We start from the raw sequence: 288,358 nt of genomic DNA on the forward strand, positions 1-288,358 counted from the left end.
TGTGTGTGTGGGTGTGTGTGTGGGTGTGTGTGGGTGGGTGGGTGGGTGGGTGTCTGTGTGTGTGGGTGTGTGTGTGGGTGTGTGTGTGGGTGGGTGGGTGGGTGGGTGTGTGGGTGGGTGTCTGTGTGTGTCTGTGTGTGTGGGTGTGTGTGGATGTGTGTGTGGATGTGTGTGTGGGTGTGTGTGTGGGCGTGTAGGTGTGCGTGTCTGTGTGTGTGTGTGTGTGGGTGTGTGTGTGTGGGTGTGTGCGTGTTTGTGAGCTCCAACAGAACCCTCCCTGCGCACGGCACCAGCGGAGCAGTGAAGAAATTGCAGCAATCTCTGGCAGCCCGTGTGGTATGTTCTGTCCAGGCTCTGGGGAGGATTTCACTTCCCTGCCTCTCACTATCAATCACTCCACTTTGCAATAACCACTGGCTCTGACTGAGTGTAGTACAGGGGGGTGAGGGTGGGTGTGGCGGGGGGGTGGTGGGAATGTGCTGTTGCTGCTGGACCTTTGATCCTTGGAGGGAGCGAGTGAACGTGGGAGGGAGCGAGGGAGGGAGCGAGGGAGGGAGCGAGCGAGGGAGGGAGCGAGCGAGGGAGGGAGGGAGGGAGGGAGCGAGGGAGGGAGGGAGGGGGGAGTGAGGGAGGGAGGGGGAGGGAGGGAGGGAGCGAAGGAGGGAGGGAGCGAGGGAGCGAGGGAGAGGGAGCGAGCGAGGGAGGGACCGAGGGAGAGGGAGGGAGCGAGGGAGAGGGAGGGAGCGAGGGAGAGGGAGGGAGCGAGGGAGAGGGAGGGAGCGAGGGAGAGGGAGGGAGCGAGGGAGAGGGAGGGAGCGAGGGAGAGGGAGGGAGCGAGGGAGGGAGCGAGGGAGGGAGGGAGCGAGGGAGGGAGCGAGGGAGGGAGGGAGCGAGGGAGGGAGCGAGGGAGGGAGGGAGCGAGGGAGGGAGGGAGCGAGGGAGGGAGGGAGCGAGGGAGAGGGAGGGAGCGAGGGAGAGGGAGGGAGCGAGGGAGAGGGAGGGAGCGAGGGAGAGGGAGCGAGGGAGAGGGAGGGAGAGAGGGAGGGAGAGAGAGAGGGAGCGAGGGAGAGGGAGGGAGAGGGAGCGAGGGAGCGAGGGAGGGAGCGAGGGAGGGAGGGAGCGAGGGAGGGAGGGAGCGAGGGAGGGAGCGAGCGAGTGAGGAGCCGCTGAGCTCTGGCCTGTCACTGGTTTTCCGTTATTGCTCCATGTGCTCATTGCTTTTCCTCTCCCTCTCTCCGCAGCTACAAACACGCAGTGGATGGTCTTTATCGAGTCTTCCGGGAAGGTAAGTGCACCAGCTGCCCGATTCCCCTCAACCCTGCCCCAGAGAAAGAGCAGCCAGTGTACAACAGAAACACTGTCCAACACACCGATCCCGGAGATGACTGACCCCGGACTCACCAGGCAACCTTTCTTTTTCTCACTTGCTGATTTCCTTGAAGGTTTATTTCTTCCCCTGTCTGAAGCTAGTCGCTGAGCGTTGGTGGACTGGGAAAACTCCGAGGCTGGAATTGTGAGGCTGAAACTGGGAGCTCGTTTCTGTGTGTGACTGAGAGGTGTAATTAGGCTCTGATCCACTGGGGGGTGCCGGTGCCACATCGAGCCATCAGCCGAGGGTGGACTGACATAGAGCCAGGCAAGTGTGGAGCTGTGGGCAGTGTCCTCGGACACAGCTGGGGGGAGGAAATACTGAAAACAGCCAAGTGTAAACGTGTCCGTGCTGAGAGCCAGTGTTTAAAATCCTCATCCTTGTTTTCGAATTCCTCCCTGGCCTCTCTCCTCCAGCCCCGCAAACCCTCTGCCATATCTGCACACACTGCCCTCTAGCACATCCTCCATTTTAATGGCTCCACCATTGGCGGACATGCCTTCAACTGCCTGGGGCCCCCAAACTAATCCCCTCCCTAAACTTCTCCGCTCTCTCTCTCTCTCTCTCTCCCCCTCTTTCCCCGCCCCCCACCCCCCCACCGCCTCCTGACCTTTCAAACCTGCTTCTTTGACCAACCATCTCCCGCGATAGCAGCTTGTGAGATTCAGGGTACAGAGCAGATTCAGAATGATAGCAGCGTTTATTGGGTTAAACTGAGGATACCTTACCCAGACCTGGTTTACATTAACTTGAGTAGAGAAGGTTTAGGGGTGGGACCTGGACTGAGGTGTTTGAGATGGGAAAGGGAGTTGAGACCGACTCCTGTCGTCGTGGGAACCAGAACGAGACAGAATCCGAGCTCGGAGGTTCCGGAGGGGAAATCGGGAAATGTTTTTCGGACCAGGGAGGTACAGTCTGGAATCCCGTTCCCCAATCCCGCCCTCCCACAGCTGCAGATATTAGCTCAAGGCTAAGATTGGTTCTGTCACATGGAGGAGAAGCAGATAAAGAACAGCCATGGTGTAACCGAAAGGCAGAATGGACTCGAGGGGCCGAGTGGCCTTCTCCTGGCCCTGTGGGACGCACTGGCCTGATCCTGATGTAGAGGCACGGCCGGAGAATCCATTGTTGTCTGACACAACCTCGGAGAACCATCCAACCTTCAGCTCTGTAACTTTACATCCCATTTGCAGTGTTGCTATGGCGGGAGATGCTGGTGCAGTGGTCATGTGACTGGACTGGAAACCCAGAGGCCCAGGCTAATACCCTGGGGACATGGGTTCAAATCCCACCATGGCAGCTGGTGGAATCTGGAATTAAAAGCTAACGGTGACCATGACAACCATCATTGATTGTTATAAAAACCCCATCTGGTTCACTCATCTCCTTTAGGGAAGGAAATCTGCTACTCTGACCCGGTCTGGCCTACATGTGACTCCAGACCCACAGCAAGGTGGCTGACTCTGAACTGCCCCCTGAAATGACCTAACAAGTCACTCAGTTCAAGGGCAATTAGAGATGGGCAACAAATGCTGGCCTTGCCAGTGACACCCACATCTCATGAAAGAATAAACGTTAAAAACCAGATACCCAGCGGTGAGTGGAGTGGGGGTGGGGGTGGGGGTGGGGTTGGATGGGTGGGGGTGGGGGTGGGGATGGGGTGAGGGACTGTCTGTCGCACTGCGCCAAGTCTCGTCAGAACGCTCATGTTCTGATAGTGTTCGCCAGTCGAGTGGACCAGTTCCAGTTGTCACCGAGATGTTGCCATTGCAGCCTGGTCCTAGTTGTGCCAGTGATGCCTTTGAACAGTTTGGAATTGAATTGTGCCGACTGTAAACGGGATGGGACCGGACTTGTGCTCGAGTTTGTAAAGTTCCTAACTAAAGACTCTAAAGTTTCAGTTCCGAAGGATATTCCTATTGGACTCGAAACATTAGCTCTGTTTCTCTCACCCCAGTTGCTGCCAGACCTGCTGAGTCTTTTCAACACGTTCTGTTTTTATTTCCATCCACAGAGCTATAATGTTAATTTGTTCTAAGGTTTCTAACCTGTCTGTCTCTCTCCTCCCACAGAGGGGGTAAGAAAACTGTTCTCTGGAGCTACCATGGCGTCAAGCAGAGGGGCTTTCGTTACAGTGGGGCAGGTAGGCCCACTCTCTCTCTCTCTCTCTCTCTCTCTCTGTGTGGTTTAAGCAGATGTCTTTGAGCAGGAGATGTGAGAGCAGGGGGACAACTGGGCTCTTCTCAAAACAAACTAATCATTTATCCCTCCCTAACTTTACATTTCTTACTGATTTTTGGGATTGTCACGCACGGACAATGAGTGGGTGGGTGGGTGGGAAGTCATTCTGACTCCAGGCCTCTCCGTTACTTGATCTTCACCGGGCTGCTTTTGTGCGGACGGGAACGGAGCTCCTTTGCCAAGATTCCCCTCCCCACCCCATCGTGGTGATTCCGCGGCCTCCTCCATCCCATCACGGTGAAGGCACTGGCCGAATAATCCAGACAGTGAGAGTTCAGATCCTACGGCGGGAGTCAGCAAGGCCCCGGCACCACCGCCTTGAGGGGTAACTAAGGAAGGGCAAGAAAGTGGCAGCCACGTCCCTGAATGAATGGGACTCATTTCTGTCCTGCAGCAGCAGCGAGTCCCTTAACTCTCACGCGGAGCGAGGTGATTATAACACACAGCTCACTTACATTTGACAGCAGACTGGTGCTGTTCAAAAAAACAAAGTAATGTTCGGACTGAAGGTCTTGCTGTGTTTGAGACTCATCGTAAGCCATGTCCTTGTATGGGGCTTTTTTATCCATTCATGGGATGTGAGCGTTACTGGCTGGGCCAGAATTTATTGCCCATCCCTAATTGCCCCTTGAGAAGGTTGTGGTGAGCTGCCTTCTTGAGCCGCTGCAGTCCGTGTGGTGTAGGTATACCCACAGTGCTGTTAGGGAGGGAGTTCCAGGATTTTGACCCAAAGACAGTGAAGGAACGGCCGATATATTTCCAAGTCAGGATGGTGAGTGGCTTGGAGAGGAACTTGCAGGTGGTGGTGTTCCCCTGTATCTGCTGCCCTTGTCCTTCTAGGTGGTAGTGGGCTTGGGTTTGGAAGGTGCTGTCGAAGAAGCCTTGGTGAGTTGCTGCAGTGCGTCTTGTAGGTGGTACACACTGCTGCTACTGTGCATCGGTGGTGGAGGGAGTGAATGTTTGTGGATTTGATGCCAATCAAGTGGGGCTGCTTTGTCCTGGATGGTGTTGAGCTTCTTGAGTGTTGTGGGAGCTGCACTCATCCAGGCAAGTGGGGTGTATTCCATCACACTCCTGACTTGTGCCATACAGATGGTGGGGAGTCAGGGGGTGAGTTACTCACTGCAGGATTCCCAGCCTCTGACCTGCTCTTGTAGCCACAGTATTTATATGGCTAGTCCCGTTCAGTTTCTGGTCAATGGTAACCCCCAGGATGTTGATAGTGGGGGATTCAGTGATGGTAATGCCATTGAACATCAAGGGGCGATGGTTGGATTCTCTCCTGTTGGAGATGGTCATTACCTGGCATTTGTGTAGCGCGAATGTTATTTGCCACCTGTCAGCCCAAGCCTGGATATTGTCCAGGTCTTGCTGCATTTGGACACTGACTGCTTCAGTATCTGAGGAGTTGTGAATGGTGCTGAACATTGTACAATCATCAGTGAACATCCCCACTTCTGACCTTATGATGGAAGGAAGGTCATTGATGGAGCAGCTGAAGATGGCTGGGCCCAGGCCAGTCAGCTAACCCACGTTGCCAGCGATGGAGACTGTGTGTGAGATTGTGAGTCGGATGCGGGGATCAATGTGTTTTGTCTTTCTCCCATAGCTTGCCTGCTACGATCAAGCAAAACAACTGGTCCTCCACACTGGCTTCATGTCTGACAATATTTTCACCCACCTATTCTCCAGTTTTGTCGCTGTAAGTGTCAATTTTATGCAGCCCCCTGTTGGGGGGCCACGCGTCCTTTGGTATTTGGTGTGACTATCGGTTGTTTGTTGTTTGGTGCGGTCCGTTCACTTGCTCTCGAACCATTTATTACTCCTTCATTCGGTGTCATGTTCCTCTCGCTCTGTTCCTCGTTCTCGTGCGCGTGTTTTGTGTTTCCGCCCGTCACGAGCGGGTTTTTGTTCCCTTGTGCGTGGGGGGGGTGCTCACTGGATGAAGTGACGTTGAAATGCCCGAGTCTAACTCTCTCCTCTTCTCCTGGGTGACAGGGAGGGTGTGCCACGTTTCTATGCCAACCGCTGGACGTTCTAAAGACCAGGCTGATGAACTCGAAAGCAGAATACCGGGTAAGGGACTAACTGACGGGCGGTTCTGCTGGACAACCTTCCCATTGGCCTGATTAAACGGGGGTTTCCCTGTTGGAAGGTCAAGGGTCGGCAGCCATCTTGCCAGAGGAGACTTTAGACTCGATGATTTGAATGGGAATAACTTTTGCTTTGCAGGACCGTAACTTTTTAAAATATTTGGGATTTGTTTACGGGGCAGGTAATGTTTGGCTGGCCCAATTTCTGTCTTGGCAAATGATTTGGCAAACATCGGGTTTGAGTTAAACGTTTGCTTTACGGAGAAGTTGGGGGTTGGGGGGGGGTGTGAAAGGTCATGGCTGTAAGTGCTCAAGAGGGGAGATGAGTTTAAGCCCGCAGCAGTGTTAGTGACACCGAGTGTATGTTTTAAGGGAGTTGGAAGACAGAGGGAGGCGGTAATGCTCTGGTAGAGAAAGTGTTCAGTGGGAGCTGGTGCGGTGAGTCTTGCTTTTTACCCAAACCGCTCTGTTTGTTTTCTCCAGACCCTCTGGCACTGTGTAAGACAGACTTCTCAACTGGGCCCTCTTGGTTTCTACAAGGTGAGCTAAAGATGTTGTTCAGTGTTGTAATCGAGATGGTGTTGTACTCACCAATCCTCTCGGAGTAGGCTTCAGGCCCTCACTGGGCAATGGAATCGAATTGGACATTTCCCCACAGCAGCTGTGGGGGGTGGGAGGGGGGGGGGTGAAAGAGATGGGGAGGGCGGGGGATGGAGTGTTGGGGACAGTGGGGGAAAGGTAGGGGCAGGGCAACGGTGGGGGAAGGGCATGGGGAGGGTAGAGGATGGGGTGGGGAGAGTGGGGGAAGCGGCTGGGAGGGTCGGGGGAGGAAGGGGCTGGTCTCGAGATCGCTAAGCTGAAGCTGTCTTCAGGTGGACCACAAGGCGGGTGTAAATGAAGAAGATACATTTACCCGTTTGACTAGGCCGCAGCCTGTGTTGCTGGTGGTGGTGGAGCCGGTTGCATTTGGTTCAGGGGGAGAAAAGAAAATGTTTTATAATTTAAAAACCCTTAGGTTTTCCTCTGGTGGCTGGGTGGGGGAAGCATGGTGGACTGGGGAGGGGGTGGGGGGGGATGGCGGGGTGGATTGGGGAGGGTAGGGGAGTGTGGAAGGGTAGAGGGGTGGGGAGGGTTGGAGGGGAGGGGTAATGAGAGGTTGGTAGGTGGGAGGGTGCTAGGAGATTGGGGGTGGGGGAAGAGAGTGAGTTTGGGGGAGGGAGGGAAGTGGGAAGTTGAAGGGGAGCTGGGGTTTACTCTGTGTGAGTCTCTCGGACAGTACAGGGACCCACTCCATCCATTTTGTTGAAATTTATTGTCTTTCTCCGGTTCCCCAACTCTTAACGTGCCCCTTTTTTTCCTTTTCCAGGGTTTAATTCCGGCTGGAATCCGGTTGGTGCCTCAAACAATCCTGACTTTTGTGTTCCTGGAACAGTTGAAGAGTCACTTTGGAGTTCTGGTGCCCGCGTGAACTTTGAGAGGTCATTGCGTCACCTGATCGCCATGACGATTCCCCTATCGCCTAATGTTCCTCACGAGGGAAGAGTATTTTGCTGCAATAAATTGAATTTGATGAAGTTTCTCCCTCTCTGAGCCCCACATCCACTGGCCAAAGAAACCGGGGCTCTGTTAATTGGTATTTTACACATTGTTATTCACCAACCGTCAACTGCAAACCTCCCGGCCCCTATGTTCACACACACGCGTTTCCCTTTCTTATAGGGGAAGCACCCAACAGTCGGCCGCCCCAGAGTTTACAATTCATCTCATTCAGTATAAAGTCTGAGTGCCTTAAGTACAAACTGGATCCACCTCCCACCCTCCCGTGGGCCCCTCTTTCTCGCTAGAATGGACCATTTTTCTGCGTTTGCTTATGGCTCTATCTACTCGGGTTAAACAGCGCAATAGGTGCTGACTGGCGATGAGGTCGGTAGAGGCTTTTAGAATTATCCACTTACATCCCCATCCCAGCCCTGTTGAGCTGCAGACGCAGACTGTGGTGACCCACCCCCCCCCCCACCCCCCCCCTCCCCCCCACACCCCTCCCCCTCCCCCCGCCCAGCAGCGATGGGGGAGGGGTGGGGGCCCGCTACCCTGCGCAGCGTAACGACCGAGGACATTGTTGTCAAGAGGCTGATTGTGCCTGAGCTCGACTTGTGCAGGTGTGAGATCAGGAAGATAAAGATAAGAGTCCGATGACCACGCGTGGCCTTACGGAACAAGAATTTATTTAAATAAATGCTCGCTTTTCTTGAGAGCATTTTCAGAAAGCGAAATGTCTTAAGTTACGAGGTGCACATTTTTTTTTTTTTGAAGTTATTTTCAATTGGTTGCAACATAACTCAGCATGGCCGAGGGAAAAGAGAGACAGTCCGTCGAAATTCCTCATCTCGCACTCATCAGGACAGATGCCAGAATACCAAATTTCAAAGGGAACAATTTATACTGCATGAGAAAAGGGGTGCTGATTGGTTGGCAAGTTGGCTCTGATTGGTTGAGACGTTGCCATGACGAATGCACCCGGGAGCTATTGTCCCTCATGCTTTTGTTTTATTCAAAAAAGGTGCAATGTCTGGACCTATTCCTTTTGCCTGCAGAGGATAGCTCCCTACACGTGAATATATTGTAGCTTCTAGTAAGTGTAAGTGAGCTACATTACAAGCCTGACTGGTAATCTTAAATTGGTTGTTAGTGTAATTCCTAGCACACTCGAGGTTGGTCAGCAAGTGCTGTCCAATTGCAGCATCACATCTACGTTAGGCATTATGTTCTGAGTTTTGCAGGCACAGGGTTGGTTGAGTACACCAGCATTCTGTCTGTTGCGAAGGGACCTGCTGTTTGACATGGTCCGCCAGTCCCTTTCTTTCCTTCAGCAATCATCTTTCAAGTGACTAAAAGCAACTTTTTTCATCGGAATGCTTGAAGCGACTGAGTTCCTATAGCAACAGTTACACCTTCGGCATCTCTAATCATTCATTTATTAATCCCAAAATCCCTTTTAATTTTCTTTCCCAGCCCCTCACCTCAAGATAACTGGAATTCTCTCTCCCCTCCATCTACCTGGAAATGTTCCCTCGTCGTGTGTCCCTGTGCCTTCCCAAAGAGGTTTCCTCCTCTCCTGTGCCTGGGGTCTGTGCCTGGGGCTACCAGGGGGCTGCTGCTGCTGATGATGTGGGGGGGGCTCGGGTGTCAATGTGTGACCTAGAGCAGGCGCTCTCAGCTCCCTCCCTGTACACGCTTTGTACACCCGGGAGTGTGAAACCGAGCGGTTACCACATTAACAGGAAATCCCTCGTGCTATTGGCTGGCTGAAAAGCCCTTTAAGATGGGGGATTTGATTGTTGAGTTAAGGTGTTTACAACAGTGTCTACACTTCAGACAGGGCTTCACTGGCTGTCAATCCCTTCTGGGACGTCCTGAGGTTGTGTAAGGCACTACAGAAATGCAAGCTCTTCCCTATTTGCCATTTCACCTCGCAAATGACAAATGATCACCATCTCCTCACCTTTGTCCAGTTGTTGTTCAGCAGCCTCCATTGTTCTTAAGATGGTTCAGCTGCCTTGGCATTCCTTGAAGGTTGTGGGTCCAGTTCAGAGGCATAACACACGACTTCGCTGCATAAAACAAATTCTCCCCATCTCGCCTCTGAACCTTTAATCTGTTACCTGTAAGTCTGCATCCTCTGGTAACTCGACCCTCCTTCCACTGGATGCAGTTTCTCCTTATTTGCACCATCGAAAGTATTCATGATTTTGAACGACTCTATTAAATCTCCTCTTAACCTTCTCTGCTCGAAGGAGACCAAGCCCAGTTTTCCTCCAGTCTCACTACGTAACTGAAGTTCCCCATCCAGTAATCTGTCTGTTTTTTATGATGTAGGTTTGAGGGATAAAAGCAGGGTGAACGTACCCTACTGATCTTGGAAATAAACCTTTTTTTGCCCGCCTGAGAGGGGCAGACTTGGTTTGACACCCGATCTGAAAAACAGCGCCTCTGACAATGCAGAGCTCCCTCAGTACTGGCACTCGGGAACATCAGCGCAGGCTTTGTGCTCAGGTGTCTGGAGTGAGTCTTGAACGCCCACGTTCTCACCTTCAGACTCTGGAGGTGAGAAAAGGCATAAAAGATGCCATTGGATGTTGCAAAGATCTAATGAATTCAAACCGAGCTGGTGGGGAAGGGAAGGCCACATTAATCAGGTTGTTTGTGGAGGCACGTGGTTAAAATGCAGCTTTGTAAAATGATTTAGGGCATTATGTGCGGCCGAAGGATTTTATCACATCATTGAGTGGAGCGACTTGAATCACTGAGTTCCAGAACTGTAGCATTTCTAATTTATAATTGCATTTAAAGATTAAAAATTGAGTTTATTTGGGCTGGGAAGCATAATGTCGATGTCAATTAGGATTACATTTTACAATAAAATTACTGTTAAAATCAGAACGAGCTTGAGTTTTGTTTTCCTACTGGAGAGCGGTCATTGTACTCCAACTGAGCAAGGGTTATTCACAGGTCCTGGGAGAACCAACATGCTTCCCAATCCCAGGAGAACGGGCCCTGTTTCATTTATATAGCACCTTTTAAGGCCGTCGCATGTCCCAAGACACTTCACAGGAATGTTTTTTTACAAATGCTGAACTCTCCAGATCCTGTTCCCCAGGTGCTAACAACCCCATCACATTGAAGGCTGTAGATTAATATGAATATAGATGAATATTTTAGATGAATGTTATGTTTTAGATGAACATTTAATGGTGTTACATTTCCCAGCATTATTGAGGGCATTAGTGAGGCCACACCTAGAGCAGGGTGTTCAGTCTTGATCACCCTTATTTAGGGAGGGTCATTTCGTATTGGAGAAGGTTCACTAGGCGGATTCCTGGGATGAAGGGAGTGGCTTATGAGGAAAGGTTGAGCAGTTTGGGCCTGTACTCATTGGAGTTTAGAAGAATGAGAGGTGATCTTATTGGAACATATAAGATTCTGAGGGGGCTTGACAGGGCAGATGCTGGGAGGATGTTTCACCTTGTGGGGGAATCTAGAACTGGGGGCGCGGGGACAGGGTGGGGGGGCACAGTTTTCAAAATAAGGGGCCTCCCATTTCAGACGAAGAGGAGGAAGAGGGATTTCTTCTGTCCGAGGGAATCCTCTTGCCCAGAGGGCAGTGGAGGCTGGGTGAAGGCCGAGTTAGGTTTCTGATCGTCAAAGGAATCGAGAGTTATGGGGGCGGAGGTCAGACCACAATCTGATGAGCTGTGACCTTATAGAATGGCAGAGCAGGCTCAATGGGCCGAATGGCCTAACCAGTGCTCCTATTTCTTATTTTAGCACCAGCATCAAACTGGAGGGGTCGGTGCTGAGGTTTGGACTGCGAGTCCTGTCAATATAGAAATTGATAACTGGATAATGTCTAAAGTGAATACAGAGCTGATGCTGCCCCATCCCACTCGCTACAGCAGGTTGTTTAAAGAGAGCAGCATCAGCTGAGCTGTCTGTAATGTAACAAGAGCCTGGAGTTTCTCCATCCTGGCTGACCATTCAGACTGCAGGAATTTGAATTGCACACCCAATTTCGAAAAGTACAAATCTAAATTTTTTTTGCACCTAAAGATCAAAGTCTTGCCGCTGCTCTGATGGTGGAATGCAGCCTGCGCTCTGCGGTTACAGAGTCAGAGCACCCCCCCACCCCTGGTCCTGGGAGTGAGAGCTCACTCTGGGAATCACTGCTTGTCTGAGCTCCCGGGGCACCGCTCACTGCCTCTGGTTTATAAGCGCTGGCGTCAGCCTGTCTGCACCATCCTGGAATTGCACCTTTAAACTGCCTCATTCATTTCAAGTCACGGTCCCCAAATCTCTCTGCGTGGATCAGTACAATCAGGGATTGAAGTGACTCATTCCCAGAGGGGTGGGTGGGAAGACCCTATCCTAAAGACAGATGAGACGTGCATTTGTATAGCGCCCTTCCCAACCGCAGGACACCTCCCCAAAGCACTTTACAACCAAAGCCGTACTTCCGAAATATAGCAACTGCTGTAAAGTTGGAAACCAATTTGTGCACAGCAAGCTCCCACAAACAGCAATGGGATAGTGATCAAATAATCTGTTTTTGTGACAGTGGCTGGAGGATAAATATTGGCCAGAACACTGGGGATAGCTCCTCTGCTCTTCAAAGCTGTGCTCTGGGTTAGTTTACATCCAGCTGAGAGGGCAGCCCGGGCCTCAGTTTAAAGTTTCACCTGAAAGACTGCTCCTCGGACACTGCAGCACTCCCTCAGTACTACTGGGGCATCAGCCTGAATTTTTGTGCTTTTTTTTTTCCCTGGAAAGGAACTGATAACCAGCTGACTCAGGCAAGAGTGCGACCCACAGTCCCACAGCAAGTTCCCAAAGCCAGAAATCGTGGCAGATTCAACAAACTGCTTACATGTCTCCAACCCCCATCTATGGCACCACGCAGAAGATGCAACACCTGCCCCTTCACTTCCTCTCTCCTCACCGTCCAAGGGCCCAAACACTCCTTTCAAGTGAAGCAGCATTTCACTTGCATTTCTCCTAACTTAGTCTACTGCATTCGTTGCTCCCAATGCGGTCTCCTCTACATTGGAGAGACCAAACGCAAACTGGGCGACCGTTTTGCGGAACACCTGCGGTCTGTCCGCAAGAAAGACCCAAACCTCCCTGTCGCTTGCCATTTTAACACTCCACCCTGTTCTCTTGCTCACATGTCTGTCCTTGGCTTGCTGCATTGTTCCAGTGAAGCCCAACGCAAACTGGAGGAACAGCACCTCATCTTCCGACTAGGCACTTTACAGCCTTCCGGGCTGAATATTGAATTCAACAACTTTAGATCTTGAACTCCCTCCTCCCCCCATCCCCACCCCGTTTCCTCCCCCTCCCTTTTGTTTTTTTCAATAATTTATATAGATTTTTCTTTTCCCACCTATTTCCATTATTTTTAAATCTACAACTAAAACCTTGTTAGTCTTTCCACCCCACCCCCACTAGAGCTGTACCTTGAGTATCCTGCCATCCATTCTTAATTAGCACATTCTCTTAGACAATATCACCACCTTCAACACCTCTTTGATCCTTTTGTCTGTGACATCTTTTGATTATCTGCTGCTATCACTGCTTGCTTATCCCTACAACCACCCCACCCTCAACTTCTCTCTCCCCCCCCGCCCCCCCAACCTTAAACCAGCTTATATTTCACCCCTCTCCTAACTATACTCAGTTCTGCCGAAGGGTCATGAGGACTCGAAACGTCAACTCTTTTCTTCTCCGCCGATGCTGCCAGACCTGCTGAGTTTTTCCCAGGTAATTCTGTTTGTGTTTTACATGTCTCCAGTGTTGGCTCTTCTCGCACTCCTGCTCCAGAAGTGTGACCTTTATCGACCGATTCCAACTCCCATTTCCAGGGCTGACATTAACTTGGCAACTGCTTGACTGTAGAGTTACCAACCCTGCACGATTGCCCTGGAGGCTGCTGGCATTGAAAACTAATCCCCAGGAAACTGCGGCCAACAGAAGCCTGCGAGGGAAATGGAAGATAAAAGCAAAATACTGCGGATGCTGGAAATCTGAAACAAAAAACAAAAATAGCTGGAAACACTCAGCAGGTCTGACAGCATCTGCGGAGAGGAACACAGTTAACGTTTCGAGTCCGTATGACCCTTCAACAGAACTAAAGAGAAATAGAAATGTGGTGAAATATAAGCTGGTTGAGGGGCGGGGGGTGGGACAGGTGGAGCTGGATAGAGGGCCAGTGATAGGTGGAGGCAAAGGAGAGGTTGCCAAAGATGTCATGGACAAAAGGTCAAAGGGGTGTTGATGGTGGTGATACAGGATAAAGGAGGTGTTAATGGTGACATTAAGGGTAGAAAGCAGGATGAGCAAGTGACAGATGGACCTAGTGGGGCTGGGGTGGGGATTGAAATAGGCTAAAAGATGGAGATAAAACAATGGATGGAAATAAATTTTAAAAATAATAGTAGAAATAGGTGGGAAAAGAAAAATATATGTATTAAAAAATATATAATAATTATTAGATACAAGGGGATCAAAAAGGAGTGAGGATGGAGGAAAGAGTTCATGATCTGAAGTTGTTAAACTCAATGTTAAGTCCGGAAGGCTGTAAAGTGCCTAGTCGGAAGATGAGGTGCTGTTCCTCCAGTTTGCATTGAGCTTCACTGGAACAATGCAGCAAGCCAAGGACGGACATGTGGGCATGAGAGCAGGGTGGAGTGTTGAAATGGCAAGCGACAGGGAGGTCTGGGTCATGCTTGCGGACAGACCGAATGTGTTCCGCAAAGCGGTCACCCAGTCTGCGTTTGGTCTCTCCAATGTAGAGGAGACCGCATTGGGAGCAACAAATGCAGTAGACTAAATTGAGGGAAGTGCAAGTGACGCCATGCTTCACTTGAAAGGAGTGTTTGGGCCCTTGGACAGTGAGGAGGGGGTAGTAAAGGACCAGATGTTGCACCTTCTGTGATTGCATGGGAAGGTGCCGTGGGAGGGGGTTGAGGTGTAGGGGGGTGATGGAGGAGTGGACCAGGGTGTCCCGGAGGGAACGATCCCTACGGAATGCCGTCAGGGGGGGTGAAGGGAAGATGTGTTTGGTGGTGGCATCATGCTGGAGTTGGCGGAAATGGCGGAGGATGATCCTTTGAATGCGGAGGCTGGTGGGGTGATAAGTGAGGACAAGGGGGACCCTATCATGGTTCTGGGAGGGAGAGGAAGGTGTGAGGGCGGATACGTGGGAGATGGGTTGGACACGGCTGAGGGCCCTGTCAACCACCGTGGGTGGGAAACCTCGGTGAGGGAAGAAGGAACCACCCACGGTGGTTGACAGGGCCCTCAGCCGTGTCCGACCCATCTCCCATGCCTCTGCACTCACACCTTCCTCTCTTGTTAGTGCAGCCATTAGCACATTCAGGATTGTTCACCAAGTGCTGCTCAATCGCGGAATCACATCTAACAGTTTGCATTTTGGGTTTGCCCAGAGTGGACTGGTTGAGTACAGTCTGTACTCTGCCTATTATGGACAGCCAATGGCTGGGCCATACGGCCTACATACCTGGCATCACACCACCACTGAAATTCATACACGACGCTGCTCAATTGTGTGTTAGGCAGAACAGCCTTTTGGGACTGATGGCAGCTTCCTGTTGGTGGGAAATGGGGAAATAACACTGTCAGTACGATGGGCTTGGTAAAGCTCCTTCTGAACAAGGAACTAAGTTTATTTCGCATTCACTCCAAATGTGTCACTAAAGCTGAACAAAAGCCAGGAAGGAGAGGAGAAGAAAATTCCGAAGGGATCACAGGAGTGAAGTGAAATCCGTGTGTGGTAAATGGATTGTGGCATTCCGATATTTTAATGATTAATTCTCTTACCAGGAGAGTAAGAGGTGTCTCTGGGTCAAGTGTCACACAGTGAGATGATTCCCTGGCAATGCTCATCACTCAGTTTGTCCAGTTAACAGTTCGGATACATCTCCTTTACCAGGGATGACCAAAGTCTTGTTTTTATGTTTAGCCCTCATTAATGTAAAGTCCTTCCTACGCACGGCAGTGGTGTACTGTTACTGCTGCCCTGTTAGCCTGTCCTGCTTTTCATTACTATGGGCTCATATCTGATGGGCAATGGATCTGAGACTCATTTCAGCCAAGAGCTATCACTTGTGTTGGCCTGAGTGTAATTGAGTAGAAACTGAGATATACTGAGACAACCGAGAGAGACATTAGTCAGTGTACAGATATCTCCCTGAGAGAGAGGGGGATTGAGAGACACCAGTGAGTGTACAGATATGTCCCTGAGAGAGAGAGGGATTGAGAGACACCAGTCAGTGTACAGATATCTCCCTGAGAGAGAGAGAGAGAGGGATTGAGAGACACCAGTCAGTGTACAGATATCTCCCTGAGAGAGAGAGGGATTGAGAGACACCAGTGAGTGTATAGATATGTCCTTGAGAGAGAGAGAGAGGGATTGAGAGACACCAGTCAGTGTACAGATATCTCCCTGAGAGAGAGAGGGACTGAGAGACACCAGTCAGTGTACAGATATGTCCCTGAGAGAGAGAGAGGGATTGAGAGACACCAGTGAGTGTACAGATATGTCCCTGAGAGAGAGAGAGGGATTGAGAGACATCAGTCAGTGTACAGATATGTCCCTGAGAGAGAGAGAGGGATTGAGAGACACCAGTGAGTGTAAGATATGTCCCTGAGAGAGAGAGGGAGAGAGGGATTGAGAGACACCAGTCAGTGTACAGATATCTCCCTGAGAGAGGGGGGTATTGAGAGACACCAGTCAGTGTATAGATATGTCCCTGAGAGAGAGAGAGGACTGAGAGACACCAGTCAGTGTACAGATATGTCCCTGAGAAAGAGAGAGGGATTGAGAGACACCAGTGAGTGTATAGATATGTCCCTGAGAGAGAGAGAGAGAGGGATTGAGAGACACCAGTCAGTGTACAGATATCTCCCTGAGAGAGAGAGGGTTTGAGAGACACCAGTGAGTGTATAGATATTTCCCTGAGAGAGAGAGAGAGGGACTGAGAGACACCAGTCAGTGTACAGATATCTCCCTGAGAGAGAGGGGACTGAGAGACACTAGTCAGTGTCAAGATATCTCAATCATTAAATTATGAGTTGAAGCTGTATGGTACGCTTGCCCTGGAAATTAAGCTGTGCGGGTAATGTGAAAATATTGTCCTCGAATTCCCTGGAGTTTATAATGATGAAATTATTTTGTTTTTTTTAATGGAAGCAAGAGGATGAAGAGGTCAGAGAACATTCAGACTGCATCACCAAGTCAGTGAAGCTGTTCCACACTATTAAGGGGGATCATTTCTTGAAGTATTTAATTGTGTGAGGTTTAACGTGCTGTTTAATAATATTGATGTGATCTTTCAGCTCTGGGAACAAAATCGCATTTAAAATGCAGAGTTCTCCTTGAAGCTGTGAGGAAATCGTCAAGGGAATCTGGGGAGTGTTGAGCGACCTCAGTCCTGAGCTGGGAAGGTTCTGGTTAAAATTTCAGACTGCCCTTTTCAGAATCGCAGAATCACAGGATTGTTACAGTGCAGAAGGAGGCCATTCGGCCCATCACTTCTGCACCGGCTCTCCGAGCATTTTAACTTGGTGCCATTCTCTTGCCTTTCCCCCCATAACCCTGCACGTTGTTTCTATTCCAATAACCATCCACTGCTCTCTTGGATACCTCAGTTGAACCTGCCTCTGCCACATTTCCAGGCAGTGTATTCCAAACCCCAACCACTCGCTGTGTGAAAAAATTTTTCTCACCTTGCATTTGCTTCTTTTGCAAAACACTTTAAGACTGGTTCTCAATTGTTTACGAGCGGGAACAGTTTCTCCCTATCTACTCTGTCCAGACCCCTCATTATTTTGAAAACTTCTATCAAGTCTCCTCTCAGCCTTCTCGTCTCCAAGGAGAACAGTCCCAACTTCTCCAAACTTTCCTCACAACTGAAGTGTCTCATCCCTGGAACCATTCTCGTAAACCTCTTCCGCACTCTCTCCAATACGTTCACATCCTTCCTATAGTGTGGCGCCCGGAACTGTACACAATGCTCCAGCTGAGGTCTAACCAGTGTCTTATATAAGTTCATCAGAGCCTCTCTGCTCTTGTACTCTGTGCCCCTATTAATTTTCAACTCAGTTGTGAAAGAGAAAACCAGTGAGAGGGCTGAGCCTAAATTTTAGGCAGCTTTCCAGTTTGGACATAGGAGGGCAGAAGATCCGATGAATCGTGAGGTGTTGGCAAAGCCTGTTTGTTTATTGGAGGGAAATAGGAAGAACAACGATCAAATTTGGTCATTTCTCAGTGGAATGTTGCATTCACTGAGGCAGTGGGTGTCAGCAACGGGGAATGGGGCACTTTGTCACGGACGAGAGCACACAGATTTAAGATTTTGGGCGAGAGTTGCAAGGGGGATGTGAGAAAGAACTATTTTTATGCAGTGAGTGGTAATGACCTGGAACTTGCTGCCCACAAGGATGCTGGAAGGAGAGACAATCAATGATTTCAAAAGGAAATTGGATGGACATGATAAAGTGGCAGGGCTACAGGGATAGAGGGGGATAATGGGACTGACAGGACTGCTCCACAGGCAGCTAGTATAGACTTAATGGGCCGAATGACCTGCTTCTGTGCTGTAAATGTCTCTATGACCTGGACTAACAATCCAAAGAAGGTTAGTTTGAATCCCAGATTAATGGTTTGAGAATTCGAGTTTAGTGTAAAAGAAATCTGGTATCAGATTGTGAAGCTCTTGAATTGTTGTAAAACCCAACTGATTCACTAATGTCCTTTTAGTGAAGGAATCCGCTCCTTACACCCAGTCTGGCCTTTGTGTGACCCCAGTTCCTCATGGTTTACTCTTAACTCTGTAGAAGGCCCCTCAGTTGGCAGCCCGCTCTTCCTCAACAACCTCCTCAGGGTGCCTGAGGATGGGCAATAAACACTGGCCTCGCTACAGATGCCCACATCCCGTGAATGTATTTTTTGAAGTTGTGCAGTCACACCTGCCCAGGTTTCTGCTGTGCCACGTGCAAGGGGACGTTACAGCTGAGTCTGACCTGAAAAGTACTAGCTAGTCAGGACTCTGGTTACAGAGCAGCACCAATTCATTGGCTGACTCCACCCAGGTGAGGCATTGTGTCTGGCACAGCTTCCCACTATTTATCCCAATGTCCGGAGCTTCCCATTGCCTATCAATATGGAGCTACCCACTTTCCCGAGCTGCTTTGTTCATTAAGCGTCAGCCATTTTGCATTTAAGTAGAATTCTTGCCTCTGAGAGTCGTGGGTCCCAGCCCCACTCCAGAGACTTGAGCACAAAATCTAGGCTGTTCCTTCGGTGCAGGGCTGAGGGACTGCAGCACTGCCGGAGGTGCTGCCTTTCGAATGGAATATTAAACTGAGCTCCCACCTGCTCTCTCAAGTGGATGTAAAAGATCCCACAGCACTGTTTCAAAGTAGAGCAATGGAGTCCTGGGCCAATATTCATCCCTTAGCCAACACCAAAAAAACAGACTGTACAGCCATTATCACATTCCTGTTTGTGGGATCTTGCTGTGCAAAAACTGTCTGTCCCATTTCCTACATTACAATAGCGACTATCCTTCAAAAGTACTTCATTGGCTGTAAAGTGCTTTGGGATGTTCTAAGGTTGTGAAAGGTGCCATATAAATGCAAGAGATTTCTTTATATTGGCTGTCGGGGGTTTGCTGTTTGGCCTTGCCTCATAAATGAAGAGAGCCCTGTTAACGTGTAATGAATTCGTTGCGGAGTCAGAATCAAAAGCAGAATGTGGGGGAGGCTGAACTACGCAGAAAACCGACAAAGAACAATAGCTGGATCTCAGATTTACTGACAGCATTAAGACCAGATTGATGAGTCAGCTTAAATACGATTAAACAAAGTTTTATCTTTTGAAAGTAAACATGAAAAACCAGCACAATGAAATATAATGGTAACTGATTCCTATTGACGTGCCATTATAATTCGTCTTTATGTTGCTGTCTATACCTTTAAATGGAGATTGGCGTGGGAGAGATCACAATGAGAGAGTCCACCACACCAGTGTTCCATGATGGTGGAACATTGTGACTGTGCACATGTTTCTGTCCTTCCTTGAGAAATCTGTAAAACTTATACTTCTGAGGAACTTTGTGCTCATTAGGCAGAGGAATGGTCATGCTATGCTGTGGAATAGCTCCCAACTATTAGGATTCATCCTAAAGTGAACCCCCTCTACGCTACCCCATACAGTCAGGTACACCAGGGTTAGATGCAGAGTAAAGTTTCTTCAATACTACCCTAGCAAACACACCCGACATCAGATACCGTATGGGTTAGACGGTTAAAGCTCCCTCAACACATCACCACTGAATACATTTAGATCATAATTTGGACAGAGAGTAAAGCCCCCTCTTCTCTTCCCCAACACTGTGACCCAGTATCAGTGTCATCTCCACACTGCAATTCATATCAGCATTGAGATCAATGACTTGAAAGCCTTGGACCAGCTTGGTATCACTCTCACCTCCAGGCCAGAACATGGCTGAGAGTCTCAGGCTGTTAATAGCAGAATCTTATCCTGCTTCTTCCCACCATGACAATGTTTCCTCCCTGTTAATTCTCCTGTGGAGACAGCCTCCCTGTATCCACCCTGTCAGGTCCCCTCGGGATCTTGTGTGTTTCAACAAGATCACCTCTCGTTCTTTTAAACTCTAATGGGCCTCAGCCCAGCCTGTTCAACCTTTCTTCGTAGGATAAGCCGCTCATCCCAGGGATGAATCGAGAGAACCTTTGCTGTTCTACTTCAAATGCAAATTCTTTTTCAAATAAGGAGACCAAAACTGTACATAGTATTCCAGATGTGGTCTCACCAAGGAGGTACAGCTGCAGTAAAACTTACTTTTATATTCCATTCCCCTTGCAATAAACACCAACATTCCAATTCCCTTCCTAATCACTTGCTGTACCTGCATCCTAACAATCTGTGATTCATGCACCAGGACACCCAGATCCCTCTGTACCACCAAGTTTTGCAATCTCTCTCCATTTAAATAATATCCTGCTTTTCTATTCTTCCTGCCAAAGTGGACCACCTCACATTTTCCCACATTATACTCCTTCTGCCAAATTTTTGCCCACTCACTTAACCTGTCTCTGTCCCTTTGCAGACTCTCTACCTCCTCTTGACAACTCACTTTCCTACCTATCTTGGTGTTGTCAGCAGAGTTAGCTATCATACATCCAAACCATTGATATAGTTTGTAAATAGTTGAGGATCCAGCAATGATCCCTGTGGCACTCCACTAATTACAGCTTGTCAACCTGAAAAAGACCCACTTATCCCCACTCTCTGCTTCCTGTTAGCTAACCAATCCTTTATCCTTGCTAATATGTTACCCCCTACACCATGTGCTTTTATCTTGTGTAGTAACCTTTGATATAATTTGGGTAGAATTGAGTAACTTTACATCATTCTCCCTGATAAAAATCCCATCCAATAAAACCTTCCTACATTACATTAGAACAGTGGTTACATTTCCAAAGCACTTCACTGGCTGTTAAGCGCTTTGCAACAGGGCTGTGAAAAGCACTATATAAATGTAAGTGTTTCTTCCTTTATTGCTTCCACCACCTCCAGCCTGAAATCTGAGCCTGTGAGGTGACTGTGCGGGTTGAGGCCTTTAGCTGTGTGAGAAAGGGAAGATATCGCAAGCACCCCTCATCTCTCTTCAGCCCTGTACTGAGATTGGTTTCTCACTTCACTTTTCTCACCCACGTGGAGAATTGGGCGGTGAAAACAGCATTTCAAATGCAATTGTGCTGCAGGCTGGCCCCTCAGTGCCCCTCAGTGCCCCTCAGTGCCCCTCAGGGACAGTCTGCATCACCCAACACTCCCAGATCTCTCTGACCTTTCGACAGCTGGTGTACTTGGTTACCATGACATGTGGGACATTTGATCAGGATGACTATTCTCCACCGTGTGCAATGGAACCAGCTTCCTCTTCATGAAGTTTGCAATGGGGGAAGGAATTACACTTATCAATTATTGCTGGGTGCTTTCTGTAAATGAATTGCTCACCGTATGAAGGAGGGAAGAGTTATGGAGTGTCTGCCGGACGTCACTGGCTGAGGTTTTGTTCCATACAGGTGGACAAGTCTAGGGGATATGTGGCACCCTCACGCTCACCTCTGTGATACCCTGTCGGGCAGCCTACTCCTTCCAACAAAACCTCCTTTCCCCATGGTCACCCAATGTGGTCAATGGCCAATTTACAGAGCGAGACAGGAAGGCAAACACTAATATTCCAGTGTCATTTGAATCAGGACGTGGCAAAGTCCTCGGGATTGAAGTAGGGTTGCCAACCTTCCAGGGCCGGCCTGGAGTCCTCCGGGAATTGAAGATGTTGCTGTGGGCGACCCTGGAGAAAAATCATCGGATTGTTTTTCTCTTCTTCAGTTTCTTTGAACGTTTCTCTACATCAGATACAAACATATTGAAAATGGGAGGAAATAAAGGGCTGCTTGGCTGACAGTCAAGCATCATCCAATTGGGTAATGCATCTTTTTGCTTTCCAGTTGGCGTAGGGAGGCCGTGTGGCACAAGGATGGATGTGTTGGCCGACTAATGGCGGGAGCGTGTGGGTGGGGGGGCAAGTCATGTGACGAAACCTCCTGGAATACGTCTAATCACAGGTGGCAACCCTAGATTGACGTGTCTGTGACTAGAAAGTGACTGGCGCACATTACTGCGAATGGCTGATTTCTTCCTACTACTTTTCAAAGGAGTTTGAACTGGGCAATGTGGAATTGCTGGCAATTCTCAGAATCAAGTGTTTTTTTTTAAGTAAGCATTAAAGATGAGGTCTTGGTACTTTGGAACACAAATGACACGCACTTCATCAGATTTATCTTCTATTTCCTTTTCATCGACTTTATTCCCTGGAGGTGATTCTTTTATTAAATTATCCTTTTTATAACCCTATAAATAATCAGACTGAAACCTCACTGCTTTCTGTGATTACTGCTTGCCTCTGCCAAAATGCTGCTATTGCGTTCATTGGCCTGCATGTATGTGAAGCTGAAATAAAACCAAAAGTGCTGGAAAAACTCAGCAGGTCTGGCAGCATCTGTGGAGAGAGTAACAGAGTTAATGCTTCGGGTTGAATATGACTCTTCTTCAGAACTTCATGTTTGTCTCGAAACATTAACTCTGTTTTTCTCTCTATAGAGTCTGCCAGACCTGCTGAGTGTTTCAGGCACTTTCTGTTTTTATTTCAGATTTTCAGCATCTGCAATGTTTTATTTTTATTTTCTGTCTGTCTCCATCTCTGTCTCTTCCAGTGTGTGTCCGTCAGTGTGTCTCTCTTTGTTTTATTTTCATTCATCTGGGTGGATCAACGAACCCCAGAAGAAGAGGAAACCCCTGATTGTCCTTGAGAAGGTGGTGATGAGCTGCCTGAATGACTTGCCAGGCCATTTCAGAGGGCAGTTAAGTGTCAACCACATTAATGTGGGCCTGGAGTCACATATTGGCCAGACTGGGTAAGGTTGGCAGGCTTCATTTTCTAAAGAGGGCATTAGTTCGCCAGATGGGTTTTTATAACAATCGATGATCGACTCATGGTCACCATTACTGAGACTAGCATTTTATTCCAGACTTATTTAATTAACTCAATTCACAAACTGTCATGATGGAATTTAAATTCAAATCTTCAGATTTCTCATCCACAAACATAACCACTTATGCTTGTGTGTGTGTGTGTGTGTGTGTGTGCGTTTGCATGTGTGTGTGAGAGCGTGTGTGTGAGAGCATGTGTGTGAGCGTGTGTGTGAGTGCGTGTGTGTGTGTGTGTGTGTGTGTGTGTGAGAGCGTGTGTGTGAGTGCGTGTGTGTGTGTGCGTGTGAGAGCGTGTGTGTGAGTGCGTGTGTGTGTGAGCGTGTGTGTGAGAGCGTGTGTGTGTGTGTGCATTTGCGTGTGTGTGTGTGAGAGCGTGTGTGTGAGAGCGTGTGTGTGAGAGCATGTGTGTGAGCGTGTGTGTGAGTGCGTGTGTGTGTGTGTGTGTGAGAGCGTGTGTGTGAGTGCGTGTGTGTGTGAGTGTGTGTGTGTGAGCGTGTGTGTGAGCGTGTGTGTGTGAGAGCGTGTGTGTGAGAGCGTGTGTGTGAGAGCGTGTGTGTGTGAGCGTGTGTGTGTGAGCGTGTGTGTGTGTGTGTGTGTGTGAGAGCGTGTGTCTGTGAGCGTGTGTGTGTGAGCGTGTGTGTGTGTGTGTGTGTGTGTAAGCGTGTGTGTGTGAGAGCGTGTGTGTGTGAGCGTGTGTGAGAGCGCGTGTGAGAGCGTGTGTGTGAGAGCATGTGTGTGTGAGCGTGTGTGTGAGCGTGTGTGAGAGCGTGTGTGTGAGAGCGTGTGTGTGAGAGCGTGTGTGTGTGAGCGTGTGTGTGAGCGTGTGTGAGAGCGTGTGTGTGAGAGCGTGTGTGAGATCGTGTGTGTGAGAGCGTGTGTGAGAGCGTGTGTGTGAGAGTGTGTGTGTGAGAGCGTGTGTGTGTGAGCGTGTGTGTGTGAGTGTATGTGAGAGCGTGTGTGTGAGAGTGTGTGTGTGAGAGCGTGTGTGTGAGAGCGTGTGTGTGAGAGCGTGTGTGTGAGAGCGTGTGTGTGTGAGCATGTATGTGAGAGAGTGTGTGTGAGAGCGTGTGTGTGAGCGTGTGTGTGTGAGAGCGTGTATGTGAGAGCGTGTGTGTGTGAGCGTGTGTGTGTGAGCGTGTGTGTGAGCGTGTGTGTGTGAGAGCGTGTGTGTGAGCGTGTGTGTGTGAGAGCGTGTGTGAGAGCGTGTGTGTGAGGCGTGTGTGTGTGAGCGTGTGTGTGTGAGCGTGTGTGTGAGCATGTGTGAGAGCGTGTGTGTGAGAGCGTGTGTGTGAGAGCATGTGTGTGTGAGCGTGTGTGTGAGCGTGTGTGAGAGCGTGTGTGTGAGAGAGTGTGTGAGAGCATGTGTGTGAGAGCGTGTGCGTGAGAGCGTGTGTGTGTGAGCGTGTGTGTGAGCGTATGTGAGAGCGTGTGTGTGAGAGCGTGTGTGTGTGAGCGTGTGTGTGTGAGAGTGTGTGTGTGAGAGCGTGTGTGTGAGAGCGTGTGTGTGAGGCATGTGTGTGTGAGCGTGTGTGTGAGGTATGTGTGTGTGAGCATGTGTGTGTGAGCGTGTGTGAGAGCGTGTGTGTGAGAGCATGTGTGAGAGCGTGTGTGTGAGAGAGTGTGTGAGAGCGTGTGTGTGAGAGTGTGTGTGTGAGAGCGTGTGTGTGTGAGCGTGTGTGTGTGAGCGTATGTGAGAGCGTGTGTGTGAGAGTGTGTGTGTGAGAGCGTGTGTGTGAGAGCGTGTGTGTGAGAGAGTGTGTGAGAGCGTGTGTGTGAGAGTGTGTGTGTGAGAGCGTGTGTGTGAGAGCGTGTGTGTGAGAGCATGTGTGAGAGCGTGTGTGTGAGAGAGTGTGTGAGAGCGTGTGTGTGAGAGTGTGTGTGTGAGAGCGTGTGTGTGTGAGCGTGTGTGTGTGAGCGTATGTGAGAGCGTGTGTGTGAGAGTGTGTGTGTGAGAGCGTGTGTGTGAGAGCGTGTGTGTGAGAGCGTGTGTGTGAGAGCATGTGTGTGTGAGCGTGTGTGTGTGAGAGTGTGTATGTGAGAGCGTGTGTGTGAGAGCGTGTGTGTGAGGCGTGTGTGTGTGAGCGTGTGTATACACACACGCACCTGGGGGTAATGAGACCCAATATTGAAGATATCTGTTGAAGAATTTGATTTCTTTTCCAAGGAAGTCAAGGAACATAAAAAATTCAACTTGTTGCTCTTCTTGACTTTCACTTCCCTTTTAAAAAAATTGACAGCAAATAAGCTTACAAACTGACACGAACTGTGTCTGTGCCCCCAACAATTCACTTCCTGTGTTTCTGTGCCCTTATAGTTCCTCATAGCGGGTGGCATCATGTGTTAGACTAAAGCAGGGCTTGCATGACAGCAAGGACCATGAGAGTGCAGATCAAGAGTGTTCGATCTGAATCCTCAAACCATGTTGTGGTCAGTTCCTGTCCTAAAGATGACCTTCCCAGAGCAAGGTGTTTATTGATCAGGGGGGTCCCAGACAGCAATGATGTTCCATTGTCTAATTTCTTTTTTCTCCTTCCACCTCTCCTAAGGACAATGATACTTGTTGAGGTTCGATCCCTTGGGCTCTGGACAGTTCATACGCTACATTGCAAGATGCTAACACCCTTGCCAGGCTAACACAATGAGATCCAGTGCAGCGAGTGTGATGAACAGAGTAGGCAATGATCCCAGTGAAGTACAGTCTGGCTGATTGGTGGCCAATCATAGAAACTCATAACCATGGACATGCTGAGTGTGGCCTCAGTGCAATGTTAGAGTCTCTAAGAACATCAAGACCACCGATGTTTCAGGGAGGATCTAGTCACAAGAATAAAGTGAGGCAAGCCTACCAACATGTAATACCTTATGGGTTGTGGGATGTCAGCTCAAATGGTATAATGCTTCACTTTTTGGTCTTGTGCTCCATCAAGCTCTCCCAAGTCAGGAATTGGGTGGGTTAAATATTGAGTAAAGCTTCCTCCATACTGTGCCAACAAACATTCCCAAAGCAATGTTCTATATGGAGTAAATCTCTTTTACATTGTCCCATCAAACAGTCCCAGGGCTCACTCAACACTGTCCCATCAAGTGCTGCTAAGGTCGGTACAGCATGGGTTAAAGGCAGAGTAAAGCTCACTCTTTACCGTCCCCTGAAACATTCTCAGGTCACACACATCACAGTTAGATGCAGAGTGAAAACTGTATAAAAGCACAACGGGCACTTGAAGGAAACAAACTCGCGGGGATTATGGGGACGGAGTGAGAGAGTGGGACTGACTGGATTAATCCCCAGGGAGCCATCATGGACTTGATGGGCTGAATGTACTCCTTCTGTGCCATAAATGACTCTACAGGCAGGATGTTCTGGCCCCACCCACTGCCGGAATCATCTGGTCCCACCAAAAACCAATGGACTTTTGGCTGGTCCGTTGCATTCCTGGCGGCGATCCCATCACAGTGGGGCCGGGAAATCTCGGTCTGTGACTCTGAGACTTCATGTGTAATATCTGACAATTTACTTCATTGATTTCCAAATGAGAGGGCTGACATTATGAAATAGAGTTTGTTTTAGCGAAGGGAAAAGAGTCTTACATCCTCACAATGACACCGTGTAAGATGGGTAATGACACGGCATGATGATGTCACACAACATGGTGTGATAGTGTCACACGAAATGGTGTGATGATGCCAAATGACATGGTGTGATGAAGTCACATGACATGTCATGATGATGTCACATAACATGATGTGATGATGTCACACAACATGGTGCGATGATGTCATGGTGTCACCTGACATGGTGTGAAGAGGTCACCTGACATGGTATGATGATGCCTTTCGACTTGATTGATGTCATCATTTGTTCACCAACAAATAGTGAAATAGTTTGTTAAACATTTCCCTTTGAGGACATTGTCCCTTTACATCAACCAAAAGACCTGAATATTTTCAAACGTTCACCTTTTCTTGTAAAGTTAGAAAGCCCAGCCGATTGACTCAGTGAGTTTTCATTTTCTGGTATTTTATTAAATTGCTCTTAAACTTTTAATGGAGCATTCACATTGGTGAAAGGTTTATCACAGTGTCACTTCAAACATGAATCAGAAAAAGACTGAAAACATTATCATTTATAATAATATCGTGATTAATATGAAGAGTCCTAAAAACATTTACATTCCTGCTGCCAAGATCAATAAAACTGAAAAGTAAATGTCTCATCCAGATGCAAAGCACTTTCCTACTTAACAAATCCTGGGTACTCGATTAACCAAAGGGCTGTATAAGTTTATAATTGCGGTGATTACCTTCGAAGCAATGTTGTTTCCCTTTCCCCCTGTGTTGATGTTAGGGCATCAGCCAAGCCTCAGTTGTTAACACTTTCACCTCTAAGTCAGTAGGTTGTAGGTTCAAGTCTAACTTCAGAGGCTAGCACATAGCCGAGGGAGTACTGAGGGAAAGCTGTACTGTCAGAGGTGCCGTTTTTCAGTTGTGACATTATGTAGGCACCATCTGCTCGCTCAGGTGGACATAAAAGGTACTTATTTGAAGAGGAGCAGGGGAATTAGGCTCAATGTCCTCGCCAATGCCTCATGGTTCATCTTCCAACTGACACCTGAACCAGATTATCTGGTCATTTATTTCTGTGTTGCTTGCAAGAGCTTGCTGTGTGCAAATTGGTTTCTACATTACAACTGTGACTGCACTTCAACAACAATGAAAATCAGGCAATTTCTAGAATAATCCAGCAATCTGCCAAGCCAGTCTTACATCAGGGTGACAAGTTGGAAATCTAGCATAGTGAGCTGGAGTAGATGATGATGACCCTTGACTTAGGGACAGGGAGGGAGAAAGCAGAATGAGCAGGAGAAACAAACAGGGAAAATTCAGAGAATAAACAATTATAGTGGGATTGATAAAGTAGGGAAAACTAACAGAGTTTTCAATAGGGAGAGAGAGCAACTGGAGGCTAGTGAGTTCTCTTGGAAAATGAGAGCTCCCCATAATAGAAACATTGTAAAAAGTACCCCAAATTCTTTTGTTTGAAGATTCTTGATCACAAACAAGTTGTTTGTGTAGTAGATTTCATTAATTAGGAAAACCTGATATGTTCTGGCACATCAGAATTTCCTGCTTGCAAGATAATTGTCTTCACTCCCATGTTGTTGTTATTATCACAAGGGAATGAAAGCTGTTGGCTCTGTAACATCAAAGATTGCAGCCCCTGACTTCAGTCCCAGTCCAGAGTAATTACATTTCAACCTCTTGTTAGAAGTAGGTGTTATAATGTTATATTGCTCGAAAAGAGTTAGGAACTATATTGTTATGCGCATTTATACATGTATACCCAGGATACCACATCACTCATCACTGCACGACAGTCAGTTTACCGAAAGCAACAATGTTCCGCAGCACATGGTGAGGAATACATTGGATGTCAGCTCCTGTTTCTGTGTAAATTAGTGCGATTATTTCGGACTTCAGGAAACACAAGTTTGGAAGAGTAGGAGCTGCACAAACCCCATTTACATGAAGAGCCCACTTCTACAATTGCCCCAAACAAGAAGCATCGAATCATTGACTGATGGAGCACAGAATGAGGCCATTTGGCCCATCATGCCTATACTGAATTTTTGGTAAGGCTGTTCACTTAATCCCTGTCTCCTGATCTTTCCCTATATTCCTGCACTTTTTTTTCCATTTCAGATATTTAAACAATTCCCTTTTGAAACTGACTATTGAACCTGTTCCCATTGCCCTCTCAGGCTGCGCATTCCAGATCACAACAACTCAATATGTGAAAAATTGTTTCCTCATGCCACCTCAGGTTCTTTGCCCAAACACCTTAATCCTATATCCTTTGGTTACCAACCTTCCTACCATTGGAAACAGTTTCTCTTCATTTGCTCCTATCAAAACCATGCATGATTTTGAATGCCTCTGTCAAATCTCCTCTTAACCTTCTTTGTTCTAGGGAAAACAACACCATTGTCTCCACATAACTCAACTTCCTCATTCTGGCACTATTCGAGTAAATCTCTTCTGCATCCTCTCTAAGGCCTCCTGACATCCTATCGAAAATCTGGTCCCCAGAATTGGACACAATCCTTCAGCTGAGGCCCAAGCTGGTGCTTTATCAAAGTATGACTAATGGGAACAACTCCACCATAACCAGTACCCAGTTCTGGGCTAGCCCAATGACTACCCTCCAATGATGGGACAGAACTTTCTATGTCACTGGTGATGATACCAGATTGTCTTCTGCTTAATTTGCCTAGTTAGGTCTTCCTGCTGGTTTCTGGTGTCTCGTTTCTCAGGAGACGGGGGATCTGGCATTCTGAATGGGCTGAGATTTCTTCAACATCTTCAATCGGGTAACTGCAGACATGAGAACGCAGCCTGGTCTCTCGCTGAATTGCTTGTCACTCCGGCTCATCCTAAGTAAATATTATGTGATGACCCCTGGTGTCTGTGCAGCTAAGTTTTACTTTTCACCTCCTTGCTCTGGGTCAGATTTTGTGATCGAAGACCATATTCTCACTGCTTATGAACTCTAAGCTCAATGGTGAGCTAAGGCCCTTTCTCCATCATTCACCTGCAATCAACTCTACAACCCAGCTCTGATTTCAGGAAAGCGATAACAATTATTGTATTCTCCGAATACTGGAATTGGTGGATTATCAATGCAATACCTGATTTGGCTCCTTTCACTATTGTTGCTACCATGTTCCCGCCTGTTGATATTCTGCTCTAGTCTTTCTCTGGGAGGTCTTGTGTCGCAGTGGTAGTGTCCCTACCTCTGAGCCAGAAGCAGGTTCAAGTCCCACTTCAGGGGCCGCAGAAAGTGTGTTCATAACGTGACCAAGCAGGTCGATTACCAGCCTCCAAATCCCTCCAAATCACCTGGTGGCGAGCGGGAGAGTTTCCTGGTCAGCCATACTGCAGAAGGCAATGGCAAACCACTGAACTGCTTTGCCAAGCATAATGAAGGACCAATCCAATGGAAGTCCATGACCGCAAATGCCGCCTTAGTACATGGTACCTGAAGGAGGAGAAGTCTTTCTCCATGACACCAACTTGTCCCTTTTCCTTGGCAACGCAGGTTGTCCCCTTGGCACCTTGGCACCATCATCTGTAGGCACCAGGCAGAGGACCAGCTTCCATGTGTAGGCTGGTGACAAATCTGTCTTTCTGTTACCATTCTTGACCCCACTAACTAATTGCCCAATATCAAGTGTCTGCCAGGACACACTGGCCTGTAGATCAGAAGCTTGTGGGTTCAAATCCCCCCCTCCAGAAACTTCAGCACAAAAATCTAGACTGATGTCCCAGGCCTGTACTAAAGAGGACGTCTCTGATCCCCAACCCGATCCAAAGCTCCACTACCAGCCTCCTATCCTGCACTGAATCCTGTTCCCAGATCCATAATGCACCCTTCCCTTCATTCACAAATCCCTCTGCTGCCTCCTGCCCACCCTACTTTGACCATCTCCTCCAATTGCCTGCTCTGGCCTTTTCTGCATCACTCCCTCCCTCTGTCTGCCTTCAGCTGTTTGGCCTCTAAAATCTTGCACTCTCTCTCCCTGGACACTTTCGTCATGTGACCGCGAGAACCTCCTCAAAAGCTAACCTCCTCAACCCTGTCCTCAGTATCCTCGCCCTCCTCCTCCTCCCCCTCTCCCCTTTCCACCCCCAAATCTTCCCCTGCTTTATCCAGCCTGCATTCCATCTATGAAGTGCTTTTGGGACACTTGCTGTTTTAAGGGTTCTCTGTGTGAGTGTCACCTTTGGAGGCGCCATCTTTCGGAGGAGATGTTGAGTTATGGCCCTGCCCGCCATCTCAGATTGATGTAAAAATCCCACTGCACTGTTTGGGGAAGAGAAGGGGATTCCCTGCCAGTGACCTGGCTAATTATTTATCCCTCAATTAACATCACAAAACAAGATGATCTGGTCATTAGTGCCTTGCTGCTTGCGGGAGTGTTCTGTGCACAAATTAGCTTCCGCATCTCCTATGCCACACTTCAGAAGTACTTTGAGGTGTCAGCTGTGGCTCAGTTCATAGCACCCTCACCTTTGAATCAGAGGGTTGTGGGTTCATGTCCCACTCCCGGAAACCAAGAACTGTGATTGTACTCGAAAAGAGTTGCAATCTGTGACTGTTGGTAACTCGAAAGAGTTTCAGAAGTACTTTATTGGCTGTAAAACACTTTGAGGTGTCCTGCGGCTGTGGAAGGTGCTGTAGAAATACAAGCTTTTCTCTCTTTTATAAGCCCAGTTGTTATTAAGCTGCAATCTTCTTTCTGTCCTACTCAGTTATTTGCATTCCCAGTTGACCTCTTTAATTGAATCTGCTAATTTAGTGCCAATTTTAGTTCGATTGAGATTTCTTAAAGGGCACCATTAGTGCTCCAACAGAGATTTGGCAGAGTGGCTTTGATTTCTGGTAAAAGCTTCAAGTATCTGCAGCCTTGGCAGATTGCCCGTACTAGGGTGAGGTCTTGTTGAGGCAGCTATTTCATTCCAGTATCTAGCAACGCCAGCTCTCAAGGAGATTTTGTCTTTTAATGGAGTTGGAGTTAGCTTTTACTGTGAAGTGACTCGGGACGTTAAAGGAGCTATACCAGGGCAATCTCTTGTTATTGAACTGGTCTGAGAATATGATAAGATGAACGTTGCTCTTATACCTGACCTAGCTGGGTTTAGCAAAGGGCCCAGTGAGCATGCTGCGTTACCCACCGACATTTCTTTCGTCTTCACCCCCCCCTAGTGGGAGAGGGTTACCTTGCTGGTCTACCTCGCCTGCGGTAGCCAGTCAACTAGTTGTCGCAGGGGTGGCCGTCCCTATGAAGGACGGCCGCCAACTCCCAGGAGATGCCAGCCAATTGGAGGGCTCAGTGGCCTCAGCAGTGCCACCGAGAGTGGTGGCCATTAACGGGACTGCGCCTGGGAGAAGAGGACACAAAGGATGGACAGTGGCCTCCCAGCCAGATAAGGTGGGCCTGGAGGCACCAGGCCTCTCAGGCAGGACGTGGGAGGGGGAGGAAGGGTTTGGTAAGGGCAGACGGCGCTGTTGCCAAATGGATGACCATTGCTCTGTGGGTCAAAGAGTGCCCGAATAGGAACATTGCACCCACACCCCCACAACCTCCAAGAATACTTGGAGGTCACCATGGTTCACTGGGCAGTTTCCCCATATGGCGGAGGGCCCACTGTCCATAGGTAAATCATCAGTGGGGGCGCAAAGAGGGCCTTATTTGGCCACTTAAGTGGTTCAGTTGGGGCTCTGGGCAGGAGGGTCGCAGCTATTTTCCCTGCCACTGTCAAGATGGCTTGGCAATGGGAAGACAACAGGCACATCAGCCCCTGCCTTCTCTCATATTTTATGCCCACATACCCCCCCCACCCACCCCCCCGGTTCCCAGCCGTCCCCTCAGGGTTTGTAAAGTCCAACCCAATAATTCAAGTAACATCAGAGTAACAGCGACTATACTTCAAAAATGCTTTGTTGATTGTCAAACGCTTTGAGAAGTCCTGAGGACATGAAAGAATCAGTTATTCGTAGAGTAGTTACAGTTCAGAAGGAGGCCATTCAGCCTGTTGGTTCCGTGCTGGCTCTCTGCAAGAGTAACTCCACTAGTGCCACTCTCTAGCTCTTTCCGTGTAGCCTTGCAAATCTCTTCTCTTCACATAAGTATCCAATTCCCTTTTGAAAGTCACGGTTGAATTAACAGGAAAACTGTGGTTGAACACACCACAAACTGCATATTAAATGGTAGACACAACCAAGACAGATCCCACAAATTTTCTCAGCAATTCACCCAGACATCAGTGGTCACTGTGAATCACAAAAACCCTTTGAATTCTGTCTTCCTCATGAGGGATTGCAACTCCCCTCTTTTGAGGAAATAGCTTCTGATTTCTCTCAGCACAATCTCCAACATAGCCTGGAAGTATTCTTGCTTCTTCTGCCTGAAGTGAGTTGTCAGGCAACCAGGCTCCAGCTCAGGCTATCCCAATGACTGCTCGCCTCCCAGCCACTCAATCATTTAGCCTGAGACTGCATTCCATGATATTTGGCCAGGCTGCACTCTGAGCCATACTCAGGTTCATACTCATACTCAGGCACAGTTCCAGCTCCACAGCTGCACAGTCGCCAATGACTGCTGCCAACCTTCTCCTTTCCCCCAGCTCCCAGCTGCACTGAGCTACAACACTTCAGCTGCATGGAGCCGACCGTCTTCTCCGTCTGCTCCTGACTCCCTGTCACGTGGGCAAGGGCTCACTTTCACGCAGCCCCCGCACCCCCCCCGCCCCGGCCACCCCCCCACCCCCGGTCCCATGGTCGTTGTTTGGCACCACACAGCCCTGCAGACACTCTGCCCGATCCCTGCAGAAGGCCCGGATGACCACCAGTTCAATGCACCACTGCCTCCCCAGAGGGGACATTTACCTGTTCAACTGCTAGGGGGGCTCGATTGTGTGTGGGAAACCCAAGAGCAAGCTCGAGTGATTTTTCAGCCCAGCAGGCTCATTATTGTTTCCTGACAACATCCTTTCGAAAGTGTGGTGCCCAGAATTGGGCACAGTTGAGGTAAAGACAATGTTTTATAATGGTTCAATTTTGTTTTTGTGTTCTATATCTCTATTTATAAAACCCAGGACCTCATTTGCCTTTTTAACCGCTTTCCCCACCTGCCCTGATTCAATGATTTGTGCACAAAAACCCCCAGGTCCCTCTGCTCCTACACTCCCTTTAGAATTGTAACCTTTAATTTATATTGCCTCTCCTCATTCTTCATACCAAAATTGAATCGCTTCACACATCTCATTAAATTGCATCTGACAGATTGGGAAATGTGGATGTACAAAGGGATCTGGGTGTCCTTGTAGACCAGTCAGTGAAAGTACACAGGCAGGTGCAGCAAGCAGTCAGGAAGGCAAATGGTATGCTGCCCTTCATTGCAAGAGGTTTTGAGTTCAGAAGTAGGGATGTCTTACTGCAGTTATACAGGGCCTTGGTGAGACCACAATTGGAGTATTGCGAGCAGTTTTGGTCTCCCTACCTAAGAAAGTATATACTTGCCTTAGAGGGAGTGCTGCGAAGTTTCACTAGGCTGATACCAGTGATGGCAGGACTGTCGTATGAGGAGGTATTGGTTCGCCTGGGCCTGTATTCACTAGAGTTTAGAAGAATGAGAGGGTATCCTGGTAACATCTCAATTTTTGAGTACAGGCAGCCTATCTAATAACTCACCTTTATCATTTTTATCTCATCCAGTATCTCAGCTACTTTCTCATTCACTATGACTTTGGTAACAGCTTCTCCATTGGTAAAGACAGATGGAAAGTATTCATTTAGTACCTCAGCCATGTCCTCTGCCTCCATATGTAGATCACCTTTTTGGTCCTTACTCAGTCCTACTGCTCCTCTTTCTGCCCTTTTACTACTTTTATATCTATGGAGGATTTTTGGATTCTTTTTTCATGTTAACTGCCAGTCTTTTCTCATACACTCTCTTTGCCTCTCTTATTTCCTTTTTCGCTTCCCCATTGAACTTTCTATATTCAGCCTGGTGCTCAATGTATCATCAACCCGAGATCTGATGTATTCACACTTTTTCTGCTTCATACTCTGTCTTTTGCCATCCAGGGAGCTCTGGGTTTTCTTGCCTTACCTTACCCCCTTATGGGAATCTACCTCAACTGTACCCAAACTATCTCCCGTTTTAAGGCAGCCCATTGTTCAGTTACAGTTTTGCCTTCCAATCTTTGATTCCGGTTTACCTGGGCCAGATCAGCTCTTACCCAACTGCAATTGGTTCCCCCCCCCCACAACTCCTTCCCCAGGATCCAGCAATTCTTCACTGGGCTGGACGCATACTTCACCTGAACACACTTTAGAAACTCAGTGCTCTCTCTTGCCTTTACACTAGTATAGTCCTGGTTTATATTAGAATAATTGCGTTCCGCCATTAAAATCATTCTATAGTTTTTGTACCCCTCTGTAAACTCCCTTTCCCACTAGTTGGTGGCCTAAAGAATAGACCCCAGTGGTGTAATGGCACTTCTATTCTTTCTTAGCCCCAGCCAAATATTGTTCTTGACCTCTCTAAGGCATCCTTCCTCTCCAGCACTGAATGAATACTGCCACACCTTCTCCCTTCTTTCTTTCACTATCTTCCCTGAACGCCCTGTATGTAGGAATGTTTTGTACCAAGTCCTGACCTTCTTGGAGCCAGGAATCCATAATCACCACGACATCATATTCCCCTGTGACTATCTGCGTCTGTGTCCACACTTTGTGCATTTCCATAAAGGCACTATACAAATTTCTTAATCGGTTGATGAGGCTACGACCGATGAGAGGAGATGTTGCTGCCAGTCACATCGACAACTTAAGAGGGCGTTTGTTTTACTAACTCCGACCGTGTGTCCGTAACGACCAATAACAGCAACTCCGGCAGAGAACTGACAACGTGAGCAGGAATTGGCCATGAGAGTGCAGACAATCCTGGAACTGTCCAAGGTGGAGTGATTGCAGGAGGGGCGGCAGTGAAGCTTAAGAAGGGTCCTTCAGCCAGTAGGTACCGGCCCAGTATCCGCTATATCTTCCCCATCAATGTCTTGCTGACATTGCCTACAAGTGCCACAATTGCCCTTTACAATCTAGTACATCATCCACACACCAGCGAGTCAGCCTTTCAGAGATATAAAACATTCTGTTTTGCCTCAGGGTCTATCTTGATGGAGAATGTTAGCAAATGGCCCCCTGTAATAGGTTTATTAATGAGGTGTTTCAAATCCATTCGGTGTTTAAGCCTGATTGGTTTTATTCGGCTAATGTAGCTGCTATTCTTACCTTTCCTGAGCTTCAGGACTGGATGTTCCAAGACCGTGACACATTACAGGGCTAACCTGAGGACTAGTTCAGACTAGATTGATTGGAACGCAGTGTGTCGATCAGACACACCTTAGCTATTCCTTGCCATCACTGAGGCTGCTAATGAGTTTTCATTTACGTGAAGTGATGTAGCACATTGGGCAGGGAGGATTGAGGCTGACTCCCTGTTCACAAACTGAGAAAATGGATCAGTAAAAGAGCCTTTTTTGTTAAACAGGCATAACTTATGAGGTGACTTGATGGAGGCATTTCAAATTCTAAAGGAATGGGCCGGTTTTTTTTTTCATTGTTGGGTTGTAGCTTTTATTGCCCATCCCTAATTGCCCTTGAGAAGGTGGTGGTGAGCCGCCTTCTTGAACCACTCCAATCCATATGGTGTAGGTACACCCACAGTGCTGTTAGGGAGGGAGTTCCAGGATTTTGACCCAGTGACAGTGAAGGAACGGCCAATATATTTCCAAGTCAGGATGGTAAGTGACTTGGAGGGGAACTTGCAAGTGGTGGTGCTCCCATGTGTCAGCTGCCCTTGTCCTTCTAGACGGTAGAGGTCCCGGGTTTGGAAGGTGCTGTCGATGGAGCCTCGGTGAGTTGCTGCAGTGCATCGTGTAGATGGTACACACTGCAGAGAATTAAACAGATTGTTTCCAGTGATGAAGGGATCTGGAATAAAGGGACATAGATGTCAGATTAATTGTGAAAGGTTTAAGGCAGAGAGTGGTTGAATTTGTTCACACAGGCACTTGTGAGGCTGGGGAATGCACCACCAGAGTTTGCAATTGGAGCAAAGACCAGGGTTGACATTTTCTGGACCCATTGGTGATAGGCTGCGAGGCAGGAGGACCAGTGAGATGGCATGGGAAGGTGTGGGGGAATGCCCATCGTCTCTCAGCCCTCTTGTCACCTTGCCAACTGTGTCAGAGGTGGCAGATATGCTGCCTGCTGGAAGCCCAATTGACCACTGAAGCGGCTGCAAGTTGCCATGTTAGGAGTGCCTGCTGCCTCGTGGGGAGCCTGCCAGGCAAACCTTGGCAGCCACCCAGTGAGCTCTTGGGTAGAGCCTCCCGTAGGAATGGTGCTTCCTGCCCTCAGCAACACTCCACTCCCCACCCCCCGCCCCCAGTCACTGGTGCCTGCCTGACTGGCTTCAGCAACCCCAGACCCCACTTGGCCCACTTTGAGGTGCCCGCCCTCATCCTCCAGGCACACCAAGGCCGCCGCTATCGGTGGCGATGCTGAGGCTGCTGGGCTGCCGGCCGTCTGATGGTGCCAACAGGTCTCGGGGGGGCCGGGCCGCTATCTCAACAGGACGGCAGCCCCGGTGGTAAATTGGCGGTCGCCGGCAAAATGCGGCCTTGGCTCTCACTGTCCGCTGAAGCAGGATCGCCCTCCGCTTTCAGCCCCAGTGGCAGGTTGCTGCCTTACAAGAAATCCCATCCCATGTCTACATTTAAGAACAGGTTAGATAGACAGCTGAAGGATAGGAAACAAAGAGACATAGAACAGTGTGAGCACGTGGGGTTAAGTCTGCTGTGTTTTGTACAGGACAAACGTCAAGGCAGACTGCCTAGGCCGAAAAGCCTGTTTCTCACTGGAACGTCTGTTCCAGTCCCCCGTAAATTAACCGTTCAGTTTGCCTACAGAACAGCAGTGACCAAGGATCATTTTTGGATATCCCAAAGGCAGAAAAGGCGCGAGATTAAAGCAAGTCCTTTCTTTATTTTTACATTTAGTTCATCCTATCGCTGCGATGAGTACACAGCACGCGAGGCCATAGCGACGGCTCCCCAAGGATCCACTGAGACTTTTGCTTCAGCGAAATTCTCCAGAAAATAAACTGCCTCTGTTTTTTTTTAAAAAAAAATGATTGTTCTGAAACTCTGGCTTTGGGGCTGAAAGGCCGCAGCAATCACATATAGAATAAAAACAGAAAATGTTAGAAACACACAGTGGGTCGGGCTGGAGAGAGAAACTGAGTTAATGTTTCAGATTGGTAGCCGAAGAAGTATTGAAACGCCAGAGCATACAGGGTTATGGGCCAAGAGCTGGAAATTGGGATTAGAATAGATAGGTGTTATCAAGCACCTTGATAGCCAGCACAGACACGATGGACCGAAGGGCCTGTTTCTGTGCTGTTTAACTCCACGACCCTGTGACTCTATGACCTTTCGCCAGAGCTGAAAAATAGTTAGAAATGTGACAAGATTTAAGCATGTACAGAGGCAGGGAAAGGGGAGGTTTATGAAGGGTGAAGGGGGCTTCATTGAGTAAATAACTGGAGTACAAATGCAGGGAAGTTATGCTGATTCTTCACAAAGCCCTGGTTAGGGCCCAGCTAGAGTCACCGCACTTTAGGAAAGATGTGAAGGTCCTTGAGACGACGCAGAGGAGATTTACCAGAATGGTTGCAGGGCGTGTGGGGGTTTAGTTCCAATGTTAGGTTGGAAAGGCTGGGGTTGTTCTCCTTGGAGCAATGGAGGCTGAGGAGAGGTTTGATAGAGGTGGACAACATTATGACAGGTTTGGATAAGGTAGATAAGGGAAATCTCTTCCCATTAGTACAAGATTGTATAAGGACTAGGTGACACAGATTTAAGATTTTCAGCAAGAGATGCAGGGGGAGTGTGAGGAAGAAGTTTTTTATGCAGCGAGTGGTGATGTCCTGGAACTTGCTGCCTATGGCGGCCGGGGGCAGGGGGGGTGGAAGTGGGGACGATGAACGATTTCTAAAGGAAATTTGATGGGCACTTGAAGGAAATAAACTTGCAGGGGCTACTGGGGGTTGGGGGGGTGTCAAGTGGGGAGTGGGATAGACTGGATTGCTGTGTGGGGAGCTGGCAGGGACTCGATGGGCCAAATGGCCTCCTTCTGTGTCGCAAATGACTCTACGGTAAAAGGGGTGATGGCACAAGGCAAAAGGAGAGGATAATGGGACAAGTAAAGAAACTAAGGATGGGCCTAGAGGAGGTGAAAATGGGAAAAAAACAGAATCATTACTAGGAGCTGCAGTCTAAAATAGCGGGAGACGTGGTCAGATTCTGAAATTGTCTGGTGTTGAGTGTGGAGAATTAGGTAACGTGTCCAATCGAAAGGTGAGGTGCTATTCCTCGTAGTCGCATTGAGCTTCATCAGAACATTGGAGGACAGAGGTCAGAGTGGGAGTGAGGGGCTGGGGAGAATTTAAATAGCAAGCGATCGGAGGCTCTGGGTCCCTGAAGCGAAGTGTCCCACAGAACGATCGCCCAATCTGCATCAAGTCAAAGCAAATACCTGTGCCCAGTAGGTGGCATCCGAGCTCAGTTTACTTGATGCTGAGTGAGAGTGAACAGAGTTGTCACAGTGAGAGTTCCACTCAGCCACATAGCAATAGCATTTTTAAAACGTTCAACTTAAAGGGAATGAGCATTTCCCTGAATTGTCTCACTGCTTTCCGCGCTTTAGGGGGAACAGGTTCTTAAAATCCCCTGCGTTTGTTTTGCTGAGCGCTGTGGAATTTGGGGGTTTAAGTTTTCGCCTGGTCATCCAGACAGACAAGTGAGCTGCCTGTTAATACAGAACCCATCTGGATGGGATTGCAGAGTGAGGAAGAAAACGATTAATTTCTCAGTGTGCATCACAGGCCACATACAGGGAGAGATCTGTAGACGGACAAGAGAGAGAACACAAGACAGTAATATCGGGTGGTTTGAACTATCCGAGGCAGACTGGGATAAAGAAGAAAAGACTTGCATTTATATAGCACCTTTCACAACCTCACGGCATCCCAAAGCGCTCTACAGCCAATTAAATACTTTCTGAAGTGTAGTCACTGTAGGAAACACAGCAGCCAATTGGTGCACAGCAAGCTCCCACAAACCACAAAGTGGTCAATGTCCAGATAATCAGTTTTTGTGATATTGATGGAGGACAGGTCACTGAGGAGATCTCCCCTACTCCTCTTTGATATAGTGCCATGGGATCTTTTACATCCACCTGAGGGGGCCAACAGGGCCTCAGTTTAATGACTCATCAAAAAGATAGCACCTCCGACATTGCAGCACCCCCTCAGCACTGCACTGCAATCTCAGCTTAGCTTTCTTATTTGAGTCTCTGGAGTGGGAGTATGGACCCATGACATTTTGACTCAGAGGCAAGAGGGCCAACAACCAAGCCACAGCTAAGACCTTAAGCGTAATGCTTGTGGTCAAAAAGGGGGAATGGTTTTTAGGATGCATCCAGGACTGCTTTGTACATCAGCGTGGTCCTAGTTCAATGAGGAAAAAAACATTGCTTGATTTCCTACTGGGAAATGAAGTGGGGCAAATGGCTGATGTGAGAGTAGGGGAACAATTAGAAAGTAGCGATCACAACATAGGTTCAATTTAAAAAAGGATTAGTCAGAAGAGTTAAAGCCAAGTATGCTTTACTGGAAATATGTCTTGTGCTGTAATACAAGAAAATTAATCAAACAGACCCATTGATCAGCACTGGGGAATCTTTATATATGAACTGGAGAGAAAACAAAAACTTTTGTTTGGGCACCACACAGAATAGTTTAATGGATAAACAGAGAGATTGATATTAAACTGAAAGGGAACATGTTAGGGTTAACAATGCTGGGGACAATCATAAAGTATAACATTTAGAGGAAGGTTAACAGGGTTAAAATGGAATATGAAATAACTGTTAGCAGAAGATATAAAAGGAAACAGTATGTTCATTTCTGAACACATTAAACGATAACTAACTAAAATAGTTATATTAAAGTACAAAACTAGGGTCCGTAAATATAAGATGGGCACTAATAAATCCAATGAGGATTTCAGGAGAAACCTCTTAACCCAGAGAGTGGTTAGAATGTGGAACTTGCTACCACAGGAAGTGATTGAGGCCTATAGAATAGACACATTTCCGATTACAGGGCTGGACAGGGCAGATGCAGGAAGGATGTTTCCCCTGGCTGGGGGGGGTCTAGAACCAGGGGGCGCAGTCTCAGAATAAGAGGTAGGCCAATTAGGACCGAGGAGAGAAGGAATTTCTTCAATCAGAGGGTGGTGAATCCTAGAAATCTCTGCCCCAGTGGGCCATGGAGGTTCAGTCATTGAGTATGTTCAAAGCAGGGGTTGATATATTTCTAGAAACCGATGACATCAAGTGATACGGGGCTAGCGCCGGATGATGGGGGTTGAAGTAGAAGATCAGCCATGATTGAGTTAAATAGTGGAACAGGCTGGAGGGGCCAAATCGCCTACTCCTGCTCCTATGTTCCTTTGTTTAAAGGGAAGCAGGATAAACACACGAGGAAGAAAGGTAGTAGAAGGTGCAGATTGGATGAGGTGACATAGAATGGCAGGAGGCTTGTGTGGATCATAAACACTAGCATGAAACAGTTGGGCTGAATGGCCTGTTTCTGTTCTGTGTAATTTTGTGTAAATTAAGATTGAATCGGACTCTCAGGGATTAAGGAGGGAGTAAAATTGTGGACGATGAGGGGATGGCAGAAATATTAAATAAATGTACTTATGACCTTCTGTTTAACAATAAAATCCCAGGTTAGCATCCGTATGTCCAGATCGTGCCGTGTCCTTCCATTTTGTAAAAGAAAAATTCAGTCTCGAGAGATGTGATGTGATTTCCTCGGTTTCTGCAAACAAGCACTGACTTAGAGACACAATCCGACAGTGTCTCTTTTTCATTCCCCCTCCAGATTATTTCAAACGGGGAAATGAAAGCTGCTCATTTTCTCAGCGAGTCCTTGCTTTCAATCTCTGCTCATAATCTGCAGCTCGAGGCCAGATTCCCAGCCCCTTGTGATTTGACAATCAGTCATTAATCGGCACTCAGGCCCTTCTTCCCTGGTCTTGACTGAGTGTCTCGCCTGGGTCACGAGGATTGAGGACGTGTGCTGTCACTGGTATCATAGTGCTGGCATTTAGAAGATGTTTAAAAGCATTTCTTATTTAAAAACCAGCAGAGCACAGGGGTGTTGACATAAGCACATGCTTGTTTGGCAGCCTGTTGGCTATAAATTTGAACACAGAAGGGAGGGTTTTCCCCATGTTGGGCGGGTACAGTGGCCGAGCCTGGGAGCGACTGCGCAATGGTCCACCTTCCACGTTCGGGCCCCGGCTGTGATTCGACGCCAGGGGTTGGCCAATTAGCGGCCTCAGCGCCTGCCGGGTTGGGTGGTGGGGGTGTGCGGGAGGAGCGCGAGCGCTGAAGTCTGCGCGCGTGTGCGCGAGGTGGGGGGAAGGCGGTCAGTGAAAGCTTCCTGGAGGGCACGGAGCTGCCTCCGGGAGCCAAAGAGTTTTAACCCGAAAAATAAAGATTTTAAAAATAAGGAAAACGTGCGACTCGGTCACATGAGCAAGCGAACATGTGGAAAATGAGTTTTAAACATTTTTATAGATTTTTTCTGTTGGAGTCCTCATCCAGCCCGTGGATGAGGTTTCACAAAAAAATGCAGAGGCCGCCTGGCTTGCTTACTTGTTGCCGACCGAAATACCTCGTGAGTGCGCGATGACGTCGGGTGAACGCGCGCCCGCCGACCGAAATACCTCGCGAGTGCGCGATGACGTCGGGTGAACGCGCGCCCGCCGACTGAAATACCTCGCGAGTGCGCGATGACATCGGGTCAGCGCGCGCTATTTCACGCTCGCGTGTGTCGGGCGCGCGCTCGCATGCTGAGCTGATAAGCCCTGCCCAGGAAGTAACCGGTTTAAGTGGGTAGCTTCCTCATCCCTGAGGCAGGAGGTGGCGGGTTCAAGTCTTACTCCAGCGCATAAAGCACAAAATGCGGGCTGACATTCCCAGCGCCAGTGCCGAGGGAGTGCCGCACTGTCAGGGGTGCTGTTTTTCAGATGTGATGTTAAACCATAGGCCCTGCCTTGCTCTCTCAGGTTTGCGATGATGCTATCTTGGAGAGGAGCAGGGGGAGATTTGTCATTTACTGGAGGGTAATAGGTGGGAGGCGGACATTGGAATAGTCAAGTCCCGAGGGAACGACACAGCTGGATTGAGGGATGATTTTCTTTGTGCCTGGGACGTTGATGTTGAGCAGTTGGAGGTTAGCGAGCTTTCATTTCCTTGAGCTAAACAGGCCAAGGTTGGCAGCTGAAAATATCCGAGGAAATTAAATCCTCAAAATGTAAATATTTCAATATTTGCATCTGCTCAACAGAACCATATTTATAGAACCCTGTCAAATATGTTCCATTTTTGTACAAAACGAGTCAATAAATCAATAAGCGTGCCCATTTTTTTTTGAGCTGAGGCTGAATTCAGCCAATTTCTTCCCTTCATCAATTTCGCCAAAGAAAGCCTGTTTCTTGAGGTCTGGGCTGAAGCTTTTCCACAGGATAGTGACCTAATTACCACGCTTTCCAAGGCCGATGTGAAGTTAAACTGCAAAAAGAGCCAGTATCGCTGGAGCACATGGATCCAATCGAGCATTAGACCATTAAATGGATGAGGACAACAACGGACATAACAAAGCCCAGCCCAGCTCCGCGGGATGAGAAGCAGGGAGGTGATCCTCCGGAACTGGCAAAAGGCAAATACTGGACCATTGAAGGAAGGGGCTTCATGGGACTTTGGGGTGGGATAGTGGAGACAAAGGAAATCCAGAATCTTTTAAGAGCCAATTGGATGGTGATGTGGGTTGACAATAGATTTTGGTGGTGGGCTAATCTGGAATGGTACCAATGGCTTTGCTCCTATACAAAGGCCATTCACCTGCCAACCTTGGCCTGTCTAGCTCAAGGAAATGAAAGCTCGCTCACCTTCGAGTGCTTAACATCAACATCAAACACTCCCAGGCACAAAGAAAGTCACCCCCTCAATCCAGCTGTGTCGTTCTCTCTAGACTTGACTATTCCAATGTCCGCCTCCCACCTATTACCTTCCAGTAAACGACAAATCTCCCCAGCTCCTCTCCAAGGTAGCACCATCGCAAACCTGAGAGAGCAAGGCAGGACCTATGGTTTAACATCACATCTGAAAAACAGCACCCCTGACAGTGTGGCACTCCCTCGGTGCTGGCGCTGGGAGCGTTGGCCCGCATTTTGTGTTTTATGCGCTGGAGTAAGACTTGAACCCACCTGAGGGGTGAGGAACTGTAAGAGGCCATTCAGCCCCTTGAGCCTATTCTGCCATTTACTTAGATCATGGCTGATCTGCATTTTCCTTCCATTTACCCACCTCTGTTCCATACCCCTTAATGCCCTCAGCTTCATAGAATCAAATGGCACAGAAGGAGGCCCTTTCTGTCTGTGCCCACTCTTTGAAAGAACAATCCAATTAGCCCCAACTCCCCAGCTCATTCACCATAACCCCTTTTCTTTCAAGCATTTGTCCAACTCCCTTTTGAATGCCACTATTCAATCTGCTTCCACCACCCTGTCAGGCTGTGCACTCCAGGCCGTAGCATGTCAAATGTTAAATCTCAAACTGTTACAGTGAGAGCAACACCAGTGGGTGAAGGGCAAATGGTGGAACAAATTGTGTGCTGACCTTCAGGACACCTTGGGGGAGGGTGAAGGTTGAAGTTGTGCAGCAGGTCCAACAAGCGAGTTTCGGTAAATGAGCGCAGAGAGGTAGAGTCTGAAGAATTCAGTGATGCTGTCTACCTTTACTGTATCATTAACGACACCCCTCACACCGCTCCCCACCTCCCCACCACCCTGACTAGGTGAGAGTTATTAACTGAATGACAGATGCTATGGTGATTTCATGTTGAGCTTATGGACTTAAGCACAAGGCGACATCTATCAAATGCACCTTTAATAATAAACTGCAGGCACCTTTCAGCTCAGTAAGACCTGGGTAATTAGTTCTGTCCATTTAAAGAGTCCATCCACATGGTGGAGGAGGGGTTATGTTGAAGGACAGCAGGGCAATCTGCCCCGGGCGATGTCCTGACCAATATTTGTCCTTTCAGCAACATCACTTTAAAAAAAAAAGGTGATCTAGTCGTTAATCTCATTGTTGTTTGTGGGAGCTTGCTGTGCGCACATCAGCTGCCATGTTACCCTACATTACAGCAGTGACTGCTACTTCTTGGCTGTAAAGCACTTTGGGACATTCAGGGATTGCGAAAGGCACTATAAAAATGCAGATGTTTTCTTTTCTGTTGTATTTCACGGTGTGTGATCTTCAGCATCCTGTGGGCTGTGTGCTCAGAGTGGTCAGTGTGAGGGCCAGTTTAGTTGGAACACTTTCTTGCTGATCAACACCGAAGCCATTTATTATCTATTCAGGAGTGGTGCAATTACACAAGAATCTGTGATTATAAACTAGGGTCTTCAAAGAAAGATTGATTAAACTCATATATCCATCATAAGCACTCGTTAAACAAAATGCATTAAAACTTGAAGGAAGGCTTTAGGTGAAGCCGCTAATTTAATACAAGTCAATGTTTTGATGGGTAATGAATTAGGCTCACGGAAGGCCAGGTACTTCTGAGATCAGATCGCACTCCAGGTGATTAAAGCAAATCAATGAGATGTCAGATTGAGTTAATTTGTGCACGCCTGGAGGTGTTCAGGTGTGACTCACCTGTATCTTCATTACAGACCCGTGACTGCTGGTAAAGAGATCATCCAAGCCACAGTAACTTGAATGGACATTTATCTCATTAGAAAGTGGCAGTGCTCTATTCAAAGTATCAGTGAGATGGTCCACAGGCAATGTTGCACTGTGAGTATAGTCAAGTTTGCAAGGGCAGGCGGTTGCAGTGAGTCTGCAGTACAGACAGGTTACCATGAGTCTACAGTACAGGTGGGTTATAGTAAGTCTGGAATACAGGCAGGTTACAGTGAGTCTGCAGTACAGGCGGGTTACAGTGAGTCTGCAGTACAGGCGGGTTACAGTGAGTCTGCAGTACAGGCGGGTTACAGTGAGTCTGCAGTACAGGCAGGTTACAGTGAGTCTGCAGTACAGGCGGGTTACAGTGAGTCTGCAGTACAGGCAGGTTACAGTGAGTGCAGTACAGGTGGGTTACAGTGAGTCTGCAGTACAGGCAGGTTACAGTGAGTCTGCAGTACAGGCAGGTTACAGTGAGTCTGCAGTACAGGTGGGTTACAGTGAGTCTGCAGCACAGGCGGGTTACAGTGAGTCTGCAGTACAGGCGGGTTACAGTGAGTCTGCAGTACAGGCGGGTTACAGTGAGTCTGCAGTACAGGCGGGTTACAGTGAGTCTGCAGTACAGGCGGGTTACAGTGAGTCTGCAGTACAGGCGGGTTACAGTGAGTCTGCAGTACAGGCGGGTTACAGTGAGTCTGCAGTACAAGCGGGTTACAGTGAGTCTGCAGTACAGGCAGGTTACAGTGAGACTGCAGTACAGGCGGGTTACAGTGAGTCTGCAGTACAGGCAGGTTACAGTGAGTCTGCAGTACAGGCGGGTTACAGTGAGTCTGCAGTACAGGCGGGTTACAGTGAGTCTGCAGTACAGGCAGGTTACAGTGAATTTGCAGTACAGGCAGGTTACAGTGAGTCTGCAGTACAGGCAGGTTACAGTGAGTCTGCAGTACAGGCAGGTTACAGTGAATTTGCAGTACAGGCAGGTTACAGTGAGTCTGCAGTACAGGCAGGTTACAGTGAATTTGCAGTACAGGCAGGTTACAGTGAGTCTGCAGTACAGGCAGGTTACAGTGAGTCTGCAGTACAGGCGGGTTACAGTGAGTCTGCAGTACAGGCAGGTTACAGTGAATTTGCAGTACAGGCGGGTTACAGTGAGTCTGCAGTACAGGCGGGTTACAGTGAGTCTGCAGTACAGGCAGGTTACAGTGAGCCTACAATTTTGGTCGGAAGAATAAAAAGGTGACTTATTATTTAAATGGACAGAAACTTCAGAATGCTTCAGTGCAGAGGGATCTGGGTGTCCTCGTGCATGAATCGCTGAAAGCTAGTATGCAGGTACAGCAGGTAATAAGGAAGGCAAATGGAATTTTTGCATTTATTGCTAAAGGAATAGAGTATAAAAATAGGGAAGTGTTGTTGCAACTGTACAAGGCATTGGTGAGACCGCGCCTGGGGTACTGTGCACAGTTTTGGTCCCCTTACTTGAGGAAGGATGTAGTTGCATTGGAGGCGGTTCAGAGGAGGTTCACTAGATTGATTCCAGAGATGTGGGGCTTGTCTTATGAGGAGAGATTGAGCAGTTTAGGCCTATACTCGCTAGAGTTTAGAAGGATGAGAGGAGATCTAATTGAGGTATATAAGATGCTAAAGGGGATAGACAAAGTAGACGTGGAGCAGATGTTTCACCATCTGGGGCATTCTAGAACGAGAGGCCATAGTTTTTGGCTAAGGGGTGGTAGATTTAAATCAGAGATGAGGAGGAATTATTTTTCTCAAAGGGCCGTGAATCTGTGGAATTCACTACCTCAGAGTGCAGTGGATGCCGGGACGCTGAATAAATTTAAGGAGGAGATAGACAGAGTTTTAATTAGTAATGGGGTGAAAGGTTATGGGGAGAGGGCGGGAAATTGGAGTTGAGGCCAAAATGAGATCAGCCATGATCGTAATGAATGGCGGGGCAGGCTCAAGGGGCTGAATTGCCTATTCCTGCTCCTAGTTCTTATGTTCTTATGTACAATACAGGTGGGTTACAGTAAGTCTGCACAGTCATGCTGCAGCCAGTTAGGCCACACTTGGAATTTTGCATGCAATTCTGGTCACCACATTACCAGAAGGATATGGAGGTGTTGGAGAGGGTGCAGAGGAGGTTTACTAGGATGCTGCCTGTTCTGGAGGTTATTAGCTATGAGGAGAGGTTGGAGAAACTCGGATTGTTCTCATTAGAGCGACGGAGATTGAGGGGCGACTTGATAGAAGTTTACAAAATTATGAGTGGAATGGACAGAGTAGATAGTCAGAAGCTTTTTCCCAGGGTGGAAGAGTCAATTAATAGGGGACACAGATTTAAGGTGAGAGGAGAAAACTATAGAGGAGATGTGCGGGGCAAGTTTTTTACGCAGAGGGTAGTGAATGTCTTGAATTCGCTGCCAGAGGAGGTGGTGGAAGCAGGTATGATAGTGGTGTTTAAGAGGCAGCTTGACAAATACATGAATAGGATGGGAACAGAGGGATACGGACCCCGGAAGTGCAAAATGTTTTAGTTTACGGGCAATATGATCGGCGCAGGCTTGGAGGGCCGAAGGGCCTGTTCCTGTGCTGTACTTTTCTTTGTTCTTTGTTCATTCCTTTCCTGATACGTATACCCACCATTTCTGGTATCATCCCTGCAAGTCTTCTCTGCAGCCTCTCCAGTGTCTCTATGTCCTTTTTATAATATGGCGACCAGAAAGTGACTCTGCAGTACAGGTGGGTTAAAGTGATTCTGGAATACAGGTGGGTTACAGCGAGTCTACAGTACAGGCGGGTTACAGCGAGTCTACAGTACAGGCGGGTTACAGCGAGTCTACAGTACAGGCGGGTTACAGCGAGTCTACAGTACAGGCGGGTTACAGCGAGTCTACAGTACAGGTGGGTTACAGTAGGTCTGCAGTATAGATGGGGTACAGTGATTCTGGAGTACAAGCAGGTTATGAGTCTGTAGCACAGAATTAGACCATTTGGCCCATCAGTTCCATGCTGCATTTATGTTCCACAAGAGCTTCCTCCCATTCTCCACATCCAACCCTATCAATATATTCTTCCACTCCTCTCCCCTTCATGTGCTTATTTAATTTTCTCTGGGTGCAGCTCTGCTATTCACCTGAACCTCTCCCTGGGGCAATAAGCTCCACATTCCAACCACCCTCTGGAAAAATCATTTCCTCTGAATTCCTTATTGGGTTCCTTAATGCCTATTGTATATTCATGGGGCTGGTTAGCCCAGTCAGATTCCAGCCCAGGTAGATTTGGGACCTGTATCCTCACTCTCCCCCTGAGAGTGGGAGACAATGGCAAACCACCACTGCCGAGGAAGCAGCTGATGAGAAAGCATCAGCAATGAACCAGCCTTCGGCCTAGCACACGTCAATGAATCTTACATTTACAATCTCTGGTTTTGGATTCCCTCACTAGTGGGTAAATCTTGACCCTGCATTGACGCCTATCAAACCCCTTCCGTTATCATAAAGACCTTTATCAGGTCCCCCCCCTCAGCCTTCTGTCTTGGCTAAAAAGCCTCAGCCTGTTCAGCCTTTCCTGGTAAGTATGGGCACCGGAGAGTGGTAGTCACCCCCCCCCCCCGGTCTAAAGCTGCCCATTGCCCATCGGCTCATCCTTCTCCTGGCGGGCTGATTCCTTCAGGTGAGTTTTGCTGTTGTGTTTGTGAGGGAAACATCATCTACTTTCGTTCACCTGATTAGCCCCTTTCAGAGATTCTAAATGGGCAGTTCGACCCATTCCCAATGGGCTTGTGCATTTCCTAGGATACCACTTTGCCCCTTCTGTTTGCCCTTCGTGTCTGCAATCGCCCCACGGCCATGCCCAACAGCCGTAAGCTGCCAAACTGAAACCTGGGGATGATGCCAGTCATGGACTCGATCCATTGAGGAGCAAGTTTAAGTGAGGTGATGAAGAAAAACCTTTCCGTCTACCCCAAGAAGATATCCAGGGTAAGACTGGCACAGCGGGCACCTTCAAGAGGAACGCTATGTTTCAGTGCCAGTTGTGTTCAAAAACAGGTTTCCTGTTACGAACCTCAGCTTCCAACACTGTAGGTACTGGGCCATTCATTCACCTGCTTATATCTTCATTAAAACCTAATCTCACAGGTAGATGTTAGAAAGGGTAAGAATAAAGGCATGCATTTATATAGCACCTTTCAGGGCTGCAAGGCTTCTCACAGCATTTTGCAGCCAATGAATTGCAGTTAGAGTTTTTACGTAGAAAACGCAGCAGCAAACTCGAGCACAGCAAGCTCCCAGAAACAGTGGTGTGATAGTCACCAGATAGTCTGTCTTTGCCATTTTGACTGAAGGGCAAACACTGGGCAGGACACCAGGGATAACTACCCTTCTCTTCAAAATAGTGCGGTGGGATTGTTTTGCATCCATCTTAAGCAGGCGGCTGGGGCCTTGGTTTAACATCTTTTCTGAAAGACAGCACCTCTGACAGTGCAGCAGTCCCACAGTGCTGCACTGGTGCGTCGACTTAAATTTTTGTGCTCAAGCCCTGAAGCGGGACTTGAACCCAGGACCTCCTTCCTCAGCAGCGAGAGTGGTACTAACAGAGTCAGGGCCAACTCTCTTGGGTCAAAAACATGAGGGCTTTGATAGGGTAAAGAAGGAGAAACTGTTTTTGCTGACCAGGGGACACAGATTGACAAAAAAAAAAGGTTAGATGAGGAGAACTTTTTTTTATATATACAGCAAGCTGTTACAATTTGGACCGCACTGCTTGAAAAGGTGCTGGAAACAGATTCAATATTAACATTCAAAAGGGAATTGGTTAGCTACTTGAAAGGGAGAAAATTGAATGGGAAGATAAAGAGAGTGGGACTAATTGAATAGTTATTTCAAAGGGGCTAGCACAGGCATGTGTTGTAATTCATCCACTGAATAAAGGCAGAATCTGGAGCCAGTCTTTCTTTAACATTCAGCAAAACCCAGAGAGCACAGGTACAGGCTCTCTTTCCCACTCCCCCAACAAGATGGAAACCGGTTCTTATATATACTTAAGAATAATGCCCTAACCTTTCCCCAGTTAGTAACAGCTGCTCTCACTTACAACTAGATATGCACTTCATTGTGACAGGATTGCAACATTAACACCATGATAGGCCGAATGGCCGCCTTCTATATAGTATCTTTCTATGATTCTAGACTGTGGTATTAGCGGGAAATGTACCGTATGTTCAGTGGTTAGTGCAACACCCTAACCTTTTAAACCTTGCTGCATTATAATTATCGCTCTCTTGTGTGGTCTTTGTTTCAGTAGCTGATAAGGAGCAAACCAGATTAATATTAGTGGCAACTACCAGCATGGTGTCTGGCTCCTGTTCAGGGTGGAACATAGGATTATAGCACAGAAGGGGGCCATTCAGCCCATCATGCCTATGCTAGGTCTTTGAAAGAGCTATTCGGTTAGTCTCACTCCCTTGCGTGTTCCCCATGACCCTGAAAATTACTGCCCTTCAAGTATTTATCCAATTCCCTTCTGATAGTTACTATCGAAGCAGTTTGCTCCACCCTTTCCAAATGGAAAATGCAGCCAATTCCTTGGAATTATTTGTAATTGAAGTAGCGTGTGTTGGGTGGGGAGCACTTAGTGTAACTGTGAAGATGCTGTCATACTCATTTCACTTTCAAAGATGTACAAGTGATCAGTGTGAATTGTACCACCCTAAAAATTGTCACAATTGGGTTACAGTGATTGAATTTGGTAGCCTCTCTGGTCCTTAGTCAATGCATTAAGTGTACTCCGCTAATCAGCCAGTAAGCACAACAGCATTTTATCGATCGTACTTACTGGGAAACAGCAGGTACACACTTGACATAATACATTAGATAAAATGTTACACGAGTTAAAAACATTAAAGTAAATAAAAAGTTTGTAACTTTCTTCCACTGTTTAGTTGCTTTGACCAACATTCAGTCTCTATTAGCCAGAATGTCTTCTGTTTAAACATTGGGAAGACCAAAATCATTGGCAGGGATTTTCCAGTCCCACCTATGGCGGGCAGGACTGGAAAATTTGGAGAGCAAAAGTCTGTTGAAAATCCCGCCTGTTGTCTTTGCTGCCTGCCACAAACTCAGTACCCCTTGCTGTTGATTCTCCTCCTTGGTCACTGACTCAGGCTGAAGCAGACTGTTTACAACCTCGGTGTGTATTACCCTGTTGAGCTTCTGGCTCTATAACGCTCACTGTCATCGCAATCTCCACCTTCCACCTTCGTGACCTCTGTCCCTGCCTCAGCTCTCCTGCTGCTGAAGCTCTCTCGCCTTTGTTAGTTCCAGGTTCAGCCATTCCTATGTTCCTCTCACAATCCTCTGCTTCTCCACCCCCTGTAAACTCCAATGCATCTAATGCTCTGCTGCCCCCCCTCGCCTCTCCTGTGCCCGATCCTATTCACCCATCACTTCTGTCCTGATGCAGATTGCCTGATGGTCTCCCTGCGTGACAAAATTAAAATTCGCACCCCTTGTGTTTAAATTTCTCCATGAAAATTCTCCCTGGCCCATCAGCGCAACCTCCTCCAGCCCAGCAACCTCCTGCCAGGACTCTGTTCCTCTGATTCTGGCCTCCTGAGTATCCCCCCCCTCTCCTCCTTTCCACCACTGATGCCAACGCTATGACCAGTCTAAGCTCCGGAATTTCCTCCCTAAATGTCGCTCCCTCTCTCTGTCCTCGAACCTGCCCTCTTCCAGCAAGATTTTGGTCGGCCCGTCTAACATCTCCTTCCTCATCTCAGCACAAACATTTGTCTGGTCGTGGGCGGGGTTTTCCACGCCCGCCCGCCCGCCAGGATCTCACGGTCCCGTTGCAAGCCAATGGGCTTCTGGCTGAGGTGCCACCTCACCCGCGGCGGGTCCCACCCGCGACTGAGGCCGGAAAATCCCGGCCGATGTCTCTCTGAAGCACCTTGGGATGTTTCTCAACCAAAAAAAGACCAATGTAAACAAAAGTTGCTGTTGTTGCTTCTAAAGACTGGTAGTCCGGCCTGCTGAGGTCATAAAATAGTCACCTCTCAGCACCAAGTGTCAGCCCTTTCCTTTGCGCAGAAGTGGCTTTGAGTGAGTGGGCCGTTCTCGATCTCTTACTGCATTGGGGGCTAACAAGCTCAGTCTTGATTTGTCCCTCATCTCATTGTTGCGTTTTGTGGCTCTAACTTTATCCCCAGGGCAGGTCAACCAGGCTCTGTTTCACATTCCCGCTTGGCCTGTGATTACCGCGTGTTGAAAATGTCCCCTCGCATTGCCCCGCTTTATGGAGGAAGGTTGGGTTGTCCTGGGGATTGGGTGGGTCAGGGGGAAGCTGGTACCAGAACTGAACACCCAGTGAGTCATGGCATTCGGGAGAGGGTGATGGAAAAGCAAAGATTCCTGTTCAACAGCAACAATGACCTGCATTTCTATGGCACCTTTAATGTAGTAAAATGCCCCAAGGTGCTTCACAGCAGCATTAACACAGAAAATGTTGACACCAAGCCACATAAGGAAATATTCCGACAGATGACCAAAAGTTTGGCCAAAGCAGTAGATTCTAAGAATCATCTTAAAGGAGGATAAAGAGGGAGAGAGGTCAGAAGGGTTTAGGGAGAGAATTCCAGAGCTCAGAACCGAGGCAGCCAAAAGCCCAGCTGCAAATAGCGGAGAGGTTAAAATCAGGGATGCTCAAGAGGCCAGAATTAGATGAGATCAGGTATCTCTGAGGGTTGCGATGGATTCTACCGCTGTTACCATGATATATTCTGTTGTCGCAATGCTTGAAGAACACTGCTTGGACACTATGAAGCAGTCTTGTATAAATTACAAGGAAGTCTTTATTAACAATGCTGGACAATCTACATATTTATAGTCGCTATGGAGAGGACTCCACACTAGGTCCTTACACATTGCTACTCATCTCTAGACTGGCCCTAGCTCTAGGTCATGTACCTTTTTACATCATTGTGCGGGCAGGACTATACTCAACCTCATATTAACCCTTTTGGTACCAGATCCTACTACTACAGGTTGTGGGGCTGGAGATTACAGACATAGGGGAGGGTGAGAGGCTAGGGAGGGATTTGAAAACAAGGATGAGAATTTTAAAAACTGAGATATTGCTTAACTGGGAGCTAATGCAGAACTGCAGGCACAGAGGTGATGGGCGAATAGGACTTGGTATCAGGAGGAAATGGGCACACTGTTTTGGATTACTTTAAGTTTATGAAGGCAAACTTCTCTCTTTATTACCCTGAAAACTGCCCCGATGGCTTTCGATTTTGATTCTGACTAACTTTTACTTATCGTTCCATCTACTGAGTAAAACCACAATTTAAAGGTGTAGGGTTTCCATTGCCGCTGTTACCTGCCTGTGGAGTGATGATCAGCTGCTTTCTCCAACTGGTGCTCTCTTCAGTCACCTGAGAGACCTGGGAGAAATGACTTAACGGGAACACTTTCTGAACTGGATTTTATAAGAACGTTGAGTATTTTTTGATGTTGGTCAATTAGAAGATTCATATACCTGTGTGTTAACAGCTAATTCTCTGATCTGCTAGAAGAGGAACAATGAATTTACACCAGGGATGAGCCTTGATTTCTAACCCTTTCCACTGTAAGGCATCAATGCCTTGAGACAAATGTCTGAGATCTCTCAAAAAATTCCTTGGAAATCATTTACTTCTTGAATTTATTTAAATAGAAACACTTTGTTTTTTTCTATTCCTTCATGGGATGTGGGCATCACTGCTTAAGGCCAGCGTTTGCTGCCTATCCTTAATTGCCATAATTAAATGCCTTGCTAGGCCATTTCAGAGGGCAGTTAAGAGTCAACCACACTGCGTTGGGCTAGATTCGCAGTAGGTCAGGCGAGGTAAGGACAGCAGGCTTTACTTCCCTGCAGGGCATGAGTGAACCAGATGGGTTTTTACAACAGTCACCATCACTGAGACTAGCTTTCAATTTTAAATTCTTATTAATTAATTGCATTGAAACTCCACCAGCCGTCTTGGTGGGATTTGAACCCATGACCCCAGGGCAATAGCACCACGCCTCTGTCTCTCCACATTTTTATTGCTTGAACTTGGACTTCTGACTGGTCAAATAATTGGTCTCTTCAGCTGCTTTTCAGCCCATGAATGGTTTGGTATATGAGACCTGCCTCCAACATGGCCATTAACAATGAATAACAATAAAGCTGAAAAGGTAAATGATTGTCAGAGAGTGGGAAAGAAAAGATAGTGAGAAGATGGAGTGGTGGAAGGTAGGATGAGCAGGATGAAAGGGTTAATTTTTCATTGATTGTTTAATACTGCAATTATCCTTCTCCTCCTGACATTGAAGGTAGCTTTATAGACGTTAAATTAGTTGTGTTGGTCTATGAAGTAAAAAAGTACAGAGTTGCTCGTGTCCTGTGGAGAGACAGCCATTTGCCTGGACATACTAGAAGCCCAAGAAAGAGAAAAAGGCATTTATATAACACCTTTCACAACTGCAGGACATTCCAAAGCACTTTACAGCCAATGAAGCACTTTACAGCAGAGTTTCTGTTATAATGTCGGAAACACAGCAGCCAATTAGTGCTCAAAATCAACGAGTCAGAATGCCCCTGTCCTTAGTTAAATGGTGCCATGGTCCATTTGTGTCCATCTGAGAGGGTGGACAGGATCTGGTGCAAATTCATTGTTCTTCCTCCAGCAGATCAGAGAATTGGTTGTTAACACACGGGTATATGAATCTTCTAATTGATCATCATCAAAAAATACTCAATGTTCTTATAAAATTCAGTTCATGACGTGTCACCATAATGTCATTTCTCCCAGGTAACTGAAGAGAACACCACTGAAAGACAGCACCGCTGACAGCGCAACACCCCCTCAGTACTGCACTAGAGTGTCAGCCTGGATTTTGTGTCCAAGTCTTCGGAGTGAACTCACGATCTTCTGATTCATAGAATGGTAACAGCACAGAAGGAGGCCATTCAGCCCTTTGTGTCTATACCAGGTCTCTCTAAGAGCTTGATTTGGAGGCAAGAGTGCTACCAACTGAGCCACAGTGGTTGTTGCTGACTAGGTGAGAGAGTTGCCACTGCAGTTTCCCAGAGGCAAACTCCACTGCGATTAGCCTGGGTCCTTCTGATCCCAGTTGTGGATCAGGAACTACATGTGCTGATGATTCAGTATCTGCATTAACAGGCAGACGATTGCTGGTCCTAAAACCTGGATTAGGAGGCTGAAAGGCCAGAGCAGCAGATGTCACTCTGCCATTGCAACTATTCACAAGGTCCTGTTGTCAGAAAGGCAAATACACACGTTTAATTTAAAGAAAATTAATTGAGTGTTGAAACACTTTTTCCCCCCATTTTCACAAGACGAATACATGAGACAAAATTCCTCAAGTCTTCTATTTTTTTCGTTCAGCTCTTTCTTTTGTGAAAGCCGAAGGAAGCAGATTTAATCAAGTAGCTGCAAAGTGGTTTATTGGGAGTCACACAGCTTGATGCTGGGCCTGAGCATTGTACCTTAGAGCGGACAGTGCAAGATTGCAGACCACGTCTTGGTGACAGTGACATCATTACTGCCACTGTAGACAATTGTCACTGCCGGGGTGAGCTATCCTTCCCCAGTGACATTGGGTGAATCTTTCTACCTCTCCACCCCCCCTCTCCTCCCCCACCCTCTAATAATCGTGCCCAGGAAATGGAAACCATCAGCAAAAGATGTGACTCAGAGAGGCTCTTGAATCCACTTAGAACAAAGGAAAGCAGATTTGGCTCAATAAGTAAAGCTGGCAATTCACTGCTAACTGAATTTCACATTTCCATTCATTGTTCTAATTGCACCTCGAATACCTGATGCCTCTTATTAAGATAAAAAGGAACATTGGGTCAAAGACAGAGACTCACAGTGACCGAAAATAGGACATTCACAAGTGACCTGTAACATCCTATCCCGCAAATGTATGCACACAGTTTTAACTTGATCCTTAAGTGTGATTTTTTTTGCGGGTTACATCCCGTGCTCTTTGTTAGCCAAGAGGGAAAGGAGCTGCAGTAATTATGGTTTTAGTTAGTGTGTAATATACCTTTAAGAATAATACTTGTTAGGAGAGATCACATGATCTGTAGTGACCAATAGGAGAGTAGCGTGGGCTACCTCCGCAGTCTGTGTAGAGACATATTTGGAGATGAAAACACATGTGTAGTTGCTGCTGAGTACATTATAAGATGGTTCCCCGAGCAGACTGTCAAAGTCATTTGGCAGAATGCCTCATCGCCAGAACTTTCCAACAAGCACCAAGACGTGGCTCGGCTGGTGGTGAGAAAGGCCCTCCCCGTCAGATCCTTCCTACACGCCAGGAATCTCACCCCCTCTGCACGTTGCTCGAGGTGGCTGTGGTGGGGAAGAGACCGTTGTTCACCTCCTTGTGGATTGTGCCTTTGCAAAGAAGGTCTGGAGAGAGATGCAGTGGTTTCTGTCGAGGTTCATCCCGAGCAGTTCTGTGACACAGGACTCTGTGCTCTACGGGCTGTTCCCAGGGACACACACCGAGACAAACATCAACTGCAGCTGGAGGATCATCAACTCGGTGAAAGACGCACTTTGGTCTGCCCGAAACTTGTTGGTCTTCCAGCGCAAAGAGTTGTCCCCGACCGAGTGTTGCGGACTGGCACAATCCAATGTCCAGGACTACGTGCTGAGGGACGCACTAAAGCTTGGGGCAGCTGCTGCAAAGGCGCAATGGGGAAGGGTCGCTGTCTAAGACCTTTCTGCCATAGCGCACCGAGGGACTGGGAACTGTTTAAATCCCCTCGGGCTGTACAGCTCAAAATGAAAGGCTGTAAATGATTGTAATATTGTTTGCACTGATGCACCTGGTGATACATTTTGTAATAGTTGAACCGGATTGTACTCTTGTAATGGTGTTTTTGGAATGGTTTGGAATGTGATTGAAGATATTTTATGAATAAAGTATATTTTTGCAAAAAAAAAATTATAAATTAACTTAAGGTTTGCACCCAAGAAGTGTCTGTAGTTCAACTCTAGCACCAACAATACAACTCGGCCACCCTACAATGGGGGTAAAGGGGGATGTCGAGTGAAGACATCAACTTGCTTCCTTCCAGGCGGTCCCCAATGCCTCAGGCAGTGGCTCATTGGGAAATGCTGGGAAACAGATCCGGGAATGACTTCACAACCAGGTTTTAGTCCAGTTGATTTTCTCCTGTTGGGGAAAAGCCTGGTCGTAGCTCAGTGTGTCTCCCTGGAGGTGTGGAGTGTGTGGGGCTTAGGAATTGTTTAGTTATGGAGTGCCAGCCAGCATGTGTGTGAAGCTGACCTATTCAACCAGTTGATTTATTCCCGCCCATCATTGTTACATGTTTGCATTCCTTCTTTCGTTGGCACCGTGTGATGGTGCCAGTGTCACTCCCTGAGAACTTTATTAAAATAATAATTTTACTTATACCACACCTGTCAACAAGGGCAAGGGCAGCAGATACAGGGGAACACCACCACCTGCAAGTTCCGCTCCAAGCCACTCATCACCCTGATTTGGAAATATATCACCGTTCCTTCACTGTCGTTGGATCAAAATTCTGGAACTCCCTCCCTAACAGCACTGTGGATGTACCTACACCAAATGGTCTGCAGCGGGTCAAGAAGGCAGCTCACCTTCTCAAGGGCAATTAGGGATGGAAATTCAATGCTGGCCTAGCCAGTGATGCCCACATCCCGTGAGCAAATAAAAGAGCAACCTGATCATATTGCAATTTCCTTCAAATTTACCCTCCCATGACCTTTGCTCTTTGAGCTTTGACCTCCTGTGCACCTGCCACTCCCTCTGCTTCAACCACCATAGATTTTGGGCTTCTGAACCCAGTTCTGTGGAACTCCATCTCTTAACCCTCTCTACTTCTTTCTCCACCCCCAACCACAACAACACTTAAAACACTGAACATCAGTGAAAGGCTTAACATATGAGGAACGTTTGAGGACTCTGGGTCTATACTCGATGGAGTTTAGAAAGATGAGGGGGGATCTGATTGAAACTTACAGAATACTGAAAGGCCTGGATAGAGTGGACGTGGGGAAGATGTTTCCATTAGTAGGAGAGACTAGGACCCGAGGGCACAGCCTCAGAGTAAAGGGAAGACCTTTTAGAACAGAGATGAGGAGAAACTTCTTTAGCCAGAGAGTGGTGAATCTATGGAATTCATTGCCACAGAAGGCTGTGGAGGCCAGGTCATTGAGTGTATTTAAGACCGAGATAGATAGGTTCTTGACTGGTAAGGGGATCAAAGGTTACGGGGAGAAGGCGGGAGAATGGGGTTGAGAAGCTTATCAGCCATGATTGAATGGCGGAGCAGACTCGATGGGCCGAATGGCCTAATTTCTGCTCCTATGTCTTATGGTCTTACGGTCTTGTCATGCAGGACAATGCAACCTGTTTAATTGCTGGCCCATCACAGGTTGAAGGGATATTAAGATGCAGTTCTCCACTTTCCCTGATGACTCTTTAGCCTGCTTTTCACATTCTGCTGAATACACCCCAGTCAATAAATCTGTGCGTCTCTCATTCACCATCATGCTTTCATGAATGGTGGATTAGATCAGTGCAGAGTAGAGCTGAGTCCCTATTGTGTGCATGCACAGAGGGAAGGCAAATTGCTCAGCGTGTAATCCTCTTGCCTCCAAGTCAGTAGATTATTAAATCAAAGTCCCATCTTCCCTCTTTATGGGACATAAGGATCCCATGGCACTCTTGCAAAGCAGGGCACAGGAGGTATCCCTCAGTATCCTGGCCTTTATCGGTCTCTGAACCAGTGTCACTAACAAGCCAGGTTATCTGGTCAGTTATCTCATTGCTGTTAATGGGAGCTTGCTGTGTGGAAATTGGCTGCCAGGCTTCCTACATTATGACAGTGACTACACTTCTAAATTATATACTTGGCTGTAAAGCGCTTTGAAATGTCTTGAGGTTGTGAAAGGTGCTATATAAATGCAGGTCTTTCTTTCATTCCGATTGGTACAAAGCTCAAACTGAAATATCTTTGAAGGTATTTTACTAATTTTTTGGTGGGACCAGGTTTGAATTACTCAGCGGTGATGACATTTTACAGAATAAAGGATGTTGTTGATTATTGTTCACAGACTGGATCGTTTACAGAAGAGTGAAAAGCATTTTAAAGAGTCATGGGGGTGGTTAGAGATCTAAACATTTCTTCAACCTGTCACATCCAATGAGACTCTGTGTCTTTATGAATTGTAAAATATGTCAGAGTGTGTGTACAGTGACACTAATGAGAGTTTAAAGATTCATGTTAAATAATTTATAGGGGTGAGTTGCACCTCTTCTGTAAGTGATATCTGTAGTAATAACTGATTTATTAGAATCCAAACACTCAAAAATGTAATTCTTTAATTCATTCACAGGATGTGGGCATCACTCACAAGCTCAACATTTATTGTCCATCCCTAATCGCCCTTGAGAAGGTGGTGGCGAGCCAACTCCTTAACAACTGAGTAGCTTGTTAAACCAGTTCAGGGGGTAGTTAAGAGTCAAACACATTGCTGTGGGTCTGGAGTCACATGTAGGCCAGACCGGGTAAAGATGACAGATTTCCTTCCCTAAAGGACATTAGTGAACCTGATGAGTTTTTACACCAATCCGCTAGTTTCATGGTAGCTCCATTAATGAGACTGGCTTTTTATTCCAGGTTGATTTAAGCCAACTGAATATAAATTCCCCAACTGCCATGGTTACGGGGAGAGGGCAGAATGGCACCAGGTGAATTGCTCATTCGGAGAGTTGGTGCAGGCACGATGGGCTGAATGGCCTCCTTCTGCGCTGTAACAATGCTGTGAATCTGTGGTGGGATTTGAACTCATGTCTCTGGATCATTAGTGCAGTAACATAGCCTCTATATGCTGCTGCACGCCATAATATTAGACATTTTACACAAATAGCCATTCAACAATGGGCATTTAATATTGAGAAGACTGCAACATAGGAAGCAGCAGAGTCTTGTGTTCATCTCGAGGTTTCCTGTGGCACTCTCATTTGGAGGTTTTGGGTTCAAACCCAACTCTAGAGACATGGCTGTAAACTCTAGACTGGCACTCCAATGCCAGTGCTGAGCTACAAAACAATCCTAACGACTGCAAGTTAGCTTACAATTATGAAAAGCTCTAGTCTGAGGCAATTGGGAGTGACTGTGTTCAACTCTGGGCACCACACCACAGGAAGGATACGCTGGCCTTAGAGAGATTGTCACACAAATTCATCAGAATGATACTGGACCTAGACGGGTTAAATTATGAAGACGAGTTACATAGGCCAGGGTTGTTCCCCTGAATGTTGAAGATTAAGGGGTGATTTAATTGAGGTGTTTGAATTATTAAAGGATTTGACTGGGTAGATAGAGAGAAACGATTTCCTCCGATGGAGGTGACTAGAATCTTAAAATTAGAACGAGGCCGTTTTCCGAGATGGTCCCTTTATCTGTGGACTCTAGGCTGGTAGACTGTAGACATACTCTGGTATCTGCTTAACCCTTGCTTGTTAGTACTACTTCTAAACAGGTTACAGAGTAGGCACGTTAGTCTTTGGCACGGTGTTCCAACCTCTCTCTCTCAGAGAGAGCCTAACTACACAACACTAACTGATGTCAGTGGTACATCATCATCTACCTCATACATTAGCATATCTGTCCTGTTAACCCTTACACTGCACTTTGCAGTAGTAGCTGAGCAGTGGTCTTAAAGGGACAGATCGAGTTAACGGTTAAGCTTAACAGCATTCCTATTGCACCTTTCACAACCTCAGGACATCCCAAAGCACTTTACAGCCAATGAAGGCCCTTTGAAGTATAGCCAGTGCTGTCGTGTTTAAAATGTTGTTGGGGGTGGGGGGAGGGGGAGGGAGAGGTAGTTAAGATACAGGTCAGCCTTGATCTAATTGGATAGTGGGACAGGTTCAAGGGGCTGAATGGGTCTCACCTTGTGTTTGTAATCAGCTATGAGGCTCAGACACACACGGTGTGCTGCCAGCGAGGGTTAGGGAGCCATGGGCACAGTATGTGCCTGGTGAGTGAGGCTCTGTGCCGGGAGGATGTATTCAGAAAATCAGCCCTGATCCATGAATAACAACCTTTAAACTGAGGACTGATGAGAACTGGAGTTGGGTTAAGGCACAGTGAATATCCTGTTTAACCACACATGATAGATATGTTTAAAATTTAGCCTGATCACTGACTGAATATTTGCTTTAAAGTATCTCTTGCTATTGTAGCTAGTGCTCGTAGAAAAGGTGGCAATTATCGATCAGTGCAGGAACTTAGAGATAGCCCATCAGCACCGATTAAATACTGTACCAGTAATTCAGTTATGCAGCCAGTCAGAAGAGTGGATCAGTTGTCTCCAATGGGGATTATAAATTAACCTTGAGCTGCTGGATGTGAATTTGTTTAAAACTAGAGAATAGTCGTCATTCCTTTCTTATTCAAAACAAAGGAATTTAGCAGGTTAATGAGTGACATTAAGCTCAGGGAGATCATTCTTTCACAATACAATATCTACTGCAAAGAAAGACTCGCATTTATATAGCACCTTTCATGACCACTGGACATCGCAAAGCGCTTTACAGCCGATGAAGTACTTTTGAAGTGTAGTCACTGTTGTAAGGCAGGAAACACAGCAGCCAAATTGTGCACAGCATGATCCCACAAATAGCAATGTGATAATGACCAGATCGCCTGTTTTTGTGTGATGACAGTTCAAGGATAAATATTGTCCAGGACACTGGGAATAATTCCCCTGCTCTTCTTTGAAATAGTATCACGGGATGTTTCACATCCAGCTGACAAGACAGATGGGGCCTCGGTTTAAAGTCTCATCCGAAGGGCAGCACCTCTGACAGTGCAGCACACCCTCTAACATGGGGTGCCACACGGTGACGCTGGAGGAAAGGTTACAGGAATGGAGGGCTGGTGGATCAAAGTGGAAAATGATAGATTTTTGTGAGACAAAGGGTGTTATGGGATACAAGAACCACTGCGGGGAGCTAGCCAGAGTTCAGGTACATGCCGAATTCAATGGCAGAACCGGTTCAGAGGGCTGAATGGCCTCATCCTGTTCCTCCATACCTCCTGATAAAAACATCATTTTAAAAAAAAATAATAAACTTTCTCAGAGGCAGACAGGATCGCACGGCCTGATGGGGTAGACTGTCAGCACCTGGCGTAACATATCTTGTGTGGGTAAATTAATGTTGAGGATTATAGCAAAGCCCTGGAGTACAATGATTGATGATTATTGTCATTTTTGGCGAGCAGTCTACACCACAGGGGCTCCGACATTATCATCTGAAGCATTGAATTTAGTAATAACTTTAAAGAGTGATAAAGCAGCCTGGAAAGAAACATTTAATATAGTCAAAACTTCATTCGACCTGACATTTGAATCAGCCTCTTGTCACAGTTCTAATGAAAGTGGTTTGATTGATTCATTGAATCATAGGATTCTAGGTTTGAAAGGAAGTGGGGGTCTGAAGAGAAAGGACCTTAAAATCACAGATAGAAAGCACAAGTTCTGCAAGATGGGCAACTAATGCTTGTCCAATAATGTCCTCCAATAATATACTGTCCCATTTTTTTTTATTCTTTCACAGGATGTGGGCATCGCTGGCTGGGTCAGCATTTATTGCCCATCCCTAATTGTCCTTGAGAAGGTGGTGGTGAGCTGCCTTCTTGAACCGCTGCAGTCCATGTGGTGTAGGTACACCCACAGTGCTGTTAGGGAGGGAGTTCCAGGATTTTGATCCAACGACAGTGAAGGAACGGCCGATATATTTCCAAGTCAGGATGGTGTGTGGATTATACTGTATTGTACCAACTACTGTACCAACCCTGAGACACTGTACCTACCCAGAGACACTGTAACCAAATACTGTACCAGCCCAGAGACACTGTACTGGCCCAGAGACACTGTACTGGCCCAGAGACACTGTACTGGCCCAGAGACACTGTATCGGCTCCGAGACACTGTACTGGCCCAGAGACACTGTCCCGGCCCAGAGACACTGTACCGGCTCAGAGACACTGCACTGGCCCAGAGACACTGTACCGGCTCAGAGACACTGCACTGGCCCAGAGACACTGCACTGGCCCAGAGACACTGTCCCGGCCCAGAGACACTGTACCGGCTCAGAGACACTGCACTGGCCCAGAGACACTGCACTGGCCCAGAGACACTGTACTGGCCCAGAGACACTGTATCGGCTCAGAGACACTGTACTGGCCCAGAGACACTGTACCGACTCAGAGACACTGTACCAACTCAGAGACACTGTAACCAAATACTGCACTGGCTCAGAGACACTATACTAGCACAGAGACACTGTAACCAAACACTGCACTGGCTCAGAGACACTATACCAGCACAGAGACACTGTAACCAAACACTGTACTGGCTCAGAGACACTGTGCTGGCCCAGAAACACCGTACCAGCCCAGAGACACTGTTGCCAAATACTGTACCGGCTCAGAGATACTGTACTGGCTCAGAGACACTGTAACCAAATACTGGACCGGCTCAGAGACACTGCACTGGCTCAGAGACACTATAACCAAATACTGTACCGGCTCAGAGACATTGTACCAGCTCAGAGACACTGTAACCAAATACTGTACCGGCTCAGAGACATTGTACCGGCTGAGAGACACTATAACCAAATACTGCACCAGCTCAGAGACATTGTACCGGCTCAGAGACACTGTAACCAAATACTGGACCGGCTCAGAGACACTGCACTGGCTCAGAGACACTGCACTGGCTCAGAGACACTGTAACCAAATGCCGTATCGGCTGAAAGACATTGTACTGGCTCAGAGACACTGTACTGGCTCAGAGACACTGTAACCAAATACTGTACCAGCTCAGAGACACTGTACTGGCTCAGAGACACTGTAACCAAATACTGTACCAGCTCAGAGACACTGCACTGGCTCAAAGACACTGCACTGGCTCAGAGACACTGTAACCAAATACTATACCAGCTCAGAGACACTGTCCTGGCCTAGAGACACCGTACTGGCTCAGAGACACTGTTCTGGTCCAGAGACACTGTAACCAAATACTGTACCAGCTCAGAGACACTGTACTGGCTCAGAGACACTGTTCTGGTCCAGAGACACTGTAACCAAATACTGGACCGGCTCAGAGACACTGCACTGGCGCAGAGACACTGTACTGGCTCAGAGACACTGTAACCAAATACTGTACCAGCTCAGAGACACTGCACTGGCTCAGAGACACTGCACTGGCTCAGAGACACTGTAACCAAATACTGTACCAGCTCAGAGACACTGCACTGGCTCAGAGACACTGCACTGGCTCAGAGACACTGTACCAGCTCAGAGACATTGTACTGGCTCAGAGACACTGTAACTAAATACTGTCCCAGCCCATAGGTACTATAATGCTGGTGATTTATGACACTTCAGGCTGTCGATTCCAGTGAGTGGGACAATTGTCCTTCCCACCCTTGGACTAGACAAGTGCAGAATCTATCAGTGGCCCCGTTCCTGATTGATATCCAGTGTTGATATCCAGTGTTGGTATCCAGTGATAGAATTCCCCAACGCCCACCCGCTCCCCCCACACCTCCAACACTAGCTGGGAGTTGCTAGTGTGTGGATATTTGATATGGTCAGGAGTGGGGTTTGGGGTGCTGGGTCCCAGAGTCAATCAGTCCGTATACACTTTACCATCTTTACATCCTGAGTTCTGGATATTTAATACTAAACAATGTCTGGCACTGTGGTAGTTTTAGATTATTTTACACCTCACACCCCTAACTCCGCATATCTTCTATGACCTGAGCCACCACCTCCCGTACCTGAAAAGGGCAAGTGGATTGTGCCAACACCACTGACCATCAGCCCCCAGGAGGCTGGTGCCGGCTGCTTGTTGAGGGCACCTTGATGCTTCTAATTTTGCATTTTCCCTCAACCCTTCAACTTTTTACATGTTGAGTTTTAAAATTCTCATCTTGTTTTTAAATCTCTCCAAGGCCTCGCCCTCACTATCTCTGCAATCTCCTCCAGCTCCACAACCCTCTGTGATATCTGCATTCCTCCTTTTCTAGCCTCTTTCTTATCCCCAATTTTAATTGCCCCATCATTGGTGGCTGTGCTTTTAGCCTAGGCCCCAAACCCTGGAATACTCTCCCTACACCTCTCCGTCTCTCTACCTCGCTTTCCTCCTTTAAGACGCTCCTTAAAAGCTCCCTCTTTGGTCAAGCTTTTGGTTACCCATCAGAATATCTCTTTATGTGGCTAGGTGTCAAATTTTGTTTGCTAATGTCTCTGGGAGGTCTTTTGGTGCAGTGGGTAGTGTCCCTGCCTCTGAGCCAGGAGCTCTGGGCTCAAGTCCCACTCCAGGACTTCATAACCAAGGAAAGTGCACCCATAACATGGACAAACAGTTTGAGTATCGACTTATAAATCCTTCCAGCCCACGCCAATGGCGGGCTGTAAGAGTGGGGGAGACTCCTGGTCAATCATCTGATGGAAAGAAAGTTGAAGCCTCTACCATCACTCTCCCTAGCTCCAGACTACAACATGCATGTAAAAGCGTATGTTGCCACAGCAACTCGGTCGGACTCCTTGGCATGGCCAGTGGGCTCAGTAGGCTGGACGGCCGGTGTGGATCAGATTGGTGCCGACAGCACAGGATTCAATCCCATTTCCGGCTGGGATAAATTCGGAACCTGCCTCCTTGCGCTATCCATGGTGGAGTCCATGGTGCTGTGAGTCAGACTTGCCTTTGGGCAGAGAACTGAGAATAAGAGCGTCCCTGGGACGTTTTGCTATGTTAAAGTTGCTATAGAAATGCAAGCTGTTGTTGTTGGCTTGGACAGCTGTGCACTGTCCTTCACCGTTGGTGTATGTTTAGTATGAAACCAACGCCAAAATGGTACCTTTTGGGTCTAAAGGCCAAACATCAAGAGTAAAATTGCCCAAATTTAACCTGGCAACTGCCTGAGCTCAGCTCATACCTGAACATGAATTATCAGGCTAACCCGGGTTGATGCTCAAAATCCTTTAATTCCTTCATACCAACTTTGGATGTTTCTGGAATTTACTTCTAATCTCTTTTTTAATCCGTTTCCACTCCATCTGTCTGCACCCTGTCAGGTTCCTTTCAATTCTATTGTAACTTCTGTTTAGACTCGATTCACCTTATTTTTGAGAAGTCTGCTCTGTGACATCATCAGTTTGGATTTCATTGAGTTGGCTGCGCTGTTGGGTTGAGAGGCCTCTGTAGTTCCTCAGCTGCAAGCATTCCACAGGCAGCAATGTGATGTTTTTAACCCACAAGCTAGAAAATATTTGAGAAAATGAGGCTCCGCCTACACCCAGCTCTCAAAGTCATAAGCTCAAATGACTGACGTGGAACTGAGAGGGATCCCAGTGGTTTAAGTGTATTAATGTTCTGCTCCACCCCAGACAGGTAAGGAAGACCCTCAGATTTTGCCCTTTGTTCCCGAACTCTTTTTTAGATTTATTCATTTCTACCTAATAATTATGACCCTTAATTTTGGACTCCCCCCCCCTCCCACAATTGAAAGATCTTTTCTATGTCTCCCTTCTTGAACTCTTTCACAATATTAAGGACCTTGATTTGATCACCTCCCCTCAGCCTTCATTTTTCTTGGAAAAAGAGCCTCAGTTTGTTCAGTCTTTACGGAGAGTTAGAAAATTCCGGTTTTTGTAAATCTTTATTACATCTTGTCCAATGTCTCTATATCCCTTTCATAACATGGGGAGCAGGACTGTGCACAGTTCAGCACTGATATAGTAACACAGAGAGATACAATCTAACTGTAAATTGCTTAAATGGGACATTTGACATTTTTTCTTTAAATTAAAGGTAAGGATGTCAGTAAGCAAGGGATGAACTTCGGCTGCTCAGTGCTTCAAACTTATTCCTCACACAGTCCAGGCACAACTTGCTTTAACGTTGACTTCACCACAACCCTCCCATCTAATCTCCTGAGGAACGGTTTGGTAAAGACCCTCATGGTGCCCCCATCCCCTCACTAACCTAAATCTGCCACAGCTCCAGTGCAATGCAAAACCAGCATTGCCCATCCCTGGTGTGACACTTCTCTGGTCCTCAGACCTCAAGAGCGTCGCTTTTCTTATTCTTGCGCGTAGATGTTACTGACAAGGTCAGATTTGTTGCCCATCCCCAATTGCCCCTTGAGAAGGTGGTGGTGAGCTGCCTTCTTGAACTGCTGCAGTCCATGTGGTGTAGGTACACCCACAGAGCTGTTAAGGAGGGAGTTCCAGGATTTTGACCTAGTGACAGTGAAGGAATGGCCGATATATTTCCAAGTCGGGATGGTGAGTGACTTGGAGGGGAAATTGTGGGTGGAGGTGTTCCCATCTATCTGCCCTTGCCCTACTAGATGGTAGCAGTTGTGGATTTGGAAGGTGCTGTCGAAGGAGCCTTGGTGAGTTGCTGCAGCGCATCTTGTAGATGGTACACACTGATTACTGTGCATTGGTGGTGGAGGGAGTGAATGCGTGTGGATGGGGTGCCAATCAGGTGGGCTGCTTTGTCCTGGATGGTGCCAAGCCTCTTGAGTGTTGTTGGAGCTGCACTCATCCAGGCAAGTGGGGAGTATTCCAACACACTCCTGACTTGTAGATGGTGGACAGGCTTTGGTGAGTCAGGAGATGAGTTACTGGCCATGGAGTTCCCAGCCTCTGCTCATATTCTACACAGCACTCGTTCATCTCACTTATTAGTGACCACCCATGCTGACAGAATTAAGTACAAACTTTAAATATTTTTTTCCTTGGTCTGTGGGTAAGATTGTCACTTATTGTCCATCCTTGGTTACCCCTGAGAAAGTGATGGTGAGTCTACCCCTTGAACTGCTGGAGTTGTGTGTGGTGAAGGTGAGCCTATGGTGCTGTCAGGTAGAGAGTCCCAGGAATTTGATCTGCTGATGATGACAGTGAGTTGTTTTCAGCTGGGAATCTGTTCCACTGTGCCGATACTCACTGGGGCCTTCAGGAATTCTCTCTAGTCTTACGTCAACAAGAGCCCTGCTCTTTGTGTCTTGGCATACATCAAGCAGTATTCACCCATTATCCCTATGTCCGCTGACCTACATTGGCTCCAGGTCCATCAACACCTTAAGTTTAAAATTCTCATCCGAGTTTTCAAATCCCTCCATTTTCTTGCCCCTCCCTATCTTTGCAACCTCCTCCAGCTCTACAATCCTGTGGGATATCTGCGCTCTTCTAATCCTGCCTTCATGTGTATGCCTGGTTTTAATTGCTGTAGCTGGTACTTGCTGGCTTCCAGCTGCCTGGGCCCTAAGCTCTGAAAGTCCCTCCGTAAACCTCAGCACCTCTCTGCCTCACTTCCCTCCTTTCAGAAGCTCCTTAAAACCTACCTCTTCAACAAACATTTTGGTCATCAGTCCCAATATCTCCTTAGCTTTGATTATGCTCCTTTGAAGTGACTTGGGATGTTTTACTACATTAAAGGCACTATATAAATGCAAGTTATCATTGTTGACTTTGGCACTTAAGCAACCGCTTGTACATGGGATGTGTTGTTGCAGAATCTAAACTTGCAGAATAGAACTGCCCTGAATGGGGTAGTGAGGAGAGCAATCTGAACTCTGACAGGGCTCTGAATGAGGCGTGTGAAGAATTGTAAATGGGTGGGAGAAAGGGCAGAAATTACATTTGTTTTCTGTTGATTGAAAGTGATTGACAGAATTGATTAACGATTTTCCAGTTCAATCCCCGAGAGAGTGCGCTGTGTTTACATTCTTTCTCTGAAAATCTCATGTATTCTGTGAGATTAATGTCATGTAGAGTTTATCTGTGAATTAAGCTTTTAATATCAGGGGAATGAACTGTACAGTCTCACATACAGCTGCCTCCAGACAGTAACTTTTTCCATGGACGTCAAACTATTTATTGTACCACCCCGAGACTGCAAACTATCTGGTCTTCACACAGGGAGGTCTAATTTACAGATTGACAATGGAAAGGCTAACTTCAGAGCCCTTTGGTTATGGGCAGAAGGTGCTCACTCTATCACTGTGGATCATCATTCTGCGGGAATTCAGTGCAATGATGGAAACCCAGGTCCTGTACTCCATAGTATTTACAGTGCAGGAGTAGGCCATTGGCCCATTGGTCTGTACCGGTGTTTATTGTTAATGGTATATTAACTATATTGTTAGGGTACACAGGTGATGGGCATTGTTTAGTTAAATATTTTGAGCACATATAAATAGGGGGCAGCTGGGACACTGGGTATGTGAGGGGAGCTATAAACTGAACAAAGTCAATAAATTATCTCAGTAAACAAAAGCTCTGTGTCTTGGCTTTGACTTCACCAACCAGCTTGGATTAGATTAACATTTATGCTCCACATGAACCTCCTCCCACTCTTCTTCTTTTAACCTTATCTACACATCCTTCTGAAAAAAGGAACATGTTGTCAAAGCTTTTTGAGGGAGTGTTGATTCTCATGCATTATAACCAGTTGTTCCCTTTACAACTGGTGTTCTTGCATAGCTGTCCTGATGAGTACAAGATGAAAAACTTTGACAGCTTGTCTCCTTTTGCAGCAATACTCAAGTTCTGCACTACCAAGCAACTATACATATCCTTCTTTTCCTTTCTACCCTATGTGCTAATGAGTTTCCCCTTAAAAGCCTCTGCTATTTCCCTCAGCTTCTCCTTGTGGTAGTGAGTTCTCCATTCTAATCACCCTCTGGGTAAAGAATTTTCTCCCTAATTCCAATAATTCCTTATTGGATTTATTAACGACAATCTTATATTGATGAGTCCCCAGTTTTGGACTCCGCTACAAGGTCCTCCATTTAAGGTGTTTGGTAAAAGAAGCAACAGCGACATGAGGAGAAACTTTTTCACACAGCGAGTGGTTAGGATCTGGAATGCGCTGCCTGAGAGTGTGGTGGAGGCAGATTCAATTGTGGTTTTCAAAAGGGAATGGGATCATTATCTGAAAGGGAAAAATATGCCGGGCTACTGGGAAAAGCCAGGGGAGGGGCACTAGGTGCATTGCTCTTGCAGAGGCTGGCACACACACAACGGGCCCAATGGCCTCTTTCTCTGCTGTAGCCATTCCATGATTCTATTCTATAAGTGGAAGCATCTTCTCCATGTCTATCTTTTCGAATCCTCTTCATCTCTGTCAGGTTACCACTCAGCTTTCTCTTTTCTTATAGATGTAGCCTCTCAGTTCTGTACTGGATGAGCCAGTCAGGTTGTATCACCATGAGCTAAGATGGACCAGAAGAATTCATACCCAGGGCCACCTAGCTGCAGGACTCCTCACCTCCCTCAGCCTCTAACTCCACACCCCCCTCAGCCTCTAACTCCTCACCTCCCTCATTCTCTAACTCCACACCTCCCTCAGCCTTTAACTCCACATCTCCTTCATTCTCTAACTCCTCACCTCCCTCGGTCTGTATCTCCTCAACTCCCTCAGTCTCTAACTCCTCACCTCCCTCAGCCTGTATCTCCTCACCTCCCTCATTCTCTACCTCCACACCTCCCTCAGCCTTTAACTCCACATCTCCTTCATTCTCTAACTCCTCACCTCCCTCGGTCTCTAACTCCTCACCTCCCTCAGCCTGTATCTCCTCGCCTCTCTCAGTCTTTGTCCCTTCACCTCACTCCAATTTTTTCCTCTTCAGCTCCCTGTGTCTTTTTCTCTTCCTATCATCTTTTAAGGCCAATATCTGGTGCCACCTAATCACATGTCTGGATTTAACCCATCCTCTCACCTTATATCCAGTGATAGCCAATGAGCTCCTTCATCTTGGACTATTGATGAAAGGCAGCAGGGACCAGAGCTGGAAAGCAGTGGAAGTGGGTGAGAGTTGAACTTAATGGGTTGCTCTTGTTTCTACTGTGACCAGCCTTGGAAATGATAACCTACCGACCGCTGTTCAGACTTTAGATTATTAACTGTCTAATGCAATCCTAGAACAACAGCAAAACAAACTGATTGACTCAGTCAAGCTGTATAAATACATTACATCAGAAAGATTCAACACATCCATGCACTGCATCAACAACTCGCATTTATATAGCCCCTTTAATGGAGTAAACTGTCCCAAGGACCTTCTCAGGGGCATTATCAGACTAAAATTGACACCGGGCCACATAAGGAGGGATTAGGACAATGGCCCAAAGCTTGTTTTAAGGAGCATCTCAAAGGGGCAGAGAGAGATTTATGGAGACAATTCCACGGAGTATGGCCTAGGCAGCTGAAGACACAGCAATGAATGGGGGGGCAGTGAAAATCGGGGGGTGTTCAAGAGGTCAGAATGAGAGGAATGTGGAGAACTTGTTGGATTGTAGGACTCCAGGAGCGTTGTAGAGCTGTGGAGGGTTGTAGCGTTGTGGAGGGTTGTAGGGTTGAGGAGGGTTGAAGGGTTGAGGAAGCTTGTAGGGTTGTGGAGGGTTGAAGGGTTGAGGAGGCTTGTAGAGTTATGGAGGGTGTAGGGTTGAGGAGGTTTGTAGGGTTATGGTGGGTGTAGGGTTGTGGAGGGTGTAGGGTTGTGGAGGGTGTAGGGTTGTGGAGGGTTGAAGGGTTGAGGAGGCTTGTAGGGTTGTGGAGGGTTGTAGGGTTGAGGAGGCTTGTAGAGTTATGGAGGGTGTAGGGTTGAGGAGGGTTGTAGGGTTATGGAGGGTGTAGGGTTGTGGAGGGTTGTAGAGTTATGGAGGGTGTAGGGTTGAGGAGTGTTGTAGGGTTATGGAGGGTGTAGGGTTGTGGTGGGTTGTAGGGTTGTGAAGGGTTGTAGGGTTGTGGAGGGTTGTAGGGTTGAGGAGGCTTGTAGAGTTATGGAGGGTGTAGGGTTGAGGAGGGTTGTAGGGTTATGGAGGATGTAGGGTTGTGGAGGGTTGTAGAGTTATGGAGGGTGTAGGGTTGTGGAGGGTTGTAGAGTTATGGAGGGTGTAGGGTTGTGGAGGGTTGTAGAGTTATGGAGGGTGTAGGGTTGAGGAGTGTTGTAGGGTTATGGAGGGTGTAGGGTTGTGGTGGGTTGTAGGGTTGTGAAGGGTTGTAGGGTTGTGGAGGGTTGTAGGGTTGAGGAGGCTTGCAGAGTTATGGAGGGTGTAGGATTGAGGAGTGTTGTAGGGTTATGGAGGGTGTAGGGTTGTAGGGTTGTGAAGGGTTGTAGGGTTGTAGGGTTGTGGAGGGTTGTAGATACAGTGCTCAATGTAACTTCTCTGTAACACTGCAGTAAGAGTTTCTATCTCACTCACTCTGGACCCCGATCGGAGAATGAATGTCAGCTCGAGTTGATGCTCCAATCCAGTGTGAGCCAGAGTTTTAACCTAAAAGCAGAATGGAATGAAGATAGATATCTATGGATTGTGATGATGGTGCCATTAACACAGGGATTACAAGGTGACCTCCAACCTGAGTGAGAATTCAGACTTGCAACTGATTCATGAAACAAGCTCTGGAATCTCATTTTCGAGCTCCAGATACAAATTAACAAACACTCATCCTTTCAGATTAGACAGTCAGGTGATGAATAACTAGCAGAACATTGACTTTGGATCAATGGCAGTATTGCCCCTAATTTATCACAAAGTACATCATCAGTGGCTGCATATTTCAGCTTCATAAATATAATACTTCATAGCATAAAGGCCCATGAAATAATAACTCACCATCAGCACTAGGCAGGATCTCAAGCAAAGGCATAAATCAGAGTAAATGAGAGGAGATTAACTGTGAGATGCAACTACTGAAATCCCAGTGCTCACTGTGAAAGCACCGAGTCTGGTTCACATGGAACCTCTCACCAGCTCAGGACGTCCCAAAGTGCTTACAGCCGACAAGGTAATATTAATAAAAACAGAAAGTACTGAAAAACTCAGGCAACGTCTGTGGAGAGAGTGCCTGAGTTAATGATGACCTCTCATCCGAACCGGAAGAAGTTAGAAATTTAACAGTTTTGTGGCAAGTGCAGTTGCCATGGAAAGCAGGTCTGGAAAAACGGAAGTGGGAGGTGTGTCATAGCGTGGACGGCAGGAGTGATTAAATGTCAAAAGGGATGATAGTGTCAGGCAAAAGAAGGAACAAATGGTGGGTCTCCAGGAGGTGGAAATGGCAACAGCAAAACCTTACCCGCACCTGAGGGCACTGATTTAACCCAAATCGCATCCTACTCAAGGAGAGGTGGTGGCACAGTGGTATTGTCAGTGGGCTGGTGTTTAAAGAGACCCAGGACCATGTTTATGGGGGCCTGGGTTCGAATCCCACCACAGTAGATGGTGAAATTTCAATTCTGATGATGACTGTGAGACCATTGCCAACCGTCATAAAAAACCCATCTGGTTCACTGATGCCCTTTAGGGAAGGAAATCTGCTGTCTTGACCTGGCAGCCAATTTCTGAACAAGGGCATTTAAGAGTCAATAAATGCTGGGCCTAGCCAGTGATGCCCACATGCAATGAATTAAAAAAATACTCTCTTCTGACAAAACTGTCAACCTTAAATGCCTCAACATTAAAATAGTCAGAGCAGGTGAAGGACATTAAGACCATCAAAGCTGCCAATTTTACTGCCTGTTTCATAAGTTTTCCTCGCTAACTTATGCCACACCTCATTCCCTTTCAATGTGAAATATCACCACCTGGCTTCCAACCTCATCATTTTTAACTATCACCTCCTGGTATTTAAGCCCTTCATCATAGCGTTCAATTTGTCTGGATCAGCTTAACCAGTTCTTGTCATAATCTAGACAATGTTGCTAAGATCTCCTCAACAGCCTTTTTCCATAAAAGGCAAGCCTGACTTTCTTAAATTTCATAATTTAAATTCCTGACACACTGAATCATCTTGTCTTTGTTGCTTGCCTTTGTGCCTTTTCATAGGTTTTAAGATGATTAAATGATTGATATTGGCAAAATCACAGAAGGAAAGGGTTTCATCTTAAACAAAAACAGAATTACCTGGAAAAACTCAGCAGGTCTGGCAGCATCGGTGGAGAAGAAAACAGTTGACGTTTCGAGTCCTCACGACCCTTCAGCAGAACTGAAGTATAGTTAGGAGAGAGGTGAAATATAAGCTGGTCTAAGGTAGGGGGCGGGGGGAGAGATCTCTTCTCTCTCCCCCCGCCCCCCACCTTAGACCAGCTTATATTTCACCTCTCTCCTAACTATACTTCAGTTCTGCCGAAGGGTCGTGAGGACTCGAAACGCCAACTGTTTTCTTCTCCACCGATGCTGCCAGACCTGCTGAGTTTTTCCAGGTAATTCTGTTTTTGTTTTGGATTTCCAGCATCCGCAGTAGCTTTTAGCTTTTTGTTTTTATCTAAGGGTTTCAACTTGCTGACCACCTTCATCCTTACTCTCAATGACATTATGATTACCATTCGAAAACAACTGTGTGCTCATAAATTATTGTTCATGACCATTTTTATTACTCTGTTTTCTAGTGATCCGTGAACCCCTTCAAAAGAAAAACTCATTATGTTTCTGACACTTAGATTAGTTCTGTTCTAATTGGATGGTTAGGAGAATGGCTGGATGGTGCTCAGTGAAGAGATTTGACCTCAGTGACATTGCAATTTCTCACTCAGTTCTCTGTCACGAATTCTCCATCACAGAATTCTCCATCACAGAATCCTCTGTCACAGAATACTCTGTCATAGAATTCTGTCACAGAATTCTCCTTCCTGGAATTCTCTGTCACAGAATTCTCCATCATGGAATTCTCTGTCACAGAATTCTCCTTCCTGGAATTCTCTGTCACAGAATTCTCCATCATGGAATTCTCTGTCACAGAATTCTCCATCATGGAATTCTCTGTCACAGAATTCTCCTTCCTGGAATTCTCTGTCACAGAATTCTCCATCATGGAATTCTCTGTCACAGAATTCTCTGTCACAGAATTTTCTTACACAGGATTCTCTGTCACAGAATTCTTTGTTGCTGAACTCTCTGTCATGGAATTCTTCATCATGGAATTCTCCATCACAGAATTCTCTGTCACAGAATTTCCTGTCACAGAATTCTCTGTCACAGAATTCTCTGTTGCAGAATTCTTCATCACAGAATTCCCGGTCATGGAATTCTCCATCATGGAATTCTCCATCACAGAATTCTCTGTCACAGAATTTCCTGTCACAGAATTCTCTGTCACAGAATCTTCTGTCACAGAATTCCCCGTCATGGAATTCTCCATCACATAATTATCTGTCACAGAATTTTCTGTCACAGAATTCTCTATCACGAATTCTCTGTCACAGAATTTTCAGCCACAGAATTTTCTGTCATGAATTCTCCATAATAGAAGTCTCTGTCACAGAATTCTCTGTTGCAGAATTCTCTGTCACAGAATTTTCTGTCACAAATTCTTTGTCATGAATTCTTCATCTCAGAATTCTCTGTCACAGAATGTTCCACCATGGAATTCTCTGTCATGGAATTCTTCGTCACGAACTCTTCATCTCAGAATTCTCTGTCACAGAACTCTCTGTCACGGAATTCTCTGTTGCAGAATTCTCTGTCACAGAATTTTCTGTCACAAATTCCACATCACAGAATTCTCTGTCATGAATTCTTCATCTCAGGATTCTCTGTCACAGAATTTTCCATCACAGAAATCTCTGCCATGAGTTCTATGTCATGGAATTCTCTGTCATGGAATTCTCTGTCATGGAATTGTCAAAGTTGTTTTCCAAGTTTAAATATTATCTGTTTTCAAGAAGAAAATATGGTTAGCCCAGGTAGAGCATTGCAGCAAATTTTGTTCCTAAGAGAAACATCAATTTGTGCCTATTAATAAATAAAAGCCAAGTAAACATTTGGGATAGGCCCACACAAAGGCTGTGTTTGGCTGTTTCACCATTCAACATGAAACTGATTTGTTTGCTGAAGGCATCATTAATAATGTCCGTAACTTTAATTCATAACTCCCAAGCTGACAATACGGACTTGTTGGTGCTGGTAATTTCAGATATTCATATCTCTCAACCAAATCATTGGGGAAAAGGGGGGGAAGTCTATTTTGAGTGGAGCTCCTTCTGCTAATTCAATGGACAGCGATTTAAATTTGCTCCCCCTGGGTTCATTTTTTGCACATACTCTCCAGTCTGTCTTTATCAAATCTGGGAATGTCAGTCATTGTCCATCAGGATCTTATTTTGTAGTTAATTTTCCCTCGTACAAAATATTTATTCTCTTAGCTAATGCATAATGGTCGAGTGATATGTTTGTCTGTGTTGCTCACTTTCACTTGTGTATTGTGATCACCTTCACATTGAAGTGGTTGATGTGCCAAGAGCAATACAGGCAGTTGCCAAAAGATAATGCAGAATCCGAGGTACAATGTGTCCTCTAAATATCATGGAACCAAGATTGTTATTTTCCACTGCAGGGGCCCATTACAAATTTAGCCAATTAAAAAAGAAATCTTTCCGGTCTAAGACAAATTCTTTATTTACCGATTCTGCTTTATATAGTTATCTTCTAAACTACAGTATGCTTGAAAAGCCTTGATAAAATAAATAGATAGTATAAGCTGTACTCCCTCCACTGCTGTCTCTTAACCCTCCTTCTCTCCAAACTCTTTACCTGCTCTCTGCAAAACTCAGTATTGGGCTCTTTAACATCCTCCTGAGAGGACAGGCGGGGCCTCAGTTTAACCTGTTATCTGACAGGTAGCCTCTCCAACACTGCAGCAGAGTGACAGCCTGAAGTGGGACTTGAACCCACAGTCTCTGATTCAGAGGAAAAAGCTTTAATTAATGAGCCACGGCTGACACTAACACTACTTCTATTCCTAGAGTTACCTTTGGTTAACTTGTATCTGTGCCCACTTGTCCCATTCCTGCAATTTAACTTAAAGTAGCATTCTGGATTTTCCGTTCCCATTCCTTAACTATCTCATATGCTGTACCTCTTAAGATTATCTCTCAAATGTTCTCCTGTAGGCTGAAAGGCTCCAGTTTCTCCAGTCTTTAGCCCATGGCCTTGACCCTGGGGATCCTGGTTCATCTCTGGACTGTCTCCTTATGACTCAGTTATGAGAACTGGTTCCTGTACTTAAGCTGCGATCGCAGAAGCCTTTACAGTTTAATCACCATTTTCTCTGAGTTGTGTTCTACTGATTAATGATGTCGTTCACCATTTTATTGGCTTTGTTTCTTGCTCCTCTGTACTGGTCGGACATTTTGACCGTTGAGTCTACTAAGATGGCCAAATCTCTCTCAATACCAAGTAACAGAGTACATGAGCTATTTCCTATTTCTTCCTCTGCACTTCTTTTCATTCCTCCGTTTTAATCTTCGGTGCTTTTTAACCCACTGACATATTTTATCCTCCTTACTTTGTTAATTCATGAACTGCCCTCTCTGATTTCATTGTTCCTGCTCATCTGGTATCATTGGCAAATTGGACCAATTTGCATTGGCGTTTCAAAGTCCAGATTAAACATATAAATTGGAGACCGTGGTCCTAATAAAGAGCTTGCTCAGTAATTCCCTCCACCTTGATAGAGGTGCTCTAATAAGTGGAGTGACCCATGGGAGAAGGAGAGATTCCAGCCTTAGACATAGGAGAAAAGGCCTTGTGGTGGAATTCTATATTGGAGGACTGGGGGTTAGACAGTCTGTCTTGCAGCTGTAACTGAGAGTCTGGCTGAGGGATGACTTACAGAAACTGCCTTCAATGTACCAACACTTCATGGTCAATCTTAACATCTAGAATTCTCACTCAAAACCTGAAAATCCCTTAAATAATTGACTTTTAATTCTATGACTGCCCAGCATTCAGTCTCACCCAACCACTTGGTCTTTACTTTCAATTCATGCAAGGTGACATTCCAATGCACTTAAGACTTCTTTCCAACAACATAGAGGCTGCTAACAGCAAACCAATCGACTTGCTTTTAGAGAAAGTAGCAAATTGAACCCTTGACCACCGCCTTTTGTCCTTCCTTCCTCTTGTTGTTGAAGCTGCTTCTCCAACCTGACACTCCCAATTCCATTGAAGCATCTCACTTGATACTTTCCATTTAACGGACATTATGGTGGGACTTGAATGGCTCATTTACACTGGTGATCATTTGGGAAATGTACTAGATTTATTTTTGAGAATATATAATCAGAATTACTTTTCCCATGACAGAGGATTGAATTGTTGTCCTTTCTGAGATTGGACAAATGCCCTCCTAATGATCTTTTCCATAATGCCCCATAATGGTCATTACAGCAATTGGTTGGGTTCTGAAGAGGAGGCCAATGTTTCACAATATATCTGGAAACAAGTGTCCTGTGCACTTTGATGGAGAAACATCAGAAATTTTAGGAGCAAGAAAAATAACTTTGTCTCTTTATGGATAGATGAAGTCCACTTAATTCCCCTCATCCCCAATCACCCATCTTCTCACCATCTCCCTCTCTCTCAATAACTCACCATCTCCTTCTCCCTCAATAACTCACCATCTCCCTCCCCTCAATAACTCACCTTCTCACCATCTCCCTCTCCTTCTCCCTCAATAACTCACCTTCTCACCATCTCCCTCTCCCTCAATAACTCACTTTCTCACCATCTCCCTCTCTCTCAATAACTCACCTTCTCACAATCTCCCTCCCCCTCAATAACTCACCTTCACATCATCTCCCTCACCCCAAATAACCCACCTTCTCACCATCTCCCTCATCCCCAATAACCCACCTTCTCACCATCTCCCTCATCCCCAATAACCCACCTTCTCACAATGTCCCTCAACCCCAATAACCCACCTTCTCACTATCTCCCTCATCCCCAATAACCCACCTTCTCACAATGTCCCTCACCCCAAATAACCCACCTTCTCACCATCTCCCTCATCCCCAATAACCCACCTTCACACCATCTCCCTCATCCCCAATAACCCACCTTCTCACAATGTCCCTCAACCCCAATAACCCACCTTCTCACTATCTCCCTCATCCCCAATAACCCACCTTCTCACAATGTCCCTCATCCCCAATAACCCACCTTCTCACTGTCTCCCTCATCCCCAATAACCCACCTTCTCACTATCTCCCTCATCCCCAATAACCCACCTTCTCACAATGTCCCTCATCCCCAATAACCCACCTTCTCAGCATCTCCCTCATCCCCAATAACCCACCTTCTCACCATCTCCCTCATCCCCAATAACCCACCTTCTCACAATGTCCCTCATCCCCAATAACCCACCTTCTCAGCATCTCCCTTACTTCCTCTGTTCAGCGGGTAGTTTTCTTATCTCTTTACTCAGAAGGTTATGGGTTCACATCCCACTTCAGAGACTTGTGCTTATAAGCTAGACTGATTCCCAAATGCAGTTCTGATGGGGTGCTGAGCTGCCTTTTGGGAGAGACATTAAACCAAAGCCCAGTCTGCTCTCTTGTGTGGACATCAGAATGTGAGTTATCCACAGCATCCTGATCAAGGTTGATCCTTCCACCTACGTCACTAATACAGACTTTATGTGGTCATTATCACTGTGCTATTTGTGGGAACTTGCTGTGCGCAAATGGCCACATTTTTCTATATTACAACAGTGACTGCACTTCAAAGGTTACTTCACTGGCTGTAAAGTGTGCTGGAACATCCTGAGGCGCTATAGAAATGCAAGTTCTTTTGAAAAACCTCCTCAGGGCTGACCAGTAAGTAGATGGGAAGCACTGAGCAATGATCTCTATCTTTAAAATCACCTCGCAAAGCACTTTGCGAATTAGATCCCAGACTCAAATTCTGAAAAGGGCCCCAGTGGAGCGATCTACAGGCACCTTAACCACACCGTAAATTACAGGGTAACTGAAGCCCAATGGTAAAAGGTGGCTTAACACACGGCATTTATTACCTGTTGCTGTGGTTTATGTACCACAAAACATCGAGTGAAGCCAAGGCAGTCATAGCTTCTAAGTCCCTGATACTGGTATTGGTAACAGCAATTTAGGGGGATCTTAAATAACTGCAATGATTGCACGGCTCATGTCGAAAAAACTAAAAACACAATCCCATTACTAGCAGGAGAGAATTATTTGTTCAAACATTCTTTAAGGACCACACCTCATCCCCTTCCCATGGCATCTTCCCATGCAATTGCAGAAGGTGCAACACCTGCTCCTTTACCTCCTCCCTCCTCACCATCCCAGGCCCCAAACACTCCTTCCAGGTGAAGCAGTGATTTACTTGCACCTCTTTCAATTTAGTCTACTGAATTCACTGCTCCCAATGCGGTCTCCTCTAAATTGGTGAGACTAAACGCAGACTGGGTGACCGCTTTGCGGAACACCTTCGGTCTGTCCGCAAGCATGACCCAGACCTTCCTGTCGCTTGCCATTTTAACACTCCACCCTGCTCTCATGCCCACATGTCCGTCCTTGGCTTGCTGCAATGTTCCAGTGAAGCCCAACACAAACTGGAGGAACAGCACCTCATCTTCCGATTTCCTTCCTGCTGAGTTTTTCCAGCATTTCCTGTTTTTATTTCAGATTTCCAGCATCCCTCTGCTTAGTAAAAACACAAAATAAGTCCAGATCATCAGAATCAACTTGCCTGGATGAGTGCAGCTCCAGCAACACTCAAGAAGCTTGACACCATCCAGGACAAAGCAGCCCACTTGACTGGAATCCCATCCACCAACATTCATTCCCTCCACCACCAACACACAGTAGCAGCAGTGTGTACCATCTACAAGATGCACTGCAGGAACTCACAAACCTCCTTTGACAACACCTTCCAAACTCACGGCCACTACCATCTAGAAGGACAAGGGCAGCAGATGTATGGGAACACCACCGCATGGAAGTTCCTCTCCAAACCACTCACCATCCTGACTTGGAAATATATTGCCGTTCCTTCAGTGTCGCTGGGTCAAAATCCTGGAAATCCCTTCCTAACAGCACTGTGGTTTACCTACACCACAGGGACTGCAGTGGTGCAAGAAGGCAGATCAGCACCACCTTCTCAAGGGCAATTAGGGATGGGCAATAAATGCTGGCCTAGCCAGCGACATCCACATCCCAGGAATGATTTTTTAAAAATTGGTTCGGGGAAAGAATGTTCCATATCCATATCATTAACCTATCCACAAGCAGGTTTTAAACAGCAAATTGATTAATTACTGAATTAGCTAAAACAGGAATAGAGTGCGACGAATGCTGGAACTGTTTGTCTAAATAGCTCAGTTTCTTATATTGGATTTATTCAACATGAAACACATCTCCAACATTGTGGGAATTCTATTGTACCACACAATCAGCTCCTTTACCAGATTTTAGATGCAGAAGTTAAAATGGTCACTAGAGATCATTCTTATTCTGTCCAGTCCCTCCTTTGCCATGCATCAGCTTCAGAAATGAAAGTTCAGTTTGTCTCCCATGATAACACATCAATCTATTGAACTTCAAAACTGGCCAGAAACATGCCACCCTTAAATTAGTTTCCAAATAATAAATCCACAAAGCCTTATAATGCCCTTTTACTTTAGATTTTAAGATTCTTTGAAGTTCATTTTTCTTCCTTTATCAATCAGAGCATGTCTTTGTTTGAATGATCAAGTATCTGGTATGAAAGTAAACCAGAGGGCCATTGGAGAACTGAACCGACTTAAGCTGTTTCAAGGAACTGAGTTCAGCGGTGAGCTACCTCAATCTCTCCTTTACACATTTAACTGATGGTAGCATAGCTTAGTGGGTAGCATTCTTGTCCCTGAGTACAAAGGCTGTGGGTTCAAGCTCCACTCTAGATAATAGAGTGTGGAAATCTTGGCTGATGCTCCAGTCTAGTACTGAGAGAGCAGTACTGTCTTCCTAAGATAAAAGCAAAAAACTGCGGATGCTGGAAATCAAAAGCAAAATTACCTGCAACAACTCAGCAGGTCTGGCAGCATCTGTGGAGAGGAACACAGTTAGCGTTTCGAGTCCGCATGACACTTCAACAGAACTAAGGAAAATTAGAAAAGGGGTGAAATATAAGCTAGTTTAAGGGGGGTTGGTGGAACAAGAAGAGGTGGATAGAGGGCCTGAGATAGATAGAGATAACCAAAAGATGTCACAGACAAAAGGACAAAGAGGTGGTGATATTATCTAAAGGAATGTGCTAATTAAGGGTAGAAAGCAGGACGAGCAAGGTACAGATAGCCCTAGTGGGGGTGGGGTGGGGTGAAGGAATCGAAAAAGGCTAAAAGGTAGAGATAAAACAATGGATGGAAATGCATTTAAAAATAATGGAAATAGGTAGGAAAAGAAAATTCTATATGAATTATTGGAAAAAACAAAGAGGGGGAAAATCGGAAAGGGAGTGGGGATGGAGGAGAGAGTTCATGATCTAAAATTGTTGGAGTCAATATTCAGTCCGGAAGGCTGTAAAGTGCCTAGTCAGAAGATGAGGTGCTGTTCCTCCAGTTTGCGTTGAGCTTCACTGGAACAGTGCAGCAAGCCAAGGACGGACATGTGGGCATGAGAGCAGGGTGGAGTGTTGAAATGGCAAGCGACAGGGAGGTCTGGGTAATGCTTCTGGACAGACTGAAAGTGTTCTGCAAAGCGGTCACCCAGTCTGCGTTTGGTCTCTCCAATGTAGAGGAAACCGCATTGGGAGCAACGAATGCAGTAGACTAAGTTGGGGGAAATGCAAGTGAAATGCTGCTTCACTTGAAAGGAGTGTTTGGGCCCTTGGACGGTGAGGAGAGGGGAAGTAAAGGGGCAGGTGTTGCATCTTCTGCGGTTGCATGGGAAGGTGCCGTGGGAGAGGGTTGAGGTGTAGGGGGTGACGGAGGAGTGGACCAGGGTGTCCCGGAGGGGACAGTCCCTACGGAATGCCAATAGGGGGGGGTGAAGGGATGATGTGTTTGGTGGTGGCATCATGCTGGAGTTGGCGGAAATGGCGGAGGATGATCCTTTGAATGCGGAGGCTTGTGGGGTGATAAGTGAGGACAAAGGGGACCCTATCATGTTTCTGGGAGGGAGAAGAAGGTGTGAGGGCGGATGTGCGGGAGATGGGCCAGATACGGTTGAGGGAGGTTTCCACCCACGGTGGTTGACAGGACCCTCAACCGTGTCCGGCCCATCTCCCGCGTATCCGCCCTCACACCTTCCTCTCCCTCCCAGAAACATGATAGGGTCCCCTTTGTCCTCACTTATCACCCCACCAGCCTCCGCATTTAAAGGATCATCCTCCGCCATTTCTGCCAACTCCAGCATGATGCCACCATCAAACACGTCTTCCCTTCACCACCCCCCCATTGGCATTCCGTAGGGACTGTCCCCTCCGGGACACCCTGGTCCACTCCTCCGTCACCCCCTACAGCTCAACCCCCTCCCACGGCACCTTCCCATGCAACCGCAGAAGATGCAACACCTGCCCCTTTACTTCCCCTCTCCTCACCGTCCAAGGGCCCAAACACTCCTTTCAAGTGAAGCAGCATTTCACTTGCACTTCCCTCAATTTAGTCTACTGCATTCGTTGCTCCCAATGCGGTTTCCTCTACATTGGAGAGACCAAACGCAGACTGGGTGACTGCTTTGCAGAACACCTTCGGTCTGTCCACAAGCATTACCCAGACCTCCCTGTCGCTTGCCATTTCAACACTCCACCCTGCTCTCATGCCCACATGTCCGTCCTTGGCTTGCTGCATTGTTCCAGGGAAGCTCAACGCAAACTAGAGGAACAGCACCTCATCTTCCGACTAGGCACTTTACAGCCTTCAGGACTGAATATTGAATTCAATAATTTTAGATCATGACTTCTCTCCTTCATCCCCACCCCCTTTCCGATTTTCCCCCTCCTTTTTGTTTTTTCCAATAATTTATATAGATTTTTCTTTTCCCACCTATTTCCATTATTTTTAAATGTATTTCCATCCATTGTTTTATCTCTACCTTTTAGGCTTTTTCGATTCCTTAACCCCACCCCACCCCCACTAGGGCTATCTGTACCTTGCTCGTCCTGCTTTCTACCCTTAATTAGCACATTCCTTAGATAATATCACCACCTTCAACACCCCTTTGTCCTTTTGTCTGTGACATGTTTTGGTTATCTCCACCTATCACTGGCCCTCTATCCAGCTCTACCTGTCCCACCCACCTTAAACCAGCTTATATTTCACCCCTTTTCTATTTTTCCTTCTGTTGAAGAGTCATACGGACTCGAAACGTTAACTGTGTTCCCCTCCACAGATGCTGCCAGACCTGCTGAGTTTTTCCAGGTATTTTTGTTTTTGTACTGTCTTCCAGCTGGGAGATGAGTAAACTAAGGATTAACTGTCATGTGGAAAGGCATGGACTAGTCAGGGATGGTCAGCATGGATTTGTTAAAGGAAGGTCTTCCCTCACAAATTTGATTGAATTCTTTGAGCAAGAGACAAGAAGGGTTGATGAAGGTAGTGCAGTGGATGTTGTGTACATGGATTTTAGCAAGGCATTTGACAAGGTCCCACATGGCAGATTGGTCAGGAAAGTAAAAACCCTTGGGATTCAGGGTAATGTGGCAAACTGGATTAAAGGTTGGGTTTATAACAGGAAACAAAGGGTAATGGTCGAGGATGCCCTTGCGAATGGAAAGTTGTCTCAAGTGGTGTTCCACAGGGCTCGGTGTTGGGACCCTTGCTGTTTGTGTTATATATTAACGATTTAGACGTGAACGTGGGGGGCACAATTTTGAAATTTGCAGATGACACAAAGATTGGCCGAGTAGTGGATAGTGTAGAGGATAGCCATAATCTCCAAAACGATATAGATGGGTTGGTGGAGTGGGCGGTAAAGTGGCAGATGGATTTTAACATAGAGAAGTGTGAGGTCATACATTTAGGGAGGTCAAACAGTTACAAGGATTACACAATAAATGGGAATATACTAAGAGGGATAGCTGAAGTGAGAGATCTTGGTGTACAAGTACACAGGTCCCTGAAGGCAGCAGTTCAAGTAGACAAGGTTGTAAAGAAGGCATATGGAATGCTCTCCTTCATTGGCAGAGGTATAGAATATAAAAGTAAGGATATAATGTTGGAATTGTATAAAACACTGGTGAGGTCACAACTGGAGTATTGTGTGCAGTTCTGGTCACCACGTTACAGGAAGGACGTAATAGCTCTGGAGAGAGTGCAGAGGAGGTTTATAAGAATGTTGCCAGGGTTAGAAAAGTGTAGCTATGAGGAGAGATTGGATAGGTTGGGGTTATTTTCCTTAGAACAAAGAAGGCTGAGGGGTGACTTGATTGAGGTGTACAAAATTATGAGGGGAATAGAAAGAGTGGACAGGATAAAATTATTTCCCTTGGTGGAGAATTCTAGAACCAGGGGACATAGATTCAAGATAAGTGGCAGAAGGTGTAGGGGGGACATGAGGAAGAACCTTTTTACGCGGAGGGTAGTGGGTGTCTGGAAGTCGCTGCCCAAGTTGGTGGTAGAGGCAGAAACTCTAAACTTTTTTAAAAAGTACCTGGATCTGCACCTTGAGTGCTGTAATCTGCAGGGCTATGGGCCGAGTGCAGGAAGGTGGGATTAGAAAGGGCACCTGGGTGTCCTTGGGCTGGCATGGACAAGATGGGCTGAATGGCCTCCTTTTGTGCTGTAACTTTTCTATGGTTCTCTGTAAAAGACCCCATGCCACTATCCCAAATAGCAGAGAAGCCCTCCAAAGTGTCCAGTTCCACATTTATACCTCAATCAACATCAAAACCAATTAATTACCTGGCTATTATCTCATTGTTGTTTGTGAGAGCTTGCTGTGTGCAAATTGGCTGCCATCCTCCCCACATTACAGCAGTGACTACACTTCAAAGGTTCTTCAATGGCTGTAAAGTGCTCTGGAACATTCTGAGACTGTGAAAGGTGCTATATAAATGCAAGTCTTTCTATCCCACTATACATATATACCTTAGATTAGCTAAGAGCCCATTTAAATATCCATAATGATAACTTGCAGACACAGAGAGGAACCGAACAGTTACATTGTGATACTGATCACTGGGGAAGGAATGGTGCCCCTGCCCAGAGACAACCTCTGTCTCTGAGCTTCAGCTTTCCTGGGTGTGAAAACCCATTGATTCCTTTCTGTGTTGGGCATCACTCTTTGACCCCCATGTGACTGAAGCAACATCAGCCCCTCTCCACTTGCTGCCCATGCCTGCTTTCAGGAGCTGTGTTTTTTCACTATTTCTCTGGGTATTTATTCCAGTTTCTCTCCAGCAGCCACTGTCCAAGCTGAAGGAGGCATTTCTACCTTCACTGCACAGCCAGACAATTCTGCAGGGATAGTTCACAATGCCTTCCGGCAGTTTCTTCACTATTCAGGATCAGGCCGTCCGTCACCCAATCTCAGGGCATGTGCTCAATGGACGGCTTGTGAAATCTATACCCCCCACTGCGCTTCCGTTCCAGCCTCCCCCACATCCCCCCAACTCCCCACCCCCACCCCACATCCCCCGCTCACACAACCCCTCCCCCATCCCCAATCGCCCACCCCCCGCCCCCACATTCTCAAACCTCTGCCACCTCCACTCCACGTCCCACACTCCACACACCAAGCACTCCATCCCCCTCTCACCCCCACATCCCGCCTCCCTCACAGACCCCTGCCACCCTCCTACCCATCCCCTAACCCCACATTCCCTTCTACCATATCCCCCACCAGCTCTCCCCTCCCCCACCCTCACAAACCCCAGCCCCTCATACCTCCTACCCCAACCCCCAGCCCCACATTCCCCCACCTCACCTCCCCCGCCCCCCACAAACTCCACCCCCTCATACCCCTCCCGCACATCCCCAACCCCACATTCCTCCACCCGCACTGTGACTCCTGTCCTAACACCTAATTCACACCAGACTTTCCCACCCACTGTGCCTGCTCTACCCCACCACACCCAGCCAACCCCCTCCACACACCTTGTGCCTTACCCCTCCGGACAAAATCACACTCCTCACACCCACTTATAATCCTCACACCCACTCGTTCTCCACAGTCACTCATCCCCTAACACCCACTCGATCCCCCCACACCCACTCAATCCCCCCACACCCACTCGTACTCCCCACACCCACTCAATCCCCTCACACCCACTCGTACTCCCCACACCCACTCGATCCCCCCACACTCACTCAATCCCCCCACACCCACTCATACTCCCCACACCCACTCAATCCCCTCACACCCACTCAATCCCCTCACACCCACTCGTACTCCCCACACCCACTCGATCCCCCCACACCCACTCAATCCCCCCACACCCACTCAATCCCCCCACCCCCACTCGATCCCCCCACACCCACTCAATCCCCCCACACCCACTCAATCCCCCCACACCCACTCGATCCCCCCACACCCACTCAATCCCCCCACACCCACTCGTACTCCCCACACCCACTCAATCCCCTCACACCCACTCGATCCCCTCACACCCACTCGTACTCCCCACACCCACTCGATCCCCCCACACCCACTCAATCCCCTCACACCCACTCGTACTCCCCACACCCACTCGATCCCCTCACACCCACTCGTACTCCCCACACCCACTCGATCCCCCCACACCCACTCGATCCCCCCACACCCACTCAATCCCCCCACACCCACTTGTACTCCCCACACCCACTCATTCCCCCCACACCCACTCATTCCCTCCACACCCACTCGTTCCCTCCACACCCACTCGTTCCCTCCACACCCACTCGTTCCCTCCACACCTGACCATTGCCCCCACATCTGTCGTTCCTCTTCCCCTCTGCTGCTGTTTCACAGGGAGATGGGGAACGCTATTTATAAACGCATTTCGGAGATCACTCTCCCACTTTGGCCACTGATATAAGAGGTTGTTGAAAGTGTTCACTCCGACTGCCTGCATTATGTTTCCTATGGGTTATAAATAGGAGTGAGCGGGAAGCAAGTGATAAATGGCTGTTGTTGGAATGTCTTAACTATTAAAACAAAGCTAGAACATGATGGACATTTCCGGGAAAAACAGAGGCAAAAACTTGTTTGTGTTACTGTGGGATGGGGACCCTTTACTCAAGGAGCTGTTTGCTTAAACAGAGAATTGGAGTATGCAAATATATTTTTAAAGATAATTTGAACTGTAACTGAACCAGCACAACTGGTGCCCAATTTCCTAATTGGACCCAAAGCAGAAACACTCATCCCAACGTGCCGAAGGGTCATGAAGACTCGAAACGTTAACTGATTTCTTCTCCACCGATGCTGCCAGACCTGCTGAGTTTTTCCAGGTAATTCTGTTTTTGTTGTGAATGATTTGCAGAATCTGTTCGGGTCTGTCACACCCCAGAGATCAGTGATTTACTGGCTCAATGCAATCGTGCAGTTTGTTTTAGAACGTTTGTAAGAACATAAGAAATAAGAGCAGGAGTATAAAGGAGTATAGGTGTATAAAATTATGAGGGGCATAGATAGGGTAGACAGGAAGGAACTTTCCCCCTTGGTGGAGGGATCAATAACCAGGGGGCATAGATTTAAGGGAAGGGGCAGGAGGTTTAGAGGGGCTGTGAGGAAGAATTTTTTCACCCAGGAGGTGGTGGGAATCTGGAACTCTCTGCCTGAAAGGGTGGTAGAGGCAGAAACCCTCATAACATTTAAGAAGTATTTGGATGTGCACTTGTGATGCCATGGCATACAAGGCTATGGGCCTAGTGCTGGAAAATGGAATTAGAATAGTTAGGTACTTGTTTGACCAGCGCAGACTTGATGGGCCGAAGGGCCTTTTTTGGTGCTGTAGACCCCTATGACTCTCTGACTCTAAAAGTAGGCCATTCGGCCCCTCGAGCCTGCTCCTCCAGTCAATAAGATCACTGCTGATCTGACTGTGGCCTTAACTCCACTTTCCTGTCTGTCCCCCATGACCCTTGACTCCATTGTCAATCAAAAATCTGCCTAGCTCGGCCTTTAATATATCCAATGGCCCAGCCTCCACTGCTCTCTGGGGGAGAGAATTCCAAAGACTAACGATCCTCTGAGAGAAGAAATCCCTCCTCATCTCTGTCTTAAATGGGAGACCTCTTATTTCTAAACTGTGGACCCTAGTTCTAGATTCACCCACAAGGGGAAACATCCTCTCAGCATCTGCCCTGTCGAGCCCCCTCAGAATCTTATATGTTTCAATAAGGTCACCTCTCATTCTTCTAAACTCTAATAAGTACAAGCCCAACCTGCTCAACCTTTCTTCCTAAGATAAGCCCCTCACCCCAGGAATCAGCCGATTCTCTAAGCAGCTCCCAATGCAAGTATATCCCTCCTTAAGGAAGGAGACCAGGACTATACACAGCACTCCAGGTGTGGACCCACCAATGCCCTGTACAGTTATAGCAAAACTTCCCTACTTTTATGCTCCATCTCCCTTGCAGGAAAGGCTGACATTTCATTTGCCTTCCCAATCGCTTGCTGTACCTGTACGCTAACTTTTTGTGATTCCTGTACAAGGACAGCCAGATCCCTCTGTACGGCAGCATTCTGCAGTCTCTCTCTATTTAAGTAATATTCTGCTTTTCTATTCTTTCTGCCAAAGTGGACAATCACACATTCCGCCCCCCTCAAATGGCCTCTAGATGGGGGTCCGCCCACAGTGATTAAAGGAGGTGAGCACTCGTATTTAAATAGGAGCTCACAATCTACCCCCAGATATCCAAAAACATTCCCGAACTAATCACTTTTGAGTTTTTGATTCCGTTCGATCAGGCGGAGCCCTCATTCCACAGAAGGCCCCCCCTCTGACAGTGCAGCCCTCCCTTGATGCTGGCACTGGGCACATCAGTCAAGATTATGTGCTCAAGTCCTGGCGTGGGATTTGAACCTTCTGGCGTCAGGGGTGAGGAGGGTCCCCACTAAGCCACGTGCTGTAGGTGAACGTGCTGTCGTGTGAGGAGGAAGTCGCCTATTCCTGAATGCAGACAGCTCTTCATCGCCAAGTGGGAAAATGGACCTTTGTTTAACGAGCAGCGTCAGGGAAGGTTTTCATAATTCGATGCAAGTACTCGGGAAGTACTCTATTTAGAAACCGCATTGTCCAGATTTCCTACCTCTGTACGGGTTATATTAAGAATTGTCACTTTGCTACTTCTAACTTCAGTTCACCATTTCCTGATGAACACAATTGCATTTTAGATTTTGACAATGTTACAATTCTTTGCCAACATTGCTGACTTGTCCTTATTGCAACAACCCCTCCACCGCTTGAAGCCTGGAGTATTCGAGAGTGTGAGACAGAGCAGTCGTGGAATGACCAATCCACCGCTATCTGCATAGTTCATACAAAGGATCCCACTGCGTGTTGGAAGATGGACTGCACCAGCTGCACAAGACACTCTTCATTAAAAAGCTAACTGGTGTATCAGTATTTCATCACAAGATAAAATTATTTACAGCAATCGTCATTCCCACATGCAGTAAAGCACTCAGCAGCTCAGGCAGCATCTGCAGAGAGAGAACGTTTCAGACTGATGGCCTTTCATCAGAACTGAACTGTCCCTCCCTGACGCTGCAGCATTTCCAGCACTTTCTGCTCTCCCTTTCCAATTTCTAGCTGTAGTTGGTTTTAGTTTTCTCAATACCTCGCCTGTTCGGATTTTGTAGCAATCAGTAAGTCAGATTTTGTCTCCTGTTGTCAGGCTCAGTTCGAGTTTGGAGTTCAGCAGCCCCAGGGCTTGGGGCTAGTTTTAACTCAACTACAGTCTTCTGACCCACAGAAACTGAGCTCTGCTTTCCTGAGTGGAAAGTTCTGGAATACTCGTTGAGAGCCTCTCATCCCCCAGTGAAACCTATCACTGTCAGTCAATGAAGACAAAAGATGCTTAAAAATATAATTGCTTTTGTCACGAACCTTGAGGTATTTGATGAGAGTATTCATTGTGATGGTGACAGCAGGGGTGAACATTTACCAGTTATGCTTGTGTTCTGTTCTTAAAGTCGTGTGTGTGGGAACTAAAGGTGTTATTGAAACACTGGACAATGCAACACGCAGATGGGTGGGCTTTGTTGTGTCAGAGCACATTGTAATTAAGATAATTCAACATATGAAAGTCGATGACATTTTCCAAGCAAGAAAATTCACTTGGGACATTATATCGGATCGATCTCCCTGGTGTTTTGATATTCACTGCTTTTTATTTCAGTGGGTGCTGAGAAGTGATTTAATAAGATCTTGGGTGATCCAAAACTTAACTCCATTGACCTCCCTTATCCCACGATCCACTTACCCAACAAAAGCCTATTGATCCTAGTCCCGGAAGTTCCAATTGCAACCCCCCACCCCCAACACCCCCCACCCCACCCCAACCCCACCCTCCCCCCCAGCATCCACGGTCTTTAGTGGGGGGAGAATTTTAAATTTCTCCCACCCATTGACCAAAGCTATGGACCACAACGTAGAGACTCCATCTTGCATCAACACTGACAACCTCACTCTGGAGGTCGTCGACGGCTTCAGATAGCTTAGGTCAACAATTACCAGCAACCTGCCCCTTGATGCCGATATCAGCAGCAGGATTTCCAGGGCTGCAGTTGTCAAGTCAAAGTTGAGAAGTTGAGTGAGGACCAACAGCAAACTAACCGAAAATGCAAACCTCCGTGCGTACCAGGCTTGTGTTCTCAGCAGCCCCCTTTAACAGCAGTGAGGCTAGGACAACTCATGCAAACCAAGAAAAGAGGCTGAACTGCTCCCACCTCCGCTGCCTCGGACAAATATTGGGCATCTCCTGGCTGTACAGAGTGCTGAATATGGAATTACACCAGCCATGCAAGGATCCCCAGCGTGTTTGCCCTCTTGAGTCAGCAGCGACTCTATTGGCTGGGTCATGTGAGCCACACCCCCAAGGACCTGCTCCATGTTGAGCTTGTTATCAGCCCAAGACCAACATGTCACCCACGCCTGCAACACAAAGGACACCAGTAAGTGAGACCTCAAGTTGACCGGGTTCGGAGTCGATGCACGGGGATTCCTCCCGGCTCACCGGAATGCCCGGAGACAAGCAGTCAGGAAGGACGGGGAAAAGGCAGAGGACAAAAGAAATGATCAGATGGCGGAAAAGGAAACCCGCTGGGAGGAAAAAAAATCATCAGTCAACCTCGGGCCAACGCTACGCATCAGGGCCAGTTGTGGGAGGGGACTGCCACTCGCGAATCAGCCTCCACAGCCACAAAAGACGATGCTCAATCCAGAAGTGGCATATACCCTGGGCACAGCCGATTCTCTCCCGGGTTGGAGAGATGCCTTTAACTCCATCCTGCTCCTGCAATGGTTCTGTTAATAGGAATGAGGCAGATAGGGAGATGGAGATACAGGAAGTGAAGAGATTGTAGGACACCATTTTCACAACCTGTTGACTTGAACAATGAGCTCTTGGTGAACAAACCTCCAATGAAACTCAGGAGGAGAACCCGTTTCCTACCTGTGGACATGGGACACCTGCCCAGGAGATGCTGAGGAGGAGACAACCAACTCCTCCTACCTGCCAGATAGACACCTGGTTTGGGGAGCAGATGGGGAGTGGGACTAACTGGATAACTTTCACAGAGCTGATACAGACACGATGGGCCATATAATGATCCTGGGGCTGAAAGTGTTAATTTATGAGCACAGGTTAGACAGACAAGGCTTGTGTTCCCTTAAAGCATGGAGCTTAAGGGGGCAACATAAGCGAGTGTTTCAGATGATGAAAGGAGTTGATCCATGTGTGTCTGCTTGTCATGTTACAGAAATGATACAGAGGCACTGGAGAGGATGCCCATAAAAGGCTTACAAGGGTGATGCAAGGAAATGAGCTTTTACCTATTAGAAAGGGTGTACAGGCTGAGGGGTGACCTAATAGCAGTCTTTAAGATTATGAAAGGTTTCGATACAGCAGACTCATAGAGATTGTGTGAATATTTCCACTAGTGGGGAAGAGCATAACTAGAGGCCATCAATATAAGAGTATCACCAAGAAATCCAATAGGGAATTTGGAAGAATCTTCTCTACCCAGAGAGTGTTGAGAAGGAGGAACTCGGTACCCAGGGAGTGGCTGAAGTGAATGTTCTAGACATTATTGCATCGCTGATTTGAATTCATTGCCACAGAAGGCTGTGGAGGCCAGGTCATTGAGTGTATTTAAGACCGAGATAGATAGGTTCTTGATTGGTAAGGGGATCAAAGGTTAACGGGAGAAGGTGGGAGAATGGGGTTGAGAAACTTATCAGCCATGATTGAATGGCGGAGCAGACTCGATGGGCTGAATGGCCTAATTTCTGCTCCTATGTCTTATGGTCATGGTCTTATAATTAAGGGGAGGTTGGATGAGTGCACGAGGGAGAAGGGAACAGAGGGTAAAGCTGTTTGAGTTAGATGAGGGAAGTACATAAACACCAGCAATAACTGTTTGTGCTGAATGGCCAGTTTCTGCATCAATTCGATGTATTCTGTGCTTGAGAGCTCTGGCTGGGGAGTCCCAGAACAAGGAGCCATAACCTTAGAATTAGAGCCAGGCTGTTCAGGGGTGATGTCAAGAAACACTTCTTCACACAAAGGGTTATGGAAATCTGGAACTCTCCTCCCCCCCAGAAAACCTGTCGAGGCTAGGGGTTAATTGAAAATGTCAAAACTGAGATTGATGGATTTTTGTTGGGTGAGAATATTTAAGGATATAGAACAAAGACGAGCAAATGGAGCTAAAATACACATCAACCATGATCTTATTGAATGGCAGAACAGGGCAGAGTGGCCTTCTCCTGTTCCTGTATTGCTGTGATTCTACAATAGCTGAATGTTTTAGGAATTGGCCTGGGCTCTGATTATCAAATCAAACAGGACACAATTGTCCCTGTTCTGCTGGGGACCAGGAGAAGAGACATTGTTATTCACTGAAAGCAGCGGGATGGATTAATTTTCTGGAGCTTTCCTCAATGAACTTTGTGGATCTGGGAATGTCCACATTCCCTCCGGAGGCTAGACTGATGTTAGAGTCCGAGATGGAGCTCTGTGGAAGGTATAGGCTCAAGAGGCCAAGTGGTCTTTCCCATTTCATAGCACTGACTCTTCCTCTCCACCTTCTCCTGGCAATACTGCCTGCAATGGGGAGCTGGAAGAAAGATATCGCTCGTCCTGTAATGAGAAACACCAGCATGAAAGGAGGGCAAAGAATCGCTCCAGTGAATAATAAATCCAAATGTGCAAACTGAATCGAATTGCTCTTTGAGCTTGATTGACACTGGAGAGTTCTTTAAAATAGAGTTTAACATGAGGTCCCACTTTGTTTACGAGTGCAAGCCAATTGCAGAAAGAAATACAAAATCAGTTATTTCATGGATTCTAATTTGGAGCTCAACATTTACAAGAGATTGCAATTGCCCTCTCAGTGACCTTGGGAGTTCATGTGCAGCTACCAATATCAGGAGTGTGCAAATTGGATACTTCTTTACATTAGTGGGTGGGCAGTGGTCTTAAAGGAACAGATCAAGTTAACATCTAAACCCATCATAATTGTTCTTCAGACCCCACTCTGTCCATGAGCAACACCATAGAAGATGAACTATCAACATCTTAAACCTTCGATCTCCTATTGTGGGTGGGATAGTAAACAGCATTCCATTGTGAAATATAACAAGACAAATTATCCTTGTTTTCAAATCCTTCTATGGCATTGCCTCTCCTTATCTCTGCAACCTGCTCCAGCCCTGTAACCAGAGATGTCGGCATTCCTGCAATTCCTGTGCATCGCTGATTTGAATTTCTCCACCATTGGCAGCTGAGCCTTCAGGTGTCTGGGCCCTAAGGGCTGGAATTCCCTCCCTAAACCTTTCCTCCTCTCTATCTTCCTCAAAACCTACCTCTTTGACCAAGTTGTTGATTACCTGTCCTAGCATCTCCTTACCTGTCCTTACCTGTCCTGGTATCTCCTTACCTCTCCTTACCTACCCTACATATTTTAGTGTTTAGATTTTGTTTGAAAGCCCTCCTGCGACATTTTACAATGCTAAAGTTGCCGCACAATTGCGGATTGCTGTTTGCTGAATTCTGTGTTGATAGCAGTCAGTTTGAGGTCTGTTCTGAAGCAGATTGTGGAGCCCATTTAATTTCTGCTGAAGTGTTTATGGGATATTAGAATAATTTGATGCTGCAATGCTGTGATATTGCTGGTGATTTTGGCTCCTCAGCCATAATTCAGACACTCTTATACCCTTCACTGGGTAGAGTTTATTCTTGCTCTGTTGATGATGCTGGGCTAGACACTGAAAGATAGGGTGGACTTAAATCTTCACTCTCAATGTTTGTACTGTGGTGCTGCTAATAGGCATTCATTGCATGGGAGTTTGTAAGTTTTATTAATGCTGTCTCATATGCTTTTATCATTTAAGTACACAGCCTTCAGTCGTCTGCCATACAGGAACAACTGCTCTATAAATAATGTCAAGTGCAAGTCCAGTCCCTGTTACCCCTCAGCATTTCAATATTTCCACCTCTGCAAACATTTTTAGACTTTATAATAAAATATTACGATATTTTATAATAAAACAGGTGTGATTTAGACACAATATTTAACATTGAAGCAGCTTGCGATCAGCTTCGTCTGATTCCAAAATGACCACCTCCTAGTTTTTATCATCTAAAAAAGCTCCCAGTGCCTGTGGCCGCGATAAAGCAATGTCAGGCTTGAAATAGAGGTAATCTCTGTGACGGGTCTTCCAGGCTGCTTATTTCCAGCTCTTCAGTGGAGGTGAGGATGTGGATGGAGCTGAGGGACTGGCTGGCTGAGGGCGTCGGTCACTTGGCCGAGGCTCCCGGTGAACCAAAGTAGAGATAATTCGCGCGTGGCAGCAGAGTCAAAAGCAGGAGAGGGAGCACTCATAGTTGCACTGAGAGGGATGATGTGGTGCAGGATCCTCACATGAGCTCCAGAGGCTATGAGCCTGATGGAGATGTGAGGGTGTGTGTGAGAGTTGGTGGTGTTGTCCCTTGAGGTGTGAGATCCCTGTGGATGTGTGATGGGTTTGTGAGTGTGTGAGTTGAGAGTGAAGAGGTGGTTGCCTTACCCTGGCGGAACAGATGAGACCATTCATCCTCTTCCTGCACTGGGTCGCTGACCCTACTCTGTGCTCCAGTGGTGGTGACTGCCTCTGCCACCACCTCCCAGGCCGGATTGGTGACTCTGGTGGACCTCCTGCGGCCAGAGCAGGGGTAGAGGACAGTGTGGCAGCCGTCCACTGTGCCCAGCAGGTACCCTACAGAGCTGTCACTAAATTTGGGGGCTGCTTTTTTCTTTGCTTTCGGGGACATCTGTCGCCTGGAGCTGTCCTGGTCTGTGGATATGAAGTAGCCTGCGCTCTGGTGCGCTTTAAACATGGCGCCTGCAGCGAGGAAGCGCTGAGGTCACAGCGTGACGGACAAATCCGAGACCACCTGCCAGCGATCCGGCGTGTCTCCGGTGAATGCGTTATCAATGAGGCAGGATGTGCCAGGAAGGGGACGATCTGGTGCAAAAACCTGGCTTTGCGGCCGGCAGGTAAAAGTCTTTTTTCATGTCGGCCACTTCACTTAGTGCAGATCTGGATGATTTTTCTCTGGAGCGGGACTTTGTAGTGTTCAAGTGTTCTGTGTTCGCTTGTGTGAGTCTGTTTATTATTGATGCTCACTGTGCTTGACTGGATAAGCCTGGGTGTGGACTCAGGGAAAAATAAACAAAGCTGCAGAAAGAGCTGGAAGCCAGGTCTGAAGCATGGAGCAGACATTTCAGAGCACTGTAAATAAAAACCTGTTATCAATGTCATCTCGGCATAGCTCTGAGGTATATAAAATATACCACTGACTTGACTCACAATCTTCTGACTCAGAGGTGAGAGGGAAAGAGAGAAAGTGCTACCAACTGAGCCACAGTAATGGCTACATTAGGTTAGATGGCACTTGGAAATTGTGTTGTTTTTGTCGTGACCAATTTTGGGGGCATGTTTGTTTCTGACAGTCCTGATTTGGTGTGAGTTTCAATGTCCTTTGCTCAACAATTTGCCTCAGGGGTTCTTAACTGGAAATTGCAGGCACCTCCAAGTGATGAAGAATCGAACAGTGATTTCAAACACGGCAATTAGAAAGCTGACAGAATAGGCCTCGGTGACAAACAACTTCAAACTTAACGGGGAGTCCATGAGATAAACTGTGCCTGATCTGTAATTGTTCTGATCATGACAACGCAGGTGCACCAAGCAATCAGCAATACACAGAATCAAGAAGGAAACGACTGCACAGGGAACGATCTCTTCATGAATTTGTGCAACTGATCGGCTGACTTTCCTCTTAATCCCCTGAGCACAAGTTTGCAATGCAGCATTTAAAATACTCAGCTCCTGGACACTAAATATTATGTAACATTCAGCTGCTATATCAACAATGACTGCAATAGTCTGAGAGACGCGAAATCGACCCCAAAATTCAGTTGCGTACTGCCAACAGTTTTGGCGCTATGGGTGCCATCTTGATATCAAAGTGGTGTCCGTGCCATTTCCGCTCACTTCTGGTGTGTCCTGTGTCCAACACCGCCTTGGTGAGGGCATTAGAGCTGGTGTTGCAAGTGTGCACCGACAGTGTGCAGCGTAGGCAGGTTGTGGCATCAGTCAGCGTCTAACTCTGCCATTTCCAACATTGCCAACCTAGTTAATGCCCTGCAGTGTTCAGCAGCATGAGGGTATCCCCAGCAGTGCTATTTACAGAGATCACCATCAACCCGCAGGTTAATTGCTGATTAATCTCTGTCACCTCTGTTTGAGTGTGTGGAAGTGCTGGGCGTTTGGAGGAATTGCTTACAGTGGGGAAGTCTGCAGCGAGGGGGCTCACTTAAGGAAGGCGTTGCTTGTGACTGCAAGGATTCTGGTCAAACCCGTTGCCCCCCTGTCATTGAGGGCTATAGTGACAATCTCTTCTGGGATGGAGCTGAGGTAACAAATTTTTTTAAAGAAGAGTCCATATACACCTAGCATCTTCCGGGAGCACTTCCCCCAACTCCAACTAAGCCAGGAGCAGTGTGCCCATCGCCTGTGATCCACGAGGGAGTTGCTCGTGGAACTCCGCCACCTCTTTGAACCAGACCTCCAGCCTCAGAGCAGAGCAAGAGCGGGAAGGAGTTACATAGAATGAGTTACCAAATATTGTTACAAATGGTCGCAAATATAGTTATATGGAGAGGCTGGGATTGTCCTCCTTGGAGCAGAGGGGAGGTGAAGAGGAGATTTGAAAGCAGGATTCAGCCATGAGGAGTTTTGAAGGATGGGGAGATATGGGCAGGAAGATCAGTAACCAGGGGGCGACACAGGTTTTGAGATGATTGCCTAAAGATCTGTCGGGGGTAGGGGAAGATGATGAAGGTTTCTTTCCACAGCGAGTAGTTGGGATCTGGAACACACTGCCTGCAAGGGTGGTGGAAGCAGATTCAAAAGGAACTTTCAAAAAGGAAGCTGGGTTAAAGACTTGAACTACTTGACTTGGGAAAGACTTGACTATGGGGCTCTGGGGAAAGAGCGGTGGGTGGGGGGTTGGTGGGGCTGGTGGGGGGATTAACCGAAGCCCCTTCAGAGAGCCAGCACACAAAAGATTACACAGTGGCCTCCTGTGCTTTCTGGTTTAATGATTCTATGATGACTTCAACATAACCTGGACAGGTGGAAGAGGAGGAGATGTGTGTGGAGCTGGACAGGAGAACAGGAACAATGACAATAACAGAAAATTAAGGTGGAGAAGTACAGATTTGAGGTCAAAGAGGCATTTTGATTTGCCGTTTCAATGTTTAATGTCTCCTCTTAATATATCTAGGATGTAACTATGATGTAACCAGGACCAATCAGCTCATGCCCTATGGGAGATGGAGCCTCCGCTTGGAATTAAATCATTCCGAAAATTGATGGAAGTGACAAAGTAAGAGTTTTTAGTTTTTAAATAGGAACAAATGTTTATTATTTAGCTAAACCGGGTGGATTTTTCAAAAGGACGAATGATATTAAATATTCATCTAAGAGATTACCCTGAAATGGAAATGTGCAGAACTAACAACACATCGAGGTGAAGCTGAGCACTAAAGGAGGTTAATCTAAATAAAAGACTTGCAATTATATAGCACCTTTTACAACCTATGGATGTCCCAAAGTGCTTTACAATGAAGTACCTGTGAAGTGTAACCACTATTAGAATATTGGAAACGTGGCAGCCAATTTGTGCACAGCAAGCTCCCACAGACAGCTATGTGATAATGACCAGATTATCTGTTTGACAGATGCTGGATGAGAAATACATATTGGACACCCTCTACACTTCTTTGAATAATACCAACAGGTTCTTTTATGTAAACCTGTGCGGGCAGAGAGAATATCTCCCACACTGCAGCACTCCCTCAGTACTGACACTCCCTCCGTACTGACACTCCCTCAGCACTGACACTCCCTCAGTACTGACACTCCCTCAGCACTGGCACTCCCTCTGCACTGACACTCCCTCAGCACGGGCACTCCCTCAGCACTGACACTCCCTCAGTACTGACACTCCCTCAGCACTGACACTCCCTCAGTACTGACACTCCCTCAGCACTGGCACTCCCTCAGCACTGACACTCCCTCAGCACTGACACTCCCTCAGCACTGGCACTCCCTCAGCACTGGCACTCCCTCAGCACTGGCACTCCCTCAGCACTGGCACGCCCTCAGCACTGGCACCCCCTCAGCACTGGCACACCCTCAGCACTGGCACTCCCTCAGCACTGGCACTCCTTCAGCACTGGCACTCCTTCAGCACTGGCACTGGAGTGCACTACTCAAATTTCTGGACCAGGACTCGAACACACAACCTTCTGCCTCAGAAGTAAGAGCACCCCCTGCTCAACATGGGACGTGTCAGGGATTCAGCAAATGGAGCTTTATCTGCTGATTATGATGTGGTACCTGAACTTGGAATGGACGGCAAAATTGGTGGGAACAAGCTTCTATTTGCCTGAACTACGATTCCCAGCAAATTCAGCACCACATTCTTCCCAGATTGAAATATAAAATCCAGGCTACGTGTTGACAGTGTTCCTGGCTGTATCTGTCCCCAGTAACAGGCTGTATCTGTCCCCAGTAACAGGCTGTATCTGTCCCCAGTAACAGACTGTATCTGTCCCCAGGAACGGTCTGTATTGTAGTATAATGGTCTGACATATAGTGTTAATATGGGACTGAATGCTGTACTGCCCACACAGCGATGTAAGAAGGCACATGACCTGGACCTAGGGTCAGTGTGATGTTGGCCAGAGACATGTTAAGACCTAAAGATGGGAGATAGCTCCTTGCCTGTATGCTTTACTGTATATTTGTATATGGTTACAAATAGTTAATAAAGACTTGCTGTTAACATACAGAAGACTACTGAGACTTCTTTAACAGACATGTTCTGTAACCAACACCATTACAACATGGTGTCAGCTCAGGATCAAAAAATCCTCAACCTCACAGGAATGCTGAAAAACTAAGATGAAAACCTTCAATGGATTTTGAACGGAAAGAAGTTCTAAAGCTACTGGCTGGAGCTAGAGAGAAGCCCACCTTCAGCCCAGCTTATCAGGTCACAAGGACGCAGGGACAATCCAAGTCAAGGAAAGCAATTCCTGAACTGCCCAGCACAGCGACCTTACCGGTGCTGTGGTGTGAAGCGCCCTCACAGGAGAGGTCAGTGTCCTGCGAGTACAGCCCGATGTTCCACTGTAACAGGCAGGGACACTTAGGCAAACTGTGCCAGTAAAAACACCAACACCACACCGATAGCCCAAAGGTAACCCATGAAGTCAAGACTGAACACCCTGCAGACACACATCCATGCTTCTTGAGTGAGGTCAGGGATTGTGGTTCTTCATCTTGGAATGCTGACATCCTGGTAAATGGTCATCAAACTCATTTCCAGGAGCCCAGTGTGACAGTCTGTCAGACAAGGAACCCTGGCTCAAAGGCCTCAGGCTTCGAACAACGGATACTCCACTTTACTGGGCGAGGCGAGTCCGATTCCCAGTCTTTGGTATGATATTGGAATCAGAGATCCTGGCAGCAAACAGACCTTTGAGCTGATGTGCCCCATCCGTAACCAGCCCTTTCTCTCTCCTGAGCAGGGATATCTGTGTCGCCTTCGAGCCCCTCCAGACGATGCAGGATGTCAAGACCACCGGTGTCGTTAGCCAGCCAGAACAGCACTGTGCTGAGCACTCAAACACTAAAGAGTGTTCAGACCCGGATTTCACCTTCGACCCCTCTTCTCTCTTTGCGGAGCAGGTTTGTCCTTTATCATTTCCAGGTCCCGGAAAGTCCCCGATGGTCATGCCAACATACTGCCCACAAGATTACCATCGGACTCGCCTCCGGTGGAAGTGGTAACAGAGAATGATCGGCAGGCTGAGAAGCCTCTACCTCCAACTATGATGATGGTACAGCTGGTCGACACATCAACCACCGTGCACACACTGCAGCCTCCAACCAGCATGCCACAACCACCAGGGACGCGGGAATCTGGTACCAGTCCCTCACCATCGACAACAAAAAGCAGAGCTGAGCGTGCCACTGAACCTTCTCCTTGCCACAGGAACGCTCTTCCTCAGCCTCTTCCGGATGGCCCGCATGAAGAAAGAAGAAGAAAAGGCAGTGCCAAGGGAACGAATACCACGTTCATCCACCCCGCAAGGAATGATCGAGAGTAACAGCGACCATGGATCAACACAATGGCCAAACCGATCAGGCGTGGGTCAACATTAAGCAAAGGAAGAAATGAATGAAAGAAAACCCAATCGTCAGTCTAGCCTCCAAGCCAACAGCAAGAACCAGAGTCGCCAGAGCCTGCCGCTCTCAATGAGACGTGGAAGGGTTATAAGCCTCCTGACCACCTGAATCACTAACTTCAAAGACTTGACGGAGAGAGATGTGCTTGTGAGAATGTTGTAATAATGCTCATACAGTAATAGCAATAATGTTGGAATAGCATTAAGATAGTAACAATAAGGTAAATGCATAAGACTAATAACAATGTAAGACATGAACTAAACTAATGTAACCCCATATCCATGGGATAAAGACTTGGGGGGGAGGTGTAGTATAAGGGTCTGGTATATACAGGGTTAATGTGGGACTGAGTACTGTACTGCCCACACTGTGATGTAAGAACGCACATGACCCAGACCTGGGGTCAGTGTAGCATTGGCCAGACACATGTTAAGACCTAGACATGGAGATAGCTCCATGTCTGTACCCTTTACTGTTTATTTGTATATAGTTATAGATAGTTAATAAAACTTGCGGTTAACATACAGAAGACTATGAAAACCTAAGAAGACCTGTGGGTGGTGGAGAGTGGACGTTTGGGGTTCCAGGGGAGAGGCGGAGAGGGAGGGAGGTCCAGTGGCCACTGGGCCTTAAGGGGAGCTCCTCCAGCCAGAAGGGGGCTGAAAAATTGAGGTTGGGTGGGAAACGGCCCTTAAGTGGCCATTAATTCACCATTTAAGGGTCCCAAATGGGGCAAGGTCTGAGGCTTCGCCCGCCCCAGCATAAAATCACTGCGAGGTCAGGGTGGGCAGGAACCCAGAGGGAACCCCTTCCATCAATTTCACACTCCACCCCCTGCCACCCAGGCTAAAAACCCACTGGCAGGGGAGTGTGAAATTCAGGCCAGAGTGTATATGTCCCCAGTAACAGGCTGAATCTGTCCCCATTAACAGACTGTATCTGTCCCCAGTAACAGGCTGTGTCCGTGACCAGTAACAGGCTGTATCTGTCCCCAGTAACAGGCTGTATCTGTCCCCATTAACAGGCTGTATCTGTCCCCATTAACAGACTGTATCTGTCCCCATTAACAGGCTGTATCTGTCCCCATTAACAGACTGTATCTGTCCCCAGTAACAGGCTGTATCTGTCCCCAGTAACAGGCTGTCTCCGTGACCAGTAAAAGGCTGTATCTGTCCCCAGTAACAGACTGTGTCTGTCCCCAGTAACAGGTTGTATCTGTCCCCATTAACAGACTGTATCTGTCCTCAATAACAGGTGGTTCCTGTGTCCAGTTTTTCCGGGTTTTGTTTCTGGAATTGAATGATGAAGCCAAGTTTATTCCTCTCAATGTCAGTTTTGGCTCAGTGACACTGCCATTCCTGTCAGTGAATCACGGCTTCAAGTACCACTCCAAAAGACTTCAACACGTAATCGAGGCTGACACACCAGTGCAGTACTGAGGGGCTGCTGCACTGTTGGAAGTATTCACCTTCCAGTTAAAATGTTAAATTGATGATCTGGCTGTCCACTCAGGTAGATGTAAAAGATTCCAGAGACGATTTCATTTGTAGGTGCTTGACTCTTCAGACTGGCTGCATCATTTCCCACTCATTGCAGCAGTGACTACATCTCAAAAAATAATTCATTGGCTGTAAAGCGCTTTGGGGACTTCCTGTGGACATGGAGGGTGCTATATAAATGAAAGTCTATAAAAGGCTAGGGGGGGGGTGGTGCCATACATATCAGATAGTCACTCATAAAACCAATAGCAAATTCAGCAGAAACATCTTTACCCAGAGAGTGGTCAGACTGCAGGACTCGCTCCCACAGGGAACTGAATTGCCTGGATGCGTTCAAGGGGAAGCTGGACAAACACATGAGGGAGGAAGGGATAGAAGGATATGTTGACGGGGATAGATGAAGTAAGGTGGGGGGGAAGCCTGTGTGGAGCATAAACCAGCATAGACCAGATGGGCCGAATGGCCTGATCCTGTGCTGTGAATGTAACACAGTTAAATCTGTTGCCAAACTCTCTGACAGATGCACTGAACAGGCTCCTGTTGATGTCTCTCTGGCTGGTAAAAAGTGCTCACTTGGATGTATTCTCAAATATATATCTACCATACCATTTGCCTAGCCCTGTGGGAGAATTCAATTACTGAACTTGACGTATGGAGACAGTATCATTAGTGCAGCCCGAAGCCTGAACATCTGTAATCCAGTCAAAGAAATTGCATTTCGCGTAGGTAGCTTTTCATATTATTATCGCCACACTTTAAACGGGAGGGTCTCATCAACATTGCTCCAGGTTTAGTAATTGAAAATTGATTGCTCTAATCTGTCACGGTCAATAGGTACTTTAGTTACTGTGCGTACACAATGGGGAAAATGAGCAGATTATCTGGCTATATTCCCACTCACAAATATGACATAAAACTCAAGATGTATCATTTATCTTCCATTTACATCTGCTTGTTGATGGCTCACCTTCATCATTATGAGATACTCGGATAGATCAAATGCAATAAAAAATCCAACAGCATCTCTCAAAATTAAATTCTGCCTTCAGTTGCAATCTCCCACGTTAACCCTTTCGCCCACTGTCAGCACCACCATGCCTGCATCACATGTGACCCGCACACACAACTTGCCAATTTCTTCCAGCTGCTTTTCCCTCACTCTCTCACTGCCAAGAAGGACAAGAGCAGCTATGTTGTAGCAACACCCTTACCTCCCACTCTAACACCATTTGGAGTTCATTAGAACATGAGAAATAGGAGCAGGAGTAGGCCATTCGGCCCCTTGAGCCTCCTTCATCATTTAATAAGATCATGGCTGATCTGATTGTGGCCTGAACTCCACTTTCTTGCCCGTCCCCCCCTAACCCTCAACTCCCTTGCCAATCAAAAATCTGTCTAACTCAGCCTTGAATATGTTCAATGGCCCAGCCTCCACTGCTCTCTGTGGAAGAGAATTCCAAAGATTACAGACTCTCTGAGGAAAGAAATTCCTCCTCACCTCCATGGTAATGGGAGACCCTTTATTTTGAAACTGTACCCCCTAGTTCTAGATTCCCCCAAAGGAGGAAATATTCTCTCAGCATCTAGCCTGTCTGGATGTTCCTTGCCCATTTCTTCATTGTCACTGGTTTAGTGTTTTGGAACAGTCTCCCAGAAACACTGTTGGAGCACCCTCATCTCAAGGGCTGCAACAGTTTGAGAAGAAAATGCACAACCTTCAAACTCAGGGGGCGAGAGTCCTACCAACTGAGCCACAACTGACACATTTTCTCTAACTATATCCTATCCATCACTTTCATAACCGTAAAATCCTCTATTGGGGGCGGTGGGGGGGTTGTGCTGCAGGTTACCCATCAACCTTCTCTATTCTAGAGAAAGGCTTCTTCAATCTCAATACCTTTCACTTCTGGTATTACCTGGTTGTGCGACTTTGGAACTCTCTGCCTCAGAAGGCGGTGGAGGTGAGGCCATTGAATATTATTAAGGCAGAGGTAGATAGATTCTTGTTAGGCGAGGGAATCAAAGGTTATCGGGGTTAGATGGGAATGTGGAAATCGAAACGCAAGAAGATCAGCCATGATCATATTGAATGGCGGAGCAGGCTCGAGGGACCGAATGGTCTACTTCCTAATTCTTATATTCTTATGTTCTTATGAATCTTTGTTGCACTTTTTCCAGCACCTTGTTATTCTTTTAGTCATGTAGAGACCAGAACTGTGTACAGTGCTCCATATGTGTGGCCTGACTATGGTTCTATGCAAGCTTAACAAGGCTAAGATACCTGTTATTTGTCCAGCTAGGACCATGCTATCCATTGGTTTGCATAAATAAGTGGAGCTGATGGGATGAATTCCTGACTATGAATGACAGGTCACCCCTGCCGCGTTCAGTTAGAGAACTAACTAGTTGGCTGTTCTTTAATGGTGTGCTAGAGTATTGTGGATCTGCCGATTCTGGTAATAGACTATCAGCTCTATCACGGAAGGTTAACTTGGCTCCATTATTACCTTCACCTCAAAGACACCCCTGCTTCCCTCCTGACCCCAAGACAATACACCACAATATGGTGATTGCATTGACCACAGCAAGCCCCAGTGACTAATGACAGCCATAGACCGGAGGCCCAGGTAGCCAGCAATTGTTTTATGTATAACTTGTTCCATCATTCTGTGCCATTTCTATAAATAAACGGGAATTTAATGTTTAATGTAAATGGCACTGGGTGAGTGATGAAAGGAAACTCGTGGAATTCAACCTTTGTTTTCTCTGCAGGATGAAAGCACTGGCCCAGCACTCCACATGGACCAGGACCAAGACACCTCAATTAATAACTTCACTTTGCAGGTGACTGCCAAAAATTCAATCCTCTCTCTCCAAATAATACTTGAACCATTGAGCTAATGTGAAGCTAAGAGTATAAAGCTGGCATCGCCTTGTAAGATGCTGTATTTGGTGTCATTCAGGATCTATGTGCCTGTCAGGAAATTGATGCCAGTGCTGCTCAATGAAATTTCTCCACACATTTCACCCTCTTCAGAATAACCTCAGATCCAGGGCTTGAAGCAGCCTACAGCTGCTGAATCGAGCACTCAAAATGGATACAATGCAGGTTAGATGCAGAGTCCACTACACTTCCCATTGAACATTCCCAGGTTAGATATAGTGTGAGTCCAGTACAGTCTACACTGCCCATTGAACACTCCCAGCTTAGATGTGATGAAGAACTACCAACTGAAACTTTCATTTAGCTTGCCGTACCCTTCAAACTAATCTTCTCCTAAGTCTATTTTGAAGTTTTATATGTAATTTGCATTGTATGAACTAACTATGTAACTATGAATAAAACATCGATGAGGAAGACTGGTTATACAGAAAGGTCTGCAGCATTAATAGAATGAGTTCAGCATTAAAAAGTTCATTGTTGAGTATCAGTGATGTCTAATATACACACAGCTGATAAAATATCAGCAAAACAGATTTATAAGGTTAAATATGAAGCAAATGCCAAGCAAGAAACAAGTTTACAATATAACTACAGTTGAAAAATGGATTAATAAATCTCAACAGAGATATATAAAGTACCAGTTGAAATAGTAAAGGTTAATCCAAAGCACTATTTTAACTTTAAGCTTGACTGAAAGATAAGGGGGAAACAGAGGTACTAACTGGTGAATGACAAGTTCTGAATTGATGTCAGGAATCACTTTACACAAAGTTGTGCCTTGGAATGTTTTACTACGTTAAAGGTGCTGTCTAAATGCAAGTTGTTTTTGTTGATCTTACGTGAATGGCTTTCAAGATAGGGTCATGGAGGGTTCTAGAATCACTGGATAAACAGCTAGTTATGGGGTCAAATGTTTATTCTGGAAAGGTGAACCAGTCCGCCCTCAGCTGTGCATTTCTCTGTGTAATATATTTTCAAAATCCCTTTCACTCCTTGAACCTGTGTTTGAACTCAGGCCAGGCTGTTAAGATGAAAATCTCTTTCTGCTGATTCTAATGGTCATTTGGCTCCAAGTAATATAAGTGCCTCTCAGTGGTTAGCAGTCACCTCAGAGTCAGAAGGCTGTCGGCTCAAAGATAAAAGCAAAGAACCGCGGATGCTGGAAATCCAAAACAAAAACAGAAATACCTGGAAAAACTCAGCAGGTCTGGCAGCATCGATGGTTCTTCTCCGCCGATGCTGCTCAACCTGCTGAGTTTTTCCAGGTATTTCTGTTTTTGTTTTTGGCTGTCGGCTCAAGCCTACTCCAATAACATTTGAGTATGTAATCTAGGCCAGTGCTTCAAGTGCTGTACTGAAGGGGTGCTGCACTGTCAGAGGGGCTGGTTTTCGGATGAAACATTAAGCCCTCTCATGTGGATGTAACAGATCCCAATGGAACTATCTGAAGAGGAGCAGCTGAGCTTTCCTGGATGTCCTGACTAGTATTTATCCCTCAGCCAATATCACTAAAGCACATTGTCTGATCATTTATCTCATTGCTCATTGTGGGAGCTTTCTGTATGCAAATTGCCTGATGTGTTTCCTATCTTACAACAGTGACTACATTATAAAAGTGCTTTGTTGGCTATAAAGTGTTTTGGGATGTCCCAAGGTCATCTGGAACCTTCTCCATCCAATTTCTACTGGGATGTCTTTGCAGCAACAACTTGCTACTATTGTAATATGCCATTAAGGGACGCAGCATGACATCACTAGAAGGGAAGTGTGTCATGTGATCCAGTCTTAGTTTCACTTTTGCTTTGAGTAGAGCACATATACACAACACTGATGTCTTCAAGCTTTATATCTATGTACATACCAATGTATATGGTGCTCTTCTCAGATGGAGGCAGGAGCTGGGGACAGTCTTATCCTTTATCTACCCCAGAACAACAAAAGATGGAAAAAGAGAGAAAATGTCCCCTTCTCCAGCACACACATCAGCTGCCCTGATCGTGCACAAGCACCCACCAGAAACCCAATAGAAACTGAGAAATAGGCTCAGATAAGGAATAGTGTGACGGGAAATCTTTTCCCTCGCAGCCTGTTCGATCACCTGACTCGGTGAAAAGGTCAAAACAACAATGTAGAGAGCAGCAAACAAAAAGATAGATTTCATTAAGGAGTGATCAGACTCGCATTGCTCTCCCTCCAGGTGATGGCTGGCACCGATTTACTGTTTTAGAAACTGCATAGTGAGGATTTCTGTCCTTAAATATTTAGCTTGGAGTGAAGTTTCATGTTTAACTTGGAGCAGGCTTTTTAAACATTTGCTGTGAGTGGGTGGTAGCTTGGATCACCGATATCCCACGTATTCCCTACTGAATTTATCAAAAACTGTAATGTCTTTAAAAGCCTTCCAGCCTAATTCCAAAGCTCCAAGTCCACCTGCAAAGAAATTTGACCTCCTGAAGTGGAAACCACAAGTGCCTAACTTTGTGATCTGCTGAGCATTCATCTCTTCAAGGGAATTTTGCAACAATCTGATTACCTGACTTCAGCTACTTTGGACCCATTGGAACTGCAATTCAAGAGTGGAAGACGTCTCCTCTTTGCCAGGCCCATACCAACTGATCTCTAACAACAAGTCAAACATGTAAACTGATTACTTTTCTTTTGGTTTAACACTTGTAGAAATGCGCTGTCTTCTTTAGTTGTTTCTTTCTTATGTGTGTGATATGTGAATGATGTGGCGTTTAGACATTTTTGAGGTGAGAATGTAAATAAATAGGTTTCTTTATTTTTGAACCCTTGAAACTCTGCTGCTGCTGTTCCTTGAAATTGACCACATGCTAAAGGAAGGTTTAGAAACACAAACATGTACCTTTCCAAAAAAAAAAGGCCACGCTGGTTGCAAATAGCAAGGAAAGGGGATTGGGGGTTTCAGTTTATCTCTCCTCCCCTGCCCGAAACAAAGTAGAACCATTTCTCTACATCTGCCCTATCAAATCTCTTCAGAATTTTAAAGCCGTGGATCAAGTCACCCCCCTTAGCCTTTCTTCTCACATTGCCTCCTTGTTGGGATGTTAATGTCTTGTCAAGTACATTGTTAACCTTTGTTAATATCACACCAACTACATTGTTAAGGTTTGTTAATGACAATTACATTGTTAAAGTTAAGAGAAACAGGTGCTGGGTATTAATTGTCTTTGAGCACATATAAATAGGGGATAGCTGGGACACTGGGTTGAGTGGAAGGAGAGGTGTGAGACTGAACAAGTCAAAAAACTCCCTCAATAAAGAAAAGCTCTCTGTCTTGCTTTTGGCTTCACCTATCGGCTTGGATCCTATTAACTTAGGACATGGTCTGGTCCAATCCCAGAGAGTTCAGGTACAAGTTGGCAGAAGCCAACACTTGAGAGATATCCAAGTAGGTTAGAGTTTAACCATGTTAGCAGCACAGGATAATATTAAGCTTCGAAATACATACCAAACTGGGGAACTCCATCCCTTTGGGACATGGTCCTGCAGGATAATCTGGAGTAAAGTGGAAGAACTCCCAACCAGTGTGTGTTGAGGAAGGCATCTATCTCCAACTAAGCCTTTTGGATCTGTCAAAGCATTATTTCAGGGAACGAGGGGCCAATTTATGGTCCAGGCTCCTGGAAATACAATGCAAAGAGATAATATTGGTTCATTAAAAGAGCAAATTAAATAGATTTATTTCAGATAACAATGTTTTAGCATACAGTTTAAATAATTTGAGACATGTGGTTAGTGTAACGTAGTGGGGGAGCAAACAACTTTTTCAAACACGTAGAGCAGGGGGAGGCCATTCAGCCCCATGAGTTTGCTCCACCATTCAATTTGATCAAGGCTGACCGCTAGGTATGGTTTCTTAAAGCTTTCTACCACTGAGGGGTTTCCTCACATTGTGAATGGGTTTGTTCCAGGCTAATTGATGGAGATTGATTGTTATGATTTAGTCAATGCCCCTGTTGGTTTGCTATCATGGTAGAATGGGAGGTGGGAATGAGATGAACTTTTGTCTTTCCGTTGTCTGGCTATTCCGATGTTCTAGTGTTGGGAGGAGATGTTTCAGTTCTCATACTGCCCATCCCACTGGTTTATTTGAGATTGGGATAGATTTCATGTAACTGACTTGCTCGTTACTGGTCAAGGTTCTTGCGCAGCAACGCCACACGATGACCTCTCGTAAGGTCAAAAGAGCCAGAAAAATAACAGGTTGGATTTTCATGTTAATATTTGAATAGGTTAGTTTGGAAAAGTTCAAGAGGATGTGAGTTTCTATAACCCCTGACTGTGCTTAATCCTGTTAACCCAAAAGCTGTAAACACTCTTTCCAAAGCTTCCTGCAGATTGACCATCGAGCAGGTGAGTTATTGATTAACCTCCTTTTAAAAGGAGAAAGCTATGTGATACCATCAGAATTTCTAATCCAATTTGCTGAACAGAACCAAAATTGATCTAATTTGCATCCCACAATCTGGATTTTATGGCTGTTCTATTATTGGCCAGTCTGAAGGTGGGATTACAGAGGAAAATAGGGTCAGGTCTCCATAGGATCGCAGCATCTGAAACTAACTGGCAGAGTGATATCACACGTAAATAACCGAGAGTGCGAAAGGACCTTCGCTCCCTGTGGGACTCCCCCACCCTTGCTGAAGCTTCCGATTCCGGGAGAGCACTCACGGTTTATTGTCAATGAGGGAAGGTGGTGTTTAAACTAATTATTTTTAAGAGCCTTTTTTTTGCCTGTGCAGCAATGATATGATGTAGGTGGATGGGTGGCATCACAGTGAATAACAGAACAGTCTGTTTTAAGGTAAATATGGATTATCAGTGTAATGTAATGTCAGCGTATAGTCAGTGTATAGTCCGTGTTTAGTCATTCAACGATTGATAAGCCAAATACAGAGCTGAGCAGGTCAAAGATAGGAACAGGAGGAGGCCACTCAGCCCCTTGAGCCTGCTCCACCATTCGCTTTGATCATTGACTGATGTGTAGCTCAACTGCAAATCCCTTAAAAATCCTTAAGCAACAAAAAACTATTGATCTCAGTCTTGAGAGCTCCAGTTGACACCAGCATCCACATTTAGGGAGAGAGTTTCAGATTTCTACTGCCATTTGTGTGAAAAAAGTGCCTCCTGATTTCCTTCCTAAAATGTCCTAGTTCTAATTTTAAGAAGATATTCCCCCTCATTCTCATTTCCCCAATCTGAGGGAAGGCTTCCCTATTTCAATCCTTTTGAACCAAATGTTATATAGAAGTCTACAATTTGAAGCAGCCCCCGCAGTAAGTTTCTCATCCTCAAGCACTCACGTGGTGACAATCAAAGTGATGGAGAAATCTGCAGATGCTTGAGATTCTGTTCCCATTAACGATGGTGGAAGCATGTCAGAAATCCCATCCATGTACTCGAATGGATAAGGGAGTGCAGAGAATCTGCCTAAACACAGACATTTATCCAACACACACAGGACCGGTCACGCTTGACAACAAAGTTTGAGACACACTTGATAGGTTGGAAAGAGATGGTGTTATAAAGTCAAAGAACCAAGAGAGAGGGTCAGTAATCTGGTGACAACAGGTAAATAGCTAAACAGGGAACAAATATGAATGTGCTTCCTTCTAAAGGTTTAAGTGAAGCCATAGCAAATCTGGAGAATCTGCAGCTTGCATAATTGGCATAGATGCATTTAATGGGAAGCTAGTTAAACACATGAGGGAGAAAGCAATAGAAGGATATGCTGATATAGGGGGGTGAAGTGAGGTGGGAGAAGGCTCGTGTAGAGACTAAAGACTGGCATTGAACTGTTGGGCTGTAAATACCCTGGGCAGAATTTTGCCCTTGACGGGTGGGTGGGCCCGACCGAGTCAGCGGCGGACGGGCAGCCGATCGCCGCCGCTGAAACGGGCCCCACCGCCATTTTAAGTGGGCGGGCCAATTAAGGCCCGCCCAGCGTGTCACCTGACAGGAAGCGCTATGCACTTCCTGTGCTGGCGGCAGGGGGGGATTCCCCAAATGCGAGAGTGCACTCTTTCACACATGCGCACAATAGAGCGCACATCTCCCTGAGGCTAAGTGCAGCCTCAGGGAGATCACTGAAACTCTGTGAAAGTCTAAAAATAGAAAAATGTAAAAATCATTAACATGTTCCCCTCATGTGAAAATGTCACACGAGATGGGACATGTTAGTGAAGAGCACAAAAAGTTTTTAAACCCGATATCAAACCTCATCCCGCCACTGGATGAGGTTTGTAAAAAAAATCACTTACCCGCCTGCCCCTTGGGCCCGTGCACCGACCCGAAGTTCGCACGGGCCCCTCAAAATCCTGGTCGATTGGAGAGTTAACGGCCTTAACTAGGCCTTTAATTAATGGTGGGCACGCGCCCGCCGACCGAAATATTGCGATGCCGCGCGCTGACATTGGGACCCTCACGTGACATTAGCGCGTGACATTTTAAGCGCTGGCGTGCGGGCTCCGCCACCCACACGTCAGCCAGAAGATTCTGCCCCAAGTGTTAAAAGAAGAACATTATCAACGCAGAGCACAGAAGAAGTGATGTCGTGGATATAAAATGTCAAAACCCTTGGTGCAAATTGCAGAAGTTGCCACATAGAATTGGATTCCGTCTCAGTGAACGCATTTAATATTCTTTTTGGCAGATACATGTACACCAGATTGATCACCTCAGCTCTCAATGCTGCATGTGTGTGTGTGAAGATATGATTAAATGATTTGATTTCAGCCTTAGCTCCACTTTCCTGCCTGTCCCCATAACTCTTGACCCTCTTGCTTTTAAAAAAAAATCTATCTCAGTCTTGAATATAGTCAATGACCCAGCCTCACTGCTCTGCAGGACAGTACATTCTGAAGACTGGTGGCCCTCTAAGAGATTAAATTCCTCCTCATCTCCATCTTAAATGGGAGATTGCTATTTTTAATCTGTGGCCCCGAGTTCTAGGCACCCCCTTGAGGGGAAACATCCTCTCAACATCTACCCTGTCAAGCCCCCTCAGAATCTTAAATGTTTCAATAAGATCGCCTCTAATTCTTCTAAACTCCAATGGATATAGGCCCAACCTGCAGAACCTTTCCTCATATGACAACCCTTTCATCCCAGGAATCAGCATAGTGAATCTTCTCCAAACTGCTTCCAGTGCAAGTATATCCCTCCTTAAATAAGGGGACCAAAAATGCAGGAAGTACTGCATATCTGGTCTCACCAATGCCCTGTACATATGTAACAAGACTTCCCTATTTCTATACTCCATCCCCCTTGCAATAAAGGCCAATGTTCCATTTGCCTTCCTAATTACTTGCTGCACCTACATACTGGAGTTTTGTGAGTGTGTGATGGAGAGAACATAGAGGAAAACTCTACCAGTGAGAAGGGGAGCACCTTGAGATGGTCAAATAAAGAGGGGCCTACAACAGCAGGATTTGATTTCAGTAAAATCCCACCAACCTTCATCCCAGTGTTCTGGACAGAACCAATCCCACTGCCACACTATCACCCAATCCCCTAACTCAGGAATCGCCCTCCATTTTATTCTTAGTCCTGGTTAGTGAATTCAAAACAGGAACAGGAAAATTCTCCTGAGCCATTTGACATGCAAATAATTTTTAAAAAGTAAAATGAATGTACAACCAATTATGACTGGACACCGTGCTGTTCATAGACATCAATATCGCTTGTAGAAAGCTTTGTTATTTCAGCTCCTGCCCGTGACAAAACTTAAATGTGAAATCTGAAGACACTGGCAGGTGTGGAGAGTCCGCTTTGGAGGGTCATGTTTCCCTTGTTTTATTTATTTGGTGTACCCTAAAGAGTCAATGCCACCAGTGCCTATTTAAACACTAATAACGAAGGTATGGATCCCATCCAGAAATCTTCCACCTGAACCCATGGTCTCCAAAATGGATATAAGTGTTAACACCGCAGACTCTTTCACTTTTGTGTCAGGGTTGAATATCTACCCAGCACCCCCCAACCCCCACCTTTCTAACTCTAATTTTCTAAAGTACCCACAGGACATGTTGGCATTAAAAGTTTAAACCCCCTTTGCTCACAGGAAAGGGCAGGAAGGGTTACCAACCCTCCAGGATTGGCCTGGAGACTCCAGGAATTGAAGATCAATCACCAGGACCCTGCTGTGTACAACCCTGGAGAAAGATCATCGGGACATGAAACACATAGTTTTTAAAAAATTTTCTTTGAACATTTCTCTTCAACAGAGATAAGAATATTGAAAATGGGGGAAAAAAATAGGCTGTTTGGTCAACAGTCAAGCATCATCCAATTGGGTGATGAGTCTTCTTGGTTTCTGATTGGTGTAGGAAGGCCATACGTCACAAGGATGGATGTGTTGGCCGACTAATGGCTGGAGCGTGGGGGCAAGTCATGTGACAAAACCTCCAGGAATACATTTGATCACAGTTGGCAACCCAATGGGAAGGGGGAGGGGAACCCCTAAAATGGATCATCATTTTTGTTGACTCCCATTTAAGCTGTCCGCAGTAGCTGGTTGGCTGAGATGTCTGCCAATTGCAATTGAGAGCCTGGCAAATCCATTCAAGTTGGGCCCTAATATGTCAATGAGGCCCAGGTTGCACTTTGATCCGGGGCCTGAGTTGGGGAGACCAGGTGCAGCTTCTCCCAACGCAACCCCCACAACATCCCCCCCACAACACCCCCCTCCACAACACCCCCCCCACACAACAGCACCCCCCCACAACACCCCCCTCCACAACACCCCCCCACACAACAGCCCCCCCCACAACACCTCCCTCCACAACATCCCCCCCACAACACCTCCCACACAACACCCCCCCACCCACCCCCCTCCCCCCAACACCCCACTCCCCAACACCCCTCCCCACAACACCCCCACCACACAACATCCCCCCGCATAACATCCCCCACAACACCCTCCCCTACAACACCCCCCCACAACACCCCTCCAACACCCCCCACCCCCACAACACCCCCCCACCCACCCCCTCCCCCCACAACACCCCCCCACAACACCCCCCCACCCACCCCACAACAACCCACTCCACCCACCAACCCCCCCTCCCCCCAACAACACCACCCCCCCACCCACCAACCCCCCAACCACCAACTATCCCCCCTCCCCCAACCACCCCCCTCTCCCCCCCTACAACACCACCCCCCCACCTACCAACAACCCCCCCACCCACCAACCACCTCCCCCCCCCCCCACCATCAAGTGAAGGACGGTGGACAGAAAGCTGCAGCATCAGAATTACTCTGCCTGTTGAAAGCATCAGTAGTCTCCTTCTCATTAAATCTGACAGTTTTATATGAGTTTACATTAGAGAGATGGCCTGTGTCAGTTTTTCACTTAGTGTGCAATCATTTTACTGTCAGTGAAGCCAGCAAAAACTCAATCAACTTTTGTTAAGAAAGGTTATCAAAGAACATAAAGTTAAGGTGGGTAATTGGGATTAACATGTAGATCAGGCATCATCTACTTGAATGGCGAACAGGCCTGAAGGGATTAATAGTCACAGGTTCCTAACCCTAATTTTGATATAATTTTCATAATTTTCTACTTTCTGAAATCTGGTAGACACAATTGGATAGTTAAAAATAAAAATGCTGGAAATACTCAGTAAATCGGGCAGTATTTGTGGAGAGACAGAGAGAGACGGAGAGAGAGAGAGATGGAGAGAGAGGGAGTGAGAGACAGAGGGAGAGACGGGGAGAGAGAGAGATGGAGAGAGAGAGACAGAGAGAGAGAGAGAGACGGAGAGAGAGAGATGGAGAGAGAGGGAGTGAGAGACAGAGAGAGAGAGACGGAGAGAGAGAGATGGAGAGAGAGGGAGTGAGAGACAGAGAGAGAGACGGAGAGAGAGAGAGAGAGACAGAGAGAGAGAGAGAGATGGAGAGAGAGAGACGGAGAGAGAGAGGCGGATAGAGAGGGAGTGAGAGACGGAGGGAGAGAAAGACAGGGAGAGAGACAGAGAGAGGGAGTGAGAGACAAAGAGAGACAGAGAAAGAGAGAGTGAGAGAGACAAAGAGAGACAAAGAGAAAGACTGAGAGACAGAGAGAAAGAAAGTGAGAGAGACTTAGGGCAGAATTTTACGCTGGTGGGACTTTACAGTCCCGCTGAAGCCAATGGACTTTTGAATGTCTCGCCACATTTTACTGCCCTGGCCCCAGTGCCACAGGGCCGTAAAACTCCACCCTTAATGTTTTTATGTCACTGACTGTCCTGTGAAAAGGTCTTGACCTGAGATTTTGGACTGAATCTTAACACCCACAGAGGGGTAAGCAGGGTTTGTGTCAGACATTTAAAGACAAAAATCTGTAACAGGAAGTCAACCCGTCTCCAGCCTGCCCAATGCCCAATTTCAACAGGAAGCGAGTTGATCATTTAAATATTTGAGACTGTCTTTAGCAGTTACCCTAATTTTAACCCCCTTTTCTGCCACATGAGTTCCCACTACCGAAGGAATTGTATCTTTAAATTCTTCCATAGGAGTTACTTCTCTAAGAGCTGCAGATGTCGTCTCCACCTTTAATGCCCATATCCACCAGTCAAAATTACTATGTTTTACTCTCTCGAACTCAATATAAGTTTGACCAGGCCGTTTCCTTATATTCCTAAATTTCTGCCTGTATGCCTCAGGAACCAACTCATATGTACTCATAATAGCCTTGTTTACTGCATCATAATCTACCGATACTACTTCTGACAGTGAAAAATAAACCTCATGAGCTCTACCTACCTACCTAGACTGTAAAAGCAATGTCCAGATTTCTTGTGGCCATTTCATCTGCTTAGCTATCTTCTCAAACAAAATTAAGAACTCCTCTACCTCCTTTTCCTCAAAATTCGGAAAAGCCCGCACAAATTTCAACATCTCCTCATTGGGCTTTAGATTGGAAGTGGTCATTTCATCCTCAGAACCTCCCTCAGCATCTGCGATCTGTTTTTTAACTTGCAGCTTTTTAAGCTGATAATCTCTCTCCCTCTCCTTGTCTCTTTCCTCCCTTGCTAATTTCTCCAGTGCCGATTCCCTTTCCTGTTTTTTTTTTCTCTCTCCTGCCTTTCTGCTTGCTCCCTTTGAAATTCCCTTTCTTTTTCTTTCACTTCCAATTCCAGTCTTTTCATTTCCATTGCTTGTCCAAGTTCAAGCTTCTTCATTTGTAACTGAAGTCTCACTACCTCCAGCTGTGACTCACTAGTTTCAGGTATCCCTTCCAATTTCAAATGCTGTGCTATTACTTCAGTTATGGCTGCGTCTTTGCTCCTACAGTCAATCTCAACTGCAACTTATCCACCAACTCTGCTAACTTACCCTTAGGTACTTATTGTAAACCAATCAGAGTGATGTCTTCTGCTCCCAGAAAAGTCTTAGCCATGGATCAAGCCATTTTTGCAGTCTCATCACTTTAAAATCCCTCACACCATCTCCTGAGTTCAATGTGCTTCTCGTATTCTAAGCCTTAAGATTAACCAACTCCAAGCCAATCAAGGAATTTCAAAAACCCCGCAAAAAGCCCCCAATTTTGTTACGACATGGCAAGTGATGTGTGTCAGACATGTACCAAATCTACAAGAGAAACTTGGCCACACTATCACGATGGTTTTGCAATTTGTATTTATTACAAGAAGATTTGTGCACTGAATTCAGAAGTAATGAGTCCGCTAACACCTTTAGAGTTTTTAAAAACTAAATTAAAACATTTATTAATGGAAGAAAAGATTTTCAAGCACATACATAAGATGACAGTTATTAAATACTATAACAAATCCCAAAATCCCTAATTAACCTGACTCCCAACTACACACCCCCTTTAAGGCAACAGTCCCAAAATAGATTTTAAATTTAAATAGGTAAGCCAGCAAGTTTACCACAGCACCCAATTACAAAGACTTTCCTCCAACCTTGGTTACTGAACACAGCAGACCTCTGCAAAATTGGCTGGAGGTTCACCCATGGCTGTTTTATACGGCCCTCTTAGATCTTACATGGCCCCCCAACTTAACCTTCCATCCTTCTTTATGTGTGTTTCTCTCCCTTTAATCTGTAAATTCCATTGTTCTATGTGTCTTTGGAAATTTGCTTTTCCCATGATATAAAAATCTTTTATGTTGCCAATATGGTCAGTACCTTTGGGAAAAGTAAACATACTGGCCTTGCTTATCTTGTTAGCTGTGAACATCCTATCATCTCTTTAACAACCACTTCACTTATCTAAACATGCAGATTTCCTTCATGCCCTACATGCCAAGCCCTCATCCATGTGTACTCATTAGCATTTCAAATGCCTTTTACTCCAACTTCTTTTGATAATTTCAAGCTTGCAGTCTATCTGACTCTAATTCAATTAAATCACACAGACAGAACCATCTACACTCACAGCCATCAACCTACTGTACAATAAACCACAATAACATAATGAAAAAATATGTTAATTTCATGACAGTATGTTTACAGAGATATGCACTATATGTGGCAAGCAGGAGTCTTCAGTCTCACAGACACCAGGTCCCAAGGACCAAATAGCAAAGACTTCTGCTCCAACCTTCTCTGTGGGTATCAGGGGTCACAGGGACAAGACACCCCTTTTGCTCTCTCTATTTGAGTCTGGCAGCTGAGATGTTGCCATTCTCTTCTTGATGGTGTTAAACTATTTCTTGATATTTGATATCACCCAGTTACTTCATGACTTTCCTGTTTATTTTAAACTTTTGGAGTATCCTGCACTTTGAACTTTGGGCCTTTCATTTTGCTTTCTAAATATACCAAATATTATAGCCATAAATTGTAACAGGGAAAATATTGATGTCTAGTGACAAGTTTCTGATGATTCGAGTTGAAGCATAAACCCCATGAAGTTCTTTAATCGTGACCAACGACACAAACATCCAAATGCATTTGCCTTTGACAAAGATATCTGTCAGGTTCTCTACCTAACAATTTTTTAAAATTTTATTCATTCATGAGATGTGGCCATCGCTGGCTAGGCCAGCATTTATTGCCCATCCCTAATTGCCCTTCAGAAGATGGTGGTGAGCTGCCTTCTTAAACCGCTGCAGTCCATGTAGGTACACCCACAGTGCTGTTGGGGAGGGAGTTCCAGGATCTTGACCCAGTGACAGTGAAGGAATGGCCGATATATTTCCAAGTCAGGATGGTGAGTGGCCTGGAGGGGAATTTCTAGGTGGTGATGTTTCCGTGCAACTGCTGCCCTTGTCCTTCAAGGTGGTGGGGATCACGGGTTTGGAAGCTGCTGTCCAAGCCTTTGTGAATTCCTACAGTGCATTTGTAGATGGTACACACTGCTGCTACTGTGCATTGGTGGTGGAGGCAGTGAATGTTTATTGTGGTGGATGGTGTATCAGTCAAGTGGGCTGCTTTGTCCTGGATGGTGTCGAGCTTCTTGAGTGTTGTTGGAGCTCATCCAGGCAAGTGGAGAGTATTCTATCACACTCCTGACTTGTGCCTTGTAGATGGTGGACAGATTTTGGGGAGTCAGGTGACTTAGTCTCCACAGAATTCCCAACCTCTAACCTGCTCTTTTAGCCACAGTATTTGTATGACTGGTTCAGTTCAGTTTCTGGTCAATAATAACCCAGGATGTAGATAGTGGGGGATTCAGCGATGGTAATGCCATTGAATGTCAAGAGGACATGGTTGGATTCTCTCTTGTTGGTGATGGTCATTATTGGCACTTGTGTGGCGCCAATGTTACTTGCCACTTATCAGCCGAAGACTGAATGTTATCCAGGTCTTGCTGCATATGGACACAGACTTCCTCAATATCTGAGGAGTTGTGATTGGTGCTGAACATTGTGCAATCATCAGTGAACATCCCCAATTCTGACCTTATGATGGAAGGAAGGTCATTGATGAAGCAGCTGAAGATGGTTGGCCCGAGGATACTACCCTAAGAAACTCCTATAGCAATGCCCTGAAATGAATGGCTTCAACAACCATAATCATCTTCCTTTGTGCCAGGTATGATTCCAATCAGTGGAGAGTTTTCCCCCTGATTCCCATTTTGCTAGGGCTCCTTGATGCCACACTTGGTCAAATGCTACCCTGATGTCAAGGGCAGTCACTCTCACCTCATCTCTGGGGTTCAGCTCTTTTGTCCATGTTTGGACCAAGGCTGTAATGAATCAGGAGCTGAGTGGCCCTGGCGGAACCCAAACTGAGCATCAGTGAGCAGGTTATTGCTGTGTAAATGCTGCTTGATAGCACTGTCGATGACCCCCTTCCATCATTTTGCTGATGTTTGAGAGTAGACTGATGGGGCGGTAATTAGTTGGATTGGATTTGTCCTGTTTTTTGTGGATAGGGCATACCTGGGCAATTTTACACATGGCTGGATTCTGACTGTCAATGTGACTCTGTTGGTGGTACTCTCACCTTTACATCAGAAGGTGGGGTCATGCCCCATTCCAGAGATTTGAGTGCAAAAGTCTAAGCTCAACCTCCAGTGTGGTACTGAGGGAGTGCTGTCCTGTCAGGTATGCCATCTTTCTGATGAGGCATTAACCAAGCCCCTGTCTGCTTTCTCAGATGGGCATAAAAGATTGCATGGCACTATTTTGAAGAACGTGGGGTGAGGTGGGTTGGGGGTGGTGGTGGTGGGGAGGGCAGGTTCCCCCTTGCGTCCTGGCTAATATTTATCCCTCAACCAACGTACTAACTAAATACAGATCATCTGGTCATTATCACAGAGCTGATTGTGGGATCTTGCTATATGCGTATTGGTTACCATGTTTCCCACATTACAAGAGTGACTACTTTTCAAAAAAAAAATTCAGTGTTGTAAATCACTTGGGACATCCTGAGGTTGAGATAAGTGCTATATAATTGTGAGTCTTCCTTCCCCTTGTTACTTAATTGCTTTGAGACAGTTATTGGCCAATAAAGTTTTTTGTGTACAAGGCTGACATCGGCAAACCCTTACAGCTAATAATAAAAGCTAACGGTGGTGAAGGTGCATTGTGTATAATATTGCACAGCATTATCTGACAATGTAATTTGTTTCACAAGATGCAGCATTGTGCAAAAGCCAAGATGTTGCATTGCACACCAAGGTCTAATTAGATCAACAATATAAACTCACACAAAGTAAAATAAACAGGGCTAAATAGGCCATCTGTTCCACAAAATTCATAAACCCATCACTAATTAACAAGAGAGTGGATTTCAAGCTTTATGACCCAGACTCCATTGAGTTGAGTTGTGTCTGTTGGTTAATTTGTATTTGTACGTGATCTGGAGCATGTTAGTTATTGACCATTTCACTTGCATTGGATTAGACAGGCATCTGGCATCCACTTGTGAAAGAGCTGCTGGAGTCTGAAGTACTGAAACCCTCCCCTTCCACACTCCTTATTGAAAGACTTGTAAAGAGTCAGGGCTGACTTAAACCAAGAATTCCCCGATGGTTTCCACGTTCCACTGCTGTAACTGCAGCACAAGCTTGACACAAGCCTCAGAATGCATGTCATTGTGGGGGCTTCTGGGAGTTGGTGCCTTGATTTGATGGGACAGACTTGGGCGGACCAGCTGGCCTAGAACCTGTCCTTTTTTCACACCTTCCTATGGACACTGCTCCTTGTGAACTGGTGGCTAACTTCAGTCAGGCTTGGTCTCAATGATTCTATTGTCTTATGAGCGAGCTGGCTCAGTGGGTAGCTCTCTCATGTCTGAGTCGGTAGGCTGCGGGATCAAGTCCCACTCCAGGGACTTGTGTACAAAATATTAATTGATGCTTCGGTGCAGTGCAGAGGGAGTGCTGCACTGTCAGAGGCGCTATCTGTCAGGTGAGATGTTAAACCAAGTTTGCCCTCCTGGGTGGACATAAAAGAGCACCTAGACAAATGTTTGAAAAAGAGCAGGGAAATTCTGCTTGGTGTCCTGGCCGATATTTATCTCTCAACCGTACACCTCAAAGTAAGCTATCTGTTCTCATTCATGTCTGTTGGAGATTGCTGTGCGCATTTCCCGCATTATAACATAAGCTACACTTCAAAAAGTACTTTGTTGGCAGTAAGGTGATTTGGGATGTCCTGAGGCTGTGAAAGGCGCTATATAAATGCAAGCTTTTCTTCACAGTGCTAATACCGGAATGAATGCTGAAGATGTGTCTGCTGAAGATTGGGGTGCAGAATTCAGCTTTGTGATTATGATCATGTCAAACATGTCAGGTACATATTGTCAGGGAAGGGGCAATTACGTCCCTGTATAGTAAAGGTGCCCACCTGAAAGGGACAAGTTAAATAATATCTCCCCACAGCCACATCGACAGTGTCATACTAACCTTCAGTCAATGGGCAAGAGATTTTACTGCATTCAGTCCACATGACCTATTTCACCCAGGTGTAGACTTAAAGATGCTGATAGTTCAAGGGATTTGACTCTAATCAACCAGCTGAGATGCTATGATATGTAAGTGTAGGACTTGAACCCACAATCCTCTTATTCTGAGGTGAGAATGTTACCAGCTGAGGTAATGTAACTGTAAATAAGGAGGGAAATTCCATACCGACCTATTGAGTATCCATGTGTATGGTACGTGCGCTCTGCCTAAAGGCAGGTCCTTGGCTCATTGTCTGCCGATGCTTCATCCCGAGACGCTTTTCTTGGTAGTTTTTTGTCACTGGTGATTTGCTGTTGCTTTCCATTCTCCGGGGCCAGGGTGAGGAGGCAGGTCCCCAAGTCTACCCCAGCCGGAATGGGAATCAAACCCATGTTGTTGGCATTGTTCTGAACCACACGCCAACTGAGCTAACTGCCCCCTATCCATGTGTATATTGCACTATTATTCCAGGAACACTGCCCTTATGTCTGTTTGGGCTGATAGGTTTGTTCTGTCCACAATACAGTACAACATTTAGGAAGTAGTGCAACAATTATTTTAGGAACTAGTAAGTGCATTTGACAATGAGTCACTTGGATCCACTTCACAGAAGCAGTTCCACCTTGATTCAGCAGAAAATGCTTTTTGCCTTGAACCTTCGAGGACTCCAAACAACCGTGGTTCAGTGGGTAGCACTCTCTGAGGTAGGAGATTGTGGGTTCAAGTCCCGCTCCAAACACTTTAGCACAAAGCCTCCAGGCTGGCATTCCCAGTGTCAGAGCTGAGGGAGTGCTGCATTGTCAGAGGTTCTGTCTTTCAGGTGAGATGTTCAACTCTCGGGTGGGCATAAAAGAATCCATTGCGCTATCCGAAGAAGAGCAGGGGATTATCCCTGGTGTCCAGGCCAGTGCTTTTAAAACAGATTATCTGGGCATTATACATTGTTGTCTGTGCGGAAATTAACTGCTGCGTTCCTGACATTACAACAGTGACTACATTTCAAAAGTATGTCATTGGCTGCGAAGCACTTTGGGATATCCTGTGGTCATGAAAGGTGCTAAATAAATGGAAGTCTTTCTTCCATTGACTACACTGAGGTTGGATTAACGATCATGGGGCATTGAGTCAACAGCCTAGCTCCTGAAGCAATCTTTGAATTATCACAGCACAAATCGCCTTCCGTGTCAGAATGTACTGTAAACATCCAAATCATGTCAGGCAAACAAAAACTCTTCCAACGATAGCCGGGAATTGACAGCTGCAGAGACCTGCATTCACCAAGGGGTTTGAGCTGTCACTTATGACCCTACAACAATGATCTAGAGGCACTGCTGTGTGCCATCCCATGTTCATTGGATGTGGTCCATCATTACATTGTCCCCTTAAATTAATGGTGAAGTTAGTGTCCAACTTTATCTCACGCAACTCTGCAACATTTTCTTCAGGTTTTGCAAGTTCCGTAGTTTTACAAGAAGCTCTGCTTATTGTATTAAAATTTGTCCCATCTGTCGTTAGCCCTGGTTTAACGTAGGACTTGAACATGGGTTCTGTTGACCTTATTAAACTAAGGCCCGTGACCCTTGTACAGGGCCCCTGCAATGCTGGAAGTAGATCACGTGAGTCATGATGCAGTGACTCGCTGATACGGTTCTGTGGAGGAAGGGAAGACTGAGAGATGCAAGGAGTTCCTGAGAATGAGTTAAAGTGAGAGAAGGGGCAATGTAACTTAAACACCCCACAGATAGAGGGGTGGGGAAAAACAATATTTGGAACTTGAGGGAAATGCAGGAGGAATTTTCAAAGCGGTGAAGTGAAGCTGACTCTATAACACACTCTCACAGTGGATCTGACACACAGACTCTCTGATATAACATGAATTGATTAATCTGGCCAGGTCTGCTTTTCATATCAACAAAGCAAAATTACAGTAATAAAGAAAAAAAGGTGCATTTGTATGTCACCTTCCACATCCTCAGGATGTCCCAAATTGCTTCACAACCAGAGTGTTATGTCAAAAGCAAAATACTGAGGACGCTGGCATTCTGAAATAAAAACAGGAAATGTTGGAAATACTCAACAGGCCAGACAGTTCCAATTAACCTGCAACGTTAACTCTCTGTTTCTCTCTCCACAGACGCTGCCTGGCCTACTGAGTACTGCCTACATTTTCTGTTTTCATATCCGTTGAAATGTACCCCAGTTGTGCATGCAGCAAACTCGCCAAAAATATCAATGAGGTAAACAATCAGTTAATCTGTCTTCATGGTGTTGGTTGGAGTTTAAATGCTGAGAGCGGGAAAAACTCCCTTGCTGTTCCTCAAATGGTGCCGTGGGACCACATTTGTCCATCTCAGGACCTCTGACAGTGTAGCACTCCCTCAGTCCTGCACTTAAATGTCAGCCTAGTTTATGTGTTCAAATCTCTGGAGTAGAGTGGTGCTATCAGCTGCCAAGTCCTAAGCTTTGAAACTTGATTGAAACATATAAGATCCTGAGGGGGTCTTGACAGGGTGGATGTGGAGAGGATGTTTCCTCTTGTGGGAGAATCTAGTACTAGGGGGTCACTGTTTAAAAGTAAGGGGTCACCCATTTAGGACAGAGATGAGAATTTTTTTCTCTCTGAGGGTTGTGAGTCTTTGGAACTCTCTTCCTCAAAAGGCGGTGGAAACAGAGCCTTTGAATACTTTTAAGACAGAGCTAGATAGATTCTTGATAAGCGAGGGGGTGAAAGGTTATCGGGGGTAGGCGGGAATGTGGAGTTGAGGTTACAATTCAGATCAGCCATGATCTCATTGAATGGCAGATCAGGCTCAAAGAGTGGCCTACTCCTGCTTCCAATTCCCTCCTTAACCTCTCTGCCTCTCTAGTTCTCTCTCCTCCTTTAAGATGCCTCTTAAAATCTACCTCTTTGGCCAAGTTTCTTGTCATCTGCCCTAACATCCCCTTATGTGGCTCAGGGTCAGATTTAGTTTGGTGTTGCTCCTTTGAAGCACTTTGGGACATTTTACTATGTCGAAGGTGCTATATAAATGCAAAGTTGTTGTGGTTTGAAGCGTTGAGCCAAGCTGTCAGAGAAAGGCTTGTCACAGCTTGCTGTCCAAACACGGTTCCAGTGTACTGCTGCTAGTAAAATATGCTGAAACCTGACAGGCTTATTCTTTTCATAATTAGCTAGCAAATTTGAGGTTACACAGTGAGTGCAAATAACATCATTAAGGGGATTGGAACAGGGTAGAAAAGCAAAGCTGCTTTGGTAGATAAGGTTGGATAAACAAGATAACTGTTTAAATAATCCAAATTAATTAAACAACCTACACGGCACTAATCATTTAAAAAAACTAGCGAGACGTGGCCAGAGTGGGTGAGCTGATTGTGGGTGGTCCGAAGTGATGGGTGTGTTCCGGTGTGACCCAGTCAGACCAGGTACCTCACTCCCTCAGTTACCCCTGGACTGCCAGCTCACACCGACCTCTCCTATTCTTTATATAGTCTCACAGTGAAGTTACGAGCAGGCTTTTGTTCTGCTTCCAGGCACTTTCTTTCATTTTGTGCAATGTTGGAATCTAATGGGCCAGCCCCCTCGACCAAGGTGCCCGACTAACTTTGATGCCACCTGTTTGTACCAAGTGAGCCCCAGCCCCACCTACCCACCCTCCAGCAGTTAACTGAAGGCTCAGGATTTACACCGAGTTACTGTGAGGATGTCAATCTTTCATGTATTGGAGATTCGAGTCAGAGCAGGAATGGGTCTCACGGAGAGTCATGCTCATTTCAGCTCCGTCTATGTTCATGGGATTGCAAAACCCGAAATGGAGACCTGTCGATCCACTGCGCCAAGGATTGGACACTGTTTTATATTGAGAGGTATACAAAGAGAATTATTTGGGGCCTGATAGCCTCTACATGCCCTTTTGTGCTGCAGTTCCTGTCTGAGATGTTGTCAAACTCCTAGTGGAGCAACATTAAAAATTTAAATTCCTCATATTTATCTTCCCATCTAGCCATGACCTCAAACACCCCCCTATCCCTGTAACCTCCTCCAACCCTCCAACCCTCCCTATCTGTGTAACCTCCTGCAGGCCCTACAACCCCCACTATCCCTGTAACTTCCTCCAACCCTCCAACCCCCCCTATCCCTGTAACTACCTCCAACCCTCCCTATCTCTGTAACCTCCTCCAGTCCTAAAACCCTTCCTATCTCTGTAACCTCCATCAGCCCCTACAACCCTCCCTATCGCTGTAACCTCCTGCAGGCCCTACAACCCTCCCTATCGCTGTAACCTCCTGCAGGCCCTACAACCCTCCCTATCCCTGTGAGCTCCTCCAACCCCTACAACCCTCCCTTTCTGTGTAACCTCCTCCAGCTCGTACAACCCTCCCTATCTCTGTAATCTCCTCCAGTCCTAAAACCCTTCCTATCTCTGTAACCTCCATCAGCCCCTACAACATTCCCTATCGCTGTAACCTCCTGCAGGCCCTACAACCCTCCCTATCGCTGTAACCTCCTGCAGGCCCTACAACCCTCCCTATCCCTGTGAGCTCCTCCAACCCCTACAACCCTCCCTTTCTGTGTAACCTCCTCCAGCTCGTACAACCCTCCCTATCTCTGTAATCTCCTCCAGTCCCTATAACACTCCCTATCTCTGTAACCTCCTCCAGCCCCTACAACCCTCCCTATCTCTGTAACCTCCCCCAGTCCATACAACCCTCCCTATTTCTGTAACCTCCCCCAGTCCATACAACCCTTTCTATCCCTGTAACCTCCTCCAGCCCCTACAACCCTCCCTATCACTGTAACCTCCTCCAGCGTTTACAAACGTCCCTATCTCTGAAACCTCCTCCAGCCCCTACAACCCTCCGTACCTCTGTAACCTCCTTCAGCCCCTACAACCCTCCCTATCTCTGTAACCTCCTCCAGCCCCTACAACCCTCCGTACCTCTGTAACCTCCTTCAGCCCCTACAACCCTCCCTATCTCTGTAACCTCCTCCAGCCCCTACAACCCTCCGTACCTCTGTAACCTCCTCCAGCCCCTACAACCCTCCCTATCACTGTAACCTCCTCCAGCCCCTACAACCCTCCCTATCACTGTAACCTCCTCCAGCCCCTACAACCCTCCGTACCTCTGTAACCTCCTTCAGCCCCTACAACCCTCCCTATCTCTGTAACCTCCTCCAGCCCTTACAACCCTCCGTACCTCTGTAACCTCCTCCAGCCCCTACAACCCTCCCTATCACTGTAACCTCCTCCAGCGTTTACAAACGTCCCTATCTCTGAAACCTCCTCCAGCCCCTACAACCCTCCATACCTCTGTAACCTCCTTCAGCCCCTACAACCCTCCCTATCTCTGTAACCTCCTCCAGCCCCTACAACCCTCCGTACCTCTGTAACCTCCTTCAGCCCCTACAACCCTCCGTACCTCTGTAACCTCCTCCAGCCCCTACAACTCTCCCTATCACTGTAACCTCCTCCAGCCCCTACAACCCTCCCTATCACTGTAACCTCCTCCAGCGCCTACAATCCTCCCTATCTCTGTAACCTCCTCCAGCCCCTACAACCCTCCCTATCACTGTAACCTCCTCCAGCACCTACAGCATTCCCATCTCTGTAACCTCCTCCAGCCCCTACAACCCTCCCTATCTCTGTAACGCCCTCCAGCTCCCAAACCCTCTGAGTTTTCTGCGCTCCTCCAATTTTGGTTTCTTGCCCATTCCCCACTTCCTTCACTTCCTTCACTGGCGGCCGTGCCTTGAGCTGCTTGGGCCCTAAGCTTTGGAATACCCTCCCTGAACCTCTCCACCTCCCTACCTCACCCCTCCTTTAACATATTCCTTAAAGCCTACCTCTTTGACCAAGCTTTTTGTCAATTGTCCTAATACCTCCTTATGTGGCTCAGTGTCAAACTTTTGTTTGATAATGTTACAATGAAGCAGCTTGGAACATTTTCCTAGGTTCTAGGTGCTATATAAATGCACTTGTCGTTGTTACGGTTGTTTCTCTGAACGGGTCAGCGAGCTGATCCAGCGAGTAGTCAGGATGTGTATTTCTCAAAGTTTCCGGGCTCTATCCCGGCGTGCTGAGCTGCTGGATTTCTTGTGAATCATGATAAGGTGTCACAATTGGCTTTGGCACGCTATCATTTGAAAAATGTGAAGAGAAAAAGGAGAATCATCCAGTTTCTGGTATTCTGTTAGCCCTCCTGGGATCTGTGGACTAAGGATGAGGGCAGAACTGGGCCCAACTATGTTTAAAAATAAGGGGCCGCCCATTTAAGGCAGAGATGAGGAAAACATTTTTCTGTCCGAGGGTTGTGAGACTTTGGAATTCTCTCCCCCAAAATGTGGTTGAGGCAGAGTCGTTGACTATTTTTAAGGCGGAGCTAGGTAGATTCTTGATAAGCAAGGGGGGGTGGTGAAAGGTTATCAGGGGTAGGCAGGAACGTGGAGTTGAGGTTACAATTCAGATCAGCCATGATCTTACTGAGTGACGAAGCAGACTCGAAGGGCTGAGTGGCCTAATCCTGCTCTTACTTCAGATGCTCATATGAAACACTCAGGGTGGAGGGGCTGGTGGGGATGGGGTGTGGGCACTGGGAGGATTAATGACTGCCTCATGGAGCTGCGTCTCTGTGAGAAGAATATGCCTTCAGCTCAGGAGGGAAGGGAGAAAGCTGACAAGGGAGAAAAATAAACAAACAAGACCAATGGGGTATTTGTCATGGGATGACTCTCCCCCCCCCTCCTCCGCCCCTCCAACCCCCAGGAAAAATCCTGCTTCCCCTGTTCCCTTTAAGTGAAATGGGTCCGGTGGCTTATTGGCCATTCTCAATGCTGTAGAAACCCTTTGTGCCCTGGGGATACCAAAGGATGTTGTTCTACACTTTTAACATGACGGTGGAGTTATGGACCTTGTTTTCTTTCTGAGACGTAAGGAGTTGGCAAACACCTTCAGAATGTGACGGTTTGTTATAGAAATGTCAGGACAAAGAGGCCATTAGCACCCTCGGCAGGTCAGTGAACTGAAGCGCTGTTTGTATAACATTGTCAAGCATGAATCAGACATTAATGTGGTGACTAAAGCAGGATATCAGAAGCGTTGCTCACAGACTGTACCAGGGCATGCACTTTTGCCACTTGTGGGTCTATTTTTACCGAGTAAACGTCAGTTCCTAATTCTCGGGAGCGATTGGCTGTGTGCAGCCTCTGGTTGTCCAATCGTTGAGGAGGAGAGCCAATTGGATTATTGGGAGGAGAGAACCATTGACAGCTTTCAACCTTAAGGGTTAGCCATTGGTTGAGTGGCATCAGCCAAGAGCAATGCAGAAATCCAAAGGTTGCTGTCAATCACCCGACACCCCTCCAGTGGGTGTGTGACTGAGGTCCCCTGGACTGCAATGAATGCAAAACCTTTGAACAGATGAAAACTTCCATTCTCACATCATTAGTCTTACAGTAAAAACCCTTTAAAAAGTTGCACCTAGTTGATTGAGGTGTAACTGGGCTTGTAATGGCTTTCTAACTTCCTAATTACTGTTAAACAACCTTCCTGGCCCTGAAAAGCTAACTTTTATATTTGTGGAATTTCTCCATTATGATAAAAGAATTTCCACATTCTTTTCAAATCATTCTTTATAAAAATATTTTTAAAATCTTTATTTTAGCTTCTACCAAAATCCAGTTGTAATAATTTATTACACTATCTGAAAGTTTAAATTAAAAGTTAAGGGATTTAGTGCTTTTAGCTTCCTGGTTTGCTGTCTGTGAGAATACTGCAATGTGATTGGCTGCTTACACCGCTTGCTGACATCACTGTTGCTGGATGCCTGGAGATCCCATTGACTTGATGCCAGATCCAAACTAACATCAGGAAAAGGGAAATCCACACCACAGAGGTTGCTAGATCTTTGAGGGCAGCTTCTTTCAAGGTCTGCAGCAATTTCCATTCCACAAAGTACAGGCCATTATTATCATAGACTGTTTCCTATTGGCATACCACCTTTCAATCCAATTTGCTCATTAAATCCACTAACCTTAAATGAAAGTAAAAAGGCTCTGATGGGGAATTGTATTAAATGTCTTTTGAAAATTCAAATCGGTTGTGTCCTTAATGGCCGATGTATTTATTTCTTCAAAGAGTTGGGTGCACTCACCAAGCAGAGCTTGCTGCTTTGAAATCCACATTGGAATCCACTCCCTAAACCTCTCCGTCTCTCTACCTACACCTCCTCCTTTAAGGTGCTCCTTAACACCGATCGATCTCTTTGACCAAGTTTTTGGCCACCTGCCCTAATGTCAACTTGTGTGGCTCAGTTTCCCAATTTGTTTGATATCATGCTCCTGTGAAACACCTTGGGACATTCCTTTAACACCATAAAGCATCCCAACGCATTTCACAAGAGAGTTAAGAAACAAAAATTTGACACTAAGCCACGTAAAGAGACATTAGGACAAATGGCCGAAAGTCTGGTAAAAGAAGTAGGTGATAAGGAGCACCTTAAAGGGGCAAAGAGGGGGAGGGGTTTGGGGGGGGAAATTCGAGAGCTTAGGGTCCAGGCAGCTGAAGGCACGGCCGCCAATGGTGGAGTGATTAAATCAGGGAAACTCCAGACACCGGAATTGGAGGGCCACAGGAAATATCTGAGGAAAATAGGTGCTTGATATTTTCAGGGGTTTCCCAGAAGCCGTATCTAAGGTTTGCAAAATAGGAAATGCCACTGCAATGTTCCAGAAAACAGGATAGCAAGAGTCTAAAAAAAATCAATCAAAATAATATACAGTAAAAAGTGCAGAGATCTACAGATCTCACAGATACCACATCCAAGGTGCTATATAAACACATGTTGCAGTTGTTGATTAACCCTTGTGTTCTCCGAGCTTCTTCAATGCTCTGAGCTCTTTGAATGAGCACTAATAAAACCCAATTAAATTCTCTTGAAGATTTTTACCACAGCATATTTTGATTGTATTTTTTAGACTCTGTTTTCTAGAATATTGCGGTGACATTCCCTATTCTGCTTCTGGGGAGCTCCTGAAAATGCCAAGCACCTACTTTCCTCAGATATTTCTTTGGGGATTCAAGGGTGAATGACAGGTGGTCCAGGTACCTTGTGGCCCTTTGATTTCCCTCGAACAAATGCTTCAAACCCTCTGCGGACTCCTCAGCCAAAGTTACAGTGTCTGGAAGTGTCTGTGTCTTCAACTCTAAAGACCAATGTGAAGAATTAATTTATTACACCTGCCATTTCCTGATTACCTATAATATTTCTGTCTAACCAACCTATCTAGCCATTAACGCAGCTAACACGGTGTAACCCACTGCTGTTGAATCTAAGTTACTATAATCTACGATATTGTCTTTTTATCCTCCCCTTACACCTTCAATTGGTCCTCTTATGTATCAGCTACTGACTTTTATATAACTCCCAATCTTCACTACTTTCTGTTTCCTTAAATATCTTTCAAATTATTTCTGTTTTCAAGACTGAAAGAGGTCACTTCAGATAACTTGTAGGGGAGACCGAAACTAGGGCCTAAAGTATAAGATAGTCACTAATAATTCCAGTAGGGAATTCAAGGGAAACTTCTTCAGCCAGATAGTGGTTAGAATATGGGAGTAGATCAGCAAATAGCAAAGATGCGTTGAAGGAGAAGCCGGATAAAGAAAGGAGGGAGAACAGAATTGAAGGATAGACTGATGGGGTTAGATGAAGGTTCTGAAGGGGCTTGATAGGGTGGACACTGAGAGATTGTCGGGAAATCTAAAACTAGGGGGCACAGTCTCAGGATAAGAGGCCGATCATTTAGGACTGAGATGAGGAGAAATTTCTTCACTCAAAGGATGTGACTCTTTGGTGTTCTCTACCCCAGAGAGTTGTGGATGCTGCATCGTCAAATACACTTAAGGCCGGGATAGACAGATTTTTGGTCTCTCAAGGAATCGAGGGATATGGGAGCAGGCAGGAAAATGGAGCTGAAACCCAAGATCAGCTATGATCGTATTGAATGGCGGAGCAGGCTAGAATGGTCTACTCCTGTTCCTATTTCTTATGTTCCTGTGTATGAAGTAGGATGGGTGGAGACTTGTGTGGAGCATAAACGCCTGATGGCATGGAACTGATGAACCAAGAGACTTGTTTCAGTGCTGTAGACTCTATATAACTCCAATAAACCACAAGCACAGTAATCAGGAGACAAGTTTGCGCTCAGAAGATGATAGGGGAAGATGCAATTTAAATTTACCTACTCAGAGAGAGAGAGAGAGAGAGAGAGAGTGGTGGGGGAGGGAAATGTATGGACCAGAGTGTCTGGGGAAAGGGTGGAAGGGGGAGACTGCTGGCAAATTTAACAGGGAACTGGGTAATTTAATTTGTTTGGCAAAAGAAGTGGTTGAGGGACACAGAGGCACAGAAAGGGGAAGATTACAAATTCAAGCATGGAGCCCAGGCAGGCTGCATGATTTTCACTCGCTGGTCTCAGTATCTCAATTCCCATCATGCACCTTGTGCACAAAGGTCAACACTGTCAAAGGTCAACATTGTCAAACAGGAAGCATTGGCTCAATTAGAAATGTATTTTTCTCCTGTCACTTTGCCTTCACATTTCCCATTCATCCTCTTCCCCCATCATCACTCTTACAGCGAGGCCTACAGGATTTCTCCTGGACCAGCACACTCCTATGGTCGGCCTGTCGATTCATCCAGAGTTCCTGATTCGCCCGTGTGGTTCTGGCCTCAATATGCTCCACGTTTCCTCGCATGGACATTCTTTCCAAGTGATCTGAAACTTTCCACTTTATCCTTTGTGTAATTTTCCACAGCTGCTTTTCTTTGCTTCATCCTCCCTCGAGGCCTCTCACGGATCCAAAAGTTTGCTCTTCGAAAGCCTCACTCCCCTGAACTGTTATCTTTGGCCTCTGATTTTATTGCGACATCAGAACCGCGTTGATGTCACAGGACACAAAGTAATGGTGAAGGCAGAGGGGTGGGGGGGTTCTGTTTCCCAGCTCTCAAACCCTTCAACTCAGAGATTGTAACAGACACCTCAACTGAAGAAACGCAGAAACATTTTTCATGAAAAGGACATGTGATTTTGACGTGACATTTGGCTGACACTCCCTGCGTCTCACTGAGGGGAGTGAATAATATTGAGGTGTAGCAGATTTTATTCCATTTGGACTGCGAATGCAGAGCTAGTGGATACGATGGTGAATTTAATAGCCCTTAGCAAGGGAACATCAAAGGGTTTCTCTGTGTAGTGGAGTAGGTGTAGGATGAAACAGTCAATGTTATAATGCTGGACCTCTTTAAGAACAGGGAGACTGAGAATAAGCACAGTTAAAAGTAAAACATAGCAAGGATGTTGTGTTTTGGCCTCCCATCTCCCAGCAGCATTCTGATACAGCGTTGGCTCTGGCCTGCTCAAGACACCTTTTGCCTTCACTTTTAAAAATTCATTCACGGGATGTTGGGCTTCGCTGGCCGGGCCAGCATTTATTTGCCCATCCCTAGTTGCCCTTGAGAAGGTGGTGGGGAGCTGCCTTCTTGAACCACTGCAGTCCCTGTGGTGTAGGTACAACCCACAGGGACTGCAGCAGGGAGTTCCAGGGTTTTGACCCAGCGCTAAGGGTAAACTGCGAATTGAGACACAGCTCCCAAGGAAGCTGCATTTTTTTTGGTCTTGGGCAGGGGCTGATCAGCGTTGCTGTCATTGCCCAGACCCTGCCTGAATTGGGGAAAGCCCCCAACAGAAATCTTATGAGGCAAACGTGATTCCTGGTGTCAGTGATGTTGCAGTGAGAGCGCTGGTGTTGAGTGTGCTGGTGCTGAGTGTGCTGGTGCTGTGTTCGTTGCTAAATGACAGCACTGGCAATGCCGCAAATGCTAGTGATGTTTCCAGTCCTGTTGCTGGCAACGGTGCTAACAGTGGTGCCAATGCTGTTGTTGGCACCATTCTGTGTAAACAGGGTGAATTCTGAGCAACAAGTGCCTGATCACATTAGTGGAAACTGCAACACAAACACACAGGGCTTACATGGATTCCCTCCTTCAGCCCGTCTCCTGAATTAATCAATGATCACTCAGCACCAAAACGCTGGGAAACAAATCAGAAAAAAACAAAAGATTATTTTAAAACTTTACTATTTTGAAAAAAAAAGTCACTGAGGGACAAATTCCCTTTCAGTATCTGATAGTTCACTTCACCACATTTACATGAAAGGTAAAATTGAATTCGGGTGGTGAACACACATATGAAATTACGATTTAGGAGCAGGAGTAGGCCATTCAGCCCCTCGAGCCTGCTCTGCCATTCAATAAGATCATAAGAAGGAGAAGAACAGGGTCCTTGGTGTGTGAATAATGAACCTGATGCTGAAACTCACATTCACATTAGACTCAACGATTCCAACACACTCTGGGCTGGTCTCTCGCACTCTGCTCTCTGTAAACTTGAGATCATTCAAAACTCTGCTGCTTGTATCTTAACTTGCAGCAAGTCCCCTTCCTCCGTCACCCCGTGCCTGCTGATCTGCATTGCCTCTTTCTCAAGCAATGTCTTTATTTTAAAATTCCCAGTCTTGCCTTCAAACCCCTCCATGGTTTTGCCCCCTCCCTATCTCTGTAATCTCCTCCAGCCCCACAACCCACCAAGATATCTGCGCTCCTCTAATTTTGACGGTCCCCGATTTTAATTGCACCGCTATTAGTGACCATTCCTTCAGCTGCCTGGGCCCCAAGTTCTGGAATTTCCTCCCTAAACCTCTCTACCTTGCTTTCCTTCTTTAAGATACTCCTTAAAACCTACCTTTTACGTCTTAGGTACATGAGCTCGTTAGCCAACCAAACTCTAACTGCACGCCTTCCTATGTTCTCATCAATTGCTGCTTGCAATCCATAACGGAGAGGGACCGATGTAAGAATAAACAGTGATGGTTTATTGAGATGTAGGGCAGAGCACCAGATCATACGTGCTCACTCAGAAACCTCCAGGACTAGATTTACAGTTCCCAGTTGCTCCTGCTGTACAGTGATTCATCAGTTCTGTCACATGATCGGTACACTTGCATTCTCTTAAAGGGACAGGGTACCTCATTTACCGCACTACCTCTTTGACCAACCTTTTGATCATCTGACCTGCGGCTCGGTGTCATACTTTGTTTTATACTGCTCCTGTGAAGCACCTTGTGACGTTTTATCACATTAAAGGCATTATTTAAATATAATGAAATGTGCAGAATGCAAGCTTCAATTATTTCAAGAATTGAAAGGCAAAACAACTGATGAATTAAGGGCGCAGCACATTTGTTGCAGTAACTATGCTGAATCCTTGTAGATATTTGAAAGCTGCTATGTACTGTATGTGGAGAATTCCCGGGGAATGTTTTCCTGACGGATACGCATAGTCCCAGACCTCTGAGAGTAGGGATGTCATGGGATGCTCACTACTGAGGCACCTCATCGCCCTCTGCTGGTAATTGCCAAAGGTGCAGCAACTTTTCCACAGCTTCTGAAGCGCAGAACCACAGAATCGAATCATAGAATGGTTACAGCACAGCAAGAGGTCCATGCCAGCTCACAGCAAGAGTAACTTGACTAATCTCACAGCTCTGACCTGAAAATTGTCTTTCTTCAGGCGTTTAATCAATTCCTTTTGGAAAGCCACGATTGTATCTGCCCCCGTCACACTCTCAGGCAGTTGCATTCCAGATGCTAACCACTCACTGCATACATTTTTTTTCCCGACGCATTTGGTTCTTTGTCCAATCACCTTAAATCGGTGTCCTCTAGCTTGCGATGCTTCCGCCAATGGGAATAGTTTCTCTCTATCTACTCCGCCGAGACTCCTCATGATTTTGAACACCTCTATCAAACCTCCTCTCAACCTTCTCTCCTTTAAGAGAACCTCATGCATAGTCACACTTCAGTGCCTCGTGCTACTGCCATGTGGAAATCAGGGGACCGCCTGAGCCTCTGGGAGTGACTTGACACAACTGAGTGGTTTGCTGGGTCTCTTCAGAGAGCAGTTCAGAGCCAATCAGATTGGTGTGGGACTGGGCCAGACCAGGTGAGGATGGCAGGTTTCATTCGCTAAAGGGTATGAGAGCTTTTACCGACAATCCGGGGTTTTCATGTTTCTTAGTTCTGGATTTTTGCAAACAGAATTTGTACTTACCCTATATTGAAGTTAATTTGCAAATTGGCCGCCCATTCAGTGAGTTTATTAATGCCTTGCTGTATCCCGTCGCAGTCTCCCTCTGCGTGAACTACACCCCCCAATTTGGTGTCACCCGCAAGTTCTGAAACTGTGCTTTGATTCCTGAGTCTAAATCGTTAACGTAAATAGAGAAACAGTGGTCCCAGCACCCATCCCGCCCACAGGCTAAACAGACTTGGCATTTCTATAGCGACTTTCACAATGACAGGACGTCTCAAGGCGTTTCACTGCCAACTAAGCGCTTTTTGAAGGGTAGCCACTGTTGCAGGGTAGGAAACGCGGCAGACAATTTGCGCACAGCAAGCTCCCACAGAAAGCAGGGTGACATTGACCAGGGTGACCTGTGGTATTGTGATATTGGTTGAGGAATGAAGGTTGGCCTGGACACCGGGGAGAACTCCCCTGTCGGTCTTCGCGCCATGGGATCGTTTACATCCACTCAAGGGAGAAAACAGGCTCTTGAGTTCACATCTCTGTGGAAGTGAAAGTCCCTGTGGAAGGCTGCTTCCCATCTCTTATCAGTCTGAGTTAGTAACTTTAACCCCTACACTCTGTTTTCTATTTTATAACCAGCTTGGTGTTCTATTCATTTCCCATATATTTATATTGAAAGTTAGAATAATCCTAGACTGCACAGCCTAGTAGCAGAATGCCAAGTAGAAAGCAAAGCAAAGCAAAGTAAGATTCTATTTAGTACATTGGATCAAAATCACCATTTAATTGTGCCTGTATTATTCTTCTTCCCTCCTCCCTGGTTAGTGCTCAGGGAAAATACAATGTTAAATCACCGGCAGGAAAATGCGAGAGGAAAGTACATTCTGCATGAAAACTAGTATTTAGAGAGTTACACCTACTCTTTAACTGTTTATAACATGAGCCAAACAATTGTAATCAGCCACTTAAGGGGTTCTGATGCAAGAGCTCTGCTCAGAGTTTTGTTTATTTTGGTGAAAGTTTTTTGCTCCTTAAAATGGGAGATCCTCATGCTGGGGAACAGAATATTTTCCACTTTTCGCGCCCAGTGTCACCCTCCAGTGTGCGTTTCCTACCCTTGCAGATGTAAGCACCGTGTTGCATTTTTGTCTTGAGTACAGTTGTACCATGTGCAATTTAAGGGATCAAATTCATGCCCCACTGGCCAGGGCTGGCGTAATGACTTAGTGAGTTCAAGAGACGCTAAATCAAGATGCAAAACATGCATTCTGAGACTTCCCACATTTTTATTTCACCAAGGGTAATTTCATTCAATTTGAGTTTTTTTCTTTGAGAAGTTAATGGTGAAGGACCAAACCTCTGGTGCAGGACAGGTTAAATTAGGTAAAAATACACAGCACGGTAACAAGGAGATATTGCTTAGTTATCACCATGCTGGGGATTTAAAAACCTTTAAATTGGAGGTGGTGGAAGACTGAGGGATGTAATAAGTTCCAAAATTTTGATGTCCTGGGAATAAATGTACAAGGCAGCATGGTAAATCCTGATTTCAACATGATGGGATTGTACAGCAGAGGGGGAGTATGCAGGAAGGTATAGATTGAGCATCAAGCAAAGAAGAGGAAAGTTCAACGTGTTAGTTGTATAAGTTACAGGCGGTGGGCACGCTTGAGTACATATAAAGAGATACTTACTGAAACAGTGGTGTGGTTGAGTTAGGAGGTGTAGGCTTGTAATGTTTCATTCTGCAAATAAATATAAAACTGAGTAAAGATTGGTTGCAACACTATCCTTTACCAACTAGCTTTCCACTGGTAACACTGGCCACCTTAGTATTGATAAAAGACAAGCAAGTTTACAACGTAAAGGGACAGGAGGAAGGCAAAGGTTCAAAGAGGCATCACATCAGAGGATAAGCCTTCAATAGGCTTCAGAATGGAGTAGACCCCTCAGCCCCTTGAGCCATTTAATTCAATCAGGGATAATCTGTACCTGACCTCCATTTTCCCACCAGGTCTCTTGATGCCCATAACCAACAAAAATCTATTGATCTCAGAATTGAAAGCTTCAACTGACCCTCAGCATCCACAGCCCTTTTGGGGAGAGAGAGAGTTGCAGATTTCCACTTCCCTTTCTACGATGCAATGTTTCCTGGTTTCACTCCAATATGGGTGGGCTCTGATTGTCAGATTATGCTCTCTTGCTCTGCATTTCCTCAGCAGAGGAGGCAGTTTCCCTCCATCTACCCTTTCGAATCCTTTCATCAACATAAACATCTTGACTATACCTGAATGTTTATTTGAAGGCATTTGACTGGAGAAGCCCAATGAAATTGTATATGTATGAAAATAAACTTGTGTTTCTACCCCATTACCATCGGAGTCTGAGAGTTGAAATGACATTTGGAAGAAACACTGAGAAAGATTAAAGGCTACATTCTCCAACTGGGCTGAGGGATGATTTTTATCCACCTCAGTCACCCATTTATATCCCATACACAGGATGCAGCCTCCAATTCTCACATGTAGTGAGTGACAAACCTTCGTCTGTGCTTGGCGCCTCCCAATGTTGAAGTGGGGTATTGTGACCTGAGGTAGGGTTGCCAACTGTGATTAAATGTATTCGTGGAGATTTCATCGCATGATTTTCCCCCCTGCTCCAGCCACGAGTTGGCCAACACATCTATCCTTCTGACCTCCTACGTCAATTGGAAAGCAAAAAGACTCATTACTTAATTGGCTGATGCTTGACTGTAGCCTTTCCCGCCCCTCCCCCCCTCTCTCCCCTTCCCCCTGCCCCATTTTCAACACATATTTTTGTCTCTGGTGAAGAGAAATGGTCAAAGAAAATTAGAAAAAAAAACCAATCTTTTTCAATGTCCCGATGATTTTTCTCAGCAAGACCCTGGAGATTGATCTTCAATTATTGGAGACTCCAGGCCAATCCTGGAGGGTTGGCAACCCTGATCAAGTGGTTTTCCCCTTTGTGCTTTGTGGTGCAGGCCCGCCCGCCATGCTCAGTCACTGACTTACATCAACCTTTCAGAAACACAGCTTTCCCGAGATCTAATGAAAACTTAGCCAGGAGCGTTAGAGGAGATTGCTGGGAACTAGCTTCCAAACTCAGGGAGCCCTTAGTATCCCTGAAGAACATTACAGATTCAGGGTGAAAAATATTAAAAGGACCACCATCAGCAAACACCAAAATGTTGGCTGCGATCCTCCATTAAACATGATTAACCAGAATAAGCTGAAGACTATTTGTTAATAGGGATTGGCAGAATGATATCTTTTTTATGTAGATAAGCCAGGTTACTGGGCATTCCACATCATCGCGCAGATGTTTTTTTACTGCCTCGCCTCAGGCTGCACCAGGCACATTTCAACAATGTACTTTCGGTTCTCTAAACCCAACATGATCGACGCTCAAGAACTTTCTATCGGTCACAGAATCACAAGAGCTGTTACAATGCAGCAGGAGGCCATTCGGCCCATCATGTCTGCATCGGCTCTCCAAATGAGCTTTTCGCTGAGTGCCATTCTCCTGCCTTCTCCACATAACCCTGCACATTCGTCCTTTTCAGATAACAGTCTAGTTCCCTTTTGAATGCTTCGATTGCACCTGCCTCCACCCCACTCTCAGGCCGCGCATTCCAGACCCTGACCAGGCGCCGTGTGCAAATGTTTTCCCTCCTGTCATTTTTGCTCCTTTTGCCAATTACTTTAAATCTGTGCCCCCTCGTTCTCGATCCCTCCACGAGTGCGAACGGTTTCCCCCTGTCTACTCTGTCCAGGCCCCTCATGATCTTGAATATCTCTCCCAAATCTCCTCTCAGCCTTCTCTCCTCTGAGAAGAACAGTCTTGAAAATTCGAAAAGAAAGCACACATTCATTTCACTGTGGGTTGGCAGACAGACCAAACTTGGTGACCCCATTGCTGGGCAAGAGGACCCCTCAATTCTTGGCTGACTTAATGGCAGATTGTAGACTGAACGTAACCCATAGACTGCAGGACTCTGAGGAGGAAACTCCAGGGATCATTTCCAAAAAATACTCGGGAGACCTCCAGAAATTAAGACCAACAGATTTGAGTAAGGGAAATCTTTGCAAAGATATAAGTAACAGCAACGTTGAGACAGGCAGGCTCTGGTTGGTGAGTCAGTGTGAAGGAGGGTCGCTTCATGTTAACTCTAAAGTGTGAGGAGGCAGGTTACAAAGAGATTTCTTCACAGAGAGTTTTGAATGCAGAGTATGGGATGTTTTAGCTCAGGGAGAAGTTAAGGAAGGTGTCAACTTTTTAAAGGGGAAATTGGATAAATATTCAAAGCAGGCGTGTTACATGGGCCATATGGAGAGAGCAGAGCAGTGGGATAGTTATCGACATCTCAGTCCCCCTTTTAATCTGTCTTGAAAATACAAAGAAAAACAAATTTCAAAATAAAGTTGTTCTGGAAAAACTCAATGTCGGTTACATGCAACGGACTGAATGTCAGCAGCAAAAAAAAAAATAGCCCATATCCTTAAATGTCCCACACAGATTCTCAAATTCCATTATTCCCTCACACAGGGAGGTTTTTTTTAAACAGTGTTTTCCTATTATGGACTAGTTCCAGGACCTCAGTGATCAACTGAGCTTTAACGAGAGGCAATGCACAGTCTGAGGGGGCGATGGAAACAGATGAAGGTGGTAACTTTCAAAAGGCAATTTGACACGTACTTGAAGGGAAAATATTTGCAGGACAATGAAGAAAGATTAGGAAGCTGGGACTTCCTCTTTCAAAGAATCTCCCCGGGCACGATGAAGCAAAGGACTTCCTTCTGTGCTGTAAGATTCTATGATTTGAGCCATGGTCACATCGTATGTTCACCCCTCCGCCATGAATACCAACCCAGAAATGGATTGTGATCTTTCCTATTGCACCCTTAGGGAAAAGAACTGAAATGGTTCATGTCTCTTGTCTGTGGGCTACACCAGGTTTGAAGATACTGAAGTTTCTTCCACTCGAACTCTCCCTGCGCACCTCCCACTAGGTCTCGCATTTGGAATGACTCCCAGCTGAGTTCAAACACAATTGTAGGATGAGGATTGCTGCATGGGTTGGACGGCTGCATGGGAACAGTTGATATTCACAGCTCTGTTTACTGATATGAAATCCCATCAGTTCATTGTGAGCGTGCAAACCCAGCAGTCTGCTGGCGCCATGGCAATATCACCAGAACTCTGGGACCGTGACAATATCACCAGAACTCTGGGACCGTGGCAATATCACCAGAACTCTGGGACCGTGGCAATATCACCAGAACTCTGGGACCGTGGCAATATCACCAGAACTCTTGCACCATGGCAATATCACCAGTCCATTGGGATTATGGGAATGTCCCCAGTCCATTGAGATTTTGGAAGTGTTGCCAGTTCATTGGGATTTTGGGAGTGTTGCCAATCTCTTTGGGATTATGGGAATGTCACCAGTCCACTGGGATTTTGAGAATGTTGCCAGTCCATTGGGATTATGAAACATCCTCAGTCTGTTGGGATTATTGGAATCTTCCCTGTCTGTTGAGATTTTGGGAATGTCACCAGTCCATTGGGATTATAGAATGTCCCCAGTCTATTGGGATTTTGGGAATGTCCCCAGTCTACTGGGATTTTGGGAGTGTTACCAGTCCATTGGGACTATGTTCACTGGGACCAGTCAAATCTAGTAGTATTCTTTCATTTCATTGGGTGTCAACCAGAAAATTCAGTGAATACAGGTAGGAGCTGGATTGGGATGAGAATGGACATTGAGAGACAGCTCAATGACTGTCTTCTCAATCATCTGTCCTTATTTTTGTCCTTGTAGTAGGCTTTATTTTCTATAGCTATTTTATCCTCATTGTTGTCACCTCATGGGTAAGGACAGGCACCATTGCAGTTTAACTGTGATTGGGTTTATAACTTAGGGCTTGTACTCATCAGAATGGGGAGACAGTTAGGAAATTGGACACAGTATGAGGTCAGGTTAAGGTGGGTGAGTACAACAGGTAATCGTTTCTGTCCTCAGGAATGTAGACTGGGTAACCAATGACTTGAAACAGAAGTGTGCAGGGAATGTATTTATATCAGATCGGAATCAGAACATGGTGTGGGCCAACAACAATCTCTTGATAAACCCCCGATCCATGTGTATTAGTTACCAACTCTTGATTATAGACCTCTAACAGGTAACCTGATCTGACATGGTTATTGAGGTAAGGCTGACAGTGTGCAGACTAAAACAACTCCTGAATGCCAAGGTGTTCCTGATGGTGAAGCAACCTCTGGCTCAGTCACAACATGTCTCAATGTTCCTGCCAAGATCCTTGTAACCGATTCCACATCTAGGAAAGGTTGAAGTTGGTACACAAGGCATAAATGTACCATGTCCAGGGTCCCATCAGCAGGTAATAGACCCTAGGGATAAAGGGTGAGGAGCGATATTGGTCTTATTAATTCTTCACAAAATCTAATTGTAACACTTTCCACTCAAGCTGATCTCCTGTGATGTTGCTCATCAGTAGCTTAGGCTCTTGAGCACAAACTGACCCCAGTTGCCACCTTTAGGTCACAGCTCAAGTTCCAATTCCCGGCAACGATGGTTCTAAATAAAAGGTCAAGTAAAAGTTAATTACAGCTGTTGGAAACGTCTTCTAGGCAGTTGATTGGCTTATCTACTTGCCAAAAACTGGAATATATCAAGGTCAGAAAAAATGCATCTGGATGAACCACAGAATGACAGAATGAAACAGTATGGAAGGAGGTGATTTAGCCCATTGTACCTGCACTAGCTCCAGTAGAGATATTCAGTTAATCCCACTCCCCCGCTTCCTCCCATGACCCCTGCAATTTGTATCATTTTTCTTTCTATAATTTTTGTTGAAGATTGTACAAGTCATGGAGTGTTTTTTTATTCCCCTGGGGTGTGCTATTCCCCTGGGGTGTGCTAATGCTCCCTTCAGCACTTTGAAACCCAGAAAGTACTTTTGAAGTCTAATCACTTGTAAAATAAGAAACGTGTAAATTATCCAGGTCAAAATCCCACAAAACGGAAATGTGATCATGAGCAAATAATCTGTTTTTCTGCTCGGAATGTTGCTCGAGGGATAAATATTGGCCAGGATTCTGGGGATAACTCCCTTAGTTTTCTTGGAAATAGCGCCATGGCCCGATGTCCTCGTGGGAAATACTGCACCCCTGACAGTGCAGCACTCCCTCAGTAACTGCCCTGGGAGCACCAGGCTGGTGCTCTAGTCTCCGGAGTGAACCTTCTATCTCTGGGGCGAGGCTGACAGACAGAACTAGACAAGAGCCGGGCACGTCTCAAAATTAATCCCAGTTCCCAACAGGCAAAAATGCCGATTAAGGGAGAGCGGGCGGACGAGCGCCCACACACCTTCTCTCAGCTCTGCCTGGTTCCTGTTCTCACACCCGCCAGCATTGTTTACCAGTTGACTTGTTTATTCAATCTCCCACCCGAGTCCAGTTGCCTGGAACTGGACACTGCTCGAACCCGCCCGTGCCCTTAAGTTTCTCGACCCCTCTCTGTCGACCTTTTGACTCGAATCAGCAAATGTTTACATTGAAGTATCTGTTTGCGAACAAGAGGGGGTGAGATTGCAAAGGCTGATGTGATAGACACCCAGTTTACAGCGGGAAGAAGAATCGCGAGAGACACCTGTAGTGTGACCAATGTACCCTGTGTTATTGTAAATGATGTGTACAAATCATAAATAGACTAAACCTTAAGAAAACATAACTGCTCCCAAATGCCCAGCAGTGGGAACCTGTCCCACGGCTCTCACTCACACTCAGCGACTCTTCCCCAGAAATAGAATTGATAGGATTTAGACAAACCTTCTGGGCACTACATTAACAAACCCCTTCCCCCCCACCATGAACTGCACAAAAAAAGCTACATTCTACATAACGTGGAGTTTAATCACTGCTGGTTGGAGTTAACAACCGGTAGGAAAGCGAGATATTACTGAACTGAAAATCAGTTATTATTTTTCAACCAGTTCCCAAGCCCCTAATTGATTATTATGACTCCAGGGTCGGCTCCCCACTGAACAGACTCATCAGTCCCATGGTTTACAGAGGGATGACAGTAGGACCGAACTTAAAAACACACTAAGTGAAACCGCGAGGGATCAACCTTCCAAAACAGTGTGTGTTAATTACTGGGAGTGACCTATGTCCATTACAGGACAGTGTGTGTTAATTACTGGGAGTGACCTATGTCCATTACAGGACAGTGTGTGTTAATTACTGGGAGTGATCTATGTCCATTACAGGACAGTGTGTGTTAATTACTGGGAGTGACCTATGTCCATTACAGGACAGTGTGTGTTAATTACTGGGAGTGATCTGCGTCCATTACAGGACAGTGTGTGTTAATTACTAGGAGTGATCTATGTCACTCACAGGACACGTGTGTTAATTACTGGGAATGATCTATGTCCATTACAGGACAGTGTGTGTTAATTACTGGGAATGATCTATGTCCATTACAGGATAGTGTGTGTTAATTACTGGGAGTCATCTATGTCCATTACAGGACAGTGTGTGTTAATTACTGGGAGTGATCTATGTCCATTACAGGACAATGTGTGTTAATTACTAGGAGTGATCTATATCCATTACAGGATAGTGTTAATTACTGGGAGTCATCTATGTCCATTAAAGGATAGTGTGTGTTAATTACTGGGAATGATCTATGTCCATTACAGGACAGTGTATGTTAATTACTGAGAATGATCTATGTCCATTACAGGATAGTGTGTGTTAATTACTGGGAGTGATCTATGTCCATTACAGGACAGTGTGTGTTAATTACTGGGAGTGATCTATGTCCATTACAGGATAGTGTGTGTTAATTACTGGGAATGATCTATGTCCATTACAGGACAGTGTGTGTTAATTACTGGGAGTGATCTATGTCCATTACAGGACAGTGTGTGTTAATTACTGGGAGTGATCTATGTCCATTACAGGACAGTGTGTGTTAATTACTGGGAATGATCTATGTCCATTGCAGGACAGTGTGTGTTAATTACTGGGAGTGATCTATGTCCATTACAGGACAGTGTGTGTTAATTACTGGGAGTGATCTATGTCCATTACAGGACAGTATGTGTTCATTACTGGGAATGATCTAAGTCCATTACAGGACAGTGTGTGTTAATTACTGGGAGTGATTTATGTCCATTACAGGACAGTGTGTGTTAATTACTGGGAGTGATCTATGTCCATTACAGGACAGTGTGTGTTAATTACTGGGAGTGATCTATGTCCATTACAGGACAGTATGTGTTCATTACTGGGAATGATCTAAGTCCATTACAGGACTGATGAATTGGGCAGGTATGTGGCAGATGAAGTTTAACACGGATAAGTGTGAAAAGGTTCATTTTAGTAAACCGAACGTGGAGATGCAAATATAAACTAAGTGGTACAATGTAAATGCGGCGCACAAGAAGCCAGAGCTGCTGGTGCGCACACGTACAACTGCTGCAAGTTGGAAAGACATGTTGAGAAACTGTTTTTAAAAAAAAAGCCTACAGATTCTTTGGCTTTATAGAAGCATCGATCAAGGAAGTTATTCAAAGTCTTTATAAACCATTGACTAAACCCCGTAACTGGCGCATTGTCTCCAATTCCGGGCTGCGCAGTCTAGGAAAGATATGAAGGTCCAGGAGATTGACTGGCATAAACCCCGGAGTGGAACTTCAGTTCGATTGGAGAGACTGGAGAAACTGGGATTGGTCTTCACGCCCAGAAGGTTTCTGGAAGGTTTGATGGAGGCATTCAAATTTAGGAAGGGTTTCGACAGAGTAAGTAAGGAGAAACTGTGTCCAGTGAGGCAGAGGGTCAGTAACAAGAAAACACACAGGTAGTTGGAGAAAGGACCGGAGTTGAAACTGTTTTTTTTTGTATATGCAGCGAGTCGCTGCTTATACAAAAGTCGGTGTAAGCAGGATAAATAATCACTTTCAACAGAAAATTGGATAAATCCTTGAAATGGAACAAAAAAAGAAATGACAGGGGCAGTGGGGCAGATTAGCCAGCTCTTTGGAAGAGCCAGCTGGGCCGAATGGCCTCATTCTGTGCTTTTATGTTAATGAGTGAGATGGGGGGGGTGGTGGGGGCTGGATTGCTGCGCATGCGGCCCCTCTTCCCCTCCTCCTCCCCCACCACCCCCCACCCCCACCCCCTCTGCTCAGAGCTGGTGAGCTAACATTGCTCATCTCCAACCTTTCATGAAAAGCCAGAGAGACACAGATTCAAGAGTGGTGAAGGGGGGGCGGGGTGGGTGGGGGGGGGGGGGGAGGAAAGGGGGCCAAAAGGGAGAGAGAGAGAGAGAGAGAAAATCTGAAGACATCTCAGCCCCGTCTCCGGCTGCAGGACTCTCGGCAAATTTCTGTCACTTCAGCGAAGGGGGGTTTTTCACTTTGAAAGCGCCCATTGGGATTATTGGGAAGATTAGGGAGAGGGAGATTCAGACTGACCTGCAGGAGGAAGATGTTACTGACAGCCTCACTCGGGGATACCTGGCTGGACGGTAGGTTTGAACTTTTCCCTGGTTTCCTGCTCCCCGCTGGTGTCGCGTTGTTTGTGGCTGGTGATGCCTCTGGACCAAGTGTCGCCGAGTGTCCGGGACAGTCAGATCCCGGGACACCTGCAACCGATGCGGGTGACCCACCCGTCCGCCGGGCTGGGGCTGGGGCTGGGGCTGGGGGTGGGGGGAGTTGCTGCTGGGCAAAGGGGACACCTCGCAGTCCCCTTCTCCCTCGGATTGGTTTGGTATACAGGATGGGAGGGAGGGAGGGAGGGGGTAGATCAGATTATCAGAGACTCCAGTCCGGGGTAACCCCATCGCCTTGATTTTGGGTGCGCGCTGGGCTTGTCTGTGCATTGCTCTGGCGCCAGCTTCGTCCTGGTTGGGCCAGTTGGAGAGCCGCTCTGCAGGGCTGGGGGGGGTCTGCTCCCATTCCCAGCTATTCCAGCTTTCAGTACAGTGTGTCCCTGTCCCAATCCCGGGAGTCCCAATTCCTCACAGGCGTTTGGAGTGTCCGTGTGAGGGTGGTGAGGGGGGGGAGTCAGAGTCCATGTGGAGGTTCAGTAATGGATTAAAGTGGGGGAGAGGAAGATTGGGGTCAGTGAGGGGGGTTAGAGTCAATGGGGAGGGGTTTAGGGTCAGTGAGGGGGGGTTAGAGTCAATGGGGAGGGGTTTAGGGTCAGTGAGGGGGGGTTAGAGTCAATGGGGAGGGGGATAGGGTCAGTGAGGGGGGGTTAGAGTCAATGGGGAGGGGGTTAGGGTCAGTGAGGGGGGGTTAGAGTCAATGGGGAGGGGTTTAGGGTCAGTGAGGGGAGTTAGAGTCAATGGGGAGGGGGTTAGGGTCAGTGAGGGAGGTTAGAGTCAATGGGGAGGAGGATAGGGTCAGTGAGGGGGGGTTAGAGTCAATGGGGAGGGGTTTAGGGTCAGTGAGGGGGGGTTAGAGTCAATGGGGAGGGGTTTAGGGTCAGTGAGGGGGGTTAGAGTCAATGGGGAGGGGGATAGGGTCAGTGAGGGGGGGTTAGAGTCAATGGGGAGGGGGATCGGGTCAGTGAGGGGGGGTTAGAGTCAATGGGGAGGAGGATAGGGTCAGTGAGGGGGGGGTTAGAGTCAATGGGGAGGGGGTTAGGGTCAGTGAGGGGAGTTAGAGTCAATGGGGAGGGGGTTAGGGTCAGTGAGGGGAGTTAGAGTCAATGGGGAGGGGGTTAGGGTCAGTGAGGGAGGTTAGAGTCAATGGGGAGGGGGATAGGGTCAGTGAGGGGGGGTTAGAGTCAATGGGGAGGGGGTTAGGGTCAGTGAGGGGAGTTAGAGTCAATGGGGAGGGGGTTAGGGTCAGTGAGGGGGGGTTAAAGTCAATGGGGAGGGGGTTAGGGTCAGTGAGGGGAGTTAGAGTCAATGGGGAGGGGGTTAGGGTCAGTGAGGGGGGTTAGAGTCGGTTGGGGGAGTTAGGGACAGTGGGGTTTATAGTTTGGGGGGGTTTATAGGTTGGGGGTTAGAGTTTGGGGGTTACAATTGGTTGACGGGGAGGGTTGAGTGGGCGGGTAGATTCACTGGGGGGGATAGAGTCAGTTGCTGGGTGATGTAATATTGACCAGCAGCCAACCATAAAGCTCTGGGAGTCTGAAAGTATCTCCCAATAATCGGCAGAGTGTAAACTGAAAAAGAGGAAAACTCTCCATTGGGAAATGTTAGCAACAGTGGGGGAGGGTGTGAGGGAGCAGGAGGTACAGAGTGGGGCACCGGGGAGAACAGGGCAGGGGAGCGGGTAGGGTAGGTGACAGCGAGGCCAGCTTGTGAAAGGCTTCTGTCTACGCAGTGAAGGGCAGGAGCTGGAGAATGTCCTTAGGCCCCGAGCCAGAGGAAGACTGAATAGAGCAGGTATCAGTTTCAGTGAGATGACACCATGCACAGGGTGACGGACTTAATCGGAAATCCGAATTAACTGAGGGTGTAGCTGGGCCAGAACAAGCAGAGATTTGGTGACGAGTTACAGAGGGGGGCCCATGTGGTGTCTGGATGAAGGTGACGGGGGTGTAAGGGAGTTTGGAATCTCTCTCAGTCCCACTATCCCTCTCCCTATACTGGGTTTTGCTCTATCCCAGTTCCAGTGGGAGTTGAATATCAAGAGTGTTTGATACTCGGTTTTGCGATGTCAGAGATATTACCCCGGATGGGATGGGGGACTAAGCAGAGATGTGAAACTGGCATCTCCCCTCGTACCAACGGCGATAAAGTTGATCTCAGCTGGTTACAAGTTATTACAGTTTCATTTTAAGCTGTTAAAATGGAAGACGGGCTACTCCAATGGTTCAGTAACTGTTCGTCCACCCTGTCACTTTGAATTTTATAATAAAGCCTGGATACGGTTTGTTCAAGTGAGGGTTAGAGCTGACGATTTAGTAACTCAGTGATGGATCTATCCCAGGGACAGTGTAGTAACTGAGTGATGGATCTATCCCAGGGACAGTGTAGTAGCTCAGTGACAGTACTATCCCAGGGAGACTGTAATAACTCAGTCATTAATCTATCCCAGGGACAGTGTAGTAACTGAGTGATGGATCTATCCCAGGGACAGTGTAGTAGCTCAGTGACAGTACTATCCCAGGGAGACTGTAATAACTCAGTCATTAATCTATCCCAGGGACAGTGTAGTAACTGAGTGATGAATCTATCCCAGGGACAGTGTAGTAACTCAGTGATGGATCTATCCCAGGGACAGTGTAGTAGCTCAGTGACAGTACTATCCCAGGGAGACTGTAACAACTCAGTCATTAATCTATCCCAGGGACAGTGTAGTAACTGAGTGTTGAATCTATCCCAGGGACAGTGTAGTAACTGAGTGTTGAATCTATCCCAGGGACAGTGTAGTAACTGAGTGTTGAATCTATCCCAGGGACAGTGTAGTAACTGAGTGTTGAATCTATCCCAGGGACAGTGTAGTAACTGAGTGTTGAATCTATCCCAGGGACAGTGTAGTAACTGAGTGTTGAATCTATCCCAGGGACAGTGTAGTAACTGAGTGTTGAATCTATCCCAGGGACAGTGTAGTGACTGAGTGTTGAATCTATCCTAGGGACAGTGTAGTAACTGAGTGTTGAATCTATCCCAGGGACAGTGTAGTAACTGAGTGTTGAATCTATCCCAGGGACAGTGTAGTAACTGAGTGTTGAATCTATCCCAGGGACAGTGTAGTAACTGAGTGTTGAATCTATCCCAGGGACAGAGATAGTGAGTTGCTGCACTGATATTAACACGGTTGACAGTGCAGCAAAGTCCGGGAACAGGGTTTGAGTGGAACTTGCCAGTATCCCTCAGTCGCCAACTTGCTCACACCAGCACCCCCTATAAGTGACGGAGTGTAGCATATTCCCCTCCCGGTCACAAGGCTCAGTGTCCCATTGAGCACGCAATCCAGAGTGAGTCTCTCAGTGCGGGAGTGCTGCACTGTCTGAGATTCTGTCCTCTCAGGTGGACACGCAATGTCAGGGAAACATTGCAAAAAAATAAGAGGGGGGCAGTTCCCTCCACTGCCTTGGTCAATGTTTATTCTTCAAACATCATTTATTTCAATAAATACACAGGGGTTTTCCTGTTTCGGGAGGGTGTGGGGTGTAGAAAGCTCTGTAGAAAGACCAGGTGAGCACAGACCATCGCAATCTGTGTGTTTCTGACTGGGTCAGTCTGAGCTTGTGAACCAGGACTAGAAAAGCTCATCGCTCTGGCGGAGTTCGTCAAGATGCTTTTGAATCGTTGTGTGTGCTGACAGCTGATTGGCTGAGACCCGGGGATGGGGGTTTGGGGAGGGTGGGGGACCCAGTTTCCCCTCAGTTTGTAACCAGCTGGGCTGCTCTCCAAAGTCCGGGTCCGCCAGAGGTTAGAAGGCGGCAGTGTAAACGCTCCCAGGCTGACTCGGAGTTGGCCAAAACCGGGAGATTCGCCAGGAGGGCGGGGGGATGTTTTCTAGATCACCGCAGTTTTAAAACTCCCTTCAGTCTCACTGACTTTACTGCATTTCCCACACTCAGCCCGACAGAGAAGCAGTAGTTTGCCCTCAGTTTGGCCCGCGTGTTAAAATGTGACTGGGTTGAAACTGAGTTCGGGGGATTTAAACTCTCCTCCAGGTTGTCTGAAGCTGGAAATGCGCCTCCCGATGGTTCCCGGTTCTCCCACTTCCCGAGGTTTTAAATGAAAGAATTTCTCCAGCTCTGGCCGCTCACCTCCTGCCTGAACCGTCCTCCCTCTCTCTCTCTCCCTCCCTCTCTCTCTCTCTCTCCCCCTCTCTCTCCTCTCTCTCTCTCTCTCTCTCTCCCCCTCTCTCTCCCTCTCTCTCTCTCTCTCTCCCTCTCCCTCCCTCTCTCTCTCTCCCTCCGTCGCTTCACTTAAACATCGAGTCCCTCATTTGTTAGTTTTTTTTTAAATCTGAAAGGACCAGTTTGCGCCATTTGGGGAAAACCGGCGCGATTTTCCGTGAATCGATTACACAGAGATGCACTGTCTGCCCCCACTGTCTATCCCCACTGTCTGTCCCCGCTGTCTGCCTCCACTGTCTGTCCCCGCTGTCTGTCCCCGCTGTCTGCCCCCACTGTCTGCCCCCCGCTGTCTGTCCCCGCTGTCTGCCCCCACTGTCTGTCCCCACTGTCTGTCCCCACTGTTTGCCCCCACTGTCTGTCCCCACTGTCTGCCCCCGCTGTCTGTCCCCGCTGTCTGTCCCCACTGTCTGCCCCCACTGTCTGTCCCCGCTGTCTGCCCCCGCTGTCTGTCCCCACTGTCTGTCCCTGCTGTCTACCCCCACTGTCTACCCCCACTGTCTGCCCCCACTGTCTGCCCCCACTGTCTGCCCCCACTGTCTGTCCCCACTGTCTACCCCCGCTGTCTGTCCCCGCTGTCTGTCCCCGCTGTCTGCCCCCGCTGTCTGCCCCCGCTGTCTGTCCCCGCTGTCTGTCCCCGCTGTCTGTCCCCGCTGTCTGTCCCTGCTGTCTGCCCCCACTGTCTGCCCCCACTGTCTGTCCCCGCTGTCTGTCCCCGCTGTCTGCCCCCACTGTCTGTCCCCGCTGTCTGCCCCCACTGTCTGTCCCCGCTGTCTGCCCCCACTGTCTGTCCCCGCTGTCTGCCCCCACTGTCTGTCCCCGCTGTCTGTCCCCGCTGTCTGCCCCCACCATCAGACCAGGGACTGCAGAAACTCCCGGTCCAGCGATACTTGAATTTTAAACTTCTCCTCCTCGCTCCCAATCTCTATAACCCACCCCCCAATCCTCTCCCAGACCCACTCCCCACCCCCCCCCAGTCCCCTCCCACCCCCCACCTTCCAGACCTAGCCCCAGACCCACTCCCCACCCAGACCCAGTCCCAGACCCACCCATCTCCCAGTCCCAGACCCACCCCCCACCTCCCAGACCCAGCCCCAGACCCATACTCCCCACCCCATAGACCCAACCCCAGACCCACCCCCCCCCACCCCACATTCCAGACCCTGTCCCAGTCCCAGCCCCATCCCCAGGGCCCCTTCCTGTCCCAGTCCCTGAACCCCTCCCTGTCCCAGTCCCAGTCCCCCTCCCTGTCCCAGTCCCAGTCCCTGACCCCCTCCCTGTCCCAGTCCCAGACCCCCTCCCAGTCCCAGTCCCTGACCCCCTCCCTGTCCCAGTCCCAGACCCCCTCCCTGTCCCAGTCCCAGACCCCCTCCCTGTCCCAGTCCCTGACCCCCTCCCTGTCCCAGTCCCAGACCCCCTCCCTGTCCCAGTCCCAGACCCCCTCCCTGTCCCAGTCCCTGACCCCCTCCCTGTCCCAGTCCCTGACCCCCTCCCTGTCCCAGTCCCAGACCCCCTCCCTGTCCCAGTCCCAGACCCTGCCCTCTTGTCAGCCCCCTCCCCTTCAGCATTGGCAGCTGGATGTTGAGCAGCCTGGGTGAAATCCCTCCTGTTCTGTTGTGGGTGACCAGTTTATGTTGTTCCAAGTGCAGTCCACTCAGGCAGCTTTAATAGGTAACCCCAGGTTACACTTTAAACTCCGGCGGCTCGCTTACGGCAAACTGCAGATGAGCCGCCGAGTGACCCCCGCCGGGGCCGGATTCCACTCTGAATATCCTGCCCGCTGCTCTCTCAGTCTGGCTTTGCACTAAATCACCGCCCCGCGGACTGTGAGTCGCTTTGTGCAGCTCTGAGGGTATGAGCTGGAAATACACTGACACTCTCAGTGTTAATGTTCCCAAAAAGGGTAAAGTGGGGGCGGGACGATTCTCCTGCGAGTCCAAATGTCCCCCCCACCCCCCCCATTCATTCGCACCCCACCCAGCACCCCCCCCCTCCAAACACTCACAAATAATTCATATAAAAGCAAAATACTGCGGATGCTGCAAATCTGAAATGCAAACAGAGAATGCTGGAAACACTCAACAGGTCTGACGGCATCTGTGGAGAGAAACACAGAAGTTAACGTTTCGAGTCTGCATGACTCTCAAATAACTCAGAACTGCAGTTAATTTGCCCCAAGACACATGTTCTCACCCTCTGAAGCAGAGTGAGGGCCGTTCCCCCCACCCCCCCCCGTCTCTGTCTACAGACCTTTCGCCTGGAAACCACAGGATAATCTCTACACTGTAAGTGGGAGATGGTGGTCTGAGTCCAGGGAACACACTGAAGGGTCCAGTGCCTTCAAATGTTACCAACTGCGCAATGAGCAAGAGGAGTTTGAAAACTACAGTACACGAAAAGGAAGGAAGACATTTTAATGGTATGGGATCCTCTCGCCCAGGCTGTAATCTGAATGGGGTGGGGGGCGGGGTTCCCGCATCTTTGGAAAGGAAACAGTCCAATATTTTGAGTGGCGAGAGCGGAGGTATCGCCAAGTCAGTGTCTGACTGTAGCAGCTAGAGGAGGGGTAGGTGTGTGTGTCTGGGAACCTAGATCCTGGTAGAAAGGACATACATTTATGTAGCGCCGTTCGCAGTCTTAGGACCTACCAAAGCATTTTATAAGGCCACGTAATATTTTGGTAGTGTAGATGCTATGGTACAGTTTATATCTCAGAGCTATGCAGAGATGATGCTAGTTTCCATGTTTTATTCAGTGCTTTAAAATGCCTGCTTCTGGCTTCCAACTCTTTCTCCAGTTTGTTTACTTTTCTGTGAGTCAAGCTTAACCAATTGAGCACAGTGAGCATCAGTAGTAAACAGGCACATAATCAAACCCAGAACAATTAAACGCTGCAGGTGTAATAAAAGCAAAATACTGCAGACCTGAAAGATAAACAAAGTGCTGGGAAAACTCAGCAGGTCTGCAGCATCCGTGGCGAGAATTAATGTTTCCAGTCGAATGTGACTCTTCTTTGGAACACTACAGGTGCTACTGTAGTGTGGGAAATGCAGTAGCCAGTTTGCGCACAGCATGATCCCAGAAACAGCAATGCGATAATGAGCAGATAATCAGTTTTGGTTGTATTGCATGAGAGATGCATGATGACCACACCTTGTGTTTATATCGCGCCTTTAACATAACGAAATGTCCCAAGCTACCTCTCAGGAGGGAGAATAGGAAGAGATTAAGAGAGGGATCTCAAAAACAGTTAGGAAGACAAAGAAGAACATGGCATGGAGCAAAAAACAAAATAGTGAAATATTTTACAGGTACACCAATAAGAAAGGAAGGCTGTGATGAGAATAGGCAGGATAATACCACAGCTAACAATAGAGAGATGGCAGAAATAGTAAATAACCATTAGGCTTCAGTATTTCACAGGGAGATACAGCAAGCAGACATGCCATCAAATGATGAGTGAGCAATGAGATAAGTACACCTAAAATAAAAAAGGGATGTATTGAATAAACTAACCAAACTCAGAGGACAAATCCCCTGGTCCAGGTGGATTGCATCCACATATTTTAAAATTACCCAGTGAAGAGATAACAGAGGCATTGCTACTTTTTTTTTAAAATCACTAGAATAAAGTGTAGTGACAGAGGATTGAGTGGATACAGAGAGAATGTTTCCTCTTGTGGGGAAGAGCATAACTAGGGGCCATCAATATAAGACAGTCGGCAAGAAATCCGATAGGGAATTCAGAAGAAACTTCTTCACCCAGAGAGTGGTGAGAATGTGTCATTTGCTACCATAGGGAGTGGTTAAGATGAATAGTGTAGATGCATTTTAGACAAGTCTGAGGAAGAAGGAAATAGAGAATGTTAGATTTAAATGAGGAAAAATGGGAGGAGGCTCAAGTGGAGTATAAACCCCAGCATGGACTGGTTGGGCTGAATGGCCTGTTTCTGTGCCAATGTAATCCTATGTAAATGTTGGACAGGACATTGGGGAGACCTCCCGGCTCTTCTTAAAAATAGTGCCAAGAGAGGGCAGACAGCACCTCAGTTCCATGTCTCATCTGAAAGATGGTACGTCTGACAGTGCAGCACTTCCTCAGTACTGCACAAGTATCATCCTGGGGTATGTGCTCAAGTCTCTGGAATATGTTTCTGTGGCCCAGCATTTGCTGTGGCCCTGAACCCTCCATTTAATAGGGAGCTGGACTGCTTAGGATCTGCTGCATGATAGAGTTCCTTTAGAATTAACCTAAAGAGGCAAACTAGCAGGAGTGGGACTGACCCTGTAAAGGTCCCGACCAGCGATTAATTTTAAAGTGGGCATAATTCCATCCACAGTTACATTGCTTATGATAACTTGCAGGCCTTCATCACCGTGACAACAGCAAATTAAATGGTGGCAGCCTAACACCAGCCCCTGACATCAGAAAATCATTTTTGTAAGTTAAGTGTATGTAACATTTTTAATTAATGGCATTAAGAGCAGCAGCGAGGGAGACATTTCTAGGGGAAAGTGCTTGTTTACTGCCCTTTCCTTTCACCCCTTTAGAGGGGAAAGTACAAATGATAGATATGTGTTTGCCAGCAGGCTACCTTACTGCCAAGTCCGAAGGCTGCTACCGGACATCTCCCAGTAGCTATTCGGGAGCTCCCTGACAATCTACAAGGTATTCAGTGGAGTTGCTAGCTGACTGCTCCTAGCACTGATGCCAATACTGTCCCTCTCCTGTCTATTCACTTTAAGTGAAGTATCGATTGACTTTTCAGTGTGAAAGTGGCTTCCCTAAGATGCCACTTAAGTGTCACAAGGAAAACAAGTGAACAGCAACAATTCATTTTATTTAGCCACTCCAGATATTTGGGCACTGAGGGAGTGCTGCATGGTTGGGGATGCTGTCTTTCAGATGCGATGTTGCATCAAGGCCCTGTCTGCGTTCTCAGGTGGATGTAAAAGGTCCCACGCTACTATTTCGAAGAAGAGCAGGAGAGTTATCCCCGTGCCCTGGCCGATGTTAATCCCTCTATCAACATCACTGAAACAGATTCTCTGACCGTTAGCGTACTGCGGTTTGTGGGATCTTGCTATGTGCAAATTGGCTGTCGCGTTTCCTACATTATAACAGTGACGACACATGAAAAGCGCCTCACTGGCTGCAAAGTGCTTTGGGACGTCCTGAGGTTGTGAAAGGCGCTATACAAAGGCAAGTTCTTTCTTTTGGCATTCTGCGATAAATTCCGGAAACAAGTTGAGGAAAAATAGAGGAATTGCGGTTCCAAAAGGAACAATAATATTTGGCGGGGAGCAGGAGGAAAGGGTGGGATTTGAACTTGCTTTAGTCAATATGTTTTGATGAGAGGGAGTGGATGAATAGAATGGAGCATGCTTGTTGTACCACTGTGGGTTTTATAGTGGGATATTAAAACGAGCACCAGTCAGCAACAGATGGGGTTTCCGAGGTATTTTGCTATTTGTATCGCTGTAGTGCCTTGGAGTGGGTAAGACATGCTGGGATCTGTCGGCAGTCACATTGTACAGTAGCTATTTGTAGTGGGATTAATGTGTCAGAATACAGGCAGATTTATGACTAGTTATTTTCACTTTCCAGAAAAAACAAGGCAGATTATGAATCATATTACTGGGTAAGAGTAAACAAAAAGATAAATATGCCAGATTTAAAATATATATCTGAGAATTCAAAACAAGCTTCCTGCGGTACAACTACCCTTTGCCCCACTGCAGTCGAGGCCTGAGATAACCTGCAATCTATTAAAGGGGCAGCAGGAAAAACGAGTGTGTCGTTCAGGAAAGGAGGGATACAGAAGAAAAAGAGAGAAAAATGGTATAAAGATAGGTACTGAGATAATGGGGCAGCAATGGAGAGGAGAGGAGACAGAAGGAAGGTGTTAAATGATGGAATAAGGGAGATATAAAGTCGGAGACGAAGAAAGATAGCGGCCACACTTGGCCGGTTTGAGCGACTCGCAAAGAAGGAAGAATAGTGAGGCTGAAAGAATGGAATGCAAACAGAGCGAAATGGAAAGACTTAAGGCAGAATCTTCCTGGTCCTGCTGAAGTGGCTTTGGAGGTGGGACTGGGATCAAATTTAGAAAATGGCATGTCAGCTTGGCTCCCCAGTGTATTCCCTGCTCCGAGCAATCTTGCCAGAGATAGGGTCAACATGGCAGTGGCTACCTGCTCTGGCAGCATTGGGTAGCCAATTAGACCCATTAAGGGGCCAACTGGGGCATGACAATGGCGCAGTCAGTAGACAAGCCCCCCCCCCCCCACCGGTGGTGATCTGTTGATGCTAGGTGGCCATTGATGCTTCTCTCAAACCCCCTCCCCCGACCCACCAAAGGAGCTGCTGTGGTGAGAAAGCCCCAGTCATGGTCACAATTAATTCGATGAAGGTGTCCCTCTCCACAGTGATGGCATGACAGCTGTGGCCACTGTTTATTTCTACTTGTTCTGAATGTTTCAGGGGACTCTTCCATTCTGAGGTGCCCCCACGGTCTCCTCCCTCCTTCAGAGACACCCACCTCTCCTGGTGGGGCTTTTGGCCCTCCAGAGCTTCGAGCCATCTGATTGGGCTTCCCATTTTGGGAACCCACCCACCATTTGGATTGTATTGAAAATTGCATTGTGCATTTTGTTTACTTGAGGCTACCATACACACATGTACCAGCAGAGGGAGTCTGCTAGGAAGAGAATAATAATTAAAAGATGATCCATGTTTAACAGCTTATGCAGTCTAATTCTAAATGTCTCTGGATGAATATATAACTGTTTCTGTCCCAAGAACCTGACACCATCTTTAACTGTATAGTAAATGTGCAGGTCCATCTCAATTAGCCGCCTCCCAGAACATTCCATCTGTCAGCTCAGCATTGACCCCTCCGGGGTTGGGACCTGGAAATTATCTTGACTCCAAAAATTTTTCAGTGTGCAGAAGATTCCAACTTTCAAGTGTTGAAATGCAAACAGGGAAAAACAATACAGGAAGAGATTGATAATTATGTGCAAAGTTACAGGGATAAGGCAGGGGAGTAGGACTGCGTAGAATGCTTTCTCAGAGAAACTTGATGGGCTGAATGGCCTCCTTCTGCCCTGTAAAGATTCTGTGATTAAAAATAGATATTGTCCATGTAGAAGAACCATAGGAGATCAACTAATTTATTTAGAAAAATTCTAATCCCTAATCTGATCAAAACCTCTTTATTCCGTGTTCTTTGGTTTCAGGGTCAAGTAACCATACTAGAACCCATGTCACCCTTGACTTCCAATAGTAATCTTTCTCCCTCTCTGTGCCATGAAGTGATATGGTTTTACTAAAAACTTGGGATTAGCAAGGATTTGACATGCTCTGCCTCTGATCATTTGTCACATCGGAAATCTTGTCTGAATCAAGTCTAAACAGATGGGGCAATGTGCTTCAGCTGCTGCTTCCTCCTTGAGTTCTCTGCCCAAAGACAGCTCCGACACATCACCACGACCCCCCCCCCCCATCGCAGGTAGGGCAGGTCCCAGATCCACCCCAGCCAGAACAGGGATCAAACCCTGACCCACGTGAACTATGCCTCCAGGTTTCCAAGCTGCTGTGGCAACACGCACTTTTACATTTATGTTGTTGCCTAGAGCTATGGGTAGTGATGGCAGACGCTTCAATTGCTTTGTATCACATGGCTGACCAGGAGTCCTTGCCGCTTTGACCACCTGCTGTTGGAAGGATTTACAGATTGATACTCATCCTGTTTGGCCACGTTATGAAAGCACCTTCCTTGGCCAACAAGTCCTGGAGTGGGACTTAAACCCTGGACCGTCTGGCTCAGAGGCAGGGACGCTATCCACTGTGCCACAAGACCTCCCTCTCACCTGCCTGATGGTGATTAAAATCCAGAGGTGGATCCATTTGCGTCTATCTCAGCTAAGTTCTCAATGGAACCAAATCCACAGCACAAAATGGCCCAGAATTTGCCTGAACTGACTTTGCTCAGTTTCAAACTTGTTTCTCGAATAAAACAAGGACAGAGCACAACCCCTTCTAGACTCATTGACAGTGATTAATTGCTACAATTAGACAGTAACTCCATTATCATTGTATCATGTGACTGCTAGAATGGTAGAAGGTGAATCAGATAAATCTTTTTTTCTTGCCTGTGTCACAACTCACTGGGGACAGTGCGCTGTAGTATCGACTCGCTGGGGACAGCGCGCTGTAGTATCGACTCGCTGGGGACAGGGCGCTGTAGTATCGACTTGCAGGGGACAGTGCGCTGTAGTATCGACTCGCTGGGGACAGTGCGCTGTAGTATTGACTCACTGGGGACAGTGCGCTGTAGTATCGACTCGCTGGGGACAGTGCGCTGTAGTATCGACTCGCTGGGGACAGCGCGCTGTAATATCGACTCGCTGGGGACAGCGCGCTGTAGTATCGACTCGCTGGGGACAGCGCGCTGTAGTATCGACTCGCTGGGGACAGCGCGCTGTAGTATCGACTCGCTGGGGACAGCGCGCTGTAGTATCGACTCGCTGGGGACAGCGCGCTGTAGTATCGACTCGCTGGGGACAGCGTGCTGTAGTATCGACTCGCTGGGGACAGCGCGCTGTAATATCGACTCGCTGGGGACAGCGCGCTGTAGTATCGACTCGCTGGGGACAGCGCGCTGTAGTATCGACTCGCTGGGGACAGCGCGCTGTAGTATCGACTCGCTGGGGACAGGGCGCTGTGGTATCAACTCGCTGGGGACAGCGCGCTGTAGTATCGACTCGCTGGGGACAGCGCGCTGTAGTATCGACTCGCTGGGGACAGCGCGCTGTAGTATCGACTCGCTGGGGACAGCGCGCTGTAGTATCGACTCGCTGGGGACAACGCGCTGTAGTATCGACTCGCTGGGGACAGCGCGCTGTAGTATCGACTCGCTGGGGACAGCGCGCTGTAGTATCGACTCGCTGGGGACAGCGCGCTGTGGTATCGACTCGCTGGGGACAGCGCGCTGTAGTATCGACTCGCTGGGGACAGCGCGCTGTGGTATCGACTCGCTGGGGACAGCGCGCTGTAGTATCGACTCGCTGGGGACAGCGCGCTGTGGTATCGACTCGCTGGGGACAGCGCGCTGTAGTATCGACTCGCTGGGGACAGCGCGCTGTAGTATCGACTCGCTGGGGACAGCACGCTGTAGTATCGACTCGCTGGGGACAGGGCGCTGTGGTATCGACTCGCTGGGGACAGCGCGCTGTAGTATCGACTCGCTGGGGACAGCGCGCTGTAGTATCGACTCGCTGGGGACAGCGCGCTGTAGTATCGACTCGCTGGGGACAGCGCGCTGTAGTATCGACTCGCTGGGGACAGCGCGCTGTAGTATCGACTCGCTGGGGACAGGGCGCTGTGGTATCGACTCGCTGGGGACAGTGCGCTGTAGTATCGACTCGCTGGGGACAGCGCGCTGTAGTATCGACTCGCTGGGGACAGCGCGCTGTAGTATCGACTCGCTGGGGACAGCGCGCTGTAGTATCGACTCGCTGGGGACAGCGCGCTGTAGTATCGACTCGCTGGGGACAGCGCGCTGTAGTATCGACTCGCTGGGGACAGTGCGCTGTAGTATCCAGCCCCACTGCTCCCCCAGCCGAGGCAATTGTGAAAAGCTTAATCTGACCACCAAATTGCTCCAGATCTGCCTAACTGTTTAATTTAGGTTAAAAGAATACAAACACCAGGTTTGTAAACTTAACAAGTAAATAACTGTTTATTAAACAACTTGTCTGTAACCAGTGACAAAAGAAAGAAATATCAACTGCTAACCTTTAACTCTATAACTTAAACTCCACCCCTTCTTAAACCCCTATACACAAACACACACATATAAGATGAAAAAACATGGATGTTAAAGGTGAGATAAAACAGTTCGATAGCACCAATCCGGAGTTCAGGATTAAATGGGTTGACTTAGATTGCTTTCTTCCAGATTCCCTGCAGGTTGTTGTGGCTGACACAAGGTGGTCTCCCGGCTCTTGCAGTCTGTGGTTCTCTGGTTGAAACTTGCTTTTAATGTCTCTACTGATGATTTTTCCCCTTTTCCTCCTGACACGGGATTCTCAAACAAAGCAGGATACAGCGATGTGAGGAATAGTCAGCTAGCTACTATGGCAAGATTACTGGACTCTTACAAAACACAGGAGAGAGAGGTTTCAGGTCTTTCTTCTTTACAGGCTAGGAGCTGATCCACTGCACTATCTTCACTCGGCCAAGAGCCAATCAAAACACCGTCGCCAGGCAGTTCCCTCTTAAACCAGGTCTCCTTTCCAACACCATTCTGTCCAACCTGGCGCACACTGTTCCAGGAGATAGCAACATTGTAGATTTTATTTTTCCTGCTCCAGTGAACATCTCTTTTAAACTGCAGCTATGATAGTTTTTAAAGCCACAGTCCAATCTTAAAGCCACAGTCTAAGAAAAAAAATATGTTCTTCACACCTGGCAATTCCTGTGTGTCCAAGTAATCGCCTCCTTTATTCAATGTGGATTGAGAAGGATAGTCAGTGTTGCTGGGAAATTTTCTACCCCAGCTGGGGGCCAGGAGAACAAGGAATCCCAGCATGTTGGTGGCAAGTGTTTAGTTTGCCACAATATGAAGCATATTGCAACATAATGTCTGACAAGGTAGAGGGTTGGAATAGAACCACATAATGAAGGCAAGTAAGGGGAGAGATTAAAGCCATGTAAATGAAGTAGTCTCTTAAAGGATCGGAGATTTGAAAACTTTCCCCATTGATTCTGCTGGCTTTGAATCATCGGATGATACAGTACAAAAGAAGACCAATCAGCCCATCATGCCTGTGCTGGCCCTCAGAAAGAGCTATCCAATTATTCCCACTCCTCTATTCAACTTTATCCCCACAGTTACTAGTTGCTTGAATCAGACTTTCAGTCTGTTCCAGATCATAACAATTTACTGCATTAAAAAAATCTCCTCATCTCACCACTGGTTCTTTTGCCAACACCTTAAAACATTACCCCTAATTGGTAATTAACTTTTTTTTGGAAGTTGTTCAGATGTCTTTGGGTTGTGAGCCAGATATCCAGTTTGACATTGTAGCTGTCAAAGTGATTGTATTCCTAGTGTAGCCGTTTCAGTCATCAACCCCAAATAACCCCTCCCCTGTTTTCAATTTTTCTGACATCATGTATTAACATTTCTTTAGTGATGACTGTGGATCACTGAGTAACGCTCTTGCCTCTGAGTCTAAAGGTTGTGGGTTCAAGACCCCTCCAGAGACTTGAGCCTGTAATACACGCTGATGCTCAGTACTGAGGGAGTGCTACACTCTCAGAGGCACTGTCTTTCAGGTGAGATGTTAAATTGAGGCTCTGTCTGTCCTCTCAGGTGAACATAAAAGATACCATTGCGCTATTCAAAGAAGAGTGGAGGCATTTTCCTGCATGTTATTTATCCCTCTATGACACATTTTAAAGAAAGCATAAATGACTTAGTCAACAATTTCATTGGCACTTTGGTTTCAGTGGTCACAGCACTGAGTTGTGCGAGACAAAGAAAGACTTGCATTTATATAGCACCTTTCACAACAGCCAGTGAAGTAAAATGGCTGACTGATCGGCCTGGGGTCGGGGAGTAAAAATGATGCCAATCGTCATTGATCCAATTGTCAGAGTGCTTTTGGGACATCTTACTTCTTGGCACATCAAGGGAGTTGAGTAGCATAAAATAGAACCATTTTATCTGGAGTATATTTCACTTTAATATTTTTTGAATAAATTTTTCTGCTGAACAGCTTGCAGGATGACAGCATTGCTGGGTGGAATACTTTGGACATTGCTCATTTGAAGTGTCTTCCCTGAGCACTAACTGCTTGAACACAAATACATATTTTAAACAAAATTATAAAACAAAGCTGCTAACTTGATTGAAAGTTGTCAGTGTGCAGATAAGGTGGGTTTGAACAGGAGGTGGACTGATCTATTGGAACTCTATATAATGGGTGTGAACAGAAAGTGGATTGGTTAGAAGTCACTAAAGGCACAGAGGCTGTCGTGTCTCATATTGTGTGGAATCATCTCAGTCAATGCCCATCGGTCTAAACCCCAGTCCCATTTATGAACAATTAAGTATCAAGCCCGTTCGTGTTAAACTACACAGCAACCATTGACAAATAATATCTGCCTTTCAGCACTATAAGGATCTGAATCATGTCGCCCTTCCCCCCTCCCCCAATCTTCCTTCCTCCATGAGAAGTACAATTCTGTAAACTTGAGGTCATCCAAAACTCTGCTGCTCAAGTCCTAAGTCACAGCAAGCCCCTTTCCACGTGCTTCCTGATCTTCATTGGCTACTGGCCAAGCAATGTTTGGATTTTAAAATTCTCCTCCTTGATTTCACATCCCTCCATGGCTCCGCTCCCCGCCATCTCTGTAATCACCACCAGCCTCACAACCCTCCCAGATCCCTGCACTTCTCTAATTCTGACCTCTTGTGCATTTTGAATCATAATGGTCCCATCATTGGTGGACGTGCCTTCAGCTGCCTAGGCCCCAAGCTCTGGAATTCCCTCCCCGCACCTCTCTGTCTCCCTTTTTGGGGCTCAGGTAACTCAGTTGGCTGGATGGCTGGTTTGTGATGCAGAGCGATGCCAACAGTGCGGGTTTAACTCCTGTACCAGCTGAGGTCATCCATGAAGGCCCCCCACTTCTCAACCTCGCCTGAGGTGTGATAACCTTCAGGTTAAACTCACCACCAGTCGTCTCTCTCTCTCTAATGAGGGAGCAGCCTATGGTCCTCTGGGACTACGGAGTCGTGATATCACTCTTTCCTCCTTTTAAGGCACTTCTTAAAACCTACCTCTTTGACCAAGCTTTTGGTCATCTGAACAAATATCTCCTTATGTGGCTTGGGGTCTTTCTCTGTTATATAATGTTCCTGTGAAGCGCCTTGGGACGGTTCATTATGTTAAAGGTGCTACATAAATACAAGTTGCTTTTGTTGTCACGATAACTGAGAGCCCAATTCCACATGATTGCTTTTGACCCAGGCAGGCTTACTATGTGAGCACACAGAGCCTCGACGAAAGGATTAAGGAATGGCGATGAATATTCAAACTAATTAAAAGGGGAAGACAGTAATGAAAGGGATCACTTCAACAGTGATGCACCATGTGTGCAACTTGCAATGCAAGTTTGCACATTTAGGGTGCAAAATATCCTGAGGTGCTTACCAGGGAAGTATGGCAACTGGCCGAAGGAGAGAACTTAGACAAGGTGCCTGATTAATTTGCTTTTTAAGTATTGTGAAAACATTGCCACGTCAAAGGTCAAATTTGACACTGGATTTAAAAAACAAAATCCCTGATAATGAGCCAATGCTTTAAAAATGAAGAGGCCTGACCAGTAATCATTAATAGCAAGTGTTCACACAGAAACAATTCCACAAACACACGGGGCCTTAGTAAGAATGGTAAATAAATATGTGACAAGGAAACTTTAAAAGCTGCGGAATGATAAAAGATTTGAGGCAGAACACTGGTATCATTTGGGCAATTGTTGACCCAGTGAATCAGCAGAGGTGAAAGTTCAGAGAATTTCCTAACTACTCACAGATACTACGTGCATGATTGGAAGCCTGACCAGTCTGACTAATAAATATTATTGTCCTGTGATTTTCATTGCCAGACAGACTGTGACAGCTAGTCCTGTAGCTGAAATGACAGTCAGCGCAAACGTCTTTGCTTGCTCTTTGTAATAAAATAAGAAAGACTTGCGTTTATATAGTGCCGTTCACAGCCACTGGTTTACAGCCAATGATGTACTTTTTGAAGTGTAGTCATTGTTGCGCTGTTACAATGGCAACCCCGCTCCAATCAGTGTCCACTTGCCAACCAATCAGCATTCTCTTCACATACAGTGTAAACTGTTCACAAACAAAAATAGAAAATGCTGGAAAAACTCAGCAGGTCTAACAGCATCTGTGGAGAGAGAATAAAAACAGAGTTTACGTTTCGAGTCTTTATGACTCTTCTTCAGAGCTGTTTTCCCCTGATATTGGTATTCTTGCAAAGTATCCTGATGAGTGCAAGATGAAAAGCTCTTTTTTCAGCAGTACTAAAGAGCAGTTAATCTGTTTTTGTGATGTTAATTGAGGGAAGCATATTGGCCGGGGCACTGTGGATAACTCCCGTGCTCTTCTTCAAGATAGTGCCGCAGAATCTTTTACACCCACCAAGCAGACAGATGATCGAGGCCTTAGCTTAAAATATCATCTGAGAGACAGTACCTGTGACACTGCAGCACTCCCTCAGTACTGCACTGGAGTGTCAGCCTTGAATTTTGTACTCAAGTCCTGGAGACTTGAAACCTGAACCTTATGACAAAATTGCTACCAACTGAGCCATGATTGACACACTGACATCTGTATGACCCAAGGAATAGAACCTAGGATATTAAATTAAATGGAAAAACAAGGAAAGGAGGGGGAAGATGAGGAGACTATTTTTTTTAATGCAGTGACTATTATGCTCTGGAATACACTACTGGAAAGGCTGCTTTAAGTGGTTTCAATAGTGATTTTCAAAAAGGAACTGGATAAATATCTGAAAAGAAAAGATTTGAAAGACCAGGAGACCGAGACTAATTGGACAGCTCTTTCAAAGAGCTGGCATACCCCTGATGGGTTGAATGGCCTCCTCCTGTGCTGTATCATCCGATAAAATCTGGAAGGATTAGCTTACTTAACACCGTTTCCACTTAACATAAATGATAAATATATGATACATTATTGCTATAATTGATTATTTTTTGAGGGTTTGATTAGTTGGTTTCTAATTTTGTTTTAGTTTTATAAAAATATGCCCCGTAGTCGTTGACAGGCTGTTTACACGGCAGAGGGCGGCATATGGCATTGCTCAAAGTGTTCTTTTGGTCTTGAGGTGCAGAGCCAATAAGTGACCTCTCTTGTAATTGATGGTCTTACGATGAGAACTTGAGAATGCTAATGTTGACTCTGGTTTAGAAGTCCTGCACCTTCCACCACCAGCCCACCATGGCAGCAGTGTGTAACATCCACAAGATGCACCCCAGCAACTTGCCAAGGCTCTTTAGCAGCACCTTGAACAAGGGCAGCAGGCCCATGAGAACACCACTGCCTCCAAGTTTCCCTCTGGCTCACACATCATCCTAAATTGGACCTGCATTGACCATCCTCCATGGTCACTGAGTCAAAATCCTGAAACTCCCATCCTAACAATACTGTGGTAGCCCTTTCATCACATGGGGAGACACTGGACGAATAATCCAGAGGCCCAGGCTAATGCTCTGGAGACATGGGTTCAAAACCCGGCTGGTGGGATTTGAATTCAACTATTAAAATCTGGAATTGAAGTTTAGTCAGTGATGGTGACCACAGAACTATCACCGATGGTTATAAAAACCCCACCTGGTTCACTAATGTCCTTTAGGGAAGGAAATCTGCCATCTTTACCTGGTCTGGCCTACATGGGAGCTCCAGATCCACAACAATGTGGTCGACTCTTAACTGCCCTCTGAATTGGCCTAAGCCAATCTGTTCAAGGGGAAATTGGGGATGGGCAGCAAATGCTGGTCTTGTCAGTGACGCCCACATCCCGTCGAAGAATAAATGCAAAACAACACGGGCTGCAGGTTCAACAAGGCAGCTCACAATCTCCGTCCCAAGGCAACTAGGGGCGGGCAATAAATGCTGGCATTGGAATGCCCATGCCCCTAGGATTGCTTAAAATAAAGGTGTGCCTGGCTGTTGACTGGCAACCAAACAGACACAACAATCCTCCAAGATTTTGAGGTTAAGTACCAAGAAGTTAGACCCGAGTTTGGATCAACCTACAAGGGTCAGTGCAGCTGAAAAGGTTTCGTGTTACCGGGAAGCCATTTTGAAAGGTAAAGTGAAGGATTAACAGAAACAGAAGACAAAGCGAGTCAAGAAATACTTGTTATTTGATGCCAGGCCTGGATAATTGGGAAAAGTTCCAGGGAAGATGAGAAGAGGGTTTATTTTCAGACGGTGAGTTGTTTAACACACTGTTTGAAAGGACAGGCCTGAACTGCACTAAGTGTGCGTGTTCTGACTTTTAGAACATGTGTACACAGAATGGAGCCCTTTGTTTGCACACACTATTTGGTGGAGTGCGCTTAGCTTGTCAGCAAACATATCAGCTAATCGATGTTAGCAGAGTTCAGGGCTCTCATCTGAGACAATAAAAGGACCCGATCCTTTACATTCTTGTATTCGTCAGCTGGATAAGCACCAAGTCAAATAATGAAGTCCTTCCATGCAAGGCAACCTTCAGGTTGTTTATTTGTAGAAATGTCTTTTTTTTCCATTTTATTGTTAGTGAGTTTTCCGTTGTGATATAGGATGCACTACCACTGGGGAATGAATGGGAGGTCAACTCTCCCACTGCATGAGACATTGACACTGGCAATCAGTGGGATAGAAAATACATTAGCTTCAAGAGGGAATTGGATAAATACTTGAAGGGGAGAAAATATGTACCACTATCACGGAAGATCAGCAGATGGGGCCAATTGGATAGCTATTTCAGAGCTGGCACAGACATGATGGGTCAAATGGCCTCCTTCTGAGCTGAACAGCCATTGAACAACCAGGAATCCTGGCTTACTCTTTCTCTGCCCTCCTTCCCAACCTAAATCTAACATCAGTACTGCTTCCCCAGATCAACTAACACAGGCCAGACAAGGAGCAAATCTGGAACCTTTCCCCCAGATCTGTGTTGCTCAGTATTGCATAGGCAGTGCATCCATTGAAGGTCTTAAGCTCATTCTTTCTTGGTAAATAAACCCACCCTCTCGCCCATATCCCTCGGTCTTTGCTCTCGCCAGAAGCATGTTCAGATGCCTCTTGAACCAATGTATGCCATCAGCAGAAATAATCTCCTCCATTACTTTATTCAGCCATCGTACAGTTTCAATGAAAAAATTGCACTTGATTTCCCTCCTTGCTCCTGTTATCTTTAAGATCAATGGTCTGTGCCTGTATTACAACAAGCTGCACTTTAAAGTTATTTTGTGTCATTAAGTAAGATTCAGGCCCTTTGTAGGTTTGGGGAAGGGGTGTGAGAAATTTGGGAACTCTCCTTGAATTTTCCTTTCCTGAAGATTCTACCTGTGCTTCTGTCAGAGAGCTACACAAATGCCTGATCTACAGAATGAACAGTTTCCAGGGCCAGAATTACCTGGTCAGCTAGAAGGAGCCAGTTCATTGGACCGGCATCATCTAGTCAACTAGAAGGAGCCAGCTCATTGGACCAGCATCATCTAGTCAACTAGAAGGAGCCAGCTCATTGGACAGGCATCATCTAGTCAACTAGAAGGAGCCAGCTCATTGGACCGGCATCATCTAGTCAACTAGAAGGAGCCAGCTCATTGGACCGGCATCATCTAGTCAACTAGAAGGAGCCAGCTCATTGGACCGGCATCATCTAGTCAACTAGAAGGAGCCAGCTCATTGGACCAGCATCATCTAGTCAACTAGAAGGAGCCAGCTCATTGGACCGGCATCATCTAGTCAACTAGAAGGAGCCAGCTCATTGGACCGGCATCATCTAGTCAATTAGAAGGAGCCAGCTCATTGGACCAGCATCATCTAGTCAATTAGAAGGAGTTAGCTCACTGGGCTGCGATCATCTAGTCAATTAGAAGAAGCCAGCTCATTGGACTGGGATTATCTGGTCAATTAGAAGAAGCCAGCTCACTGGGCTGGGATTATCTTGTCAGTTAGAAGGAGCCAACTCATTGGAATGGAAATCTTGTCAGTTAGAAGGAATAAGCTCATTGGGCCAAGAATACCTAGTTAGCCAGAAGGAGCTAGCCTATTGGATCAGGAATAGCTCCTCATTTGGAAGGGTCAAGCTCATTGGCCTAGGATATTTGGTCTGTTAGTAGGAGTGGGATCATTGGTAAATGAGCACGATTCAGTGGGAAAATAAGGGAACAGCAATCACAATATTATCAAGTTTAGAATAGCTATGAAAAGAGACAAGAAACTGGATGAGAGCTGATTTTCTTGAGTTATAAAGAGATCTATAGCCTAGGCGGCTTGGAAACAAAGATTGAGGAGTAAAGGAGCAATGGGAGGCTGTCAGGATGAGATAGTTTGGGTACAGACCCTTACTCCAGATGTTTAGATCTCAGTTGTCTCCTGATCTGAGGATCCGCTGTGCTGGTCCCAACTCCTGATGTTGCAGTGCAGCCTTCTGGCTGATTGTGTTGTTGCTCAGTATACAGCGCTATCGTCCAGAGTGCTCCTGCATCATTGTGAGACGGGAATGGGGTGTGGGTGAGCATTATCTACTTTAATATAAGACTTAGAGACTTCTCCGCCTGCAGTGACAACGAATGGTTTTAACCCCAAAATACAGCCACTGGTAACTTTAAACCAGAGCTTATTGTTCATAATGTCTCCTGTTGTCTGGCAGAGGGTCCTTGTTTTGAAATGTGGAATTTGAACTTTTTAAAAACAAATGTACTGTGTTTGATAATTGTCCTTCCAACTGTGTCTGACCTTTATTTACACATGGGTTCTGAAGGGGGGAAAGGTAAACCATCAGAGGGCAGGAGGGACGATACAGCACAGATGGTTCTGTCCTAAGGTGGAAGTTGGTGCTAAATGATAATGTTGCTGCTATTACCCCCATTCTTGCACATTTTTGATTAGATTTCCTTCCCATGCCCCCACCCCCTTGCACCCCCAACCCCGGTTCTTCCCTCCAGTCCTCGCTCTCGCCCCCTGTAGTATCTAGGACCCCACACTAAAGTTTGTGGATGAGCAGCTGTAAGCTGTTTGTCTATGAAGTCCAGCTCCATCCCATTCCCACTCCGTCTCCATGTGTGCACCTTACAGCTGGGCCTCAGTTGGCAGACCGAGCCCTTGATAATTCCCCATCTCCAGGGTGCTGAGGCCAATTGTAGCCATGATTTAGCCAAGGTTAACGAGCTGAACACAGATCCAGGCTTGATCACGAAATCTTCCTTTAAACCAGCGACTGGAAATGGGACAATATAGCAACATGTGCATTCCACATGGAATACTCTCCTACTATCCCTTATTCCAATTCTGTCTAATGGGAAAAATGATTGGAATTAAAGCTTCCGGCTCGGAACATCATGTGGCAGGAGCTCAGCTTTAGGATTTTTTTCCCCTTTTATTCTTTCATGGGATGTGGGCGTCGCTGGCAAGGCCAGCATTTGTTGCCCATCCCTAATTGCCCTTGAACCAAGTGACTTACTGCATCATTTCAGAAGGGCAGGTAAGGGTGAACCACATTGCTCTGAGTCACATGTAGGCCAGACCAGGTAAAGATGGCAGATTTCCTTCCCTAAAGGGTATTTGTGACCCAAATGGGTCACAACAATTTACAACAATCATCAATGGTTTCATGGTCACCATTCCTAACTTTTCAATTCCAGCTTTTATTAATTGAATTGAAAGGATTTGAACCCATGTCCCCAGCGCATTAGCCTGGAGCCTCTGGATTACTAGCTCAGTGACATTACCACTTTGCCACCAGGGGTCAGTGTGCTTAATGCCACTTTCTATCCAAATGGGCCGTAAATAACAATTAATTTTTTAAATAATCACCTTGAATGTTGTCTTAACGTTAGCTGGAAGATTTCCAAACAGAATATAAAAAGAAAGGCTTGCATTTTATATGGAGCGTTTCACAATTACCAGATGTCACAAAGCAATTTATAGCCGATTAAGTATTTTTGAAGTGCGGACACCGTTGTAATGTTGGAAATGCAGCAGCCAATTTGCACACAGCAAGCTCCCACAAATGACAATGTGATAATGCCCTGTGTCTTGTGATGTTAAGGACCCTGGGGAGAACTTCCCTGCTCCTCTTCGGAATAGTGCCCATGGGATCATTTACATCTACCATAACAAGAAGATGGAACCTTGGTTTAATGTTTCACCTGAAAGATGGCACCCCTGACAGTGCAGGGCTCCCTCAGTACTTTAACCATGATTTTTGTGCTCAAGCCCTGGGTGGGACTTGAACTTGCGTAAACTGCAAGAAACCGTTCCGGTGGTGAGCAGGGGAGCGCTGATGGGCGAGTGAGAGTATGAGAGGGATGAGATTGAATGAGAGAGTGATGGAAAGACAAGTTCTCGTGGAAGAATTGGCGTTCTTCGTCTGTCACTCTGGGCGATATTACTCTTGTCTACATATTTTGCACTGTGTGATAACACAACAGCAAATAGACTCCCACGTGACTCGTTCTGCTTGATCCGTGCTCATTAACATTAAGGCCTGCTCATGCTGCTGCACAGAGCGGTACCAGCTTAGGTGATTAATGTTGTCCCTATAATTTGCTATAGTAGCTGAAGGCATCATCAGGCTTTGGAGGCACCTTAATTACACATATGATTGTTGTCGGTCTCCCTGTGCATTTACCTGCCACTGTTGCTCAGCAATGAAACTTCCTTTTCAGTGAGATAAGAACGGGCCAGCCCTCAACAACTCTGCACCTCCTAAAGGGCCAAGTATATCCACGTGGGAATTCTACTACTGACTCCCTGGATAGGACACGAGATAAAGCTTGGTGTCCAATAAATGACCCTTCCCTCACCTCTGACCTTCGATCTTTCACCCCCTTGCCTTTATTTTGTCAGCCTATGTATATTCAATTTTCGGAGCTTCACTCTGAACGCTTGTTATTCATAAATCAATTGTAGGGCTCCTTGTACTCTTCACACCATCTCCAACTCTAACCCATTCCCTCTCAAACCATGGAGTTCTTTAGTTACCTCCCTCAATCTTTCCTTCCCGTCCCAACCTACAGGGTATCGAGAATCTAGATTAGTGTCTGAGCCATTGTTTCTTACACGCTCCCTCATGTCGCATTCTTTTCAACTGTGTTGGTGTCCTGTGCAACAGGCCTCAGTTCTTCAACTAATATTCTCAATTTATTTTTTAAAAAGTCAATAAGATTTCTGATCAGCCACTTCCTGAATGACCTGCTAATAGGAGGCCACCTTATTTTCATGTATTAATCCTGTCCTTGTGTGAATATGATCATCTCTTTTTCAGAAGTGTTGGTTGTAGTGTCTCTTTGAGGGACAGATGGAGAGCCTTGTTAGCTTGCTATCAGTTGGTTAAAGTGTTGCTGAAGCCTGGCGAGGATTGGGTCTACTTTGCAGTCCATGGTGCAAAGATTGCCTGACATCTATCGCAGAATCTCACAGTGCAGAAGAGGCCCTTCGGCCCATCGAGTCTGCACCGACACGTGAAAAACACCTGACCTACCTACCTATCCAACCAAAGAAAAGTCAGCAATGAACTAATCCTAAATCAGTGTTTCTCAAAGTGGGGTCCGTGGACCACTGGTTGTCCGTGGAGGTCCTCCAGGCAGCCTGAGGGCTGGCCCAAGGTGCAAGTCACTGACATGCAATGCCGCAGCTGAGGCCAGGCGAGAGAAATTCTGTCATGGGGAAAGTGTTAGAATCGATCATTAAGGAGGTTATAGCTGGGCACTTGGGGAAACTCAAAGTAATCAGGAAGAGTCAGCATGGTTTTGTGAAAGGGAAATCATGTTTAATCAATTTATTGGAGTTTTTGAAGGAGTAACATGTGCTGTGGATAAAGGGGAGCCTGTAGACGTGCTGTACTTGGATTTCCAGAAGACATTTGATAATGTGGCCCATCAAAGGTTATTGCGGGAAATAAAAGCTCATGGTGTAGAGGATAATGTATTCGCATGGATAGAAGATTGGCTGGCTGGTATGCAGAGAGTATGCATAAATGGGTCTTTTTCTGGTTGGCTGGATGTGACAACTGGCATCCCGCAGGGTCTGCGCTCAACTTTTTACAATTTATATCAATGACTTAGATGAGGGGAGTGAAGACATGGTGGCTAAATTTGCACATGACACAAAGATAGGTAGGAAAGTATGTTGTGAAGGGACATGAGGAGGTTGCAGATGGATATAGATAGGTTGAGTGAGTGGGCAAAAATCTGGCAGATGGAGCATAATATGGCACTTTGGCAGGAAGAATAAAAAAAGCAGAGTATTACTTACACGGAGAATGACTGCAGAATTCTGAGGTGCAGAGGGATCTAGGTGTTCTAGAGTCACAAAAAGTTAGTATGCAGATACAGCAAGTAATTAAGAAAGCTAATGGATGCTATCCTTTAGTGCAAGAGGAATTGAACATAAAAGTAAGGATATTATATTTTAGTTATACAGGATACCAGTGAGATCGCATCTCGAATAGGGTGTTGCAGTTTTGGTCTCCTTATTTAAGGAAGGATGTAAATGTGCTGGAGGTTCAGAGGAGGTTTATTAGATTGATACCTGGAATGAGCAGGTTTTCTTATGAGGAAAGGTTAGACAGACTGGGCTTGTTTCCACTGGAGTTTAGAAGAGTGAGGGGTGATTTGATTGAAGTATATAAGATCCTAAACGGTATTGACAAGGTGGATGTGGAAAGGAAGTTTCCTCTTGTGGGTGAGTCCAGAACTAGGGGCCACTGTATCAAAATTAGGGGTTGCCTTTTTAGGGCAGAGATGAGGAGAAATTTGTTCTCTCAGAGGGTTGTGCGACTTTGGAACTCTCTGCCTCAGAAGGCAATGGAGGAGGGGTCATTGAATATTTTTAAGGCAGAGGGAGATAGATTCTTGTCAGGCAAGGGAATCAAAGGTTATCAGGGGTAGATGGGAATGTGGAATTTGAAACACAAACAGGGCAGCCATGATCTTAATGAATGGCAGAGCAGGCTCGAGGAGCTGAATGGCCGACTTCTGCTCGTTTTTTGTAATCCCCACCATTCATGTGATGTCACATAACCAGACCGGCTCCCATGTGTCCGGCAGTGGTCATCATAAGCGCCAGCGACAACAGTATAGTTTTATAAGCAAGGTTTATGTTCCTGTTGATTTTGTTTGATTAATATGAATGTAAGATAAGTATTAATTTCTCAGAAGAAGATTGTTGTGATAATTTTATAACACAAATTTGAATGTTCCAAATAAATGTGTTATCTTGTAGTATTAATGTTTATTATACAAAAATGTCAATATGTTTGTTTTTGGCACGAATTAATAATTTACTTATGATATTTAATATAAAATGAGTGTATTTTTATTACATTTAATAGCAAAAAAACAGCAAAATATTTATAGGTTCTGTAAGTTCCTGTTAATTATCAAGAGTTTTTTTGTGGTGTTAAACAAGGGCAGTTGGGTTCAGACCACTAGCTGTCCACAAGGCCTTTTGTCCTACCTAATTGGCCCACGGATGAAATAGTTTAAAAAGCCCTGTTCTAGATTTTCGAGCTTTGGACCTTCCTGCTTCCAATTCCTGTCCAGAGTCTTGGTGCCTCTGTCGCTGCTTTGAAGTCAGATCATGTCATATCTCCTTCATTTTTAAAGTCCTTTTCTCTCCTGCTCAGTGTTCCTTTCTCTCACTGGCCATGCAGCTTTGCATCATTGGCAGGAGGCAGGTGACCATGTCCACCCTCCACAAGTGTCCAAGGCAGAACATCCTTTGAAAAGAATGAAGCCATCCAAACTGTGCCAGGCCAATTATCCTCGAGCACGCACGGGGGAGCACCACCACCTTCGGGTTACACTCCAAGTCTCTCTCTCACACACGCGGGCACACGCACGCACAATCCTGACTTGGACATAGCTCACCATTCCCTACTAGCACCGCGACAGCACCTTCACCACACAAACTGCCACAGGTCAAGAAGGCGGCTCACTAGCACCTTCTTGAGGGCAATTAGGGATGGGCAATAATTGCTGGCCTATAGGCAACGATCACATCCTAAGAATTATTCTTTTAAAATTACGTCAACAGAATCACACGATAGACTTGTAAAACTTTTAAATTTTCATAAAAACTTTACTGTCTCACTGCTGCCTGGTAGAGAAGGAAACCTGCCACCCTTACCTTGTCTGGCTTTTATACCATTTCAGTGCCAGACCGTGGCGGTTGACTCTTAACTATCCCCTGAGGTGGCCTCACACTGTCACTCAGTTGTGGTCAGATTGAGGGAAATTTGGAATAGGCTAGAAGTGCCTTGCCAATGATGTCCACAGCCTGGGAATGACTAAAGAAGGAAAGGTGCTTACAACTTGAGAAATACTTTACGATTCGATATAAATAGAAGTATAACAGGACAGGATGTGTTTAAAATCTGTGGCAAAAGAGTTGGATGGGAGGTGGGGAGAATTTCTCTTTTGCTCGGAGGGTTGCCGGGATCTGGAATGCTTGACCTGATAAGGCAGTGTGGAGGCAGATTCCATAATTGTTGGATAGATACTTGAGGACGAGGAACTTGCAGGGTTATGGGACTAAGCAAAGCTGAACGTTCAAAGAGCCAGCACAGGAATGATGGGCTAAATGGCCTCCTTCTGTGCTGTGAGTTTCTATGATTCTCTGAAGGAGGCCATTCTTCCCATCGTACAGGTGCCAACACTCCGAAAGAGTCATCCGCATAGTTCAGTTCCCTTTATCCTTACAAATGTTTCTTTCTTAAATATGCATCCACTTCCCTTTTAAGGGCTAATTATAACTCCTGTTTCCATCTCCTGCAGTTCCTTACAATAGACGGTCCCTAACTTTGTGACATCTGAAATGGCCAAAGTCGAGATCATTTAAACATTGAGAAGTGCAGTGGCCCCTACATGGCCCCTGGGGATTTCTCTGTCCACATCACTCTCCTCCAAAACACAGCCATTAACCACTAATCAGTTTTCTGTCTTTTAACCAAATTCCTGTCTAGGCTGTCACATTCCCTTTAATGACACATGCCATAAGTTTATTAACAAATCTCCTATGAGACACCTTGTGGTACTCCTTGCTGAAATACATTTACACGATATCCTCATCGCTTCCTTTAGCAATACGCTCTTGTTGCCTCAAAGGATTCTGTTAAACTTGTTAAGTATGAATTGTCTTTTACAAACCTGTATTAATCTAGCCACAAGATTATACTGATTCCCATAAGTGAACTCAGAGGCTTATGTACTTTCTTTCAAAAGCACCGTTACAATTTGGGTTAGAGTGCAATGCAAGCAAATCCATTCTCTGGTGGGTTGTTTAATTCCTCAGCTATTACCTCAATGCCAAGCCCTGGTGCTTGCTCAGTGGAACGTAGCCAACTTTTTAAAGTATTTAAAGAGGAGGCAGATAGATTTTTGAAATACCGGGGAGTTGAGGGCTATGAGGAGCTGGCACAAAAGAGGATTTGAGGCCTGGGGCAGATCAGCCATGATCTTATTGAATGGCAGGGCAGGCTTGAGGGGCCGAATGGCCTACTCCTGCTCGTATTTCTTATGCTCTTTTCATTACCGAATGAAGACCTTTCCCATGATCTCAAACTCATTCTTGTTCCATTACAGCAACAACTTGCATTTATATAGCACTTTAACACAGTAGAACATTCCCAAGAAACATCACAGGACAGAGAATTGACATCGAGCTACTTCTGGAAAAATTAGGATAGGTGACCAAAAGCTTGGCCAAAGCGATAGTTTTAAGGAGTCTCTTAAAGGAGGAGAGAGGGGCAGAGAGATTTAGGAGGGAACTTCAAAGCTTAGGGCCCAGGCAGCTGAAGGCAGAGCTGCCAATGGCAAGGTGATAAAATTCTCAGATGAGCAGGAGGTCACAATGGGAGGAGTGCAGATAATTCAGAGGGTTGTGGGTCTGGAGGAGATTACAGGGATAGGGAGAGATGAGACCATGAAGGGATTTGAAAACAAGATGAGAATTTTAAAATCAAGGCGTTGCCAGACAGGGATACAATGTAGGTCAGCAAGTACTGGAGTGGATGGGGTTTGGTATGAGTTAGGATATGGGTAGCAGAGTTATGGATAAAAAAATTGCATAGGATTACATAGAATATATGGCACAGAAACAGGCCATTCAGCCCTACCTGTCCATGCCAGTGTTTCAGCTCCGCTCAAGCCTCCTCCCATTTTTCCTCATTTAGATCTATCATCGTAACCCTCTAATCCCTTCTCCCTCAAATACTTGTTTGACTTCCTCTTAATGTATCTAAGCTAATCATTTCAGCCACTCTGTCAGATTCTCATCAATCCCTTGGGTGAATAAGTTTCTTCTGAATGGCATTTCTTGGTGACTATCTTATACTGACGGCCTCTAGTTATACTCTTCCTCACAAGAGGAAACATTCTCTCTGTATCCACTCTAACAAAGCCGTGCATCATTTTTAAAGACCTCTATTAGGTCTCCCCTCAGCCATTCTTATAGAAAAGAAAAGAGGCCCAGCCTTTCCTCACATTTTTGCCCCAGGCATTTCTAATATTGCCCTTGTAAAACCCCTCTCCAATTCCTCGATATCCTTTTAATAATACGCTGATCGGAACTGCACACAGTACTTGACGTGTGATCTAACCGAGGTTCACTTTTTTTTTCAATTTTATCCAGAAATACAACCAAGTACTTAGTTTGCTTTTTTTGATCTTGCTAAGCTGTGGTACAACAATTTGATGTATTTCTACTCCGAGATCCCTTTGTTCCTTAACTCCACCCAGACTTTCACCTTCCAAGTAATAAGCGATGCCCCATTCTTCCCACCAAAATGTACTCCCTCTCATTTATCTGTGTCCAACTTTATTTGTCCATTATTTACTCATTCCGCAAGTTTATTAATTCCTCCTGTGATTTGTTGCAGTCCTCCTCAGTATTGACTATCTCACTACCACTACCCCCCCCCCCCCCCGCCCCCTCACACTCACCCCCAATTTGGAGTCATCCGCGAATTTAGAAAATGTAGTTTTGATTCCACGGTCCAAATTGTTACTGTAAATTGTGAACAGCAGTGGTTCCAGCACTGATCCTTGTGGAACTCCACTTCCACTTTCTGCCACTGTGAATAACTCCCCTATACTCCCGCTCTCTGCTTTCTGTCTTCAGCCCAGCCAGCAATCCATTCTGCCCCTTGCCCCCTGACTCCACATTCTCTGACCTTATTCATTAATCTATTATGGGGGATCTTATCAAAGGCCTTTTGAAAATCCAGATAAATTACATCTACTGCATTACCATTATCTCTGTTAAACTCAAAAAATCCAATAGGATTGAAGAGTTAAGGCCTGTAGGTTGGGAAGCGTAAAAGAGCTTACATTATACTGTGTGGGTGAGTTTTTAAAATCTACAGATCTTAGCAAGTAGGAGAGACTGAGGGAGGTGCAAAGTTGGGAGACGGTGGCTTGGAGTAGGAGTACTGCGATGAGTGGAACCGGAGAGGATGAAGAGTTGACTCAGGTGTCATATTTAGTGATTAGAATGAGTGGAGGAGGAAGGGTTAGAGGTGGACCAACAATCCAAACATCAAAAAAACAGAGCCAGAAGGCTGGGGGCAGGGGGGTGGCAATTAGAGAAAGATTGGCAATCAAAGGTCCATTTTCTCTGTTTTATCATTTTCAGCTCTTGGAGAGGGATGGTGGGAGACTGGGGGAGGGGTGGGAGGGGAGAGTGGGAGAACCATGGAGACTGGGAGAGAGATGTTTGGAGATCTTTCTCATGTAGTAGCGGTTGATTAAAGGGTTAAGATCGTCAGCTTCAAGCTTCTGGGCTTCTTTGCTGTGTTTCAAAATGCTTTGACTAAATATAGAGTTAGAAACTTGGAATGACAAAGTAGCCAATGATTGATGAGCTTTATATCAATAGCTAATTTATTGTTTATCCTCCCATACAGATTTTAACAAGGGCTGACGATGTTGTCAAACATCTTGCAAACGTAAAAGGGAATCTTTTTTTCCCATGTCAAAAAAAGCTGCTGTTTGAAGCAAAAATAGTCTTAAAGGAATATGATTGTGTTTTTCTGTATGAAGGAAGCCTGGGAGGTAGAATGAGACACAAGCTGTGAGTGAGGCACAGTCTACTCCCAACGTACAAGATCTTTTTGCTGCCTGTGTTTGTAAACTGTGTAGAAGTGGTTGGTCCTTTAAAAGTTTTGAATCTATTGGATGAAATGTTGAACATAATTGGAGTGTGATATTTTTAACACCAAAGGACACAGAAACCACACATTAAAATGCTAGTTGTTTTATTTGCTGTTGAAACAGGTTAAAGCCTGTGGTAAAGTTTTCCCTTAGATAAAAGAAAAATACTGTGAATACTGGAAATCTGAAACAAAAACGGAAAATGCTGGAAAAGCTCAGCAGGCCTGACAGCGTCTGTGGAGAGAGAAACAGAATTAATGTTTCGAGCCCATATGACCCTCTGAAGAAGGGTCATACAGACTCAAAAGGTCAACTCTGTTTCTCTCTCCACAGACGCTGTCAAACCTGCTGAGTTTTTCCAGCGTTTTCCGTTTTTGTTAAAAGTTTTCCCTTATTCAGCTAATGGGGCCAAGTATGGCACCATTAGAAGCACATTAGGTCTATTTTATTAAACTAATTTCTTTGGTCTAGAGTAAAGTTTTACACCTTATTAATCTTTACAACTTCAGGCAGGTGACCTACAACAACAGCAGCTAGTTGAAATTATACAGCACATTCAAAGTTGCAACATGTCCCAAGACGCTTCACTGGAGCATAAGCAAACGCAATTTCATACCAAACCACACGGGGACCAGTTACCAAGCAGGTTTTACGGGGCATCTAAAAGAGGTGTAGAAAGGATAGGGAGGCAGAGAGGTTTCGGGAGGGAATTCCAGAGCGTGGGACCCAGGCAGCCGAAGGCACGGCAACTAATGATGGAGCAGTGAAAATTGGGGATGCTCAAGAGACCGGAATTGGAAAAGCGTAGGGATCTCGCAGGGTTTAGGGGTGGAGGACGTGACAGGCTTGATATGATATGGGGTACAAGGCTTGGAGGAAATTGAGAACAAAGCATGAGAATTTTGACATTTTATGAACACTAACGCATTAAATTACTACATTGGTCTCTGCAGTGAAATGGGGTACAGTGCCATCATGTGCTGCCTGCTTCACTTAGAGATCAAATGGGCTTGCTGCTTTGAGTCATTTGACAGCATTGTCACTGATAGGAATAATTATGCCATTCGCTGGTGTGAATGATACAATCAATTGTCAGATTTCTCAGCCGTATAGTTCTGTATCTTTAGTTCCTCCATTATTAACTGCATATACACAACATATTATTATATATTGTATCTGGAAAATATTTAGATAAAAGGTAATATAGTATGTTTCAACAAGTGACTGTCTCACTTGAACGTGAGTTGCCAGAAGTGGGTCTAAGTTGTGTGAGCAAAGTTTTGAGCTGCAGGGAATGTAAACAACTAGGATTTAGTGGCCAGAAAGAAACATTTATCTCACAATTTTTATTTTCCCACCACAGACATTGCTTACACAGGATACTTGATCCATTGTGAACCTGGCTGCATATCTGACACAAAAATGAAGCATTTTTGATCTAATTAGATTATTGGATTCCTTCTTGCTGCTCACAGTACACAGAAGGTTAATAGTGGATCCTGCCAGCTGCTTTTACAAGCTTTTACAGTTGGGATCCAGAAGGATCACTCCACAGAATTACACAGCAAGGAGGAGGCCATTTGGCCCTTCATTGTCTGTGCTGGCTTTTTGAAGGAGCTGTCCAATTAGTCCCACTCTGCTCCTCTTTCCCTGCAAACCTTTCCTTTACAAATATTTTTTCCAATTCCCTTCTGAAAGTTACTATTGAATCTGCTTCTACTGCCCTTTCAGGCAGCGCATTCCAGATCATCAACGCTCACTGGGTTTATATACTTCAGAAGAATTTCTTGGCACTGTTTAGATTTCATTCCATTCGATTTGCTTGACATTTTGATCGGGTCTTGGTGAACGGATGGATTTGAATTGCGTTGTAACTGCGTGTGTAGGTAAAAATCCCATCTAATTGCAAACCTGTGAATGGCTGTTAATGTAATCATGATCGATACGATCATCTAATGCCCTTTGTCTCAGTTTATCAGCAAAGGATTTGGAATGAGGTATCTCTCTACATTGACTTTCAGTGAGTCAGCAATGCGCCTGAAGCCAGCAGAACCTGAAGTGAGCAGTAATTCTATCAATGTAACTCCTGACGCCGTCAGCCCAGGTGCCAGGAGCAGTTGCATGTGCACATTCTGCCTGCATTGGAGCCACCAGCACATGCGCAGCTTCTCTCACCAAGATGGTAGGCGCCTTGGTCCCGAGCGACTTTAACCACATTAAATGGCATGTCAACAGTTGGGCTTTAAACAGCTCTCTCCTTCAGACTTTATTGGGTGTCCTGGTTGAAAATTGATCCTCTCCGCCTCTTAACAGCACAACCACACGGACCCTTGAGCTCTGAAATTCGCCAAGGGAAAGAATAGCATTGCTTTCACCACTTTCTGAGCGCTGGACTGGTACATAGAGTTGACTTGTCTAACTGTAGGGTGTGCATAGTTGGTGAACAAGTTAGAAAAGCAGACTGCAGTGAGTTCCTACACTAGCCTGACTAGCAGCTGTCAATAAATAATGGTGCTCCTGATCTCAGGGTCATAGTTTTGGGCCCCGCGTTGGGCAATAGGCTTTTTTTAATATAACATTTGATTCAAAATACATTCATATTGATTTTTACCAACTCGTTAAAAGATCATAAATTGAAAGTCTGAGGTCAAGATGCCTCTTTGCTGGTACCAGCCCCAAGATCGGTCTGGATCTATTCCAACATCCATTTGTTATTGATTTTTAAATAGCTTTCTTACTTCATTATTTACGTTTAAGTGTAAATTCTGCTGCACTCTCATTTCTCCCTATGGTGCCGCATTTTCTTTTTGTTTTATCGATAAAGAATTAGAGAGTCAATAAAGCCAGGCAGGACGTCACTGGCTGTGACTGCATCTGCACATGTGCAGGAAGTACTCCCCCTAGTGCTGCAGCAACTGTAAACGCAGCCTGGTTCCCAAAGCTGTGTTTCTCCATGTAAATAATGAGTAACCTTAGTTCAGAGTTCAGTTTTATACCAAGAGGCGGTGCACCACATGTGTCTTTCTCATTTTCATGCTTCAAGGAGAAAAAAGGAAAGGCTATATATGGTTTTTATTGAGTACTGTTAATTTACCTATTCAAAGCAAAAGATATCATTAAATTCCAAAAAGCAACAGTCATAAGTGTAAGACGGTGTGTGTGTGTGTGTGTGTGTGTGTGAGTTCAATCAGGAAGTCGAAGTAGGGTTGCCAACCCTCCAGGATTGGCCTGGAGTCTCCAGGAACTAAAGATCAATCTCCAGGACACTGCTGTGTGCAACCCTGGAGAAAAACCATTGGGACATTCAAAAGCATAGTTTTTCTTTAAGTTTTTTTTTGCATTTTCTTTGAACACTTCTCTTTACCAGATATAAAAATATTGAAAATAGGAAAAAAGGCTGTTTGGCTGACAGTCAAGCGTCATCCAATTGGGTAGAGTCCTTTGGTTTCCCAGTTGGTGTAGGAAGGCCATATGTCACATAAGATGGATGTGTTGGCCAACTAATGGCTGGAGCGTGGGAGCAAATCAAATGATGAAACCCTCAGGAATAAATTTAATCACAGTTGGCAACCCTAAGTCCAAGTTGCTGTGGCAACATGCATTTTTACATGCATGTTGTGGTCTGGAGCTATGGATAGTGATGGTAGGGGCTTCAACATTCTTTCCATCACATAGCTGATCAAGAATCTCTCCTGCTCTTACCACCTCCCATTGTCATGTGTTGGAGAAGGATTTACAGGTTGATAGTTAACCTGTTTGGCCACAATACAAACACACCTTCCTTGACCATCAAGCCCTGGAGTGGGCCCCGAACCCAGAGCTTCTGGCTGAGAGGAAGGGACATTGTACGATTAAGGGAATGAGAGGCTTCAGTTACATGGATAGATTGGAGAAGATGGAGCTGTTATCCTCAGAGAAGAGAAGGTTGAGAGGAAATATGAGAGAGGTGTTCAAAGTCCTGAGGGGTCTGGACAGGGTAGGAAGGGAGAAGCAGTTCCCGTTGGCGATAGGGTGGAGAACCTGAGGGCACCCATTTAAGGTAAGTGGCAAAAGAAGCAATGGCAACATGGGGAAAAACTTTTTGTGCAGCGAGTGTTTAGAATCCGGAATGCCCTGCCTGAGAGTGTGGTGGAGGCAGATTCACTTGTGGCTCGAAAGGGGACTGGATAATTATCTGAAGAGAAAAAAATTGCAGTGATACGGGGAAAAGGTGGGGAAGTAGGATTAGGTGAGTTACTCTTGCAGAGAAGAGAGCTAGCATGGACACAATGGGCCAAATGGCCTCCTTTTGTGCTGTAACCATTCTGTGTTTCTATGATAGACTGTCAAAACAGGAGCTCTGATTATATATAAAGTATATAATATATTCTTTCTGATTATACCATTGGCTCTTGAAGGGGTTGACCAGCTATGGAGAATCGGGTATGGTTAGGGTTGACATTGAGTTTGATCTTCATTCAGCCCTTTGACAGGAGACCTTCTATTTATCACCGTCACTGAGCTGGCTCCTCACTGCATTGGTTTGTCTTAAGTCTTTGGTGGGTGTTAACATGCGCATCTTCACAGGGTCCTCGGAAGATTCCAGATCTTTCTGCAGGATTTGGGTTCAACTTCTCTTTAGTACAACTTGGTTCCTCCTCCCTCCCTCTCCTTTTGTTTTAATTGAAGGACATTTCTTCCTTTCCTGATTCCTGGGTCTTTAGGCTCACCCAGCACCAAGCCCCCCACCACCACCCCCCCCCCCCCCCTCCCCGAGCCCCATCCCCCACTCGCACTCGCTGCATACCATCCCCCTTCGCGATATAAAGCAGAGGCCTATAGACAGACAGCTCACTGATCTGGCCGCTGATTATCTTCTCTTCTTTAAAAGGTTGGGGCTGTTTTGGAAAGAAAGTGGGCCATAATCCATCATCAGCATGCTTTCTCTTTAACACTCAGCACCTCACTGGCCCCAGAAAACACACACAGCACAGGCAAAAGTTCCCTCTCATTTTCACTTGGCACATCTTCTCCTGCCAGTAGACTTAAATGTCACAAACAAGTGGATTTATTTGACAAGCACACTGCTTTGCACTCGGAGACTGCACTTAATACTGTTGAAATGCAATACAGTAATGTACACAACTTAACACAGCCATCAATTGCCACTTTGTTTCTCTTACAATAAGAAACCTACTCCACTTGACTCAGCCAAATCTATTGAACAGAACAGGAGTCAGCCCAAAGGGCTCAGTTAGTTAAGCGCGCTGGAGAATGACAGCCTGAGGCTGCATTCAGGGATGACCATGAATTCAGTTTGCAGTCTCCCAAGGGTCTGATACTCTAGGAGTTGGCAAAGGAATAATCATTGTCCATGGGGTAGAGAGAGGGGGGTGGAATTGAGATCTCATTACCCCTAGACTAGAGAGAGGGTGAAATCCTGACTGTTAAATGAGGGTTCTGTTGTAAGGTGATTGTTGAGTGCGTACACAATACAGTTTACATAAGAAGAGGAGGCCATTCAGCTCCTTGTGCCTGCACTTCAACTCAAGTAGATCATGGCTAATCTGTAGCTCAACTTCAATGACGTGCCCATGTTCCATATCCCTTGATGTCCATACCCTATAAAGATACATCAATCTCAGCCTTGAAAGATATAATTGTTTGAGTATCCACAGCCTTTCAAAAGAACTCACATTTTTGTAACATCTTTCAGAACCTCAGGACATCCCAGCCAATGAAGTCACTGTTGTAATGTAGAAAACAAAGCAGCCAATTTGTGTTCAGCAAACTTCCACAAACAGCACTGTGATAATAATCAGATAATATTTTTAGTGATGTTGCTTGAGGGATAAATATTGGCCAGGGCACAGAGGAGAAGTCTTCTGCTCTGCTACAGTGAGCTTGCACAAGAGCAGGGGAGAGAGCTCATCCTGAGTGAGACACAGCCATAGTGAGCGTGGGTATTGGCAATTTGGATACACAGTGGGAATTCGGTGCAGAGGGGAAGAGGGGCTCTTTGCATTTTTTCTTTGCTATCCAACTACTTCAATCCTCAGAGAGTGGTCTTGCCCTGCTGCAGCAGTAGAGGCTACAAGGAAAAGGAATGACTGGTAAGTAGTGGGTAAGGTCGGATAAGTATTTACTACTTTTATCGCTTGTAGTTTAAGGTCTTTTTGTGGTTTATAGTTTGTATATTCTGTAGTAACGAGGATCAGGAAAGAAGGGCCCAAGAGTAATTGATTTAAAAGGTTTAATTTAAAGGGATAAGTCAAGGCAGGAGTGCTCAAAGCCGTGGTGTGCTCCTCGTGCTCCATGTGGGAAGCCAGGAACATTTCCAGTGCCCGGGACCAGCACGTGTGCAGGAAGTGTGTCCAGCTGTAGCTCCTGGAAGCTCGGGTTTCAGAGTTGGAACAGCGGCTGGGGACACTGTGGAGCATCCGCGAGTCTGAGAGCATCGTGGATAGCATGTTTAGAGAGGTGGTCACACCGAAGATGAAGGGACTTGAGGAAGGAAGGGAATGGGTGACCACCAGGCAGTCCAAGAGAAACAGGCAGTCCAGGAGTCCCTTGGGGTCCCGCTCGCAAATCAGTATTTCATTTTGGAGGCCGACGAGGGCTTTGGTTCCTCCAGGGAGTGCAGACAGAACCAAGCTTCTGGCACCACAAGCAGTCTGTTTGTACAGGAGGGGAGGAAGAGTAATAGTATTAGAGAATTCTATAGTCAGGGGAACAGATGGGCGCTACTGTGGCTGTCAACGTGACTCCAGGATGGTATGTTGCCTCCCTGGTGCCAGGGTCCGGAACGTCACTGAACAGCTGCAGGGCATCCTGAAGGGGGAGGGTGATAAGGCAGAGGTCATGGTACATGGTGGCACCAATGACATAAGTAGAAAGAGGGATGAGGTCTTGCATCAAGAATTCAGGGAGTTAGGCAGTAGACTGAAAAGCAATACCTCTCGGGTTGTAATCTCTGGATTACTCCCAGTGCCACGTGCTAGTGAGCACAAAATAGGAGAATAGCTCAGATGAATAAGTCGCTTAAGAGTTGGTGCAGGAGGGAGGGTTTTAGATTCCTGGATCACTGGGACCGTTTCTGGGGAAGGTGGGACCTGTACAAGTGGGACGGTCTACATCTGAACCAGAGCGGGACTAACATCCTTGCGGGCGTGTTTGCTAGTGCTGTTGGGAGGAGTTTAAACTAATTCAGCAGGGGGAGGGGACACAGAATGTTAGCAGAATAGGGACACATCATAATACAGTAAAACAATCAAGTCAGAGGGAGTACAGCTGTATTAAGCTTCAGGGGAGTAAGGCAAGGCTGGATGGCCTCTACTTTAATGCCAGGAGTATTACAGGTAAAACGGATGAGTTAAGAGTGAGGATTGACACGTGGAATTGTGATATAGTAGCCATCACTGAGACATGGTTGAGGGAGGGGCAGGATTGGCAGCTCAACATTCTGGGATATAGAATCTTCAGGGGAGGGAATAAAAAAGGAGGAGGCATTGCATTATTAGTTAAGGAGTCAGTTACTGCAGTAAGGAGAGATGATATCTTGGAGGGGGAAATTGAATGAAGCTTTGTGGGTAGAGCTTGGGAATAAAAAAGGGGCAGCCACATTGTTAGGTGTTTATTATAGACCCCCAGATAGTCAGCAGGAAATTGAAGAGCAAATATGTGCACAATTTGCAGAGGTCTGTAAAAACAATAACAATAGGGTAATTATATTAGGCGATTTCAACTTTCCCAACATTAGTTGGGATAGACATAGTGTTAAGGGCTTGGATGGAGTGGATTTCTTGAAATGTGTACAGGACAACTGTTTAGGTCAATATGTAGAGGGTCCAACAAGGGATGGCGCAGTGCTGGACCTAATTCTGGGGAATGAAGCCAGACAGGTGGCTGAGGTGATGATGGGGGAGCATTTTAGTGTTAGCGACCACAACATGGTACAAATTAAGCTTGTTTTGGACAAAGAAATAGACAAGTTGCAAAAAAATGTTTTGGATTGGGGGAGAGTGGATTTTAGTAAAATAAGGCAGGATCTGGCCAAGGTAGACTGGGAATAGCTACTTGTGGGGAAATCTACAGAGGAGCAGTGGGGTGTGTTCAAAAAGGAAATGGGGAGGGTACAGGTTCAACATGTTCCCTCGAGGGTGATAGAAAGGAGTAACAAGCCCAGAGAACCATGGATGACCAGAGATATTCAGGATACGATGAGAAGGAAAAGAGAGGCTTTTATCAGGTACAAGGGAAACAAATCAGCGGAGGCATTAGTGGAGTACAGAAAGTGCAGGGTGGAGCTTAAGAAAGCAATTAGGAGAGCAAAGAGGGGATATGAGAAAGCTCTGGCTGGCAAAAGTAGGGAAAATCCCAATATATTCTATAAGTATATCAATGGGAAGAGGATAACCAGGGAAAAAGTAGGGCCCATTAGGGACCAAGGGGTCAATCGATGGGTGGAGCCAGAGGACACTGGGAGAGTGTTGAACGAATACTTCACATCCGTCTTCACCCAAGAGAATGAGGATGAAGGTATGGAATTTGGGGAGAGAGACTGCGAGGTTCCTGAGCAAATTGATATAGGGAGTGACAAGGTATTGGAGGTGTTGGCAGGCTTAAAAGTGGACAAATATCCAGGTCCGAATGATTTGTGTCCCAGACTGCTGAGGGAGGCAAGGGAGGAGATCGCAGGGGCTCTGACCCAAATTTTTAATTCCTCTCTGGCCACGGGGGAGGTGCCAGAGGACTGGAGAACAGCTAATGTGGTTCCGCTATTTAAGAAGGGTTGTAGAGATAAGCCAGGGAACTACAGGCCAGTGAGTCTCACGTCAGTAGTAGGGAAACTATTGGAGAAAATTCTGAAGGAGAGAATCTATCTCCACTTGAGAGGCAAGGTTTGATCAGGGATAGTCAGCATGTCTTTGTCAGAGGGAGGTCATGCTGAACAAATTTGATTGAATTTTTTGAGGAGGTGACCAGGTGTATAGATGAGGGTAGTTCAGTTGATGTAGTTTATATGGATTTCAGCAAAGCCTTTGACAAGGTCTCACATGGGAGACTTATAAAGAAGGCAAATGCACATGGGATACAGGGTAATTTGATAAGGTGGATTCAAAATTGGCTTAGTTGTAGGAGGGTGATGACAGAAGGATGCTTTAGTGGCTGGAAGCCAGTGTCCAGTGTCTTACCACAGGGATCTGTGCTGGGTCCCCTATTATTTGTCATTTATATAAACGATATAGATGACTATGTGGGGGGGAGGATTAGTAAGTTTGCGAATGACACAAAGATTGGCCGGGTGGTTAACAGTGAGGCTGAGTGTCTTGGGCTACAGGAAGATATAGACGGGATGGTCAAATGGGCAGATAAGTGGCAGATGGAATTTAACCCTGAAAAGTGTGAGGTGATACACTTTGGAAGGAGTAATTTGACAAGGAAGTATTCAATGAACAGCATGACACTAGGAAGTTCTGAGGAACAAAGGGACCTTGGCGTGTGTGTCCATAGGTCTCTGAAGGCAGAGGGGCATGTTAGTGGGGTGGTGAAAAAGGCATATGGGATACTTGCCTTTATCAATCGAGGCATAGATTACAAAAGTAGGGAGGTCCTGTTGGAGTTGTATAGAACCTTGGTGAGGCCAGAGCTGGAGTACTGTGTGCAGTTCTGGTCGCCACATTATAGGAAGGATGTGATTGTACTGGAAGGGGTGCAGTGGAGATTCACCAGAATGTTGCCTGGGATGAAACATTTAAGTTATGAAGAGAGGTTGGATAGACTTGGGTTGTTTTCATTGGAGCAGAGAAGACTGAGGGGCGACCTGATCGAGGTGTACCAGATTATGAGGGGCATGGACAGGGTGGATAGGGAGCAGCTGTTCCCCTTAGTTGAAGGGTCAGTCATGAGGGGACATAAGTTCAAGGTGAGGAGCAGGAGGTTTAGGAGGGATGTGAGGAAAAACTTTTTTACCCAGAGGGTGGTGACGGTCTGGAATGCACTGCCTGGGAGGGTGGTGGAGGCAGGTTGCCTCACATCCTTTAAAAAGTACCTGGATGAGCACTTGGCACGTCATAACATTCAAGGCTATGGGCCAAGTGCTGGTAAATGGGATTAAGTAGAAGGCCAGGTGTTTCTCACGTGTTGGTGCAGACTCAGTGGGCCGAAGGGCCAGCATTTATTGCCCATCCCTAATTGCCATCGAGAAGGTGGTGGTGAGCTGCCTTCCTGAACTGCTGCAGTCCATGTGGTGTAGGTACACCCACAGTGCTGTTAGGGAGGGAGTTCCAAGATTTTGACCCAGCGACAGTGAAGGAACGGCGATATTTCCAAGTCAGGATAGTGAGTGGCTTGGAGAGGAACCTCCAGGTGGTGGTGTTCCCATGTGTCTGCTGCCCTTGTCCTTCTTGATGGTAGTGGGCCTAGGTTTGGACGGTGCTGTCGAAGGAGCCTTGGTGAGTTTCTGCAATGCATCTTGTAGATGGTACACACTGCTGCCACTGTGCATCGGTGGCAGAGGGAGTGAATGTTTGTGGAATGTTTGTTTGGTGCCAATCAAGTGGGCTGCTTTGTCCTGGATGGTGTCCAGCTTCTTGAGTGTTGTTGGAGCTGCACTCACCCAGGGCAAGTGAGGAGTATTCCATCACATTCCTGACTTGTGCCTTGTAGGTGGTGAACAGGCTTTGGGGAATCAGGAGGCGAGTTACTCACCACAGGATTCCTAGCCTCTGACCTGCTCTTGTAGCCACAGTATTTATATGGCTAGTCCAGTTCAGGTTTTGGTCAATGATAACCCCAGGATGTTGATAGTGGGGGATCCAGTTATGGTAATGGCATTGAACATCAAGGGCAATGGTTAGATTGTCTCTTGTTGGAGATGGTTATTGCCTTGCAATATGTGTTGCAAATGTTACTTGCTACTTACCAGCCCAAGCCTGGATATTGTCTAGGTCTTACTGCATTAGGACATGGACTGCTTCAGCATCTGAGGAGTTGTGAATGGTGCTGAACTTCTGACCTTATGATGGGAGGAAGGTCATTGATGAAGCAGCTGAAGATGGTTGGGCCGAGGCCACTACCCTGAGGAACTCCTGCAGTGATGTCCTGGAACTGAGATGACTGACCTCCAACAAGTGCCGTTTGATAGCACTGTTGTTGATCCCTTCCATCTCTTTACTGATGATTGAGAGTAGACTGATGGGGTGGTAATTGGCCAGGTTGGAGTTGTCCTGCTTTTTGTGTACAGGACATACCTGGGCAATTTTCCACATAGTCGGGTAGATGCCAGTGTTGTAACTGTACTGGAACAGCTTGGCTAGGGGTGTGGCAAGTTCTGGAACACAAGTCTTCAGTACTATTGCTGGAATATAGGGGCCATAGCCTTTGCAGTGTCCAGTGCCTTCAGCCGTTTCTTGATGTCACGTGGAGTGAATTGAATTGGCTGAAGATCGGCATCTGTGATGATGGGGACCTCCGGAGGAGGCCGAGATGGATCATCCACTCAGCACTTCTGGCTGAAGATTGTAGCAAAAGCTCCAGCCTTTTCTTTTGCACTAATGTGCTGGGCTCCTCCATCATTGAGGATGGGGATATTTGTGGAGCCTCCTCCTCCAGTAAGTTGTTTAATTGTCCACCACCATTCACAACTGGATGTGGCAGGACTGCAGAGCTTAGATCTGATCCGTTGGTTGTGGGATCACTTAGCTCTGCCTATCGCTTGCTGCTTATGCTGTTTGGTATGCAAGTAGTCCTGTGTTGTAGCTGTACTAAATTGACACCTCATTCTTAGGTATGCCTGGTGCTGCTCCTGGCATGCCCTCCTGAACTCTTCATTGAACCAGGGTTGATCCACTGGCTTGATGGTAATGATCGAGTTGGGGATATGCCGGGCCATGAGGTTACAGATTGTGGTTGAGTACAATTCTGCGGCTGTTGGTGGCCCACAGCGCCTCAAGGCTGCCCAGTTTGGAGTTGCTAGATCTGTTTGAAATCTATCCCATTTAGCACGATGGTCGTGAGCTGTGAAGAAGGGTCATACGGACTTGAAACGGTAATTCTGTTTCTCTCTCCACAGATGCTGTCAGACCTGTTGCATTTTTCCAGCGTTTTCTGTTTTTGTTCCCCAGGGTCTCTGGATTACTAGCCCAGTGACAATATCACTACGCCTCTGCTTCCAATGGAATACGCAGCCAATGGAATAAAGATAAAAGCAAAATACTGCGGATGCTGGAAATCTGAAACAAAAACAAAAAAAAGCTGGAAAAACTCACCAGGTCTGACAGCATCTGCGGAGAGGAACACAGTTAACGTTTCGAGTCCGAATGACTCTTCATCAGAACGGAAGAGAAATAGAAATGAGGTGAAATATAAGCTGGTTGAGGGGGGGTGGGACAGGTGGAGCTGGATAGAGGACCAGTGATAGGTGGAGATTGCCAAAGATGTCATAGACAAAAGGACAAAGGGGTGTTGACAGTGGTGATATTATCTAAGGAATGTGCTAATGGTAACATTAAGGGTAGAAAGCAGGACCAGCAAGTGACAGATAGCCCTAGTGGGGCTGGGGTGGGGGGAAGGGATCGAAATAGGCTAAAAGGTGGAGATAAAACAATGGCTGGAAATAAATTTTAAAATAATAATAGAAATAGGTGGGAAAATAAAAATATATTAAAAAAATATAATAGTTATTCGACAAAAGGGGATCGGAAAGGGGGTGGGGATGGAGGAGAGAGTTCATGATCTAAAATTGTTGAACTCAATATTCAATCCGGAAGGCTGTAAAGTGCCTAGTCGGAAGATGAGGTGCTGTTCCTCCAGTTTGCGTTGAGCTTCACTGGAACATTGCAGCAAGCCAAGGATGGACATGTGGGCATGAGAGTAGGATGGTGTGTTGAAATGGCAAGCGACAGGAAGGTCTGGGTCATGCTTGCGGACAGACCGAAGGTGTTCCGCAAAGCGGTCACCCAGTCTGCGTTTGGTGTCTCCAATGTAGAGGAAACTGCATTGGGAGCAACAAATGCAGTAGACTAAGTTGAGGGAAGTGCAAGTGAAATGCTGCTTCACTTGAAAGGAGTGTTTGGGCCCTTGGATGGTGAGGAGAGAGGAAGTGAAGGGGCAGATGTTGTACCTTCTGCGGATGCATGGGAAGGTGCTGTGGGAGAGGGTTGAGGTGTAGGGGGTGATGGAGGAGTGGACCAGGGTGTCCCGGAGGGGACGGTCCCTACGGAATGCCGATTGGGGGGGGGTGAAGGGAAGATGTGTTTGGTGGTGGCATCATGCTGGAGTTGGTGGAAATGGTGGTGGATGATCCTTTGAATGCGGAGGCTGGTGGGGTGATAAGTGAGGACAAGGGGGACCCTATCATGCTTCTGGGAAGGAGGAGAAGGCATGAGGGCGGATGCGCAGGAGATGGGTCTGACACGGTTGAGGGCCCTGTCAACCACCGTGGGTGGAAAACCTTGTTTAAGGAAGAAGGAAGACATGTCAGAGGAACTGTTTTTGAAAGTGGCATCATCAGAACAGATGCGACAGAGGCGAAGGAACTGAGAGAATGGGATGGAGTCCTTACAGGAAGCGGGGTGTGAGGAGCTGTAGTCGAGGTAGCTGTGGGAGTCGGTGGGCTTGTAATGAATATTGGTGGACAGTCTATCACCAGAAATTGAGACGGAGAGGTCAAGGAAGGGAAGGGAAGTGTCAGTGATGGACCATGTGAAAATGATGGAGGGGTGGAAATTGGAAGCAAAATTAATACATTTTTCCAGGTTCAGACGAGAGCATGAAGCAGCACCGAAACAGTCATCGATGTACCGGAGAAAGAGTTGTGGGAGGGGGCCGGAGTAGGACTGGAACAAGGAATGTTCCACATACCCCATAAAGAGACAGGTATAACTAGGGCCCATATGGGTACCCATAGCCACACCTTTTTATTTGGAGGAAGCTAAGGAGAAATTGTTCAGTGAGAGAACAAGTTCAGCCAGACAGAGGAGAGTGGTAAAAGCTATGCTTCCAGTTAGCAGGATGTAGCAAAAGGTCTTCCCCAGCGATTTGTTCTGGATGTAGACATTTAAGGGGTCACTTTCCAAATTTGGCTTCCAACCAGAGCTACATGCACAAGGAGGGTACATCAGGAGGTTGGGTACAGAAACCAGTGACCTTTACAGGATTTCCTGAGCTTGGAAAATCTCAGGATGAGAGCTGTTGCCAGAATTCCCAATGCACGCACTGGGTGGGAGAATCTTATTCTTTAAATGAAATGCCAATATTTCCCCGCAAATCAAAAACAAAGATGTTAAGTTTTTCTTGAGATATTGTATTAGTGGTCCGACAGTTTTAGAGTGAAGCAACATGGTGATCACTGTCAGAACAAGTTATGATTCTGAAACGACAATCAAATTCAATGTCTGTTATTTCACATCATCACTATTGAAGAACAAGCTGTAAGCTTTCATTGACTGAATTCAAATGCCACAAATTAATAGGAGCTTCAGAACTCTTTTATTGTCTGGGTGTCTCATATAACTTTGCAATGGTGAATGATCGGTGCAATATTGGCATTGACTTTCCTGCTGTGAAGTCAATGCTTTTTCCATTGCAATGTTGGATTGACTAAATTATTTCATTTAAAGCAACAGTTATTGGCCACTCCACACGCTTCACACCTGTTAAAGCTTTATTATTATGATGCAGAGGATACTTGTTTGTGTCCACCATAGGATTTGGGTGGCTTAAAACTACATATTAGGGCAGACTTTTTAGCTTGGCGTGTGGGCATGCGCCCGACCTGATTGGATACGAAATCGCGCGAGATGACGTTAGGCGAGCATCCCGATGTCATCTCGCGCTCGCAGGATATTTCAGCCGGAAGTGCACCCGCCCCCCCCGACAATTAAGAGGGCAAGTGAGCCCATTAACGGAGCAATTGACTCTGATTTTTCATGGTCCATCCAACCTCAGGGTTGGCGGGCGGGGGAATCGGCCAGGTGGCCTTTACATTTTTTATGGAAGTTCATCCACGGGCGGGATGAGGTTTCCATTATTAAATAAAAGAAAAATAAATATCTACGGACAGCACTTTTTATCAAGTGTATGTTCAGGTGACTGATTGTGATACTTGCACATTTTTTTTCCTGATTTTTAAAAGTTTATTTAATGCTTTTTCAGATCTTCAGCTTCCCCGACGCAGCAGCTCTCTGCCTTCAGGGGGCTTTCTCTCAGTGTTTGCCTGCGTCTGCGCTGATGTCAGTGCCCACCCTCTTCCTGCCCCCCACCCCTGGCAGTGCTGAGATTCTCAGCGCGTGTTTCACTCTGGCTAGTCGATTAACGGCCAGCCAGTGTGAAATCGTGATTGCGGCCTGCAGTCCAATCCCTGCCATTCCCGGGCCTGCCGATCACGTCCGTCCACTGACTTAAAAATCCTACCCTTGAGGGACCTGTATTAATATCATGGTATCGGAATCAACCCAAAGCCCTTTGCTCCAATTCATGTGAAGTGCAGTTACTGAATGGGCTTTGATTGTGCTTTAGTGCCTGGAGTGGAGTTTGAACCCAGACCCATCTGACTACAGCTAACACAGCAGCACCCAGCTCCTAGATATTTATCTATCCTAAGTCCCATTATCCTCTATTGCTTTTTTCTTTCAGACATTTTTTAAAAAATCCTTTTTGTGGGATGTGAGCATCACTGGCATTTGTTGCCCATTCCTAAATCCTAAATGTTGAATCCAGTTGGTTCCTCCTCTTGATATTACCTTCAACTTTTCCAAATATCAACGGTACTTTGCCCTCTTCTACTGTGAAAATGGATACAAAGTGCTCGTTTCTGCCATTACATTTTTATCTATCACACCATCTGCGTCTGTCTCTAAAGGGCTCATTTCTCCCTCAGTCAGTCTCTTACTCTTAAAAATGTGTAAAACTAGTGTTTATGTTACTTGTACATTTTTCATATTCCTTTTTGTGGTTCTAATATACTTTATACCCCTTTATTCTTTCTATATTTCTCCCACTTCACTGGATAACCACTTTCTTGGCGTTTCTGTGAGCCACTACTTATACAGCCTCTTCCCTCCTCTGTTGGTCATGTATAGCTTGACTGTACAAGTAAAGATTTTGCACTTTAAGGGTATATGGATTGTACTCAATATTTCTTTGAATACCTCCCGCTGTTTCCTTTGTAGGTTTACTTAACAGCTCAGCTCAGCTTAACATGTTCAGCTCATGTCATATTCCTTCAAAGTCAGCCTCACTTAACTTTATAACCGTTGTTTGTGGGCAGTCTTTCTCCTCCTCAAACTTAACATCAAACTCGATCATGTTATGGTGCCTGTTTGCCAGATGCTCCCTCACTGTCAGATCACTAATTCATTCTGGCTGGTTACTGATTACCAAATCTAGTATGGCCTGGCTCAAATGTCACTTCTAAAACCTATTGCTTGAGAAAACTGCCCTGGAAACACTCGGGAAACTCATTCCCTTTCTGAATCGAGATATGCCATGCATCTGCCAGCCTTGTGAAAATTAAAATCTCCCACTGTAACCATTTTGCCTTTGCTACAAACTTTTCTGATCTATATATCTATGCACCCTGCTCCTACACTACTGCTGTCACAGCATCTGTAGACAACTCTCACCAGATTCTTGAATCCTTTGTTGTTTCTTAATTCAACCCAGTGTTTTCAATGCCTGCTCACCCATGTTGACATACTTGCTTTTAACTGCTATGCCCTTTAGCAATGTTGCTGCTCCCACTCCTTCCTCCATTTCCCAGTTCTTTCTAAACACCCTATAGTGTGGAACATTAAGCTGCTATTCATGCCCAGCTTGTAGCCAGGACTCTGTAAATGTGCATGGTAACCTTTGAGCTGAATTTCTGCTTCTAATTCACTTGCTTTATTCCTAATGCCACACAGGTTTTACAGAGGATTAGGATTTAATTACCAATCTCTGCTCTGCCCTTTGCACAGGTTGTTTTTCTGACAATTCTTAACTTCTCACACTTTTCCTTGTTTTTCCACACGTACTATTTTTACATCGGGTATATTATTAATTCCTATACTGTTATCCAGAATTGTCCTATTTATGTCTCCTATTGTACTTTGGCCTTTGCTCGTGTTCCTCCTATTTCCAATCTTAAAGTAATCAATTTTAACATTGTTTCTAGACAAAAAAAATCTCTGCCCCAGACTTTAGACATTGACTGTGCCACGCGCTATAGTCTTCGCCAGCCCCACGCGCTATAGGCTTCGCCAGCGTCACGCGCTATAGGCTTCGCCGGCGTCACGCACTATAGGCTTCGCCAGCGCCACGCGCTATAGGCTTCGCCGGCGCCACGCGCTATAGGCTTCGCCGGCCCCACGCGCTATAGGCTTCGCCGGCCCCACGCGCTATAGGCTTCGCCGGCCCCACGCGCTATAGGCTTCGCCGGCCCCACGCGCTATAGGCTTCGCCAACGTCACGCGCTATAGGCTTCGCCAGCGTCACGCGCTATAGACTTCGCCAGCGTCACGCGCTATATAAACCTTGCAAGTGCTTCACACCCTAAGTCTTGGGAATGTCCAACACTATAACCCTTAGTTGAGTCCCACACCATAGTCTTGGCTGGCGCTCTCTATTCTGTACTTTGAGCCTTCTCCAAGATTTGTCAACAGTAACTTTCTTTTGTCTCCGCTCTTGTGACTCTTGCCCTTTATCTGAATTCCAATATGAGGTAACTCTCTTACAGTCACACCCAAGATGAGAAAAGCCGTTTAACCTCTCGGTTTATCTATCCTCAAAGACTATAAGGTTACCCCCCTCTCCCACCAACCCCCACCCCCTAACACACTATTTAATTTATGTGGTGGACTCGAGGGCATTTTCTATTCCTGAAGCATGAATGGGATCATTTCCTGACATGGATGCAGCTGCTTATTGCCCGAGCAGAAAATGAGAAGAAATAGTTATAAATCTGGACAGCTGGGTCATCTTTCTAACCTCTTCCGAACTCTTTGATGTGCTACTGCATTGGTCTGTGAGGAATGCATTCAAATGATGCATAATCCTCTGTTTAGTCTAAGTCAACCAACATTTATCCCTTGTTTTAACATAATGCCCTGGTTTAAGTGCAAGGCAGTCAGTTCTATCAATCTGAACCTACCTCTCAGCAGTTGCAGGATGAAGCAGCCCAACACCAGCCTCTGAAGGGATGGACAATAGATGCCAGCCTGGCCAGTGACGCTCACATCCCAAGAATTTTATTTTTAAATCTTCTATGTAATGAGTATCATTCTTTTATTAAGCAATCGCCTGTTTGCTTTGTTCTGTACGTTAACAGTCGTGAGCCCGCATCTCACTTCAGCCTGTGTGAATATATAGAACACGCTTCTGTCCGTTGTAAGCTGCTGTAACAGTTTTAATACTCCGTCCTCTTTCATATCAGATAGTCAAACTATACTTCCTTGACGCCCCCCAGCCTCGTAAACTTTAATCTTTCTTTTCCTGCCATTTGATGGTGGAGCCAAACGCCACCGGCTACTGTGCCTGTGGCCTGGAAATTTGGCCGGAAAGATGGAAGATACAAGCTCGGCCAGATGGGCAGCTGCACAGGGAGGAAATTGCAACAAATAAACAGCAGGGGATCAAGCGTACGCGTTACAGACACTAAACAGTGACTGAGAGCGGGGCTTGAAGTTTGGCTAGCAGCAGAAATGAAATGACCCGTGCTTCTGCAGTTAAGTCAGACCATGAGCTTCCCAGCAAGAAACAGCTTGGCCTGGGAGCAGGCTCCATCTGTTCCCTCTCTGCAGCTAAGCATTTTAATTGATAGATGGCTAAATGACTAAACTACCTGTACGAAAGCATGCTGGCAGCGCAGGGAACAACAGAGACAGTAGTGATTGCAGCAATTGGCATCTGCTTGATTACATATTGAGGACATCTTAATTACACGACTAACACTGTCGAGGTACTTTTATTGGTTTATTTAAGGCCACAGAGGAAACAAAGGATATACACTGGCTTTGTGTCTGCCCAAGCAGGTGGCAGATGTAATACGCTGCGGGGAAGTGAGATATTATCGACTTTAGCAGGAGGGATGGAAAAGATGATGATGTTTTAAAAGGTGATGGGTTAGTAAATGTTGGAATTCAGAGGGATTTAATTGCCCGTGTACATGAATCTCAGGAGGCTAATGTACAGGCACAGTAAGCAACTAGGAAACCAAGTGGTGTTTTAGTTTTATTACAAGGGGATTAGTACAAGGAATTCTTGCTGCAATTGTACAGGGCTTTAGTGAGACCTCACCTGGAGTACTGTGGGCAACTGTGGAAGGATATACTTGTCTTAGAGGGAGTGCAACAGTCGATTCATTTGATTAATTCTTGGGATGATAGGGTTGCCCTATGGGAAGAATTTGAGTCGGATGGGCCTATACTCTGTAGTTTAGAAGAATGAGAGGTGATCTCATTGAAATGTACATGATTCTTAGAGATGCTTAACAGGGTGGGTGCTGCAAGGCTGTGTCCTATGGCTGCAGAGTCTCGAATACACGTTCACAGTCTCAATAAGGAGCTGGCCATTTAGGACTGAGCTGAAAAGAAGTTTCTTCACTCAGAGGGTGGTGAACCTTTGGAATTCTCGACCCCAGAGGGCTGTGGATTCTCAGACGTTGAATATAGTCAAGACTAAGGCTGAGACTTTCCGGCCCCATCAGTGGCGGGAGCCACTGCAAGAGATTCGGCGGCCCAACCAAACGCCCGTTGACTTTCAGAGGGACCGGATGATCCTAGTGGTGGGCAGGGCTGGAAAATCCCGCCCAAGATCCTAGTGGTGGGCAGGGCTGGAAAATCCCGCCCAAAGCCCGATAGATGTTTGGACACTAAGGAGATCAAGGGATATGGGGATAGGATGCGAAAGTGGAGTTAATGTACAAGTTCAGCTATTATATTGAATTTCGGAGCTGACTCAAGGGCCTGTATGGCCTACACCTGCTTCTATTTCTCATAGAGCACAGAGAGAGGCCTCTCAGCCCATCATTCCTAAGCTGACTCTTGGAAAGAGCTATCCAATTAGTTCCCCCCCCCGCCCCCAAACTTTCACTACAGCCCTGCTAATATTCCCTCCGTCCCAATTCTTTTCTGAAAGCTATTGTTGAATCTGCTTCCACCACCCTTCTGGGTAGCGCGTTCCAGATCGTACCAAGTCCCTGAATTAAACTATTTCTCCTCGTTGCGCTGCTGATTTTTTTTTTGGCAATTCTCTTAAATCCCTGCCCACTGATTACCAACTCTTCTGTCACAGGAAACAATCTCTCCTCATTCATCCCAGCAAAAACCTTCATGATTTTGAACACCTCTACCAAATCGCCCTTAGTGTTCTGTGCTGGAAGGAGAACAATCCCCCCCCCACCCCCCCACCCACTCCCCCCAGCTTCTCCAATCTCCCCACATGACAGGAGCTCCTCATCCTTGCTCCCAGTCTAGTAAATTCCCCTTCCTTCCCCCTCCCCATGTCGTCTCCTGCAGTGTACCTGCTGAGAGGGTTGAACCCAATATTCCAGCCAGGGCCAAGCCAGTGATGTTGGAAATCAGCAATTGAAAACAGAAAGCAGGAAAGGTGCTGAACCAGCATCTGAAAGGGAACGATTAGGAAATATTTCAGATGTGAGTCTTTATCAGTGATAAGACGGGTCAAATGAGGAAAGGCACCTTGGACTGATGGTAGCAGGGAAGGTGAACGAGTCTTGTTAGATTGTTACTGAAGTAATTTTTTTCAAGAAGTAATGGTCAGCCCCTGTCTAACACAGAGCAGTTAGATTGAGTGTTCTGTTTATCAAGGGAATGAGTACTATAACTACAATTAATGCACAGAATTTTCCCAGCCCAGCGGGGGCAGCTATGGAGGTGGGGGTGGGGGGAGGGGGGTGGTGACAGGGGAGGACATTGCACTAAAAACTTTGACTGGCTGCCTAATGTGCCCTCGCCTCCTCTTGCTTTCTCTGTAACTCTTTTTGAGTCAACCAATTATACTAAATCAACAAATAAAGGATAAAGCAAACACAGCCCCTAAGTCAGGTCAGCTGTAGAACCAAGGACAAAGTTTAAAGGAAACTTACAAACATTTAAACCAAAATGTGGTTAAAGGGATCGATAAAACACCCCAGTCCCCGTGGAAATGGGCACACAGTGTCACTGTCTTTATCAATTACATTGTTAAGGTTTGTTAATGTCAATTACATTGTTCTGGTTAACAGAAACAGGTGATGGATATTAATCACCTTTGAGCACGTATAAATAGGATATTTTTGACTCTTTGAGGGGGCTGCTCATCAAATTCTGGTTGTACTTCAGCCCCACACTCCTAATCTTTGGTCACCCGGTGTGGAGGAGGGGTGGGCAGATCTGAGGACCTCCTTCCTCAGAGGTCTGCTCCTAGGCCTGGCCAAGGTGACCACTAACAGGTCCAGGCAGCAGGCCATGGAGGGGGTCGTTAGACCCGGCTGTCTGGCCCCTTCCATGTCCCTGGAGAGGGAGCATATGGTGTCTGCTGGTACTCTTGAAACCTTCTACGATGGGTGGGTATCACAGGGGCTGGAGTGCATCACCAGCCCCGGAAACAACATTCTAATTTCATTCACTAAGACTCCGTTTAGAGTTTTGTTTTTTTTGGTACGGCGCCCCTCTAAGTGGCTCTCAATTAGTTGATTAGATCATTCGTTAATTAGTTTTATGAGATATTAAAAGAGCATATAAATAGGGGATAGCTGGGACACTGGGTGGAATTGGAGGTGAGCTGTGAGATTGAACAAGACAATAAACTCTCTCAATAAAGAAAAGCTCCGTGTCTTGATTTTGACTTTGCCAACTAGCTTGGATCCTGTTAACACACAGGGGTGTTAGCAACCTACCTGGTAGAGGTGGGAATGCAAACAGGCTAATTAAGGGCCCACTTAACAGTGATTGGCGCAGCACAGCAATTTTGCCAGAATGTGCGCTGTCCCTTCGCTGTGTCCACAGCCTCGCAGGCGAGAGGAGGTGGCTGTACAGCGGGAGGTCGAGACTGCGGTACAGCTGACGGATATCTAAATGTTTCCAACAGAAAATGGCAAGCCTGCTGTCTTCCCATATTACCGTTTTGCTGCTGAATGCGGAATTCCCTGGAGATGGTTGTCTCCGATCGCCATGGGCTTCATGAGGTCACAGCCGCTCCCCGATACTGGTGGCAGCTTGTACTGTCAAAGTGAAGCAATTACATGAATAAAGAACTTGCATTTCTATAGCACCTTTCATGGCCTCGGGACATCTCAAAGCACCTTCCAGCTGATGAAGTACTTTTGAAATGGAGTCACTGTTGTCATGGAGGAGGCAAGATCTCACTTCAGCCTCTATTAGTTTTATTACAGATGTGTTTAAGGGACTGCAGATTTTTTAGCAGTTTTACATTGTCCGGTGCTCAGGCTCCCAGCAGACATTCCTCATGGGTGACGTGTTCCACCACCACAACCACCATTCCCCCTGTCCCCCCACACTCCACTGCCCCCCCCACACTCCACCACACCCCTCCCCACCCACACACACACCCTTGTATCTGTAAGCCATTGATACATTGAAACAGGATTGTCTCAATGACTCATAAAACGATAGAACAATTGGGATCTGTCCAGGCCAGGGGTCCCCATTAACCAGTGGGCCCCATGCAGGTGAAGTGATGCCTGATTATAGCCCAACGGATGATGCACAGATTCTGCCTGTTTGAACACATTCGATCATTTGGAAGAGCTGTAACCTGTTAGTGTATCGTTGATGAGATCACAGGATGTTCCTGCTGATGGTCATGTGCCAACTGGAAATGAAACGTGCATTCAGCAAACCTTTAATTAACTTTTGTGTTTATGATCTCTCTCCATCCCATTTTCTCCCGAGGGTGGGGGTCTCTCTAAGGCGCTTGGTTCACTTAATTAACTTATTGCCCCTGATCATGATGGGGTGGGGGGGAGGTCCAATCCATATAGGACCAAAGTGGGGGAGGAATAACAGGGGTGTAGATTACACCACGTAAAAATATTGTAAGTTTACAAAAGTGTCATTACCACATTAAAACTTGGACTCTGGTTCAGTGAGTTAGAATCTGCAGTACTGAAACAGGCATTTAGCCCAACTGGTCTGCGCCACTGTTTATCATCTACAAATACCTCCTCCTCCTCTAATTACCACTTTAAAGTGATTGGCAAAAGGATCATAACCGACATGGGGAAAACATACCTCCCCACACTGAGCTGCTGTGATCAGGAATCAGCTGCCAAGTATGGTGGTGGACTCAGATTCACTAGTAACTTCCAAAAGGAAATTGGTTAAATGCTTGAAGGGGAAAGCAGGTCTGGTGGCACCATGGGTATCACCCCTGCCTCTGCACCAAAAGCTCCAGGTTCGAGTCCCGCTCCAGGATTTGATGGCCAAGAAGGCGTCTTCATTGCCATAAGACGTAGGAGCAGAAGTAGGCCATTCGGCCCATCGAGTCTGCTCCGCCATTCAATGAGACCATGGCGGATCTGATAACTTTACTTTCCTGCCTTTTCCCCATAATGTGGCCAAACAGGGTTGATTGTGAACCTGCAAATCCTTCCAACATGCCAATAGCTGGCGGTATGAGCAGGGGAGTCTCCTGGGCTTGATGTAGGGTGGCGCCCTTCAGGCTATAGCTTTAGGTTAGTGACCCGTTCCGGGAAAAAACAAGCTATGGAAGGCAGACATAAGCATGTGCTTTGTCTGCCTCATGCCTCCACAGACACAAGAAGTCTTCTAAACCTGAATCTTGGGGAAGGGGAAACAATTGAGGGGATTATGGGGAAAGAGCAGGAACCAACTGGACTTCTCTTTGAAAGAGCGAGCACAGATTCAATGGGCTGAATGGCCTCCTTCTAAGCTGTACTAACATTCTATAACTGACACCCTATACCCTTCTCCCTCCCTCATGTATGGATCACATCCCTTTAGTGTGGCACTCAGATGTAGGACTTGATCTTCATTAAGAAAAGTTAAAGAATTACTAAAATTTTGTAAATTTAGTACTTTGCTCACTGTGTGTTGCAGTACAGTATAAGTTTCTCACCATGGCTGGTTGCTCCCGGTATCCTCTACAGATAGAGTTTGCCTGTAATTGATTGGTTGACTTACGACCCCTTTGTTTCAGGAGGCCGTGCTAAAAGCCATCGTACCCCCGGCCACTCCATGTGAGCACTGAACGTTGCAGGAGGTCCCAGACGCACCGATGGTTTTTGGCAGCACCGCAGAGGCATGTCACAGGCTCGATTCCTTATTCTCCTTGTAGCATTGTCCATGAATTTTCAGGTAAGAACACCATCTTCTTCCTAAACAGCCCAAGCTGGTTAGGCAAGCATGCTTGTAAATGTGTTGGAGGAGGTTCAGAGGAGGTTTACTAGATTGACACCGGGAATGAGTGGGTTGTCTTATGAGGAAAGGTTGGACAGACTGGGCTTGTTTCCACTGGAGTTTAGAAGAGTGAGGGGTGATTTGATTGAAGTTTATAAGATCCTGAACGGCCTTGACAAGGTGGATGTGGAAAGGATGTTTCCTCTTGTGGGTGAGTCCAGAACTAGGGGGGCACTGTTTTAAAATTAGGGGTCGTCCTTTTAGGACAGAGATGAGGAGAATTTTTTTCTCTCAGAGGGTTGTGTGACTTTGGAACTCTCTACCTCAGAAGGTGGTGGAGGCGGGGTCACTGAATATTTTTAAGGCAGAGGGAGATAGAATCTTGTTAGGCAAGGGAATCAAAGGTTATCGGGGTTAGATGGGAATGTGGAAATCGAAACACAAACAGATCAGCCACAGGCTTGAGAGGCCGAATGACCTACTTCTGCCCCTATTTCATATGTTCGTGCATCTAAATTGATGGTATTTGAAAGCAGCTCCTTGCTATTTACCTGTGGCTTTGGTCTGTGATGAGTGAACTCTGTCAGGCAGTGCCGGCTAACAGGTATGTATCAATGTACTAACGTGCAACCAAAGCCCCTGTCAATGGGCTATTTTTTTAATATTCATTCTCGGGATGTGGGCATCACTGGCAAGGCTGGCATTTATCCTGAGCATCTTGGAGACCTGAGCGAGAATAATCAAACTGACCTGGAGAATTATAACCAAACATAGAGCAAAACGCTTCCTAAGAGCCTGCACGCCAAGGGTTAGATTAGGAGGCAAGATTACACAAAGCAGAGTTGCATTTTCCCTGAAACTTGGAAGGTGAATGAATCGACATTTTCAAGATATTAAGGGGGACAGATTGACAGAAACTGTGGCCAGGATTTCCTGAGACTGGAAAACCGCAGCCTATGGCCTCCCCAGTTAGGAAGCCCAGGATGAGGTGGGTGGGGGGCGGTTTGGTCTAAAATTCGAGCCCCACCTTTCAGGAGTGAAATTAGGAAACACTTCTACACACAAAAGGGTGATGGGAATTTGGAACTCTCTTCCACAAATGGCATTTGATGCTAGATCAAGGGATATTGAGCGAAGGTATATGGAGTTAGGTCACAGATTAACCATGATTCTCATTGAATGCCAGAACAGGATGGAGGGGCTGAATGGCCTCCTGCTCTTCTGGCTTTCCTGTGTCCTAGAAACAGGTAAAGTGTGCATGCCTCAGCTGGGAAAAAAACGATGATGACAATATCGGCCGGGAGCAATTAAAGTATAATTTTAGTGGTTAGTATAATAAAAACAGGCAGAGGGATCCGTTCACTATCACATAGACAAGATATTGAGGAAGATAAGCTATTAATATATCTACTCATCAAAGGATTGAAGAACTGATTGGTCAAGGACATGTTTGAGGGAAGTATCTTTGAAGTAAAACTTTAAGACTCTTTATGTAAATGGGCTGTTTTCGAAGGATTCAGGAACTGATACATCATGAGGTCTTACCTGTGACCTGTATCTTTGGTGTAAGCAAATTAGAGTGTACAAAGGAGTGTCATTTTCAGGAATGAGTTGGAGAGCGCAAAAGGCAGGGAGGTCTAAATGCTACTGTCAGTACAGTTGGAGACTGATCACCTGTGTTGTATATGAATAAAGCCTGTTCATTACACTCCTCCAATATCAAATGTCTCCTGCTGACTTGAAGTATATCGTTGTGAACCATGGGAGGAAGGAGGTTGATTATACAGTGGATCCAACCAATCCCTAGTTGGCCCTTGAGAAGATGGTGATGCTGCTAGTGATTGGCCACTTTCTCCTGGCTCTGAGGGTTTTGCCTTCTCTCAGGACAACAAAGATGGCATTGTTCCACCCCCTCAGATGCCCACACAGGTGGACAGAAGCCAAGCAGCCAAAACTGTGGCCAGAGATTGGCTTCCCTTTGTTCTCACTTTCCACCCCACCAGCCTCCATATTCAAAAGATATCCTCCGCCACTTCCGTCACCACCAGCATGGATCTATCCCAGGATTCCAGTGGTAGGCTCACCAACTCTGGTTGGCCAAGTTCCTGGCTGTTTCAACAGATGACTTCCTGTCTCCAAGCCACGCCCCCACACCCAACATACGGATGCTCATTGGGCCCCTTCTTCCCCACGGCTAATTGGAAAACAAAGAAAGTCTTCATTACCCCAACTGGACGGTTCTCAACTGTCAATCAAACAGCCCTTTAGCCACAATAAACAAATATGTGCAAAGAAAATGAAAAAACTATGCACTGTTTATTTGACCATCCAATGATCTGTCTTCTGGGTTTTGCTTGCAACAGTGTCCAGGAAATTAGTCTTCCATTTCTGTAGTCTCCAGGCCAATCCTGGAGGGTTGGCAACGTGACTCAGTTGGCCCTGAGACCAGTGCTACCAGTGTCCCGAGAGGTTTGTTATATAGCACAAGTCATCTATACCTTGGAGCCCAGGGCTACAGATACACATAGAAGAATTAAAATGGAACTGAGGATAGATCTAAAAATGGCAAAAGGGGATGCACAATAGTAAGTTTAATTGAATAGGACCGAAAAGAGAGACATGTCGGCTGAAGCTACTCATCTTGTACTCATCAGGACAAACACAAGAATGCCAAATTTCAAACAATCACAACAATTTGTACTACAGGGAAAAAAGGTTGTTGATTGGTTGGCCAATCCAATCAGCACCTTTCGCCCCTGCAGTAAAAATTGTGATGGTTTGAAATTTGGTATTCTTGTGTTTGTCCCGATGAGTGGAAGATGAACAGCTTCTGCAACATGTCTCTCCCTTCATCCATATTTAAGCTACGTCCTGCCAAGCGACTGCAGGTCTAATTGACTTCTCAGTCAAAACTCTGATTTGTGTTATCGGAAATATTGTTGCAAAGTTTGTAATTTTCTGTTGCTGGAAGCAACCAAAACTCGGCTGGATTATAAAACCACGGCCGTATAATGCAGTGGTTGAATAGGTCGGATGTCAAAATCCTAGAGGTGTCTGTTGGTGAAGTTGGCTTAACTCTTTTGTTCGAAATTCTTCTTTTCTGCCATTTTATCAGCGATTAGGCCTTCCCAAATTGACCAAACTTACACCCGTGTTAACCTGGCGGACAGAGGAAAAGCGTTTGAACGTGTTAAATGTCACCGACATGGATCAGGTAGCTCTTGACGCAGGTGTTGTTAACTAAGATAGAAGAGCAAACTTGCATTTAAAGCATCTTTCACGATCTCAGAACACTCCAAGCCGCTTTACAGCCAGCGGGGTACTTTTGAAGTGCGGGCAAATACGACAGTCAGTCTGTGCACAGCAAGATCCCACCATTAACAGATGAGAATAGTGATCAATCGACCTGTTTTTGGTGGTGAGGTAAGAAACGGTCAGGGTTTCAGTAAAACACCACCCCCCCCGCCGCCCCCTGCCCCCATGAAGTACTTTCTTTGAAATGTAGTTGTTGCCATGCACCAAATTGTGCACAGTAAGATCCCATGAACAGCAATATGATCACGATCATTTTTTTGTTTACTGATGTGGGCTTGGGTTTCCTCAAAATACTATCGCGTAACCAAGCGGACAGGGCCACGGTTTAAAGCCACATCCGAGAAACAGCGCCTCCGACAGTGCAGCATTCCCCTGGTACTACACTGGATTGCCTGCCTGGATTATACGCTCAGCACAAAAGCAAAATACTGCTGGAAAGCTGAAATAGTAACAGAAAATGCTGGAAATTGCTCAGCAGTTCAGGCAGCATCTGTGCAGAGGGAAGCAAAGTTAATATTGCAGGTTGATGAACCAACACGTTTCTTGAACGTTCTTACTAAAAGGGAAGGGGACCCACCATGATTAACATCTTTATGATGAGAGTGTCCTGTGTCACTCAGGCACAGTGTAAGTGTTCACAATTGTGCGGTGATGTTGTTTAAAAAATTTAGACAGTATACAATATATCATGGAAAAGTTTGAAATATTAATCCTCTGTTGGCTGAGAGGGACTAAAACCATTTCACTGTGTGCACTGGTTCTCCTCATCAGAATGTCAGTAATGTCCTGGACCCGGCCTCACTGTGTTTCTCCCAGTCTGCCCCAGGTGGTGCCTCTCTCCTGCTGCTAGTAGACTAAGCAGGAATAGTGACGGGAAGAGAGAACTGTTTAGCCCTTTAACTACAGGAGACTCAGTGAGGTTCAAACAGAGAGAAAATGCATGGCAGGGAAAGGGGGCTTTGTAATCCAGCGTCATCTAAATGAGCTGCTGTGGTACAGCAGCTGCAGCCTGTGTGTAACCACCCTAACCAATCCCTCGAAACAAAGCTCGACATTTCTCCTTTGTACAGTATAGCGCATGTGGAAACTGAGCAGGAAATTCAATCCTAGTGTAAAACTGGTCTGAGTGTAAAACTGGTGCTGTACCTTTTCCCTCTTTCACGGGATGTGGGCTTCGCTGGCTGGGCCAGCATTTATTGCCCATCCCTAATTGCCCTTGAGAAGGTGGTGGTGAGCTGCTTTCTTGAACCGCTGCAGTCCCTGTGGTGTAGGTACAGCCACAGTGCTGTTAGGGAGGGAGTTCCAGGATTCTGACCCAGTGACAGTGAAGGAACCCCAAATATCCCTTCAAGATCCTAATGAGTGACTAGGCTTAAAATCGCACCACCCTGACCACCCTTGCCACCTGGCAATCCCCCACCCCCACCCCGGGATCCGTGACTCAGCTGGTAAGAAAACTTGGCAAATAGTTCATTGCAAACAGACAGCCTATAGGCAGTCAGCCTCCAGGCAGATCCTTGGAGCCAGAACCTCTGACCCCAGACGTCACCATCTTCTCCACATGTACTGCCCCCGTGGTCACTGTCACTTTCCCCCAGGCATCTGATGATGTTGCCTCCACATCCCATGTGATAATCCTCGCACCCACCGCCACCATATAGCCGTGATGATATGAGCAGCGCCATCTTTGGTCCTGGCAGCTGCCTGTTCTGTCGCTCGCAATGGCGTAATGGAATAAAACAGTAGGACAGTGTTAGCAACCAAATGCAACCAATTAAAGTACAGCCCCCGTTGCCTTTAATTACCCAGCATTGAAAGTAACTCTTTTCCCAAATCCTTCCCATAGAGAAAGAAAATTTAAAAAAAACCCAAAACACTACAGTCAGGATAGCTAATGAGTGGCTGCCATGATCTCCAAATATTGGCCTGTGAAAAAGCTGTTTCTATTGTCGCCTTATTACATGAGCTAGGTCAGCAGAGAGACAGAACATTAAAATCCCTCCTGGTGAACTCCTATCGCAGCCACAGATTGACTCCAAGTCCTCCTGTGTAGATGACATTGTTCACTCATCATGGGCCACCTATTACCAGCCTGAGCAGATGGGACGGATGTTAATGAGAATCTCAAAGCTCAAAATGATAGTAATTTACCAGCAAAATAAATTATTAGCACCATTATCAATTGTGTGGGATTTTCACAAACTCATGCTCTGAATTGTGCCTGTACTGTGGCCCTTTTGGACAGAGGAGTGTAGGCGAATTCTACCATTCTGTTATTCTGTTCGCGATTCACGGGAGGTGCCCAGTGGAAAGGGGGAAAGGACAAACCCTGGAATGGGTGCCAGGTCACTCCTTAGGGTTCATGGGTTTTATGGTACACACCCACTGGCGCTACCCATGATGGAGTGTGTGGGGGACGGTGGGGGGTACAGTCCCACCGCCACGGGCTCACAAGGGGTGTACCGTATTTACTCATGTAAACGTCGAATCTTTGAGACCAGTTTTTTAGGCCAAAAGTCATGGGGTCAACTGTTACATGGATAATATTTTTGAGAGGTTGGCGTGTGTTCTTGATACAGGCCCAAGTGAAATCTCAAGAAGGTCATTGCAATGGAATAAAGTAAAAACCAACACCACTAAAAATTCATATTAATTATCGTTCATAATCTGATCAGTTTAAGAATTTGAATAAATAAAAACAGAATGTAAACATATAAATGTTTTAAGTGTTACTTACTGTTTTTTTAAATTATTTTTATTAGTATTTATTCATTTACATGGAATATCTCCAGGATTATACTTTGGCTCTGCAATTTCTGAGCTTGGTTCCTGAAACTCTAAAGTGAACTTTTACAGGAGGTATATGAAAAATTTGTTTTTTAAGGTCAAAAATCATTGGGTTGATTTTATACATGAGATTGACTTTAATATGAGCATATATGATCATTCCTAGGGTTACCACATTATAATTGTGGTTCACAGTGGGGTACAGTTTCAGCGCCTGGGCCAGTGTCATTGTACATCCCCACAGGCACTGGCTCCTTACTGCTTGCTGGCAACCTGTGTAGGCTTTGCAGCAACACCCCAGAGGGGGTGAGTTTTGGAGAAGCTTCTCCAGCAAAGGTCATCTCAAAACCCGCTCTCTACGTGAACCTCCAGATGCCACTGGAGCAGAACACGGCCAAGGAGATCTACCTCAGCCCATCCAAAGTGAAGAAATTTGAGCTCACTATGGGTATGAAGGAGCAGACTAAAGGTCTGGGACTCTCAGAGACAGTGGGTTTGGTAGGAGAATAAATGCTTTAAAATGGGTTTAAAGATTGTATCCATAAATGTGCGTAGCATTAAATCTACTACGCGATGTGTTGCGACCTTGGACTACCTAGCCAAGGTCAAAGCTGACCTGTTGTTTCTGCAGGAGTGTGCGATACCGCACCTCAGCTCCTACAGGCAATGGTCACGATGGTGGTCCCACGGGCCATCGATCTGGTCGGGCGGAAACGACTCTCGTTCCTCCGGCCTGGGTATTCTGCTGCGGGGAGGCAACTTCACCGTCTCCGAGGTCAAGGAGGTGGTGGGCGGGCGACTCCTCGTAGCAGACGTAATGTACAAGAACGCTCCACTCCGGTTAATTAACGTGTATGGCCCGGCACAAGGGGCTGAGCGGCTGGAGGTTTTTCAGCAGCTCCCACTGCTGCTGGCGACCTCCAGGCCGGTCATTCTGGGCGGTGACTTCAACTGCATCATCGATGCGGCTGGACGATCCGGCAGGGCCGGCAGCAGATTGGACGCTACGTCCAGATCCCTGATGGAAACAGTTAAGGATGCCAAGCTGCACGACGTCTTCAGCAACCCTGCAGACGGAGCGCAGCGTAGATACACCTGGTCGCGGCCAGACGGGTCCATTCGTTCCAGGATAGACTTCCTGTTTGTGTCCCGTGCATTCACAGTCAGATCCACCGAGGTCAAGCCGGTGTTCTTCTCTGACCACTGCCTCCTACTGGCGGACTGCCACTTGGAGACGGACCTGAGGGTGGGCAGGGGGGCATGGAAGCTAAATGTGCAACTGCTGACCCCAGAGAACATTGAGGAGCTCAAGAGGGATTACAAAGGTTGGAGAACCGTGAAACCCCTCTTTGAGTCCCTGACACACTGGTGGGAAGTGATCAAGGGAAGCATCAAGAGGTTTTTCATCCGCAAAGGCACCCAGAAAGCTAGAAAGGAACAGAGGGAAATGTCCCGACTCCAGGAAAAGATGCAGAATCTGCTCCGGCTGCAGTCGATGGGGGTCGATGTCAAGGAGGAGCTCCAAGAGGTGAAGGGCCAGCAAGCCTCGCACTTTGCCTCGGAGGCCTCCAAGATCATCTTCCGTTCCAGGGTCCGCTCCGTGGAGCAGGATGAGACGTGCTCACGTTTCTTCTTCCAAAAGGTACACAGAGAGAGCTCTGTGATCAGCAGCCTGAAGGAAGAAGACGGCTCAGTAAAGTCATCACGGTCCGACATTCTGAGGATCAGCAAATCCTTTTATGCCGGATTGTATGACGTGAAGCCCACGGACAGCACGGCCTCCCAGTCCTTCCTGTCCTCTATCACGGAGGTCTTAGACCACAGTACGCGGGAGAGCCTAGACAAACCGCTAACTCCTGATGAACTGACTAAGGCCCTTGAGTCCTTCGAGAAGAGTAAAACTCCCGGAAGCGACGGCTTGCCGGCGGAGTTGTATTCGGCTCTGTGGGACTTGGTCGGCCCAGACCTGCTAGGAGTGTACGAGAGTATGATCCTGGCCGGCAGCATGTCAGAATCCATGAGGAAAGGCATCATCACCCTCATCTACAAGCACAAGGGGGAAAGGGAGGAAATTAGAAATTGGCGACCCATTTCACTGTTGAATATGGACTATAAGATTCTGTCCAAGGTCATCGCCAATCGGGTCAAATCCGCTCTGGAATTGGTGATTCACCCTGACCAGACCTGCTCTGTGCCGGGCAGGAAGATCTCTGACAGCCTGGCGCTGCTCAGGGATACGATTGCCTATGTACAGGACAGGGGTGTGGATACCTGCCTCATCAGCTTGGATCAGGAGAAGGCCTTTGACAGAATATCGCACACCTACATGGGGGATGTGCTCTCCAAAATGGGGTTTGGGGAGGGAATTCGAAATTGGATCCAACTGCTCTACACTAACATCAGTAGCGCAGTCTCAATCAATGGGTGGGAAACAGATAGCTTTCCGATTAAATCTGGAGTCAGGCAGGGCTGTCCTCTCTCGCCTGTCCTTTTCGTGTGTTGCATAGAACCCTTTGCCGAGTCCATCAGGAAGGATCCGGGCATAAGAGGAGTGACGATCCCAGGCAGTGGAGGCACTCAGGTAAAAGCCTCCCTGTACATGGACGACGTCGCCGTCTTCTGCTCGGATCCGCTGTCGGTGCGCAGACTGATGCACATCTGCGACCAGTTCGAACTGGCCTCGGGAGCCAAGGTAAATCGTGGGAAGAGCGAGGCCATGTTCTTTGGGAACTGGGCTGACCGATCCTTTGTCCCCTTCACTGTCAGGGCTGACGGCCTGAAGGTGCTGGGGATATGGTTCGGAGGGACCGGGGCATGCGTTAGAAACTGGAAGGAGCGAGTGGCTATGGTGAAAAGGAAACTGGGCATGTGGGAGCGACGCTCCCTCTCCATTGCGGGTAAGAACCTGGTCATCAGGTGTGAGGTACTCTCGCTGTTGCTGTACGTGGCGCAGGTCTGGCCCATTCCACACTCCTGCGCGATGGCGATCACTCGAGCCATCTTCCGCTTTATCTGGAGGTCGAAAATGGATCGTGTCCGCAGGGACGCGATGTACAAGCCTCTAGATAAAGGGGGAAAAAACGTGCCCAACATCGCCCTCATACTGATGGCCACCTTTGTGTGTGGCTGCATCAAGCGGTGCGTAGACCCTCAGTACGCAAACACCAAGTGTCACTACGTGCTGAGGTTCTACCTGTCCCCGGTGTTGCGAAGGATGGGTCTGGCCACGCTGCCGCGGAACGCTCCAAGTAGTTGGACCGTGCCGTACCACCTGTCCCTGGTGGAAAAATTTATGCAGAAAAACACCTTTGACCACAAGTCCATCAGGCAGTGGTCAGCACGTAACGTCCTAGAGGCCCTGAGGGATAAGGAGAGGGTGGACCCTGTGGGATGGTTCCCCGAGCAGACTGTCAAAGTCATTTGGCAGAATGCCTCATCGCCAGAACTTTCCAACAAGCACCAAGACGTAGCTTGGCTGGTGGTGAGAAAGGCCCTCCCCGTCAGATCCTTCCTACACGCCAGGAGCCTCACCCCCTCTGCACGTTGCCCTCGAGGTGGCTGCGGGGGGGAAGAGACCGTTGTTCACCTCCTTGTGGATTGTGCCTTTGCAAAGAAAGTCTGGAGAGAGATGCAGTGGTTGCTGTCGAGGTTCATCCCGAGCAGCTCTGTGACACAGGACTCTGTGCTCTACGGGCTGTTCCCAGGGACACACACCGAGACAAACATCAACTGCAGCTGGAGGATCATCAACTCGGTGAAAGACGCACTTTGGTCTGCCCGAAACTTGTTGGTCTTCCAGCACAAAGAGTTGTCCCCGACCGATTGTTGCGGACTGGCACAATCCAAAGTCCAGGACTACGTGCTGAGGGACGCACTAAAGCTTGGGGCAGCTGCCGCAAAGGCGCAATGGGGAAGGGTCGCTGTCTAAGACCTTTCTACCACAGCGCACCGAGAGACTGGGAACTGTTTAGAGCCCCTCGGGCTGTACAGATCAAAATGAAAGGCTGTAAATGATTGTAATATTGTTTGTACTGATGCACATGGTGATACATCTTGTAAAAGTGTAACCTGGATTGTACCCTTGTAATGTTGTTTTTGAAATGGTTTGGAATGTGATTGAAGATATTTTATGAATAAAGTATATTTTTGCAAAAAAAAAAAAACCTGTGTAGGCTTTGCTCCCAAGGCTAAATTCATGGGTCCAGATTGCCGCCTCTTTTGATTGCCTCCATCCCTCCTGCTTGCCTCCAACCTGACAATTGCTCTCCTTCTCTCCTTCATATCACCAAGGGAACCTTGTGCTGAGACTGAGAGTTCTGAACAATGGATCTAGTGGGAATGTTCCTTAGGAGCAGGGCTTACGCTGGGGGTGAGAGCGTTGGGGAAGAATGAGAATGGCCTTTAGGAAGTCCATGTTCGCACTGGGTTCAGTCTATCAATGGTGCCTTGTGTTACTGTGTACCCCACTCCATTTGTCCTACAATCCAGTCCTCATTTCTACATCTAGGCACCATCTTGGAAGCATTTGCAATCTTCTCTAATTTCTTTCTTCCAGAGGGCATCAGTTGAAGTTCTGGAGAACACCGTGGAAAAGTGGCAAAGATATTCTGATGAATGTTTGAGAAACATGTCCCGGGCCTCTCAGCCAAAAGGTAGGACCTTCGCCACCACCCCCAACCACGTACAAAGTGGTGTTTGCTTGGTGATGCCATTTGAGTTCTCGGGGGGTAACAGGACCCAGTTTTGCGACTCTGTACACTGGCCACCTTCCTCTCAATGACCTGTGGTTGGCTGCAGTGAAGTTGCTGGGGTCACCGCTGGTTAAACGCTTGGGTTCTGCTCCTGTCAGTTTTCCTGGGCCTCATAATATGAGGGGGGTGGGGGTGGAGGGAAGGGGAATTTCTTGCTGTTGCAGAATTCCAATACCCAGAGCAGTTTAAAGGGGCAAGCTGTCCCACTATCTCAGAGAGTTTTGCAGTTTCCAGTTCCTAGAAATCAGTGCCATGGTAGTTGAGAGTGTGCATGTCCCCTGCATCAATTACATTCCCGTTTCCATGAGTGCCTGTTCTCTTCTGTTATTGGCATCACTTGTGTCTATTGTTGCCAAGGACGATAATGATTAGTGTATTGTTCTTGTTTTCATTCGTTCACCAGATGTGGACATTGCCGGGCCAGGATTTATTGCCCATCCCTAATTGCCCTTGAGAAGGTGGTGGTGAGCTGCCTTCTTGAACCGCTGCAGTCCCTGTAGTGTAGGTACACCCTATTAGGGAGGGAGTGTCAGGATTTTGACCCAGCGACAGTGAAGGAACGGTGATATAGTTCCAAGTCAGGATGGTGAGTGGGTTGGAGGGGAACTTGCAGGGGGTTATAGTCCCATGCATCTGCTGCCCTTGACCTAGGTGGTAGAGGTCGTGTGTTTGGAAAGTGCTGATGAAGGAGCCTTGGCAAGTTGCTGCTGTTGGTATGTTGCTGGTCCAGTAATCCAGGGAATTGGGAGTCCAATTCACACCATCAGCACATTGTCCCATTGAATCCCAATGAATGGAGAATGGAATGAAGACAAGCTGTGCGGTATGGATGCTAAACAGTGGGAATGAATGGGAATGGACGGGTTTGAGGCTGGGACTGGGAGAAGCCCATGTGTCAGATGATTAAAGTCCACTGCAAGCTCTTTGGTGCCTATTCAAAAAAAGGACAATTTACAATTATACATTTTGTTTTCATAACCTTGGGATATTCTGAAGACCTTTACTGAATGAAGTCTTTTTTTTGAAGTGCAATCACTGGTTTAATGTAGGGAATGTGGCAGCCAATTTGCAAACTCCCACTAATGTGATAATGACCAGATGTTGGCTATTATCATGTTAGTGATGTTGCGGGATAAATATTGACCGGGTCACCAGGGAGGATGCCCTGTTTCTCTTCTTTGATCAGTGCCATGGAATCTATTACATCTACCTGAGAGGGCAGGCCAGGCCTTGGATTAACATGTCATCCCGAAGACTGTGCTTTGAACAGTGCAGCACCCCCTCAACACTGCACTGCGGTGTCAGCCTAGATTTTGCGCTTAAGTTTCTAGAGTGGGACTTGGACCCACAACCTTCTGACTCAGGCGTAAGAGGGCGACCAACTGAGCCACGGCTAATACCAGTTTCTTTGAATTTCCACTAACCTTCACTGAGCAAGTCTCTTATCTTTCTTCTACAGGTGTCGTGTGTAACCGGACCTTTGATAAGTACGCCTGTTGGCCTGATGGTCTCCCGAATACGATTGTGAATGTTTCCTGTCCCTGGTACTTGCCGTGGTATAACACAGGTAACAGCCTTTCACTGAGAGTTTTCACAGGTGGCCCTTGGATGGAAGTCGGATAAACTTGAAGCAGTGACACCCCGGGCTATATCAACCAAATAAATAAAATGGGCTAATCGAACCTTTTCAGCCTCCCCTTTGCATTCACACAGTAAGAAATGGTGCTTTTCAGAGTGTTATAGAATTCTTACGGAGTTAGACAGCATTGAATGAGACCACCTGGAATATAAGTTATTTTTCTTCTCCATCTAGAGAAACAGTCCCTAGAAATCTTGAGGTCTCCTGGTTCAGGCTTCCATATTGACATTCCAAAACCGGTGGGATGCCACCTGGTACCCTCTTATCCATACCAGTGTCTGGTAAAGACTAGCCAATGGATCCCAGCATGAGATAAACAAAAAGATGACCTTGAACTAAAGTGATGGACGGGGTGGGGGTGGGTGGTGACACCTTGGGTACTTGCCCTGCAGTCATTGGCCAGAACTTTTAGAACAAGTGATTGCTATCGGGTAAACACCCAGCCCCTAGAGATAAAGTGTGTTAACAGGTGCTCGGAGGCTGGGGTGGTCCCTGTCAGGCAGCTGGAGGAAGACGAGGGAAGATTGAGGAGGACGGGGGCGGGGGGGAAGAGTTTCCAAACACTTTGGCTAAAGAGCAGAAGGCTTACGCCACAAGCTAGGGATCAACACTGGCTCTGCACCATCTGTCTATTTGTACTCTGGGCTCAGTGAACTGCTCCCACCTGTTGTGGGTTTCCTGTCTATTTAGCCTATGCAGCAAATCAAAACGGTTGCTTCTTAATCAGCTGCCTCAAAATCACTTATGAATCCTTGACTGCCTATTTTGGGTAATCTGTGACTCCTGAACTTTAAAACTTACAACACACTCTGGGTGTTTGCTAGTGGAAGACGAGCTCATCATTGAAACAGTCCTTCTCAGTGTTTCCTGCCTTCCCGCCCACACCCACCAGTGTTCCATCACTAGACCTTAATGAAAAGACGATGACTAATTTCTCTCTCTTACAGTGCAGAGTGGCTTTGTGTTCCGGAAGTGTGGGCTTGATGGCCACTGGGTGATGGACTCCATTAAACAGCCCTGGAGGGACAGTAGCCAATGTAAAGATGATCCCAAGGACGACCGTGCTCAGGTGGGAACAGTGCAAAATCCTGGCACTGGGTACCTGTTGGAATAATTGGACAATTATAGGAATCGTAGCATGTTCTCAAGGGTGCACAGGGGCAGCAATTCACCTTGGGAGGCAGCACAGGATGGACATAGTCCCTGCCCGGTCTTCATGCATTGACATTAATGGGACCAAGTATTGGGCCAGGACTATAAACAGATGTTCAATGAGAAATTGCCAGTTTAGGGCCAAGTTTCTACCCAATCATATTTTAAAGGAACAGTCTCATTTCTGGCCAAGGGGATGGGGCAGGGTAGAGTTGGACCAATTAGACTGGTTTTTCAAAGAGCCAAAAGTGGCATGATGGGCTGGATGGCCTCCTGCCCTGTACCATCCTGTGTCGTACTCTTTAGATTCCGCTCCCATCACTCTGCAAAAGATTTGGTTAATTTTTCTGACATGTATTTCTTGCTTTCTCTACCTGAGGTTCCTCAGGTATCCTCTGGTACCCACCCATCATGATATCGACAGTAATCTGTAATCCATTTCATTGCAATTAATAAAGGGGACATCTTCCCCACTTACTCCCCCTTAACTGTGTCAAGCCTATTCTGGAATTGACCATTTTCTCTGCTCCCCCTTCATGCCTTTAGTAATCGATATTTTTGTCATTTTTCAGCAGGAGCAGGGGAAGATTTTGCATGGCTTCAAGATTATGTACACGGTGGGATATTCACTGTCCCTAGGAACCCTGGTGTTGGCCCTGGGAATTCTGGTGGGATTTGGGTAAGAACTGGCTCACACTTTCATTAAAACCTGGAAAAACTCAGCAGGTCTGGCAGCATCGGCGGAGAAGAAAAGAGTTGACGTTTCGAGTCCTCATGACCCTTCAGCAGAACTGAGTAAAGTTAGGAGACCCCCCTCCTAACTTTACTCAGTTCTGCTGAAGGGTCATGAGGACTCGAAACGTCAACTCTTTTCTTCTCCGCCGATGCTGCCAGACCTGCTGAGTTTTTCCAGGTAATTCTGTTTTTGTTTTGGATTTCCAGCATCCGCAGTAGTTTTTTGTTTTTATTCATTAAAACCCTGTTAATTATTGTCCAAAGTAAGGTATAGATCCCTAACCCACATTGTCAGAGTCTGGTGATGGACTCAAATATCATACTTCAAGTAGACTGACCTTTTACCCCTAATGCTGACCTTTCACCTCTAGTACACTGACCTTTCACCTCTAGTACATAGATCTCTACCCAGGCCAGAGGGCTACGGTCAAAGTTTCTCTCTGCTAACTGTAAGAGTCTAAATGACCATATGCATATGAGGGCACAGCAATTCAGCATTAAGCAGCCAGCTGACTCCAAGAGAGGTATGGTTAATAGGAGAATATCATGTTGTGCAGTAGAGCGTGTTCTGGTGTTGGGGTTAGTGCAAAGGCACTCTTACTCTGCATCTAATTGTCCTACACTCAATCTTGGCATCCTTAATGGAGACACAGTCTTCACAAAAATGGGACAGTGTTCTGTTCCCATCACGAACATAATTAACCTTTGTTCACACAAAGGTCACCAAAAGAATCTGTCCCTTCAGCCTGATCTAAAACTTATCCTTCCGATGGCTGAACAATTCCTACCTGACATCGTTGTTAATCTTCCGTTTCTTTCTTGCAGGAAACTTCACTGTATGAGGAACTACATCCACATGAACCTGTTTGCCTCGTTCATCCTCCGGGCGGTCTCGATCCTCATTAAAGACGCGCTTTTTAAAACACAGTACAAGCAAATCACGGAGGACGTGGACATTAAAGTCTGGTTTAACAATGAGGTAGGTCCTGTTGATTTGTTGGAATAAGAGAAGGAAACTTTCTCTTGTAATGAGCCCTTTAGACAGATGTTTGGTCATTGTACTGTGATGCATAAGGGCCCTGGGAATGACACAATCTACTGGATTATTTTTTACTGTAAATAGCAAAGCCAGAAAATCATTCGGCAAGTCAGAGTTTGGAATTGGGACCTGTTTAAGTTGTCAGAAGTGTGTCATGTGGCAGGACAGGTGGAGGCCCTTCACAATGACAGGATGCTACAGTCACTAGGGATAACTCCAATACCCAGCAACATTGGCAGTATTGGGTCAGCTGCCTATGTTACATCTCTCCCCATCTTCCTTGCAGTGAGATTGACAGAAAGGAACATCAGAAGTGATGTGGAACAATCCAGTGTCACCCACTGTACACTATGGCCAAAGGTTAACTTGGCCCTCATTCAGTATTGGACTACGGGACAGAGAACTGATTCAAAGCAAAATACTGCATTTGCTGGAAATCTGAAACGAAAACAGGAAATGCTGAAAATACTCAGCAGATCAGGCAGCATCTGTGGAGAGAGAAGCAGAGTTAAGAGTTAATGTAAGATGAAGATTTTGCCACTGAGGTTACAGAAAGCAATATCACTTTGTAATGTTTGGAACGTCAATCATGTTAGTGTTTCAGGCCTGTGTCCTTTCATCAGACCTGAGAAAAGATAGAAATGTAATATGTTTTTGAGCAAGTGAAAGGTGGGAGCCAGCCGGGCGGGGGGGAAGAAGAATAAAAAGGAAGGCCTCCAATCGAGTGGAGGGCAGGAGAGATGAAATAGCAAAAGGTTTCATGGTGGAAGGCCAAATGGAGTGGTAATAGAACAGGTAATGAAACAAAAGATGTGTCTAGATGAGGTGTGAATGTCAGGATAGCAGCAGCCTCATGTAAAGAGATTAAGAAAGAAACTAAAGGGGATAAAGCAAACCAGCAAAAAGACACATAAAACAAAATGGAGGCCGAGGTTCTGATTGAAAGTTGTTGAATTCAGTGTTGAGTTTAGAAGGCTGGAACATGTCCTTGAGAAAGATTAGGTGCTGTTCCTTGAGCTTGCATCACCCCCTATGGCTTTGTAGCAGAGGCAAGACCTTGATTTATTTTGTAGGATTTTCTTTGTCAGTTTATTGTGACAGTATGTGATATCTGGTGTTAACCTCTACAAGACCAAGTATTTAATCATACCCCACTCCTGCCCATGGCCCAGTCAGTTCTACACAGTGGATAACTGCAACAACAGCCTGCTCCTGAGTCCTGTGACCAATGTAGTCCCTCGTTCGATGTCCTGACCATGCTGAATCGGAATGCAGCAGACCTCAATTAACATCAGCCGTTCCCTGAGCTAGGAAGAGGTAGAGCAGCCAGCATTCCCACTGTCCCCGATCATTGTCCCAATGATACCTGCTAGGGAGTGCACAGGCATGGATGTTGGGTGAAGATGGACTTAGTTATGATGCAGGAGCGAAGTCTACTTGGATAAGATGCCAATGGGCTGCCAGCATAGATGGAAGCATCCTCTGAATCCCAACATTCAGAAAGAGGAGATGGGAGAAAATGGGGAAAATTATCCAAAGCAATATTATAAATTGGCCAATGCACCTCTGGTTCCAGTGACCTCTTTCTGCCATCTCTGCTTAGAGAGAGGGGATAGAAGAAAAATAAAAGGACTCATTAACCAGATAAAATACTTTGCTGCTCTTCAAATCCCTTTCACAATGATCCTGTGTGGTTAGCCTAAGAAAATAATGATTAACAAACAAAACCATATCCTTAATACAGGATTACTTGAAAAGTTCAGTCCCAGTACATCCATAATTACGGAATGAACACAGTCTGCTTGAACTCTGTTTCCCGTGTACAGAGATATAATGACAGACCATTAAAGTGCTGGAGAACTCTTACTAAAGCTGCCCAATAGTGGGAACTCCTGTTGTGTGGGTAGTAAGGTATCTCCTTGCATTTCAGGGTGTGAATTAACGCAGAGTGCCTCTGACCATCTGCCTGAAGTGATGTTGGGCATTCTTCCATCCAGTTTAAATGAACAGAAGTCCATTGCGAGAGACTGTCCTTGAATTGACATCAAATTGGCAATCTCATGGAAGAAGGTCAAAAGGATGGCTGGGTGTGGGATATAGAATGTCACACTGACGCAATTGGCCAGTGTTTTCCTAGTTAGTTACATGTTGGTGCAGAGAAGTTTACAGGGTAGGTTTAGTGGCAGCAATTTTAATCTATTACACCCGTCGGGAATCGGACACAATTCAAGTTTCACATCCTGCCAGGTTTTACTCCCCATTGAGGTCAGCAATATTGGGTATTGGGTGGAGCATAAAACCAACGTTTCACCAGATCCCATGGGATACCCGTCTGGGCGGGGGTTTGGTGTCGTTAGGATAAAGCTATCCCCCACCCCCTTGATGAATTTGCACTCCTGAAGCAGAGCTTCACATACATGGACAACACATCAGGAATTCAAGAACGTAACAATTGCAGGATTTACCAGCCAGAACCTCGGAGCATGGATTTATCCAATTTACCCTTGCATCTAAAACCGCACTGTCACGGGCCTGAATTGCTCAATGCTGATATTAGGTGACCAAATTTGGAAATTGTGGACCAGTTTTCACTGCACTGACGGTCCTCAGTTTGACCAAGCCAAAGACTCGTTACAGGAAAAAAGATTGTACAATTGGTCGTAATCTCCAGAGGTACCTGGAGAGCACAAGGCTCTTAGTTGTGCTGCCAAAGCTGCTTAGTGATCAGCTGTGAGGAATGTTGTTTGCTTCCCTCTTTCTCCCCATTCCGCCAAACTCTCCTCCCATTTTAGATCAGGGTGGCTGTAATCTTGAAAGGGTTTACACAGAACATGCTAAGAAAATGTCGAAGATTGTTTCTTTCCGTCACTATGCATGCCAAAATAATTCTAATCCATCACTAGCGGCCAATCTGTTGAGCTGGATTTAGCTTCCGCAGTTTACTGGACTTTATCCCCCCCTCTCATTGATATCACATCCTTCATAATATTTCATTCATCTGTTTTCACATTGCTGGCAAATAGATATTAGATGTAACTTTATGCCTTTTTATAAATAAACACCACAACAAACAGACTGCCTGGAGTAAATATCCTCTCCGATTCAGTCAGGGCCGTTAATCTGGGTGGGCTAAACAGAAGCAGAGCTACTTGGTAACTGTTGTAAATTCACACAGGCTCCTAAATCAGTGGCGGCACAACCTCAAAACCTGTGTCGTTGGGTTTCGTCGCTGCCCCTCCCTGGAGTCCCAATTGGAAAGCCTTAGAGCTGCTGCCTTTTGGATGAGGTGTTAAATTGATGCCCCGCTGCTCTTTGAGGTGGAAGCACCATTTTGAGGAAGAGGTGGGGAGTCCTCCACGTTTCCTGGTCAACATCTATCCCTCAACCAAAATCAGTAAAACAGATTGTCCAGGTCATCATCATGTAACTGTTGGTGGGAGCTCGTTGTGTGTGAAGAAACTGCCACACTTCCAACAGCGGCTACACTTCAGAAAAGTACTTGATTGCCTTCTAAGCATTTTGGGATGTCCTGATGTTGTGCTAAGTGCTGCAGAAATGCAAGTTCTTCCTTTTTATTTTAGAAACTGTTTAGCAGCTTTAAAGAACTGCTGTGTCATTTTGAGAAAATGTTATTTATTGTCATCTCCTTGTGGGCAGTGAGGAGCCCCATCAACGTTTATAATAACACTTAAGGATGTTTCTTTCCAATGTTCTGGCAAATAAAGAGCTGTGCGTTGGTCATTGGAAGGGGTTTTGAAGTCAAATGGAAATATTTAGCTACAGTGTGTTGTCATTTTAACCACAACAGAATTCATCGACATCCAGTGATTCAAATGACAAAATAACTGAATAAATATCCCCTTAACCAATGAGAAAAAAATAAGAACAGCAGAGAAGAATCTTCAGAGAAGAGAATCTTTGGAATTCTCTACCCCAGAGGGCTGTGGAGGCTCAGTCTTTGAGCATGTTCAGGACTGAGATCGATAGATTTCTACATGTTAAAAACATCAAGGGATAGTGCAGGGAAATGGTGTTGAAGTAAAGGATCAGCTACCATCGCATTGAATGGCGGAGAGAGTTCGAAGGGCTGAATGGCCTCTTCCTGCTCCTACTTCTTATGTTAAGGAGGGTGAATTAGTCAAATCAGGTACAGAAAGAGAAATAAAGAGAGGGAATGAAAGATTGGACTAAGAGAGATATAGAGAGAGATAGAGAGAAAAATGACAGAAAGGAAAGGTAAGACATTTTTAAAATCTCCAAGAAAAATTTACCACCATGCAGGAATGAGATTTCACAGTCTGAGATGTTCCCTTTCTGGTGTGGAGATTTATTAAATGCATTAACAATTGTCACATTAAAAATGTATTAATCCTGCTAACTATGAGCTAAGTTTCTGAGATGTGTGTTTACTGGACAACTGATGTGGAACTTCATCATGTCCTTAGAAATAGCAGGGAGGTCGAGGAAGAGACAGTTTGTGTAAAGCAAGTGACTGCGCAGCATTAATCTACCAGCAGGTTCTGGAGATTCACAACTTGTGCTGGATCAGTCCCCTGAACTCGCTCTCATTTTCCCAGCAGGTTTTGGACCATTATTCATAGAAATGACGATGGAGCCTGATTCACTCTGATTGCAGGAAAATATGAAACAGCTCCAAACCTGCCCCCCAGTGTAATAAGTAAACGGAGAGCGTAATGATATCTTAAGAGGTGACTCCATTGTTGAGATGAATTGGCCCACAAAGTGATCTAATTTATTGACAGTAAATGAGCATGGAGAAGGGTTGATGCTGATGGTCAGTACACTCCTATCACTTCTCAGAGCTGGGTTAGTCCAGACTGACAGGGCGAATCTCCCCTTCCATTGACCTGAAGCTTAAAACTCTCTGTGGTGTAGTTCGCAGTTGGCACTGAATACCCTAAGGAACGCCAGTGGGATAGCTGGTGCGGGTATTGGAAAATGTCATAATTTTGTGGTAGGTCTTCTGAGGCTGGCGCTGGGCCAGTTTTGGGGAGAAGACTGGAGGGAAACAGAACATTCAGCTGCACTGGTATTAATGCTCCACACAAGCCTCCTCCCAGCCCTTGAATGAATTGTTGCTTGACCTTTGCTGCCTTAACTACTCTTTGTAATATCGAGTTTTGCATTCTAACCACTCCCAGGGTAAAGAAATTTCTCCAGAATTCCCTTTTGGATTTATTAGTCACTGTGTCCTATTTATGTCCCATAGTCTTGGTCTCCCCAACAGGTGGAAACACCCTTTCTTTGTTACCCAATCAAACTCTTTCTTAATCTTTAAGACCTCTATTTGGTCGGCCCTCAGTTTCCTCTTTTCTACAGAAAGGAGCCCCAGTCTGTACAATCTTTTCTTGATCGATATAACCTCTCAGCTTTGTAACACTTGTAAATCTGTTTTGCATTTTCTCAAGTGCTTCTTATTTCTAGTATGGAGACCAGAAGTGCTCACAGTTCAAGTGGGGTCTAAATAAGATTCTATGCAAGTTTGACATCACTACTCAGCTTTTCAATTCTATCCCTCGAGAAGTGAACTCCTGTGTTTTGATTGATATTTTTATGCTGCCACTTTTAGTGTACTCCCACATCCCTTTGCTCCTCTACCCTATTTAGATGTTTATTTACCAAGGATTGTTTGGTCTCCTTAGTCTCTTGGCAAAATGTGTTACTTCACATTTATCTAAATTGAAGTTCAGTTGACATTTTACTATTACACACCCATTCTGTAATTTCTCATCCATGTTTCTTTCCTTCAAACAGACTGCAGCAGGATGCAGAACAGCACAAGTGCTCATGCAGTACTGCATTGGGGCCAATTACTACTGGCTGTTGATCGAAGGGATTTACTTACACAATCTGCTGGTGATCGCAGTCTTCTCTGAAAAGAGCTACTTCAATATTTATTTATGCATTGGCTGGGGTGGGTGTTCAGTTCATTCTTGTTTACTGTATTGTTATCTGAGGATGTTTGGGTGGGGTGGGGAGTTTGGTGGGGGGGGGTGGGGTGGGGGGTGGTGGGTGTGGTGGGGGGGAGCCATTAACAGCTCACCAGTCAGATTGCTTTACCAGGACCAATTCCAGCTTCAAAGTGAATCGACGTCATGTCCCTGGATTCTTGATCCTTACATTCACATTTCTCTCCACCAGCTGACTAGTTGGAATTTGAAATTCCCCATACCCAGGGTGGATGACTTCAGCTCTGTTTCATTCTAGGGGAATGCTTTGTGAATATCAGCACTGCCAAGCCCCCAAGAGCAAGCGCCTTGCTTTCCTGAACCCTCTGTTTCCAGGAACCATTGACGGAGATAGCAATGTCCACCATGGGTTGTCCTAATGGCTCAGTAAATGATGCACCTCTTGACTGGGGAGATCTGGGGTTCATTCCAGCCTGTGTTTGAGTAGCAGACCTGAGCCAAAGAGCAGTGGAGGGATCATTACTGGCCTCGGTGCTCCCAGGCTAGTGAGAGGAAAAATCAGCTAGGACAACTGCTCACGATCGCCAGCCAAATACACATCTGGAAAGTACAGGTGTTTGGGCATCAGGCGAGATCAGATTTGGAGTTGCCACTGAATGCCTGTCCATCACCTGTTGACAATCACTGCCCATTCTTGCAAATGAAGGATTAAGTGGATATAAGCATGAGTGATCATCTTCGAAGACCAGATAGAGAGAACAGGTTAACCTAACACACTCTCTTTCAAAGCATTCTCTGTTTGATTCTACAATAACCCAGGTTCTACTATTTTATGTTGGTTTCCAGGAGCACCAGTGTTATTCGTTGTTCCTTGGGTGGTCGTCAAGTATTTATATGAAAATACCGGGTAAGTTGACCCATGACACGAGTGTACATTCCGGGACCATGTGTCTACAAATGGTCACCTGTTTCCTGCAGACAACTCAATCTAGATCTTTCCAAATGAAACTAGATGCGTTTCAGTGATCAAGGTGGGGCGCTGAGGGGAATCAAAGTTTCACTCAGGACCTGTGATGGTCGTCAGAGGGAGGGCGATGAAGCCTCTCATCCTAGTAGGAGAGGTAGAATCTGAACCCTGGGCCTAGATGTGAAAGAGCAGAATGTGCACCCGCTCACTGTGTTTACACCTACTGGTCATTATAGGAGAGGTTTACCCTCACACTTTCAGTAAATGTTACAGACCCAGTCATGTGGGGTTGGAGGGCGAATAGAGCTGCGAGGTTGGTTGTATTGACCTCAACTCCATTTCATCACTTGGACAGAAACATCGATTATAGTTGATTGTTTTGCCATCTTCTTACGAGCATTACACAACTTTTACAGCACAGAAACAGGCCATTTAGTCCAACAGCTCCATGCTGATCTTAATACTCCATATAAGCTTCCTCCCACCCCTCTAAATCTAACCCTATCAACATATCCTTCCATTCCATTCTCCTTCTTATGCTTATTCTTCTTCGTCCCCTCAAATGCATCCAGTGCCACAATTACTGCTTACCCCCTGCAAAAAAAGGAATGAGTGTTCACTAGATCCACACCAGTTGGTGAAGTTAAAACTAAGACACAGCAGCTTTCTTTGCCGGATACAGTTTCTTGACTTAGTTCATAGTCAACACTACTCCAACCCGCCAGTGTCCCAGCTATCCCCATTTATAGGCTTTTTAAAATAACAAATTAGCAAATTAGCGAAAAATTAAATGAACAAATAAAAGGGGGAGCCCCTTAAAAAGGAACTGCAACAAAAGACAAAACTGCAAAGGAACTTATAATGGTCAAACCAAAACGTGATTTTCTGGGTCAATAATGCATCCCAGTCCCCGGGTGCCCACCAGTCACGGAAGGGCCTGTGACGTGCCGGAAGACACCGCGTGCTCCCTCTCCAGGGACACCCAGCCGCGAACGTAGCCATGGAGGAGGGGCAGACAGTTGGGCCGGACGACTCCCTCAATCGCCCGCTGCCTGGACCTGTTGCCTGTTGATGGCCAGCTTGGCCAGCCCCAGAAGCAGGTTCACGAGGAGATCTTCCTCCCTCTCTGCACCAGGTGCCCAAAGATTAGGAGCGTGGGACTGCAGTGCAGCCAAACATTAAGTGGTAAATTTTTTAAATGACTGAAAAGGGAGTGCAGCCTATGACACCCAATATACACCAGGTCCACGGACTCAACAAGACCACAAAAAACGCAGGTATCTTGGGAGCCTATGAACCGAAGCAACCTATGGTTGTGCAGGATTGTAAGGGGGAGGACTCCTGCCTCCATTGGGGACCCCCGCCGCCGGATGGCAATAGGGCACGCCAAGGCATGTCGGAGGTGTACAAATACCCATCACCTGTTTAACAATATAATTGCCATTAAACCTTAACAATGTGATTAATAGGACATTGACAATGAGGGGATTAATCCTTGATCAGAACATTCTGGAAAGGATTGACACTTGTAGGGACCAGTGTGTGCAAATCACGGAGAATTTAGGGTCTGCAGCACCTTGATCTCCCACCCAGTGTGCCCACTGCAAGCGCCGATCTTTACCATTTACTCAAGGTATCAGTCCTGTAGAACAAGACACCAAACGAATGCAGGGAATCAAGCAATCATTTGAGGGTGAGCTCAAAGCTTCATCTACCCCCAGCTGTAGTGGAAGAAACTGTGAGAAGTTGAGTTGATGACCTAGTTGGTGGTGGGAATAGGGAAGCTGGTTTAAGGTGTCTCTGGAGAGGACACACATGTTTCCTGTTTGTTAAAGTTCTGATGTTAAAGTTCACCAGTACCTTGTTTATCTCTAGGTGTTGGACAACAAATGAAAACATGGCCTACTGGTGGATTATCCGCTCTCCTATCTTGCTGTCTATACTGGTACTGTGGACTACACTTGACCACTCGTCACAAGTTACTTTGTAAAAATTCAAAAGTCAAAACAACATTAATTCTTGTGGTGTTCTGTTCTCTTATTTTTCAGATCAATTTCTTCATTTTTATCCGAATTATTCATATCTTAGTTTCCAAACTTCGAGCTCACCAGATGAGGTACACAGATTACAAATTCAGGTAAGCTTCTTCCCCAGTGTCTCATCTCTTTTAATGTTCACCCCCTTTCCCATCTCCACTCTCCACTCAACCATCATGTTCCTTCCTTCCTTCCCTCTCCCTCACTCCCTCCTTGTCCCACTCCCCTCCTCGACCCACCCCCTCATCGTCCCACCCTTCCATTATGGTTTTCTCTCTCTCTCTCTCTCTTATCCGTCTCTCTCCTCTCTTTTTTTCCCCTTTTTCCTTCCTCTCTCCCTCCTTCCGCTCCTTTCCCTTCCCTCCCCTTCCCTCCCATGCTGTAACAGAAAGTTTAACCTGATTTTTTTCGAACAGTGATGTCACTGGCCAGGCGGCATTCAGGCTCTGGTACAGATGTGCGATCTTTTCCATCCAATCTTCCTCTGTGGCCCACTGTGATCGCTGATCATTTATGCCCAAGTGCAGTAAGCAGGAAGCCCGCTACAGTAAAACTTGATCTATGGGAGGCTTTAACTTTCCACGGGTGCAATACCAAACTAGATGGAGCATTTTAAGTATGGGTTGAGATCCAGGGTTAGAGTGGAGAGCAAAGTTAAGACCCATTGCAGCAAGGGATTCTCATTGTGGGAAAAGGAGATCTTGTGGTGCAGTCGGTAGCACTGCTCCCTCTGAGCTCTGGGTTCAAGTCTCACTCCAGGACTGACTGGCTACTGAAGGAGCGTTTATGGTTTGGTTCCAGGGCTGGTAATCAGCCAGGGATCCTTCCACCACCTCCCCCACTACTCCCCAAAGGGGGAAAAGTGTTTGTGAAGATATTCTAAAATAAAACCCATTGTGGAGGAGATGGGAATCCCACTTCAGCTTAGTTTGATCTTCTGCTCAACGCACTCATTGATTGTCTAACCTTCTTCCTCTTTCTTCCCAGACTGGCTAAGTCTACGCTAACCCTGATTCCTTTGCTGGGGATTCACGAGGTCGTGTTTGCCTTTATCACAGATGAGCATGCCCAGGGCACACTTCGACATGTCAAGCTTTTCTTTGATCTGTTTTTAAATTCCTTTCAGGTATTGTTACTTCTTTAGAATCACCGGTGATTTGCTTGTTTTTCCTTTCTAACTAATGGGCGTTGGAGTGTCACAGTTCAATCGGAGTCCGAGTTGCTGTGGCAACGGGCACTTTTACACGCATGTTGTAATCTGGATCTATCAATAGTGACCAATAGAGGCTCCAACTTTCTTTCCATCCCGTGGTTGACCCAGAATCTCTCCTGCTCTCACTGCCTGGCATAGGTGTGCATTGGAAGGATTTATAAGTTGTTACTCAACCTGTTTGGCCGTGTTATGAATGTGCCTTCCTTGGCCATCAAGTCCTGGGGTGGAACTTGAACCGGGAGCTCCTGGCTCGGGACACGACCCACCACAAGACCACCTAGTGGATCCAGGATCAGAATCGACAATTGAGTATCCACAACCCTCTGGGGTAGAGAAATCCAAAGATTCACAACCCTTTGAGTGAAGTAATTTCTCCTCATCTCAGTGCTAAATGACCCGCCCCTTATCCTCAGACTGTGCCCCTGTGTTTTAGACTCCCCGACCAGCGGAAACAATCTCTCAGCGTCCACCCTATCAAGCCCCTTCAGCATTTTGCAGGTTTCAATGAGGTCGCCTCTCATTCATCTAAACTCCACCTCTGTGTAGATTTGTAAGACCTATCAATCTTCTGTAGAAATAGATTCAGTCATAGCAAATACATAGATTTACATTGAATTAACAGCACAGGAACATGCCATCCACACAATTACACCAGGGTTTATGATACACACAAGCCTTTTCCCACCCTATACTACTTCAGATTACACAGTTGACCATTACACCAGCAGGACAGTCTTCACTTTGAATGTATTTGTCACTATACAATTGAGCAGGATTAGCAGAGATATTGATCACAACCTTCCTTCTTCCCTTGCAGGGTATGCTGGTTGCCATATTGTACTGTTTCGTCAACAGAGAGGTAAGACGGCCTTTATGCGCTATTGTCAATTTAGATAAGTTCTGGAAGGTGAGCTTTCTCAAACTCAATGGCATTCAGTTGCCCAGTAACTGAGGTCAAGTGTACCTCCCATGGAGAGGGTGGGAGTGGGGAATGGGGAGAGGGGTGAGGTTGGTTGTCAGTGAGGTATCTTGTTTGCTACCATCCCTCTTACCCGGCATGGTATGTGGCATGAGATTGGCCAAGAAAACAAGAGGGCAGAATATCCCCCAGGCAGAAGCTTTCGTATCCTCAATGTGAGATAAACAAAGAAAGAGTTTGCTTTTCTATAGCACCCTGTGTGCCCTCAAACATCCCAAAGTGTTCTATGAAGCAGAATTGGAGGGGAATGTGGCAGCCAATTTGTGTACAGGCAGATCCCATAAATAGCAATGAGATAAACGATCGAATAATCAGTGTTAGTGGTGTTGATTTGGTTGTATTCCTCCTGCTCTCAGAATAGTGCTATGGGATCCTTTACATCCATCTAGGACAGCGGGCAGCATCTCAGCTTAAAATCTGATCCAGGGGAGCAGTACTTTCAACAGTGCAACACTCCTTTAGTCCTGCACTGGTGTATCTGTCTTGTGCTCAAATCCCTGAAGTGAGACTTGAACCCATCGCCTTCTGATTCAGAGGCAAGAGTTGGGTGTTCGCTGATGATTGCACAATGTTCAGCACCATTCGTGACTCCTCAGATACCGAAGCAGTCCATGTCCAAATGCAGCAAGACCTGGACAATATCCAGGCTTGGGGTGGCAAGTAACATTCATGCCACACAAGTGCCAGGTAATGGCCATCTCCAAGAAGAGAGAATCTAACCATCGCCCCTTGATGTTCAATGGCATTACCAACACTGAAACCCCACTATCAACATCCTGGGGATTACCATTGGCCAGAAACTGAACTGGACCAGCCACATAAAAACTGTGACTACAAGAGCAGGTCAGAGGCTAGGAATTCTGTGGTGAGTAACTGAACTCCGGACTCCCAAAGCCTGTTCACCATTTACAAGGCACAAGTCAGGAGTGTGATGGAATACTCCCCACTTGCCTGGATGACTGAAGCTCCATCAACACTCAAGAAGTTCAACATCATCCAGGACAAAGCAGCCCACTTGATTGGCACCCCATCCACAAACATTCACTCTCTCCACCACTGATGCACAGTAGCAGCAGTGTGTATACCATATACAAGATGCACTGCAGGAACTCACCAAGGCTCTTTAGACAACATCTTCCAAACCCACGACCGCTACCATCTAGAAGGACAAGGGCAGCAGGCGCATGGGAACACCATCACCTGGAAGTTCCCCTCCAAGCCACTCATCATCCTGACTTGGAAATATATCGCCATTCCTTCACTATCGCTGGGTTAAAATCTTGGAACTCCCTCCTTAATAGCACTGTGGGTGTACCTACGCCACATGGACTGCAGTGGTTCAAGAAGGCAGCTCACCACCACCTTCTCGAGAGCAATTAGGGGTGAGCAATAAATGCTGGCCCAGCCAGCAATGGCCAAATCCCATAAATGAATTTTAAAAAGAGTGCTCTGCAACTGAGCTGAGGCTGAGAGTCTTATGAGTCTGAATGACACACAGTTTTTCTGTGGATTATTACAGAGACAAACCCACAATACCCAATAGTTAAAAGGTGCCAATGCATAGGCTTGTGTGTGTTTCCAGTGCCAACTCCTAGATGTACTTTGTGAATCAGATGCACGGTGTACCCACAGGAGCTGATGTTTGAGGGTGTGAGCAACTAAAATGATGGGGAGTCTTTACTGATTCATAAAACGTCTTATATTGGTCCAGAAATGGAGGTGTCTGGCCGCAAGGGACCAATTGCAGCAGGAAAGTGGAGATTGAGGCACTGAAGGGTTGGGGGGGTGAATAAACTCCTGTTATTCAAAAGCTAATACTTTACGTTATATTAAGCTGGAAGGCAAATTGAGGAAAGTTCTATGTGTACGCCCTTACTCTTGTGGGTCTCTTGTTGTCTGATGGATGTCCATTCTTCTTTGACTAGTTGCCCTCCTTCAGTTGACACCTCACTCCTGCGCAGTCACCTCTCTCGGTAGTTGACACCTCACTCCTGCGCAGTCACCTCTCTCGGTAGTTGACGCCTCACTCCTGCGCAGTCACCTCTCTCGGTAGTTGACACCTCACTCCTGCGCAGTCACCTCTCTCGGTAGTTGACGCCTCACTCCTGCGCAGTCACCTCTCTCGGTAGTTGACACCTCACTCCCGCGCAGTCTCCTCTCTCGGTAGTTGACACCTCACTCCTGCGCAGTCACCTCTCTCGGTAGTTGACACCTCACTCCCGCGCAGTCTCCTCTCTCGGTAGTTGACGCCTCACTCCTGCGCAGTCACCTCTCTCGGTAGTTGACGCCTCACTCCTGCGCAGTCTCCTCTCTCGGTAGTTGACACCTCACTCCCGCGCAGTCTCCTCTCTCGGTAGTTGACGCCTCACTCCTGCGCAGTCACCTCTCTCGGTAGTTGACACCTCACTCCCGCGCAGTCTCCTCTCTCGGTAGTTGACGCCTCACTCCTGCGCAGTCTCCTCTCTCGGTAGTTGACGCCTCACTCCTGCGCAGTCTCCTTACTTGGTTTTTCTCCTGTTCCTAACCCAATATTACTTCTCGTTTGCTTTGATCACCCCAATCGCAGGTGCAGTCAGAACTCCTCAAAAAATGGAAAAGGTGGAAGCTGGGGCAAGACATTGAAGAAGAGTACAGGCACACATACAGTCAGCCTCCGCACACAAGGAACGGGAGTGCCAACCTGGAGAAACACAAGCTGGTCAGCAACTATCACAATGGGACCGGTGAATCCAACCATATTGTGGAACCTGCGCCTGCTTACAATGAAAAGGCTGAGCCACCCTCTGAACAAATAACTCTGAAGGAGAAACTGCATTGCTACAAATTCCCTGAAGAAACAAACCACAAGACCTTGTGCTTGGTGGAGAGTAATTGCTAAAAGGAAGGTAGACACACCATGACCACTTTTACGAGGAGGATCTGACTGTGAGCCCAAGACAAGACTTTGGAAATCATGTCATTTTTAACGAAAAGCAGAGAGGAGCTCACCTATTTTCATCACGTGGAATGCTTGATGACAAACCTCAAGGAAACTTGGGCATGTACCTTTTGACTTCACCTTGTTTTCTGAACAATTTTTCTGCTGTGTGTGTGACAGGCTGGCGGGGCTGAAGTTCACAACTCTATTTTTTTGGAAAAAATGTTGCATTAATAAAACAATTCAGGCAATGGTGATCAAAAGCGATATCTGCCTAACGGGTAATGGTGGATGGCTTTAAGGTGGCACTTTACAGAGCACTGATGGCTAAAGAGGAAGATGGATTCTAATTGACCTTTAATATCCCTACCACCTCTCAAAGAAAAGGACTGTGGTATTTAAATTATTTGGTGGCCTAGGGTGGAACTAGACAGGAAGTGGCTACAACAAGGACACAGAGGAACCACTTTAACCTTGATGCACAGATTTCCCTTAACCTAATGCTGTAATGCTAACTGTCCAAGCCTCGGCTAAATCTACAGGTGTTGTTTGTGTGTGTGTGTGTGTGTGTGTGTATGCATGTGGTTTGCTGACCAGCAAGTCAGCCTCATATGAACAAGGTGTTCGATGTGGTTTGGCCTTTATGTACGGGTGACATAGGAAGATACCGTAGGGTTAGAGTTGAACTTTGCTTCTATTTAATGTGCTGAAGTATAGCAGAGCTGACGTGCACATGGAATTATATCTGAACCTCTACACATGTGCAAAAAGACTCCACTCCCAACTGTGAATATTCCTCTTCACTATCAACTGTGAATATTCCTCTTCACTATTGACCCCCACCACCCCCAACCCAACTGTCCTCTTCACTAATGACCCTCACCCCAACTGTGAATGTTCCTCTTCACTATTGACCCCCACCACCCCCACCCTGGCAATTTCTTAAAATTGAAAACAAAACTTTTACATTGTAATATTACAATGCAACATAGTCTACCTGTCTTTAAAGAAATCCAAAAAATCTTCATTGGATATGAAGATATTGAAGATTTCTCGGTGATGGTTGATTTGAGGATTGATGAAATTTGCACTGCTCGTTCCTGGTATTCCATGTCCAGCTCCTTAAAACTCCAAGAGGTCGTAACGCTCATTGTCTTCAATGAGAAAGCAGCCTGTCTGTAAAGCAAGTTTCTCACTAAAACTAGTGAAGAGTAAGACACATGTCTTTGAAGTTAGGATATGTGGAATATTAGTACAAAAATATTTAGCACATACGCACAACACACACAAACGCACACACATAAACACATTAAGATCCTACGTGTAATTTCAATGCCTAGATTCCCAGACATTAAGAGCGGAAGCCTAGTGGTATAGATGATCAAATGACAAGTTATTCAACAGAAGAGCTTTTTTTATTCGTTTGTGGGATGTGGGTGTCGCTATTACCCATCCTTAATTGCCCTTGAGAAGGTGGCGGTGAGCTGCCTTCTTGAACTGCTGCAGTCTATGCAGTGTAGGTACACCCACAGTGCTGTTAGGGAGGGAGTTCCAGGATTTTGACCCAACGATGGTGAAGGGACAGCGATATAGTTGCAGAGTCAGGACGGTGAGTGGCTTGGAGGGGAACTTCCAGGTGGTGATGTTCCCATGTGTCTAGAGGTGGTTAAAGATTATAAAAGATTTTGACACAAGATTTTGCTCATATAGCAAAACTGTTTCCATTGGCATGAGGGCCAGTCAACAGAGAACAGGGTTTTAAGATAATTGACAAAAGGACCACAGTGCGGGGTGGGGAGTGGAGAGGATGGGAGTGTGAGTGTTATACGAGATAAGGAGAAATTTTTGACACAGCGAGTTGATAATGATCTGGAATGCACTGCCTGTAGGGATTATGGAATAGCAACGTTCAAAACGGAGCTGGATATATATTTGAAAAGGAGAACATTTGCAGGGTTTTGTAGAAAAAGCAGGGGGAATGGGAATAATTGGACAGCTCCTTCAAAGAGCCAGCATGGGTACAATGGGCCAAATGGCCCCCTTCTGTGGTGTAAAATTCTAGGAAAATGAAGGGGCTGAAACAAGCCTTCTACTGTTCCACCAACAACAACCTAACCAGTGATCTTTGACAAATAGCCTATTGCAAGAAACAAGCAGAATCTGAGAGAAATTGTATTGAGATTGTTAAAGAAAAATATTTGGTTGTGAGGGGCATAGGTGCAAGATTCGGGTGCCAAGTGTGGGTGATCTCCCAACGTGGCACTGGTATTGTGGGCTGGGAGCTCAGTATAACAACTGCATGAAAATCCTTTTTATTGAATTCAAAGGAAAGCAAAGCTGGGCCTTTTCTATAATAGATGCTTGGCCCAAAATGCCAGCCTAACCCTCCTTCAGTAGTGATTCCTCACCCCATCACCTTAAGATCCCACAACCTCCACCTTCCCTCCCCTCCCCTCCCCTCCACACACACACCCCCCACCCCTCCCCAGTGTGTCCAAACTGGGCAGCCACTCAAATAATTGAATATAAAGAGCAGTGACTGACTAATAGATGTCACAACAGAGCAGGTTATTGACCCTTTGACTCCTTGGAGTTAAGATTTGACATCAGTGATGGCGTAAGGAATGGGTCAACCCTCCCTCATACACCCTGCTCGATTTTGCTTTCCAATGGCTTCAGTTTAACAGTCAGACGTGGATTATAACGTCCGTTGGCATTCTGCACCCTCACAGGATTTTACCCGCACTCCAAGCTGATGAGAATGTTATATAGTAACTCCGGGATTTGGAATCCTGCATCTAACCAGGGCTGTTGTGGACCATTCCGCAGTTCCTAATCTTCCGCGCTCCCTGGTTGAAGTTGAGTCTCCTAAGAACAAGCTTCACAGTCAGACACTGTCCCCAGACCATTGTAAACTTCGGGTGGTCCGGAAAAGGGTTCAGAAGTTAATAGTAATGATCAAATAAAGTTGCAGAGCTATGGGGGCTGAGCTGGGAGTGGGAGCGACTGGGTTGCTCCACAGGGAGCCGCATAGACTCGATGGGCCGAATGGCCTCCTTCTGTGCCATAAATAACTCTGTTGGGTGGTGGCTCAGCAGGGTTTCCATGGGAACTGAGCCACATAAACCTGGAGGTTCAGGTTTCCACCTGCTGGAGTTGGCCAGTTTCATCCCTAGTGAAGGACCCTTGTGAAAACCATAAAGGAGATGATGAGATAAATTAACGATGTCGAGTTTTGGATTTTTAAAGACTGAACTTATAGGAGCAGGGCAGAGTGAGGAAGGTAGCAGGTTCCACAGTTAGAGGGCTGAAGTCTTGGTGCAGAGTTGCCTTGCCATTCCTTAGCTAAACAACCGAGGTTTCAAACTCCTGATTGCTGCCCCATGGCTCCTTGTGGAGATGGATCCTCTGAGGAGCCACAAGGTCTCCTTTGGCTGATTTAGCACATGTGAAGATCAACTGCTCGTGTGCAGCTGGACCTCAGCAAGAAGCAGGAGATGGGGGGAGTGGCAGGAAGGGGCAAGGGGGTGGGGGGAGGGTAGGTGTAGCAAGAGCATATTGAACAGAAAGGTGGCTTTTCCCCAGGAATGTCCCACAGGTCAGGGAACCTGGGAGGTGACTTTGGAATTTCAAGCCCGTGCACTTTTTGTTTCGAAACACAGACCAGTGAACGGGTCAGCCACGCCACTGGGCAGAAAGTTGAAGAGAGTTATGTCAGCGGGGACTGAGACGGGGTCTGGATTGAGAAGCTCACCTCGCACAGCCTAGCAAGAACGCTTGGCTTCCTCAAGGAAGCAGGTGCCTGATGACCACCATCCCTATCCCCCCCTCCATCCCCATCAAATGCAGAATTTAAACCCAATCAGCAAGTGGTGAACCAGTGTTCTTCAGAGGTGTGTGGAGATTAGGCAGCAGATTTCCTCTGTGCAATACCCTTTATAAAGGATGGGTTAGCATTTGGTTAAACAGGAAAGCTTCAGGAAGCAAATGAAAGCTAACTGTAATTATCCCTTTTAGGAGCAACTCAATCCTGGGAAACCTTTTGCTTATCCTTATATTCCAATGTTTTGTCTTTAATCTGTAGATTTATGAATTGGACTGTAAGGTTGTTATTTTTACCTGCAATGCATGCCTTCGGGGAGGGAGGGGGGTACGGGGAGGAGAGCAGGGGCTATTAGCAGTCACCCTTCACGTCCCCACACACTTTTTCATTACAATGCCTTGCATAGTGCCACATGTAGCTGTCTTGCTTCAATTAATGGCTGAATTTGTTACATGTTTTGTATATTGAGGTCAGGTACGATGTTTAGCAACACAGGTAGCCCTACCTGATAACAAAGTGGGCCACTATAGATAGTTTAATGTCAATTTATTTTTGTTTTAAAGTTGTACGGCAAATGCTCGAGTGTATTAAATGTGCAATGAATTCCGAATCGGCTGGATTTTGGAGATGTGCGTATAAAATAACACAAAATCTATGAATTGTTAAAGCCTATTTGCACAATTTAATTTATATAAACATGTAAATAGCTGTACATATATATATGACATAAATACTTTTGTATGTGATACTCTCAGGCAGACTTTCTCATCCAGTAGAGTTGTATTATTGCTGGTGGTTGCACTGCCCTCCTCTCACATTGAACAGACCTGGCTACCCCAGACTCTGAATCAAGTTCTGGGGCTGGTTGTGGATCTGACATGGTCCTCCTGAATGTATGTTGTAAATTTTGCGGGAAATCGCTTCACCAGCGTGTTCACCAGCTTGGCCTGCGTTTGATGTTCCAATGCCTTGCACTTAGCCCACCCTTAGATATCTTTGGCTGGCAATATTTACAAGATGGGCGTCTGGTGTTGGAGGACTCCATCCCTTCTCTCTCAGGCCCTCTCCTGTTTCTCTTTCATTTGCTGATGTTCTACCAGTTCATGTGAACTGATTCAAGTTCATTTGTTGTCTACTTGCCGTTTAAACAAACCAAGAAATAAGAGAGAGACAGACCAAGACATGTCGTGTTTAGTCCCTTGTACCATGTTTGTGAAAATAAAAAAAAAACAGAGCTTTTACTGGTCATGAGCGACCTGAGAATTGTCTGTTTTGTGTTCCAACTGCATTGGTCTCATTGAACAGCAAGCTTGCATTTATATAGCACCTTTCACAACCTCAGGGCGCCCCCAGAGTGCTTTACACTCGATGAAGTTTTTCTTTAAAGTGCAGTGTAGAGAAAGTTTGTGCACAGCAAGGTCACAAGAAGAGCAATGAGATAATGAGCAGACAATCTGATTTTAGTGATGTTGGTTGAGGGATAAATATTGGCCAGGACACCAGAGAGAGCTCCCCTGCCCATATTCAAACAGTGGCGCAGGATCTTTTATGACAGAGCAGACAGAGCCTCAGTTTAATGTCTCAGCTGAAAGGTGGCATCTCAAAGCACAACGGCTCCCTCAGTACCTCACTGGAGAGTCAACATAGATTATACATGTTCCAGTTTCTGGGTTTTTCACCAATTACCTTGAATCTGTGATGTCCAGTTATTAAACTTTCTGCTCCCTTTCTAACCATCAAAACCCCACATAGTTTTGATCACCTCTACTGAATTTCCCCTTAACCCTCTCAGCTTCTCCTGTTTCTCCACATAACCGACATCCCTTATCCCTCCTACCGTTCTGGTAAATCTCCGCTCCAAGGCTTTGATATTCAGATGACCAAGCACACTGTATGAGGCTGCAGATGGCGGAGGTCAGAGTGCATGGTGTTGCCTTGACATAGAACAGTAACAAGGGAGAATGACAATGCATGCTTACCATGACAAACTCCTTGTGAATGGCCTCCTGTGAATCTAGTTCAGCACATGACAGAAACCCCATCTTCAGCTCCTCTGCCTTCACTTCATAAAGACCCCGGCTTGGCCAGGTGCCTGCTGAGGTGAATGCTTCACCAAACCAAGACCAGCGGGCCTTCCCTTATTTCAATTCACTCAACACGTCCTGGAGGAGTCTGTCCGAAAAGGCAACAGTCCACTTTCCTTCCAGAGGCTGTGTAGACCCCACAGACGTGCAGTTTGGGTATGGAAGACTTTATGAGACAGTATACTTTCTAAGTTATATAAAAGTTTGTTAAAGAACTGAACATCCAATTCACTTTTGATGGTAATCACAACTTTGATAGTTCTAGGAAAGGCAAGTATAATCTTGTTTCTAATAGAGAATCCAAGTCTTGTTAATGTTACAGAGAGATATTTAAGATATCTATCAATATTTAAAGAACTATTTACCTTAAATCCCTGAGTACAAAGCTATAGATTCCAGCGAGATACCTCCATCACAATTAAGGGAAGAACTATCATCACTACACTAGAGGAGCTATGTCTTTACCTTGAGAGATGCTGGAGTGAATCCAACAAATTTAAAAATCCTACTGTGTGGCTCCAATATTTAGACCATAAAAGAACTGTACTAGCAGGAAGTGTGTTGAGCACACATGCTGGACAGCATCCTTTGTTTTCATCAACATCCTTTATTTTAGTCAACATCCTTCAAGTAAGAAGATACTAAGAGGTGCAGACAATGGTTACTACACTCAGTTTCCAGAATTCAGTTGACAAGTTATTCAGGATCATCCTTAATGTTATCCATTGTTAGATTATTGTATTATAACATATCAATGCCTTGCTAAGCTGATGTAGAGGCCAGTTGCTGGCTTTTCAGGACTGCCTTGTATTAGAGGATATGCTATATTCTATGCCACAGGATGTTGTTGTCCTTGAGCAGACAATTATGCCAAGGCATGTTTATAAACTTTTAAATCTTTGTCCAGCAGATGAACTCTGCTTTTAATTTTTAATCCCTATTTCATAGGAGAATCATTCTTTTTAATCTTATAACTCTTTAATTATAGTTGGATTCTTTCACAGTAATACCCTGGCCTAACAAGTCTTTCACAGAATCATAGACATTTACAGTACAAAAGGAGGCCATTCTGGCCATTGTGCCCATGCCAACTGACTAGTGGCCATCCAGCTTAATCCCACATTCCACTCTTTGTCCGTCGTCTTGTAGGTTATGGCACTTCAAGTGCATATCCAAGTACTTTTTAAGTGTGACGAGGGTTTCTGCCTCCACCCACACTTTCAGGCAGTGAGTTCCACATCCTGTGAATGAAGGAAGTTCCCCTTGAATCCCCTCCCTAAATCTAGGCCCACTCATTACAGACCCCTCAACCAAGGGGGATCAGATAGAATAAATCTCATTTGATCACTGTTTTGAAATTTTCAATTGGCAACACCACCTCTCCTCCCCTGCCGTCACCACCACCCCCCCCCACCGCCTCCCCCACCTCCCCCCCCTCCCCCCCGCCACCCCCCCCCCTCCCCCGCCATCACCACCCCTGCCAGGCCTAGCTCTAATTTTAATGTTATGTCCCCAGTTGTTCTAGACTCTCTCGCCTGAAGAAATAGTTTCTCTCTGTACCCTATCAACTCCATTAATCACTGTAAACACCTCGATTAGATCACCTCAATTAAACCACCTCAATTAGATCATCTCTTCATCTGCACTCAAGGACATACAAGCCTTGTGCTCACCACTTAACCCTTTAAGCCCCAGTAACATTCTGGTGAATCTGAGCTATCCTCCCTTGAGGCAAATGTCCGTATATCCTTCCTGAGGTGCGGTGCCCTCAGAGACAATGACTAAACACGCCACAATAACAGCACAGGGAGAGTGGGTGTGAACTAAAGGGACACCAGTTGCTGCTTTTTGTCTCCACACTTCCAGAACAAACCCCAATCCATGTTTGGATCACTGAATAATTATCTACACCCAAACACCTAAAAATTTCCCCCAGTCAGCAGCTCCACTGAGTCTGCCCTAAACTTATGGTGACTGGAGCATTGGAACTGGATACTTAATAACCTCCCCCACTTCCCCACCGCACCCTCTGCAACCCCACCCCCAGATGGCCATGAATTAAGTAAGGGAACATCAGAAACCTGCTACAACTTGCATTTATATAGCACCTTTAATATGGTAAAATGTCCCAAGGTGCTTCACAAGGGCATTATCAGGCAAAATTTGACACTGGAACTCACAACCTCCTTCTCAAGGCCAATTAGGATTAAGCAACAACTACTGGCCTTGCCAGTGATGCTCATATCCCCCATGAACAAATTAAAAAGTAAAGAGTTATTAGTACAGGTGAATAAATGTCAGGTAGAAGAGATCAGTTTTAAGGAGCAACTTAAAGAAGGGAGAGAGAGAGAGAGAGAGAGAGAGGTTTAGAGAGGGAGTTCAACATATTAACTGAATGCATGCCATTCAATGGTAGAGTGAAAATTGGGGATGTGCAAGAGACCAGACTGAGGAGCACAGAGATCTGGAAGGGGTCAAACAGGGCCCTCTCTGCCATTGAGATGAGGCATGCACCAGTGAAATTCTAATTATGCTATCACCAAGGGCAGAAACTCTGATCAGCCCACTTTGTCTAATGATGTTGGTTTACCAAGCTCAGTCCAGTGCCTAAACAAGACAGTACATGAACATATGAACGTACAAATTAGGAGCAGGAGTAAGCCAATCGCCCCTTCGAGCCTGCTCAATGAGATCATAGTTGATCTGATTGTAACCTCAACTCCACATTCCCGCCTATCCCTGATAACCTTTCACCCCCTCACTTATCAAGAATCTATCGTGCTCTGCCTTAAAAATGTTCAAAGACTCTGCTTCCACCGCCTTTTGAGGACGAGAGTTCCAAAGACTGTCAACTCTCTGAGAGTAAAAATGTCTCCTCATCTCTGTCCTAAATGGGCGACTCCTTATTTTCAAACAGTGGTCCCTAGTACAGGATTCTACCACAAGAGGAAACATCCCCTCCACATCTACCCTGTCAGCAACCTGGTACAGAAGAGTCATAGACTTCTGCACAGCTAAGTTCTGGTTGCTTTTTTCAAAGTTCGGAGTAAGGTCTACAGTGTGTGCATTGGAACTCTGGTTAACCCCGCCCCCCAGTTCCACAGGTAAATAAAAGGACAAAGTAAATGTGAACTTGAGAACTATTTAGACGCGGTAAATCCCATCTGTCTCACTTCCAGAACTGACAGACTTTTGAACGAGTAGCCTGAATTGAATAAATAAACGTCAGAATAAATTGAAGCTTGGCTCTGTGAGACACTGTGAGGGGACAGGGTGGTTATCTCAGTGAGACAGCAAATATGTATCGACAAGAGATCAGTGTCTGACTCAGTCAGCAATTCAGACATGGCAACCCCACCATCTCAAAGATCAAGTGACACTCTCGTGAAAATCAAAGAGATTTGCATTGAAAGTCATGAGTTGCTATTTTTATCAAACATTAACCAATATAGATTGACAGCTGATTTATAAGCCTCTTATAAGTGGCTTATTTAACATCGAACAACTCTTTGCAAAAACTATATCGCTACCTCTGAAAATGCTTTACAAAAAAACTCCCCCAAAAAAATCCTACCTGTTATCAGTTATACATTCTGCGTCAACAGTCATGTTTACCAGTCTAGTATCTCTGGTTTGTGGAGTTAGTGAATGAGGCAGGTTTATGGGGATATTCTATTTTGATTGACAAGTCTGCAGCTAAAAACCTCCTAAAATTCTCTTCTTCCCCCTTGTACTTTTGTGGGGAAAGTATGAGGTGCTACTCACTTTGGTCAAAAGAACCGGAGAGCAGAATACTTTTAAAAGGTGCAAAATCTCTCAATGTCAATGTTCAGAGAAACTTGGGTGTGCGGGTACAAGGAATGCAGAAAGTTAACATGCTGGTACAGCAAGCAATTAGAAAAGCAAATCCCCTTCATTGCAAGGGGATTGGAGTGCAGTCTTGCAACAACTGTACAGGGCTTTGGTGAGACAACAACTGGAGAGGTGATCTCTTTGAAACTCACACAGGATTCTAGAAAGGATTGACAGGACAGGCGCTGGGAGATTGTTTCCCCAGGTCGGGGAATCTAGAACACAGGCAGCACTGTCTCAGTATAAGGGGCTGATTTTTAGGACCGAGATGAGAAGGATTTTCTGCACTCAAAAGGGTTGTGAATCTTGGAATTGTCTATCCCAGAGTGTGGATGCTCCATCATTGACTATATTTAAGGCTGAAATAGACAGACTTTTGGTCTCTCAGGGAATCAAGGGATACGGGGAATAGCACCAGAACATTCTGTCTGAATCATGCGGCCGCATTTCACAGCATCTATTAGCTGCAATAATCAGCTCCTGCCCCTTGTAATGTTCAATTGTCCCGTTTGTTTCATTATGTGAGTCTGTTTACTATTGATGCTCACTGTGCTTGATTGGTTAAGCCTGGGTGTGGACTCAGAATAAAGTAAACGAAACTGGAGAAAGAGCTGGAAGCCAGGCCTGAAACATGGAGTAGACCTTTTAAAGCACTGTGACTAAAACCTGTTACTCACATTAAAAACTAGTGTCATCTCTGCATTTGTCTGAGATATAAAATACACACCATCCCTCATCTCAGTCGGACACTCACTCACTCTGTTCGAGGCCATCGAGCATGCTCTGATCCAGCTCCTAGCTTCATTACTCTGCTTTCACCTTGTGGCTCCACTTACAAAAAAAAACCATGAGATTTAAAAGCCCCAATGAGCGTAAGAGCACTAGTGACACTCTGAAACTGTGTCTCTGGTGATGAATTTGTGAGGATTGGCATGTCTGCTAATTGTATTCAGCGCAGGTCTGAACTATTGGACCTGCTATATGCTCGAGAGATGGTGGGGATAGGGGTGGGGGTGATTTTCAGAGCAGAACCACAGAAGGTTTCCAGAGCATCCTATAGGATTTAACCACAGGACCATCTTTTACATTTTTCCAGGACGATTCCCACCTACCAGCCAGCCTGATTGAATAGAACGAGAAAGAAAGAAAGACTTGCATTTATATAGCACCTTTCATAGCTTCAGGACATTCCAAAGGGTTTTACAGCCAATTAAATAATTTTGAAGTACAATCGCCAATGTAATGTGGGAAACACAACAGCCAATTTGCACACAGCAAGATCCTACAAACTGTAATAATGACCTGATAATTTGTCATGGTGATGACTATCAAGGGTTAAATAAGGACATCAGGAAGGACTCCCCTCCTCTTCTTCAAAAAAAGGAGCGTCCCAGAATCTTTTACACCCACCTGAAAGCAGACAGGACCTCGGTTTAATGTCTCATCCGAAAGGCAGAACCTCCAACAGTGTAGCACTCTTTCAGTCCGGCGCCAGGAGCGTCAGCCTGATTTTTGTGCTCGAGCCCTGAAGCAGAATTTGAACTCCCAGCCCTTCTGACTCAGAGACAAGAGTGCAGACAACTGAGTCCCAGCCGACTGACGACAAGACTTGCAGCAGGAAAGCAGCCCGGGGGGCCGATGCCAGGCAAGTCGGGTGGGGAAAGAACTCGGACCATCGCGGAGGGAAGTTCGAGATCAATACTGGGGCGGGGGGCGGGGTGGACGGTGGCGGAGTGTGAGAGGTGTCGGAGATCGCTGGGGGGGGGGCGGCGGGGGATTGTAGCAGAGAGGTGAGCTGTGGGGCTGTCAGAGGTCACGGTGGAGTGTTCGGTCAGCGGGATGGTGGGGACGGGTACTCAGAGATCACGGAGGTGGGGGATACAGAGGTAAATTTGTTGGGCTGGGAGGAGATATTCCTGATCCTCGTTGGCCACAAGCAGAGCACTAGAGGCACTTTCCCCATGGAAGCCACTCTTCTAACCTCCTCTTAGCTCCGGGGTTCCTGAGCCCCTGGAAAACTGATGGCATTAGTTAAAAATTAAAACCTGTTGCAGCTGAGGCCCACAACCACCACAATGGATTTGAATGTTGGACCCACCCCCTGCGAGCAGATTAGTCACCCCCTCGCCCTCCTGTTAAAACTGGAAGTGGGCGGGATGGGTGGCTGGAGTCGAGTGCCTCTTTGCTTGCTTTTTGAAAGCCCTTTGTAAACAGTTCAATATGTGTTTGATAAGCCAATGAAATTAGAGATTAATATCACACATGCACAAGTCCCATCATCATGATAGTACTCAAAAGAGTATAAACTATAAAGGGACACTTGTGTCTGGGAGGTGCTGCAGGGGCTGGAGTGCAAAATCATCCCTGGAAATAACATTTTAACTTAACATCTTAAGTTTCCTTTTGAAAGTTTTCATTTTTATTACTGTGCCCATTTTAAGAGGCTTTCAATTGGTTAATTAGCATATATTTGTTTTTTTGTTTTACAAAATGAGTATAAGGGGGCACTTACTGAAGCTGTGGGGTGATTGAGTTAGGAGGTGTATGCTTGTGATGTTTCTCTCTGCAAATAAATTTCAGACTGAGTAAAGACTGGATCCAGTACTACCTTTCACAAATTGGCTTTCTGATTGTAACAGTGGGGATGCCACCTCTGCTGGGTATATTCCTGGAGGTTCATCGCATGACCACCCATTTCCAACTGCCCTGTCCAATCAGACAGATTCTTCCTCCATGTCCAATACATTTTGTAACTGATAAACAAAAGAATTGAAAAGAATTGAAATAAATGTAATGCCCCGATTATTTTTTTCCCTGGGGCCACTCACAAAGGTGACCGGAGAATTAATTTTCAATTCCTGTCTATGTTGGGGCAATCCTGAAGGGATTGGGAATTCCAGTCGGAAAGGACATGCCTGTAGGCGGATGAGGACAGGAACAGGCCCGAGTCTGGTGACTCCAAGGTTGAAACTCTACCCTCTTCCTCTGGGATTAAGAGCTTGCTGGCACCCGCCGAAATTCAACATTCCGAGAATTGGGACTGAGACGAGATGCTAGTTGGTACCTAGGAAAAAATTAAAGTACGGTTTAGCAAATAGCGCTGGGCAGGAAATATTTTTCTGAGTCAGAATGAAATCCCAGGAGCTGTGAAGTCAACGAGTAGCTAAAAGCTTAGGATAACACTCTGTGAGTGCGGGTCTCTAACATTGACAACTTGTTGACTAAAAGCTTTTAACCAAGAGGTGTAAAAAGCTAAATCTCCAATCCTCATGCATCTCACCTCCTTAACCATCTAAGTCAAGCAGAAGGTTCTGGAGCTTTTAATGTTTCAGCTAGTGAACCTTCGCAAGGATGAAAATTTCTCTGGTGAACGATGGAGTGAAAATATTCAGGCCGGATTATTTTTTCATTAAAAGATGACCAGCTGTGGATTCTGCGCCTATAACAAGGAGGCCTCAGGGTGGATTCACAGCCTGTGCTAAGTAGCTTGATCCCAGCCAGGCCTATAGCTGTGAGGGTGCGACAGTTCCCTTTAATTGGTCATGGGCCAGGGAGGGTTCTTGTTCTGAATTCACAACCTGTGCACCCAACACTCCCTGTGCTCACTGACTCCCAGTCCAGGACCAACTCAATTTTAAAACTCTCGTGCTTATTTTCAAATCCCTCCAAGGCCTCACCACCCCTCCCTTTCTCTGTAACCTCCTCCAGCCGCACACCCTCCCGGATCTCTTTGCGCTCGTCCAATCCTGGCCTCATGCACATCCACGGTTTTAATCGCTGCACCATTGGCTGATGTGCCTCCTGCTGCCGGGGCTCTAGGTTGTGGAATCCCCTCCCTAAACCTCTTTGCCTTTCCAGTCTGCCCATAACCGAAGTCCCTCATCCCTGGTACCAGTCGAGTAAATCTCCTCTTGCACCCTTTCTATCGCCTAACTATCCTTCCTAAGTTGTGGTGCCTAGAATTGAACACAATACACCAGCTGGGGGTCTAACTGGTGTTTAATGAAGGTTTACCATAATTTATTTGCTTTTGTAGCCTGTTTTTATAAAGCCAAGTGCCCCACATGCATTTTATTAGCCCTCTCAGCTTGTTCTGCCACCTTCAAAGATATATGTCCAAATAGTATCCATTTCAGCATTGTTGTAGGGTGGCTGAGTTATACTATTAATGATAGAGTTGATCTGCAGACACTTTTTGGGTGGAAATATTAAGTTTATTTGCAATATACTCAGCAGCAACTACACGTGTGCTTTCAACTCCAACTCTATCTCTACACTGACTGCTGAGGTAGCCCACGCTACTCTCCTATTGGTTAATATAGATCATGTGATCTTCCTTAACAAGTGTTATTCTTAACGGTACATTACACACTAAATAAATCCTTAATTACTACATTCCTCCCCCTTTAACTCGGTTATACATATTATATTTACAAGGACATATTTTTCAAGGCATAATATTTAAACTGGGTAAGGAATTTAGAAGTTCAGTCTTTCAGGTGGTTTCCTGGTACGTGTGGAATGTTGCAGCTCCATAACTTCAGATTCTTTGTCAGGAACCTTCTTTTCCGGAGTTGCCTGAACATCAGGTGCTTCAGTGGGCACTTGCAGTTCTGTATCCTCAAGTCTTACAGGAAAATCAGACATGTCTGTACTGGGTTGAGTACGCTGAACAGGAAACGCAGACACCTGGTCATGGTCACTGGTGGAACCAAATCTTGGTGATTTGTCTCTCTCTTCCTTAAATTATCCACATGTTTATAGATGATCCACCCTTCCACCTCCATGCGGTAAGATAGAGGCCCAATCACTGTACTTAATTCACTCGGGTACCACTTTGGTCCTTTCCCGAAGTTATTCACGTATACCGGCTCTCCCACAGTAAATTTCCTCTCGTGACTATGCCAGCATTGTCTAGTTTTCTGGCTTCCCTGACTCCTTTCCTCCTTCCCCTCCAAATTCGGCATTATTAAGCTCAATCTGGTCCTGGGACGGCATTTCATTAATAACTCCGCAGGTGTGACCCCTGTTGTTGTACGAGGGGCAGTCCTGTAATGAAAAAGAAAGTGTGCTAGCTTGGTTGCCAAGGAATCGCCAGTTAGTTTTTTCATGCCTGTCCTGAACATTTGAACCGCTCTTTTGGCCAGTCCGATTGAGGAAAGGTGGGACAGTGCGGTTTTCACATGAGTGATACCCATTGAGGCTGATAAACCGTTGAAACTCAGCACTCATAAATGCTGTGCTGTTATCAGAAATGGCTCTTTCTGGTAGTCCATGAATGGCAAAACTCTGACGTAGCTTCTCAATGGTAGCGGCTGACGTTGGTGACTTCACCTCATATACGTCCAACCGTTTTGAATGAGCAGAAACATTGTTCCCAGGAAAGGCCCAATGTAGTCAATGTGTAACCGCACCCAGGGTCTACCTGGCCACTCCCATGGGTGTAACAGAGCTGTCATTGGTAACTTTTTCAGTCGCTAACATTGCACACAGTGCTTTACTAAACTCTCTCTTTCGCCATCCATCCCAGGTCACCATAGATAGCTGTGTGCTTTGGTCTTCATTCGGGAAATTCCTGGATGGGCACCGTGTAGTTCAATTAAAAGTGACTCCCTTCCCTTTGAAGGAACTATCACTCGTGCTCCCCACAATAAGATGCCATCCTGGCTGGTTATTTCATGTCTCCTGTTGAAGTACAGTTTTATTTCGTCAGGTACGGGCTCCTGTGACCAACCATGTGGCACTTGTTCTTGTACTTGAGATGGGACTGGGTCCCGACTTGTCCAGTCTCTGGTCTGTCGAGCATATACCGGTGAGGCAACTAAGAAATTTAACAATAAAACAAGTTCCTGTGGAACTGGGAGGTGCTCATCATTTCCTTGTAAAGGCAAATGACTAAGGGCGTTGGCATTTGCCAGGCCTATGTATGAAAGTGTATTTGTATGCTGCCAGAATTAAAGCCCATTGTTGTATTCTTGCTGAGGCTATGGGTGGTATAGCCTTGTCCTTACTAAACAATCCTAGCAATAGTTTGTGCTCTGAAGAAATTATAAAATGGCGGCCGTGTACATTCTGGTGAAACTTGACACCAAAGATGACGGACAGGCCTCCTTTTTCTATCTGTGAGTTTCCCTTTTCTGCTGTGGTGAGCATTCTTGATACATAACCTATTGGCCAGTCCGTGCCATTGTCCATCCGATAAGAGAGCACTGCTCCCACTCCACAGGGAGGTGCGTCACATGTCAGCATTAATTCTTTCGACTGGTCATAATGCAATAGATTGGACGAGTGCAACAATTGTTTCCCCTTTTGAGGCGCCTCCCAAGACCAACGTTGGTTCTGTTTGAATAGAGAATGCAGGGGGGCCAGCACTGTAGACAAATTGGGTAAGAACTGCCCATAAAAGTTGATCATTCCCAGGAACGATTTGAGCTCTGAGGCGTTCTTTGGCGCAGGTGCCTCTCTTATGGCTCACACTTTCTCCTCAACCGGATGGAGGCCCTGTGAATCTACCCGGTGACCCAGATAGATTATCTCTCTCACTCGGAACGGGCAGTTTTCTTTTTTTAAACGCACCCCAGCCCGCAAGAAACATTTTAAGACTTCTTCTAAGTTTGCCAAATGCTCTTTTTCAGTGAATCCTGTCACCAATACATCATCAAAATAGACAACAACCTGGGGCAGTCCCTGCAGTAAGCTTTCCATTGTTCTCTGAAAGATGGCACAAGCTGAGGAGACACCGAAAGGCAATCGTGTTTATTGGTACAACCGCTTGTGGGTATTAATTGTGACAAATTCCTGGGTGGCATTATCCAACTCTAGTTGTTGATAAACATGACTCATGTCAAGCTTTGTGTACTTTGTCCCTCCTGCCTGCTTGACATACAGGTCTTCGATTTTTGGAATGGGGTGTCTGTCTAGCTTACAGACACTTCTTGGGTGGAAACATTAAGTTACTTTATCAACTGTCAGTTTGTAGTTTCCATAAATTCGGATGCTTTGGTTGGGTTTAAGGATGGGGACTATGGGTGCTGCCCATTCTGAGAACTGAACAGGCTGTATAATGCCCAGCTTCTCTAGTCTGTTCAGTTCAATGTCAACCTTTTCTCACAGGGCACATGGCACCGGTCTCACCTTCATGAGACGAGGAGTTGTTTCCGGATCCACATGAATCTTGGCCTGCAGGCCCTGGATTTTCCCCAGTTCATCCTTGAAGATGGTGGTGTGCTTTCTAAGTAGCTCTGGTGGCCCACTTGCTCTCAACTGGGAAATTTCAGCCCATTCTAACTTAAACTCCTTTAACCAATTTCACTTCAGGAGGCTTGGCCCTTCTCCTGCTACCACCATTGGCTTTGTCAATTGGCTTCCATGATGGACAGTTGCTCTGCTTATGCCTTTTACTTGAAAGGCTTCACCCATATATGTTTTGAGCTTGGTGGCTGTTTCTTTCTAAACTTAATTGATGTTCACTGTTATTCAAATATCTGAAGTTATGTTCCCCAATTACTGTAGGGGAAGCTCCCGTGTCCACTTCCATTCTGACAGGTTTGCCATTTACTTTCACTGTGACAAATATTGGTTCTGTCTTTCCAACTTTCAGATTAAACAACGAGTAAATGTCTTAATTTGTTGCTTCAGGCTCTTCTACATTGTAGATTTCATTGGGTTTCTTCTTTTGTTTACAAGCCTGCTTGAATCTTTCCTTGCACTGCCTCGTCATATGTCTATTTCTATGGCAATAGTAGCATTCAATTTTTTAAAACTGCCAATCGCTAAAAGACTGATTATTTCCACCTCTATTAAAATTATTCTTCAATTTCGCTGCTAAGTTATTTTTCTTTATTCTTCAGCCAGCGGGGGCTGTTTCCCGCTTCCCGGCGGGGTCTTGCTTTTTTGTGTTTCTTTCAGCTGAGGCTCCCCTCCTGATATGGAGAATGGCTCCATTTTGCACACTTTGTATTGCTTTTGAACCTCTTACTGTGCTCTCCATGTCCAGCACTATCTCTAGCACCTTCTTGAAATCGAGATTCACTTCGGACAATAATCTTTTCTGAATAGAGTCCCCTTTGACACCACACACTAAACAATCTCTGAGCATGTCGTTCAGAGTCGTACCAAACTTACAATGTTCTGTTAGCTGCTTCAGATTGGTAACATAGCCTGCAATTGTCTCACCCGTGGCCCTATTTCATGAATTAACCCTGAACCTCTGCATCGTGACTGAGGGCTTTGGTTGAAAATGACCCTTCATGAGGTCCACCAATTCATCAAAATTCTTCGAATCTGGGGCACTGGGTACTGTCAAACTCGAATCAAACCGTAGGTTTTGCTCCCACAAGTACTTAAGGGGATCACTCACCTCTTCTCTTCCTCCGTAATCTCGTTCGCTTGAAAAAAGAACATGATGCGTTCTACGTATTGAGATTAATCGCCTGTGGCTGGTTCAAAAGGATCAGTTCTCCCAAATTGTGGTATTTTGTTAGGGGATAACTTCTTCAATTTAAATGGAGCTTGCTATTCACAATCACTGGGCGAGGTACAGTGCCAATTTCTTTTTAACTTGATTTCTTCTGTTCAATCCTGTTTTATCCTCATTGCCAGTTTGTTGTAGGGTGGCAGAGTTGTGCCATTAATGCTAGAGTTGATCTACAGACACTTCTTGGGTGGAAACATTAAGTTTATTTACAATATACTCAGCAGCAACTACACGGGTGCTTTCAACTCCAACTCTGTCTCTACACTGACTGCTGAGGAAGCCCGCGCTACTCTCCTATTGGTTAATATAGATCATGTGATCTTCCTTAACAAATATTCTTCTTAAAGATACATTACACACTAAGTAAAACCATAATTACTACAAGCATCCATTTTAAAATTATATCATTTAGTCCATATTTCCTCTCTGCTTCTTCCTACCAAAATCTAGCACTTCATACCATTCTGTGTTAAACTACAACCACCTATTTCCCCAGTCTAGGTCCTCCTGAAGACAGACTACAGCATTCTGCTTTCTGTCTCTTAGCCAAATTCATACCCATGCTGCCACAGCCCAGTCATCAGGCACTATACGTATTGAACGTGACAATTAATCTCAAAATCTAACCACGCCTGCTACCAACCAAGTGATCTGCAAAAGCCAAGATGGCCCCTTTAAGATTCAATTATCTGGCACCTTCATAATGTCTCTCAATCAGGCCCCTCTGTCTCAATCTCAGCCTGCACTCCAACAGCTGCTATTCTTGCTGCGGGATATGGAAATTGCACAGATCACATGAAGTACAGACGCCTGGGTTCACGTCACTCTGAGTAGGGCAGTGAGAAATGTTGCCTGGGGAGCAGGGGCTGAAGTTTGAACTGGAGATGTAGCGCTGAAAGACTAACTGGATATGAGATGGCAGGATCGAGTTCATCATAGGTGCAATTATCGGGTGTGTGGAAGAACATGAGATGGGCTGCGCATAGTTTACAGTAACAGAGATTGCACAGGGTCTGTAGAAGAGCCAAAAAAGGGAGGACCAGTAGGCCATTCAGCCCTTGAGCCTATTCTACCATTCAACAAGCTCATGGCTAATCTTCTACCTCAACTCTACATTGCTGCCCAAGCCCTCATCCCTACCGAAAACCAAGAGTGGTTCAGGAGCACCACTGCAGATCAAGCTGGCCGAGTCCTAAAGGACATAGCTGCTAGACTGGGTCTGAGGCAGGCGGTGAGGGAACCACCAAGAGGGAAAAACATACTTGACCTCATCCTCACCAACCTGCCTGCCGCAGATGCATCTTGTCCATGACAGTATCGGTAGGAGTGATCACCGCACAGTCCTTGTCGAGACAAAGTCTTGTCTTCACATTGAGGATTTGCTCCACTGTGCTAAATGGGATAGATTTCGAACAGATCTAGCAACTCAAGTCTGGGCAGCCATGAGGCGCTGTGGTCAGAATTGTATTCAACCATAATCTGTAACCTCATGGTCCTGCATATCTACCACATCTACCACATCCACCAACTCTACCATTACCACTAAACCACTAAACCGCTATAACACAGGACTACTTGCATACCAGACAGCACAAGCAGCAAGTGATAGACGGAGCTAAGCGATTCCACAACCAACAGATCAGATCTAAACTCTGCAGTCCTGCCACATCCAGACGTGAATGGTGGTGGACAATTAAACAACTCACTGGAGGAGGCTCCAAAAATATCCCCATCCTCAATGATGGAGGAGCCCAGCAAAGCAGTGCAAAAGATAAGGCTGAAGCAGTTGCAACAATCTTCAGTCAGAAATGCCGAGTAGATGATCCCTCAATCCGAATTCCCTAAAACTCCGTGTTTTCCCCAAACTAATTTTCCTGGATTTTCTGGAACTGTTCTGTAATACAGCCCAGGTTTGTTCTGTCTCTGCTGGTGTTGTGTCCGTACATGTGTCAGACATGGCAGTTTGGTGGTTTATGTTTGGGGCTGTCCAATCATGTCCCCCTCCCCCACACACCCACAGACTCACCAATTCCCCACCCCCACACACCCACACTCCCAGTCTCACCAACTCCCCACCCCCACAGTCTCACCAACTCCCCACCCCCAGTCTCGCCAACTCCCCACCCCCACACACCCACACTCTCAGTCTCACCATCTCCCCACCCCCACAGTCTCACCATCTCCTCACCCCCACAGTCTCACCAACTCTCCACCCCCACAGTCTCGCCAACTCCCCACCCCCACACACCCACACTCTCAGTCTCACCATCTCCTCACCCCCACAGTCTCACCATCTCCCCATCCCCACACACCCACAGTCCCAGTCTCACCAACTCCCCACCCCCACAGTCTCACCAACTCCCCACCCCCACAGTCTCACCAACTCTCCACCCCCACAGTCTCACCATCTCCCCACCCCCACACACCCACAGTCTCACCAACTCCCCACCCCCACAGTCTCACCAACTCCCCACCCCCACACACCCACAGTCTCACCAACTCCCCACCCCCACAAACCCACAGTCTCACCAACTCCCCACCCCCACAGTCTCACCAACTCCCCACCCCCACAGTCTCACCAACTCCCCACCCCCACACACCCACAGTCTCACAAATTCCCCACCCCACACACCCACAGTCTCACCAACCCCCCCCCCACACACCCACAGTCTCACCAACTCCCCACCCCCACACACCCACAGTCTCACCAACTCCCCACCCCCACACACCCACAGTCTCACAAACTCCCCCCCCCCACACACCCACAGTCTCACCAACTCCCCACCCCCACACACCCACAGTCTCACCAACTCCCCACCCCCACACACCCACAGTCTCACCAACTCCCCACCCCCACACACCCACAGTCTCACAAACTCCCCACCCCCCCCCACACCCACAGTCTCACAAACGCCCCACCCCCACACACCCACAGTCTCACCATCTCCCCACCCCCACACACCCACAGTCTCACAAACTCCCCACCCCCACAGTCTCACCAACTCCCCACACCCACACACCCACAGTCTCACCATCTCCCCCCCCCACACCCACAGTCTCACCAACCCCCCCCCCACGCACCCACAGTCTCACAAACGCCCCACCCCCACACACCCACAGTCTCACCATCTCCCCACCCCCACACACCCACAGTCTCACCAACCCCCCCCCCACACACCCACAGTCTCACCAACTCCCCACCCCCACACACCCACACTCTCACCAACTCGCCGTCCCCCACACACCCACAGTCTCACCAACTCCCCGTCCCCACACACCCACAGTCTCACCAACTCCCCGTCCCCCACACACCCACAGTCTCACCAACTCCCCGTCCCCCACACACCCACAGTCTCACCAACTCCCCGTCCCCACACACCCACAGTCTCACCAACTCCCCGTCCCCACACACCCACAGTCTCACCAACTCCCCACACCCACACACCCACAGTCTCACCATCTCCCCACCCACACACACCCACAGTCTCACAAACTCCCCACCCCCACACACCCACACTCTCACCAACTCCCCGTCCCCCACACACCTACAGTCTCACCAACTCCCCGTCCCCCACACACCCACAATCTCACCAACTCCCCACCCCCACACACCCACAGTCTCACCAACTCCTCAGCCCCACATACCCACAGTCTCACCAACTCCCCACCCCCACACACCCACAGTCTCACCAACTCCCCACCCCCACACACCCACAGTCTCACCAACTCCCCACTCCCACAATCTCACCAACTCCCCACCCCAACAGTCTCACCAACTCCCCACCCCAACAGTCTCACAAACTCCCCGTCCCATGCTCGCACTGAATCGCCAACACGCCCGAACACAACAAAGTGCCATTTATTTTTTTTTGCCCATCGTTGATCATCCTGGCTTTCTCATTGGCCCATCGTTGATCATCCTGGCTTTCTCATTGGCCCATCGTTGATCATCCTGGCTTTCTCATTGGCCCATCGTTGATCATCCTGGCTTTCTCATTGGCCCATCGTTGATCATCCTGGCTTTCTCATTGGCCCAGAGAGGAGCAGGAAAAGGTGGCAGCGGAAAAAGATCAGAAATGCTAAAAATCTAAAACAAAAGGGCAAAAAGCAGAACCTACAGCAGGTGCAGAGCAAGAGTTGGTCAGAGGGTGAAGGTGAAGGATTCTCGCAGAATCATACAGCACAGGAGGAGGCCATTTGGCCCATCGTGTCTGTGCCGGCTCTTTAAAAGAGCTATCCAATTTGTCCCGTGTTCCAGTTCTTTCGTAGCCCTACAAATGTCTCCTTTCTAAGTAGGTATATCACTCTCCTGTGAAAGTGATTAATGTACCTGCTTCCACCACCCTTTCAGGCTGTGCATTCCAGATCAGCACCTCTTGCTGTGTGAAAAAACAATACTCATGTCCCTCTGTTCCTTTCTTTGCCAATTTTAAAAAATATCTGCCTTTTGGTTTCTGACCCTTCTGCACTGGAAACAGTTTCTCTTTATTTAGTCCATCAAAACCCTTCATAACTTTCAAAATGTCAATAAAATCTCCCCTGAATCTTCTCTGCCCTAAGGAGAGCAGACCCAGCTTCTGAATGAAGAGGAAACAGACTCGTATTGATATTGAATCACCCCAGAAAGTGCCTCAAAAGTGGTTCACCTAAACTGAACAGCTTTGCAAAGTAGAGACTGATGTTTGCAGACACACAGCAAGACCCCCACAAACAACATTAAGAAAGGAATAAAACTGTTCATCTGTTTCCAGGACTGTCTTTCTGGATGAAGCTGCCTTTTCCCTCTCCGAGATCAGCAACTCGCAGCTTGTTCTGTGGCTTTTTTCCCTCCATTTAAGCTGTTGCAGTGAATGTGCCTCACCTGACATTGCCTTGAGGTTCCCCTTGATTTATGCTACAGAAAGCAGCTGGTAAAAATCTGGTTATGGTCTTCCGTAGGTTCAGGCTTACAACCTCAGGGTCACAAGGCTCTTAAAGCATCTTAGGTCTGCCTTCCAAACGCACAGAGAGATGGTTGTTTTCTCTGATGAACCATTGCTTAAACCGAGAATAAACAATGGGAGCATGGTGCCCAGATTCTCATTTCATCCCTTCCAGCTCCTGTACGGTTTAATGGTCATATGACATTAACAGTTTCAGAAAGCACAAAGTGTGCTAGAAAGCTGGGCCAACGTAGGGGAATTGGGTGTTAACAACTCCCTCAGGCCCTCACAATGAAACGGGGTAAAAAAAATGGAAAGAGACACAAAAATGGAGCCATGTTTCCCAGCGTCAACGTTCCCTCAAAGTAACTCAAATGTTCTCAGGAGCCTGCCCACACGATGGGCTCTTTAAGCTACTGCGTGGGCAGCTACCCAAAAATAGTTAAAGGGCCCACATGCTTAAATAAATTGCCTGATATGGTCGCCATTTCAGCGACCTCCAGTGTGATGCCACCACCCAACACATCTTCCCTTCCCTCTCCTTTCAGCATTCCCAAAGGATCGTTCCCTCTGCGATGTCCTGGTCCACTCCTCAATCACCTCCAACCCTTTCCTACTGCACCTCTCCATACAAGCTCAGGAAATGCAACATGTGCCCTTTTTACCTCCTCCCTCCCCATCATCCAAGGCCGCAAACATTCTTTCCATGCGAAACAGCAATTTACTTGAGCCTCTTTCAGATTTAGTATACGGTATTCACTGCTCACAATGTGGTCCCTTCTACATTGGGGAGACCAAATACAGACTGGGGGGTGACCGCTTTGCAAAGCACCCACTGTTCAGTCTGCAATTCTCCACCTTGCTCCCACTCTGACCTTTCTGTCCTTGGCCTGTCGCAGTGTAAATACTCAGCAGGTCAGGCAGCAGCTGGGGTGAGAAAAACAGAGTTAGCAGGCAGAGTCTTGCGCCCTCCGCCGTGGTGTGTTTGGTAATAGAGGGTCACCATCGGGTGGGAGGGCGGGGACCTCACCACATTCCCACTTCCCCCCCCCCCAAATTAAGTCTGGGGTGGGAAGGCCCCTGGACATCCATCCGACCCCCACCAGCAACTGATGCTCTTAAGTGGCCAATTAATGCCAATAAATAGCTGCAGCTGCTGGTATTAACCCAATGACAGGCCATCTGGGTACAAACCCTGGTGTGTTAGCTTGCAGGCTTCCAGTGGGGTCCAGTGGCACTCAGTGCCTGATCGAGGGAAGAGGGGGTCAGCCCACTTATAATCCCCCCCTGTCCTTTCTGCTAAACCCCCTTGCCCGCACCCCACTTCCCGAGTGACACCCACCCCGCAACCTCCCCTCCCACAATCACTCACCCGTGCCTGGGTCCCTCCTTAATCCGAGGCCTCGGGTGGTGTAGTGCTGGCAACGGCTGCTGAGTACAGGAGAGCTGCCACTTTCTGATTGGCCAGCAGCTCTTGGCAGCCGGAACTTTCTCCCGCAGGGTCCTGGATCCCGGGGAAGGTCCACCGCTGGCCTGTCAAGTGCCTGAGTGGAGCCAGATGCAGCAGGCCTTCTCAAAAAGAGGCCACGTGGGGATCTCGCCATCTTCCCAGCCTCTCAAGATTCTGCCCAACGTTCCAGTCACTGATTTTTCATCTGAACTAGAAAAGGTTAGAGATGTAATAGGCTCAAACAAGTCCAGAAATGAGGTGAGTGGAGACAGGAGGAGACCTCAAAAGAGAAGATCTGTGATAGGGTGGAGAGCAGGAGGGACTAAATGACAAAAGGGATGAAGGGGTAAGGCAAAAGGAAATGGAAATGGGACAAGAATAAAAACCATGATGTGTTTAGAGGGGTTGTAAACGGTTCCAACAGAACCATCACCGAGGGGTGCTCTCTGTGAAAATGGGAGCAGTGCTTCTGATCTAAAACTGTTGAATTCAATGTTGAGTCTGGAAGGCTGTTAAGTGACTAATTGAAAGATGAGGTGCTGGGCCTTGAGCTTGTTTTGAGCTTCACTGGAGCAGAGTAGCAGGCCGAGGATAGAGAGGTCAGAGTGGGAATGGGAATGGAGAAGGTTGTAGTCTGCTCTGCCTTCCTCTGCAGGAAACACTACCTCGTGAATAGGGGGTGCGGGGGGGAGGTGGATGTACCCTGATTGGCCACCACCATCTTCTAGTATCTTACAGTACAACAAGTGTCGCATCCGGACAGTGAGGGGCAATGACTATTCGACCAAGAAGGATGGTTACAACAAGCAAGACGTGTTTAAGATGTAGTGACAGGAAAATAATGAGAAGCAGGAACCCAGGTTGATTTTTTTTCACTGAAGAAGTCATACAGACTCAAAACGTTAACTCTGTTTCTCCCTTCATCGATGCTGCCAGACCTGCTGAGTTTTTCTAGTATTGCCTGTTTTTATTTCAGATTTTTCCTTCTTTGTTTATAGCCCAGGGGTGGCACTGATGCTATTGAGAGCTCACCTGTCACTGCCCTGACAACACAGATAGTGAACAAAGCTGGAAGCTTCCCAGTGAGTTGGAATTAGGTTAGTGCAATTAGTAAATGAGTCACTGGAGGAGCTACCTGACCTGCATAGTTTACACAAAATGCAAGAAAATCCAAAAGGCATCTGGACAATATCTTAGATCAAACAACTTCAGTCAGAGAATGCTGGTTATGTCAAAATAAGGTCCAGTTAGAATCACTAAAATGATAATGCCTCTCTTCTAAGGGCTTTATTTATATCGGAAAGTTGAAATGTTATGGCAAGTGGCAATTAAAATTCCAGTCATGTATAAACACCACACTTTGTGCAATTGCCGACTGACATAAATCGTTCTGCAAAAGGAGACATGGAACTGTGTAACTTGGAAAGATATTAGGAATGGTTCCGGACAATGACAAATATATTACTTGTATCATAAACACTTGGTCTCCAAATAAATGGAGAAATATCAGCAGCATAGCTGAGCAAATACTCTGTTTCTTTCATTCCTCCTCTCTCTCTCTATCACTCACATTGCTGGTTGCTGTGTTACTATTGGAAAGTGCTTGGACCTCAATGCATTTTAAATCTGTGCTCCATCCCTCTCTCTTTTCGAGTGTAGGATAACCATTTAGTACGGAGCCTATTTCTGGCTGAAGGAGAAACGTTCTCAGATGGAATTCAGCTAAATGCCTTTCTGATCCAAGTCTGGAATTCCAACGTCCGAGACTCCTCCCTCACTAATCCCACTGCAGAAAGCCCCATCTGAATGATACAGGCAGACACTGTCCCATGTCGTATGGGATTTTCCTTTACTTTGCTGTCCCCATGTCCCTTAAAGACGCCTTTTGTCCAATATTTCTAGGACAGTCTGTGGGAGACTGAGCCTGGGAGACTCTTCTTGCCTTTGCCTCTTTGTTCTCTTATTGTGAGCAGCAGGGGGGAGTTATGGTCACCAGAAACCGCATCTACCCTCTAACCCACCCCCCCTCCCATCCCCTCATATAGACACCTCACTCCCCCTCTCTCATAGTCATCAGCACCCATTCCCTCCCCCCGGTTCCCGGTCAAAGTGTCCCTTATTTTATTTCATAAGAGTTGGTGTTGGTCACTCTGGGATGATGCAATGATCGTAAATTATCCTGGGAAATTGTGGATGTTTTCTTTGTCATGATCTGTCTCAATTCTCCAGTCTCCAACGGAGGAACTTTGATATTTGGAAGATAGATCTGTCTTGCAGACAGATTTCAGGTCTTACAATTGTGATCCGCCGGCAGGGCGTCTCATACATCAGGAGCACATAGCGGGGAACCTGAACCCAGAGCTCATCGCCAATCATGATCTCTGCACCAGGATTGGACTACAACACTTCCCCATGCTCCTACCCTAAGCAAACCCATGGACCCTCGTAGCCAACACCCTGAACCTGCAACCCTGGCTGGATCACTCTTCGATCAGAATACTGCCCCTGTCAGGGGAACACATGGCCTCACAGTAGCTCCATCACCCACAATCATAAGCCATACCGTACCATACCATACCATGAGCAGAGTGAAGTGGAAAAGAGAGGGAGGAGAGGGATGGACACCATGGAGACATTAGAAATATAAGGAGGCCATTCAGCTCCTCAAGGCTGCTCTACCATTCAGTTACACCCTGGCTGATCTGTTACACTGTGGCTGATCTGTTACACCGTGGCTGATCTGTTACACCCTGGCTGATCTGTTACACCGTGGCTGATCTGTTACACCCTGGCTGATCTGTTACACCCTGGCTGATCTGTTACACCCTGGCTGATCTGTTACACCCTGGCTGATCTGTTACACCGTGGCTGATCTGTTACACCCTGGCTGATCTGTTACACCGTGGCTGATCTGTTACACTGTGGCTGATCTGTTACACCGTGGCTGATCTGTTACACCCTGGCTGATCTGTTACACCGCGGCTGATCTGTTACACCCTGGCTGATCTGTTACACCGCGGCTGATCTGTTACACTGTGGCTGATCTGTTACACTGTGGCTGATCTGTTACACCGTGGCTGATCTGTTACACCCTGGCTGATCTGTTACACCCTGGCTGATCTGTTACACCCTGGCTGATCTGTTACACCCTGGCTGATCTGTTACACCGCGGCTGATCTGTTACACCCTGGCTGATCTGTTACACCGCGGCTGATCTGTTACACCCTGGCTGATCTGTTACACCCTGGCTGATCAGTTACACCCTGGCTGATCTGTTACACCCTGGCTGATCTGTTACACCCTGGCTGATCTGTTACACCCTGGCTGATCTGTTACACCGCGGCTGATCTGTTACACCGCGGCTGATCTGTTACACCCTGGCTGATCTGTTACACCCTGGCTGATCTGTTACACCCTGGCTGATCTGTTACACCCTGGCTGATCTGTTACACCCTGGCTGATCTGTTACACCGTGGCTGATCTGTTACACCCTGGCTGATCTGTTACACCCTGGCTGATCTGTTACACCCTGGCTGATCTGTTACACCGTGGCTGATCTGTTACACCCTGGCTGATCTGTTACACCCTGGCTGATCTGTTACACCGTGGCTGATCTGTTACACCCTGGCTGATCTGTTACACCCTAGCTGATCTGTTACACCCTGGCTGATCTGTTACACCGTGGCTGATCTGTTACACTGTGGCTGATCTGTTACACCCTAGCTGATCTGTTACACCCTGGCTGATCTGTTACACTGTGGCTGATCTGTTACACCCTGGCTGATCTGTTACACTGTGGCTGATCAGTTACACCCTGGCTGATCTGTTACACCCTGGCTGATCTGTTACACCCTGGCTGATCTGTTACACTGTGGCTGATCAGTTACACCCTGGCTGATCTGTTACACTGTGGCTGATCAGTTACACCCTGGCTGATCTGTAGCTCGCCTGTTAGGTTTCCACCAACCTTTGTGTAAAAAAAAATACTTTTTGATATCCCTCCTGAACGAGCTAACCCATTTTTTTTTTCATGGGATGTGGGCATCACTGACAAGGCCAGCATTTTGTTGCCCATCCCTGATTGCTTGACCATATCAGAAGGCAGTTAAGAGTCAACCACATTACTGTGAGTCTGGAGTCACATGTAGGCCAGACCAGGTAAGGACAGCAGATTTCTTTCCTGAAAGAACATTTAGTGGACCAGATGGGTCTTTACAAAAGTCAGTGGTAGTTGCCACAGTCACCATCACTGAGGCTAGCTTTCAATTCCAGATTTATTAATTGAATTTCCATCAGCTGCTGTGGTGGGATTTGAACCCATATCCCCAGAGCATCAGCCTGGGCCTCTGGATTATTAGTCCAGCGATATTACCACTAGTCCACCAAATGCTCTGAAGATTAAGCTCCTTGATCTTGATTACCCCAATTAGTATCGACCCTCTCAAATCCTTTTCTCAATCAGATTCCCCCTTAGATCTTCTATGTTGAAAGGAATACAAGCTAAGTGTAGGTAACCTGTCCTCATCATTTAATCTTTTAAAACCCAATATCATCTGGTGAATCTGCACTCCCCCCACTCTCTCCCCACCCCCATTCCAAGCTCAATATATCCTTCCTGAGGTGTGGTGCGCAGTGGTTACTCCAGATGGAATTTGACCAATGTTCTGTACAATTGAAGTATAACTTCCTCCCCTTTCTATTCCACCTCACTTGACAGAAAGACTAACCTCCTCCTAAGCTTTGGTTGATTTTTGTACTACCAGTTTTAAATGATTTGTGTACTAGGAACCACAAATTTCCTTGTTCCTCTACAATTTTCAGTTTCTCACCATTTAGAAAATGCTCTAGTTTCCTTGGGTCCAGAGCAGATGACCTCAGACTTGCCCGTGTTAAACTGCATCCACCATAATTTTGCCCTCTCAGTTAAGTTGCCTATGACCATTTGCAACATCCTACTCTTATCTGCACTATTTATTGTCCCTCTCAACTTACATGCAAAGGAGAGAGAGAGGGAAGAGTGAGACTGCTACTGGAAGTCTATCAGTCCAAAAGTCTTCCATGTAACCTATGCCTGTCACATCAAATTATCACAGCTTAACGTGCCACTCGGAGAAGCACTTTGTCTCAAAGTTTACACTTATTAGCTCAAATGTCATAGAATTGAGACAAATGGGTCAGAAGCTCATCTCAGGATCAATAGAACACCAAGATTGTGAATGGTTGGTTAATTCTCTAACAGCTGCCAGGGGAAGGGATGGAGTTGGGGCCCAGGGAACGGAACTTCTGGCAGGGACCGAAGACAACAGCTTCAGTCTTTCCAATATCTAGCTGATGGAGATTAATGCTCATTCAGTACTGGAGGTCGGACAAGCAGCACCTGGCAGATCGGACACCATGCAGGAGTCGAGGGAGTTGATGGCAAGGTAGCTGGGTGTCATCAGTACGTATGTGGAACATGAAGTTGTGATTTTGGATGGGGTCGGCAAGGGCAGCATGTAGACGAGAAATAGGAGGGGGCCATGGATAGATCCTTGAGAGTTACCAGGGGTATCTGTGCAGGAGCAGGAAGAGAAGCCGTTGCAGGAATATCCCTGGCAATGATTAGATAGATAAGAATGGAACCAGGTGAGAGTAGTCCCACCCAGTGGACAACAGTATGAGGTGTTGGAGGAGGATGGTGCAGTCTGCTGTGTCACAGCTGCAGACAGATCGAGAAGGATGAGGATAATTTAGCCTGCTCACCGTCACATAGGATGTCACTTCTGACTTTGATAAGGACCATTTTCAGTACTGTGGCAGGCATGGAAACCTGATTCGAAAGGTTCAGACATGGAGCTCCAGGAAGGAAAATAGCAGAGATTTGGGGAAGTGGAAACACATTCAGGGAGGTTGGAGATGGGATGGTAGTTTGTAAGAACAGAGGGGTCAAGCGTTGGTTTTTGAGGTGGTGGGTGACATTGGCAGATTGAGGCAAAATTACACCATCAGCTTGTCGCTAGTTTCAGAAACGAGGCTCCAGACGTGTAAGGATGTCCTTCGGAGAACCAGCACAGACCCAACAGGTTCTTCTGTGCTGTAATCAGCCTGTGATTCTGTGAAGGATAATGTGCTAATCCATCTTGTAACCAATCCTTTGCTTTCAAGCCAATTCACTACAGATAAAAATGATATTATAAAGCTGTACATTGCAAAGGTTTTGAGCTGATGGAAGACAATACCTGAGGCTGGGTTTTCATTAACAGAACGATCTGGGATTATTTGGAGCTCTCAGTGCTAGAGGTTTATTGTAAGGTATGGTGCAGATAACAGACGGCAGCCTGTGCCAGTGCCTGCTTCTCATGGTTTGTATTTTTGAACCAAATCACATCAGGTCTCCTAATAACTTGTGTCAACAGCTCTCCGAAGACAGCTGTTCCTCCGACTCTGTAATTAGAAAATCCATTTGAGAGATAACAGGTCTCACAGACACCATTAATGCAGACACAAGAGCAACAGGTTGAAGGAGAGGTCGCTCAGCAATGTGGGCATCAATAGCAAGCACCACTTCATAGCCCACCTATGCCAGTTAATAATCAGCCGTTTGGTGAGTTTTCAAATGTTAATTGTCATGAGAAAGGGAGTGACATGCCCAATCATAGGTACACATATGCACAGATATGTACTTAGGCAGGAATACACATTCCTATGCATTTTGCACATGCCCTAGAAATATCTATGTACTGTTACAACCAGGTGGGGGAAGATGATGGTGTAGTGGTAATGTCACTAGAGTCTATGAAGCCCAGGCTAGTACCATGGGGGCCCAGGTTCAAATCCCACCATGGCAGCTGGTGGAATTTAAATCCAGTTAATAAAACCTGGAATGGAAAGCCCAAGTCTCAGTAATGGTGACTCTGACAACTATCATCAATTGTTGTAAAAACCCCTCTGGTTCACTAAAGTCTTTTCAAGAAGGAAATCTGCTATTCTTACCTGGTCTGGCCTACATGTCCAGATCCACAGCAATGTGGTTGACTCTTAACTGCCCTTTGAAATGGCCTAGCAAGCCACTCAGCTCAAGGGCAATTAGGGATGGGCAACAAATGCTGGTCTTGTCAGTAACACTCACATCCCATGAAAGAACAAAAGGAAAGGTGATGCATGGCTCCTCTCCTTTCTCACCCCTCGTTTGACTACAACAGGGTTTTTTATAAAAGGATGTGCTTGCCAATTCAATGAATGTTTAACTGTTTATGTGCTGTGACTGCCAAAGACACAAACAGACAGGTTTCCTTGAGTTTTTCAAAAGAAAAGAGAATAGTATTTATTGTATTTAATGGCCCAAATCTTCTCATCAGGATCGGAACCCCTATTTCCAACCCTGATCAGACAAAAATATACACACTTACCTTCCTCAGGTTTTTCTGGGCAATCTTCCCACAGAGTTTCCTTCCAAAGTGACTCAGCGCAGGAAACCTCGGGGACATCAGCAAAGGGAATCAGCACAGAAGCGATGCTACCTTCTTACGGCACTAGCTGTCGTATTTAGATAAGTAAAAAGTTTAAATGTCCCAAAGCTGCTTTGAAAAGCTCCGGAGAGAAGGTAAAGGGGTAAGTGGGTAGATGGGCGAGGTAAGTGGGTAGGATGGGTAAGGTGGGTGAGGGGATAGGGTGGGGAAGGGGAATCACAAACAAGTTCCTGGTGACAAACCCCATCTGTCGAATGGCAGGCTTTGAACTTCCATGGCACCAGTGTTCCTTGTTAAATAGGTTCAGGACAGGCCAGGGCTCCTGTGCAGCCAACCTCCACTGCTCAGGTCGCAGTACAAATCCCTCAGCACTTGTGGAAGGACACCAACAATGTTACACATTGCTGAGGAGTGTTCCCTCTACAGACTAAGTGGCAGAAACTAATCATCTTAAACTCAGCAAATAAAGAGGCTAACGTTTGATTTCGAGGATTTGCATTCGCTGAATAAATTTTAAAAGCCTGGATAAATAAACTTCCGGTCTGAGCACACTTCCCCACTGTCATAAACCTCTGAGTACACGGTGTTCCAAAAGCAATATGTGTAACTTATTGTAGGAATGCTGAAAATTGCTCACTTATCTATTTAATGTTAAATAAATGTGTTTGTAGGTTTACTGCCTGGGCCTCAATATGATATATTCTTCTATCTCCTGGGTGGTGCTTTATATATTTGAGAAAACTGGAGTCCAGTGACAAGGTTTCCCAGTTTGACCCTGTTGCCTCATTACAGTTACCTTCCTATTGACAGATATTGGCCCTCTTCTGATCATAGGGATAGTAATGTTGGAATACAGGAGTGGGTGGTGATGTTGAACCCAAGGCAATAACCCAGCTTGGGAACCAAGCCTTCCCACCCTTGCTGAGTTAGGCTGGTTGATATTATGGCAAAAAACCTGAATTATGGTCGGTATCATTGGGCTGGAGCCTCACCCACAGACTGATGCCAGACGCCCCCCAATTGCCAGCCCAAAGGTGGGCAACCAAAGTCCCACACCTGCAGACAGTTCAAGGCAGGCTTGTAAAATTACCTCTGGTTCCAAGAACGGCTCAGTTATCATAACCAGGATAAAAAAGGTGTTGTCATCATTGTGTTGGAGTCTATTCTGAATGTACAGAGCCATGCAGAGCTCATCATCTCCATGTATCAAAACAAGCTTCCACAATGACAGGATGTACCATTTGCAAAGGCACTGTCATTTGAGACATTTGCAGGGATGTGAAAAGGCCACATTATAAACGGACCAAATTGAGGCTAGATTGCATGAATCACCACTGGTATTTTCACCTCCGATCACCAAAGGCTTGTTGTCTTACTAATTGAATTACAGTCCGGAATAGAGTGCTTTGTCCTTCAACTTCATGGAAAGATCATTGAAAATAATATAATGGGATCCCGATTACACAATTTTGTTCACTACCTTCATCAACAAAAGAAAAAGCCAAGCCGCTTTGCTCCATGTTATGACCACACATGGGAAACTGAGTGAATGTTGGAAACCACAATAGCATTTTGGTTTGTTTCAGCCTTTTGTACAAACCCTGGGATGCCAGTGGGTTTCCGATACCTGTTGCCTCTTGCAGTGTGCGCTCAGTAAATGATCCGGCTATCTCCTCTGCTGTTTGTGGATCTATACCGGGCTCAGGAGAGAACAGAGGCATCACGGAACATCCCTCACTTTGGTCACGTCCAATGTCACCTCGTTTCCCTGTGCTGATGCTCCTCTTTCAGGGCCTCGTCAATCAGATTTTGCTGTAAACCACCACTTGACACCAACAGTCTGTGGCGTCCGCACTTAAACTCTGATGTATCGGGCGGAACCATTTTCTTGGTAACTCACCAAGGTTACTTCAACTGCACCTCCCTCCCCTGTGACTGCTATCACCAAGCAGAATAAAAGCAGCAATGTTAAGGATGGGGGCACCATCGCCTCCAAGTTCTCTTCCAAATCACACAGCATTCTGACTTATATAGCCAATCCTTCATCCTCACGGGGCTAAATCAACCTATCTAATCATTTCTGTTCCTGGGACTAGCTCAAACTATGCTCTCTTCCCACTTGGAATCAATGCCACTTTTACGTTCCAGTAGTTTTTGGATGTACCAAGGAGGAATGACAATGACAAGATTTCTCCACTTTGCACCCACACACACAGCCAGCGTAAGGTAATTATAGGTTGAATAAAATGTGTGCAAAGTCCTCCGCTCCAGCAACAAATCCTAACCTCAATCTGTGAAGAGTACCCTGCCTGCTACATAATAACTTTGTTTCCATTTCTGACAATAACCATCATTGTACACTCAGCAGGAATAGTTTCCGTCAAACTATAGAATGTTTTGTCCTTTAGGGAAGCTGGATGAAGGTGAAAGGATTGGAGCCATAAGCTGAAAGGGGGAGATAGAGTGGGACGAGGCTCATGTGGAACATAAGCGCCAACAGAGATGGAGATGGTGGGGTAGTGGTAATGTCACTGGGCTAGTAATCCAGAAGCTCAGACTAACCCCCAGGGGCCATGGACTCAAATCCCACCATAGTGGCTTCAATGAATGAAATCTGGAATGGAAAGCTAGTCCCAGTAATGGTGACATTGAAATTATCATCAATTGTTGTGAGAACCCATCAAGTTCAGTGATGCGCTTTAGGGAAGGAAATCTGCCAGCCTTACCTGGTCTGGTCTACATGTGACTCCAGACCCACAGCAAAGTGGTTAACTCTTAACTGCCCTCTGAAATGGCCTAGCAAGCTACTCAGTTCAAGGGCAATTAGGGATGGGCAACAAATGCTGGCCTTGGCAGCGACACCCATGTCCCATGAAAAAAAAGAGATCAGTTGAAGCGGAATATCCTGTGCTTGTAAATCCTTTTTATTCTCTGCACTTTGGGCTTTCTCTCACAGGGAACCTTTACAACTTTACAATCAGCTCATCACTCTGTCCAATATGTCAACCCAGGTCTCAGTGATGAATGGATGGCAATACCAACCAACTTACCCTCTTGCTCAAGATGGAGAGTATTTACAATCTGAAGGGTTGACGATGCATCACTGAGAGCCTGAGCAAACTGAGACAACTGAGGCAGCTACCACTAAACTCCTTCCAACCAGTGGGTAAGTAAATGGCAACATGCAAGAAATTCAGACTACTTGTTGAGAACCGATCCTGCTCTTTACAGATTTACAAACGGAATGGATATAAATTCTAACTTAATGGACACAGTAGAAAGCATGCCACTGTGCAGCCTGCTTCCAGTACTATGTTCACTGATGGCAACCACTGTAATAGGCTCATTACATTATAATTCAATAGAGACACTGGCAGAGATCTTCAAGGGCTATTGGAGCCAAATGACATTCAGTGTGTTCATAACTGAAACTTTATTTGTAATAATTAGGTTATGCCATATTACCCTGGTATTAAAAATGAGATCACATTCCTATACACAGTCACCTAGGATTCTAAAAGTGATAAATGGGTCTAAATGCTTCTACATGACTCGTGATTACAACTGTGCTCTCTGCATGTTTAAGCTGGATTCTAATGATGGTTATGCTGCATTTTATCTTTTGGTTTTCCAGCCTGTTGCTTCAGTCTTTCCCTTTTGCTCCACATCACGGGGGACACAGTGATTTACCCGGCACCCAGGTTAGGGCTGATATCTGTCTGAGATGGACTGTACCTTCCTGTGAGGTGCAACTCACCTCTGAACTTCCTACAGGCATCTCCTTTATGAAGGAGAGAAGATTATGAGCACCGGGAACCAGAAACAATTAATCTGAGTTGACAACATACTGCAGAATAATGGGAGATGTACATTTATATAGCGCCATTTCAAAACATCCCAAGCATTTTACAACCAATTTGAAGTCTAGTTATTGTTGTCATGCAGGAAAAGCGGCAACTTGCAGAAAGCAAAATCCCACAATGTGAGAATGACCAGATAACCTGCTTCTGTGATGTTGGCCAGGGCGCTCCTATTCTTCTTCAAAGAGTATCCTTTATTTCCACCTGAAAGGACAGGCGGAGCTTCGGTTTAACATCACATCCATAAGGCAACACCTCTGAGAGTGGAGCACTCCCTCATTACTGCACTGGAGTGTCAGTCTAGATGACATGCTCAGGTCTCTGGGCCCATGACTATCTGACTCGAGGTGACAGGGTTACCCACTAAGCCACTTTGGTCACCTTAGCTCAGCAATTGCAAAACAAAGTACCAACATCCGCAAATTCAGGTGAAGGAATCTATAGTCTTTCCCCTTCTAACACCCGATCCAGAAGGCCATCCTAGACTTTCATCCAGAGAGATGGTAACCAACATCAACCCTGAGTGGACCTTCAACCAATCATATCTCCCTTTGTCTTACCTGGAAGCAGTGCTCTGAGGATTACTTTAAACAACACCATTTAGGCATAAAAAAATATCTTCAAAATGAACTGAGCTACCAGGGGGTTGAGGGTGGTCTGGTTAGCTCAGTTGGCTAGATGGCTAATGTGTGGTTCAGAATAATCCCAATGGATTGAGCTCAATTCCTATTCTGTCCAAGCTAGATTTGGGGACCTGGCTCTCACCCTTCCCCCTAGAGTGGAAGGCAATGGCGAACCACCAATAACAAAACCTGCTGAAGAAAAGCAGCTCAGGATGAAATATCAGCAGACAATGAACCAAGAACCCACCTTTGGGCAAAGCACACATGAAGTGGAATGGAATTGCAGCTCTGAAAAAACACTCTTCCTCAACCTGCAGTTTAGAACCGTTATAAGCCTGGAGGAAGGTGACCCATGTCACTGTCAAATAGCAATGGCTTCTGAATCTAAACAACAAAAATAAACACTGGGAATTGCTGACATTTGTTTTCTTAAATTTGCAAATTTTAGCTGAGGAGCCAAGATGTATAAGATCCCAGGGCACCGTTTTGAAGAACAGGGGTCTCTTGGCCAATATCTACCCCTCAAAGCAACAGTGGACAAAAAAAAGACAGACGAGCCGGTCATTGTCTCATTGCTGTTAGTGGGATCTTGCTGTGCAACATGTTTCCTGCAGTATAACAATGACTACAAAAGTATTGGTATTGGCTGTGACGAAGCACTTTGGGTCGTCCTGAGGTTGTGAAAGGCGCTAAAACAATGCACATTCGTCTTTTTGAAGGGCAAGATCAAGCTTCAAAAGAGTGGGCAAGGCGGTGTAAATCCAGAGGTGATGGTTTGGTGGCGCCAAGCCTGGGCTTTAAAAGCCGGCAGATTCTAGCAGGAAAAGAATTGTAAAGGGTCTGAAATCTTTGGCCAAGATTGAGTGGGAGATGGTATGACGGGCTTTGATTTCAACACAATGAGGAAGAATTTGAAATTACCTTGTCTATTTGCCCACCTCTTCCTCTCTTCCTCCTCCAGTCAAGATGTTTGCAGACACAGTATCTCAGGAGAACTGTCTACCTCCAACTCAACAAAGGACTGGCTCCTGGCTTACACCAGGAGCATAAACCAAAAACAGCCCAGAACAATAAGTGTGATTGTGATTGCGGTTTTAATGGGAAGTGCACTCAGGAGGGGAATAACAGAGGACCCTGAAGGACAGCAGCAAACTGCAGAAGTCCAGGGAGTACGATGCGATGTAAAGAACATACAATTTGTCACAAAATAACGTTAAAAAAGCACGGTGATGTGCTGTGAGGAAATGGAGTCATCCAGCACTGACCACTACACAAATTCCACACCCAATACCTGAGCCTTCTTGTGGAAACTTACTGTCAATGCATTTTCCATCTCTCTTCCACTCATGTAAATTGATTCTTCTTCTTGTTCAGTTCCCTACCCAAAGGCAGGCCTGACCCACAGAACCACAACCTCCACCACAGTTAGGGCAAGGAGGCAGGTGCCCAATCCACCCCAGCTGGAACAGCGATCGAGCCCCATGCTGTTGGCACCAATGTTACCAACACTGGTCATCCAGCCACATGAGTCAACCAGCCCCCAACTAAGGAATCCAAGTTGCTATGGCAACATACAATTTTACATGCATGTTGTGGCCAGAGCTAGAGATAGTGATGGTTGAGGCTCCAATTTTCTTTCCATCACATGACTGGCCATAAATCTCTCCCATTCTTACTTACTGTCTGCCATTGGTGTGTGTTGGAAGGATTTATAAGTTTGTACTCAGCCTATTAGCCATGTTATGAACATACCTTCCTTGGTCATCAAGTCATCAAGTCATCAAGACTCAGAGGTAGGAACACTGCTTACTGCACCACAAGACCTTGTAAATTGGTTGGAATTTTTAATTTGATCTTTAGGTCGACTCTTGTGACACTTGCTTTTTGCAATTATAAGTTGAGGACAAAAGAATGCGCTCAAAATCTTGCCCTAACTTTACTGTTAATTGCTGCCAAATTTTCAATCTCCCCTAAGAGATCTCACACGAGAGGCAGGTCTGAGAAATGCAAATACCACTGGGATGCTGCTCGGAGGTTGGATGTGGTAAGGTGCATTGTTTTGGGGCAGAGAGCTTTACCCTGATAACAGCTGTGCTGTATCTGACTTTGGGAGCATCCGAAATGAAAAATGCCCCATTCCCCAGCTCCAAGATACATTGCATCCAAAATTTGACCCATTTAGAAGACACTGGCAGCATCAGGTTAAATTCTGAGCCCTCAGCCCACCTCTGTCAAAGAGAGATTGAAATCTCTAAGGGATTTAGAGGATGAATAGGGTCTAATCACTTATATGTCGCTCACAAGGGAATCCTAAAAGGATGGAACAGCCAAATTAACGACTCTCAACAATATCCACCCAACACCTACCTCTCCTTCCCTCCCCACTCCTGCCCACTAAAGTACTATCCATGTCATTAATTAGCTGCAGAATGTGTTAAAATCCATGAGCGCTCCAGATGTCATTTAAAAGTCTGGCTCTCTAAGTGCTTAACATACCCAAAGGCCCTTTTTCAGGCTAATGGTCAGAGCGGTGAGCTGGAAACAGCGGCATTCTTCATACTGTCACTGAACATATTAACCCTAGCCCTTCCCCATTGGCTACAGGACAGGACTGAGATGATGATTGAAGGAGCCAGAGCTTGTAGATGAGGCATTCTCAGACTATGAATCAATTTAGGCCGTTCATTTTTACATTAAAGAGAAGTGATGATAATTGAAATCTTTAGGTTCAGAGAAGGACATGAATTCTGCAATATTGCTGAATGCAGTCTGATGCCTGGCAGCCAGAGAATATTACCTGCTGGCTGTCTGCATTGTTCAGGATAGCATGTTGATCTTTCTTCTCCCTGATTCTTTGATTTGTTTAATTTCATTACTTTAGTTAATGGCCAATAATGCTGTCATTTTATTCTGTGCAGCAAAGCCATTCATTATCCCATTAGCTACCGGGGAGGGTTGGGAACGGGTCTGCGCTGAAGAATCTCAACCAAGTCAGCAACACATTTCGATCTTTGCCGCTACCAAGTGAAAGCCAAAGAACGAACTTGCACTTGTAGAACTTGTTAAATCTCTCAGAAGGATGGGAAAGATCCACTGACACTACTCGAAGAAAAGCAGTGGCGCTCTCCCCACTGTCCCAACCGCTATAGAGTCATAGAGTCATTATGGTGCAGGGGAGCCCATTCGGTTCATCATGTCCATACCGGCTCTCTCTGTCAGGCAATCCAGTCAGTCCCATTCCCCTGCTCTATACCTGTAGCCCTGGGAGTTAATTTCCTTCAAGTGCCCAGCCAATTTCCCACTGATCATCTCCACCTCCACCACCCTCATGGGCAGCGAGTTTCAGGTCAGTACCATTCACTGCCTAAAAACCTTCTTCCTCAGAGACCCCCATCCCCACCCCCATGTCACTCTTCTACCCACTACCCACTATCTACTATCTTTGGGATTTGATGAAAGATCGCCGACCTGATATGTTGGACCCAATTTTAACTCTTGAGTTTTGAGTGAGTTAAAGTCTTGCCCGTTCACTTGGTTCCTCTCTCCACATGAAGCTGCCTGATCCGCTGAGCATTTCCGGCATTTTCTGTTGTTAATTCAACAACATTGTGGGGTCTTGCTGTGCACCAATTGGTTGCCGCGGTTCCTATATTACAGCAGTGGCAACACTTGAAAAGTGTTGAACACTTGAAAACTGGCTGCAGAGCACTTTGGAGCGTCCTGAGGTCATGAAAGGGGCTATAGAAATGCAAGTCTTTCTATTTCACACCTGGCATGGAGTACAGCCAATGAAATGCTTTTCCAGTGAACTCACTGATATGGGGTCTGAGCAGTTCCCTGCAGGAAGAGCAAGAGAAGGTAGGAAGGTAAATTCCATGATCCTGCCTTCCCTGCAGGAAGCTAGCTCTAGGGGAGTATAATTTGGAGAATTGACACAACGATGTCAACCTCCAACCTGAATTTCCTTCAAGTGTGTTTTTGTCACTAAATTGAGGATGTTGCATGTTGACTTCAACACACACTTCACCATGGTTGGCTGTGCAGAAGGTTTGAAGTTTTTAAAGTCTAGACAAGGCTTCAGGCATGAAGCAGAAATATCACCTCTCAAAAGTAATTACCTTTACTGATAGTTAATTTTGCTGCATAAATATGCTGGGCATGCGATTACCTTCCAGCATTTTCTGAAGCAGCTCACTATCCCACAGTAGCAGCTCATCTTGAACCTCCTAGTGAACGACTGATACTTCTACACCCAGTCTGAAACTCGTTGGACCTTCAATGTTTTGAGGAAAAAAAGTGTAACATTTTCTGTAAACACAGGAGAAAATATATAATGGACAATAGGTCAGTTTAACACGGATTGTTACTCATTTTATTTTGAAGATGGATATCTTTATTTCCACAGCCTCTCATTGGCTGGGCCAAAATATTCTAGCTGCAACGAAGAATGGAGGTAATGGTCAAGCCAGTCTCAGAACCCGGACTGCACGTTATACAAACAAAGGCAATAATTTGGAGAATTACGGTGATCACTGCCTTCACAGCTTGCGTGACAAGCACACCCAGCCAGGTTGGTCACCGTGAATTCGTTTAACGGACACAGTGAGCCTATTGGGCAGGAATAATTAGTAGAGATGAGATGGCAGTTTGACAATATTACTCAGAATTATGAAGCATTTACAGCCCAGGATCAGGTCATTCAGAGAAAGAGACCATGCGGCCTCCTGACCCTCAGCTCAGTTGGCTGGGTGGCTGGTTTGTAATGCAGAGCAATGCTAACAGTGAGGGTTCACTTCCCATCTTGATATTTTCCAAGAAAACCTTGAGAACCCCACGAGTTTCCTCGTAAATGAGGCCAGAGATGCGTTTAACGCCGCCCACGATGAGCAAGGCGGCGAATGGCGGGTTTCGTGATTCCCTGGATATTACCTCGGAGGACCTTCCGGTGCCGTTTAGCACCACCTTTACTGAGACCTTTACCGCCTTCGCCTCTACTGGGCATCACACCCGGAGATAAAATCTTGTAATCTTCAATTCCCATATTGGCTGAGGTCAACCATGAAGGCCCTGTCTTCTCAACCTCGCCCCCTTGCCTGAGGTGCGGTGACCCTCAGGTTAAACTCACCACCAGTCATTTCTCTCTAATGAGGGAGCAGCCTATGGTCCTCTGGGACTATGGTGACTTTCAGTCTCCTCCTATTCCTTTTTCCTTGCTGTGTTTATCTAGCTTTCCCTTAATTCCATCTATACAATCGCCCCAACTGCTCCTTCTGGTAGTGAATTCCACGTTCTCACCATTCCCTGGGTAAAGAAGTTTCTCCTGAATTCCCTATTGGATTTATTAGTGACTATCTCAGATTTATGGCCCCTAGTTCTGGTCTCCCACCACACTCCCCTGACAAGGGAAACAGTTTCTCTGTTAGTCACAGTTAGCATGTTTGATAGGGTTTCCTCCATCACTGTAACTGGCAAAGATAAGTCAAAACCTCAAATATGGCCACAACATTTGATACGATTAGTGCAGCCTGTGGAACTGGAAAAAAGCAACAAGCAGCAAATAATCTCTCTCAGGGGGAACAGTCCAAGGTTACCCTTGTGTTAGTTGTGACATTGCTTAAGGTATAGCTTCAATATTCAGGAGATGTGATTCTGTCATGCTTACTTCAGCTGATAAAGGAATAATCAGCATAGCACACCCTATACACAGACCCTATTATACAGACCCTATACACAGACCCTATTATACAGACTCTATACACAGACCCTATTATACAGGCCCTATACACAGACCCTATTATACAGACCCTATACACAGACCCTATTATACAGGCCCTATTATACAGACCCTATTATACAGACCCTATACACAGACCCTATTATACAGACTCTATACACAGACCCTATTATACAGGCCCTATTATACAGACCCTATACACAGACCCTATTATACAGACCCTATTATACAGATCCTATTATACAGATCCTATACACAGACACTATTATACAGGCCCCATTATACAGATCCTATTATACAGACCCTATACACAAACCCTATTATATAGACTATTATACTGACCCTATCATACAGACCCTATATAAAGATCCTATTATACAAACCCTACATCCAGACCCTGTTGTACAGACCCTCTTATACAGACCCTATTATACAGACCCCGTATACAGACCCTATTATACAGACCCTATACACAGACCCTATTATACAGACCCTATTATACAGACCCTATAAAGGAACCCTGTTATACAGACCCTATTATACAGACTCTATACACAGACCCTATTATACAGATCCTATTATACAGACCCTATACACAGACCCTATTATACAGACCCAATACACAGACCCCATATACAGACCCTATTATACAGACCCTGTACACAGACCCTATACACAGACCCTATTATACAGGCCCTATATACAGGCCCTACTATACAGACCCTATACACAGACCCTATTATACAGACCCTAGACACAGACCCTATTATACAGTCAGTCCAAACCCTATTATACAGTCAGTCCAAACCCTATTACACAGACAGTCCAAACCCCATTACAGACAGTCCAAACCCCATTACACAGACAGTCCAAACCCCATTACACAGATAGTCCAAACCCCATTATACAAACAGTCCAAACCCCATTACACAGACAGTCCAAACTCCATTATACAAACAGTCCATACCCCATTACAGACAGTCCAAACCCCATTACACAGGCAGTCCAAACCCCATTACACAGATAGTCCAAACCCCATTATACAAACAGTCCAAACCCCATTACACAGACAGTCCAAACTCCATTATACAAACAGTTCAAACCCCATTTCACAGACAGTTCAAACCCCATTACACAGACAGTCCAAACCCCATTACACAGATAGTCCAAACCCCATTATACAAACAGTTCAAACCCCATTACACAGACAGTTCAAACCCCATTACACAGACAGTGTAAACCTAATTATACAGACAGTCGAAACTCTATACAGACCATCTAGATCCCATTATACAGAGCACCTAGACCTTATTGGACAGACAATCCAGACCTGATTATACTTACCTCCTAGATCCTATTATACAGGCAACCTAGACCCTATTATACAGACCATCTAGATCTATTATACAGAGGACCTAGATCCTAGTATGCAGACAATCTAGACCCTGTTATACAGCTGGCACATTTCATTGCTTTGATTCACAGAATGACAAGTTACACTTTCAATCTTATTTCCATCATCCATAACACTTCAAATTACTCCTTTCAAAGAACAGAATGGCCATTGACTTGTTTATTGTGCTAGACACAGAATTGATGACTGGTTTTTATTGGCTCTTGGAGTTTACATAACATTCAGTCACAATGACTGAATACGAGTTATAGTGAGCTGAGTGAATAATGGCAGATTATAGATATCCTACGCTCCACTGCAGAACACATGGGAAATCTGGGGAGAAAATCCACATAGCCAAACATGTAGCTGACATTCCCATTGCACAATTGGGAATGGCTGTGGTTCACAGAAGGGCTGCCAGTCGTTACTCAATGGGTTGAGTATTCCGCCCAGTGGTGGGGTTTCACTGGAAAATGAATATTGGCGGAACATCAAGTTTATTTTTTGAAGTTGCCAACCCTGATTGTCCAGGGGTCTCCAGGAATAAAAGGATTAATCTCCAGGATACAGCTGAGAGCAACCCAGGAAAATATTGTTTTTAATTTCATTTTTTTTGAACACTTTAATTTATTGGTTATAGAAATAGAGGTGATGGTGGGGGGGTTGGGGGTGGTGGTGGGAAGAAAGGGCTGTTTGACTGACAGTCAGGAATCAATCCAATCCAATCGTGTATAAAGAGACTGTTTGCTTTCCGATTGGGTCGGAGGCAAGTACTGTGAGGACAGGCTTGTCGGGTTGTTGGGTGGTCAATGGTGGGAGTGTAGGTGGGGCAGTCGGAAATGATGTGATCACAGCTCTTGGAATGCACCTGACAAAAGTTGACAACCCTATTCTTCACACTCACGCACAGACACACGCACACAAAGACGTACACACTCATGCACACAGAAACACACACATGTATGGAAATGCAAATACACAGAAATGCGCGCACACAGACACACTCTGACATAGACATACACACACATAGACACATATGCAGTGACACACACACACATGCGTCTACATGCGGGCACAGACACAGATATACACACAGACACACACACACACAGACACCTTCACTCCTGAAGATGATGAGATTTGCTGGGTTTCACTCAGTGAGCACTGCTTGTCCTCTGGTGCACAATCTCCAGGGGTTTCCCCCACTTGCTGACGTTGTAACCTGTTCCTCCAGGTTTTTCACAGCTGTTCTCCCGAGTGGGAGAGCCCCAGAGACTGTGCATGTCAGACAGTAACTGGAGCAGCTGAACACATCAGTATTTATGTTGCAGGTTGCAGCTCCTGAGTGGATACAGTGACAGATGAAAAGCTTCCCACAAACAAATGAGAAAAACAAGAACAGGACATTGAACATTGGCAGCTGGGTGTCCGGCTGGACACAGAAACCCATCACTGTAGGCCGCAGGATGAACTAAACTACGTGAGGGAACACAGGGAGGGGAAGGGATTTAATGGGGAAAATTGATTTCAATGAAATGAAAACCAGGAAGGTTCTATAAGATCCTGGTGGTCCACTCCAACACTTATTGCCCCTGCCGTTTATAAGGTTGCCAACTGTGATTAAATGTATTTCTGCCCCTGACGCTCCCATCATTAGTCGGCCAACACATCCTTCCTTGTGACCTACTGTCTTCCTATGTCAATCGGAGAGCAAAAAGACTCATTACCCCATTTGGATGATACTTGACTCTCAGTCAAACAGCCTTCCCCACCCCCCCTCACCCTATTTTCAATATTTTTATATCTGGTAATCAGAAATGTTCAAAGATATTTTTAAAAGTACCTTTTTTAATGTCCTGATGATTTTTCTCCAGGGTTGCACACGTCAGTGTCCTGGAGATTGATCTTCAGTCTCTGGAGATGCTAGGCCAATCCTGGAGGATTGGCAACCCGAGCTGTTAACCCCCCACCCCCGAACTCGCTGACAATAGCAGTGCCCGTGTGGGAGAATGGACAATGCAGTGCCACCTAGCTTGGTCTGTCTCAGGCATCAGTTGTCTGATATCCATATTCACACGTACGCAGATGTTTAGAATGCGGCCTTACTGGGGTTTGGACTCAATTATGCTTCCATCACTGCCACATGTGGGTTTCCCATAGGGAATCTGCCAGTCTCACCCTGCTGTTAGAGGAAGAGGAGGGAGCGGAGAGACATTAGGCAGTCCAGATGGCACCCATAGTGCCCTGTACCCAACCTGTTGCTACCTCACACCGACATGTACTGATAGGGCTGCACATCTCAAACCCAGGCAATGAGGCTGTAAGAGGAAAGCCAAGGCCACAAGTGCAAGATGTGACTAATCGAGATGCTGGATGCTTCTTCAGAAATGCTCCAATCATGTGGGGGCTCCAATTTACTCCTCAGTCACACGTTGAAAGTGGTCATAATGATTCATAAGATTCAGCAGATCTCCAGGCTAACTCGCATAACTTGTATTTATATAGCGCCGTTCCTGAACAAAATATCCCAAAATGCTTCACAGGAATGTTAATCAAAAACAGAATTCACACCGAGCCCCATAAGGAGACGACCAAAAGCTAAGTCAAAGAGGGAGCTTTCAGAAGCAACATCGAGGAAAGACAGAAGGAGAGGTTTCCAGAGGGAATTCCAGAACTTTGGGCCAAGGCAGCTGGAGGCGCAGATACCAATGGTGGAGCGATGGAAATCAGAGATGTTCAAGAGCCAGAGTAAGTGTTCTCAAGAGGTTGTGGGGTCAGAGGAGATTACAGAGATAGGGAGGGGGAATGGCCACAGAGGGATTAAAACACAAGGATGGGTATTTTAAAAACCGAGGCATTACCGTAATTATTGATGCTTATCAGCGGTTGTTGTAGGCTCCTTGCCTTAGATTGCTGGGTGCTCTAAGTCACATGTTGATGGTCCTTATGTGGGGCAGGCAGGGCAGTAAATGCAAAGCATATTTCAAAACCAAGCAGGTTGAAGAACAATGTGCTGCTCCCTCCAGTCCCTCCCTCATCGATTTACACTGATTAATAATCAATCCATTATTTTATTATTTGTTCAAGGGATGTGGGTGTCGCTGGCTAGGCCAGCAATTATTGCCCATCCCTAATTGCCCCTTGAGAAGGTGGTGGTGAACTGCCTTCTTGAACCGCTGCAGTCCATGTGGTGTAGGTACACCCACAGTGCCGTTAGAGAGGGAGTTCCAGGATTTTGACCCAGCGACAGTGAAGGGACAACGATATATTTCCAAATCAGGATGGTGAGTGGCTTGGAAGAGAACTTGCAGATGATGGTGTTCCCATGCATCTGCTGCCCTTGTCCTTCTTGGTGGTAGAGGTCACGGGTGTGAAGATGCTACTGAAGGGATTTAAACACAAGGATAAGAATTTTAAATTTCCTGAGGCGTGGAGAGTTTCGCAACTGCACATACACAGTGGCTGTGTATGTGCAATACTGTGGCTACAAGAGCAGGTCAGAGGCTAGGAATCCTGCGACAAGGAACTCACCTCCTGACTCCCCAAAGCCTGGCAACCATCTACAAGGCACGTCAGGAGTGTGATGAAATACTCCCCACTTGCCTGGATGAGTGCAGTTCCAACGACACTCAAGAAGCTTGACACCGTCCAGGACAAAGCAGCCGGCTTGATTGGCATCACATCCACAAACATTCACTCCCTCCACCACCGACGCACAGTAGCAGCAGTGGATACCATCTACAAGATGCACTGCAGGGATTCACCAAGGCTCCTTAGACAGCACCTCCCAAACCCATGACCACTACCATCTAGAAGGACAAGGGCAGCAGATAGATGGGAACTCCACCACCTGGAAGTTCCCCTCCAAGTCACTCATCATCCTGACTTGGAAATATTTCTCTGTTTCTTCACTGTCACTGGGTCAAAATCCTGGAACTCCCTCCCTAACAGCACTGTGGGTGTACCTACACCACATGGCTGCAGCGGTTCAAGAAGGCAGCTCACCACCACCTTCTCAAGGGCAACTAGGGATGGGCAATAAATGCTGGCCCAGCAAACGAAGCCCACATCCCGTGAATGAATAAGAAAAATGTGGGGCACAGACAGTTTTGGACTTACTCTCACATTGAAATAAGATCCAGAGTGGGAGACATTTCAACCAGCAGGGAGCGGCCTAGAGCTTCGGGGCACCAATCAGCAGAATGGATTCACCTCACTGCCCCTTGTATCCAAAATGATTCCCTAGAAAATATTTGCGTCAGCAGATTCTCACTGAAAGTGCTTTGAACTCTCTGGGGTTTGACTGAATACACTGCTGATTTATGCTCCTATGATTAATAATGAAAGGGTTAAGGTGTTGAAAGGTTTCCATTCGGAACTGTCCCTTGAGAAAATGCCTTGGGTTTAAGGACAAGCATTAGAAAAAGTTGGCGATGAGATGCCAACTTGTTTGTGCCTTGTTTGAAAGAGGTGATGTCCGCAAAGCTCGGGACTGTCACCCCCCTCCCCGTATATCTGTAACGTTCTTCACCCCCACAACCCTCCGAGGTATCTGCGCTCCTCTAATTCTGACCTCTTGAGCCTCCGCAATTTTAATCGCTACACGCTTGGTGGCTGTACTTTTGTCTGCCTAGGCCCTAAACTCTGGTATCCTCTCTGCCTCTCTGGCTGGGATTTTCCAGCCCCGCCTGCTGCCTGCATCTTCTGGTCCCGCCAAGAGGCGATGGACTTTTGTCAGGCCCACCATATTCCCCACGGTGGGGCCCAATCGTGGCACGGCCAGAAAATCCCGGCCTTTAAGGCCCACCTCTTTGGCCAAGCTTTTGCCATCAGCCCTAAAGTCACCCTATGTGGGCCAGTGTCAAATTTTGTTTGATTACGTTTCCTTGAAGTGCCTTGGCATATTTTATTACGTTAAAGGCGCTATATAAATACAAGTTGGAATTGGGAAACCGACGGGAGAGGTGTGTGGTGGGAAAATGCTCTTTAAAGACCCCGGAAGAGAACCCAGACTACTGACGTTTCTCTACCACGATGAAGCTCAGAGGAAAAGGACGAGCATCGTACCTCTGCCCTGGCCCACTATGACATGCCAATCAGTCTCACTTTTAAATATTTTTCTTTTCACTAGACATTGTTAGGGATGAGTGTGTTGGCAACTCAACGAGGATCACCAGCTGGATTCAATCCCCTCCCCTGACTGATTTATCACAAGCTCCACTCAAAACAAATCAGTTCCGTTAATACAATGACTCAAGCTGAATACACTGTTATGTTCTCTGTTTCGCCTCTTGAGACAGAAGCTGTGGGTTCAAGCCCCACCCCAGCGTTTTATAAGCACATGATCCACACTCACCCTACAATGCAGTCCTAATGCCATCAATGCAGGATTTTTCACTTCACGCACCAATCATCTCTGAACAAGGATGCCCACATACTGGGCGGAATTTAATCCAGGCAACAGGGGTCTTGCCCTGTGGATGGAGAGCTGTGAGGAGCGCACTCATTGGGGAAGGCCCACCACATTAAATTCCAGTCAGGCACCTATGTGGCCAGAGGAATCAAGGGCCCCAGGGGCGGGAATCCAATCAGAAGTCGGCAGCTTCTCATTGCGGTCAGCGTCACCCAGTGCCGGGTCCCTCGATCAGGCACTGAGCGCCTGACAACGAAGGACACCTTCATCATGGCTCATCAATTGCCCACTAAAGGGCCTCAATTGGAAGCCCACAAACCTTCCCACTCCAGACCTAATCGAGGCAGGGATGGGAAGATGGTGGGATCTCCACCTCACACCCTCTAGCTCAATTTAATGCCCCCCCCGCTCCAAACTCGCCTCAGATTCCGCCCACTGTGTCAGCCTTGGTCTAGTGGGTAGCTGTCTCACTTTCACAAGGTTGTGGGTTGAAGCCCCACCCCCAGAGATCTAAGCTCAAAAATCTAGAGTGACACTCCTGCGCCGTATCAAGGGAGTGCTGTGCGGTTGGAGGTGCCGTCTCTCAGATGAATTGTTAAACCGAGACCCTGTCTGCTCTCTCAGGTAGACATACCAAGATCCTGTGGCATTATTTCAGGGAAGAGTGGGGCAGTCCTATCCAGTGTCCTGCCCAATATTTGTTCCTCAATCAACTTCACTAAAACAGATTATCCGGTCATTATCACATTGCTGTTTGTGTGGGATCTTGCTGTCTGCAAATTGGCTATTGTGTTTCCTAAATAGTGACCACACTTCAAAAAATACTTTACTGGCTGTTCAGTGTTTTGAGGATGAGAAAGATACAGTACAAATGTTAGTCTTCCTTAGAATCATAGAAATTAGGAGCAGGAGTGGGTCATTCGGCCCTTCAAACCTGCTCCGTCATTCAGTACGATCATAGCTGATCCTCTACCTCAACGTCGTACTCCCGCTCTCTCCCCATTCTACCTTGACGCCTTTAGTGTCTAGGAATCGATTTGCTTCTTAAATATATTCAGTGACTTGGCCTCCACAGCCTCCGTGGTAGAAAATTCCACAAGTTCACCACCCTCTGAGTGAAGACGTTTCTCCTCATTTCAGTCCTAAATGGCCTACACATATCCTGAGACTGTGGCCCCTTGTTCTAGACTCCCCGCCCCCTCAGCCAGAGGAAACATCATCCCTGTATTCAGTCTGTCCGCCCTGTCAGAACTTTATATGTTTCAATGAGATGTTCTTCTTTATTAAAATATAAATATGTACAGCAGACGAGAAATAACAGTCAAATTATTCTGCGGCACAAGCCTGCACTTGTAATACTCCAGATCCAAGCACATTCTTAATCTGCCATCTCCCACTTAAATCAGAGTAAGTAGAAGGACATGGTTGATATATTCACCAGCTCCATGTTTTGTTTCTGTTGGTAATATTCTGACCACAACAAGTGAAAAAATTACTCTTCAAGTGTTGGTCTCAATGTAGTAGGTTCTGTATAAATTAATAATCTTGTTGTGCCCTCTGGCAAAACAGAGTTCCTTAATGGGTCAGTGAGTGATGTGAAATGCTTAATATGGAACTGAACCTTAAGGATCAGGAAGGTTCTCGGTTCTCTGGCTGCACTCTTCAGTCGGAGGCCCTAATGTCACAAGTGTCCAGCACTACTCAAAGGCAGCCTGCATCTCTCAAAGGGGAGGTGCACTGTGGCTCCAGCAAGCAACAAACGTCCTTTCAAAAGTCGACCCCTAGCCTGCGCTGAACATGCTCATCTCAGCTGGGGAGACTCCATCTGGTGTTAGTAGCTCAGGGTCTGGGAGGGAGATTTAACCCTGCTTCTTGCTCCTGATCCCCATCCAGTCCTGATGAGGCCAGGATTGAACCCGGCTGCAATGGCTAATTTAGTCAGATAGCCTGTGGATACTCGCCCACAATGAACAGTCACTGGGCAAGTCACCGATCAAAGCAAGAAATGGAGAATAAGCAGCCATGAATCCCAGGGCAGTCAATATCCCCTATTAGGCAACAAGAGCTTACACTCATTGAAACTTCCCCATATCCGGATCCCTTAAGGCCTGCTCAGTCATCCTCCCTGCTTCTCACTGAGTCCCATGTCTCCAAGACAATGGCTGTAGATCTTGACTGTGATAGTGGAAAACAGGTGATGAAGAGTCATACGGACTCGAAACATTAACCGTGTTCCTCTCCGCAGATGCTGTCAGACCTGCTGAGTTTTTCCAGCTATTTTTGTTTTTGTTTCAGATTTCCAGCATCTGCAGAGTTTTGCTTTTATCTTAGTGATAAATTATCATCCCATCTCCTGATTCTTATTTCCATTGGCTTCGGGAGAGATGGAAAATAGTTTGCAGCCTCGTCACCATCCACCTTACACCATCACTAAGTCACGTTAACTTTAAATTCCTTGTCCACATCTTCCAATCCATGCATGGCCTTGCTCCTTCCTGTCACTTCAACCTGCTTCTGCTCAGGTTCCCTTTCAGTCTTCAGCCTCCTGTGTTTCTCCCCCTCCCCCCATCAATGACCAAGTTTTCAGTTAGCACCGCATCCTACTCTCTGGGACTCAACTCCCTCAAACTCCCTCTGCCTTCCCTCCCTCTCTGTCCTCCTATAAAGGAATCTCTCAGAGCCCACCTCTACCGGCAATCTCCTAAACTTTCTTCCCTAGGACTCGGTGTTTCTGTTTCTCTTACCGATGTCCTTGGAAGGGCTTTGGGGCATTTGGTATTTAAGGGCACTGCACCAATTGCTGTGTAAAACAACATCTGAGAGAGGTGGGTGGGCACAGGGGAACTGAGCATTGAGCAGGAAGTAAACACTTACTGAATCTGCCAAACACTTCACATTCAGTGATTTACTCTTTGGAGCAATGTGGCTGTTTTTACATTGGCAAATGATTTGTACCTTTGACCCCAGAGCTCTCCACCACTGGGATCATCCTTGCCTTCTGCCTGGGTCTGTTATAGGCTCATTGACTACAATTGCTGTAACTCCATTTTCATTGTATCATACAGTGACAAGATGGGAGAGGGTTCACTAGGCTGATTCCTGGGAAGGGGTGCTTGTGCAATGAGGAGAGATTGAGTAGAGTAGGACTATATTTCCTGAAGTTTAGAAGTATGAGAGGTGATCTCACTGAACCATATCAGATTCTTAAGGGGCTTGACAGGGCAGGTGCTGAAGAAATTGTTTCCTCAGGTTGGGGCACTGTCTCAGAATAAGGGGTTGGCCATTCAGGACTGATGAGGAGACATTTCTTCACTCAAAGCATTGGGGATCTTTGGAATTCTCTACCCCAAAGGGCAGTGGATGCTCAGTTGATGAGTATATTCAAAACAGATGGGAGAGCAAGTCTTTGTGTGGGAGAAGGTGGTCACACAGCTGGGGAAGGGCTGACGTTTGAGAAAGGGGTAGATGGGGAGGATAGTGGGAGTGAGATGACATCAGATTAAGCAGAGTGAGAAGCAGATAACATTACAGATGTAAAAGGGGCACTCTGCTCGGTGTGGGATAGAAGATTCAGCTCTGGGTCAAACAGAATGATGATATTGTGCAGCTCGGGACCCCACCGGAAGGAATATCATCCAGGAATTTGGTGGAGTCACTATCAGAGTCCAACAGAGAAGTATAAAGTGGCAGGACTACCAAGGATCAAAGGTCAAAGAGAGATGAGCTACCAATGACCTCTGGACCATATTGTGATCATTATAAATTTATACGACTGTCCATATGGGTTAACGCCACCTTAAACATTCATTCCTTCCACCACCAATGCACAGTGGTAGCAGTGTGTACCCTACACACAATGCACTGCAGCAACTCACCGAGGCTCCTTCAACAGCACCTTCCAAATCTGCAGCCTCTACCATCTAGAACTACAAAGGCAGCAGACACATGGGACCACCACCACTTGCAAATTCCCCTCCAAGCCACTCACCATCCTGACTTGGAAATATATCACCGTTCCTTCACTGTCGCTGGGTCAAAATCCTGGAACTCCCCTCCTAACAGCACTGTGGGTGTACCTACACCACATGGACTGCAGCGGTTCAAGAAGGCAGCTCACCACCACCTTCTCAAGGGCAATTAGGAATGAGTAACAAATATTGGCCTTGCCAGCGACGTTTATACCCTGTGAAAGAGTAAAAAAAACTGGAAACTGCCTTCAATGGTAAACAAAGCTTTGGGATTATCCTCTACCATTAAAAAATAAAAAGGAAAACGAATCATGTTATTCAAATGCTCGTTATACACACTGCAGGCGACTTACCTCACTCCGACAAAACCTCAACTCAGAATCATTTCTCTTCAAACACAAAGAGTTACATCTATTCATTTGAAATTATTTGCGAAAGGCATTGGTCTGTGTAAGTAAACCCAGGGTACCAAATACAGCTTCCACATTTACTGCCAGCTAACTGCACCAAACATGGGACACTGGTGAGCACAGGGCTTGTTTCCCTTGTGGATAAATAATGACACGGGTTTCACTCACTAACATCTCCCTTCTGTTGTCACCCTCTCTCCTAGTACAGAGCCCTGCTCCCTCTTTAGCTCTGGATTTACCATGCTACATGATTCCATACACAGGCTCCACACCTGACCTGAGATTGCAGCAAGATCAAACTTAATAAAGCTGCTTTCTTCTAGTAGTGGTTGAGGTGGTGGGTAGGACAGGGGTGGGGTGGAGATGGGATGGGGTTGAAGGGAGCGGGTGTAGCCCCCACACTGTATTTTTGGTGAACCAATAACCCAGGGAGCTGAATGATCACTGTCCGGTGCATTATTACCATCTCCCCTGAGGGGTTCATTAACAATCCAACTGAAGCATTCAGTCCATCAGCACATTAAGCCATTTATATTAATATCAAACAATGGGCATTTTTCAAAGTGCTGTGTTCATAATTTGCTCTTTATTCAATACCTGTTGGGAGCTTTCATCCCCTCCCTACCACATTTTCAACCACTCAGTCTTCCAGTTTATCTCCAGTGAGTGGCCAAATTGGTCTCCAGGCAACGAGAGGTTGCCTGATGGCCAGCAAATCACAAACCAATTAGCTGTGCCCGACTGAGTTCCTGACTGGGAGGCGTGTTGCCTTTAAAGGCTATAATGGATCCAGCCTTTGCACAAATTACTCAGTATTAATATAAACTGAAAAAGTATATTATCAGCAGGACAATGAGCAGCCTCTCAACATGACACATATCATCCCCAAGTCAAGGTTGCTTACAGAGCGGGCTCGCTCCAGCACTCACTCCTTCAAGAATTAGTTAACCGCAAACTAACATCAACAAATAGAATCAAATTAACATCAACAAATAGCATCAAATTAACATCAACGATAATCTCTCCTTTTAATCCATCCATTTCTTTCTTAAATCTTTGTGTAAACCGCGAGCTGGTGGGTTGCTACTGAGTCTGGCTGAGGGAGCTGACACAAAAAGATAAGAATTATACAATTACTGATTGG

At 46.4% G+C, this 288,358-nt stretch overlaps 2 protein-coding genes and 2 long non-coding RNA genes across 6 annotated transcripts in view; 3 read left to right on the forward strand and 1 right to left on the reverse strand.

Moving 5' to 3' along the window:
• Positions 1 to 7,277, forward strand: part of slc25a10a (solute carrier family 25 member 10a) — a 22,428-nt gene extending 15,151 nt beyond the window's left edge. For both annotated transcript variants that reach the window (XM_078571223.1, XM_078571224.1), the window contains exons 6-11: positions 1,242 to 1,285; positions 3,442 to 3,512; positions 5,220 to 5,312; positions 5,609 to 5,686; positions 6,187 to 6,243; positions 7,070 to 7,277. In XM_078571223.1, the coding sequence (XP_078427349.1) occupies positions 1,242 to 1,285; positions 3,442 to 3,512; positions 5,220 to 5,312; positions 5,609 to 5,686; positions 6,187 to 6,243; positions 7,070 to 7,171 (445 nt within the window). In that variant the 3' untranslated portion in view covers positions 7,172 to 7,277. The remainder of the gene's footprint in view (positions 1 to 1,241; positions 1,286 to 3,441; positions 3,513 to 5,219; positions 5,313 to 5,608; positions 5,687 to 6,186; positions 6,244 to 7,069) is intronic.
• A 27,078-nt stretch (positions 7,278 to 34,355) lies between these two features.
• On the reverse strand, positions 34,356 to 147,695 carry LOC144667582 (uncharacterized). Its single transcript, XR_013573329.1, has 3 exons — positions 147,625 to 147,695; positions 138,793 to 138,843; positions 34,356 to 36,419 (listed from the first exon to the last, which is right to left on the reverse strand). It is a non-coding gene; the product is annotated as an uncharacterized LOC144667582 (long non-coding RNA).
• LOC144667583 (uncharacterized) lies at positions 66,772 to 106,991 on the forward strand. The gene is made up of 3 exons (XR_013573330.1): positions 66,772 to 66,846; positions 99,169 to 99,270; positions 106,415 to 106,991. It is a non-coding gene; the product is annotated as an uncharacterized LOC144667583 (long non-coding RNA).
• On the forward strand, positions 147,557 to 235,945 carry gcgra (glucagon receptor a). 2 transcript variants are annotated; one of them, XM_078571238.1, is made up of 14 exons: positions 147,557 to 147,677; positions 204,096 to 204,253; positions 214,953 to 215,049; positions 216,608 to 216,715; positions 217,735 to 217,856; positions 218,512 to 218,618; positions 219,500 to 219,653; positions 225,489 to 225,648; positions 226,490 to 226,550; positions 228,486 to 228,555; positions 228,659 to 228,747; positions 229,634 to 229,772; positions 230,677 to 230,718; positions 233,405 to 235,945. In XM_078571238.1, the coding sequence occupies exons 2-14, from the start codon at positions 204,200 to 204,202 to the stop codon at positions 233,714 to 233,716; spliced, it is 1,515 nt and encodes a 504-aa protein (XP_078427364.1). In that variant the 5' UTR covers positions 147,557 to 147,677; positions 204,096 to 204,199; the 3' UTR covers positions 233,717 to 235,945. The 2 variants fall into 2 exon arrangements, with proteins under 2 accessions (XP_078427364.1, XP_078427365.1); XM_078571239.1 differs by having other exon boundaries at positions 218,515 to 218,618.
• The last annotated feature ends 52,413 nt before the right edge of the window (positions 235,946 to 288,358 follow it).

This window comes from Cetorhinus maximus, chromosome 24, assembly GCF_964194155.1.
Source record: "Cetorhinus maximus chromosome 24, sCetMax3.hap1.1, whole genome shotgun sequence".
NCBI classification, from domain to species: domain Eukaryota; kingdom Metazoa; phylum Chordata; class Chondrichthyes; order Lamniformes; family Cetorhinidae; genus Cetorhinus; species Cetorhinus maximus.

What these genes read in the sequence shown, in the direction of transcription:
- gcgra (XM_078571238.1), top strand. Translation starts at nt 204,200, where the DNA reads ATGTCACAGGCTCGATTCCTTATTCTCCTTGTAGCATTGTCCATGAAT. An exon ending in CATTGTCCATGAATTTTCAG is followed by an intron (nt 204,254 to 214,952) that starts GTAAGAACACCA and finishes TCTTTCTTCCAG; the next exon opens with AGGGCATCAGTTGAAGTTCT. An exon ending in TGTTTTTAAATTCCTTTCAG is followed by an intron (nt 229,773 to 230,676) that starts GTATTGTTACTT and finishes CTTCCCTTGCAG; the next exon opens with GGTATGCTGGTTGCCATATT.